The sequence below is a fragment of the Arvicanthis niloticus genome, chromosome 15, assembly GCF_011762505.2.
Source record: "Arvicanthis niloticus isolate mArvNil1 chromosome 15, mArvNil1.pat.X, whole genome shotgun sequence".
Classification (NCBI taxonomy): domain Eukaryota; kingdom Metazoa; phylum Chordata; class Mammalia; order Rodentia; family Muridae; genus Arvicanthis; species Arvicanthis niloticus.
The window spans coordinates 45,510,150-45,798,507 of NC_047672.1; the positions used below are offsets into that span (position 1 = coordinate 45,510,150).

The window sequence follows — 288,358 nt, forward strand, 5'->3', positions numbered from 1 at the left end:
ATAATCTGTTTCCAGCTGCTGAAGAAGAACCTGGGTAAGTCTCCCCAGACCATTACGATTCCCTTGTTTTAAATCTCTAGTGCTGTAAATAATGAAAGAGCAATATCCTCCGAGCATTGTATTGACTGTGGTATCTCTTTGAAGTAAGACTTGGCATATGAGTTACTCAGATCTTGTTCTTCCACTAATTAAAATCCCCATGTATTTTTTGATGAGGTGAGAATGTCCAAAATTTTGCTAGCCATGATACACTTATTTGACTTTGTAACTGATCAGACTGTCTCCTAGTAGTTAAGGCAACAGCAACATCATCACTACAAACGAATATTTCTCTTTTATGGCTGAGATAAGAATAAAAACAGATCATGTTCTCAAATAGCTGATCACAGTGACAGTTTCTAAATGCTCCGTTGTCATCTTAGTCTCACCTTTATGATATTTAGGTCCACATCAAACTTTACCCATAGACATGAATGAAAGAACTAATAAAACAAACAAGTGCTGTATAATCAAAGCTTTCCTAAGGCAATGATTCTCAAATCCAACGGATGCTGACTGCAGCTCACAGTCAAGTAACGGCAGCGAGACAGGTGTGCTGCAGATTCCTCCGATACGGGATGCACTCTAGTACACTCAGACCAGACTCTAAGGGCTGTTTATCAGAAATGTTCTGGGATAGCAAAACATTTAGGTAAACAAGGTTTTGTGTAATCGTGGGAGTTGTCTGAGGACATAACCTCCATGTGGATAGGACTTGCTTTTAAGTAGAAGATTTAGAATCTGTGGAGTTTTAGATACATAAACAGATGAGTCCCACATTTCATTAGCAACATTAATGTGCACAGCGTTTGCATTTTAAACACATCAAAGTAAATTATCTGGAATTCTTTAGTTAGCCCCAGAGATGGTGAAAATTTAAAACATAAACATTCACTTGTTTGAATAAATAGTGTTCTTCAAATATAATTGGTATTGGGACTAAATATTAGTCACGGGGAACGAAGGGATTTCCAGGGTGTGGGAGGATGAGAGCAATTTTTTTTCCTGATTCTTGCATTATTCTTCAGATGTTAACACCAGCTCTCCAGCTCTTTGTGTAGAGTTGAGGCCTCATCCTCATGGGCTTCCCCCATGCACTTTAGCGTGTTTACTGCTGTGGTTCTTGTTCAGCTCATCTTTATGTAGGCACTTGGTCAGACTTTACTGGTGTTGCCTTTGAAATCCCAGGAGACACAATTTTACAGCCAGAGCCCAGATTCTCTTGATCTTAAAATCATTCTGCCATCACTTCTGGAATAATCTCCGAGGCTTAGATCTATCCTTTGGACTGGACTTGAACCTTTTAGTTTGATTGGTTAAACACATAGGCAACTAAAGAGTGCTGAGAATTGCAGAAATAGTCTTCACCAGGAAAGAGCATACCAACTGGTTATTCAGTACTTAATGCTTAGCTCTGAGAACTTACAAACTGGTAACAAGACTAAGCAGGTTTCATTTATGTATTAAGGAAAATATATATACATATTTTCATGTTATATACGAATGTAACCACAATTAGTGAAAAAATCATGAATTTGAAAGAGAGCGAGGAAGATTTGGGTGGGGGTTGGAATTGGGGGATGGGAAGGAAAGGAAGGGGAAAATTATATAATTATAATCTAAAAATAATTTATTAAAAATAAAAAGTCTGACGCACACAAAAAATGTTATATACAGAAACTAATTATGTAGAATTATGCACTTTACATCAGTTTCCCCTGGATTTGTTGTTTGTTGCTATGAGTTTCTACTGACAAGAGGGATAAAGAACAGTCCCAGTCTTTTGTACCACATCTCTATTTGCTTAGACAGACTACTCACTTTCAGTATTCTGGAACAGTTAATTGAGGGGGTTTTGCTCAGCTCAGTAGTTCCTTCTTTTGCTCCCACCTTAAGATTCAATTGTTGCCTCATGCCTCCACTGTCAAAGTACCATCCATTATTGCACTGGAATTCTAAATTGCAATTCCTTTTCTAATTTATTCCAGATATTAACAGAGTTCTTTAACTCTGTTTTTGAATCTCGCTCTTTCATTGATTTACGTCTCTCTAGCTCATGGAAAAGTATTTACACAGGTTTTACTCATCCTTCTTCTTCTTCTTCTTCTTCTTCTTCTTCTTCTTCTTCTTCTTCTTCTTCTTCTTCTTCTTCTTCTTTTTTGACAGAGTTTCTCTGTGTAGTCCTGGTTATCCTGGAACTCACCCTGTAGACCAGGCTGGCCTCAAACTCAGGAATCTGCCTGCCTCTGCCTCCCAAGTGCTGGGATTAAAGGCGTGTGCCACCACTGCCCAGCGGTTTTACTCATGTCATTGGTATATTTTGAAGCATGCTTTGTTAGCCAAGAGGATAGGATGCTTTTAATCTCTCATTTGTTCTATGGGATTCCTTTCAGATGGTTCACTTTGACATGAAAATATTTAAGTAATAGAAAAGATAGGTTTTCTGTTTTCATGCCCTAGGTGATTCTGTTTCGGCTGCTGTTGCTATGAAATGAACTACTTTCTGAATGTATTGTTTCCAATTTATTTCCCTTTCCCGTGCAGCCTCTGAGTTCTTTGCATTTATTGTCCCTGTGTTTTGAATTTCCATTTAAGTTGCAGAAGACTGTCTTTTGCAGGTGGCTTTAGCATAGGAGCACAGGTTTTAGTTTTGCTTTGTGTTTTGAGAATTGGCACAGCAAAGCCTGCTTCACATCTCGCGTCTTGTTATGAATCTTACCTTCTCATTGCACATTTGATCCAGGCTTTGAAGACTTGGAGAGATATAATATTGTTGCATTTTTTCCTGCTACTGAACTGCTGGTACCACATTGTTCCTATGGATGCCTTTATCTATAGCAACAAATACTTTTGTAAGTTGTATATTGTTTGGGTTTATTTTAACTTCACTGGAGAGTTATGTAGTTTCTTAGATTTTCATGGGGGAATCCAGATAACTTCAAAGTATGTTAGAGTACTCCACTGCAACTGTCATGTGTAAGGCTTTTACTGACCCAAACTTATCATGAAAAGTTCTTTTAAGCAAACACACACACACACACACACAAACTGAACAGCATCAAACAATTACCTAAAGTAGGTGAATGTTGAGAGGGATTAGACACTTGCAAACCTATGCTAACAAATTATAAGCCATTTTCTGTAACTTTTAGTGCAATCCTTCTCTTAGAACATCTTGCCTTAAAAAAAAAAGAGAGAGAAAATAGACTTTTGGAAAATACTTCCAACTATTTAAAAAGAAATTACAATAAAGCAAAAGGCCATAATGTATAGGCTCAATATTTTGTATTTTAATAAAGCTCATGTGTCTAGGTAAGCTGCAAATCACACAACACCTGATATAACACAACCAGGTTCAGGAAATTTAAAATTTCATTTGAGCTATTCCCCAGGAGATACATTTTTTAATTGAGTTAAATCAAGTTAATTATCCAGTTTTAAGAAGAAATGAAACATAATGCCCTTTAGAAGACTTAACAAAATCCAGGGTATAAAAACTAGTATCAAATGTCCAGTATAGTATCAAAAGTTATTAGATACCACCAAGAGAAATTAAGACAAATAAAAAGTTAACTTTCAAGTAATTGAATTTTAAAGAATTTGAAGGCATTTTCTTAAAATTTCTTTTAAGACCATAAGAGAGACTATGTTGATCATATATGGTAAGATTTAAAAAAAAAATCTCAAAATAGAAAGGTTCAGTATAATTCCAGCAAAACATGAATCAACTGAGTAAACTTTGTGACTATAAGTCTAGGCTGATTTAACAAAAGAGGGCAGACACTCTTTCTTAGTTTAACATTTTAATTATTTGTTTGAGAATTTCTACATGTATATACTATATTTTGGCAATATTATCCCCCATTCCTTCTCATGCATAGTTTCTCTCAGGTCCACCACACATCTCCCCATACCACTCAATTTCATATGCTCTTGAGAAAAAACAAAGCAAAACACTGACTCTAATTTTGTAGTGCCCATATATTCATAGGTATGGGGCTATCCATTGGAGTGTGGTCCACCTACCAGGGGGTCACACCCTTAAAGAAAACCAACTCTCACTCCTCCATCAACTATAGCTAGCTCCTCCGTTAGGGAGCTCCATGGTCATGAGCCTCTTCTTGCTCGTGTCAGCTGCCTTGGTCATATGCACACAGCCACAGATTCTTTGAGTTCAGGTATACAGCTATCTTACCATTTCCATTATGTTGACACTTACTATGTTGTTCAGCCATCCAGACTTGAACACGTATTTATTCTCCTCTATTATTAAGGATTTAGGATTCTTAAGTAAGGTATTATCTTATATGTTTTTGGTTTCTTTGGTTTAGGAGACTACATTGCAAAGGGGGAAGTATTAAGATACTGTTTGTAGATAAATCCTAAAACTGCCTATCGCACACACGTCAGACGTTCTAAGTCCTCCAATAAGATCTCATTATTGTCTCCCTGACATCCTTGCCTCCTCCTTCTTCCTCTTCCTCTTCCTCTTCCTCCTCCTCCTTCTTCTTCTTCATTTTCCACCTTCTCTTCTTGAAAAATAAAGGTAAAAGAATTTGACATGATTTTCAACTTCATTTATTTTACAGCCTACCTTTCAAATACAGTATAAGAACAAATAACTTTCAGATATCTATATGATATTTTAATATTATTCTTTCAATCATTTATAAAATTATAACAAAATGTTTGTATTTTAGGAGTAGGAGAATTGGTTACTTTGGCAGAGGACCTCTGTTCTGTTTCCAGTATTCACCTGTTGGATTACAGTCATCTATACCTCTATCTGTTGGATAAGATAGTCTTTTCTGGCCTCTGTGGGCATTAGACAGGCAAATAATACCCATACATGAAAGCCTGAAAACACACACATGCACACACACACACACACACACACACTATATATATATATCTATATCTATCTATCTATCTATCTACACACATATATATGTATATATGTATATATACATATGTATATGTACATGTATATGTATATATATATATATATATATATATATATATATATATATATGAAAGGAAAATAATTGTTTTAAAAAATAAGAGTTCCGCCCTGGCCCGGATACCGGTGGCTGGAGCAGTCTCCCAGCCAATCTGCTCCCCTCTGGAAACTGAGTCCGGAGGCACCCTAAGGAGGGCATGGAAAGCAGAGCAGCAGAATACACAGTCTTGGTATATCTACTCTTCAAGCATACTGAGCAGACCTGCCCAAACCTCCGATGTCCTGGAATTCCAACTGGATGAAGTGAAGACACAGCATCAGAGGCTTATCAATTTATTCTTCCTCCCACCCCTCTTCTAATATCTCAACGCCCTTAATCAGCTTGAAGAAGTTAAAGAAGAGTCAACGTCCCTATTCCCTGGGCTTGGGGACTAAGGTGGTTAATATTGGTCTGTCTTTCTAGGGGAAAGTAGTGGTTTTGTTGGAACAGGGAGGATTAGCTAGGACTCATTGCATAGCCATAACCAATTGGTAGAAATCTGTATAATTAATATCAAGATGAAGTTATAATTTCTTAAATGGTATAAAATTTACTTTGATTTCAAATGTAAGGTTTTCATTGGTATGAGATTCTTATTGATATAAAAGTGAGATGAATATTGATACTCTCATGGGCATAGTGCCTGTATAACACATTTAGGAATACAAGGCTTAGACCCAGTCCTTCTTTAACTTTTTAAACTGATTTGGGACGGTTAGCCTATGAGTTAAGGGACTATAGCAAATTCATGGCTTTGAGTTTATTGTTAGGGTGTTTTCCATATTTTACTTAGAAATAGCTGAGAGGAGTTAACAAACAGTCCAGGTTACCTTACATGGATAGTTGGTTTTCAAAACGTCAGAAGTCCATAGAATTGTTGTTACAAATATTTCTATATTAATGTTCATTTTGATTAGAGACCTGTCTGCTCCTGACAGCTTCCTGTCATGGATTCTAAGAAGAAATTGAGCATCCTTGGAGTTACTCCAGTTGTGCAGTGACAGCCACTAGGCAAGAATTGCCTCTTTCCATCTACAGACAAATTACTGTCCAAAAAAGGATACACTTGCAAAATAGTCGACTGATTATATCTGCCTAGACAGAGTAATCAGCCCTTAATAATTTGGCATCACTAAGATCTGTCAGATGATTCTGGGCCAGAAGGCTGAAGATTTGATGCTCCAACGTTTGGTAGTATAGGGGCTTTCCAGGTGTTCAGAGGTCTCTATAAATTGGCTAAATTTTAGAAGCTATGCTTAGTGCCTCCCATAATTTCAGTTAACTCACTCATTCTGGATTTCTGACGGGGTTGAAGACCTATAGTCTCATAACCAATCCTGGCTATTTACTTTGAGAGAAAAGATCTGAGTGGATGGTTTTCAGCTGACATTCATTCTAAAGCCAAGAAAAAAAGCCAGGTTCAAAACTAAGTGCTTCAGTTAGGACAGATGACAGAGGTTCTGGTTAGTCAACAAAATGATGGACTGGGTATTAGGACTATCTTGTACCTCACTGGTACAATTAGGAATAACTATGCTTTAATTGAATTTTGAAAGAAAAGTTTTATTTTAACAGGAAGGGTAAAGCTAGGTGATGAGAGAGAGAAAGAGAGAGAAAGAGAGGGGGGCATGAAGGCAGATGTTCACGTGTCTCCACCAGTCAAAAGTAGTTTATATATGTAGGTTGGGTATTGGGTTACACTTCTGATTTAACATTACCAAACTTATAAAGCCTTTGATTAACAATTTTAAAAAATGTATAAAAGCAAAAAGGAAAAGGGGGCATGGGATAGGGGTTTTCTAGGGAGGAGAAATGGGGAAAGGGGATGACATCTGAAATGTAAATAAAATTTAAAAAAATAAATAAGAAAAGAAAATATAATAGTTCCATCTCCAACATGAAAGAGTAGGAGATAATCAAATGTCACCTCTACATTAAAAATACAAACAATGCTATCTACAAATCGAAATAGCTATTGGAAGAATCAAGGAAATATTAAAAAGTCTACACAACACAATTGTTCAACACATCAGAGAATCTCCAATTTGAAAGAATAACAGAATGTATTAACATAGATGAGTTACTAAAGGATAGCTGAAAGCAATAAAAAATAAAGTGGATGCCATTGTATTAGATTTATCATTGGAAATAATGGTGTCCTGTGGGACTATTACATAAAGAGCCTAAGCACATGGTGGCTCTATGGATTCGATGGCCATTCCTACTGTGGATCCCTAGAGAGGAAAACATGGCATGCATCTTTTCTAACTTGAAGAAGTAGCCGGTGTTCAACACCTTTGGGATGGAGGCCTCACTTCTTGTAAACCCATGAATATTTTCATCCATAGGCATGGCTATCCTGTGAATACCAACACGGTACATTCAGGTTACAAAGATATACTGCATGTTTTCACATCTCATATGCTATCCATTGCCATAGGATAGCCCAGTTCATACTCTTGGCTCTAAAGCCAAGTTCCTGTTGTATACTTTTGATACTGTTTCAGAGGCCAGAAGAATCCATGCTTCTCCTTGATATCAGACCTAGGGAACTCTGTACATACCTGAAGGCTCACTCTCATGAACACTTCACAAATATTCATGTCTCACAGACTCTAAGAACATAGCAAAAACCGAGCCTACTCCACATGCAGCAGTCAGGGGTACTCCATTCAAACTGCTTTAGGCTTCATCTGTATGTATGCTAAATAGATGCCACTGAGACAAGGCTCATCTTATGTCGCCTCCTGAACTGACCAGCAGACAGAAGACAATGGACATGGGATCTCCTTCCCAACACGGTTTATTCAGGTACCTTGAATTACCGCAAAAGCCCCCAGCTCTAGCTCCCAGCCCTTAAATCTGTGTTCTCTTCAATCAGAACCTGCCACAAAGTCATTCTCGATTGGCGCTGAGCACATATGTCACATGGCCCAATCTTACGTAATGATGAACAAGCAGAATGCATGTGCAGTAAAGCCTAGCCTACATGTCACCCAGGCTTCCTGAAATGGTGAACCAACACGCCAGGGGCGTCTGGCACCCAGCCAGGCGCCATCTTGAGTTCCGCTCCCCACAATCTTAGGCAAACCCAAGCCAAAGCCGAGAAAGATCTCTTCAAATAAAACTATACTGCTGGGAGAAAAAAATGTACCACAGCTAATGAACCATCATCATCATAGACCCCAGCAACACTCCTCACTACTTTAGATATAAGTATCATTGGCACTTAGGATTTCTGCAATCATCACCACCATTGGCCTTGATAAAACATATGCATTCAGCCTAATTTATGCCAGAATCCTTTTCACTATAGTCCCTTGTAGTTTCACTATCCTCTGGGAAGACTCTTTTACAGCTCAGCTAGTTTGTGAAAACTGAAGCATGTATCTGTTTCACCAAAAGTACAAACATCAATATAAGCCAAGAAACAAACCCAAGGAGACATGAACGCTCAACAGAATAACACTTTCAGTATCTGATCAAAATGAAATAAAGATATGAAGACTCAAAAATTATTTTAAGAGAATTTAACAAATATTAAGAAAATACAAGAAAAATGACATTGGGAAAATATCGATCAACTAAAGCAAGAAACTTGACAGAGAAAATGAATTTTAAAAAGAAAAAAACTATCTAATCAATCAAATAAAGAAATGTATAGCCAGCTCCAGCAGTAGAAAAAATTAAGCAAACCATCATCCTTAATTATCATCGTCATCGTCATCTCAGAATTAAAAAGAAATTTGTTGGAAAATATACTTAGAAATTAATAGGGAAATAAAAAAATATGGAAAAGAAATGAAAAATCACCTAGGATACAGGAAAAAAATCAAAAGAGCAAATGTTTAAATTATTACTATAAAATCATAGCAGAAAAGTCTCTAGAATGTTCACAAATCTAAATTTGTATAAATATATATTGTGTATGTATGTATAAATATTTCAGTATCAAAAGGTCAAAGGTCTCCAATAAAAATCAATCCTAATAAGACCTCAGCAGCCATAAAGCCATATACATGCAAACAACAATAACAGACTCAGCATATATATATATGGTTTTGTGTGTGTGTGTGTGTGTCTAAAACAGTTGAAATTTAAAAAGAAGTTATCAAGTTGGGAGTGAGGTAACCTGAGAGGGGTTTAAAGGAGAGTAGCTGAGATGGACTGTGGGAGGGAAAGGGAAGAGAGAAGTGATACAATTCTATTTCATTTAAAATATTAAAATTTTAAAGTAAAATCTTCAACAAGTTATATTCTAATTAAATTGCAAAAGAGAAGACAGAGAGAATCTTGAAACATTCAAGAAGGAATAGGCTAGCACACACACGGGAGTTCTAAGAAGATGAGCAACAGGTTTCTCCATTGACACCTTATAGACTAGGGAAGTAAGGCACATACAACTTTCTGAGAAAATGAATAAACAAATGCTCAACAGTGAATATTTTGACAAAAAATTTTTTTCTTAAGAAGTAAAGGAGAGATAAATTTAATCAGAAACCAAGGGAGATTATTACCACTGTGTAGTATAAATGGGACCTCATGAAACTGAAAACCTGTAAGACAAAGGACATTGTCAATAGGTCAAAAAAGGGGCCAAAGGAGTAGTAAAGGATCTTCACCAAGTCCACATCTGACAGAGGGCTAATCTCCAAAATATATAAAGAACCCAAGAAACTAGACTACAAACCAAACAATTCAATAAAAATTGCATGGAAACCAAAATAGAGAATTCTCTATAGAGGAAACTCAAATGACTGTGAAACTCTTGAAATGTTCAGCATCCTTAGCCATCAGGGAAATGAAAATCAAAACTACAGATGGAGAGAGAACTGGGATTGGTTGGGAGCAGGGAACCTCTGGGACAAGCTAGAAACCTAGGGCAATGGAAAGTTCCAGGAATCTATGTGGGTGACCTTAGCTAAGACTCCTAGCAATGTGGGATATAGAAGCTGAATCAGCAATCTCCCTAACCTGACAAGACATCTAATGGTGGGATGGTGACATCAGCCTAGTCACAAAACCTTAGACCCACAATTTTTCCTGCCTACAAGATATGTAGGGACAAAGATGGGGCAGAAATTAAGCGATTGGCCAACCAATGATGAGTCTAACTTGAGATCCACACTGTGAGGGAGAGCTCACCCCTGACATTATTAATGATATTCTTCTATACTTGCAAACAGGAGCCTAGCATAACTGTTCTTTGAGAGGCTTCATCCAGCAACTGATGCAAACAGGTGGGAAGGGAGGGGAAGAAACAAGAGTGGGCAAAGTCACCTCAGAAAAACTTCAGAATCAACTAAACTGGGCCTAAAAGGGCTCACAGAGACTCAACCACCAACCAGGGAGCATGCATGGGATGGAGCTAAGTCTCTCTACACATATGTAACAGATGTGCATGTTGGGCTTCATGTGGGAACCCTAACAGCAGCTGCAGGGGTTGTATTGGACTCTGTTGCCTTTCTCCTAACTGGGTTCCCTTGTCTTGGCTCCACAGGAGAAGATGCACCAAGTCCTACTACATCTTGATATGCCAAGGATGGTTGATATCCACTGGAATTGTCCCATTTTCTGAGAAAAAAAGGACAGAGGTAGGGGAGAAGAGGAGAGAGGGAAGGACTGTGAAGGCAGGACAGAGAGAAAGCTGCGATTAGGTTGTCAAGTTAATTAATTAATTAATTAATTAACGGAAAAACAAAACAAAAACCTACTTTGATATTTAATCTTATATCTGTCAGAATGGTTATGATCAGAAACAAGTGACAGCTTGTGCTTGTGAGGATGCAGAACCAGGGAACACTCCTCCTGTCCTAGTGGGATTGCAAACTTGTACAGCCACCATGAAAATCAATATGGCAATTACTCAGAAATGCTGATTTGATCTACCTCAAGACCCAGGCATACCATTTTTGGCATATTCCAAAACGATGTCTCATCTTACCACAATGACACTTGCTCACTGAATGATACAGCTATGTTCATAGAAACTTTTTTTTATAATAGCCAGAAACTGGAAACAAACTAGATGTCCTTCAACAGAAGAATATTCTCTGCATACATGTTATGGTTGTTTACCTTAAAGTTCCTGGGACTCTTAACAGTGGAAAGGGGGTATCTGATTATTTTGCCTGCACTCAGGACCTCTTTTTCCCTACTAGATTGACTAGTGTAGCCTTGGTATGAGATTTTGTGTCTATTCTTATTGTATCTTCTTATGACATGTTCAGCTGATATCCCTGGGAGACTTGATCTTTTCTCAAGGGAAATGAGCAATGAATCTGAGAAGGAGCAGTGGTGGTTGTGGGACTGGGAGGAGTGGAGGGGGAAGAGGTTCTGGTTTTAATGTACTGGGTGAGAGAAGAATAAAAAAAAAAAGCCTGAAAACAGTGAATGAAACAAGAAATACTAAACATGAGAGTCCACAACTGGAGAGGTTATTCACCAATCTCCCTAGGTCTATAATTTATCTTTAATTGTTGGTGCATACTCTTTTGACCTGCATCATTGTTCTTTCCTGAATACTTCCAAATTACTCATGCAAATTAAAGTCAGTGGAAAGATTTTGTATAAATTTAGAAGTTTTTCATGAATTAATAAGACATGCATTGTAAATTATTTTTAAATCTTAACCCCAGAAATCTGAAGTATAGTGTTTAGCGTGTAATCACTCTTTTAAACTGTTTAGCTAGCATCTCAAATTGTACAATAGTGAATGTACATAATGATCTCTGATCATATTCATCCTCTTGTTGCCTGCTTTTATCTCCACTCTGCTCCTTCTGGATCCTTTCTTCTTCCAAAGTAATTTCCCTTCTACTTTCACATCCTTAAACAATATCTCTATATACACACTAAATCAATCAATCAATCAATCAATCAATCAATAAATGTTAGGCAATTGTGCTCTTCCCTGGAAAAGTTAATTTCTCCATTCTCAGCATGCTTGTTCTTTATGTAGGGATGAGGCCTTGGGGCATGGCAATACCAAATAGTCACTTCTAAAAACATGTATAGAAGTAACATACAACCTGAGTAGGTTTTATTTAGGCATATATATATATATATATATATATATATATATATTTCTAAATTTGTGTGTGTGTGCATGTGTTTATATTTGTGTGTGTATGTATATATATGCATATGTACACATATACATATATGTGTATATTTACAATAAAAAAAAGAGCCATGAATATGAAAAAGAGTAGGAGTGGTATATTACTGTGTTTAGAAGGAGGAAAGGAAAGGGGAAAAGTTATTTTTAAAAAATTAAGAAAAAGGGATGTAATAAAAAGAAAGGGATTTAATTATTAATATAAAATATGAAATACACAATTTTTAGATAAAATAAGCACACTGACATAGAGAATCATCTCATGTTTAATAGTGGTAAATAATCACATCCTTCATATGAACAATAAAACAATGTTCTTAAATAGAAGAGCTACAATAATTCAAATAACACAAGGCACAGAAAAGTAAATTATGACAACATCAAACTTAGAAAAGGTTTGGGAGGAAAAAGTAAAATATATTTATTCACAATTAAAGCAATTTTTATCGACTTAAAAATCCTGTTATAACTATAAGATGTGTGATAAGCCCCATGATAGCCACAGAACAGAAACATAGATATAGGAAATAGCAGAAGTAAGATATCAAAGAATACATCTAGAAATAATTACATAATCATATAGGAAGATGGAAAGAGGGGATCTATAATAGAGCCCGAAAAATTAGTATAATGGCAGTGCTATGTCCTTCCCCATTAATAATTTCCTTGAAAGAAAATGGAGTAAATTCTGCATTTAAAACATATAGAGAGCCTGAATGGACTCAAATATATGCCTCTGACAAGACTCATTTCACCTCAAAGGGCACACATAGATCGAAAATTGAAAGTTAAAGAACACACAAATAGAAGCTAAAAGATAGAAGGGGTAGCCAGAATTTGATAAGACACATTAATTCAACATGATAAATGGATATCTTTATCATAAAAATATAATAATTGTTAGCATGTATGCACCTAACTTTGAATCTCTTAAATATGAAAGACAGATATTAAGAGATTTGAAGAAAGAAAGAAATATAGAAACAATAAGAGACTTTAGTACTAGATTTTCAGAAGAGATTATCCATACCAACTTTACCTATATGTGAAATAATGCTGGCATTAAATACTCAAATCACTGCCTCAAAAACCTAGAATATATATATATATATATATATATATATATATATATATATATATTAGGTATTAGGTGACCCTCATGAAGCCCAACCTGCACACCTGCTGCATATGTGCAATGGTGGGGGAGTGGTGGGGTGTGGGACTAGCCCTTATATGCTCTTTGGTTGTTAGTTCAGTTTCTAGGAGCCCACAAGGATCCTGGTCAAGTCTTAAAAAATTGAACAGGATTAAAATTGTATGAAGAGTATTTTGGAACTATAATCCTATATAAAAATAGAAAACAATATAGGAAATAAATTGGAAAATTAAAAGAAATGCCTGAAAATACACACCAGCATGATCATAAATTGATCATTGATCAGCAAAAAAAAAAAAAAAAAAAAAAAAAAAAAAATTACAAAGGAAATTTAAAACCACCTTTAGAACTCAGGTCTGGTAGCTATAAGCATGTAAATTTGGCAACTCAGGTGGCAGAGGCAGGAGAATCACAGCTTCAAATATGCCCTTGGCTCCAAATTGTGATTAATGTCATTTTGGGACAAATTTACTGAGAACTTAACTTGAAATAAAACATCAAAACAAAGATGGGGATGGATATGTAGCTAATAGATAGAAAACTTTCTTGCATGCACAAGACCCAAGTTTCAATCCTCAGTATGGAAACAAACAAACAGAAGCAATCAATAAGAACAGCAAAAGGGAAAAAAAAAAAAAAGAAAAGATCTTGAGGTCAACAAAAATAGTGACCCAACTAACCAAATTTATTGGGTGGAGCAATAGTAATTCTATGAGAGAAATCTATAGTAATAAATGTGAATATAGAAATAAATGATGCCAAATATACAATCTAACCATACTCAAAGAAACAAAAACAGAAGAGAAAAATAATGAAGATGAAAGAAAAATAAGTAAAATGAAGAATATGAAATTGATACAAAATCAATGAGACGAAATTGATTTTCCTAAAAAAGAAAGCAAATCACCTAATATTAGTAGGCTGAGCAAAAAAGACAGAAAATATTGGAATAGATGGAGTAAGAACTGAAAAAAAAACCAGCAATTATAGTTGATCACACAATACAAAGTATCACAAGAAACTGGATTGACCATTCACACACCAATACATGTGTTTCCCTAGAAAAATTAAGTAAGTTTCAACATACACAAAACCTAGGAAGTTTGAACAGTAAAGAAAGAGAAAATGAACATACCAGTAATAAGAATCAAGATTTTGGAATCAAACAAAAATTTAATCATAGAAAAGCTCAGAATTGATGAGTTTACTAGTGAATCATACCAACAATTTTAAAAAACCACTAAAGCCAACTCTTTTCAAATACTATTTCTGCTGTAGGCATATTTTCCTCTCAACAAAACAAATAAGAATATTAATTCCATGGTGTTTTTTATAAGCAAACGATAACATGATGGGCAAAGCTGAAATAGAAAACTATAAGAAAAACACAGATCAGAATGCCTAGAAAATCATGGCAAGGAGAATCTACCTCCATCACACAGGAAGCCCACAGATAACATCAAAGTCCTCAGAGAAAAATTGCAATTTTCCTCTTGGGTTGGGAAAAAAAGGCATAAGTGCCCTGTCTTCCGACTTCTTTTCATCTCCTTATTTATTGGAACTTTCAAGAATGTGTATAATTAATTTTAGTTACATCACTCCCATTATTCTCCCTTAGAGCTTCCCCACAAAGAAAATCCTTATTCCCAACAAGCCCTGCTCCTCCTCTCATGTCTCTTTCTTCCTTCTGTGATGCACTTCATTGAACTCTTGCAATGCCTATGCAATATAACATCAGAGGTATATGACTTGAGTACATTGGAAAGAAAAAGACATCTCTCTACCCATGTGTGTATATGTATATTCCCACTGTGTAGAAAAAGAGCTGTCAAAACAAAGATTTGAGAAATATTACATATCAGCTGACTTGTTAAAAAAAAACGCACTTGTTCTTTATGTATGGTTATATTCTGTCTCTCAAAATAAAAAGGTTATGTGACCTGCTCCTGCCAGAAAAGGACAGAAAACAAAAATTAGAAAATAATTTATCCTTGATTTAATAAAAACATGAAGAGTTGCTGGAGGGTTGGCTCAGTGGTTAAGATAACAGTCTGCTCTTAAAGAGGACCTGAGTCTTTTTTTCCCACGACTCACATCAGATGGCTTCCAAAGTCCTGTAATTTCAGTTCATGTGGATCCAACGCATGTGTTCTGCTTTCCACAGGCACCTGTATGATCCTGAAACACAGATACAGCACACACAGAAAGGGTGTGTGGGAGGGGAGAAAGAAATAGACTATCACCAGCTAGTAGGCAAATTAGACAACAATTTTGCAAAGTTCTATAAGTATAAATTTCCAAATTCACAGATTTGATGAATGCAGACATCTCATTTAACAGAACTCATTTTTAATGATCATTATAGTTTTCCAAATAAATGATTGTGACATATTATATTTTGTAAACTTTTTAAAGTGTATCCAAATGTGCTTTTTAACTTCAGGGTAGGTCAGTTCTTAAGAGTACCTGCAGTAGGTGCTAAACAGCCTAGTTAAGAATCATACCCTGCTGAATTCATAAGCCATAACTTCCACTGAACCTGGCTGGCTGAAAGGTCAGGGTGTGTACTTCAAATCTTTTCAGAAAGTTGACTGTTCTTATGTCTGCCATCGTGTTTACTTGAAAAGCCATTTGACAGAACGTCTCTGAAGAGCAGAACAGAGTATTTTCTAGCTAAAATTTTAAGAGAACAGTTTCAAGAAATGACCACTTTCACTCTGTAGTTCTCTGAGGGTGTCGGCTCACCTACACCATTGATCTTTCCGTTTGAAGTGCTCATTTACCATCCTGACACAGTCTAGGGCCGCACTGCATGATGCTGATGATACTTTTGTCAATGTGAAGAATGTGGTGCCATTGTTAGTGAAACTGTACAAGAAACAGAGACCTTAATATGTACCATCTGTTTTACAAGAAAGCTCGGCGTGGTAATGCATTCGCAATACCAGAAGCAATTTCTCTAAGACATGAAATGAACATATGTTGTCTGAGAGCCTTCAGGCTGACATTGAAAAAGAGAAAAGATAGGACTTCAAGGCAAATACTGTCCCAGTAGTAAGACTGCCAGATCCAATATGGCTCAGGCTATTGACAAGTCTCTGGTGAACAACTTCATATAAAGATTTTCACATTGTTATTGCTGTACAGCTCTCTGGCCCATCCTTTCTTTCAGTGAGGGTAAAGAAGTGCAAAGCACCTTCTTTGTTACTTGGGGTGCTCTTCTGTTTGAGAGCAACACATGTTGTCAGAAAATGTCATACCTTACGATAAAATGCTTGAACCTTTGTTTTCTAAGCCAGAGTCAACTTGAAATGACAGCTTCAAATGACTGAGCAGGGTATTTTTAAGACGGACCTGGAAATATGGTCCTGAACGCTATACAACAACAACAACAACAACAACAACAACAACAACCAAGCTATTTAACATTGATGCAACTACATATTTTATTAATCACAGTTTTTATAGTTATCTTATAGATGCATATGTATATATGGCAATGTATACTGAGTATGACTAAGAGTTTTGGTACCATGTTCTAGATATACTGTAATATAGAATTATAATATTTTATAATACATATTTTAAATATATACATATATATGTTTATTGCAGTATCTATATGATAAATATGTATAAATGTGCTACATAAGTGAGCATTATGAGAAATTATAAACACCAAGTGACGGCTCATTAAAATAATGGAAATGAAGGACAGCTAACTAGCTTAGCAAATGTTAGTTTGCTTACATTTCAGTTCCAAAGCTTCAATATGGGTTTAAATTATGTTATGCCATAATCAGGCTTAGCTCTTCATAAACATGTCAATATAAAACATAAGCCTTACATTTTAAAAACAGTTGAAAAAATACAGCAGCAGACTTGGAGCCAGGAATGCTGTCTTTGAGGGTCCAGTCTCCATTTACAAGGTGCGTGACCTGAGAGAAGTGTGACCCCAGGTCAGACAGTCTTCAAAGCTGCAATTACTTCATCTATACAAAAGGGAACTGAGCTAAAATTATCTTCAAACTTCTTTCCAAATATAAGAGTTAATTTATAAGTACAAATAGACAGTCACTAAACCATACTTTAAAAGGATAAGGGGTGTTTGAATTACAAAGTCAAGATAATTAATTAACTCATTTGTTTTATACATTTTGTGTTTAAAATTATCCTGATCTGTAGGAAAATTGGATTAAACAAACTAAAGGCAAAGAACAGATCTAATTTTTTAATGTTTAAATTTGAGGAAATCACATACATTGTTCTCTCTCCATTTAAATCTTTCTTGGGAAAAAAAAAAAAAAAGCTAAGTTGTGACTTACCCTTTAGTTCCTTGGACCCAGGAAGGAGTGAAGGAAACGCCAGTGTCCTGCTCTCCTCTTCTCAGTGATGGTTTAGTTGGATACCCCTTTTGAACCTGTATGAGTTACTTGATGATCATCACAGTAAACTTTTATCTTATTTTTATTTTCTTAAATCATCTTTATCTTCTACTTCAATGTCAACTGCCCACAGTACTCATAGGTCTGTAAATCATCCACAACTTATTTTTCTCCTTCCCTGATGCTGTTCATAGCTTCGCTCCAAAGATGACCTTAATTCTGTTTTGACTTTCCTTGGTGTAGCTTTGTAGATACCTGGCCCTTCATGGATTTGCCTCTAGTATACTTTTTCTTCTGACGATGTCTCATATTATAAGAAGTGACTGGCTAACAAATCATTCTATTTAAACAGCCAGTGGAGATTTCTAGTACAGAAATATGCAACCAGCATTTAAGCTAAAATTTATATAAAATTTTTCTGCACCCCGAACTGCTGGCATTCTAACTTTAACAAGACAAAACAAAACAAACAAAACAAAAACACCTTGATTTCCTTGAAACTCCTAATTCTATTCCATGATAACCATGACTGAACCCCAGTTATTTATTGAGTACATTCTATACACTCCAGAGCTACAAAGAGTAGTGAGTTCTCTGGTTTCCCCTGCATGGAGAGCTTTATTCAAACCATTTTCTGGTCTCTCACCCTGTCAACAGTAAGGAGCAGATCAACAAGAATGCTTCTCTTTTCCATGGGTCAGAGGGAAGCCACTGCTGAAATTCACATCCAGCCCTACGGAGTTCAAAGGCACTGGCTTGAGTGGTGTGTGTGTTTATTCAGGAACATGTGGATCCGATGAGTGGAAGGAGATTGGCGCAGGATGGCTCAGATGCAAGTGCTTGAGTATAATTGATTTTTAATGGGCTGGCTACCTGCCACCAGATGTTCTTCAATTAGGTATGCCTTAAAAGCCAACACAGCTGCTTATTTCCTGCTGGCTCTCCAGTGATGGAAGTTTTGTTAAACGGGTGTCAGTTATATCAGTACAGAGAGCTCCCCACCACCCATGACCTGGGTCTAGAATTGTTAATATCATCCCTGTGTCTTCTCAAAATATCTCAATCTAGACAACATATGTCATGGGCATCCCCATTTGTCATGATGTTTCATGCCCTGAATAAAGTAAACTAGGCAAAGTTCTAGTCCTGTAGCAGCAATGACAATGTTAAAGCCACACACAAAGTGAATCCTGAAGGACCTAAAAGTAACTTTTAGGATGCATTTAGTCTGATAATTCTTACTAATTGCCGAGTCTTGCTCATTTTGTCTCTACTTCTGCATCAGTTTTCAAAGCAGCAATCCAATGCCATCCCTTTACTCTTCCTTGTTCTCTGTCTGTTTCTGTTTCTTTTCCCATCTTTGTCTCAGTCTGTTTCTGTCTCTCTCTCCCTGTCTTTGTCTCAGTCTGTCTTTGTCTATCTCTGTCTGTCTTTCCCTGTCTATGTCTGTCTCTGCCTGTCTTTGACTTTGTCATTGTCTCTGTCTGTCTCTGTCTATCTCTATCCCTTTCTATGTCTGTCTCTATCTTTGACGTTGTTTTTGTCTCTATCTCTGTCTCTCTGTCTCTGCTTGTCTCTTTCTTTTTCTTTCTCTCTCCTTTTCTCCCTCTCTTTCTCTTTCTCCTTCCTTTCCTCCCTGAAGCTGCTACATTTCCTTATCAGATGGGTAAAGTTCATATCAAAAGAAGACCCCTTTCTCTTTTAATTAATGTCTTCCATACCAAAAAAAAATGATTAAATGACCTCATTTGTTTGTTGTAAAGAAACTTACAATCACTGTTAGGCTAAAAGCAAACAACTTAGCCTAGAATATTTCGTCTGGTAATTTAATTTTATAACTGGACTGTAAAATAATTTTGTGAAGGTAGATTCCCCGTCATTTATATCAGGTTTCTATGAGAATGAAGCTCTATAATTATTTAAAAATTTAATACTTAGAGCATGCAATTTTTGACAAGGACCTCCTGATTTTGACCAGTACTAGTCAATCCTATACATATTAAAACCATTTATCCCTGTCTCTAATTCTAAAATTGACGAAAAATTTGCCCTCTAGTGGCTGCAGATACCAGTCTACATTCTTTTTAAAATGTGGATTTTAAAAGTAGTTTTCAGTTTTATAGAAGTTGATAGGTATAAGGTTTTTTTTTTTAATTTAGTCCTTAAAATTATAACAAATTAAAACAGTCCTATTTTTATGGCATATATTTTCATATTACTAAGAATGTTATTTAATGTACTATTTATTGATTTTTCAAATTTAAATGTCCTCTTTTAGAAATTTCATAATAATCTTCCTGTCACTGGCCACACTCTCCTGGCTTAGTTTATGACAGTTTCTAGTAACTAAATCATTGATGCTTTACCAGCTAGGCAAATATTAAATTTCAGTCATGTGGCACATAATGGTCAAATTTTGAATTTCTACATATATTTTAGTTTCGTGTCTTTATTACATAGGAGTATGTGTCTGAGTGACTCTGTCTATGCCTGTGCATGTAGGAACCCACAGAGGCAGAAGCAATCATGGGATCCTTTGGAACTGATTTCAGTCAGTCAGGAGTCACTCAATGTGGGTGTTTCCATCCAAACTCTATTCTGCCAGAGCAGCAAGCTCGCAGTCACTACAACATCTTGTCTGGCTCTGAAACAGCACAATTTTGTATGTGCTGCTGAAGACAAGGCCTTGTGGGCTCAGCAAGCGGTCTCCCACTAAGCCACAGCCCCAGCAATCTATGTAACTTTTATTTTGAAAATATGACTACGTGTATTTTTTTAAATAGATATTTCCTTAGGTTTTCTTGTGTGTGTGTGTGTGTGTGTGTGTGTGTGTGTGTGTGTATCTTTCTAATTTGACAGGTACAACATTCTCCCTAGCCCATTTGTCCTTCTATGTTTGTTCAAGCATTGGCTAGTTTGTAAGTCATTCGTTAGCTTTTTCTGAGGAGTAGTACTATGGTACTTGGTTTTCAGACCATTGTGTCTCCCTCCTCAGGAAGACAGCTTGACTTTGCTGTCCCTTGTGGCTGTTTCAGGAATAATGTTACCATTGAGGAATTCAGCATCTAAGGTCCTACCCTTAGACAGTGAAGTAGTCTATTCTTCATTAGGCTCTGTTTTCTCCCGTTAGCTGCTCCTTTTTAACCCAGTGTCTGAGATTCCACTGGCTCATCGCTACCCTACCTCTGGTCTGATTGCACTCACTGTGCTTTCTAGTTATTGAATCCTTTTGATGTGGAAACTCACATCCTTCCTGTCCAGAATTTTGTTTTAAAACTATTTAAATAGTAATCGCTTTCACATTATTTCCTCATTATTCTCTATTCCTGGAACCTGCCATAGTTGTTAAGGAAGTTTTTGAACTGAATTTCTAATATGACACCCTTTAAAATACTTGTTCTTTAATTTTTTTTTACTTCTAAATTATATTTTGTAACTTTGTTTTTAGGATTATTCCAATTTTTTTTTTTGTAAAAAAAAAAAACAGCATAAAATTGCCGTTTATAAGTGTATGCTTCTATGTTATGAGGGTCTGATATTATATTTTTGGTAATGTTCTTTGTCTTATTTGTATCTTATAGGTTTTCAAATATTAGGTGGTATATGTTTAAACCTATGTAGGACATGTATATTTATAAGGTACATATGTGTGCATTGCTATGCTTTTACACATTTTATAATCAATGATTAAAGCTAAGTGTGTAATATGAGGATACTTGTGCTGATTCAGTGTCTTTTTCAATGCTAATACACACCAATCCTAATTTCACTTTAGCATCTGGCATCGTTCCTATAATAATCTGCTTTGCTCTTTGCATATTATCAGGTAAATAACTATACTCTTTCCTCTTTCGTTATATACAGACAGTAAATACATACAATATTTTATTTATTTTTACATAGAATTCTAGATTAAAATTAATACATTATCAAATACAGTCTTAAGTATTTGGTCTAAGATGTCAATTTGAAAACAGAGAATCATTCAATAGTTGATGTTATGAAGAAGAGGTTATAAAGTTGTCAATATGAATATGAAAGGAAAACTTTCATATCTGATGTGATAAGAAGAGGCAAAGTCTAGTAACCCTTATTAGCCTTGAGCAGACTTCCTGTCTCAGCCTCATATTTTTATCCTTGCAATGCTTTTCTCATTGTATAGGTATATAATATTGTCTCCATGGTGATATTGGCTATGTTCACTATGTATTATCATTATATATTTTTCTAACTATGAAATAGTCTGTTCCTTTTGCATGTCTTTCCTGGGTAAATGTATAAGAAAAGTCTATCATCAGAAATAAGGAGAGGATTGACAGATCAAAGATAGATTCGGTCAAGTAGAGCTTTGTAAATAAACAGGCTTACAAGAGCTTGAGTGAACATGAACAGCTGCTTCACAGAAACCCTGCGTCACACTGCACTCTTCTGCAATTGTTCCTCTTCCTCCTACTGTCTCACTTCTAAACATTCATGATTAAATGTGGCCAACTCAGACAATCCAGGACAACGTCTTTTTTAAAATAATAAAAATAATTTTTATTGTTTGAGAATTGCACAAATGTTCATGTTTTAATCAAATACTGCCCCTTCATTCTCTCCCCTGAGAGTCCTCTCTTAACTCTTCCATGACTGTCTGCTCCTAACTTAATATACTCTTTATGAAAACCACAAACTCCAAAGGTGCTACCAGTATATACATGAAGGCAGGGTATTTTCCTGGAGCATGAGTAGCCTCTTACTATTTTAAGCTTACATTATTAGTGTATTTAATTTTCCCTGCACCCTTAATTTCCCATTGCTTACAGACTCACACATTTATTGTCTCTAGGGACTAGGGCACAGAGACTGCTGTAATGTCATTTGCCTATGTGTCATATGCTTTTGCCTATCTTTACCATAGAAGATAAAAACCAACAGTTTTGAATGCTGTCATCTGTGTTGAGCACTTACTAAAATAATAATATATATTTCTAATAACATGTGCCTATTTTTGCTGTCATAGTCCAACGTTAGGTGAATAACTCAAGAATACTCCCATTCAAAGGATGGGAAAACAGATCTGTGTGAGACTCGGGTAAATCTAAAACCTTCTTGAAGGTTTTAGATTGTGATCTAATCATTAAATGTAGAAATCTGGGTTCTAGTTCCATCTCTCCAGCTTCTTTATTGCGATTTTCTTTTGTAAAAGCCATGGAAACTTATGAGTAAAAAAATAATTCAAAACTCTAACTGGAAAAAAAGTTTCCTATCTAGTTGTGAATACAAAGAGATTGAGATTTAAATAGCAATATATGTGCAAGAGTACAGGGCACTCTGAGTGTAAAATCCACCACACAATGAATGCTAGCTTATGCAAATGAGTTATATCAGAAGATAATCAGAAAGTGCCTAATAGTGGAGGTGGAATTAAGGCTGGGTGATAAAGTATAAATAAGTTGGGAGCACACACATAGAATGAAGAATAGAGTAGCTGGGTAAAGAAAAAGCAAGAAAGATGCAGAAAAACTGACAATAGAGAAAATATTTAGGGGGAAACAGACATTTGTTGTTGCTGCAGAAGGTTGCTGGCAGATAGAACTGAGATAGAAGCAGTGAGTTCTGGTCCAGTGTTTACATGTGTGATTCTTCGTGGACTGAATCCTATTGCCTGATGGTCATCATACTCACTGGATGACTTCTCCTAATCTAAGAAAAATTCAAATAACAGGAATGAATGGGAGGCTATGATCTAACACAAAAAGAATTGTTTTATGAAAAGAAGATGCCAAAGCTGTGTTTGTTTAAGAAGACAGGTACTGTGACGCTTCCAAGCAGCCTGTTTTCTGGGGAATTGTTGGTTGTCTTATGCACTGAGGAAACTAGACGCATTTGATATGCACTAGGAAGAATGGAGCCTTTCAGGATTTCAAATGTGCAGCCTGGATTATCATGCTAGACAGCTCTCAGGGATCCTGGGCATAATTAGCAGGTGATCACTTCCATTTTCGGGGCACCAAAGTCCTAAGAAATACACTTTTGCAAATACACATGGAGTCATAATTAAACCCCTGTTGCCACAATAGGCTGTGCCTATTTCACATCACATACATGTGATTAATACAAAGTAATGGAAACTGTCAACAAAAGAGTCACAACTTACACTTACGGCTTTTTGCTATTCTGAGATGATATCCGAAAACGAGCAGTTTGGAGTGAGAATTTTTTCCATTAACGTTGCTGATCAGCATGTGCTGGCAATTCTCTACTGCCTTCAATTATTAGCCGTTATTATGAATTCTCCATTAACTTTAATGATTGGCATGGGCTAAGGAATTTGAGTGCTTTTCTACGGCCAGCACTTTCTGAAAACGCTTCTCTTAATTCTTCAGTCACTTTTTGCTTTGATTTTGTCTTTCCTTCTATTCTCTGTTGTTTTATTTTGAATCTTAATCATTAGTCAAAGAAGATTATTTAGTGTGCTTTATGAAGAGCCTTCTCTCACTGACTTTAATTTTAAGCTAAATCAATTGGAACATATAAAACAAAGGCTTCTAAAGGATATTTGCAATAAGGCATCTGAACCACAGGTTTCAGGATGGCTAATAAATAAACTTTGGTTCCTAACTAATTTTAAAATGTTTACTTATTAACCACCAGATGCCAAACAATAATTTGTGAGCTATGAATTGCCACAAAGAACATCATATTATTTAACTCTTCTTCCATAGTGCGGGAGTCAGTCAAATGTAGTTAAATACCTGTTACATTTCTTTCTTTTTTATTTTTATGGCAAAACACATACAATTAACACCTTTAAGGTGTATAATAATGACTCGTATCAATAAGTATTGTCTTGGAGTAATATATTGTATCTCCAGACTTACTTATTGAGCTTAACTACTTCTCATGCCCCTGTTAATCACTGTTCTTTCTATTATCTGTTTCTATCTATTTGAGTGTTTTACATTTCCACACGTAAAATGATATCCTATAGTGTGATATTAACCCATGACTGAATTGTGCTTCATTATATACACTTTATATAAATAAATAACTTTCACATTTTAGTGCCCCTTCATTTATCAGTAAATGCCAAATCTTCCTCGTTGTAAGTAATGCTGTTTGTTACTTCCTATCTGTTTGACTAAAATCAAGGGTAAATAATGCTTTAAAAACATGGAGCACAGTGATCTCTATGAAATGCTAATTTTATTTCCTTATGGATGTGTACCTTATGAGCAAATGCTGCATAATGGCATCTCTGTTTTTTTTTTTTCTGAAGAAAACCTCACTATTTTTCATACTGCATCTCAGTATACTCACATTAATAATAGAAAAGAGGTTTCTTTTCTTCACACCTCAAGCAAGACTTTTAAATCTCTTAGCTTTTTGAGAGTCAGCATTCTGACATCACTGAGTCAAAATTTTATTGTGATATGACTAATGATAAACTAAAATTTAGATGGGGAAGTTTACAGGGATTATTTGAGTTGAAGAATAAGACTTATAACATTGAGTTAAAAAATAAATTTGTTCCTTTGTATTCTGGTAGGAATGATTCTAAGCATAAGACCACTTGAAAACATCTCTAAGAAATAACGTATGTGTTTTGGTTTGGAGTTAAATTATCTCTAAAAAGGCTCATGTGTCTAACTGGTCAAGTCAAACATTGAGATGTGATTGGGCCATGAGAGTTTTAACTTCCTCTGATTCACTGATGGATTCAAAATATGAATAAACTACTTTTAAATGGTTGACATAGGAAAGTAGGGTCCTAGTTGGAGGAAATGGGTCACCGAGAACCTGGCTTTGAAAGGTGTACCAGTAGACATAACCCTTTCCTCTTACACAGTTTTCCCCAGTGGCCACCATCTTAGCAGCTCTCCCTTCTACTGTACTCATTTCCCATTATGACCTGCCTCTTCATGTCTGTGAGAGCAATGGAGATAGCTAGCATGCATGAGAAGCAATGAATCCACAAGAAAATAAAATACCTTTCCATGTTGTTTTACTTATGTATATGTTATGGTGACAGAAAGATAACAAATAAGATGATATCTTTCTCTTAGCTCTTGGCTCCTATGACCCCTGCCTCACATACACTTTCTACCTCATCTCAATGAGTATGCCCCAGCTAACAATCAGGCATGTCTGTTCCTTCATGACAGGTATTCTCTTCTCTATGCTTCAGCAACACTGCTATTATTAACAGTTTTATCACTATCACTGTTATTATTATCGTTGTTATTTTGCTTTTGTGGTACTCTATTATCTGACAGGGGAAGACAGCTCATTTTCTCTGGAACTTTCTTTTTGGCTCCCAAGACTTTGGTTCAGTTTTGCATACCTGTCCTTTTGCCCATCTGCCACTGATTATTATTGAAAGGGAGTTGGGTTTTAAGTTTGAAACTCCCAGAGAGATAGCATGAAAATAGTCTGAACCAGAGTTCTGTATTATAATCTGCTTAGATCTGAACCAGGGCAAAGAAAAGTTCAGGGTAGGGCCCAGGTTAACTGTAATTTTGTTGGAAAGTAAACTTTAGTGCATGAAAATTTTATTTGCAAAATATGGAAAATATTTTTACTATATTGATTTATATCTGTGAGCACCTTCATATGTTTTTATGCTGTCCTTCCTGATGTCTTAATGATATTTTTCCAATCTGGATCTCATCAACTTTTCTTCTACTGATTGGTGATTTCAGATTTAAACTGTAGGTTGAGCTTGTGTTACCTTGCAAGTGACATTCCCCTAAATTGCAGCTAAATTTAATAGAATTTTTTAAAGTCATATGTCAATGCAGATGGGGTTTTTATCGCATAGTAATGTTTTCCACTTTAAAAACATTCTAAGTAAAACATTTTAAACTTTGAACTGAAGTTTGCACTCTGACTCGTTCGATGTTTTAATCGTATGCTTACTGATCAGTCATCTCCCTCATAAACCAGCTCCTTCTGAGACAATCCAGAAAGACACTTGCGGCCATGATATAATGGCACCTTTGTCAGGAGACTTGGGTTCCCACCTCCTTAATGCACATTTCATAAGCATCGCAGGGGCAGGGAGTTGTTAGTTTTATGTTTTCTGTTTTAAAAGAACCAGGAGGTGAAGAAGATTACCTCTGGCAGCTCTGCTCCTCGCGTCACTTTGTTGTCATTCTTGGAATGTCTCAGAAGGTTTTATTAGGTAAAAGCCTCTATAAATTCCAGGTGTGGGCCATATGTTCATCCCTGCATCCACAAACAGAAAGACGGTTTTATTTTGCAGTCTGACTTCCTCATGTAAGTGTAACAAATCCCACACACTTGTTGGTTACATAGTTGTGATAATCTTTACATAGTGTGAACTTTCTTTGCAAGCTAAGTTAAAAGCCAAAGGAAAATATAGCAGTCCACTCCAATTCTTACACCATTCTACTGTGCCAAAGAAAAGTTTAGGAAATTTTAAAAGGGAGAATTATTTCTTCTTTGTCTATCTGAAGACAACTAAGGGATGAAATTCTCACCGTGTTAGTGTTTCATGATATGAAAATGGTTTGAATTATACTTTGGGTATTGTTGGTGATTATTTCAGTTTTTATTTTCATTTTAGGAGCTAACACTGTATATTCCCAGCTTGATTTACAATTTATCAGACCATCTGGCATGTGAGATACCAAACCTGATGACAGTCAAGAAACTAACATTATAATCAGAATATACTAGATGAAAAAAAAATCTATGTTCAACAAAAAAAGCCGAGAGAGAGAGAGAGAGAGAGAGACAGAGAGAGAGAGAGAGAGACAGAGAGACAGAGAGACAGAGATAAACAGAGACACAGATAAAGATAGAGACAGAGGAGGAATAAATAGCATGATCATCCTCAGGATGGTGGCCCCAGAGTTTTTATCCATCTACCTTTTCAAATATTTGGAGAAAAGTATGAAGCAGGAAAAATGAAAATATCCAGTGTACTACTCTTCTAGTCTTGGGTAGCCTCTAGACACCCTTATCCATTCTATTCTCAGGCAATTGAGTTGGGACTGTTTAATAATCTCTATGAATTTTGGCTTCCTTGCAGAAAAGAAGCAGGATAATATTTTTGTTTTTCCTTTCATCAGTTCCAACTGAATCTGTGTTATTGATGCAACAAGTTGAAAATGTATACATGCTAGGAAACACTGAACTGCAGAAGTGAGTCGGTTGACAGACAACCAGCAGCTACAGTACTCTTGTGTTTGAACAACACTCTTCTTTGGCAGCTTTGAAGGTTTACTTCTCTAGATTACGGTTTTAGTTTTTATAACAAGGCAAGAAAACATATGCCAAAACATAGATACACCAATTTTCAAATAGTTTGTATTTGGAAACACAGATATCATTCAAGCTGAAAATCATTGTCCTTTTGTTAATGAAGAGTTTAAGGTATAAGCCTGGGCAGTAGTAATCCCAATGAGATGGTGTAGGCCAGCTGTCCCTAATGTGCCAGCTAAACAGACAAGAAATGTGGCAAGTAGAGACAGAAAATGTATTCGATGTGGCCACATTAGAAGGGCAAATAAGATGGCCCAGTGACATCCCAGGTCTATCCTTAAAGTACTGACCTGACTTCTAGGTTTAAAGAGAGAGCACAAAGTTGCATAATTAATTAATAATTCCTCACATGATGAGGTCCCACCCACTGTCTATGGCCTACGACTGTCTCTTGTCTCTCCTGCAAGCTGGCTCCATAGATTATCAAAACTGTGTGGGGTCTTCTCCTAGGAGGTGGTGAGTCCTCTTTTGGGTGGTACCATGGCTTCCTTTATCCCTAGCATAGTATTCCTAGGAAAAATTTTGCTTCTTTGGGATGCAATAGCCAAAGGAAAATCCACAGAGGTCTTCTTCCCGGACAGGGTAGCTGCGTTTTGAAATAAAATTATGAAGTGAATTCTGACAACTGTGTTTATTAATGGTTCTTTCTTGATGCATATATTAGGTTCTGTCTCTTACCTATAATGTATGCACAGTCAAATCTTGATTATGAGAACTAATGGAGAAAATTTGTGAGCAATGTGACAAATTATTTGAAGTGATGGAAAATTCTGAAATAGCTTATATTTGACTTACATGACAACTTATTAGTCAATGTAAGTCCATCTGCCACCTTGGAGCTGAAAAAAAATCCTGTAATATTCCTGATTAAATAGCAAAGCTACTTGGTAAAATTTAAAGGGTTTACCCTCAGCATTTTGCCCCTGATTCAAGTCTTCATTTACCCATCCAGAAGAAGAAAGGACAAATGTGTCATGTCTCATCCAAAACAGAAGCCAGTTTCTATCTTCTGTACTGTGTTCTTTGGACTGAATTATTTTCCTAAGTACCCAACAGATCAGTACAGCCAAATAATACACAGTTCATGGCAATTTAGTCATTGCATAAGTCAATTATATGGAGAAATGTTATAAACACATTGTTTTTAACCTGAATTCTTATAGTGCTGCCAGGTGATTTTATTTCTTTCAAAATTTCTAGAGACATATGCTATATTTTTATTCCTATGTCTTTTAAATGCCAAAATACAGTTTCAAAGGAAAGTCCCCTCAGGTTTAAAAAGTTCTATTTAACATTTTCTAAGGTTCACATTTCTAATATATTTGTTTTGCCTTTTGGGGAAGACTTGAATTTCCTATGAGAATACACAGACTCACAGAAAGTCCTAGCTGATTCAGATGCAGGACACCTAATTTCTCACTATTTAAAGTCGAAATGCTCTTCATGTCAGCTTGCTTTTATTCTACATAAAAAACATCCTAGTTTGTAGTGCACTGAACTCCGTGCTCCCTACTTTCGCCAATGCAATTGATTCTTGACCATAACTAGGGTTTGCAGACATAATCCTAGAGTTTAGTATTTACTCATTCTCCAATGTGGAGTCTTCATCTGTGTTTTCTCTGTTAAGCAAGAACATTGAAAGCAGGTGATGTGACTTATGCCTCTGTCTTATACTTAAATGCACTAATGTGACTAACAGTATTAATTAATTCAGGAATGGATCTATACAAGTAACTTTTTAATCAATAACCTTGGTTAATAGTAATTTAAAAAGAAAAAATACACCACATAGCCATTTATAAATTTCCTATTCTTTCAAAATACATGTCTTTTTGTAAAACAAATTTAATCACCATTACTTTCTTCATAGGACTCCCTCTCTTTTGTGGTTTTACTATACAGATTAAAATTATATAGTCCTGTGTGTACACCAACATTTATCGAGTCTTAAGTTTTTACTAATTAAAATAGACTTCCCTTCAGCTCACTTTCAATAATATTAACAACATTCTTATTACCGACATGCACTCTAAGTAACTCAAGGCTGAGCAGAGCCTGCTGTAATTGGGAAGGAAATGATTTCCACTGGCATTCCTTCCTCCCAGAGCTGGAACTGACATTTCATTATACATGGTGACATGGCCTCTCTGCTGGAAGAGAAATAAAAGGCATTTCCGACAAATAGGCAACAGGCACCTGACCTGTTGGATCAGGTTATGTTGTGTTACGTGATGTGACATGCCCCGCAATGACCCGAGGCAATGTCACTCTGTGTTACCCTGGTGGAGCTGTGTTGCTCTTTATTAAACCACTATAGGGAAGGCCATCCACAGTGGTCACACATCATCATCATGCCACCTTTACAAGTAGGAGAGAACCAGCCACGCTCTGAACATGTTTCTCCACAAGTCATTTAGGAATATCAAAACTATGCAATCCACAGGAGTCTCACAAGCTTTCATTTTCTTGAAGTTGAAATTATAGTTGTATACCAGATAAATGAGTGTTCTGTATGACAAGGTTCATCAGACAAAGACTAAAACACATTCAGAAACAAAAATGTTTCATCAAAATACTCGTTTTCTGAAAAATAATAACTAAAACTCTACAATTGGTTTATGTACATTTTACAATGTGTTTTCATAATTATTCTTTTTTATATCAAAAAACTAACTTTTAAAATCATGCATTATATAAATTAGAAGCACCAATTAAGATATGTGATTAAAAAGTCTGCTTTAGTCTTACCCTTGGGAACATTTCTTTTCAATCAAAACTGTGGTTTTCAATAAAAATCTATCTTAAATTATTATATTATGTGATATTATATAAATGGCATCCATTGTATTTGGTCATTTTTTCTAATGATTTTAATAGTATTTTTCTATTGATACATCTTGCATATGAATTCAGTTTTAATGATCTGCATAAAGAATGGGACAATATTACATAGGTGCATCTATCTAGTGATTTTAGAGTAATTACCGGTGCATGGAACAGAATATAACCTTTTGGTTATGCTCTGCAGTAAAAGGAATAGGTTAGAGAGGTTTTTATGCAAATTAGAAATTCTCTGTGTTGGAAGCCTAATTGTACTTTTTATTGTTGTACAAGTCAATACTGCTTTAATACACATTTTATAAGCTCCTTGCTGAAACTGTATATGAAAGGGATTGGGTTCCATAGATGAAAGGCATAATCTTAACAAAGAGGCCACATGAGCGGAGTGGGAGAAGGACTGATAAAGGATTTGCTAGCTCCAACACAGAATCAGTCTTATTAGCCTTTTTAGTCACTGATGTTTGACCCACTGCTGTTAATGTGCGAGTCACATGCACGGCAATCTAGGAGGAGCCACTCCCAGTTTGTCTGTTTCATCTAAACAGAATCTAATGTTGTCTCCTCTGCAAAGAATTAAAGATGCTGTCTTGTCCTTTGGTTTCCTCCTCACTCAAGGAGAATGTCTTACGTATCAGAAATCTTCATATTTAAGCATTTGTTATGGAGGTAACCAGACCAAAAATTTCAAAAGTAATCTTTGGCTCTGTTGTTTTTAGTAATCAACACAGTTCTTTTGTGATAGGAAATGTGTGTGTTGTGGTTTTTGACGACAGCCTTGTGGAAATTTGAGAGATCAAAAGGATACTAAGCAGAAGCTCTAATAAGCTCGGCCACATATGTTAATTTTTATTACATTTTCTCTTTCAATTTATTGTGTTCTTTATTTAATATAGTAATGTTATATATCAACAATGGAGGTCACATAAAACTAATATGTATTAGAAGGAATAATCTAGAGATCACAAAATCATCAAAGAAGAGAGCAACATTTGAAGTGCCAATCTTTCAGTTTGGCTCCTAGTTGCATCAGTGTAAGGTAGATACTGCAGCCGTATCGTATTGAGATTTTCACACCCTGTTTTGCAGACCTCCTCCCAAGTTAGGTGATTTTTCTAATAAATTTGTGAATTGCTTATGTTGATTTTTTTTGCATGGGTGTCCCTTACTCCCAAATTCACAGAGTGTCTTAGACTAAATATGTAGGAATTTTAAGCATCATTTGTAAATCAACATTTAAAATGATATTTTCAATGAATTATCAATAAATAATTTTCTTAATTTTTATTGAAAACAAATATTATTGGAGATATATAAGACAACAAATTTATCACTTAAATTCAGATTTGATTGTAATCAAATAAAATCATAAACAATAGTAACATATATAGTATATTAGATAATATAAATTATATATATATTACAAAGTACATATGCAGTACACTATATGTTTTAATATATATGTTTTATATATAATAAAGTATGTGTTATATAAGACATACACTATATGCTATATAAGCTATAGTATATAATACAGTATATGTATCTATCTATATATATAATAACTAGGCCTTACATATATATAATTGTCTCTTATAGAAGATTTGTTTTCAGCTTTTCTGAGTGTTTTCTACACTAGTTTCCAATTGGCTGGGCTTTAACAATCCCATCAACACTAAATGAGAATTTGTCTTTCCTTACTCCATCTCCAATATTTATTGTCTTTTTCACATACATAGTTTATGTAAATCTGAATAAGTCTAATGTATTGCACAACTAGATGTTTATTAAACCATTTAACTCTCTCTCCCTCCCACCCCCTTCTCTCTCTCTCTCTCTCTCTCTGTGTGTGTGTGTGTATGCCTGTGCATATCCAGAGGCAAGAAGAGGTCATTGGATTATATATAGCTGGAGGTAGAGCAATATGAAAGATGCGTGGTTTGTTACGTGGATGTTGGGATCTGATCTACAGTTCATGTTTGTGGAGTGAGTGCTCTTTCTTAAACTTATTATTCAGCACTGATCCATCCATCTGGGAATAGCACTAAACCCTTCTAACAGTAGGAATTTCATATTTCTTAATTAAACACAAAAGGCCTGTTTCCAAGCCTTCCCTAAAAGAAAATAGCAAGCATGCTGGGAGTGGGGGAAAACTTGGGGTGCATGGGACCTATCATCAGAATGCCTAGATTCAGTGATTAGGTTGATGTTTAAACCTGAAAAACTTTCCTAAATTATCTGAGCCATTTGAATCTCGTTTTACTCATCCAGGGAAATGGGGGGAATCCCTGAGTAGTTTAACTGTGAAGGCAAATACATTTTGTTTGTTTGGGTTTTAAACATTTTATTAGCATTATTTGTACAAAACCAGGGTCACAGTATGTCACTTGTACATGTACTTTGATGAGTATCACTCCAAGCTGAATAAATTCTTATGTATATTTGAACATATACATTACAGACTTGAGATAAAGAAGCATGAGATTTGAAGGGGGAAAACAAATAACGGCCCAACCAGACCTAATAACTCTCATGAAAGAAATATCTTGTTAGTCTTCAGCCAGAAGCATCTTATGGCTGAATTAAGATGACAATTTTATATTTCCATATAAATAGGTTAGTCTAAGTGTAAAATTATCTTAGGGGTCCAGTTTATTACAGATATCTACAATTTCCTCAAATAAAGCACCAATTCCTATGCTCAAGAAACATCAGTCTCAAGAAAATATATTCCTTTCTGCCTTTTCACTTAAGACAAAGATTTATAAGGTAGAGCATGTGGAACAGTTCATATCTTCCACTTACAAAATATTGACCTTAAATTATCCTTTATTTTGTCTCAATGATAAACATAAGGCTAGCCATAAAACTCTAGTTCATATGCCATATTGAAATCATAAAATGTAGATTATCTATTCAAAAGCAAGAAAAAACGTTATAAATACAGAAAGCAATGTTGAGAACACCAGTTTCTATTGGAATAAAGTACAAATTATTTAGTTATAATTTTATAAATGATATTATCCAAAAGAAAATGAAACCACATAAGCTACCAATATAATTATAAAGACAGAGAATGTGTAAAAATTGACACAAATCCTAGTTTGTTATAAGATCAGACAGATTACATACATGAGTTAAATGCTTGTTGAGAGTGAGCAGAAGAGATAAACCAATAGGACAGGGAACACCTGTAAACACTCGCAATTACTACATGTATCACACAATAGTTTCCATGGAGAATGGCTAAGAATAGTGCATAGCTCATTAAGAACAAACAGACAAAAATGTATTGCTGGGAAGATCAAAAGAAAGACAGGAAAAACAACCATGAATCTAAAATAAAAGGAAAGAACAAATTTAAACAGATTCTTTGACTCTTTGGAAAATGCTTTTTACAAGTGACCTGGAGGATCTAGTTCAAACATACAAAAAAGTAAATTACACTTTATATTCAAGAAATAAATGATCTATTATTACACAGACCTCTACTGCCAAACCTCAGCATTTAAAGTTCTACATACCCAATGCCATGATGAGTTAGAAAAAGATTCAACCACACAAGCACACAGTAAGTACTCTCCTTTAATCTGGGAATGAAAAAAAATATTGTCATGAGACTGTAAGCCTTCAATTCTATTTTGCATGGCTTTTAATTTTAGATTATCTGTACAATCTTAAGATTTCTCAATCTCAACACTGACATAGAATACCAACATGGGTCTACTGAAACCTCTAGCACCTGGTAGTAACAAACAAATTTCTTTTGGTAGAACATTTTTTTATGTTGTTAATTCTGCAATGAATATACAGTTACAACCTAAAGTTTCAAAGCACAGAAGACAGAACCCACATCAGAATTCAGACTCCAAATGACTTATTAGGGAATTAGGATAATATAATAAAAAGAAGTTTACAGTAAATATAGTTATAAAAATAAGCATTCCACCAAGAAAGAATAAAGTATTACAGGTAAAGAACAGAGAGACTTGTTTCTGGAAAAAAATAGATTGTCATAGGAACTTAGAAATTCACAATATGCACTAGCAGTCGGTTGAACACAGTAAACAGAGGGATTATGTACTAAAAATTTTTTTAACAAAGAACAAATAACTCCGAGTATTTCATAGAAAGATAATATAGAGTATATTAGGTGGAATTTAAAATACAATAGGAGATATATATATATATATATATATATATATATATATATAATTTTTTGTACTAAAAAAAATTCCTATTGAAAAACAATGACAATTTTTTCCACTATTTGAAACAACTCTGTTGATTTGGGGAATATAAATCCCAAGAAAAATGAAAACAAATACACATCATAATAAAATTCCCAATGTAGAATTCAAAACGTATTTATAATAGAAGACCCCTTTTATGACAAATCAATGATTTCTTCAAAATTAAGGTAGTTGAATTTCAGTGCTGTGAAGATAGCTTAGTGTATAAAGTTGTTGACATGGAAACATGAGGACTTGAGTTTGTATCCCTAGTACCCACATAACTCATAGCTGAGTGTGGGACATGGAGGAAATGGAGACAAATAAATCTCAGTACTCTAAAATCCAGTTGCAACAAATAGGATGTTCTGTGATTTATTCAACCCTAAAAGTAAATAAATAGATAGGTATTAGATAGATAAATATAGACAGATAGGCCAACAGATAAAAATAATAGATGATAGATAAATAAATAGATAGTAAAGCATAGACTAATAATGAATACCTCCACATATGTGTCTTGGTGCCTTCACACATATACAGATAGAGAGGCAGAAACACCCACATCCATATACACATAAAATAAACTATATATTTAAAAATAAATTAATGAATGAATGCAATTTTCAGAATCTCAGATTATGAAAGGCATAATCCTCAGGTGGTAGCATTGAGAGAGGTGCTCAGAGTTGAGTCATGGAATGAAGATAGATTTGGAGTCCTGCTCACATATTAGAAATGACATGCGAGAAAAGGAAAGGATCAAGGAGTCCTTGGACTTCAAGCATGACTTGTAGACTATATTGTGTTGCCTCTTATTACCATGGAGTATGGGCAGACCAAGAAACAGCAATAATCTATTTCAGTTTTTAGCTCTTTAATAAGCCCTGGCAGAATTATTTACATAACTAGCCCACTCTGACTTTGGAGGCACTGCATAACCCTGCTCCTAAAGATAAGCAAGTTCAACCCAGGGAATTTCATTTCTCACTGAAAGTCAGACATCTACTTGACTTCAAAGTAGCTGTTATGAAACACTAGACTCTGCTGTTTCTTAAAATGTCTTACCCAGTTTGAGATAAGATACCCTTATCAAGTTTTGATGTTTATAGAAGATGACCTTACGTTATGATTGTGCACTGTGTATTTCCAAAAGCTAGAAGTATGAGTTATGTTACTATAAAAGGATAATTAATATTTAAGAGATATGCATTCATAGATTGATTTGAGTATTGCATAATGTATATGTGTGCCAAGACATCACAAGGTGAGGAAAAACAAGAGGGGTATAGGCAGTTAGGGAGAACACAGATGAACTTTTTAAAAACACCATGTCCTTTCCTGTGGGAAAAAAATAGGTCAGACATGGAAGTTTCCCTTGGGAACATACATTTGGGCAAGACAACACTGGAAATGAGAGAGCCTGTGGCTGCATGAAACATCCAACCCAGAGCTTTCAGTCAATGAAATTGTTACTTTTGCTCTCAGTATTTAAGTCACCCCTGTTTCTCTAATTTTGCTTTTTCTTTTCTGACAGTAATTTTCCCCAATCCCACAAAATGAGATTGATGATCATACACAGTCCTGTTACAATCATATCTCTTAAATGTGTATAATTGTGATATATAATAGGAAGATATTTATATTAAAAGATACAATTATCTGAGAGAAACAGAGAAAAACTAAATCCTTGATTTATAGCTACATTTTGATTAATAATAAAAAAGACATGGTCAGTTGGAAGCAACTTAAAAGGGAGATAATAAACTTTAACTGAAAGGACCTGATAATTTAGGAAGGTCAGTGGGAAGAGTGACTGGAAGGAGGGTAGCAGTGAAGGAAGAAATTATGAGGTATTAATACTTGCAGAGGGTGTTCAGCTGGTATATGCTTATATAGATAACCAGAGGTTTGCATTTGCATAGAGATGACAGATTTGAAAAGCATGATTCAAAATTATTTCCTTGAAGGTAATGCGTTAGAATAGAAGATATGCATAAGGGTCCTGATGGCATGGGTTACTCATCTCTTAGAAGTTTATGTTCCCAAGAAAGTCTGCAGGTCTTCTTCAAAGACAGCTTTCCCAACTCTCATAGTTTTCATAGGTGTTTGGGGCCGTATTGTGATCTTTGAACTTGGAGGTTTAGTAGGATCACAGACTCCTTTTCTTGCAGTCGGATCTCTAAGTGACAATTTCTAGAAACACCCTGGGACTGTAAGTTGAGATCATTCTTAGACACAGGAGAAAAGAAAATCATGAACGGCAGTCTGCATTGATGTATAGAGATGGGATGTAGCAGGTCTTTATGTACCTTCATGGGGAAGTACAGGATCAGGTGCTGAGAAGTCCTGGGACTCCATCCTGTATATAGTGCCCTGAAGGAGACATGCAAGAATTTCCTCCTGTTGCTGAAGAGCAGAACTGACTTTGGGGTATTAAGTAAGAAGCTGAAGTATGTCTTTCAATCCACTTTACTGAGTGAATGTCTAACATTCCTGTACTAGCACAGTTCACATTTATAATTTGCACAAAAGACTTTACTTTTTCCTTTCTAATCTGTCCTTTTCAGTAAGAATGTCTTTTTTTTTTTTTTCTGTATTTCTGGTTTCTTTTTCCTTTCTTTTTTTTAATTGAATATTTTCTTTATTTACATTTCAAATGTTATCACATTTCCCAGTTCCTTCCTGCCCCACCCAGAAAACCCCTATCCCATTTCTTCTCCCCCTGCTTCTATGAGGGTATTCCCCCACCCACCTTCCCACTCCTGCCTCCCTGCCCTCGAATTTCCCTACACTAGGGCATCAAGCCTTCACAGGACCAAGGGCCTCTTCTTGATCAATGTCCGACAAGGCCATTCTCTGCTACATATGTGTCTGGGGCCATGGGTCCCTCCACATGTACTCTTTGGTTGGAGGTTTAGGCCCTGAAACCTCTGGGGGGGGGTCTGATTGGTTGATATTGTTGTTCTTCCTATGGGATTGCAAACTCCTTCAGCTCCTTCACTCCTTTCTTGAACTCCCCCATTGGGGACCCCATGCTCAGTACAATGGTTGGCTGCAAGCATCTGCCTCTCTATTTGTCAGGCTCTGACAGAGCCTCTCAGGAGACAGCTAATCAGTCTCCTGTCAGAATGCACTTCTTGGCATTCACAATAGTGTTTGGGTTTGGTGATTGTATATGGCATGGATTCCCAGGTGGAGCAGTCTTTTGATAGCCTTTCTTTCAGTCCCTGATCCATACTTTATCTTCGTATTTGCTCCTGTGCGTATTTTGTTTCCTCTTCCAAGAAAGACTGAAGCACCCACACTTTGGTCTTCTTCTCGAGTTTCATGTGGTCTGTGAATTGTATCCTGGGTATTCCTATCACAAGAAGCATACATGGTATACACTCACTGATAAGTGGATATTATCCCAAAGCTCGGAATACCCAAGAATATCTTAATAGTACTGTATTTATAAGGAAAAAAGCAGTTCTTTAGTTTTCCTAAAGAGATGGTGTACACGTACCCATGTTCCCATTGTTTGATATTTATGTGTCTATGTGTGACATTGGTGTGTGTGTGTGTGTGTGTGTGCATGTGACTGTAGGAGTATGTAGACATGGGTAAACTTGCATGATATACTCAATTCATTTTTCTTTAAGGTTTTAAGAAAAAAAACAAAAGTAAAAATGATTGTTTAAATGCTAATGACATTTAAACTAGTTCCTGCATTCACAGCGCTAAGATATTAAAGGAAAGATCACACACAGTTGCTCTCAAGAAATGCACCAAGTGTTCCTATCACTTTTGTTCCACATGGGCAGCCTTTTATTTCACAGGGCATATTAATCTTCTGTTATACATGACAGCCACTACTGTGTGTCATCTCAGTGCAGGACAATAGAGTGACTCCCGTGCTTCCTTCTGAACTTGGTGAGTAGGTCTTTCTTCTTGTGACAAATGTTTATGGATTCTTCTAATTACTCGTCTGGTTTCAAGCTAAGACACCAAGAGAATACAGTTCTCTTTTGTAGTGTTCCCAAGGTTTTTCTATAATAATCAATTATCATAATGAGTTTCTTTAAAACTTCCATTCATCATTTTCTTTAAATATATAAACTACCTAGGATAAAGATAAATAGCCATAGCCAGCATGTCCTGAGGCAGTCTACTGAAAGCCTCCTTTAAATCAAAATCAACTGGAAAACATGTTGGGTTTTATTTCAAAGTCAATTCTGCCTAATTAAAAAAAAAAAAAAAAAAAAAAGAATTAAAAAATGTTGGCTTTATTGAAAGACACGACAATAATGCACATATTCTCAGCTATCTTTGCCTCCTATGTGAGTTGAATAAGTGTCTCCATCGTAGTAGCCTGCTAGTAGAACTTTTTTTAGGAGTTTCCCGACCCATCCACCTATCATACCCTATTTCTACGCAGAAAAGTTGCCAAATTTAAGACTTATAAAGCAGTTTTCTACAGCATCCCTGATCTCCATCTACTGAAGACACAAACCCACGACTTTTGAAATTGCGGGAGGGGAGCTTGAAATGTGCCCAGTCACTGACAAGTGCTCCCAAGAAGGAACACCTCACCCCTGGGATTTGAATTTTTGTTTTACTGTTAGTGAAGGGAGAATTCAGCTGGGCTCTTAGGTAGCTTAAAGGCAGAAGGGGAAAGACAGAAAAGGAAGACAAGCAATAGCAAAAGTAACTACTTGGCTCTGAGAAGAGATGAAATTAGGTGTGATTTGGGCAGTGTCACAAGAAATGACAGCAAAGGCAAATGACAAGGGAAGGTTTTCTATAACCATGATATCCTCCCCCCTCTCCTTTTCTTCCTTTTTCCCTCCTTTCCTTCCTTTCTCTGTCTTCCTTGAAAAATTTCTATTTATTAGCTGCAGACTATCTACAAAGTAAACTGAAGCTAATTATTTTCCTTGAACCCCTCCCTAATTCTTTTGTACTTATTTCTGTCTCATCATCAACAGGTGCTATGAACTTACTCCCAACATTCTTTGCAACAAGGCAGCTCCTATTAAAACTACTGTTACTCTGGGGCCCCGAATTGATAACTACAGACATGAAATATTGTTTTTAATAAAATAAATACTTTAAAATACCTTATAGCTTATTTCACCCTTCTTTGATAATATATTCTATATCCTATTTATGAGGAAAAAGAGGTAGGACACAATGTGAACTTGAAAATGTATGTGTGTGTTTGTGTGCATGCATGTTAGCACCTCTACATGTATGTGAACGCGCATGAATTTGGTTGTCTCTGTACTTTTTTAGCATTTGTATACCAGGAAAATTACATTCCTGAGTTTAAATTTGTTATTTTAAGTGAGATTTCTTCAAAAGTCCCTCCATGGATTAAATGAGATACCAGATTCAGAGAAGAAAAATAACACAGTAAAATATCTAGCATTTAGTAGAAGCTAAATCCATGATATTGCTATTTTTACCATTGTGATTACATCTGCCCTCACTGAGGGTCTTGATCACATCATTTTGCTCTTTTTTTTTCTCCATCAACTTGTCCACATCTCAATCAGTTCTATGCTTTGTTCATGACGTTCAGCTATCAGTACATGAACCTACACATTTTATAGTATTTTTCATAACACTGGTATATTAGCCTCTGTCCTCTCTCCATTGCTTATGCCCCATTCACCCTCATTTCATTCTTGTTATTGACTCTATTAATTTTTCTATTCATGTATTCTATTGCTTACTAAATATTTTTGATATTTGTAATTAAACTCAAAATAACATAAGTTTTTAGATTTTAGTTTGTAAGTGGAATATTTTTTAAAAAGAAAAGCATAAAACTAAATTTTGATAAATAGACCATCTTGAAGTTTTTTCAAACAGAACACATTACCTAAATTAGAAAATATTTTCCTGATATTCAAAACTGTGTAGATACAAAGAATGTATATCAATAGCAAATGAAATAATAATCTCACAGAAGATCGGAGGATTGGGTATATTGACAATGGTAGTTCTTTAAATAGGCTTGTATTTCCAGTTAATTTTTTGTTTTGCATATCCAATAAGGAATAAACTATAGAATGTATTTTTAATATGACATAAGAACAGAGGACAATGTACCTGAAACTAAAGGTTTTATAAATTAGGCTTTTGCAAATTCTCAATCTGAGGAAAGAGGTGGTCATTTTAAAAAGTATTTTGTAACTTATTGTTTTTAATATTTGGGAGCCTTTAATTCACAGTGCAATCAATTACTGTGTTCACACAGCTCTGGTTTAAAACAGAAACTAAGAAAATTAATTTAGAATTCTCTCTTCTTCACTTAGTAAAGCTATGTTGTAGAGAAATCATTAAACTTTAACAGTTTTGTTGAAAATACCTCTGTCTTTGCTTTATTTTGTGAGTATATTTAAGAAGAAAAAGAAGGAAAACTTAGAACAGTACTTTCAGCCAGAATTTCACATTTTAATGGTGTTAATTTGCTTACAACTCTTTGTTTCCAATGAAGTATGGGACATAATATCAAATCAATATGTATACCAGGACACTGGCTTAAAATGGTTACATGATTATTAACAGGCACAGTTGTTTTCTCTGTGTGGTAGTTTCACAGGTTTGACTCTGAAAGCTCCTTCTTCATTTTTTTTTCTCTTCCAAGAATTTCCAAATCAGCAGAATCTTGAGTTTTAAACAACATCCAAGTTGTTCCTAAAATATAAATAAAAATGTATTTAGCCTCAGTTAACATTCAGACTGAAGACATATTGGTGGAAAGGATTGTGGGTCATCCTCAAAGATACCTACAAATTGCAAATACTGCATTTGGCTCCTCTAACTAGCTCATTTAAGCATATTATAGACCTTAGAAGACATAATTTTTAAATAAATGCTACTTGAAACTTATTTATGGGAGAAGTAACTGTGTTGTCTCAAAATAAAATACATCCTAGAGAGTGACTTATACAGAACATTGAGTTTATAGAAAAAGCACTGGTTCAGAGAAATAACTTCTTTATTTATGTCAAGAGAGTAAGAACTGCTGCATTTAATTTTAATATTATGATGAGTAGTATCCTCCCTGCTTGACAGGGCTCATTACACAGCTGCGTGTGCAGTATTTGCCTTATTGAACCAGTTTATCATTCATTTAAGAATTGCCCATGGATTCAAACTACAGAATGTGATACTGATGTAGAGTGAAGCTTCTTAGTGCTACAAAATTTTATCCTCAGTTATAAGCAATAATGAAAAATAAAATGAACCTAATTCAAAGAAACCCTTGCCCATAACTCAGATGCCACATGGAATATTTGTTAATTATACAACTATATGAGTAAGTATAATTTCTATTGATTATGAATCATCTTTGCATCTAGTCATACTAATTGTTTACTTCTGTCTATATTGTTGAATTCATCACATTGCTGAGAACGTTGCTTTCTGTTGTTCTTGCATCGTCTCTGATAGTTGTTGCCAGTTTATTCCTATTGTAAAATAACCCCAATCAGGTCCTGTTAAAGAATGAGTGTGAACATCTGTAGTGAACACAGCCTTGGTGTGAAAATTTTATCACTCAAGGCATTTCTGTAACACAAAAAAGAAAAATAATGAATCAATTTCACTTGACCTTCTCAGCGTTCACTCTAGTGTTTTACCCTTGTAGTTCACTGTGGTGGCTTGAAAATGCTTGGCCTAGTGAGAGGCACTACTAGTAGCTGTGGCCTTGTTGTGGGGGTGGACTTTGAGATGCTCCTAGCCAGTCTTCTGCTTGCCTTCAGATCAAGATATAGAACTCTCAGTTCCTCCATCACCAAACTGGCCTAGACACTGCCATGCTCCCACCTTGATGATACTAGACTCAACCTCTGAACCTGAAAGCCAGCCCCAATTAAATGTTGTCCCTTACAAAAGTTGCCTTGGTCTTGGTGCCTGTTCACAGCAGTAAAACTCTAACATTCCTATCACAGTTTCCTCTCATTCATTTTTCTTTGTAGATACCCATGTTCAAATTTTATGACTATTTACCTCCTGTTATCCTTATTCACACCAATCTCACAAGTTTCTGCTCTAAGTTCTTGTTTTATAAAGTATAGCTTGTACTTTTATATTATATTTGGAAAACTTTTGCATTATACCATATATTTGGAAATATAGGATGATTATAAATCCTGGCCTGCCTCTGATTCTTGACAAATATTTTTAACTTTATTACTTTAGCCCCTTATAAAATAAGAAATATTATCTAAATTCTAAAATGAGGGTTAACTATGAAAATTTGTCAGACAGGTAGTCATTGAATCCTTTTTGAAAGAGAACATTTTAGTTTTATAACTGATAAACTTTTCAAGCAATATCTGCCTTTTCTGTCCACTTCACTCATTATATCTATTCTGTTCTTCCTAGATCATTGCTTCAAACCTTCCTAATACTGTGACCCTTTAATTCAGTTCTTCATGTCGTGGTGACCTCCCAATCATAACATTATTTCATTGTTACCCCATAACTGTAATTTTGCTGTTATGAGTTGAAGTAAATATATGATATACATGATATCTGATATGTGACTCCCAAAAGAATCACAACCTACAGATTGACAACCACTTCTCTAGACTATAAGGTACTTCAGAAAATCATGTGGTGTGCTCACAATTAAATGTTATTGACTCAGATCTTCCACATAGTTCAGACAAACAACAAAAATCACAACAACAAACCAAACTGACTTGGTGATATAGTACATATTTATGCAACACCTTAGCAATTACAAGGAACCAAGTACAGTAATTTTTGTTCTCAGTAAATATTTGAAAAATTAGTTCTGTCACATGAGAAATTCAGAGGGAGAAAGAAGTCCTACTATAACTAGACTATTCAACTGTCTAAGAGTCTACTTATTTGCGTAGGATTTATCTCCTACATTTTAAATGCTGGGTCCTGAGACTCTGTATAGGAAAAGTAAATGTTTTACCACTGAGCTTTAACTGCAGGTCCTTCTCTTTTAAAAAATTGACACATTTATTAAGAAAATTACAAATTTACAGCTGGGAAAGGAGAAAAACATTATTGAGTTAACTTAGCTGACATTCTTGCTTCTTTGCTAGTAAAAGATTTCAACTGATTCCAGAGGGAGGGGCTCTTCTCCCTTTTGTGAAAATTTTTTTTCTTTTTACACTGAATCACTATCAGATATAAATTTGTAAAAGTATCTTTTATTTCCCTAGATGTAATTGTCATCTTGGGGGCTTACTGCTGAATGAGCTCACCCTTTCTAGTTCTTTCTCCACTTTGGATTGCTGGTTTAACTCCACTATTCTGGCTGAAACATACTGATTAGGTCTGGCTTCTTTTGGCTTCTGACTTCTGACAGAATTGTTCTGCTTGGTCTCAAACTAACTCTAGAAATCAGCTCTAATCTTCTGGCTCCTTCTCATTCTCTGGCTTGATGTGTCTTCACCTGCAACTTGTCTTTGTAAAACTGTCCTGGTAAAATTTCTCTCTCTCTCTCTCTCTCTCTCTCTCTCTCTCTCTCTCTCTCTCTCTCTCTCTCTCTCTCTCTCTCCACTCTTTCTAGATCTTTCTCCATTCTGGATGGCTGGTTCAACTCCACTATTCTGGCCCAAACTTACTGATTAAATCTGGCTTCATTTGGCTTCTGACCTCTGACTGAATTGTTTTTGCTTGGCCTCAAACTAACTCTGGAACTGATTTCTAATCCTTTGGCTTCTTCTCATTCTCTGGCTTGCTGTGTCTTCACCTGCAACTTGTCTCTGTAAAACTGTCCTGGTAAAATTGTCTCTCTCTCTCTCTCTCTCTCTCTCTCTCTCTCTCTCTCTCTCTCTCTCTCTCTCCCTCTCTCTCACTCTCTCTTTCTTTCTCTCCTTCCCTCCCTCCCTGTCTCTCCATCTCTTTTTCTCTGTCTCTCTCTTTGTGTATGTCTGTGTGTATGTATGGTTGCTCTCCTAAGTTGCTATTCTTTCCAGTTTTCTTATGAGAGTTGGGTATATCTTATCTCTGACTCATTCTGTCAAATTTTTCCCAGATTCATCATTTCCTTCACCATTCAATTAGACATCACGTTCAAGCATGACTGCTTCCTTCCATAAACTAATTTTATCTTCATTGTTTGTGATTAAGGATGTATATTAAGGCTGTCTCTGTATTCCAGCCAGAGGGATTAAAGATTTGTTATTCCAGCCAAATCACACATACCTAAAAGGTCTTTGCATGTGATCCCTTACAAAAGTTATCCTGTTGCTAGATTAAATTTCCTATATACACACCATGTGTATCTAAAGAAGCTCACAATAGCCTTTAAGTTGAGCACGAGGAATATCTGATGCCTCTGGCCTTCAAAGCCATCTGAGCTCATGAATATGTACCCACCCCTTTCCACACAGATATGAATAATTAAAAGGTAAATATTAAAAAATACAAAAGTTCAAGGAAACACAATTCTTTACAGAAAAAAATGTGACCTTATATACCTCAGGTGTACAAGGCTTATGTGTCAAATTCAAGCCCATATAGGTCAGTGTAATCCAGGTGGATTCAAAATGACCAGACTCTGTGAATGTGCAAATGAGCACTGAAGATAAAATATAAGATGGCTCCTAGTCCTCTTTTTTTTTTTTTTTTTTTATTTGTACAATCGCTAGGTCGATTTCTGGCTCCCATATCAGTTTAAACTCACAGTCAAACCTTCACTTCTATCCCTCACTCCAATAGCCTTTTATATCACATGCCTTTCTATTTTAACTTCTCAGGCAGCTGAAAGTTGTCATAATGCCATGCAGCTACAGAGTTTCCAAACTCTAAGTTGATGAGCAATGAAAACATATATCTCACAGCCATGCTCAAAGTTGACCAGGAGGCAGTTTCCTGAGTATTGCTCAAATAGTGGTTGCTGTAAACCAGTGGTTCTTAACCTTCCTAATGTTATAGCTGTTTACTAAAGCTGCAACTTAATAATAAAGTTCTTCATGTTGATGTGACCTTCACAATAAAATTACTTTGTTGCTACTTTATAACTGCAATTTTGTTACTGTTATGAGTTATAACATAAATATATGATGTATAGAATATCTGATATGCAACCTCTGTGAAAAAGCTGTCCAACCCTCCTTCAAAAGGATTAGAGAACTGTTTCTATAAGCATTGTCTATTGAAACATTGCAAATTTACGGGATAAACTTTTAAAAATAAATCGTTTCAAGTAAAACTCCAAAAAATGTTTCAAAAGCAAATTATTAACTTAAACCCATATATGAGTAGAATTTTATTATAAAAATATGTTGGAATATTCATTTGTTTGTACGTTTCTGTGAGTCAACATCATTTCTGTTCAGGTGCACTAAGAAACTAGGAAGGAGTGTTAAATCCCCTGGAGATAGAAATATAGGTAGTTGTGAACCACCGAGTCCCTTAGGTCTCTGAAAAGAAATATTTAATCATTTTCTATGATTTACTATGATCTGTAAAATGGGAAGCAAAGGACAAAGTCAGTCTGTGAGCCTATTGATGTTCTTTCTAGTGCTAACAGTCTATGAAAATAAAATCTCTTGAAAATATTGCTTAAATATTAGCAAGACATCTACAGAACTGAGTGTATTTGACCCACTCACCTTTTTTCTATTATGCTCATTCTGAGCTGTTGAGATGACTTAGTATGTAATAGCTTTTTGTATGATGTAATTGCTGACTTTATAAGAAAGCACCTTATGATTTCTGGTGAGCATTTGCCCATATTGTGAAGTCATCATGAAGTCTGACACAGTGGATACCTTGTGTTTAGAAGAAATTTAGAACTATGGCCATATTACAGGTCATAACTAATACAGTTTTGCAAAGAAATGTTTAAATATTTGATTTTATTTTAATAAAAATCATATGTTTACAGTAGGACAGCAAGGTGCTAAGATTGCATTTGTTTTATAACAAAAGACATTATACTTCTGTGATCTAAAAGATTCTGTCATAATTCTCCATATTGGAAAGCTATATGGAGAAGACCTAATTGTCCTCCAGAATGATTATTACTGAAATTGTGTGTGTGTGTGTGTGTGTGTGTGTGTGTGTGTGTGTGTGTGTATTTATGTATACACACAAACACATACATGTTGGATGCAACATGGTTGCCAACACAGCTGAGTGACACAGTTTCAGCTGTGGGTTTATGGTCAACCAGAATAATACACCTCTGGTTTTCTAGAATACAGATGGCTTTGTTCTTTCTTTTATGCTTAACTCTTTTGCCTTTTGCTATATCATATTTATCCTCAAATACAACTTTCATGAAATTTTCTGGGAAACGGATAAAGGGCATTATTATTAGAGAAGGAAATGGCTTTGAGGATAGTAAAGAACTACACTGGCCTTAGCCATTCAAACAATCAACCCAGGTATAACCAGACAAGGGGTTCTGGATGTGGAGGCTGACTGCCTCAGTTGTATTCTGGGAAAATTTTGCCAACTCATGTTGATTTAATTGAACCAGGAAATATTTGGAGCAGGAAATGTTTTTGAAAAACCTGAATTTTTTGTAGTCAAGAGAATTGAAGACCTCCAAGGAAAAGGAACACTTGGTCAGGGTCACTAAGCATAGGGATGTTCATAGAAAACACAAGGGATAAAATAGAAGAAGAAATAGCTTGGCATACTGAATTAGGGAATTTGCCTTCCTGGGAAGATTGGAACATACTAATTTGACTCCCTGGTATTGCTTGCCTAAGGAAATTAGGGTACAAGTTCTAAGAGATAGAATTTGAGCTTATGGAGGAGTCCTAGGTGTAGCTGCAAGACGAATTAATATTGCACATGCAAAAGAGTTTGAGAAGCAGTGTACAAATAGATATTCGTATGAGTTGAATAAAGAGATTTTTGCACATTTAAGACAAGTTTAAAATATTAACATTACCCTGATCTGTTTAGCACTATTTTAACACTGTAACCACAAGTTTATGCCTAGATAATCTATAATTTGGAGGTTTTTCTGAGAGTTAATATTAGCATATAACATGCTTTAGCAGACAGTAAATTGTGATTTTGTATGTGCATTGTGCTTTCTGATGGAGTAATTACATTTTTTTCAACAAAACCAAATGGCTTCAGTAAAATAATGAAAAGGTTTTTGATTATGTAGTACTGTATAACAAGGATGTGTGTAATCAATAAAAGACTAAGGTGAACTGAGAGGGAAAAAACATAATAGAAGGAAAACCTCAGAGAAAAATCATGAAAGAGAAACCTGAGAGTGAGAGAGAGAAAACATGACACAGAGAAATCGGAGATAGAAAACATAAGAAAAAACCTGGGGAGGGGGGAGAGAGAGACAGAGACAGAGACAGAGAATGAGACAGAGACAGACAGAGAGAGACAGAGAGAAGAGAAAGAAGACAAACCTGAGAGCTGTCTCTGAGCACAGCTTGAGAGTAACAATGAGTTACCTGTCAGCTTGCACCTTCATTATTACCCGTGACTCCCAATTTTGTGCTAATCCAATCCTTCCATTCTCAAGAGAACCTTGTAATGACACACACACACACACACACACACACACACACACACACACACACTTCACTGAAAATCAGGAAGTTTCTTAATAAATACATTTCTGTAGGAGAATTTTAATTATGCAACATTGCTGCTCTGAAAAGGATCACATCTAAATACCTTCTATGATTTGGCTGGAATGATACCCTTTAATACCTTTGGCTGGAATATAGACACACACTTAAAACAAACTAATCCTAAACAATGAAAGTAAAGTTAATTTGTAGAAGGAAGCAGCCTCCTTTGAAAGTAATATCTAATTGACGACAGACAAAGGTATGAATCAGAGAAAGATTGGACAGAATGAGCCAAAGATAAAATATGCCCAACTCTCATAAGAAAACTGTAAATAGAGACAACTTAGGAGAGCAACATACACACACACACACACACACACACACACACACACAGAGAGAGAGAGAGAGAGACAGAGAGAGAGAGACAGAGAGAGAGAGAGAGAGAGAGAGACAGAGAGAGAGAGAGAGAGAGAGAGAGAGAGAGAGAGAGAGACAGAGAGAGAGACAGAGAGAGAGGGAGAGGGAGAGAGAGAGAGAGGGAGAGAGAGAGAGAGAGAGAGAGAGAGAGAGAGAGAGAGAGAGAGAGAGAGAGAGAAGCAGTTTTACCAGGACAGCTTTACAGAGACAGGTTGCAGGTGAAGACACATCAGGCTAGAGAATGAGGAGCCAGAAGATTAGAACAGATTGCCAGTTAGTTTGAGACCAAGCAAAGCAATTCAGTCAGAAATCAGAAGCTAGGGAAGCCATATTGAATCAGTAAGCTTAGAGAGGAGTTTGGAACAGAACAGCTGAGTTGAACCAGACATCCAGAGTTGAGAAAGAGCTAGAAAGGGTGAGCTCACTCATCAGTAAGCCCCCAAAATGAAAATTACATCTGTCAAAAATACATTTAAAGATGTCCATTTTGGGAACTGATTTTGAATACTTATTCTAAATTCCTAAGCCATCTTTCTAGCCCCAAGATCAGCTTTATGCTACTTTACATTTTGAATGAATGTGGGACTAGATAATGGCTCAACCATTTGCTGTGGACTGATCACATCACAGTATGGTGCAAAACAGGGTGGGAGACAGATGGTCCAAGAAAGAACATTAGTGGCTAAAAGAATAACATCAGGGCACCATACTAGTTCCCAAGGTAGAGAGCATCTTGAATGGACTTCTGAAGAAATTCTCTTAAGTATGGATGGAGAAAAGTATATTCTTTTGTCCTGGAAACTGTTCTCCCAGTAACAAATCCACTCGATTCTTGAGGTGTGATTTAATTCTCTTTTAAATATATCATCTTGGAATTTCCAAGTGTTACATTGAGAATTAAATATTCAATACATGTTCTTTGGTAACATATTGAAACCATCACTCTTTCTTTTCTAGGACTTTACTTCTCTGGTACAATTTCCAGAATTTGCAAGTAACAAATTGGACTCTCTGGAATTAGGATTGTAGACAAGTTTGAAATGCAAGGTACTTATAAGGGCTTAGAAATTTCAGTAAGGTTGCCTGGAGAGATAGCTTTCTGGGTAAAGTTTAGAGTGGTAGTCATGGTGACATTTCACAGCATCCAATATCTATTTTACTAAGAGAATAGACAAGAGCCAGTTTCTGAGCCTTTTTACACTTTTTGAGAAAGGACCCCTACATTCACAAATTCAGAGAAACATATATTTATCTGATTTTCATTTTTTTCCTTTTTTAAAATTTATTGGATATTTTGTTTATTACATTTCTGATGTTATCCCCTTTCCTCATCCCTCTGCAACTCCTATTCCATCTCCCCTCCTCCTTTTTGCTTTTATACCATTTTAGTTACACTCAAGTATTAAGGTCAGTTCTAAGTTGAGGGTCTAGCAATTCAATAGATGCAAATAGTCAAGGAACAAACAAGACAATAAACACAAATAGTCAAAGAACAAGCAAGGCAATAAACAAAGTCCGTAATAACTCCTATGACCACTGTTTCTAATGACTTATCAGGATGACCCAAATATCTGCATCTACTTCCCTGTTCTAGCCCAAAGTCACTTTCATGCCTGAAGCCTACTTCTTTGTTCTAGTCTAAGATTTAGATTCCTGCCTGAAATTACTTCTTTGTTCTAGCCTAATGTCTTTGTCCTTGGCCAATGTCAGATTCCTGCCAAGCAGCCCCAAAATCTCTCCACATCTCCCTGCTTTTTATTTCCTAAACAAGACTGAACCTGTCTTAGGTCATTCTGACAAGAATGCCTTCCTCACCTGTTGCAGAATAAACATTATTAAAAGCAATGCATTCTATCTTAGGGTGGTAAGGCTCCGTGCAGAATCCTATCTGTCCTTGGATTACCAGCCTGTTAAATTAATAACTCTGTCTGGGGGTCCATTTTCAGTTTCAAGTCATGTTCTTTGGCTGCCAACATGTTGATATTATCAAAGACAAGCTTTAACATGATGGGCAGGAATAAGTATTCCCAGGACAAAAAGGGCTAGCATGATCAAGCTATATATGCCATTCTTGAATCTTGACCAAAATGGCAATACTGACCTCAAGCCATGTATAATTTTATCAGCAGTATCTGCAGCATCAAAGCTCAATAAGAGCTGCATTCTTTAAATTCATAATCTCACTATGCAAAGTTAGAACATCCACAGAGGTGTTAGAATTATGCCAAATATCCTGCAAGTGTCTTTAAACTTTTTCCTAGTTATAATGACTATCCAGGTTTTAAATCCATTCTGGGTAACACTGCTTCATAGTAAAAGTACAGATCTCTTTGGCCAGTCTAAGACAGAAGACCTTGAACACGATTTAAATACTTTATAATTCAAAACATGGAGTGACATATGAATGGATGAGAAGGCTTTGCAATTACCCCCACGTTCCCCCATGGTAGCTCAGCACTTCTACATCAATACGGTGAAGAATTCATCAACTATTTCTTTGTCTGTTTCTTTATTGTTTCACAGCATTGTCATTAAGCCAGTTATTAGCCAAGTCCCTTCCAGTATAAATTTGACACCTTAATCCATCCACATTTTTTTATGAATTCCCACAGGTGATTATTTCTTAGAATAGTTTTAAGTGGCATATTCCTCTTCGGCCTTTCCTAGTCATCATGGGAATTTCTGGAATATTTGAAAATGCATTCAGTACAAACTTATATTAAGGTGCTTAATTAAAATATTAAACTCACGGAAGGTTTTTTTTTTCTGTTTTATTTAAGATCTTGTTGATCTGGTAGTCAACTAAGGTTCTGGCTTTGCTCTTGATGGCTCATGTTGGCTCTGTATTTACTGGAGTCTGTTTTCTCATCTTTCTTTCTTTACAAAATGTCCTATAATTTAGAAAGGTACACAGATAACTGAACAATGTGCAGGAATCGATTTCTCTGCAACCACATCCAATCCTTTACAACACTTGAATTTAATGTACTACAACTATTAAGTTCTGAGAGCCTACTGACTTCCCATTCTTAGAACAAGTCAAGTCACTTAAACCTGTAGCTTTCTCATCTGTTGTACTTTACCCCTCCACATCATGCTTAATCATAATTTCTGGAGATAGAATTTGGAACTCTTTAATAATAAGGCCATGTAATGACTCTCAGGCATAACAGAATCTGAGAACATTTGACTAAGTGGGAATTGACTCAGTGGGAGATATGTAAGAATATTTAGCCTGTTTGCATACTATAAATCAATATAAAGGCTTCTTGACAATGTAAGATCCTAGGATTATTGGGTCAGGGTGTTCTGCTATATGGTGCTTTGAAACAAGCCTCTGTTCAAAAATTTAGTAGTGAAGAGTAAACAACAATAAAAACCAAACAGAAAAAAACTAACCATAGTATAACAAAGCTGAACAACAAATGAACATTTTATCAGACTGAAAAAGAAGAAAATTTCAAGTAGGGATGCGTGACTGTCGAAATGACTACTGGGCTTGTGAGCTAGAAAATGGAGTTCCAGTATCTCTGCTTCAAGCTAGAGCAAGGAATGGAACGAGAGGGAGGGGGCTAGGGCATGATAGTGGTGGTGGCCATGACAGGGATCTAAGGTCTTAAAGGAAGCTGTAATTTAAGTTACTTAAATTATGATTACATGTAAATTGTGGGACAAAAGAGGTATGGAATAAATAATATCTTGTAACCAAGAGAATGAAAAGCCCTCAACCACAAACTAAGTCAAACCCAATCCACCAAGTAAAAGAGCTACATACTCTGTCTTCTTGCAGACAGGAGCTTATAATAACTGTCCTCTGAAAGGCTCCATGCAGCAGCTGACTGAAATAGAGGGGCCTACACTGAAACATTGGACTGAGCTCTGGGAATATTATGGAATAGCTGGAGGGGATAGGAATTCCACAGGAAGACCCAAAGTCAACTAACTTGGAGCCTTGGGACCTTTCAGAAACTTAACAACTAACCAAAGATCATACACCTAGGCTTCCTGTACATATGTAGCACATGTGCAGCTCGGGCTTCATGTGAGTTCCCTAACAACTCACAGGGAGGCTGTCCCTGAAGCTGTTTCCTATCTGTAGATGCCTTGCCTGGCCTCAGTGGGAGAAGATAGGCCTATTCCTGCCTAGAGAATTAATGTGTCACCCTGGGAGGATACCCCAGAGGGCCCTCCACTGTCTCAGAGGAGAAGGAGAGGAGGGAGGCAGGGAGGGACAAAGGGAGGGAGGGACTGTGTAATAAGGTGGACCGGGGGTGGGGGGGTCGGTGGGTGGGGGGAGTAGCGATCAGGATGTAAAGTGAATAAATAAAATTAGTGGGGGAAAAGAGCTACTTTTCAATGGCCCTACACATCTAAGTCCTTCAACAAATGACAAAAATCTCATACAAAGAAATTTGGTCCATAGAATCAACAATTAACAGACCAACAAGCAAAATGTGAAGACCCTGATATAAATAATTTAAAGGAACATTATGGTTGACAAGATTGCAACATGGTGCTGATGCTTATTCCACAGGTTTAGAAAGTAAAAGACTCCTCTGTCCCTGTCTCTTTCTTTCTGTCTCTCTCTATCTCTCCCTCCTTCACCCCTTCCCTGTCTCACTTTCCTCTTCTTCCCTCACCATCTTCCTCTCTCATGGACTATTCATTGACCCCAGGGTTTTACAGGATTTTTACCATTGAACAACAACTATGTAACAATTCTATGAGCTCACTTTAGCAGCAATCAGCAATGTTAATAAAGATTTTTAACAAATATTAAAAAGGATACATTGGTCATTAGAGCCACAGAGAAAATTCAATGCTAGAAACTAAAAATGACTCCCCTTCAATTAACAGAAAAACTATGCTTATTGGTGAGGTCATTTTTTTTCACTTATTTTTCTTTTAAAGGACTTTCCTCACATCTCAGATAGCAATATGGTGTATGGTGAATATAGCTTTAATTTGGTTAGTTCCACCACATCTGCAGACATTCAGTCAACTTAAAAAAAAACAAAACAAAACAGTGTTCTCCATGCTTTTCTACTGTGGAGTTCCTGTTCTTATTTGAAAATAGAAGTAATGTTCTAGGTTCAGAGTGCTTGTATGTCATTTGTAGTCAACTATATGGCATCCAAGGGAAATGGTGTCTTTAGTTGATGGCAGAGTGAGTAAACTAAAATCTGGTTGAAGAGATTCAACTATTCAAAAGGCAGCAACTTAGTGTGTTTCTCATTAAGCATGGTACAGACCTATAGAAGCAATAATTATCTAAAATTATAGGTGACATTTACTGTTTTGAGGTTAGAACTGTGTTAGATATATATGCTTTATTTCTAAGCCTTTGAAGGATCCAGTGTGTTATGTTTCATTTATGATGAAACTAAAATTAATAATGTTAAATAAACTACAACATACCGATCTTTCTAATATCAAACTGTGTGTATCCCCAAAGAGTTTTCTACCATTTATTACCATTTTAATTTTTTCAACACTGATTCTTTAAAAGTGTCTAAAATGTTTTACCCTGTAAGAAAAAGAGGCAGCAAAATGAATTACCTAGCAATGAGTGATATCTTTTCCAGTGAGAAACAATGGGTTAGTTCCAGAAAATGGATTCCAAGACTTACACGTGTAGGATATTCAGGAATTATCTGCATGAAGGCATTTACACAAAGATAGATAATGTGATTTGAACTTAATGCTCACAGTGAACATGATGAAGATCTGTAACAGACGAGAGGATTTCTAATCAGATGTTTTAGAATCACCTAATTTTTCATGAGAAAAATATTTTTAAGATGTTCAAAATTGTTGTCATCATTTTTGTCTTAAGTTTCAAACTCAGCCACAATATCCTCACTTTGGCTTGGTAAGATATTGTTATGTTGAATGTAAATGTGTAGTTGCTATATTGCTTAGTTGTAAGGTTCAAGAAGATTAAGGAAAATAGTTTACCTTGCTTTGTCACTAACACTTGTGCAAGGTGAGAGTCGAGAAACTAAGAATGGCTAAAGCACATGGTAAAAAAAATGTCAATTTTATCTTTATGTCCTCATGTTCTTTTATATACATTTTTGTTCAAAATTTCAAATGTTTGCTATATATTAAAATATGATATATATACATATGTGTGTGTGTGTGTGTGTGTGTGTGTGATATAGTAAACAATTTACCTCCACAAATATACTTGCCATGTAGAGAAGGAGGAGATGAAGTACAAAGGGGAAAATAGGGTATAAGTAACACCTAGAATAACGGGAAAGGAAAATTTGTGTTTTTAAAAATTTAAAGAGAATTTTATCTTCTCTTTAGGAGTGATATCACCATTACTGACTTTAAGAAAGAAATTACATTTAAATGTACTTGTTGGCATGGCCAGGGCCAGTGTGCCTATCTTCCCTGTAACCGTTTGGCTTGAGGATTGACTTTCTGAATCTTTTCCTTTTACTACTTCATAATAGTGAGCCATTTAAAATTGATAGTAATAAAGTCATCCTCTAGACACCAAAATTTCTATGATGAGTTTGTGATTGGATTTGTTATTCAACAGCTATTGATGTGATGCAATATAGTCAATTGTGCAAAGTTCACTCAGTTATGTTATAATTTAATAAAAATATGTTCTAAGGTAATTATAATACAAGTAAATACAAGAAATGTCAAGTGAGAGTTAGAGACAGTATTGTATAATTATTAAGAGATCATCACATTTTCTATATCTAAAAATATTAACAACATAAGATCAACTTTTTAGGTAGAAGAAATAAATTTGGCTTCAGTCTTTCTGCTTCATTCTAGTACTATATTGCATGAACACTGCAGTTTATGGCGTTCACTTTAACATACAGTTGTCTTTACTTAAATGCTACTTTATTGAAAGTCCATATTTCATTTTCCTGACTTAAAAAATTTTAAATTATTGTAAGCAGTGTGCAATAATATGTGTTTCATGATCTCCTGATGCTAAAGTTGTAGGACACATGGAATTACCCAATATGGTTGGATGCTGGGAGCTGTACTCTGATCCCCTACAAGAGCAACATGTCCTTTTAATTGCTGAGCCATCTCTCCAGACACTGTTGTTTCTAGTTTATTGATTTATATTCAGGAAGAATGGATATTTTTCTTCTTAAAACTTTATCCTTGATGTTTCTATTCTGTACCTACCACTCTCCAGACTGCTTCTCTCTCCCTTCTTCCCACTCTCACAGTGGAATCTTCTTATTAATATTCTATCTCTTCCTATCTCTTCCATATGTCAATGGGATGGTTTAGAGTGAGGAAGATGCCGTAAATCTGGAGTTTACTACTCCCTTCATGACTCTGGAGAAACTTCATTTTTGAGTTTCAGATCCTTCCGTTAGAATAATGATATTTAGAGCTGGGGAGATGGTTCAACAGTTATGCTCACATAGTGCTCTTACAGAGAACCAGAGTTCAGTTCTCACCGCCATGGAAGGTGCTTCACAGCTACCTGTAACTTCAGTTCAAGGGATCCAAGGGATCCAATACCGTCTGTACAAACGTAGTGCTTGGGCAAAATTCACACTTAGACACACACAAACACACACACACATATAATTAACAATAAATATCTATATAAAAGTTATCTTTGTGTCCTATGATTATTAGTGAAGCTACAAGAAGTGCACAGTTAACAAACTGTTATTGACTGTAAGATCAATAAGTATCCACTCCCTTTAAATGTTTAGGTGGTTTCATGTTACATGTGCAAAAAAAATCTCAAGTGATTTAGAAGGCTAGTGGGTAAGAAAGAATTTCTGCATTTTCATCCAAAAGACTGGTTTCCATTCATTCCTCCAGGACACGGTAAAATGAACCTTGTATGCAACTGAGGCTAGACCATTCACTGCCCCAACAATAAATCACTTTTACTCATCAATTTTCATTTTTTACCAAATAAATGCTGTGACCTGAGGGATTTAAAACATATGTAACTTCAGTTGTGCATTGAGGGTACCAAATGCAAAATCAGAAGTGAAGAGACGGGTGAGGAAGTAAAGGAAAGTGGAAGAGGGAAGGAAGAATGTGGGAAGGGGGAAGAGAACCAGAAAACAGTAAACAGAGAGAGAAAGAGTAGGAAGGGTGAAGGGGTTGGAAGAGAGAAAGGAGCTGGGGAGGCAAAGAGGCAAGTAGAGATGAATAATTTTTTAATTGGATATTTATTTACATTCTAAATGTTATCCTCTTTCCAGGTTTCCCCTCTGCAAACCTCTATCCTGTCTGCCCTCCCCTGCTTCTATGACAATGCTCCCCCCGACACCCTTGCATTCTCCTACACTGGGGCATCGAGCCTTCACAGAACCAAGGGTCTCTCCTCCCATTGATGCCAGATAAGGCCATCTTCTGCTACAGGAGCCTGATATAGCTGTCTGCTGAGAGGCTTTGCCAGCCAACCATTGGACTGAGTACAGGGACTCCAATGAAGAAGTCAGAGAAAGGACTGAAGGAGCTGAGGGGTTTGCAATCCCATAAAAAGAACAACAGTATCAAACAACCAGACCCCCCCCCAGAGCTCCCATGGAGGGACCCATGGCTTCAGCTGCATATGTAGCATACATAACATATATGTTAATATGTGCATATGCATATATGTAGCTGTATATGAATAATGTTAAATACAGACTAAGCACAGCTAGCAGAGACAGTCCATGCTTCTTACACCTTATTCTTGAATCTGCCTCTCTCTGCCCCCTCTTCAGGTCAACCAACCACATTCTTTCCCTGCTATTTTACCGTAACTACTACTACTACTACTTCTTCTTCTTCTTCTTCTTCTTCTTCTTCTTCTTCTTCTTCTTCTTCTTCTTCTTCTTCTTCTTCTTCTTCTTCTTCTTCTTCTTCTTCTTCTTCTTCTTCTTCTTCTTTTGTTTTTGAGACAGGATTTCTCTGTGTAGCCCTGGCTGTCCTGGAACACACTCTGTAGACCAGGCTGGCCTCGAACTCAGAAATCCGCCTGCCTCTGCCTTCCAAGTGCTGGGATTAAAGGCGTGCGCCACCATTGCAACTTCTTCTTGACTCCTAAGCATGGCCCCACTTTTTGATGCCTGCCATTTAAACATTTGTATAAGGTTTTTCTCCCTTAGATTTTTCTCTGTTTATTATTAACACCCCTCATTTGTTCTGAATTACCTATTGACTTCAACTGTTTTATAAGTTTTATAAGTTGATATTTCAACTGTGATTTTTCAAAATACCAAATTTATCACCAATTTCCTGGGTATTGGCTTTATTGTAACCCTGCTCCCAGTCCACCGAATGTTTGTGTATATAAATATTAAGTATTCTTTTGTTGATTCATATAAGAGTTGGTACTTTAACAATTAATTTTAGTGAAAAAATAACTCATATTTTATTGTCTTCTTTAAATATAAATTGCCCCAATTATAATATCAAAGACTGAATTTATTCAAGCAAAATGAAATAAAAGCCCTTGTTCTGTACATGCTTGAAAAGTGTATTAAACTAAATCAAATTCTTTTTTTCTAAAAGTAGCTGCTCAAAGAAATAATATAGAGAGTGTAGGTTGGATTTATTTATTTAGAAATATATATGTATATAAATGTGTATATGTAACAACAATTAATGTAAAAAGAGATCATGAATTTGAAAGTAAGCAATGTGGTATTTGGGATGGTTTGGAGGGAAGAAAGGGAAGAGGGAAATACATGTGATAATCTCAAAAATTAAAAATAAACTAACAATTTTTAAAAATCAACCATATTTTGACATTGGTCATAAAAAATAATTAACATCTATCCCTCATACCTGGAATACATTGACCGGGGATATGGAGCAGATTTTAAATGGTGGACTCTTTTATTAAAAAATGAGTCCACTCCATTTTATGTGTTCTTTCCCTGAAGAAGTCTAACTCTGAATTATCCAAATGCAAGACGTTGTATTTCTAAATGAAGTGTCATTAGAAGCAGCAAGAAGGAGAGCATTTATTCACCATGTCCTAAACCACCCTGACTTCATTTGTACTACTGTTGAAGGATATTTCTTAAGCCCTTGATGTGACTGTATCAGCAAAATATAATAAATTAACATGAATAATCCTCGACTTTTATTATACTCTATCTTTTCACATGAAAAGCATATAAGTAGGCATGAAATACCATGAATTTTCTACCCCTAACTGCATTCTGTAAAGAGCTGTCCTAGGCATATGAAGTGCTTTTAATCTGAATGAACTTCATTAGCTTTGGATTTAGTTGTGCATTCAGGGTACAAGTTGAAAGGCCTACCTGTTTGCTCAGGCTTTTCTTGGAGTTTGCCTGAGCAACACAGAAGGGATAGAGTGAGATGGGATAGAGGTATTTTAAGAAATGATTAGAAGGGGAAAAAAAGCACTTTTGAATATTCACAGAGACCTACTGAGCACGCTTGTGCATTTCATTGAAAACCTATCAAGTGTTCAAAGGGAGCTTTTTCTCACTAGTGAGACTCCATTAGAGAAACTTAAGTTACCTAGGGACCATGGGACCATGAGGAGCCCAAGATAAGATAACATGTGCCAAATGGACAAGAAAAGTCCAAAAACAACAACTACTTTTTATCAAGATTTGTTCTAAGCCAGGCAGCCTTTTAATTGTTAGATATGTCTTATATTAGTCCCATAAGCCCGTGAAGCACAGAAGGCTGTTATAATCTACTTATAAATGTCATATAGAAACCAAAGACAGTAAAATACTTGTGGAAGGCAGCTAGGTTAGGTTTGATAGTTGTTGAGACTGGAAAACAGCTACTGTAGCTCTAGAGAGCTCTGTAGGAACTCTGTGTATAGAAAATGTGTACAGGATAAAAAAGACAAATATTATAGATCTGAGAAACTTGTATCCTAGGGAGATAATTTTTATGTACAAGCAGAAGAATTAATACTAACACTGTAGTACCTAAACTTTTCTTGTAATTATGATAGAAAATTTAAAAGGTAAAATCTCTGAGATATAAAACATATCTAGAAAACAAAAATGAAACTCATATTGGTAGCTAAAGCCCTGCTAATCCAAAAATATGGGCTCTGTTAGGATAGGGTAGTGATGGTGGACTAAGAGGTGCGTGCGTGTGTGTGTGTGTGTGTGTGTGTGTGTGTGTGTGTGTGTTTATGTGTGTGTAAATCCTATCCTCAAATAATTCCTAATCTGAAAATGAGACATTTATATCACATATAACAATACTGCAATTAAGTAAGTACTGTAGATATTTCTGACACATAATAAATTAGTGTAATTTATTCATCATATAATGCATACATAAGTCAAAAATCTCATATGTGCTATTAGTCTACATATTTTTTAACTTATCAGCGTACAAACTCATACTTTAAATATTAGGATTAAAATATTGAGGTCATAAATATCAATTCAAGGGTAACAGCAACATAAAAATGCTTGAAATTCCAGGTCATAAGCAACGCAGATGTTGGTGAACATTGTGTGACCCAGAAAGTGAACTGAGTGATATGAAAGCCATCTTTGGTGAAATGAATCTACAGTTACCATGATAAGCATAGAGAAATAAGATAAAAATAATCTATGAATTGATGAATAGGAAAGCTGGGTGTTTCTAAAAAATGATGAAAGTGTCTACACACCAGAAGTAAGTTAGATTCTATAATTTTCAAAGAACAATGGAAACATCCAGCAAACAGCAACACTGAGGCTGATTTTTGGATGCACTTCATGGCGAGTTGATATTTTCCATATGGAGGTCTAGGTCTTTCTCTGTTCACACATAACAGTGACGGAGGAAAAAATGTCAGACAAAATAAGAGCAGAAACAAAGTCAAAGTCAGAGGAAGCTTGTCCATAATAAATTCAGTGAATTTCATGTAGCTTGTTTCTGATGTCTTTAAGAGTACCATGAACAAAACAGGGATAAGAAAGGATGGATACTGGTAGATGAAAACCTATACAGGTTAGTGAAGAGAGTATCTGTGGGGTGGGGGTACAGCTCAGTTGGTACAGTGCCTGCCCAGTGCGTAAAAAACATGTGTTAGATGCCCATTATAACAGGAACCAGCCTCGTGGCACACACCTGTAACCCCAGCATTTAGGAAATATGAAGAGAATATCCTTAGCTACACAGTGAATAAAACATCACCCTGGGATACATAAGAACTTGTCTGAGATAAAGGGGCCAGGGGAGAGAGAGAAAGTGGAGAAACAATTTGTAACAGCCTCTGACAAATATAATGTTCTAGGAAAGAAGAAGCTGTGATTTTTTAACATAATATTTTTATTGATTATTTGGAAATTTCACATAATGTACTCTAATCACATTCATGTCCCAGTCCTCCCAGGTCCAACCCCTACCTGAGTGATGTTCTCCAAAACAGAAGAAGAAAAAGAAGAAGAAGAAGAAGAGGAGGAGGAGGAGGAGGAGGAGGAGGAGGAGGAGGAGGAGGAGGAGGAGGAGGAGGAGGAGAGGAGAGGAGAGGAGAGGAGAGGAGAGGAGAGGAGAGGAGAGGAGAGGAGAGGAGAGGAGAGGAGAGGAGAGGAGAGGAGAGGAGAGGAGAGGAGAGGAGAGGAGAGGAGAGGAGAAGAGAAGACAAGAGAAGAGAAGAGAAAAGAAACGAAACTAAGTTCATGCAGTGATCTTTAAATTTTCATTAGTAATTATGAGGTTGGTTTGGGGCTCAGATTGTTGGTGTTTTGTTTGTACATTTTAGGATAATACCTTTGTGATCAACTAGATATATTTTCTAGAGGGTGGATATTGTGGTAACAAATAAGAACAAGAATATACTTGGATCCAACTGGAATTTACTGAGATACTCCAATCTCTACTATCTGTGAGCTAATGACTACCTCTGTAATACAAAAATCAACAAACTTGTTTAGGAACTCAAATTTAACAGATGAACATTCACAAATACTACTTTAATTAGGAAAAACAACATGATAAGGGTGCTTTGCACCAGAATGCGCAATGAAAGCAAATCCTGCTGTCTTTCAGCCAGTGGGTGTTATCCTTGCATAAGAAGCCTAGGATCATGCCCTTAATTAACTAATTATTTAGAAATTAGGAAGGAATCACTTAACAAGGAACACACACCCCATGAAACAAATGGCATGACTAGTGAGGAAATTTACTTTCAAGAATTAATAAAGAGTGTCAATGAGTTACATATGGTACTCATGTGTAATTAAAAACAAATTATAGTGTGGAGAAACATTAAACATGCTAGTAAATTAATTTCCTCAATTAAGACACAAAAAAACTCCCAAAATTTAAAATTGAAAACATATGTATTTTCTGCATGAAGTATGGAAATGATTTTCTCCTGTCTTACTTGATGTTTATTTAAAAGAGTCAACAAGACTGAAGAAATATACAGGGAACATTTCCCTGACACTATGGTAAATGAGACCCTGATCAACAAGAGCAGGAGAGCTCTCCTCCTCATTTGTTTTGGCAATTTTCCCTCTGTTAATTAAATGTTGTATATTTGAACAGTTAAAAAAATAATCTGTCATAAATAGATCTCTCTTCTTTTTTATCATTGGTATTGGAATAATAAATCCAATATTCCACAAGTAAGACAGTAAACAAAGTCACTTAGATTCAAGAAATATTCTCCCAGTTCTTGCACAGGGAAAACTATGTACCCTGCTTTCATAGCAAAACAATTGTTGCTCTGGTTCCATGCAGTGTAGGGTCAACTGTAGTCAAACAGTATATATTGAGCTGACTGAATCTTAAAGAACAAGTGGGAATACTCCTGAGAGGGAGGCAGGCAGGCTAAGTGCAGATCTCAGCTCTGCCTCAGCTCACCAAATCCAGTCTCTCTAGTCTCATTCCTAGCTCTGCAACAGATGACATGTTGAGTCCTCCCGCTCTCCTACTCCCATGCTCATTCTTGTGGATCTCACATGTCTTGCATTCCTAAACTCCTTCCCTCATTCATTGTTTTATTGTAGGTCTCCCCACCAGCAAGCACACCCTGAGAACCCTAGGGACACCCCCACCAGGGAAGCAGGTGAGTTAGCTAAAGAGCTTCACCATTCCAATTTCTCTATATCCAATTTTCCAGTCTCAGCCCAGCTCTGTACCAAACCACCTGCTGTGGCATCCTCCTCACTCCCTGCCTGATTCTCAGGAGGCAAAACAGATCCTGATACAACACCCTTTCATGCTTTGAATGAAAATGGTCCCTATAGTCTCAGAGGAAGTGGCCCTATTTGGAGGTGTGGCTTTGTTAGAGGAAGTATGTCCCTTGGGGTGGGTTTTGGGATTTCAGAAGTCCTATGCAGGTCCAGTGGCACTCTTTTTCTGCTGACTGCTCCTCTGAATATTGAACTTTAAGTTACTTCTCCAGCCATGTCTGCCTGCATGCCACTATATTTCTTACCATGATGATAATGGGCTAAACATTTGAACTGTAATCCTGCCTTAAATGTTTTTCTTGATACAAATCGCCATGGTCATGGTGTCTATTCACAGCAAGAAAATTTTAAGACAAGTCTGGTGTCCTCCCTCCTGTGGACATACTCAGCTCTTCTCAACCCATCCCCATTTATAATTGTCAGAATACAGTACCCAGAAACACACTTTATCTTGAACCTCCAGTGACTACACTTATCAGGACCCCTGAGTAATTTTCTTCCAGGTAATACACAGCTACCACATTCTTCTAAGAAACAGATAGGTCAACAGAAAGCAAGGAACAAAACACTTTCTGAACAATACACTGTTATCACAGAAACTAAAGCAACAATTAGAAATTGGGACTCCCAGAAACAGAGAAACTTCTGTATGCTAAAGGATACTGTCAGGTTGACAGAATAGCAGCTTACAGAATGGGGATTTTTTTTTTTAACCAAGACTACATCTGATAGAGGGCCAATATCCAAAACATATGATCAAGAAACTAGATATCAACAAAACAGATAACCTAAGTAAATGTTAGTATATATATCTACAGAGAATTCTCAAAAGAGGAAACTCAAATGGCTGAGAAGCTAGTACAAAGAAATGGTCAATATTTTTAGTAACCAGAGAAATACAAATTAAAACTACCCTGAGATTTCACCCTATACCTGCCAGAATGCGAAGTACCTGGGGTAAGGGGAACACTCATTCATTGCTGGTGGGAGTACAAACCTGGACATCGATATGGCAGTTCTTCAGGAAGTTGGGAATGGATCTACTAAAAGATCTACTGCTGGGCATACCCCCAATGGATGCTCATCCTATGACAGGGACACTTGCCCAACTACATTCATTGCTACTCTGTTCATAATTGCCAGAAATTTTAACAAACTAGATGTCACTCGGAAGAAGAATGGATACAGAATCTGTGGTTCTTTCACCAACAGAGTATTTGGCAGTTGTTTAAAAAATTAGTCATGAAATTCACAGATAAATGGATGGAGCTAGGTAAAAAAAAAAAAAAAAAACATCATGGGAAAGGTAACCCAGACCTAGAAAGACTAATATAATATGTAATCATTTATATGTGGATACTAGCTGCTAAGTCAATGATAATCAAGCTACAATCCATTGAACCATAGAGGGTAGGTATAGAGTAATGGAATAGTGGTGTGTTGTGGGAATAACATAGATCTCTTTACGGATGGGAAATAGAATAGTTATGAATACCTAGTGGAGGAGACTGGAATTGAAATATCAAGGGGGGAGACTGATAGAAGAAGAGACGAGGGAAGGAATACAGGTGAGACAGTGAAAATGGAATATGGGTGATACAGCTAAAATTCAGAGCTATTTGAGGGGTAATGTGGAAACTTGATGTAAACACTTTCAGTAATATATACATATATGAAGGTGATCTAAATGAAATTGCCAAATAATGGGCAAAATAGACCCCCCGCAACTAGACAACTCTTACCATCAAGTGAAGCTTCCATTATCAGGGCCGCTTTCATCTAATTGGCCAAAGAGATCTCATGGGAACCCCTAGACAACTCAAGCTGTTACCAAGACTATAGATACAGCAGGAACCTGTTGGGAAAACAATACCTACACAACTCATTGAACATGGAGAATCCAAGCTGGTGGCAACATAGAGTGGTCATCCCTATGTTCAAGTGTCTTTAATACAGGATTGTTATCTGTGTGCTTCCAAAAGACAAACACAGATACTAATCTAATCATAAATCCTCTGATCTGCAATTGTATCCTTACTGTAAAACACACTAGAGCAATGGTGCTAAAAGCCTGTGAAAATAACTAAACAATATCTTATGCGATTTAAGGCCTATTCCATGAATTGCAACTTATAACTGACATTGCTTAGGTGACCAAAAATGTGAGACACGATAGCTCAGGGATCTAGGGTAAAACCAAGCACTACTGTTCTTTTAAAGTAATTTAAAAAGCAATAAGATGACTCCTAGTGCCATTCTGCTGTACTCATAGATAAGTTCCTTGCTCAGCCATTATCAGAGGAGCTTCTTCCTGCAACAGATGGAAACAAATACAGATGCCCATAGGAGATGTTGTACACAGAGTAAGACTTTGGAATACTCAGTCCTAAACATTGTATCTCCATCAAATCCCTCCTCTCAGTGATTTCTCAGGAAACCCTGTGAAAGAGGAGGCAGAAAGAGTGTAAGAGCCACAGGGGATAGGGGACACCAAGAAAAAAAGCCCTCTAAATCAACATGAGCATCCCACAGATGAGGCTGTAGAGCCTGATGCAGCATATACAGGGTTTGCAAGAGTAAGTACCAGGTCTTTAGGTTATATATTGTGGTTTCTAGATTAGTGCTTTTATGAGACTTGTAAGTGTGTGAACCAGTGAGTCTCTGTTTCCTTACCTTCTCTTGGGGTATTTTGCCTCTGGCTATTTGTTTTGCCCAATTCTGATGTGGTTATCTTTGCTTTTGTTTTGTGTTATTATATTATCCCTTAAAACGCCTATTTGATTTTTAGTGAGTGACAGAAATGGAATGGATCCAGATGCAAAGGGAGCTGGGGAGAAATGGAGAGGCAGTAGAGAAAGAGAAAAACTGTAATCGGCATATATCATGTGAGAAAAAAAAATCAAATTTCAACTACTTCAAAAAAATAAGTTGGACATATTACCAGTTTACACATGTGACATTCCAGCCAAAAATGTAATACATTAAAACTCCTGGGTTTATGTTGTTATTGTTGTTGTTGTTGCTGTGTGCGTGTGTGTGTGTGTGAGAGAGAGAGAGAGAGATAGAGAGAGAGAGAGGGAGAGAGAGAGAGAGAGAGAATTTATTGGAAATTTGCTAATTTGGAAATCATCATCATCATCGGGTGCATAGTTTTCCCATTATGTCACCTACTCCCTTAAAAGTAACTGTGGGGATCCTACAAGAAATGCAGTGTTCACAGCAAGAAATTCATGGGTTTGATAGGAGATCAGATGATGGTGTAACTGAAAAAAAACACGCCACAATTCAAAAATATAAACTTCCGTGGCACATTCTTGACTTCTAAAGTTTATGTATAGTGATGGGGGGAGGGGAGACAAATGCAGCATTGTAGTTAAGTATCAAGACTGCAAATTGTCTAATCAATATGCGCAAGGTGCCAGCAGCTGCTATGTCACGTACTCTGTGACTTTCTAAACTGTTTCATTATGGACCCCTTGCTTAAGTCTACATGCCACATCTGTTCCTTTTGCCCGAGTTTTTCCTGAGTGGCATTAGTTTAGGAATATCATTTACTGTGGAGGGGTTAAAATAATGTTATGAAGTGTTCTTTAATTGTACCTGACAGATCAGCACCCTGAGGACAACTTAGAAATGTACTAGGGATGCAGACTTGGAGGGTGCACTTCAGACCATTTGAACCAGCATTTGCAGTTCTAAAAGATGAAAAGGTGCTTCAGGGAGGGGGGTGGGTCTTGAGTGTGCTCAAGATTGTGCCCCCAGTGATCTCTCTATAAATCCCAGAGGGAGCAAGGGTCTAGAATTGTCTGCAATCGTTTCCTCTGTTAGGGCACTCATCCAAGGGTTTGGATTCTTGTTCTTTTCCTTCTCACTTATGTTTTCCAGCACTTTAACCTTTTTTCAGTAACAAGAAAGGAACAAATGAAGAAGCAAGACAGACTCTTTAATCTGACTGTCCGTGGTGGTTAGTGTTGACTGTCAACATGACAAGAGCTAAGATCCTGAAAAAGACAAGCCTCTGTGCCTGTCACGGAACAATTGCTATACTCAGTTAATTAAGTTGGGAATACTCACGCTGAAGAGGGGCGACCTCATTCCACAGACTAGGGTCCTAGACTTAAAGATAATAATAATACAATTTAACCAGAAACCTCGAGCTCTAAGTAGCGTGTCCTGGCCACAATGGAGTGTACTCCCAGGAAGCAAAGAACGCGGTAAACGCTTCCTTCCTTAGGTAGCTTTCTCCAATATTTTGTCATAGCAGAAAGACAAGGGATGACCACACTATCCCGTTAAGGTGTGAGTGAGTCGGGAACTCACTTAGCAAGCAGCTGCCCTGCTGTAGTGCATAATCTAGTAGAACTATGAAACTTCAGCGTATCTCCTTAAGTTACTTTAAGAATTATAGTCCCATCATTCCTTTTTTCTTATTAAGAGTAATCAAATGGAATGCAACAATACTCTGTTCTGCTCTTAAGTAGAAATCCTGTTCTCAGAAGGAAACTGAAGGGATTTTTAAGCAAGAATTTATTTGGTTCCAGAATATAACTGGAAAAATAGTTTTACCAAATAATTCCCTAATTTTTACCAAGAACCTCAATATATAACTTGAGAAGAAAGTGACATAATTATATTTTTTTTCTTATTTAAAGCTGTATATCAAGACTTATGCATGTTCAGTATTTGGGGTTTGGATCAAATGACTCAAGGTCTTCATTGTACAAGTGCAGTACCTGAATTTTTCTGTTTAGTAATTTAAGTCAATTTGAAGCTTTTATTTCCTTGAAGTTCTCTGTTGAATACAGCATTGGATCTTGGCTCTCTGTAGGTTTGTTTCCGTTACTGGTGTTGGAAACCAGAACCAGAACTGGACACCACTGAGCAACACCCTTGCCCATCTATAGACTGTTAGCATTGTATTTTAATGGTTTCTCTTTCCAGAAGTTGAAAATTACACACACACACACACACACACGTATATGTATATATATTCTTTTTATTAACACAATATAATGGCAAAGATAGGAAAAATTTCTCTTTAGACAACAAAATTATAGACAATGTTTAAATACCATTAAAATTCACATTGTAAAATAATTTTCTTGAAATAATTTAAAGTGAACATTAATACATTTATAATAACTAATTAAATTGAGCATTAGATAAAGACAAGTGTAATGTATGGTTGAAAATTAGAGCATGTTTGTACAACATATAACTTTAAGTACTCCTGGAGTATGTGTTACAAAATGAATGGTTTGCTCAAAGAAAACTGAAAACATAGAGGAGGAATTCAAAAATAGGTGACATTGCAGTGAAGAATTAATATTTTAGGACATTTTAAGTACTTGGTAAAGAACAAGGTGACAAATATGGCTAAGATGCCAGAGCTCAGCTACAGAAGGTAAAATATGTGATCCCAGTAGTAACTAACTCTGCTTCTAATATACATGTATGTATACATATTGTTAATCAAATTCCTCAGTCCTCAGTCTCATGCTTTGCTATAAACCTTTGGGATGTAAATGGATAGAGATGAAGGGACAAAGGATGAAGAGAATACCTGAGAACCAAGTGAGAAGGCAACCATGGCTTGCTCAAGGAGAACACTGTTACAGAAACAGCTCTAGTTAAAGAAGTGTCCTACAAGTTTTGTGCATCAGGTCCTTAGTCCTGAGCCTGAAGTTATCAGGAACCTGTGAAAACACTAAATGATGTTAAAAAGTATCTAAGTCACTAGAATTACCTACTTCAGTAGAGTTATGCAATGAGACTTTTCCTCACTCTCTTCTTTCACTTCCAAACCACCAGGTTAGTGAATCTTCTCTGCACTGTACCCCCATCACAATTTGGTACAGAGTCAAAGCATTAGGGTCATTTGTTCTCAAATACGATCCTACAAACTTGAGAACCAAATTAGTCCATTACTATGTATAAACTGACTACACTGGGAATCTATTATAGTAGTAGATCAGTGACTAACTTACCAACTACATTCATGTTTCCATAACTGGAAGTTTTGTTGCCTAAGGTACCAAGTGTGGTATTTTGTTTTAGCAACAGACACAATCTGAAGTGACTACATTTTTTGCCTTAGAATTTTGAAGAAATTTTTAAACCTTGAGAATTAGATGGCATACTTTGCATGAGTAGGCTCTGGTAGTTTAAACATTTTCAAAGGTTGTGTTTCAGAGAATAAGACATGGTAAATCCTCTGCCAGGAGCTCTCTCATCACAGATTACTAGACAGTGCATAAACTATACTGTTTTTTATATTCTCCACTCATACCTAGAACTCTTGATATTCTCACAACTGTAACTGATTTTATTATGCAAGTCCAATAGTACCGAGGGTAGTTTCTATGCAGTACAAATGTTATTGTTAACATTAAGAACTCCTAACTCTAACCCTGACCCTGACCCTGACCCTGACCCTGACCCTGACCCTGACCCTGACCCTGACCCTGACCCTAACTTTAACCCTACCCTAACACTAACACTAACACTAACACTAACCCAACTACATGGGAAATGTGGTGTGGCTAAAAGTGAGATTCCTGTATTAATTCTGGCAGAAATGATACAGCTTCATTTCACTATAAGAATAAAAGCAAAATCATGATCCCTTTAAATTTAATTTCTCTGTGACTTTTCATAGATTAACAAACACTAAATATGAGTTTTTTAATTTTGGGCTGGATTACCAAGGGATGTGGACATGATGATTGAAAAGAAGAAGAGACATCAATGTATCTAGTATCCCAAGTCCTTGGAAACTGTATTTTCATTTACATATGAATTACTTTAAATACATGCTTCCACAAAAAAATAAGCAATATCTTCTTTTATAAACAACTGAATCTGAAAATTAACTAACACAGCATACATGACTTTTAAACAAAATGGAATTACTACCGTGGGCATGTTATGACCAGAAACATCTGTGTCAATTTCCTGTACTTGAAATTTAATCACCAGGGCAACATTTCTACTCATTTGTCTTATAAAAAGAAGATCCTTTATCATACCCCAGCATCCTGGTCTTAGACTTCCCCATCTCCATAAGTGTGAGAAACATTTTCTTAATGAATTATTCAGTCTGTGGTATTCTCTTACTGTAGCAAAAACAAAGATAGAGTTAGACTAAGATATAATCAATGCTGATAGACTTGTATAGAGTCTCTGAACGTGAGTGTTTAACTGAGCAAATGACTAAGTGTTGCACAAAGAGAGAAGAAGATTGTTGCATGAAATGAAGATTTCTGTCTTTCATGGACATTCACCATACTATGGATGTTTACCAGCATTCTTATCATGCTTGTTCTTTATGTTTAATGCTTATATACTGATCTTTGGCCACTGCACAGTGGGAAGAAATCCATATGTGTTGAGTGTGATTTTCTTTATGCTATATCCTTTCTATTCCATTTGAATGGCTCTAGAATGCTACCTTACAAAAAAAAATGGAAACATAAATAAACCAGCCTTGGTTACTAAGCATTATTTCCATATATGGTCCTGAAAGTCTACTACTCATCTAGATGTACCCATAGGATAAACTGACTAAGAAAAGTATTAATTTATATTGATATATCACTGTAAAATTGAAATTGTTATAGTCACTTGTGAAAAGTAAAGGTTTGGCTGCAAGCTGACTGATCTGATATGGATCCAACTTAACACCAAAACCTGAAACTATGGAGAGGGTGGATGAAAAGAAATTGCTCCTTGAGCACATTGAAATAAGTTGAAAACTGCTAATTTATAAAAGTAGAAATAATAATGCATATCCAGTTCACTATAAGGAAATCTGCAATTACTCTCTGGTGTTGGAGTCTGGAGATGACATGCAGAAATAGCACCTGCCAAGAGGAAGGAAAAGGAGAAAGAAAAAGCCATCAACCTCAGACCTTAAGTGGATGAAGAAGGCAATGTATTTGGTGTCTGCATATGGTTTTGTCCTTCAGTGATAATTTTGTCCGTGTCCTGGATCTTTCTGGCAAGGTAACCATCTGATAACTGACTGGAAAAATGATGGTAAAAGCAGACAGAAATAAATCCTCCCACTATAGTACCATGTTGACTCCCCAGGATATGGCTCAGAGGTGCAAGTGTCTGGGCATCACTGCCCTATACAACAAACTATGGATCACAGGAAACAGGACAAAGACTCCTAAAACTGAAACCCAGTCATTTTTTTTTTTTTTTCAGAAAGAAAGTTCACTGTGGGTTCTGTCTGTGAATGACACTTCAGATTATTTTCTGTCAATAAATAGTTTCAGGTCAGTGAAACAATTTATGAAATAATAATTATTTCATGTAAGCTTAATAATAATAATAAGTAAATAAATACAATTAGACAAATTTAAACATTCTGAAATGTCACAATTAAAAGATACGGCCTCCTTCAAAGGAATATCAATAGAATGGTAGTAGATTTCAAGATAGCAGCAGCCCAAGTTAAAAGCACCCAATAAGGACCCCAATGTATTAAAGAGAAAAAACCATCAACCTAAACATCTATATCTAATATACACCCTTCAAGGAGAAAGTAATCCACATACTTATCAGGCAAAAGAAACTTGAGAATATCCATCTGCTACAGATACAGACATAAAAACTCAAAAAATTATACTTATAGACACAAATAACTGACTTAAGATACAAAGTGTTAAGATATTGTAAAAGGACAGTTAGTGAAAATGAACTTTCAGAAACTTAAATTTTCCTTCATAATTCTGTGACTTCAAAGACTAAAACGTCTGCCCATGACTACTGCTTCACCTTAGAATTAAGTTGGAGATCTCAGCCCATGCTTTAGGCTGGTAGAAAAGGAAATGCAATTTTGAAGGAATAAAAAAGTGAAGGGAAAAAAGAAGTAAAGGAAGAAAAAGAAATCTTAAACCAAATTCAGGATGCAGTTCTTGAAAGACGAAAGTAAGAGACTGCCAACTATAATAAGCAGGCCTGAGCTCAGCTTTGCAAAATAAATTTTTGTTGAGATAAATCTGTCCCTGCTTGTTTAAATAAGCAAGGAAATGGAATTTAAGGTAATTCCCATTACTTTGGAGCTACGTGTTTTAAATCAGCCTTATACTGAAAAATGCTGGGTCAAACTCATTACATGGCTTTTAACTGTGGAACTGCACAGATGAGAAAGACAGTATGTTCTGCCCCAAATGTGTAGTCATTCTGTGCCAGCATTATTAGATAGGAATAATGAAAAAAGTCTTTACCACATACAGCAGAAAAGAAAATATTGTAGCATTTATTGGTTTGTTTGTTTGTTTGTTTGTTTGTTTGCAATAGCAAAAGAACTTTGAGGATATAGCCAACTCTATGGTCAGAAATAGTAAATTCTGGATATCACTCATAGTACAGGCAGGCAAATCTTTCTGTATAAGTACAGATGGTGTCAGGAGAGGTACCACAGACAGTTTCTGCTAAGGACAGGTATTATGTAGTCTAAAACTTTGCTGTCTATGTTTTCTTACATTTTTCCAAATACTAAAAATTTTTCTCATTTTGCAGGCCTTACTGGAAGCCAGTGGCATTTCGATTTGACCTGCAGATTAAGATTAGTATTTGGCTATAAGTTACAAAGTCCTGAAAGTAGGACAGTAAAACTGATCACACAGCACCGTTTTTGGAAAGCACAGAAGGAACAAATCTAACATATTTTTGTGATAGAATTATTTTTTAAAAGAATTAGAGAAATAAGCAAAAATGCATTAATAATGGTTTTCTCTGGAACAGAAAGAGAAATGAGAATCCCAAAATAGTTGAAGTGGTCATCAGTAACATTTTGTACTAAATGTGTATGATAGAATGATGGAGATCTATTCTCATATTTTATTTTATTTTTATTTTATTTTGGTTTTTCAAGACAGGGTTTCTCTGTGTAGCCCTGGTTGTCCTGGAACTCACTCTGTAGACCAGGCTGGCCTTGAACTCAGAAATCCGCCTGCCTCTGCCTCCCAAGTGCTGGGATTAAAGGCGTGCGCCACCACTGCCCGCTTATTCTCATGTTTTATAACCCACACAGTTTTCATACATTTTGTTTTACATTGAAATTTTTGCACAGCTAAAACTTTGATATGTTCCAAATAATATAATTTTGATCATTTTTACAGTGTGATTTTTATATAGTAGTTGGGTTATTGGCACACCACAACACTCTGATCCTCCCACTGAGGAGAAGTCATGGAGGCTTTCAGTGGAAATACATAAATAAATTTAAACAAGCTTACATAGGCAGCTATGCATCATTTCACAAATGCATAATATACATGCATATGGCAACAAAGTTTGAAATTTGAAATACTGAATAGCATGATCCATTTTCTGACATTTTAAACAGTTCATAAAATCATGTTTATATGACTTAAAGACAAAGGCTCAATAGCAATATTGTAACAAAAGTGTATATATAATGTCTGCCCACTGTATGCATATATTTTCTAAACATACACATTATGCAAAGAAATTATAAAACCTCAAGACTAGAGATGCTTAAAATAAATGTTATATGGTATACAGGGTGTTGGCTGGTGCTAACTAATCATGGGGAATAACATAAATGTGATCCTTAAACTATACAGGCTTATATCAGGTTTCTGAAAAAAAAAAATCACATGAAATTCTTCTTTCTAAAGGTCTGCAGGGAAAATGCAGAATATTAATTTTCATGGTGTTCCATTCCAGCATTCTGAAAGAATTATATGTCTGGGTAAGGCAGTTACTACATCCTGGCACTAATACAGCCAAAAACATTCTGTGAACTGAATGAGAATATTTCCACCCAATATGTGCCAAATAACAGGTCAGCTCAAGTGAATGGAGAAAGGTGTAATTATAGTTACATTTAATACCTGTAATGAACTCAAACTAGAAAGCTTTCCATTGTTTGCATGCCATATACTAGTTATAAATACATTTTAAAAGGTGTAGCACAAAGTGAATATTAAAACTTCAAGGTTGTTTTACATACACATCATATCTGTTGCTGCGAGGGTGGACTGCGAGACTCAGTTATGTGTGTGCTTCACTGCCAAGCAAAATACCTTTTCCCCGATTTGAAATTAGGGATTTTTATTTTCTTTCCTGCTTAAATTATTTGGATTTAAGCTAACATGTATAACTATCCGAACCTGATGGATGACTGGATAAAGACTTAAGGAAAATATTCACATGCTCTAAATTGAAATATAAGTTCTTAGAGAGGGGGAAAAAAAATCAGTACTTTGCATAAAGAAGAGGTGATTACAAAAAGAACGTCCATTGAGATTTCATGGAAGGACAGAAGTAAAATATCACTTCACTTTGACTTTTATGTTATTTACATAAACTGAAAATATTTTGTGGGCAGTAGTTTAACTTTCAAAGATTATAAAAATGAACCTGGGGTAGTGATGGAGAGACCTAAAGATAAATTATTAGAAATTTAAGGGCCGTTGATACTTAAGAGCTGTCATGATGCCATTTTTTGTGTGTGTGTCTCTTGGGCTAAAGCACTGACCTGTGAAAGCCCCTGTGTTCGTTCAATTGCTCAACTGACCAGTTATGTTGGTCATGACTGAGAATATCAAAGCAAATATACCGCTCAGAATCCGCTTCTCCACCCAGCAGTGGGGTCTTCTGTTATCCCAACTGGTGAGTCCTGAGATGGAAAGTGAGGAGGGACAGCCGGGGACTAAGTGATTCCAGGCAGAGGTGAGCACTCTATATAGACAGCTCATTTTATTGGGGATGGGGGGGGGGCGGGGGAGAGGGAGGACAAAGGCTATTTAAACATTTGGAGGGTAAGGGTGATTCGCAGGTGGCAGGACCAGGGTGTTGGGGATGCCTCATTTGCATAAGGAGAAGTTCCAGATGCTGCTGTACATGACCTTGAAAGGGCTGTGGGAACCTCCGTTGGGACAAAGGTTTGGGCACAGGGCTATGTGCACTGGGACATGTAGGCTGGGGCAAGAGATTAGTCATCCTACTCCTACCATCTCAGAATGAGATTTGTGGGGTTTGGACATGTTGCTCGGCGCAGCTCACATGGCTTGCCACGGCTCCATGGCTTCCCAACCCCACAGTTTATGTATTCATCAACTCATCAAAAATTAGACCTGTAAAGGACATAATAATACGCACATGTATTGATCACAACAGATGGAAAGTGAAGTCACATAACTGAATCTCATCATCCACTGGAACCTGTTTTAAAACTTGATGGTTTTGTGGTGATAATTGCACAGGTTGGGTTTTATTTATGCCTCTTTTATATTAAAATGCTATTTAAATTTCTTAACAGCTGGGTTTCATAATTCACCTATCTAGAGCATCATGACCACATACTTAGAGCCTTAATCCTCAAAATGGCCTTTTCTAATTTTTATTTAATTTCAATTAGTATAAGAGGTAACAGGTTTCCTGGTGACATTTCTATACACACTTATACACACCTAATTTGGGGAGATTTTATGTCTGCCTGTATACTTCTCTCTCACATCTGCTTGGTCAGGGTCCCTTCCTCAGCTTGCTGTCATGGTTACTAACTGTCTACTTTCATATCACATATGTTCTCTTACCCTCCACATACCACTGCCTTAAGGTCTCTTCGTCCCCTGCCCCCCACATCATGGGCCTCTTTCTAGTTTTCTTGTCCTTAGCCCCTGCCCCCTCCCACCCTATTCCCCACATTTAATAGAGAACCTGTGGCATTTGTCTTTCAATCTTGGGCTACTTAATATAGTATTTTTCAGTTACATCCATTTTGTCTGTTGATTCTATGATATCATTTTCTTTATGACTGAATAAAATTAGATCATGCACATATACTTAATTATTCTTTTACCTGTTGATGGATGACTAAGCTGATTACTTGTCTTACAGTTGTAAAATGGAACAGTAATGAATATGGCTGTGCAAGTATCTTTGTGGTAGGATATGAAATACACACACACACAGAGGAATGGCATAGCTGGGTCCTATGGTAGTTGTTGTTTTGATTTTTGAGGAGATGTTGCACTGATTTCACTGGCAGCCATATCTCTTTGCACTTTCAGAGACACTGAATTAATTTCCTCTTGCCTCACACACTCGCCACCATTTGTCCTTATTTGTGATGATAGGAAAAAAAAAAGACACCCATTTAGAAATAATTCTTAGTCAATATTTTTTACTCACGGACGTACTTAAATTAAACATTTTTAAATGTTTCTCATACAGAATATTTGAGTTAGAGCCTGGAAAGATTTCTCAGTGGTTAAGAGCAGTAGCTATTATCCCCCAGAGAGCCAGTTAGTTCTAAGTTACCAGTTCCCACATCAGGCTGCTTAAAACCACTGTAACTCCAGCCTCAGAGGACCCAATGATCTCTTCAGACCTCTCTGGGCACTTGTACTCATGTGCAAATACCCACAAAGAAATAGAAATGATTAAAAAGAAAATAAAGCATTTTTTAAAAAAGACTATTTTAGTTAGAAAATTGATACATATTCATTGAAAAACTTCTGAGTGGTGAATCAATTATTATTTACATTAAATGCCATTCAGATATCTACAACACATAAAAGCATATATTTATGGGAATTTTGGCACATTCTGTTTCAGATACTAGATACAGCATGAATTTAGGTCAGGTACTAAGTAGACATGTGAAGACTGCTTATTCTTGCATGCTGGAAAAAATAGGACAGCATTTACAGGTAGCAACCCAAGAAAAGGAAGGATAGTCAGTGATAACAAATGTATCTTTGTTCATGGTAACTATGATGGCTACCTAACAGCATTTGTGATGTGGTCTACACACCAGTTTTCAGAGTCACCTATGAAGCTGTCAGAAACACAGAGTATCAGATTCTATCCTTACTTATGGATAGAATCTGCTTTTTAACAACAGTCCACTGATTTGCATGTGCATTAAAATTTAAGAAGCCACTCCTTAGATGCATCGTGAGTTTACCGAGTCTAGACAAGTGAGGAGTCAGAGCTGAGGGACTGATTCCCACAATTGGTCAGATGTTACACCAAATGCTGAAAGTCCTACAAAATTGTTTTGTTTATGTCAAAATTTAAAATTAAACTTTTTGTCCGGCTGGAGAGATGGTTCAACGGCAGAGTCTTGTCTAAAGCGGACAAAAACCTTGGGGTCCATCTCAAGTTTTACAAAACAAATATATGGAATAAAACAAGATAACCTATATATGAAAATATTTTTTCAAAAATGATCTTAGTATGGTTTCAGCATCATACTAGGACAAGTCTAAGACACATGATGCCATGTGGTCTTTAGAGGAGAAATAGCCCAGCATGAGAACAAAGCACAGTGCTCCACAGTAGTCAGAAAAACATTGAGTGACAGTGACATTCTGCAAAGGGAAGACTGGACAGCAGCTTCAGTCCAAGCATCACCTCCTTTACCACTGCTATGAGCTAATGAGTCTGTTTCTCAGAAAGGACGAGACAGTACTCTGGAAACTTAACAGAAACCATGAATTTGTGCACAACATGTCTACCAACATCCCCAGTGTCATTTGAGAAGGGCATCTATTTTACTTACTATTCATATCTTCTATTTTAAAAGGGAGACTCCAAGCACATTTCCCCATGCCCATTGACACTTTTTTAAAGACCAAATTTTAATAAGTGTATGGGAGTCTATTCTACAAAATAACAATTCTAGTATATTTACTGAACACTTAGTTTTGTATTGCCACTGTTACATTATAACTATTTTTATGGCAAAGGTATGATTATTTCCTTCAAAGAAATTGCTAAAGTAAAATTATTTACCCCTTTCATCTTGTTTATTTATTGACAACCTTCAATTTTGATAGTTGCAGGATGTATACAAAGAACTCCTTCAGGCCCTGGTCTAGTGACCTGGTGGCTCTAGTTTTCCACTTGCAGTGTGACAGTCATTCTTTCTGCTTCTCATTGTCTCTTCTCATCTTCACCTGTTTGTTTCTCACCTATTTCTTCTTTCTTTACTCTTATCTGTAGCTTTATGGGAGTGATCACAGGACTCTGTTTACTGCCTTGCTTGTTCTTTGACTATCTGTGTGTATTGTCTTGCTTGTTCCTTGGCTATTTGCATCTATTGTATTGCTAGTTTCTCATCATGGAACTGACCTTAATACTTGCATGAAATTAAAATGGTGTAAAAGCAAAAGGAGGAGGAGGGATGGAATAAGGGGTTTATGGGGGTGGAGGAGAATGTGGAAAGGGAATAACATCTGAAGTGTAAATAAATAAAATAGCCAATAAAAAGAAAAAAAGAAAAATCTATTTATTATTTATGTATTTATTTATTGCATGTAAAATTCAATAGACAGAGAACTCAGTCAGTTCTTACTTTCTGTCTTGTGGATACCTGGGATGAAACTCCACAGATCAGACTTGGCAGTAAGCATCATTACCCACACCATTATTTCACTAGTCCCACCTATAGTCATTTAAAAGTAAATGAAAACTTTCATCCCCACTTTTGTTTGTGTTTGTTGGTTGTTTTTGTTTTGTGTTGTCCTGTATCGTCCTGGCTGTCTTGGAACTCCCTCTTCCGAGTGCTGGGATTGAAGGCATGCTCCAACACTGTCAAGGAGCTCAGTTATTAAGAACAATGGCTGCTCTTCTGGAAGTCCTGAGTTCAATTCCCAGCAACAACAAGGTAGTTTACAACTATTTATAACAAGATATGATGCTGTCTGACACCCTCTTCTGTCATGCCAGCATACAACCAAATAGAGAACTCATACATAAAATATATAAATAAAATTAATCTTTTAAAATCTGTCCCTTTATCAGGAAGTATTTTGATACACTTCTCCAAAAATAAGTAAGGTTTTTGTTTTGGTCTCTTTGGGTTTTTTTGTTTGTTTGTTTGTTTTCTTTTGTTTTTTTTGTTTGTTTGTTTTCTTTTGTTGTTTGTTTTTCTTTCTATTGTCACATGACCATAATTACAATAGTCAAAGTCAGGGAGTGGTTACTATTTCACATTCCCTATGTAAATTTCTTCAACTCCTCAGAGTATTCTTGAGAGTTCTTGCTTCGATTTTGTCTCCCAAAGCAGAATTCAATCACATTTGCACTGCAGTGGTGACTATTCAGTCATCTTGATCTACAGCTACTCTCATTGTACTTTAGTGGTCCTAAGACTTTTTTAGTTTAAAATTGTTTTCAGTGGAGAAAAAAAATGCAGAATAGCTGGCCTTTTCCCTACCTTTCTAAAACCAAGTATCAGTGTTTCGGGAATTTTGCTAATCTTATCACAATGTGGATTCTGTTTTTGTCTAAATGTTCATTATTAAAAAGTTGCTCAGCATCTTTTCCCACAAGTGTAAGCAACTTTCTCCTTTTCTCTTGTTGAATATCTGTTCATGTGTGTACTGGCTGGTTTTATGCGCCAACTTGATACAAACTGGAGTTATCACAGAGAAAGGAGCCTCCCTTGAGGAAAGGCCTCCATGAGATCCAGCTGTAAGACATTTTCTCAATTAGTGATCAAGGGGGTAGGGCCCATTTTGGGTGGTGCTATCCCTGCTATGGTAGTCCTGGGTTCTATAAGAAAGTGAACTGAGCAAGCCAGGGAAAGCAAGCCAGTAAGTAACTTCCCTCCATGGCCTCTACAGGAAGTTCCTGCTTCCTGACCTGCCTGAGTTCCAGTTCTGACTTCTTTTGGCGATGAACAGCAATGTGGAAGTATAAGCTGAATAAACCCTTTCCTCTCCAACTTGCTTCTTGGTCATGATATTTGTGCAGGAATAAAAAAACCTAACTAAGACAATGTGTTTTGCTTATTCTATCACAGTCTTTATTTTGTTTTTCTATTATTTATGAATATTCTTTATTCTTTACTAGATATTCTAACTTTTAAAGATTTTCTCTAGGTCATTTGGGTGCTTAATGGGTACAAGCGCTATTAGTTGCACATGGTGATAGATAACCTGTCTTCATTTCTAATCTTTTTACCTATGGCATTGGCCCTGAAAATCTTCCTCAGTGTTATCTATATATACCACTAAGTTTCCATCTATTTTGAGATTACTTTTCTACTGACTTTTGAGCATTATGAAACATATCTGCTAAGTTAACATATACTGTATCTTAAAAATCTACTAATCTTTCTATATTTTCCCAGTACTTTGGTACAGCAATTTTATATTATAGCAATTACATAATTACTGAACCAGCTTATAACAAAATTTAATGTTTTAGAAGAAACTGTTTAGTAAAATTTAAAATAGCATAAGTCAATGGAAGGAATACACTAATGAACATAAAAGAAAATATAGTTGTCTATTGATTAAAAATAGTTAATCTTCCCTTTCTAAACAGAATCTAACTGTCACCCCACCCCCCTCTTAAAGTCGCTGGGCACAGTGACATATACCTGTAATCCCAGCACTGAACCTTGAGGGAGATAGAGACCAGAGGATTAAGAGTTCAAGGCCAGTTTGAGCTAATGGTTCTACTGGAGACTATAAGAACTTGCTGTCTCTAAAGAGAAAAATAAAGAACAAAAAAAGTAAGCAATTCATATATATATATATATATATATATATATATATAGAGAGAGAGAGAGAGAGAGAGAGAGAGAGAGAGAGAGAAGAGATTGCTTTATGACTCATTATTTGTTCTAAACTTGGTATTTTAAGCTGAGACCTCATATAAAACACTGAGAAATCTGAGCAGCTTGAGAATGTTTTCAGTAGTTAAATTGTTAGAATCAGCAAAAAAATTCTTAATATTGCCCCTTTGTATTTTAGTAAACAATGTAGAAATTTAGCTTGTTTATTTACCAGTTTATTTTTACTACTGAAGGGGAGATGATCACCGGTATTCATCCAACCTGCCCAGACTGCAACCATTGTATCCCCCGTACTGCCTAAGACTGCATGCTCATCACCAAACATACATCTTAGTAATTAAGTGAATTTTAGTGGAAAGTTATTTAATGAAACTAGCAAATTTAGACTTGTTTAAGTGTCAGTAAGTACCATATGATCTGTGCCAAGTAGTTTAAAATTGGTGTGGGAGGCACGGGAAATTAATTGTTAAAAAGAGAATTTATCAACTTAAAGCACTTTCACAATCAATGATATCATTTAATGCATCTTTTGGCAATGATTATACCCTAGAGAAACACATGAATACCCTTATCCAGTCTGCGCAGACACTAATGGGGAGGAGGATGGACTGATGCTTGCATTTGCATGTGGGCCCAATGCAGAGGAAGAGGAAAGGCAAAACCATAAAACTCCCCGAAGGCTCTATGCCTGAGGCATATCTATGTCACAGCTAGGATGTTCTACAGCAGGACCATTCTCTTCATTCATTTGATGTTTCTTTCCTGTTTTACCTCTTGTGTCTTTGCATACTTTCATTTTCTAGGAAAACTATATTTAAAAAAAAATCATATCTACATGCATTATTTACATCTTAGGTTATTAATACAAATCCATAATTAATAAGGAAGTCACACAGAACACTTATTTTGGTCAGGGAGTTGTAATGGTATAATCAATTAGCAACTTAGTACATTAAAGAAATTATTGTGACCAGAAATCTGTTGGGATGTTTGAGCTGATGAGACCTGTAAGTTATTAATGATAATAATAGAAGAAAGGCAATGGTGAAGAGTTAATTTTTCTATTCATTGTAATATTTTGAGCATTTTACAATCATATTTTATTCAGATTTGTTTTTTATTTCTTTTACAAAATCATTTACTTATTCAGTCTTCCATGCCATTATGTTTGGTTTTGTGTTCATTCTACAGATGAGAAGACAGAGGCAAGATAAAGCTTAAGAGCCACCTTAGTTGTTAAACTCAATGAGAAACTCTAAAACATCTACTTCTCTGACACAGAAATGCATCTTTTAACCTCTCTTTGTTGTAAGTGCTTCCATTTCAAATATATATCAAAAAATATATATCAAAAATATATATCAAATATATATCAAAAAATATGTCAGCAAGAGTCGAACTAAAGAATCAAAATGGAATGACATAAAATTGGCTCTTTTGTTTCCATTTTGTTTACCTCCAATGTTTCTAGTGAATACATGATTAAGCATGCAGGTTAAAGTTTTAATTAGAATATAATTACATCATTTCATTACTCATTTTCCTCACTTCAAAACCTTTCAATATTCTTCTTTACTTTCTTTCCTTAAGGCTTTTGCTTCTAAGGCTCTCTGTGATTGCTAAAAGGTGAAAGAGTATGGAGAGAAAGGAGAACAGCTATAGTGAACAGCATAGACTGGGCCAGACACCTTGAATATTACTATACATCTTTCCAATAACCTACAGAGTTAACACTGTGATCTCTATTTAATAGGTGAGGGAAATAAATCTTACAAAAGGTTGAATCAATCATGTTCACAGAAAATAAACTCTAGATCTACTACTTCACGTGTGGTTCTTGCTAAGGTTTGGAAAAACTGCTGGACTTTCAGAATATCAGGTCTGTGTTTGCTTGTCTGTTTGTTTTTGTTTTGTTTTGTTTTGTCTAAGCAGCCCAGATTTCAGTTGCAAATCTACACATGGCTGGGTTCCAATCTAGATTTGTTGCATGATTCAGAACATTCCAGATTAGAACTATCAAAAATGAAATAATCAATACTACATATACAACAAAATTTGGGACCAGGTGTGGTGGCTCACACCTTTAATTTCAGAAGTTGGGATGCTGAGAGAGGCAGATCTCTTATCAGTTCAAAGTTTGCCTAGTCTATGTAGAGAGTTCAGGCCAGCAAAGACATCATTGTAACACCCTGTATCAAAAACAAAAGGAAAATGGAAAAAAAAAAAGTTAGCCACTATGTTTGAAAATGTAAAATACATTTGTAGTAACCGAGTTTACTAAGAATAAGACTTTACACTGCTCTTTAAATCCATTGCAGTTCATATTCATCATGGAGTATGGCCACAAACGGGCTGTGGCTCCCACCTTGGACATTGCAACACAATCTCTGTCCTGTTTCAGCATTAATTGGAAAGAAGACTCCTGTTTTATCCTTAGTACACTTGGGGTGACATACACTACTCATAAGTCTTTAGCTCTTTCCAGATGAATCTGGTCTGGGTCTCCTTTCCCTTCAGAGAGAGACAGAGACATGGACAGAGACAGAGAGACACAAAGACATACAGAGAGAGAAGGACTAAAGTTGGCTCATAGATACCATTATACACATTTTCTCAATTAATAACTTAATTCTATGCATTTATTTTATTCATAATTTATTTTGTGCTATGTAAATCCACTTTCTTTCAAAATTATCTTCTTTGTTGGAACAAAAAATTGAATTGGACTATTTTCGGATAAGTGATTCTGAGGTTCTAATCTTGCAACAGCAAAAGATGCTCCCAATGTCCTCTATTCTAAACGGGAAGACTATACCAGTCTATCAGCTTAATTACAAAGTCCATTTAAAGAAAACTCCCTATGGGGTTTCAGAGTTTGGATCTTTCCTGTGTACAATTATCATCACCCAGTCCATGCATAAAATTACTCTGTTCTGGGTTCTCAGTTTAAAATTATTTTTAATGTTGGTGGAGATAAATACAGCATGTGAGCAAACACGGTTTGCTGCTCAATTGTTCAAAAACGTACTCATATAAACAACTGTGGTGCTTATTAATGCTAAAAATATGTGAAGTTGCAGTGACTCTGCATTTGAAGTCTAGTATGTGCCATTTGTTTTATTCATGATAAACAGATCATTTAGTTGGAAAAATCCCATCTGCTTAGATATATCTCTTATTATTTATGAGAACCATGTTTAGGAATGCAGGAGGCACATGTGCATAATTAATCCTGAAGAGAATTAGACATTGTTTGATTCACAGCTGAATGCAATTAGCATTAGGAAGTTTACATATGTTGGCAATAACACAGATTAGCAACTAAAGTGCTTGTTAAAAAATTTAACCTGAGGCTGCTGGAGCAGACCTCTCTTAATGATGCTTTAAATGTTGTTGATGAAGTAATAATCAATTTTGTTTTATAAATAGTAAATCAAGAATTTAGGTCTAATTAACAGTGCTACAGATCACTTCACTTACATATCAGATGCACTTGTGATGTGTGCTATGAACTTTCTTTGAGGCTTGTATGCAGACAGTTGCTATGAAGAAGACATAATCCTTTCCATTCTAGTAAAAAGAAACGACTGCCCAGCCAGGGAAGAGTGAGGTGTCTACCTTTTGGAAGGACTCATCCAGAGGTGTGGCGCTGGAAAGCTCTGTCTTTGTCCCACTGCCTTTAATTGCAGGAAAGTGAAACAATGCCTTCTTGTCTCAAGCAGAGCCATTAGGCAGCTTTACAGACTGTGAAGCGGAGGCATCTAATAGGGAGGGAGGGGAGAAGGAACGTGATGAAAATGAGGCCGAAGGTAAAATTGAGCTGTAATTGTTTGCACTTCAACTTTGAGAAGTTCACCATTAATTAAAATGTTTCTGCACCACTCACCACCAGAGTGGCAAGAAAGGAGGCTGGGCTGATCCAGAGGCAACCCGGGAGCCCTCCAGAAAGCATGCAAGGTCTCTGATGAGGGAATATCTCCCGTGTACAAATATGGCAGAGTCACGGGGTGCAGTCAGGCACACTTTCATGTGACATGGTTCGAACAGCCCTTATTTGTGGTTTTCATTTTTCCTGGACCTCATTATAAAGTAGGATCATAGGTTTTTATAATGCATGGAAATAAAGAAATGATATATTCAGGAAATATTTAGTGTATTTCATAAAGTCAAATTTCTCATTTGTGTGTATATATATATATATATATATATATATGTCTAAGATCTATATCTTAAAAAGATATAGATGCCTTTCACAGTGCTGTTTGCTTCAGAGTTAGTAACAGTTTTCTTCTTTTGAGTCATAATCTTATGTGTCTCATGTTGACTTCAAACTCACCATGTAGCAAAGAATGGCTTTCAGTTTTTGATCCTCTGAGCTGTACACCCTGGGTTACGGTCTCATGGCATCACATCCAGTATATGAAGTACAGGTGATAAATCCCAGACCTTAGTGCATACTAGACAAACACTAACGGCATCACCTCCTCAGTAATATTGTTTTCTTTATTACCTAAAATGGCAGGAATAAGTCACAACACTTGGAAGCAGAGGAAGGAGGATCAGGAGTTCAAGGTCAGCCTTGGATAAAGAGTAAATTCCACACCAGCTTCGATTGAGACCCTGTCTTGAACAAAGTAAAGCAAACCAATACAACAACATAACAAAGTAATCTAAACAGTAATAACATCTTAGGTTCACTTATTTGTCATTGTTATCAAGAAGAATTAATTTCTGAGTAAATATTGAATCAGCATTTGCATTTTTATGTAGAATTCAGTCCTCATGACTCTACTGTGGCAGTTATTGTGGTACTGATGAGGGGTAAGTATGTGAATACTTTCCTGTAGGAGTAAAATGCAGGCATGACCTGGCAGTCAGTCTACCCTGGAATTCTCCTCTTCTAAATAAGAAGCATGGCCCAGCATGTGCTTGAGTCTTCCCAGATGTTAGAACAGTGAGTTCTGGAGTAGTCTTGGCTAGTAGCTCGCCTGATTGTTGTCTTCACTCTTCATGTCTCTTCTTATGTGCGTCTTCAGCAGAGAGATTCTTGTGATATGAGTGTTCACTGACCAATATGAGGTAGTGTACTAACTAATCACAGTCCACAGTCGATAGGCTTCCACTATGTAAGTAGTTGCTCACATGCAGTAAGGCAGACACTCTTCCCTGAAACCATTTCTGAAGTGATTCTTCTCCATGCCCTTTACTGACCCATGGCATTGCAGTCCTTTTGGAGGGTCTGGGAGTCGGGGACACCTCCGTAATGATGGCACTCTGCTATGAGGGCTGAATGAGGGTATGAGGAAGGCACATGTCTATACTGATACTGCAGGCCTCTAACTTCAGCTGTGCGGAGCACATAAATGAAGTTTCATCACATGATGTGACTTTTAATGAATCTTTGTTTTAGTGACACTTCTAGAACACAGGTAATGGCAGTTGACTGATGTGGAATGTTCCTTTTGAGCAGACAGGTACTATTTCTCTGTTTATTCATTGCTGGCTTCCAGAACTGAGAACAGTTCCTGAGACAGACATGGAAGCCACTCAGAACATACTTGTTGAACAAAGAAGTCAGTTAGGAAAAAAAATTACAGCTGAGAAAACATCAAAAGAAGTTTAAGATTTCTTCTGGTCTGTTGTGGTTTGGAGAAGAAATGTTCCCCATAGGCCCATGTATTTGAACTCTTAGTCTGAGTTGATAGTGCTATCGCGAAGCTTTGAGAACCTTAAGAGGTGGGTCTTGCTGGAGAAAAATCTTCACTGGAGTAGGACTTTGACATATTATAGCCTATGCCTACTTTCTGTTCTCTCTACTTTCTTCATATAGATGAAACGTGATGACTCTACTTCCTGACTGTCAGGTCTTCACAGCCATGCTTCTGGACCTCTTCCACTGGGATGGACTATAGCCCCCTAGAACCATAAACCAAAAGAAAACTTTTCTTCCCATGGTTGTTGTTGGGGGCATCCTACCACAGCAAGTGAAAGTACCTAGTACAAGGGCAAACTAAGATGATTTAGAATTCTAATGTCCATATGTATAAACTAAAGTTGTAGTTAGCTGCCTACTTTCATTCATTTCATCACAACAGCAGTGTTGAGTGGGTGTGATGCTGAGAACCTGTGGCCTTTTACAGATGTGTTTTTGACCATGAAACAATAGATTCTACACAGCCCAGTTCTTTGCTCTTGCCAGCTCTCTTTCTGTAGAACTGGCCTGTGTTCCTTACTTTCCCATATCCAGAGGCTTATATATCATCACTGGTCACATACTGAATGACAGGGGAGCTGAGCCCCACTCTGTGGCCCCTCACATCCTAAGCAATTGTCCCCTGACCCTCATAATGTTAAATTAATTTGGCTCTCCTGGTAGAAATGCATAGGCCGAATTGTATATATTAAATCTTAATGATAATACCTCCTGGTACATGATCAAATCTGGTACAACGTTAATCCATTTGGCTTCCATCCAAGAAGACCCATTAAACAGAGAATGTGCCAGCTGAATTTCATTAAAAATACTTCATGTGTAATGTGGTCCTGAGACAGGAACCTAGAGAGTATTTTCTTTTTAATTAACAGTTATGCGTTTGAAAGCTCCCATTCATATTTATACCTTCTATGTACCAGTTGTTTTCACTGGTTCATGAGGAGTGCAGTCACTACAAGATACTCATGACTGTGGATGGCATGCAGGGAGTTAAGTGGGACGGAGGGAAACTGAGGCCACAGCAGTATTGCGAATGAATGAGCCATTCAATCTCAGCTGTTCTATGATCTATGTTCAATATTTACAACACATAAAAAGTAATCTTTGAAGAAAAAAAAAAACAGGAATAGAGGGAGAAAGTCTATGGATTTCCTTTAATTTTAAGAGTTCTCTTTTCCCACTTTTCTCCAGAAGAAACTACTAGAAATAGGATTTGATTCTTCTGCATGCAAATAAAACACAATGTCTTTTATTATGGGCTGACTAATCTCTAAAGAACATGATGTTAGATGAGAGGTTCAACTTATTCATGGCTTTGCGTCTTCCTAGAACTTCAATGTCATGCTTTGTCCTTCAATTTAGTGTTTAAACAAAGGATGCTCCACACAGCCATAGAAACATATAGAAACAAATATAGAAACATATAGAAAGACATATTCTTTCCACAAGGAATAAAAAAGGAAATAAGATAACCTTTAAGGGAAGGGTTTGATGAAGACATATCATTTAGGGCTGAATGCTCCAAAGTCTCTTACTCTTCACATGGTACATACCAGTCAGCATGTACTATAAGGAAAAATTTCTTCAATGAGGATTGAGTAGTGTACTGATTTGTATATATAGCAGAATGTCATTAGGTATCATTTTATTGCTATGTTCCTTTAGCAGAATAATAACAGTAGATTTTCTCTAGCCCCATGATCTATCTAGTATCAGTTTCTTGGCCACATTAGCAGTGTCATGTATGGTTTTTGCCTCATGAAATAGGCCTTAAAACCAATCAAATATGACTGGTTATCTCATACATTTGCATCACTATTGCATGAGCATATCTTGCTGGCAAGTTGCTGTTTTAGATTAGAGTTGATGCTTGCTGGGAAAAAGAAAATCACTTTCTCCAATAAAGTGTCACTGCTTATATCAACCATGAGACACAGCAGGTTTGTTCCCAGGAGTAGCTGGAAAACACAAAATATACTTCCTGTTTTTTTGTGTGCCTTTTTTGTTTGTTTGTTTTGGTGTTCTTGTCTTATTATTGTTTTAAATTCTGGGAGAAAGAGAAGAGAGAATGAGAGAGAGAGAGAGAGAGAGAGAGAGAGAGAGAGAGAGAGAGAGAGAGAGAGAATACAGTTAAGATGGTAGGGAACATCTGGGAGAAGTTGAAGGAAGATGTGAAAGAACATGATCAAAATATATTGCATGAAAAAATTAAATAGAAAAACAAAAAAGAAACATTATCTACAAACATAGAACAAAGAAGTCAATTAAAATGTTATGATGTATAAAGAGGACTATTTGAGAAGAGAAATCAGGTCAATAGGAGGGGGCCAAGAAGGAGTAATTGAGATGAATATGATCAAAACACACACACTATATATGTATGAAAATGTCATAATAATCCTATAAATCTATGAACATGGGGAATCTTTCCATCTTCTGATATCTTCATCAATTTCTTTCTTCAAAGACTTGAAGTTCTTGTTATAGTCTTGATTAGAGCTATGCCAAAATATTTTATATATTATTTGTGGCTTTTCTGAAGGATATTCTTTCTCTAATTTCCTTTTTAAATTTTATATTGTTTTTAAGGATTTATTTATTTTATGTATATGAGTATTCTGTCTTCATGCTCACCAGAAGAGGGCATCAGATCCCATGACAGATGTTGTGAGTGACAATTTGGTTGCTGGGAATTGAACTCAGGGCCTCTGAGCAACTAGTGCTCTTAATCACTGAGACATCTCTCTAGTCCCTTTCCCTAATTTCTCAGCCTGCTTACTGTTTGTATATAGGAGGGCTGAGTTTTTTAAGTTAATTTTCTATCCAGTCACTTTACTGAAGGTGTTTATCAGCTGTAGGCATTCCTTGGTAGACTTTTTAGGATTACTTATGTATACTATCTTATCATCTGTAAATGTCGATACGTTGACTTCCTCCTTTCCAATTTATATCTGCTATATCTATAGTTGACTTATCTCTCTAACTAAAACTTTAGGTACTATACTGAATAAATACTGAGTGGACAACCTTGTCTTGTCTCTAATTTTATTATAATTGATTTAAATTTCTCTCTGTTTAATTTGCTATATTGTGTTTATTGTGTTTAGATATACACCTTGTATCTATGATCACTCCAAGACTTTATTGTTTTAATCATGAAGGTGTGTTGGATTTTCTCAAAGGCTTTTCTATTCTTTATTAACATAGTAAAAATGACCATCTTACCACAAGCAATCTACATATTCAATGATATTCCCATCAAAACTCCAACACAATTCTTTACAGACCTGGAAAAAGCAATTTTCATATAGAAAAACAAATTCCTAGCATTTCTGAAACAATTCTGTATAATTAAAGTTCTTCTGGGGGAATTGCCATCTTGGACCTCAAGCTATACTACAGAGCAACAATAATAAACGTACATTGTATTGATATAAAAACAGACAGGTTGATCAATGGTATAGAACTGAAGACCCAGAAATAAACATTCATGTACAGACACTTGATTTTTGACAAAGAAGACAAAACCATACAAATGTTTGTTGGTCTCACTGGATGCCTGCATTTAAAAGAATGAAAGTAGATCTGTTTCTACAACACTTCATAAAACTCAGGTCTAAGTGGATCAAAGATTTCAACATAAAACTGGATATACTAAACCTAATAGATGAGAAAGTGGGAAATAGTTTTGAATGCATTGGCATAGAAAACAACTTACTCAAGAGAACACCAACAACTCAGACACTAAGATCAACAATTAATACATAGAACCTCAGAAAACTGAAAAGCTTCTGGACAGCAAAGGACACCATTTTGTCAAAAGGACAAATGGCAGCACACAAAATGGGAAATGAACTTCTTCACCAACTCTATATCAGACACGGGGTTGATATCCAAAATATATAAGAACTCATGAAACTAGATATCAACAAACCAAAAATAACCCTATTAAAAATAGGATACACATCTAAACAGATTAACTTCTGAGAGAGAGGGGAGCAGAGAGGGATTGGGGAAATTTGTAATGGCCAGGAATCAATTAAAGAAATATTCAACATTCTTATTCATCAGGGAAATGCAAACCAAAATGACTCTGTGATTCCATCTTATACCAATCAGAATAGCTAAGATCAAAAACTTAAGTGATAGCATGCTGGCAAGAAAGTAGAGCAAGGAGAACACTCCTTCAATGATGAGGGGAGTGAAAATTTGTATAACCACTTTGGAAATCAATTTAGCAGTTTCTCAGACCCAACTATACCACTTTTCCATTCCTGTGTATATACCCCCAAAATGTCCCACCATACCACAAGTACACTTGGTTAACTGTTCATAGAAGTTTTATTCATAATAGCCAGAAACTATCCTAGAAGAAAAGATAAAGAAACTAAGTAATAAAGAGGTTCCAAGTTGGAGGTAGGGGGACGGTGCTTGAATCTCACAAAAAATGAAAAATAGAATATATATTGTGGGTGAATTTTCAGAGGGGACTGGATGGAGAGAGGATGGGGAGGGAAACAGGTAGGGAGAAGGGCAGAGGGAAAGAGTACTGGAAGAGAGACCTGGAATCTGGGATTGGGGCAGGGAGTATCTCTTGGACTTGCTAGAAACCTAGGACATCTATGAAGGTGATCCTAGCTAAGACTCCTAGCAATGTGGGATATGGATCCTGAAATGGACATCTCCTGTAACCAGGATAGATTTCCAATGAAGGGACTGGGACAGTACCCCAGACATGAAACCTGTGACCCATAATTTTTCCAGCTTACAAGATGTGAAGTGGTAAAGAAGAAGCAGAAATCAAGCAAATGGCCAATTAATGACTGGCTCAACTTGAGAGAGGGCCCACCCCTGATACTATTGATGGCGTTCTGGTATCCTTGCAGACAGGAACCTAGCATAACTGTCATCTGAGAAGCTTTACCAATATCTGATGGAAAAAGATGCAGAGATCCACAACCAAACATTAGGAGGAACTTGGAGAATCCTGTGGAAGGGGAAGAGGAAGGATTGAAGAAGCCAGAGAGTTCAAGGACATCATAAAAAAATTTAGCAGAATCAACTAACCTGGGCCCATAGAGGGCCATATAAACTGAACCCCCAACCAGAAATTATGCATAAAACAGACCTAGCCCCCCACTCCCCCACATATATAACAGACATGCAGCTTGGTCTTCACATGGGTTCCTAAACATCAGGGAATGCTTCTGACTCTTGCCTGCCTGTGGATCCATTTCCCTTAACTGGCTTCCTTGTGTAGCCTTAATAGGAGAAACTGCAGATGCACCTAATTCTAGTGTAACTTGATATATGTCAAGACGGGTTGCTATCCATGGGAGGCCTCTGCTTTTCTGAGGAAAATGCAAGGAGGGGGGTATGGAAGGGAGAGGAAGGGAGAGAAAGGGACTGGGAGGAGAGGAGGGAAGGGAAGGGAAACTGCAATCAAGATGTAAAGTAAAAGGAAATAAATCACTTAATTAAAAATAGAAAAAAGAAAAGTTTCAAATAAAATCATTATTATATGTAATGGGTACACATAATAAAAACTCCATACATGAAAAAAATTATATAGAAAGATAAAACATGTATACAAGTTGAGAGTATAAGGCACTGTCAAATTGATCAAATGCACAATTGTAGAGTAACCAAATGGTATTAGAGAGGGAAACTTAAACTGGGAAGGAGACAACTGTAGAGTGAAAATTATAAAGACCATTTTATGAAATATATACAGGCTTTTTCTTTACCCTAAACCTGAGCAAAAGAATGCAAGTTCCAGAAAGTGGAACTGGATGTAAGATTTCAGGCCTTCACTGCCCCAGGACACATTCCGGGTGGAGGACATTATCCCTGAATCAGAGGACACTTGCTGGATTAACCTTCCTCAAGCCTCAGGGAAGAAAAATAGTTAATCTGAAATAGTTGGTAAATGACAGGGTAGGGCACAGTGACATGGTAAAACTACATTCTTGAGAAGAATGAGTGTACAGAGTGATTTTCACATGACTCTAAATCATTTAGGGTGGGTTCCTCTGAAATGTTCCACTATTTTTACATTATGTATCCTTGACGACCCCTCACCCCCCCTTCCCACTCCCCTGGTTTGTGGTTTTTCCCTTTAAAAACCCTCCTCAGACTGACTGCCTTTGTCAAAACTCTACTCCTGTGCGCGTGTGCAGTTTGACAACTGTTGCCAGCTCTCTTCCCTAATAAACCTCTGCTGATTGCATCCAGGTTCTGTGTCTTGGAGTTTGTGGGTGATCGCTGTAGAGTGAAAAATTATAAAGACCATTTTATGAAATATATATATGCTTTTTCTTTACCCTAAACCTGAGCAAAAGAATACAAGTTCCAGAAGGCGGAACTGAATGTAAAATTTTCACTGCCCCAGGACACATTCCGGGTGGAGGACATTATCCCTGAATCAGAGGACACTTGCTAGATTAACATTCCTCAAGCCTCAGGGAAGAAAAATAGTTAATCTGAAATAGTTGGTAAATGACAGGGTGGGGCACAGTGACGTGGTAAAGCTACATTCTTGAGAGGAATGAGTGTGCAGAGTGATTTTCACATGACTCTGGATCATTTGGGCTGGATTCCTCTGGAATGTTCCACTGTTCTTGGTTACCCTTCCCTCCCTTGGTCTTCCCAGTGTTATGTTCAAAATTTGTAAAACAGCCAATCATGTGTAACTGCAGGAAAATGCCTTCCGTTCCCCAACCTATGCTATACAAAAAACCTCTCAGCTTGCGGGCCTTTTGTCAAAATTCTGTTCCTACATGGACGAGCAGTTTTAACCGTTGGCTAGCCAACTCTCTCCTATAAACCTCTGCTGATTGCATCCAAGTATGGTTTCTTGTGATTTGTGGGTGGTTGTGATTTCCTGAGACTTGAGGAAGGGTCTCCCGAGTCTGGGGGTCTTCAGTCACGACTTCCCAAGACTTGAGTAAGGGTCTTCCGAGTTTGGGGGTCTTCACAACTAGTTTTTAGAAAGTGTTTAGAACCCACAGTTATATTCATTTCTCTTTTTGGGTTTAACACACACACACACATTTCTAGCACAAAACAATTCAAATCACTAGGCATTTTCTACCTTCATTGCTTCATAATTTTATCCCTTTATACATCTAACTAAATTCTGGCCAATGAGAGGCAAGCATTGCCAAGATTTGTAATATGTCAGTTATCCTGAACACAGTGTGTTCATCTTCTACTGCTGCTTGTTTCTTCTTCCTCTGTGGGAAGCCAAGGGCACAGCGAAGGTCATCTAGCACAGTCATCTGCTAAGACTGTCATGAAAAAATATCACAGGCTAAATAGCATCAGTAATAGAAATTTATCTTTTCATAGTTTAAAAAGGTAGAAATCTGAGTTAAGGAGCCACACTGAGTTTGGCTTTGGCTGTAGTTCTCTTCCTGGCTTGTAAGTGGCCCTTTAGCTGTGCCCCCACACAACACCTTCCACTGACTTTCTCTTTGTACAAAGACACTGGATTTATAATAGTAAGGCCCCACTCTTCTGAATTGATTAAACCTTTTTTGGATCCTTAAAGGACTGGTAAAGAGCATTAGATGTTTGACTTAAAGTACAACTGGTACTGTCCATACAACTCTATAACACTGATTGTCCAAGTTCTTAAAACTGTTTAACCTTGATTCATACACACTGACCTTTGGAGCAGAGACCTTTGTTAAGACACAAGGAACAAAAGCACTCAACCTCTGCTGGGAAAAGGTCAGAGCTGGCACAGCAACCCAGGAAGTTTATCAGACCACTGCCTGAGGTTGGAGGAAAGACTCCGCCTAGTGCTTTGAAGAGTCAAGTGTCTCTTGCCCTGCCCTGCCCTGCCCTGCCCTGCCCTCTATTAGCAAAAGAGTTTCCTCTCAAGTTCCTTTGCATAGAGTTCTGTCACAAGTGATCTCTCTTCACTTAAAAACAGACTGAGAAATCATAGAATTTAGGCTGTAATCTAATAGAGAGGGGGCAATTGTAACCAGCTTTGATTTTTAACTCAACATCTGCAAGGTCATCCTCTTACTTGACTTTTGTGTATGTCTCTCCCTCTGTCTCTGTCTCTGTCTCTGTCTCTGTCTCTGTCTCTGTCTCTCTCTCTCTCTCTCTCTCTCTCTCTCTTTCTCTCTCTCTGGGTATCCTTCTAATGACTTTCTACAGAACTTATTTGCTACTTCTTATAGTATGCTCTTCTACTCAGGTGTTTTCCAAGTCACATACAGTAACTGGCCATCTTGAATTCTACATTCCATGTAATGGGCAACCCTTGGCCATGGGTCCTCCTACATTTCCTCTTAAAGATGGACAAGCTGCTAAATTTGTGATTTATTCTTCACTAGTCCTCAATAATCCTCCATCACTGGCTAATCCTCCACTCATTATCAGATATTAAGTATAGCTATGTAAATTCGAATTCCCATAAGGCATCTTTGAAAAGGTAAATTGAATGCCATAGGTATGCACATACACACAAACACACACACACACACACAGAGAGAGAGAGAGAGAGAGAGAGAGAGAGAGAGAGAGAGAGAGAGGTGTTTTGTTTCCATTAATTAAAAATGGAGATGAATATTGTTAAATAATTTTATGAAATCATTGAAATTAATTGGTCACTTTAAAACTTTTCTGACTTTGATGTGTCCAGATAAGAATTTAATGTTGAGGAGGAGTTCTTTGGAAGTCCATTGATTAGGGATTGTTGTAATTCAGTGTGTCCTAACTTTAATGTTTATTTCTGTTTTAAGTTCTATAAAATACAGTTGAAATGGAGTTGGGGTATTTTAGACATTCATCGTGTCTACAATTCCTTCATTTGTAGCCACATTCTTCCATCTTTTCTAGATATGAAGAAGTGTGGGTCATTCTATTTCTATGCTGCCCTTGACCTGTTAACACTTTTCTCTGAGTACCTTTGCCTAAACATCCCCATTTGTCAACCTTTGAAAAGCTCGCATTGAGCTTCTCAGTTGGGGCAAATAGTCATTTTCACTTTCCCTCTGCCCGATTATTTGAAATAGTACTTCTAAGAAAAATTTAACATAACTCTAAATGGCTTTACACTATGTGCATTGCAGGGGCTAAAGAAATATATTTCTGGGATTGAAAGAGGCTAGTGATTACTTTTGAAAACTTGGGCTAAACTATGTAACTCCAGAAAAGGGTACAGAGTAAAACATGTAGGTTTTATTTGTCAGAACAAAAAGATTTGCCATGATAATTATAATTTAGTAGTTATTGTGAGGGCCCCTGGAGTGGGGTAAAAATGCCCCTGCTGCCTACCTGGGATAAAGAATTAAGAGCAATAAACAGCATGAGATTTTAGAGGAGAAAAAGTCACTCTAAAGCCTGCGACTCTCCTTTCTTTAACAAAATTACAAAATTAGCAGATGAAGGAAATGCATTGAGTTTAATGTACTTGGTCAGCTATAAGGCTTTCAATAAAGTTTTACCTCAAAATGCAATTCAAATTATCTTAGGAACAAGGAAATATAACTTTCCAGAAAACTGAAAACTTTTGACTAGTAAAATGCCCATCAACCCTTTTGAAGATTAATGCCCAGCATAGAGACTTGTGTGAAATGAATCTGGTGTTTAGTGTGTAAGCAGCCTCAACAACACATCTGGAGGCTGCATTCCCTTTATAGGCTTCCTCTCAAAAACAAGAGTTCTATTCTTAGGGCGGGAGACACAAAAACATGTTAGTGTCCAGATACAAATGACATGAGTGTGTTACAGCATAAATCTCTCGTCTTTCTGTGGGTTCCTGGTGTTTGAATGTACCTTGTCTACCTTACAGTGTAATTTGAAGACTGTAGAGCTTTATTAGGCGGCACCTGCCGGAGGAGGAAGGAGATTGATAAGGACAGGCTTTGGAGATGAGCCCACCCCTGACTCTTGTCATACTTTTGCATCCTGTCTGCCATTATGGGAATAAGCAGCTGCCTCTTCCCCCTGTCATCCTAGATGGAGCCACTCTACTGTGACTTCCCTGACAGGATAGAATAAAGAGAAACAACAATTTAAAAAAAAAAAAAAAAAAAAAAAAAAAAAAAAAAAGAACTTTGTTTTAAAAGGAATCTATGCACCAAAGGTGAAAAATACCTATGCAATGGTGTTCCTGTAAATTCTCATTATTCTTTTAACTCAAACACTGTCAGTTATTTACACCAAGAGAGTGGGCAGGAGGAAGAAGATGGAAATCTCATCCTTACTTTGTTTTGTTTTGGCATTTTGAATCAGGGTTTCAGACCTGTGTAGCCCTGGCTGGTCTGGAACTTGCTCTGTAGACCTGGCAGCCCTTAAACTCAGAGAACTGCCTGCCTCCACCTCCACAGTGCTGAGATGAAAAGCACGCAGCACTGTACCCACTTTGTTAAAAACATAGATATATAAGTGCAGTATTTCTCTAACTGTAAAATCAAGAAGTGTGGAGGTGACTAACCGAAGAATCACCTCGAAAATAATTGAAAGCAGTTGCGTTTTGAATATGCATTGTGTTATAAGTTTTTCAATTCCATATGCATGTATAATTTAACACTTAAACATGCTGACAGGAAAAAGCTGGTTGAGAATATTGCTGGATTCTTCCCTAATTAGCTAAGCTAACTATGTAGATTAAGTCATGACTTTTATTTTTGATTGGTTCTTGTGTATTACAAATTTGAGAATGGACATTCATTAGAGCCATGTGGACAATTTATACATATGTGATGTCACAATAGGTACCTAGATTAGGTCACAATGCATTAGATACTATTGCAACTTGATATTTTATTAGTCATATGCACAAAAGTTTTATCTTTAACTTGATTTCTAAAGTTGTTTTTTGGGGGGCATATATAGAAATATAAGCCTTACTGAAAATTAAAACCATGTAAAATTTCTGAAGGTGTATAATTATTGTACCTCTCACCTAAAAGATATATATATATATATATAGTTTTGTCCCTCTACCCAAGATTTTCTCACATTTCTTCCCTGTTTTTGATAGCCATTCCTCTCTTGGCCTATGATTGTTTCTCTTTTCTCAGACTTTTCATGGTCACTGAGGGTAACTGCTCTAACAACAGCGAGCTGGAGTAGCTGTGAAATCTGGCAACCTGAACAACAGTGTTGGCTAGTAAGGCCGACTCAGGTAAACCTACCAGGGAGAAAAAAAGAAAACAATCTCCATGGACCAAGACAATTCTGGATGGACAGGTATCTACAGAAGAAAATATCTTTAATTTTTTTTAAGTGCATGCAAGTGCATGTTAATATTTTCAGAAGTAGTTATTCATTACAAATCTCTTTCCCGGAAAATTTTCATCAAGAATTAAAAGATGCAGTGTGGAATTTATGTACCACATGATCAGCTCAGTCTATTTATACAGTTCAAAATGAGAAAACCAAATTGTTTGTTTGGCAAAGATAGTTAAAGAGCGACACATCTCCTCACCGTCCCGAGACAAGGATAAAAAATAGATGGCCCAATTCTTTTGTTCAGACATCATAAAAATAAACTGCCTTACCTCATTTTCTAGAACTTTCTGTTTTTGATGACTTAAAAGGGAGCAACCCATTCTGAATTTCACAATGACAGAAGGATTTGTAGCACAGCGATCCTCCTTTATTTCAGGAAGCAGCCAAGAGCAATTAGGGAAGGCTGTCCTCATCACAGGAGACTATCTCCTGTTAAACTAATGGGAACATCAGCTGCTACAATCTTGGCAAAATGCACCAACTCTGAAGAGATGTCACCATCTTAATAATTCTGTGATGGCCATAGGAAGACAAACAGTTGTTGTTGACATGTGTTTGATCTTCATAAGCCTGCCGCTGTGACAAGCTACAAACTATATTTTATCCTCCACTTCTGTGATCCTTCACCCAGATAAGAACCAACACCTGGCATCTTTTCAAATTTTCTTTTCCTTTTTTTTTTTTTTCCTTTTACATCAGTGGCAAAAGTTAAAAAGGTAACATGAAAAGAAAGATGAAAAAGGAATACTGTTCAAATTGAAGGACTGTAGTTTCAAGTTTCAATCCTGTATCAAAACATCTCCGCCTTGCCTTCTCTCCCAGTCATCACAGATGAAGAGTACAAAGAGGTACACAAGCCCCGGCACAATGCTGCCTGTGTACTGCAATCCGAAAATCACAGCCGCGAAATTATCCCTGACATATCAAAAACTGACAGTCACATCCCCAGCATCTTCTCCTCTCATTCCCATGGACCTTCTTGATTAATAAATCTGACACATAAAAAGCCTCAGTATGACTAAAGTGTCAGTTACTGGGAAGACCGTTTTGATCTATTTCTTAACTTTTAGAAGAAATATTCTCTTTTTCATGAATATGGGATCCGTTCATGGACTGCCAGCTTTCAAATGACCACCTCTTGAAGTTTAATTTTAAGTTTTAAATAAATATTGTATGCATGCGGAATAATTACGGTGCTCCAGAGAGATACCACATAATGACATTCATTCTTTTTTATGTGAAAATACCAGGCCCTTCAGGCAGCGCCGACTGTGTTTGCCACAGACGTGTGCGGGTCCTTCGGTGGGTTATGTTTCAGAAGTGGCAATGTACAGAGCTGTCATCAAGACACTGGTCCTGTTCCCCGAGTAAACTCCAATTTGCATGAGTTGGAAACTTTCCTTTAGACTCAGCTGTTCTAAGCCACCGAATCAATGTCACTGGCTTTCAAATGAGTATTTTTTATATATTATTAGATGAATTAAACCTCCCTGTAGTCTATGTGAGACAAAAAAAATTTAATAACATTCTAGATTGCTGATGTACAAAAATCCTCTTGACAGTAACTCATCATGTTGTGCATTTTACAAATGAGTTCTTTACTGAAAACAAAAATAGTGTTTAGGTTTAGGTCTATATAAAACATCACAATTTTCTATAAAATCGCATCACTAGCATGTGATGTAAATTACAGATACTACTATGCACTTTTTTTTCACATATTCAGAAATGTGATTAGAACCATCCCATTTATCATTTGTGTCCTGTTAGTGCCCTTGAAAATAGTGTCTTCATTTAAGTAAATATTATCTATGAATAGCCATATGTATTATGAGAAAAGATTATTCTGTAATAAGGCTGTGCCCAGGATTTAGAGACCTGATTAACTCACCAATATATTTTCAAAAATCAGTTTATCAATTTTATTTGTTTATTTTTTATAGTACACTTACCACACAGTTTGTGCAGGCCCTGAACTGCCAGCAATTCTCTTTTATCTTTCTGAGAGCAGGAGTTGAAGGTGTGAACCACCACTGGGGTTTAAATAGGCTTTGGCATTTGTCTCGCCCAGATGCAGATTTTGCCAACAGGTTATTAATGCTGACTGTTGAATGCATGGGAAAATCTCATGGCTTTGCTTCTAATGCTGATTGCCCATCCCTGGTCCAGCCTAACCCACTCACTGGGACTCTAACTTTACCTTTTCCTTGCATCTGCTTCCAACCTTTCTCCACTGCAGTGGTTGTTTGAAACATCAGCCAAAATGTCTTTGTTTCTCTTTATTAATTATTAATAGATACTGAACCCAGAACCTCATAGATGCTAGGCAAATATATCCCCAACCATGGAACCCATTTTTGTAATACAAACCAGAAACTCTCAGTCTCTATTCGAAAAGTTTCCATGAGTTCAGATTATAGTCAGTCTAGAATAAAACCCACAGTAATGGGGCTGAAAATGTGGTTCAACAATTAAGAGCACTGGCTGCTTGCCCAGAGGACCTGTTTGGGCTCCCAGTAGATGCAGGGCATGACACAATTGTCTGTTCTCTAGTTCCAGGGGACCCAACACTGTTTTCTGACCTCCATAGGTATCAGAAATACATGTGGTGAGCATACATGGTCACCAAAAAAACCCAATGATATGAGTAAATAAATAAATAAATCTGTTTAAAACAAAATAAAACAAAACAAAACAAAATAAAAACAAAATACCTAAGCAAACATCCCCACACTGCTGTCCAAAGTCTCTTAGCCCCTAAAATATCCACATCTGGCACATTCTTCAACCTTTTCTCCCACTACACTGTGTGGTAACCTGGGCTGCTTGTATGATTCCTGTCTCAGGGTCTTTGAACCTGGCAGATTTTCTAATGAGAACATTTTTCTTTCACACTCTTCTACAAGTTTTCCTTTTCTCTGTCTTCACAGGGAATTCTTCTGTGGCTACACCTCTTAAAATAATGATTTCTTACATTCTGTCACAGTCACCCATTCTATTTTTCCTAATTGTGGTTATTGCTTTGAAATGTCAACTGTGACTTCCCTCAGAATGGGTTGTAGCCTGGGCCTTGTAAGCTAAGATAAACTTCTCTCCTCCACGTTGCTTATGATTATGGTGTTTCATCATAACAATAGAAACTCAAACTAGGAATCCAGTCTAACTCCTGATCAACAGAACTTGCTATCTTATAGCTGTGTGCATGGATTATTACAATAATTTCTGTTGCATTGAATACAGTTGCAGAACTATGAACTTCTCAGAATTAAGCCTATCAGCAAATTGTGAGGATTTTGACATTAACTGCATAATAGAAGTGGAAGATATAATTGTTGAGTTATTGGGATGGAAAAATAAATGTATATTCTGCTTTCAGTGAATTTGAAATTTTTGCAAGTTGTAAAATTACACATTTTTAAGAAAATCTAAATAAAATATATAAGCCATGAGTCTTTAAATTCCCTTTGTTTCTTTAATAAAGATAAATGTGCTATTATTACTTATATGCAAGCTCTCTGTATTTCATATTTTTCTTTTAAAGGACCTCTTTCTTCATTCATCTTATATTCATCGAGTTAGTGCTGATTATAATTAATTGTTTTGATCTTCATGTAGATGTTACATGGATTTTATAGACATTCCATTATGATTAAACATACATTAATGGTCATTTAAAACATGCTACCATTTTCTAATAAAGCTTATATCTGTGGTCCACTGCCAGTGAAATGACCCAATAATATATCAGAACAGTAGTTTGTAATTTTGATAGAGGACACATTTGGCTTTCAAGTTTTTAAATCAAGGCCTTTTTCCAGTTAGTTGAGTACCAAATGCATTGCATAGATTCTCTTTGCATGTACAAGTATTATCTATTGTCGTAGGTGGGCTTAAGTATGCTGCTAAGGGCAGCCTTAGCAAACTGCATCTGGAAATTTGCCGAAGCACATATTTAAGCCTCATGCTAACCTGCTGCTGAATGACGTGATATAGTACTATACAATGCCTTGTTATTTCACTGTCAAGTAAATCAAGGGTCTTTTAACAATTATCCTCTAGCTGTACCTTTGAGTACAATCATTTGACATTGTTCAGGACATCTTCACATATTACAATTTAAGACTTTCTCCTGAGTGCTCAGAAAAGCCTAAGATCCTATAAGCTGGCTAGGCCCCACTGCAGAGTTCCACCATTGAGGCATTATTTGTGTCTTATGAGTCTGTGGAGTTTCATATTTGAGGTAATTGGTATAAGAATTCATTATGGGGGTTGGGGGAGAGGTTAAGGATGGTGTCCTGAAGCTAAACTGAGTTGTCAGACCATTGCTCTACTGTAGGAGAATGGTTTTAGTCATTACTATGTGAAATTTTGGAAGGTGCAGATTGCCTTGTTATGGTCATATGGTTATATATAGTTACATGGCTATATATATTATATATGTGTAAAAGTGTGATAAATTCAACTTTCATTTGGTTAAAAACATCTATATCTTTCATTTTAGGCATCTGATTTTCCAAGCTCAGTGGACCAGTAAACTGCATGGTAGAAAAAATAGGGATGCCAAAAGTAGACAGATCTACCTCGGATTATAAACTGTGTTGCGCCTCTGGACAGTTTATTTTACTCTCTGAGTGTTATCTTACTCGTCCATGAAACTATAAGTATAAAACATTCTTGTAAGGATCAAATAGGCTAGATTTCATTTAAGGACTCTGTTATGCCTGAGCCTGAAATCAAGTGTCAGTTAAATTAGTGACATCATCGTGTTGTTGTGACTGGTTGTTTCCACAGTGTAAAGAATAAGAGTGTCTAGAAAGAGCAAAAAGCTCGGCAACTACAGATCATAATTTCAGTCCTCTATCAAGCTAGAGGTAGAAAACCATACTGTTTTTAAAAAGTATCTTAAGATAATAGACCCAAATGTTTTTCCGTGTATAAGATTCTATATGTACATTCATCTTTCTTTAAAATAGGACCAAATGTCTAAAAGTAAATTTTATCCAAGTAAAATTTAAAAGTAAATTGTGGCTCTGGGGTTTGAAAGAAAATGTCCCTCATTTTGGCTCACAGGGAGTGGCACTCTTAGGCTGAGATGCCTTGTTAAAGGAACTATGTCACTCGGGGAAGCCTACGAGCATTCCCAGTGTAGCATTCTCTTTCTACGGCCTGCACAGCCAGGTGTAGAACTCTTAGCTCCTTCTCCAGTCTGCCTGCCCACTGCCATGATGATAATGGACTAAACCTCTGAAACTGTAAGCCAGCCACAATTAGATGTTTTCATTTTTAAGAGTTATCAAGGTCACAGTGTCTCTTTGCAAAAATATAGAAATTCTAACTAAGACAGTGGCCAAGTAAAAACATTTGGTATATTTGGTTTAATGTCTTTTATAATTTTTAATGAACTGAATTGAAGTAATAATGTTCAAAGTTATTCAATTATTGAGATCTTGCCAAAAACTGAAACACTGCCACAATCTCAACTAGAATAATGTTATCTTTGTTATCATGGTGATTTTTTTTTAAAGTGTGTCTTGTTCCTAGTTTATCTGTGGTGTTTACATTTAAAAATACAAGTTACTCAAAGAAATGCCTAACTATCAGCAAGATTACTTGGAAAAGAAAACAGACCTTGTGATCAGTCAGAACAGGTTCTCAGTTCTTGCTCAAAAACTGGCTGACCTTTTCAAAGTCAATGATTATCTTTCCACTGGTGTTTCGGATGCACCCCAATATGACCTACAGACCTCAAGCCATATTCAGAATGCTAACTTGCAGCCATCTACGCTTCTCCTTCAGCCCCTATTATATACAACCTAATCCTGCCAAGGTTTATTTTTTTCTGGATTTGTGTGGGATGCTGTTAATGGCTATCTCAATCCTAAACTGAATTATGATGCCTTACCCACATAAAACATCACAATCTGTGAATTTAGCCTGTGGTTCTAGTTTATATTTTTATTTATTCAAACAACTTGGAGTATGACTAAAAGCTGAAAAGTTAAGTCTTTAATAACAACAGTTACTTTTTGCTAGAGTCCATTTGATCTGTATGTGCGGATCTTCTCCTACATGTCAGGAAACTTGTGTTTCATAAGATTCACTGGAACTCCCTTCACCTGCCTCTTTATATTTTAATTGTTTCAGGTAGTCTGGAAAGTGTTTTAAGAGTAATGATCCAGAGATTGAAATCACATTCCAGTAGTTGTGGTACTCACCTTTAATCCCAGAATGTTGAAGAGGCAGGCAGATCTTTGAGTTTGAGGCCAGCCTGGTCTAGAGAGTGAGTTCTAGGAGAAAGTGCATAGAGAAATCTTCACTTAAAAAAAAATAAACAAGGAGAGAGGGGGAAGAGACTAAAGTCACAATAAATGGACTTATTCTTAAGCCTGGGCAACACATTCAAGGATCATTGAGATATTCATAGTATTTGAAAGGTTTATGTAGGACTTCATGATTTTATTCCATATATCAATAAGATATTTTAAATTACTAACTCATCTCCAGATAGATCTGAATGATCTTATTCAATGGTTCCTTTATATTTTTCCTCAATACGAATTAATTCCTGGGGCTAGTGAGATTGGCTCCAAGTCTGAAGCTCTGAATGAAATCCCTGGGACCAAAAGGTGGAAGAAAAAAATGTTCTCTGCAAGTTGTTCTCTGGCTTACACTCATGCTCCCTGTCACATATGTCCACATGCATCTGCGTGGTACAGACTAATAAATAAAAATGTAATAACTTTTTAATTAATTACATTAGTTTTTCAATAGAAAAAAAAAGTCTATGTACTGTATTTCCTAAAACTCATCTGTTGGACTTCCATGTAATGTCTGTCTGTCATTGAGATAACAAACTTGGTTCGATTCATTGGAAGGCAATGAAAATAAGGAAATATAGAAGTTGTTTTAAAGAAAGGAGTTTTAACATTGTGTTGTGTCACTTTCAAAAGAAGTTATGATTTTTTTGTTTGTTTTTATTGTTGTTGTTAATTTTCTGCCTATCGCACTCATTCTGTTTCCTCACCTTCTTCTTCACACTTATGGAAATAACCTCATACTTATTGTTACCTATCAGAAACACACACACACACACACCACTGTTTAATGTGTTTGTCAATATCATTAAGTGGTTTCTTTGTGAAGAATCCTCTCTTCTCCATACACCACTATGACCACCATCTTATTTCTGTCCACAACACATTTCCCTGGGTTGTGTAAATTACACTACTTGCCAAGGTTTCAAGTTGAGGTTCAGGTATGCTTCAAATTGAAGTCTTCATTCACTGTTAACTTTAGACAAAATACATGAAAAACAATTGTCGAAGCCATTGAATAAATACCCAAAGCAGGCTGATACTGAAGTAAGATTTTTCAATGTTAGAGAGGTTCTATGATTTTCTTACTGTATAGCTGCCTGTACCATGCCATGCCAAAACTCTAATAGAAATGAGACTATCATTTCCTGGTGTCTGCACAGGATTGGTTCTAGGAACCTCTGTAGATACCAAAATCCATAAAGACTCAAGGCCCTTACTTGAAAATGCCATAGTACTTACATGTTGTCTACATTTGTCCTCCCATGTAATTTGATTTTCTAGCATTATTCATGGATTTAATGCAATGTAAATGTTAGCAAATGAGAAGGGATATGCATACATGATCAATAAAGACAGATGCTTTTGAAAAAAGAAAATAGAAAAGGCACATTATGGTGTGAAGAGCCACAAAACAGATTATATGGGAGTCACACTTACTATACCAAGTGAGCATCCAGAACAATGACATGCCAAAGCAGAGAAATCTAAATTCATTCACTGGGAAGAACTGAGCAGCCCGGGCAAGCTAAAGGAAGCTGGGATCTGAACTGCTGCCCAAGTATCTGAACTGTTAAAACAAATGCAGCTGAGTTCATTGCTTGCTTGTTGCTTGCAAAAACAGACAACATCATACCAGAAATATAGAAAATATCAGAAATATATGCAATCAGTCATTTATAAAACGTAATTTCACTGTGCCCCGGATATCATCCCAAATGGTTGGCATGTAAAGCCTTAGGAAACAAATCTTGTTCTCAAAAGAAGAGATGTTTCATAGTGTCTAACCTGGAAGCTACACACACAATGAAGTTCAGACAGGCTATTGATACACCTACAGAAGCCCCTGCAATAAACTAAATAAAAGTATTTTTTAAGCTTTCTAGCAGAGAGAATTTTTTTAAATAATGGAGGCTGGGGATATAGTTTAGTAGAAGTATATGATTTCTTTACATGCAGTAGATTTTGATTTGATCCATAATACCAAGGGGCAAAAAAGGCCAAAAAAAAAAAAAATGATAGTTTCCAACTATACAATATTTAAAATCAATGTACTCTTCTAGAAAACTTTCAGTGATCTCAACCTTTTAATTCAAATTCAACTTCTCATTACTAGGTGCTTTTATTTCTAGTACAACATTCTTCACTTTTTCTTCTCTGAGGTCTTGTATCCACCTTTACGCCTCCCCCAGATTATAAATTCCTGTATTGTTCATGAAGAGGGTTATTTATCAGTAGAAACCTTATATATACTGAGTTGAAAACATTGTGAGACTTCTGTCTTGGAATTATACTATACCTCTGAAAATCAACCTTAATGCACGTAAAATTCAGTTTCCATACCTGTAAAATGATCATAGTAATATGGATTTGTTGAGATGAGACTTGTAAAATAAAGATTAATTTAGATTGCATACATGCTTTTATACCTCACACTGTATCTGCCATACTACTTGGAGCTTGTAAGATCTTAGTTTACAAATGTTAGAAAGAGGAAGCTGGGTGGTGGTGGCGCATGCCTTTAATCCCAGCACTTGCGAGGCAGAGGCAGGTGGATTTCTGAGTTCGAGGCCAGCCTGGTCTACAGAGTGAGTTCCAGGACAACCAGGACTAAACAGAGAAACCCTGTCTAGAAAACAACAACAACAACAAAAAACAAACAAACAAAAAAAACCCAACAACAAAAAAAGAAGAAGACAGGAAATGAGTAAGGAAATAAAATTATTCTCCATTTTGCAAGTGTTCTAAAGCAAGTAAACACTAATTATGTATGAGGAGGTTCACAAGGAACAGAATTGTGATAATTTTCACTATTCCTATGCCATTTTAAAAGTTCCTCTCAGCACTGCAATCACATTTTATGAACAATTAATTATCCTACATAATCAAGAGCTATCATGAATGAAAGAATAGGATAAGAACTCAATATTATCCATAACTAGTTATGACATACACAATACGTTATTCCTTTTTTTAACTTACATTTCTTCTCTCTTATTCTTTTCTTTATGTGTGTGTATGTTTGTATGTGTGTGTATTAGGTGTATGTGTGTATATGTCTGTATGTGTATATACATGCATTTAGTATGCATATGTGTGCACATGTGTGAATGTTTGTTATGTGTCTGGATTATGTATGTATTTGTGTATGTATTGTTAACATGTTGTAGGTATGACATATGTATGTATCTGCATTATGTGTGGATATATACATGTGTTGTTTATTGTGTATATGTGTGTATATGTATGGAATCATGTTCTATGCCTGATGTATGTGGGCATGTATGCATATCTGTAACTATATCATCTCTCTCTTTATCTCTATATCTATGTGTTTATATGTGTGTTATATGTATTACTATGTATATGTACATGATATATACATATATATTATACATTTTGTCTATGTGTTGTGTGTATGTGCACATGATACATGTATATATATATATATATATATATATATATTTGTATTGTGCATATGTGTTTTCATATGGTATATGCAGAGCATACCTTGTTATGAGTACCCACACCCATGTACAAACATTCAGAATCCAAAAGAAAGCATGCGGTAATGTCCTCTATCACTCTCTGCTTTATTGCTTGCAGAAAGACTATCTCACTGAATGTGAAGTTTATCTCTTTGAGAATGGTGGCTGGCAAGCTCCTTCCCAGGATCTGTTTCCATGCATCAATGCAAGGGTATAGTTGAGCACAACTATGCCAAGTTTTATACATGGGCGCTGGGATTCAAATTCAGGTCCTCATGCACGAACAAGTCCTTTTACCCAATTAGTCATCTTTCCAGATCCTAATCTATCTTTTTAATGAGATTAACCGTTATGGAAGCAAAAATAAATCTTACTTGTCAAAAATACAAATACAATAAGGTCACAAATCAAACCTAAGGTGGGAATGCAATACCCAGAGGAATGAGAGATTGAATGTGACTATCCATGGTGTTTTTTCAAGAGAAGCCTTTGGCAACTCTTCTAGAGAGGGGAATTTGTTTTTAAATACAAACACTAGAGTATAACAACTAAACAAGGGATTTGTAGGGCATTAATTGCGATAATTGTGGGTTAAGAAGAGGTAGCTCTCACACTGTTAAGCACTGATTACAAGCTGCAAATTACTGCACAGGAATTGAGATTTTGTGCTTTAGCCAAAGAGGTTTTATTTTTATTTAAAACTGTTTAGGTACAGGGTAGAGAAGCACTCCTAAAAAAAAAAAAAAAAAAAAAAAAGCCCTTCCACAAAATTTCAAACATTTATCCAACAGAGGCCTCTGATACTCCCACCCCTATAAGATGTACATACAACCTGATACAAATGGAAAGACAGAGGTTTTCTGGGTTTTGTTTTCAAAAAATCTATGATACACACAAACCTGTTCATTGTTGGAAATAAAAGAAGTGAACAACACTCATGAATAACGGTGACAAACGACAGTTTTGAAAAAAATCTGAATTCTTTCTGCCTTGCTTCTGGGAGGGCAGGAGGACCCCTCAGGTCTGAAGGGCTCTTTGTTGAATGTTTGTTTTTCTCCTCAGAGGTCAGAAAATTCAGAAAATGTCCAGTGTATGTCTGTGTCTAAAGGCTGCAACTTCATAATGGGTATCAAGTTTCCCTGAGTTTGTAAGTGGCTCTTTCTGATCCCTGTCCAGAGACACATCTATTGTTCTAAGGGTTAAAAAACCGCAGGGTCACAATGAGAAGCCTTATTACCCAGTCAAAGTAAATGGATCACCACATAACCTTTCAGAAATGTTCTTCCTTAAGCTATTAAAACATCCCCTGCCCTTAGATGACAACAATTTCTCTGCCTTTTGAAATTTCTTTTCTACCCTGCAGAGTTCATAGAGATATGCTTGGTTAAAATCAACTTATATAAAACTATGCACTGTAAATTCTGACACTTCTGTTTGAATCTCTTTTCAAACACTTGTCTTTGCTCACCATAATAGATGTCAGTTCTTCTGATGTAGTTCAAGCATGAGCTTCGTATGAAGACTCAGCGATGTCTATTGCATTTCTGAAGCTACTACTCACTGAAGTTTTGTGCTGTTTGACATCAAAGATAGGCAAGAATCACCTGCTGAGTTCACATGCATGAAGCAAAACAGCTTCAAATCACTTCTGCTAGACAAAAAGTTTTTTTTTTTTTTTTTTTTTTTAATACTAAGCTTTTAGTATTGTGGACTTAAAGACAAACGCAGTCTCCTTGTTAATGTCTCATAATCCCGTGTTACTAAAATATGCATCGGAAGCTCTGAATTTAGTTAACTTTTAAACTGAAGGTAATTTGTATAGTTGCTCCAGATTTGAACTTAGCTGCAAAGAATTGAGAATCATTCAGACGTTCAAAATGTGATTTTTATTCAATGCGCCCGTTATTTTGCTCAAAGGTAAAAAGCACTTTGAACATCGTCAAATCAAAAGAAAATCTTCTAGCATTTTTGACTTTAATAGATGTCCTTGACATCAATTTGAGATATAATTTCACTCAAAATAAATGCATCCAGATTATTTGAAAATTATTGATTGTTATTTTATGAAGATCTTCAGGGTTATTATAAATATGTGTAAGTTTTCATGGAAAAACAATATAAATATTTTGGAAATTTTATTGCATGGTCTAATTTGGTATAATGTACTATTAAAAATGCTCCCATGAAGATTGTGTTTCATGCTTGGGATGTTTGAGATGATACTTTTAACATTTGAACTTCCAATAACCCAATAATTTGAATCCAATAAAAAGACAAATGAATGTCTGTGAAAAGAAGGCATATTTTAGTATTACTTAGTCACAGGCCCCTTTGGCCTTTTTTCATTTTGGACTATCATAGGACACAGGTGTTTTGAAAACTTTTGGAAGATATCGAATATGTATATATTTGACATATTTAGAATATATTTTTTCATTTTCACATGCCTTTTAACTATTTTTAAATGTATATTTAATCAAAATAGTATCAGATCACATTCACCTTCCTTTACACTCAAGCCCACCCATTCATCCCTCCACCTCCTGCTATCCCTTCCCACATTATAAGCTATTTATTCCTACATATGTGTTTGTGAGCATATAAGTGTCCAAATATACAAATACAATCTGGTGAGTCTGGTTTGTGTGCATGGGTGGTATCATTTCATCATAAACCACTCTGCATTGTATAATAAAAAAGCATCCTCATACCAAGGAGAGGCTAATTCCTCAAGTTCCAGCAGTCATTGGTTCCTTATAGTTCTTTGTCTAGGAGTGGGACTCTGCAAAAATTCCTATCCCTTCCATGTTAACATTTTCTTATATTTCCAGTGTTCTGGTCTTTATCCATCAATTTAGAGTGGTGACATGCTTTCTAGTGACCTTTATATATAAAAACAATGATGCTGCAATAAAAAAGCCAAAATTAAAGTCCTATTTTTTTTTTTACAAAAGTTGCTAGATGACTTTGTTCTGAATCAATATCTAGATGTTCATACTTACATTTTTACATGTAAAAATATACTAATTTTTACTCTATATTTATTTTTAGAAACAAAAATTAATATACTGACCTATACTAATTTGAGGTCACAAATATCATTCAATCTAAATTGTCTCATTCACAACAATTTTGAATGCAGGGCAAAGACGGGGTGGAAATAGGCAAGGAATTTTTTTTAATCTATAGAAAAGTGCAACAGAGAAAGATTGAAATAAAATGTCGTGTCAGTATAATCCCTAAGCTACCTAGTCAACCAGAGAACAGCCACTCCAGTCTGCAGCACTTACGCTTTTCTTTATTATAGGCACATTTTGAGTTATCTTTCCATGCTATGAGACACTGATTAGAGAAATACCCTTCATTGTATGTCTTTGCAGTCGTCTTGTTAGGAATAGAATTAACTAAGACACTTATAAATACTGAAGGGTAAAAAGCACTGGGAGAATTGTGCAGTGATACACAAATCCTATTTGAATTTCTCAAGCAGTCACCAAGAGTAAACATGCTACATTTCATATAAATCTTTGTGTATTTGTTACACAGACTATATGACACAAAAGTTCAAGTTCATTTCATTCTAGACACACCACTGAATTAGAGTCTTCCTTGAAGGTAAATACGGTGATATTATTTCTAGCAAATGAAGAGTGACTGAAGAACCATTCTACTCACAGACCCGTATCTAGTGCATAAAACACCCCCATTGGCTTAGTTCCTGTAATACTTTGTACTCTGATTTTGAGAGGTATGTGTTGAAAACTTTAGTCTCTGGCATTCTGGATAATGGCATGAAACGAACTACTCTCTTTCTTGACTTACCAACTAGAATAGGCACGCAAGCATGTAAGTGACATATCATATTTGTAATATCTTAGATTGGGGATTCTACTTGTAACAAGGAAGTTTTTTTTTTTTTTTTTAATTTTGTTTTGGCTTTAAACTGCCAAATGTATCACTGGTTGCCAAAAGAATAATATCAAAGTCTAAAACACTACATCATAAGTACTGTGAAAATAGCTCCACACACTAACAAATCAAGTTTAACTATGCTATGCCTCTCTGATAAAGAAGCTACTTTGAGGAAGTTCTACTTTTGTAAACTATTTTCTTAAGGTTAATATACAAAGCAATGCTTTGAGTGTGATGTTTTATTGTGGTTTGTTTCTTGCCCTTTTTCCTGCTTTCTTCTATATTTTCCCTGACCCTCTCTGAGTAGCTCCTTTATTTCCCTACAGCATATCTATTTTGCCTTCATCTCACATGAATTTCATTATACTTGCATTCTTCCCCCCTTAAGTAGCCTTCCTCACCTCATTGTTTTCTCTTAGTTTCACCTTCTTACACACACACACACACACACACACACACACACACACACTTCTACCTCTCTGAGCTAGGACTTAAAGTCCTTTGGATATACATTCAGGAGTAATAGATAGTTGGGTTAGAAAATAATTATGTTTTTCAATTCCTAAGGACACCCCAAACCAATTCCCATAGTGGTCCACCAACTTACCTTCTCTCTGGTATGTAAACTCTTTTTTTGATCCACAGTATTGCCAGTATTTATTGTTATTTATTCTTGATGGCATGCATTCTGACTTTGGTGAGGTGGCATCTCAAAAATCTTAGTTTGCATTTTCTTTTTTGTTTGTTTGTTTGTTTTGTTTTGTTTGTTTTTGTTTTTGTTTTTTGAGACAGGGTTTCTCTGTGTAGCCTTGGTTGTCCTTGGAACTCACTCTGTAGACCAGGCTGGCCTTGAACTCAGAAATCCGCCTGCCTCTGCCTCCCAAGTGCTGGGATTAAAGGCGTGTGCTACCACTGCCCTGTTGCATTATCTTGATAGCTAAGGATGTCAAATATTTTTCCAACTATTCTTTGGTAGATTATTGTAGTTAATTAATTCCTGTGTACTTTTTGTTTGTTTTTGGTTTTGGTGTTCCATTTTTACAGTTATTTATATATTAGAGTTATTAATAGTTATTAACCCCATCTGTTGCCTTGCTGGTAAAGTCATTTTCCTACTTCTATGAACTGTCTTTTTTACTCTATTATTTGTTTCTTTTCCTACAATTTCCTACAATTTTTCTACAATTTATGTAATCTCATTTGTCAATTCTCGGAATTATTTTCTGTGTGGGTAGAATCTTTTTCAGAAAGTCCTTGCATATGTCTATGTATGGGAATATGTTCATAAAATTTTCCTATAAAGGTTTCAAAGTCCTCTGACCTCAACAGGCATGAATGTGCCCATTCTCACACAAATAAAAAATATTTTAAAATTTTACAAAGCCTTTGGGTAGTAAGAATATATATATATATATTCACATACACACACACACATATATATACATATATATTACATGTATTTATGGACATATTGCAGAGATATATACACATGAATATTTTTATGTACATACAAAATACTTTTATTCATGAAAAAGGCATTTTTAAAAATTTATAAGAAATACAGTGTCAATGAAAAATGTTAATTAGATAAAAGCAACAACACTTTAAATAATACCAAAATAACAAAAATTTCCTCCTCATCCTGGGTGTTGTGGCACAGGGCTTTAATCCCCGCACTTGGGAGCTAGAAGCAGGCTAATCTCTGTGAGTTCAATGCCAAGCTGGTCTATAAAGTGAGTTCCAGGACAGCTAAGGTTGTTACACAGAGAAGCCCTCTCTTGAAAAACCAAACCAACCAACCAACCAACCAACCAACCAACCAACCAATCAACCATACAAACAAATAAAGAAAAACAAAGTCAAAAACAAAAAAAAATCACACAAAATTTAATCCTAACAAGTATTTTAAAAATACAAATTAAAACCTAAATGGGATATCATCCTATAATGCCCCATGGAGGCTGTCCTTTAAAGAATGACAATGTTAGTGTTGGTAGAATGTAAAGGAAAAAAGAAAGAGGTGGATATCTCCTCCCTTATTTGAGTTTTCATTCTAACTGAAAAGAAGCAGGTATATCCTATATTTAGAAATTTCTATTATTGCTACATACTTACTGAAATTCATGAATATTTTTATCAAAGACATGCAAAATGATTATAAGCTGGACACAGCAGGAACAACTTGTAATCCCAGCACTTCAGAGTTTAAGGCTGGAGAATAACCATAAATTTGAGACCAGCCTTGGCTACAAAGTCAGTAGTAGGGCAACTAGAGGTACATATCAAGACATTGTCTTGAAAAATATCTGTAGAAATTGTCTATAAGTGCAGAAATCTGTAAAGGCAAGCAAACAAAAAATAAAAACCCCATCAATCAGTAATAGAATGGAAGGAAATCAATTGTAGTATATCTATGCAACATAATATTACATAGCATTCAGAATAGCGATGAATACCTGTTTTGGTATGAATCTAAAATGTTCCCACAATCATTGTCCAGATGGTGGGAAAGTCTTGAGATACTTGTAGCCATCAGGAAATGGGAGGTGGATTGTGACTATAGGGTGCTAGAGGGGAGAGAGAGCTTTTGAAGGTTGCACCCTAGCCATTGGTTAGGGTTCTAGTTTTGGATTTTCTGCTTTCCATTCTGCTGTAAAATAAGGACCCTCCTTGACCTGCTGCTCCCTCCATAAACCCTTCCATGGGTTCTATACCGTGATGGATTGAGATCTCTCTGAAGTTGTGAGTTAAAATGAACCTTTCCTCCTTTATGTTGTTGTTGAGTTAATTATTTAAAACATCCCCTGGTCAAGCTGACTAGCTAAGCTGTGGCGGCTCTGTCTAGCTCAGCCACCATGTTCTGTGGCCAGAGGCCACGTGTGCTCCACAGCTAGAAACGGCCAGCCAGAAACACTCATGCATGCCCAGTAAGAAAATGAGACTCTAATGCTTAAATATTAATCAACAGCTTTATAAGTTGGGTAATGCTCAATAACAAGATGCCCACTCAACCAGAGGTGTAACTCAATACCCCACCTAGATATACCAACTACCATTGACTGTGGGAGACATGTGAACATCTGCCTCCATGTTCCCCTCTCTCCATGTCCTCTCCCTCTCCTAGTTTCTCCTCTTCCTTCTCTTCCTCTTCTTCCTCCTCTTTTTCCTCTCCTTACTCCTCCCACCTTAGCTCCTCCTACATGTTGTAACTTTCAGCTGTTTTAATGATTCCAATGAGAAAGTAGCACACACTAAATGTGGTGTCACAAACAACAAGCATACATGTCATATTCATAAAGTGGATAGCCTGAGACCAAGTATTACAAGATTACACATAATGTGATATTCAGTGTATGAAGCCCAGAGCAAGGTGAACAAAAATGAACTTAAATTATTGCTTTAACAGGTAGCTTATATCTCCACAAATCTCACAAAAATAAAATCTATCTTAAAGTATATAAATCTTCTTACTTTTGGAAGGGCAGTTACTTTAGTTAAAGAATGAGCTACTTCTAAAGTAAGGACAGTATAGTCTCTCCTAGAAAGACATTCTCTTGTAGGCTACTTTAGGGTTTGAATATTTTTAACTATGTAATAAAGCATTTTTTAAAAATTTAAATTTCACTTACAGAGGGACATAGGAGATAGATACAAAAAATAGGCAGATATGTTTGGGTCAGGAAATTATTATCGCCATCTAAAAGACTCATTTGGCTCTTCTAGGCACTGGGTGCCTGATGATATAGTGTCTAGTATATCTGAGAGGCAAGTCCATCAAAAATACACACATGTGAAAGTCCTGAGACAGTGATTTGCTTCAAGAAACTTGAAATATCTGACTTCTGCCTGCCCTGAAAGACATTTCTCCCAATCAGGAAACTATGGTGAATTATAGAACAAGAGGCAGTTGTAAAATAGCAGATAATAAAAGGATAATGAACAACTTAGGGACATAAATAGTAATACTAATTACAAGTCTTTGTGGTATCCTAGCTTGATATTTTCTCGTATTAGGACTGAAAGATACTAAGATAATATTTATCAGTAGTGAGAAATAGTTCCATTTATAATAATAATGGCTAAGAGGTAGAAGACTAGAGTGTGTTTAATTTTTCCCGAAGACATTAGTTATCCAATGGCAGTGCTTAGTGAGAAGTACAGAAAGATAAAGAGAACTAATCTTTGGGTAGAATGAAGGTCACAATAGTTTTAAATTTACTATCCATTAAAGATATGCATTAAAGATATCCATTAAAGATGGACATTTTACTGTGTTCAGTTTACATTGACTGCATTTATCATCCATTCACCATTCATTCATTCACTCACCATTCATTCATCATTCATTCATTCATTCTTCTGTCCATTCAGTGACAAATGTACTCCAGATACTATGTTGAGAATACAGGAAGGAAGAATACAGATAATACTGCCTGTTTACCAGGCTTAACTTTTACTTGCAAAAGGAGATGGTAACAACACAGAGATATCACTAAATAGTAAAATGGCACTAATAAGAAGATGAAACATAGGGAAAGCATGACTAGAAGAGAGAAAAGGAGTACTAGATTGCAGATACAGTATCAGTGTTTGTAATAGTGAGAAAAACATTGCACTGAAGGATAAAGAACTGAAATTCAAGAGTGCAGTTCACATAGTTACTCTGCTTAGCAGCAAGCTCCTCTCATACACTAATCTGTGAAGTTACAGTATATAAGGTGCAAGATCTTTGGGTTAAAAAAGTTCTGTTTTTGTAGTCTGTAAGTATTTCACTATTGCCCCTTTAAAGATAGTTCCACACATTTTCATGTATGCAATGACAAACAGTGAAAGGAGAAGCCATGGATCTGAAGAAGAATGGAGAGGGTTATATGGGAAGGTGTCAAGGGATGGAAGGGAAAGTAGAATTGTTATAATTATAGTTTAAAATATATGCATAGTGTCAAGGAAGAGCACCTGAATTGGTTATCCAATACCAAGTTGTCAGTCCTGAGATTATATCCAGATAAGAAGCATCATGTATTTTATAAACACACACACACACTCACACACACACAGAGAGAGAGAGAAAGAGAGAGAGAGAGAGAGAGAGAGAGAGAGAGAGAGAGAGAGAGAAAGAGAGAGCAATAATTAAAGAAAACAAGCCATAAATTTGAGAAAGGAAGGGAGTTCACAGGAAGGGTGGGGGTCATAATATGATAAAAAAAATCATTAAAAAATTCTCCCTTGGAAATTTTCTCTTGCTAACTTTTAAAGTATTATACGCTTCCTGCTAGGCCCTTGGTTGATAAAAGGACAATGACAAAACAAAACCAAACCCCACAATAATAACAAAAATAACTCTTCTCTATTAGTATCTTCATTTCTCTCTAAACAGAGTTTTATCACTGGAAAAGGGGCAGGGTTAAAAATGAAATGAAATACTGTTTCTTACTGAAATCACAGGAACCAAGTAAAAAGGGATCTCCAAAACCCTGTCTAATACTGCCTGCAAATAGGATTATTTTTTAGCATATATTTTTATTCATTCATAAGAGTGCTTGCCTGAGCATATATGCCTTTGCCCCACTCATATATTCATGCTTAGTTCCTATGGAAGCAATAACAGAGAATCAGATTCCCTACAAGGAGAATTACAGATGTTTGTGAGGCACTATGTGTGTTTGTGAGAACCAAACTGGGATCCTCTGTAAGAGCAGCAAGTGTCCTTAACCTGCTGAACTTGCTGAACTTCTTTCAAAATGGCTTCCCATTTTTATTTATTTATTTATTTATTTATTTATTATTTTATTTTTATTTTATTTTATTTATTTTTTTTTTTTTTGGTTTTTCGAGACAGGGTTTCTCTGTGTAGCACTGGCTGTCCTGGAACTCACTCTGTAGACCAGGTTGGCCTCGAACTCAGAAATCTGCCTGCCTCTGCCTCCAAAGTGCTGGGATTAAAGGCATGCGCCACCACCGCCTGGCTCCCCATTTTAAAAAATGTTTCATCATTATTATTATTCACAAAGATGAGTAAAACAGAGACTACTGCATTAAATAAGCAATCGGTATAATGAAACAATCAACATAAAATTACTATTTATTTGTTTCCACAGGCTGTCAGTTTACACAATGTCCTCACAACATTTTGAAGGGCCAGATTTCACTGTCTGTCTGTTATCTACAATCCATAATTTATCTGCAAAAACACAATCTGTTTTTCTATCACAAGGATCAAGTAGATATGAAACTCTACTTCCTAAAAGCCTTTTTGCAAGTAGCTTAGTGTACAACATGGTTGGGGATTTGATTGATACTACCATTTTATTTTTAGTGGTTTGTCTCTATTGTTGTACTAGTGTCCAGATTTATCATTCAAACATGTTACCCATTTCTTCCTGTCTCGGATATTCTCCAACATTCCTCCCATATTTTATGTATTCTTTTTTATCGCATATATTTGTGCACTAGTTAATCTTCTTGTTGTTGTGTTAAAATACCTGATGAACATAATTTATGGAAGGAAGTTTATTTAAACTCACAATTTGAGGGAACTCTATCATGGCAGAGATGTCCTGGCATCAGGAGCTTGAAGAGGAAGCTGGCTACATTGCATCATTGCAAGAAAGCAAATAGAAATGAATACTTGTGATTGGTTAGTTCCCTCCTTCATGTAAATGTAAGATTCTGCTCATGGAATGGTTCTAGGAACTTTGGGGATGATTCTACACCCTTTAATTAATCTAATTTACATAATCACTTACAGACATACCACAAATATTTTTCTGCACTTTATGAAGTTAACAATCAAATTAACCATTCTAGTTCTATCTCTTGCCAATTTCACACTGAAATGTATCACTTACTTGTGGCACTTACTTGTAAGCACTTACTTGTGGGAACAGGACTGAGGTTTGGGGGTGAGAGGTGACAGTCATGTAAAGAATTCCAGCGATCAAACTCCAGAAACCAGCCTCAGGGTGCAGATCTGAGTTTATTGCTCAGTGCATAAGCGTATATACAGTGTTTGAGCCAATCCTAACCGCCTAAATCCTCGGCCAATCATATCTCACCACACAGTTACCTTGTCCAATGAAAGCCTTGATAAAGCAACTCAGGAGCAGCAGGGGGCGTGGTATCTTTACTTGTTAGGACCTCTGTAAAGATCAGGAACCAGCCACCACCATGACCTCCATTCCTTTTTGCTATCTTACTGTGTTCCGGGAGCCATTTTAGATCTAATACCATGAACAGCAGATTAAGAATCTTGGAGGAGGTATCCCAGGAGCCTGAGGTATTTCTTTCGATCCCACTTTTTCCTTCACACCAGGTCAACCTTCACATCTCTCACACTAACTCCCCATCTCGTATCCCCGTTGTGTCATAATCTATGACCATCTCACAGTGAAAAATGGAATCAGACAGCTTCAAAATATTCTATAGTCTCAATAATCCCAATACATTATACAACTTGGAAGTCTAAATCTCATCTGAGTCTCAGTCACTTAGCTGTGAGAACCAATAACATCAGAAAACAAAGAACATAGTTCTAAACTACAGTGACACAGAGTAAACATTCCTGTCCCAAAAGGAAGGGATAGATACATAGAAAAGAAAAATCAGACCAAAAGAAGACCAAAACATAGCAGAGCAACCCCTATATCCTGCAGCACCATCAAGAGCTCATGATGGGATCACCTGAACTTCAAAGGACCTGGGTAGTTCCTTACTTTCAACTGATGCCTACAACATGCAGAGCCAATCTTAGGTTGGCCTCACTGATTTCCTTAGAAAACATCTTCTGCTCCTGGCATCTCTGATACCCTATACCCTTTGTCTCTATAGCAACTGCAACCTTTACATTTTTCAGGCAGTGCCCTCTAAGTGTCTCTGTGCAGGAAATCTGTTGATGTTGTACATTGTCTGGTCTCAGGATACTCTGAGTCTTTCAACGCTGTTTCTTTCATGTTTATAAAATCAGGGAGGTTAGGTCGGCCTGGTCAGGCCTCAGTGGGAGAAGATGTACTTAATCATAGAGATACTTGAGGCTTCAGGGGAAGGGAGGTCCAGTGGGGAGGGAGCACATCTCGGAGGCAAGGAGGAGGAGGAGGAATGGGATGAGGAACTGTGGAAGGAAGGACCAAGAGCAAGCATGCAATGAATGGAATGTAAATAAATGAAATACTACAAAAAAACAAAACAAAACAAAACAAAAAAACCCACCTAGGGAGTTCTATAGGCATCTTAAGATGAAACCTGTGTTTCTTAGACACCTTTGTCCCCCTTACCCCAGCAGCATTTTTAGGTTAGGTCTTCTCTTTTCAAGCTGTAACTTCATTTTATTTATGTGTTTTTCTGAATGACAATGCATGTGTGGGCGGGGTGGCAGGGAATTGGTTCCTGTTCAGCTGGAGTTAGAGGTAGTTGTGAGCTACCCACCTGCTAAGAACTAAGTTCTGGTCCTATGGAAGAACAGCAATAACTTTTGACTGTTGGGTCTGCTCACCAGCTCCATGGTTCTCTTCTCTCAAATGAGTTTGTATTCCCACCAATGGAGCCTCTCCTGATGTCTTAATGTGGAGATCAGGTTTTGAAGGGTGCTAATCCCTTCAGCAATTACAGATTTTTCTTTATTGCCAGAAAATGTAAAATTGCTCACATACTTGTATTTCCCTCAAAAAAACTTTTTCTTTTTTCCTTTTTATTTTTTCATTTCTCTTCAGAGCTATAACCATGAAACAGCTAAAATTTAATTTTGTCTTGAAATTTCTTCCAAAAAATGAATTCATAAATTACTATGAAATTTAGCTTTATTTAGGTTCATAGGACATGAGAACAAAGTCATATTTTTTTTTCCAGAATATCAGGGACTGGCCCCTCCCCCATTTCCTCATAGGGTACCATTTCTTGCTTTCTAAAACCTCATGAATCTAACCTCTACCATCTGTGTTCCTCTCAGCAGTTAACTCTTCCAAGCTCTTAACAAAATGGCCTCTTACAGTCTACCAAGAGCATTTAACGGTTTCTCTAGGTCAAAGTTCATCTTCCATTCCTTCCCCATGACTGTCCGAAAGGTGTAAGATTCTCACTGTCATAGTTATCACAGCCAAATTCCCACTTCTTGGTACTAATTTTTTATGCTAATTAGTTGTTTATTGCTATGACAAAATTGCCTGCCGGGCAAATGCAAATAGACCTATTTCAACCCACAGTTTAATGTTCTGGTTCATTGTCTTAGGAATTTTAGGAAGCAGGAAAGTTAGGAAGCAATTTGTCATGTTGTACCCATTGTCAGAAAGCAAAGAAATAAGAATGCTGATGCTCAACTAGATCCTTCCTGTGTAGACCAGAACCCTAACTCATGGCATGTCACCACACATTCAGAATGTGCCTTTCTGCTTCAGTTAATATAATCCACATTTCCTCACAGACATGCCTAGAGTGTTGCTTCTGTGGGAATCCCATATCTGTTCTTTTTTGAGAAGTCTTACAGGTATACTGTGACTGCAACTCCTTTTAATTGCATGATATCTTGTGCTCTCTTTAATATGACAGCCTTCATGTAGCAAAAACCTTTAAAAATGTTTCTTTAAAAGTATTTTATGTGGATGCAAGTTTTGTCTGCACCATGTGTGCACCTGGTACACAGAAAGGCCAGAAGAAAATGTTGAGCCCCCTGGAACTGGAGTGACTGACACCTGTTAGTTGCCATATGGGTACAGGAAATTGAACCCATGTCCTCTGGAAGAACAGCCAATGCTCTTAATCACTGAGCTCTCTTCAGCCCCAGAACTCTAATTTCTATTCTTTGGAGTCTTCCAAAGGGCAGGAACTGCATATTCATGTCCTTATGTAATGGAAAATAAAATTTCTATACAGTTAAGAAAAATAAATAAAAAGAGATAAAAAGAATTAAGAAGTTTATGTGCATTTTTCAAGGTGCAAGACAGCTTATGGTTTGAGCTAAAAAATCTAAACACACGTTGAAGCATGTCTCAGAAGAAACCTACTAAATATAAAAGTTTTCCTCTATGATTTCACTACAGAAATGTTGGCATCGAAAAAGGTGTTCTATAGTTAAACATTTGACTATGAGGAGTATTTGGAAAAGTCTTAAAAGTCATGAAAGTGAATGCATTCATCTCTATTGCTTTCATCTTAATTTTTCTGTAGTGAATTTTCACATGACTCCAAAATATGGAATACTAGTTACATATCTTAATGTGAATTATTCTGCACTATGTAGATTTCAGTGAGTATTTGGCACTGAAAAATCTCCCAGCTTTAAATAACTTAAACTTTGAGGATGGTGAAATATCAATATATATATATATATATATATATATATATATATATATATTTCAACCAGTCATAATTATGAGGAAGTGGTACAATCTGAAGCTGCTGGGTGATAATTTTGTTTGAGGCAGAATATTAAGTACTGATATCTACATGTAATTCTCACATAATTACATGGTATTCTAACGTAATTCTGTATCACATATTAGCTCAGAGATGCATCAACAGACATAAAAATATTCCTATGGAGAATACAATGATTCAGGTGCTATGTGATTTTTATTGTCATGTTAACATCTCATACAGAGTTAGTATTAAAATTACAAAGTATTCCAAGTGGAGTTGAAGGAATAGGTTAAAATCAGAGCTGTACCCAAAACCAGTTTTTCTGTGTTTCTTTTTCTCCATTCAACTTGTATACATGCTCTGTCATGCAAGGAGTTGAATATGAACTTTTCCTCAGTCTTGAGCTTTCTACATTTGTCTTCAAATTTAAGCTCTCTGCTTCCTTAAAATTTCTTCTACTAAGTTTCCTTCATCCATTTTTAAATATAAAGACTTTCAGTGTGGTGATATTTCTTTAGTCCATTGAAGTGAAATATATATGTACTTTTTGTATGTGTTTTAGACTCAGTCTGGCAGGGCACAGGACCACCTGGGTAAGTACTATATGGCTGGCTGTATGTTCAGCTAAAAATTAGCAACTTTCAGAAATACTCCTGAGGGGTAAAGAAGGTATTTAGTTGCCTTCCAGTGACTTCTGAGAGATACTTCAGTGAGAGTTGAGGCTGGCTCAGCTGTTGAATTGAAGGCTCATTGTTGGCTAAGGACAAATGGGTTGTAGCAATACCCAAATTAAGCCCCCCACCCTCTTGCTGTATGTGTGTGTGTGTGTGTGTGTGCGCATGTGTGCACAAATTGTATATGTGTATCCTTGATAGAATCCTTGAAAATTACTAAAATATATAGTATTAATATATATTAATTATATATTATTAATTAATAATACTATATATATTAATATATAGCATCTGCATTAAAATAAGTCTGATATTGCAGGTTATGAATTGATAATAAACAGCTTCTTCATACATGGATAATAAAGAAAAAAGAATTTAGTTTGCTTTTAACAGATCCAGGTACAATCAACCACAGTAGGAAAGTCATGGCCATGATAACCTGAGGCAGCTGGTTCCATTGTATCCAGAGCTAGGAAGCAGAAAAGAATGAGTCACCATGCTCAGCTGACTGTCTTTATTATGCTCAGTCCCAACCTCCATCCCAGGGTATGGTGCTCCCCACAAGGAAATTGAGTCCTCCCACCTCATTTAACCTAATCTAAACACCGGTAGGCATGCTCAGAGGCTAACTCAATCAAGGCAATATCTCACAGGCACGAGGCTTGCCTTCCTGGTTATTTTATAAGATATCTACAGTCATATACAGGAAGCAGGTAATAAGCAGCATTGACGGAATTTTCAGTGGATCAGTCCAATTTCTCTCTTTCTTATAACTTTGCTAAATATAAGACTTGTCAGAATGCCTGGATCATGTTTAATCACACTATGTAATTGCATGTGCTCTGTCACCTATGTACTGCAAATGTGGCCATGTGTAGGTTTCCTATGCTCAAGGGAATGTCCCAAAGCTCTTTAAATATGGGCTGCTGAACTAAACTTAGTGACTTAAAACAAACAAACATACAAACAAACAAATAGACAGACATGAATTTGGAAGAGATGTGTTGTAGAATATACAGAGGAAGCTGAAGAGGAGAAACGTGAATAGGCATGTTCATATTTAATTGTTCATGTACATGATAATCTCAAAAACTGAAAAATTAAAGTGGGTAGTAATTTTACTCTAAAATTGACTTTGTTGTTTTAAAACTTGCTGGTTATTCATCTCTAAAACCATCATAGTAAGATGCAGAATAGGATATCCAGACTATTGTTAGCAATAGTGTCCTCTGCAATAGAAGACAGAGCTCCTCAAAGGTATAAATTGTAGAGCCCAGTATAGCTGTCTCCTGAGAGGCTCTGCCAGAGCTAGATCAATATAGATGTGACTGTACACCACCAAAAAATAGACTGAGCACAAGGACCCCAATGGGGAAGTTAGGGCAAGGACTGTAGAAGCTGAAGGAGTTTGCAGCCTCATAGGAAGAACAACAGTATCAAGTAACCAGACCCCCCAAAGCTCCCAGGGAATGCATTGCAAATCAAAGAGTACACAGGGAGTACCAATGGCTCCATCAGGATATGTAGCAGAGGATGGCCTTATCAGGTATCACTGGGAGGGGAGACCCTTGGTCCTGTGGAGGCTTGATGACCCAGGATAGGGGAACTCTAGGCAGCTGAGGCAGAAGTTGGGGAGCAGGTGGGGAGCACCCTCATAGAGGCAGGAAGAAGAAAGTGATGGTGGCTTGTTGAGGGGAAACTGGGAAGGAGGATAACATTTGCAATGTAAATAAATAAAATAATAAATAAAACAATAAAATATATGAAAAGACAATAATTCTCACAATTAAAGAAACACTAATTAAAACTATAATAAATTATAATTTTTTCTATAAGATTGGCAAACTTAAAATGTTTGAAAATAGCAAATAAACCCAGGAGGAGTAGACGGCAGGAAATAATCAAACTCAGGGCTGAAATCAACCAAGTAGAAACAAAAAAAACTATACAGAGAATCAATAAAACCAGGAACCGGTTCTTTGAGAAAATCAACAAGTTAGATAAACCCTTAGCCAGACTAATCAGAGGATAGAGAGGCAGTATCCAAATTAATAAAATCAGAACTGAAAAGGGTGATATAACAACAGAAACCTAGGAAATTCAAACAAGCATCAGATCCTACTACAAAAGCCTATATTCAACAAAATTGGAAAATCTGGATGAAATGGACAATATTCTAGACAAATACCAGTTACCAATGTTAAATCAGGAGCAGATAAACCATCTAAACAATCCAATAATCCTGAAAGATAGAGAAGCAATCACTAAAAGTCTCCCAACCAAAAAAAAAAAAAAAAAAAAAAAAAAAAAAAAAAAAAAATTCTGGGACCAAACGGTTTTAGCGCAGAGTTCTTTCAGACCTTCAAAGAAGACTTAACACCAATTCTCTATAAACTGTTCTACAAAATAGAAACAGAAGGAACACTACCCAATTCATTCTATGAAGCCACAATTACACTCATACCTAAACCTCCCAAAGACCCAACAAAGAAAGAGAACTTCAGACCAATTTCCCTTATGAATATCGATGTAAAAATACTCAATAAAATTCTCACAAACCAAATCCAAGAACACATCAAAACAATTATTCATCATGATCAACTAGGCTTTATCCCAGGAATGCAGGGTTGGTTCAATATATGGAAATCCATCAATGTAATCCACTACATAAATAAACTCAAAGAAAAAAAAACCCACATGATAATATCACTAGATGCTGAGAAAGCATTTAATAAAATTCAACACCCCTTTGTGATGAGTCTTGGAATCCAAGGCCCAGACCTAAACATAGTAAAAACAATATATAGCAAACCAGTAGCCAACATCAAACTAAATGGAGAAAAACTTGAAGCAATCTCACTAAAATCAGGGACTAGGCAAGGCTGCCCACTGTCTCCCTACCTATTCAATATAGTACTGGAAGTCCTAGCCAGAGCAATTAGACAACAAAAGGAGGCCAAAGTGATACACATTGGAAAATAAGAAGTCAAAATTTTACTATTTGCATATGATATGATAGTATACTTAAGTGACCCAAAACTTCCACCAGAGAACTCTCAAACCTGATAACGAACTTTAGCAAAGTGGCTGGGTATAAAATTTACTCAAATCAGTAGCCTTCTTCTACTCAAAAGATAAACAGGCTGAGAAAAAAATTATGGAAATGACACCCTTCATAATAGTCACAAATAATATAAAATACCTCAGTCATCAGGGAAATGCAAATCACAACAACCCTGAGATTCAAACCAGTCAGAATGGCTAAGATCAAAAACATAGGTGACAGCAGATGTTGATGAGGATGTGGAGAAAAAGGAACAATCCTCCATTGTTGGTGGGATTGTAAGCTGGTAAAACCACTATGGAAAGCAGTCTGGCAGTACCTCAGAAAATTGAACATAGTGTTATCTGAGGACCCAGCTATACCACTCCTGGGCATATACCCAAAAGATGTTTCAACATACAACAGAGACACATGCACCACTATGTTCACAGAAGCCTTATTTATATTAGCCAGAATCTGGAAAGAACCCAGATATCCTTCAATACAGGAATGGATACAGAAAATGTGGTACATTTACACAATTACAAAATTACTCAGCTATTAAAAACAATGAATTCGAGAAATTCTTAGTCAAATGGATGGAACTGAAAAATATCATCCTGAGTAAGGTAACCAAATCACAAAAGAACACACATGGAATGAACTCACTGATAAGTAGATGTTAGCCAAAAAGCTCAAAATAACTAAGATACAATTCACAGACCACATGATACTTAAGAAGAAGAAGAAGACAGACCAAAGTGTGGGTGCTTTGTTCATTCTTAGAAGGAATATCAAAATACTCAACCAGAGCTCCCAAGGTCTAAACATCCAGCCTGAGAACACAAAGGAAGGAACTCATGGTTCCACCTGCACAGGTAGTTAAGTGTGGCCTTGTCAGGCATTAGTGGAAGTGGAGGGCCTTGGTCCCTGAAAGTTTGGATTCCCTAGTGTTGGGGAATTTGAGAGCAGTGAGACAAGAATGGGAGAATGGCAGGAGAACACCCTCATAAAAATAGAGGAGGGGGGATGGGATAAGGTGTTTTGTGGAGGTATGGGAGAAGGAATAAAATTTGAAAGGTAAATAAATAAAATATCCAATAAAAAAACAGATGATGGGTCTGGCAATTGTAGTTGAGCAGTCAAGACTTTTTGTCAACAATTTATTATGAAGATTTCATGTAATCCTCAAGGACAAGGTATTGTGGAAGAAGCCCATGAAACTTTAAAAAGATTGGTGAGACATAGTGTTGATGAGACAAAGAATGATGCTGACTTGTGAGCTTGCTAATTGCTCTGACAAGGGTGACTGGGGAACTGTATTTGGCATTTGTTCCTTACTGACCTTTGCTTGACTTTATCCCAGATGGGACGAGCTGCCTTGTCTCAAGGTTTTAGACCTTGTGGAATAGAGAATCAAAAAGAGAAATTATGTCTTCTTAAAGGTGACCAGCTATTAGGACTCAATCATGTACTCGTCTAGAAATCAATCCAATATGGGAAATAATAGTCTACTTTTGGAAGACTGGATCTGGACTTGATCAGAAATATATTCTGAAGTTAGCTGTAGCTTGATATGATGTTAGGATAGCAATAGATAAAGTTGGGACAGGATCTGGATTTCAAACAAAGGTTGGTGCATGTTTTAAGGCTCTATTAATTGTCAAGCTAAAATTGGTTTTGTCTCTTCCATAGTATTTATTACAAGTTGCATTGACTGTATAGTTTCCAATTATGTTAGTGTGTTGAAACCTGGCATGTCTGTTATGGGGGTCTATCAACCAGCTTTCATCTCACTGCCCTGAGTATTAGAAAACCTTCATTCTCTGAAAAAAGCTTGGAAGTGCTGGAAAAAGTGAGTAAGACTTTAAGCAGAAGCAAGAGGGTAGCAGGCTTGATTATTGCTGGCATAACAGCTTTAATTCTATTAATTGCTAGCACCACTGCTTCTGCAATAGCATTGACACAAGTAGTTAAGACAACTACTTTTGTTAACCATCTAGCAAAAAAATGTTACTAATGTATTGAGTATATAAAAGGATTTGTATAGGTATCTGGAACAATGAATGATGCTCTATAACCCATTCAAATTATCTGAAGGAGGTTCAGGGTTCAAGAGTTAGGAGCCATCCCAAGTGTCATGACAAATATCAATGGATTGGTGTTACTTTTGAAATTCTCAATGATTGTTATTATAATTAGAAAAAAAGTTTAAAGACGCATGTAGGATATTTGGCATAATCCTAACACTTCTCTGGGTGTCTTAACTTTGAATAGTGAGATTATAAATTTAAAGAATGCTGCTTTGTTCACCTTTGATGCTGAAGATAAGGCCAATAAAATTATCCATGGCCTGAGGTCAGTATTTCCATTTTAATCAAACCTCAGGAATGGCATATGTAGCTTGATCAGGCTAGCACTTCTTGTCCTGGGAATACTTTTATTCCTATCCATTGTGTTAAAGCTTATCTTTAAGAATATCAACATGTTTGCAGCCTAAGTACATGGTCCACCTGAAAGTGGACCCCCAGACAGAGTTATTAAATTAACAGGCTGGCAAACCAAGGACAGGTAAGATTCTGCACAGAGCCTTACTAAACTAAGACAGAATTGCATTGCCTTTGATAAAGCATATTCCATGATGGGTAAGAAAGGCATTCTTGTCAGAACAACCTAAGACAGGCTCAGTCTTGGTAACAAAATAAAAAATGGGGAAAAGTTGAGAGCCTTTGGTGCTGCTTGGCAAGAAGTTGACATGGGCAAAAGACAAGGAAAGGAGCTGCTTGGCAAGAATGTGACATTGGCCAAGGACGAGGAAGTAGGCTTCAAGCAGGAATCTGACATTAGAATAGAACAAAGAAGTAATTTCAGGTAATAATCTAAATCATAGGCTACAATAAAGAAATAATCTCAGGCAGGAATCTAAATATTAGGCTAGAACAAGGAAGTAATTTCAGATAGGAATCTAAATTTTAGGCTAGAACAAGGAAGTAGGCTTCAGACAGGAAAATGACCTTGGGCTAGAATAGGGAAGTAGGCCCAGATTCTTTGGTCATCCTGATAAGCCTTTAGAAACAGTGATCATGGAGTGTTCACGTAATTAGGTTTAATGCCTTGCTTTTTTCTTTGACTATTTGTGTTTATTGTATTGCTTGTTCCTCGACTATTTGCATCTATTGTATTGCTAGACCCTCAACCAAGAACTGACCTTAATACAGGCATGTAATCCAAATGGTATAAAAGCATAAAGGAAGAGAGGGTATAGGATAGTTGTATGCATCATTATTAAATTTTACATAAAAAGAGCAACATAAAAAGAATGAAAATTATTTCTACTTATTGGCTCAAGGTGATTTCTGGTATTATTGCAAGAGAAGAAAAACATCAAAATATGGAACAGTTTATATTTTATTATTTGTCAGTGTAAAGAAACAAATTAAAATTGTGCAAAATATATCTTTGCTTCTATATGTATGGAAAAAATTAAACATGCAAGCTCATTTTTACAGAAGAATCTATCTGAACAGGATCCTGACAGCACAAGAGCTAAGTCCAACACTTAATAAATGATACCTCAAGAAGCTAACAAGGACACATGCTCCACTATGTTCATAGCAGCCTCATTTATAATAGCCAGAAACTAAAAAACCCAGATGTCCTTCAACAGAAGAATGGATACAGAAAACATGGTACATTTACACAATGGAATATTACTCAGCTATTAAAAACAATGAATTCATGAAATTCTTAGGCAAATAGATGGAACTAGAAAATATCCTGAGTGAGGTAACCCAATCACAAAAGAACACACATGGTATGCACTCACTGATAAGTGGATATTAGCCCAAAAGCTTGCAATACCCAAGATAACACTCACAGACCACATAAATAAGAAAGACCAAAGTGTGGGTGCTTTGGTCCTTCTTAGAAGGAGTAACAAAATACTCATGAGAACAAATGTGAAGACAAAATTTGGGACAGAAGGAGGAACCGTCTGGAGACTGCTCCACCTGGGTATCCATCCCATGTGCAATCACCAAAGGCAGACACTGATGTGGATGGCAGGTAGTGCATGCAGACAGAAGTCTGATACAGCTGTCTCCTTAGAGGTCTGCCAAGTCTGACATATACTGCATATGCTCACAGCTAACCATTGAACTATACATGGGGTATACAATGGAGACGTTAGAGAGAAGACTGAAGGAGCTGAAGGCGTTTGTGGCCCCATGGGAAGAGAAACAATACCAACCTACAAGAGTTCTCAGGATCTAAACCACCAGCCTGGAAGCACATAGGGAGTGACCCATGACCCCAGCTGTATATGTAGGGAAGAATGGCTTATAGGGCATAGGTAGGAGAGGAAGTCCTTGGTCCCATGGAAGCTGGATTCCCAGTGTGAGGGAATTCTAGGGCAGGGATAGTTATAGTGGGTGGGTAAATGGGTGGGGGCACATCCTTATAGAAGCAGGAGGAGGTGGATGGAATAAGGGATTTCTGGGTGGGGTGGAAATGGGGAAAGGGGATAACATCTGAAATGTAAATAAACTATCCAATAAATAATAATAATAATAATAATAATAATAATAATAATAATAATAATAATAATAACAATAACAATAATAGAAGCTAGGAAGGAGTAAAGTGGCATCCTACCTCATGGAAAAACATCTTTACCCATTATGCATATGATAGACTATTAGTGTTTATGATAAAGAAAACAATATATTTAAAATGGGGTATAGAGTTAAACAATGAGTTACGAAAACATGGAACACAAGTGGTAGAGAAACACACACACACACAAAACTGGCTGACATCCTTAGATGTATGGGAAACACAAATTAAAACTATCTTGGGATTTTATCATATTCCAGTTAGGATGGCCAAAATCAATAAAACAAATGACAGTACATGCAGCAGTGATTCAGGGAAGGAGGAAATACTTGTTGCTATGGAATGAGTAAAAACCAGTCCATGCACTCTGGAAATCAATGTGGGAGTTCATCTAAAAAGCCAAAATTAGATTTACATCAATACCCAGCTCTAACACTCTTGGCCATACACCAAAGGACTCTACATATTACTACAGATAAACTTGCTCATCAATGCTTATGGCTGCTCTATTCACAGTAGCCAGAAACTGAAAGCAGCCTAAATGGCCAAAGCTGATGAATAGATAATGAGAACGTGGTGCATTTACATCATAAAATATTATTTAGCTTTTAAGAAATACAAAACTATAAAAAATTTTAGATAAAAGGAAAAAAGCGAGGGACAATCATCCTGACTGAGTTAACCCACACCCAGAAAGATGTTGTATGGTTTCTCTTATATACAGACCTTAGCTTTTAAAGTTTCAATATGTGTAATAAACCCAGAGGGTAGGTAGTTAGTAAAGGGCCAGGGAGGAAGAGGGGATTTTTTTCTAAGGAAGGAAATATAAAATATGGTTTTATAAAGAGATAAAGGGGAAAACTAGAAAAAGGATCTAAATGGAGAATAAATAGGAGATATATGTGAAGGAGAGAAAATGGGAAAGGACAACTAAAAGCCCCTTGAAAGACATATGGAAACCTACTACTGTCAATAGATGCACACACACACACACACATACACACCCATACACATATATGTCACACACACATATATGCACATGTATGTATATAGATAATTGTGTGTACATGTGTGTGTATATGCATGTGTGTGCATGTGTGTGTGTGTGTGAGAGCACATATATACACACACATATATATTGTATATAATGTACTGATTTTGGTAGTTTTCTGTTTTGTTTTTATTTAGGATTTTGCTTTGAGTAAAAAAACATGAATTTGGGTAAATAGAGAGGATGCAGAAGTTGACAAAGTGGAAGAAGTATGATCAAAATATACTGAATGAATAACTTTTTCAAAAGTTCAATAAATAGAAAAATAACAAACAAAAATTTAAAAAGAAAGTAGAAGCTATAATCTCCAGGGAAGAGATTCCACGGCATTAAAAACATTGGACAATAGTACATTTCACTAATTAGCTGTTTTATGATGTTTGCTTAGAATTGTATGTAAATGTGAAAGCTTCTAACAAGCTAAAATCAGTTACTGAAATTACAAAAGAAACTAATAACATGACCAAAAAAAAAGAGATATTGCAAATGTTTCCTAAATAGAATAGTTTGATGATATGTTAAATGAAATGTAATAAATGGAAAAAATATCTTTAACTTTAGAAAGAAAATAAACAAACCCTTAAAGTAATTATGGCAAAATGTGTGCAATTATTTAATGTGGAGTGAGTGTATATGAATTTTTTCATGATTCCTCTATGTTTCACTCTATTTGAATTTTTTCGTAGTAAGCTGTTAAAAACAAGATATAACCATTAACTAAGACATGTTTTGATACTTATTGTGCTACCAATTTATTCTAAAGGAGATCTTATTAAATAAAACATTCTTATAGTACATACCCAGAAACCTAGAAGATTACATATATAGAGGACTGTTTCTAATTTAAATATACAAAATTATTCAAATAGATTCAAGGGAGCTTTAAAATACTTACTATGTAAACATAAAAACTCTTTATTGATAATTATAACAAATATTAAGGTATTTCCAATAACAAGCAACAAAGTGTTGTTATCCAGGATGTAAGGAATACTGATAATTAATAAAGCATTTTTAATAGAAGATAGATGCACAAATGAAAGGGAAAAATTAAACAAAAATAAAGCCAGAAGATTCTATGGGTATTCCGAATTATTGTGTCTTTTAACCCCATAGTTTGTGTTCGGGCTGTGTCTACTTTTCTGCTACTATGCCAAAGTCAGTCTCTAGGAGATAAGAAGTAATTTCTCATGGAATTCAGTTTTGGAAATGAATTCTTCTTTCCTTCCAGAAGCATTTCAAATGCCCATAGCTCATGGCAGGTTTCTGTATGAATGACAGACCTTACCTTCCTTGTCGCAGTGATTGGCACTCACACGGTGTCTGTCGTAAAATCCCTGTCATGGGACACAATTTTCTTCCTTCTTCACGGTGCCTCTTATGAAGGATGCAACTGCTGTGAATGTGCCGCCTTAAACACAGCTTTTATAGGAAATTTTCAATTAATAAAATCAAAGTCATTTTTTTCAATCTAGCATAGAGGATGCATTTAATATCAAAATGTAGAGATCACATTTTCTTGATCCCGCTGTCTCTTGAAAAGTGTTCTGCAACTTCAATTTTCACCTGTACCCTTAGATGCATCCTCGCTCCTGACATTAATTCTCTCCTGAACTTGTTTCTCTCCTCAGAAATCTCTCATTTGAGTTATTGAATTCCATATAACTCCTTCAGAATGATATGTCATCACCTTCAGTGGAGCAAACCTGAACTCATTGTCTATCTCTAAGCCCTTTCAGGTCATCTGTCACCCAACCACCACACTCATCCAGCAACACTACCAATTATATTCTGATTATCACAGTCCTAAACAGTGTTTGTTATTGTCTGTTCTTCCAGCCATGAGTCTTCCTCAACTAGCCATTCCTCATTCTTCCTAGGAGCATAATTATAGGTTAAGCCATTTGAATAGAATATTTGTCTTATTTCTTAGGCTTCCTTTTTTATTAATCATTTTATTAATTTACATTTCAAATGATATCCCCCTTCCCGATTACCCCTCTACAAAACACCCATCCTATTTCCCTTCTCTTCCCTCCCTTTTGTCTCTATGAGGGTGTTCCTCTACCCACTCGCCCATTCCCACCTCACCACTCTAGCATCCCCCTATGCTGGGGCATCAAGCCTTCACAAGACAAAGGGCCTCCCCTCCCATTGATGTCAGATAAGGCCATCCTCTGCTACATATGTATCTGGAGCCATGGATCCCTCTTTGGATGGTAGTTTAGTCTCTGGATGCTCTGGGTGGTCCTGTTGAAATTGTTCTTCCTATGGGGTTGCAATCCCTTTCAGCTCCTTCCGTCCTTCCTCTAGTTCTTCCATTGGGATCACCAGGGAAGCAAAAGGCTCCCAGGACCCAAAGGGGATGACTTTAGCTGAAATACCCAACACTGGGTAAATAGAACCTATAGAGACCACCTGCAGTAGATAGGCACAGCCTCCAGGTGAGAGATGGGACCACCCACCCATCTCAAAAATTTTAACCCAGAAATGTTCCTGTCCAAAGGGAAAACAGGGACAAAAAAAATGGAACAGAGACTGAAGGAAAGCCCATCCAGAGACCTCTCCATCTAGGAATGCACCCCATTGGCAGACACCAGACCCCAACATTATTGCTGATGCCAAGAAGCACTCGCTGACAGGAGCCTGGTATCTTTTCCCTGAAAGGTTCTAGGAGCACCTGACAAACACAGATGCAGATACTCACAGCCTGGGGACTCAGCCTGGGGACCCTAATGGAAGAGCTAGGAGAAGGACTGAAGGAGCTGCAGGGGATTCCTTAGGTTTCCTGCCTGATTACAAGGCCCTGCTCTTTCTGAGATCTCCACCAATGTAATCAAATGTGGTAGAGACAAGTGATGCTCACCCAGATCGTCAAATGACCAGAGTAGGGCACATCAGGCAGACTAGCACAATCATATCACAGTGCTAGCCCAATTTTTCACTTCCCTCTATTACTGTTGTCTGGTAGACATATTATTTACAACAACTGATAAATTAAAAATAAGGAGTACATTCAGATTTTTCAAGGAGTTCTTTTGCTGTTGAAGAGGAGGATGAAAATGCAACAGTTGAATCGAATCATATTAATTAAAAAACTCTATTTTCTCATACTGTTAGTGTACCAAGAATGCCTATGGGATCAACAATCATGTTTTAGTCCTTTTCTGTAATTTTCACAAATTGATCTTCCACTATAATAAGTTGGTTTTCTTAATTTCCCACCTGATATTTTAGTTTCTATTTCTAAATATCCCACCTGATATTTCATTCATATCTCTTTTTAAAATTTCATTCACGTTTTAAATTTATTTTTTAATTTTTTATTGGATGTTTTATTTATTTACATTTCAAATGTTATTCCCCTCTGTAGGACATTGTTATGTTTTTCTATATATACCTATATTCTACTTACAAATTTTGATCAATTTTTTGTCTTCTTTAACTAGTGTGTGCAATATAAAGTTTTGATTGATGTGTAACAGCATTATAATCTGCATCATGCATTGAATATTGTTGTGATACAAATACCCCTTATTCATTTTGCAAATATTCTGGGTATGATTACTGTTTTCAAGGAACTAACCCTGTTTCATGAGTGTCTGAGTATCTTTTCTTTTCTTTTTCTGCACTGGAATATTGGGAAAAAACAGGAAATTATGACTTAATGAAGAAAGGCTTTATTTTAGTTCATGGCTCAAGGTGCAGAGCATCATGAAGTAGAATTCAAAATGCCAGGACCTTGATTATGTTACCTCTGAGGTCAGGAAGGAACAGTGAATACAAATTCCACTTACTTCCCCTTTCTCCAACTATACAGTCCAGAATTTTAGCCAGTGAATGGCAACACCTACAGTAGGCTTTTCAATCTTAATAAAGTAAATTCCGATAAACCTACACATACATACCCAAAACCCCATCGCCCATATGATTGTTGATTTGGTTAAGTTGGTAATTAAAACTGGAATCAGGATTAATAATTTTTTATTAAATATTTTCTTTATTTACATTTCAAATGTTATCCTCTTTCCCCATTCCCCCACCCGGAATCCCCTTATCCCATACCCCCCCTTCTATGAGAGTGTTTCTCCACCCACCCACCCACCCACCCACTTCCACTTCCCCTCCCTGGCATTCCCCTACAGTGGGGCATAGAGCCTTCACAGGACCAAGGGCCTCTCCTCCCATTGATGCCTTACAAAGCCATCCTCTGTTACATATGCAGCTAGAGCCATGGGTCCCTCCATGTATACTCTTTGGTTGGTAGTTTAACCCCTGGGAGCTCTGGGGTGTCTGGTTGTTTGATATTGTTGTTCTTCCTATGGGTTGCAGATCCTTTCAGCTCCTTCAGTCCTTTCTCTAACTCCTTCATTGGGGACCTCCTGCTTAGTACAATGGTTGGCTGTGAGCATCTTACTCTGTATTTATCAGGCTCTGGCAGAGCCTCTCAGGAGACAGCTATATCAGGCTCTTGTCAGCATGCACTTCTTGGAATCTATAATAGTGGCTAGGTTTAGTAACTGTATATGGTATAGATACCCAGGTGGGGCAGTTTCTGGTTGGCCTTTCCTTCAGTCTCTGCTCCACACTTTGTCTCCATATTTCCTCCCATGAGTATTTTGTTCCCCCTTCTAAGAAGGACTGAAGCATCCACACTAATAGTACCAACAATTTTACCTCACGTTATCAACCATTTGTAGAAATATTTAACCTTCAAACTGGATAATAAAGAGTGACTATTATTTTGAACTAGAAAAGGAAACAGTTTTACAGGATTAAGGTAATTATTATTTTGATACATATTACCTATCATTTACTTTTCCTTGCACATATATGTGTGTCCAATGGGTCTATATGTTCACATGGATGTGGATATATATGTGTATGTGGAGGTCTGAGGTCGATGTTGGATATCTTTTTTTACTACCTTCATGTGTTAAGACTGGGTCTCTCATTGAACTCTGGGTTTACCTTTTGGCTAGCCTGGCCAAACTGCTTCCAAGATTCTTAGTCTCCCCTTCCTAACTGCTCAGATTACAGGCTGATTTGCATCCTAACTGGCTTTATATGGGTTCTGGTATCTGGACTCAGGTTCTCTTGTGTTTAAAGTGCTTGAGCTTCTGATTCACCTTATATTTCTCTATCATTCCACCATTAGTTCTTAATTTTCTACTTGCTGATTATGTATTAGAAACAAGCAAATAAATGATATCCCATGAATAATTGTTACATACAATAACATCCAAAAAAGTATAATTTAGAACTTTTATGTCTCACCTAGGGAACAATTAGAGAAATTAGTCAAATTGCATGTATTCAATGTATGTATTTTAAAAAGTCCACTAGCCACCCACAAGTAGCTAGAATGGATGGGAAGATGACAATAATATGGAGGATATGTCATGTTGCTTTGGGAGTTTTGTGCCATGGGTTTAAAACCACCATGATTTTTAATATGTCTTGTTCATTATCCTAGAATAATTATAAAGTCTATAAACAATGTATAACACTGAACTGAACAGCAAATCCACTGTGTATACAAACAACTGAAGCTATAAGTTGGATTCTGGAGCATAATTAGGGATTCTGTGGAACCTGGAGAAGATGCTTTCTCAGAAGGAAGTTCTAAGCAAGTTCACTAGACTGCTTCTTCAAAGACTGGCTTGTCAGGCAGCTCATTTGGCAGGTGAATTGTGTTTGAACACAGAATCTTGAGGATAATAACTATGTAATTTCATACCGTTTGGTATCAAATGCTCATAGAAAATAGCAAAAGGCTGAGGTGATGTTTTGTTTGCTCCAAGATGTTAACTAGACATCATCTTCCAATGGTGGAACATGAAAGCAGGGAGAATGAGCAACATAAATGATGATTTAATCACAAAATGTGTAGGGTAGAAAATGGTCCAACATAACAAAGGGATGGAAGTTAGAACAAGAGTCGCAGATGTCCAGAAGGGGAAGGACATGGGCAGCATCTGGACTAGGTTTTTTTCAGGATAATGTGTTCAACAACCCAAATTGGAAATGTTTTTTGCTTAATGTTCTGATCTATATACCTGTTGTAGTAAATATTTTTAGAAACAGCCATCGGTAATGCCAACTATCTAAAGCTGCAGCGGCTCTGGCTAGATCAGATGCCATGTTCAGTGGCCAGAGGCCACGTGGGCGCCACAGCTAGACTTGGCCAGCCAGAAACACCAGCCATGCCACCCACGAGATGCCAGTGTGGGAGATGGCTCTGCTAGTCTTCCACACTGTCTCTGCAAGGCTGGGCATTGCCCAGACTATCCTGTCAACCACGCAGGCTCGGTAAAGATGAGACTCTAGTACTTAGATTATCCAAAGTCTTATATATTTGGTAAAGATCAATAACAAGACGCCCATACAATCAGAAGTGTAACCCAATACCCAGCCTAGATATACCAACTACCTTTGATTGGCAGAGACATGTGAACATATACCTCCATGATGACCTCTCTCTCCTTCTCTCCTCCTAGCCCCTCCTCTTCCTCTTCCTCTTCCTTTCTTACTTCTCCCACCTTAGCTCCTCCTACATATACCTGCTTGACTAAATAAGCTTTTGAATCCATCATATTCCAGTTAGTGCTTTGGTAACTGAGCAGGCCATATCTTTTAGCAATTAGTTTTCAAAGTCCCTAGAACTCTTGAGAATCTTTTAAGAAATTTGTCTAATGCTTATATAGAAAAATAGATTTGCAGAAACACTACATTGGTTGAGGGGTCTGTTGTTCTTTCAGAATATTAGAATTCATTTCCTGTCACCCATGTTGGCTGCTTCCAGTTATTGTAACTCCATTTCCAAGAAATATGATGCATACTTAGGCCTTCAGAGGCATCTGAACACAGGTGCCTGGTTATGTGTATGCGTGATAGCAAGCAAACACACATAGAGGGAAGCATACACATACATGTAAAGAAAAAAAATTTTAAAAATGCTTCAACAGTATTTGTGTGTTTGGAAACAATGTTAAAATCTTTCAGATGAAGGCCAAGTGACTGTCTGAAGAGGATTCCACTGTATCATCAGGGCTGGGGAAACAAGCAATAGAGGATATCATGTCACATCTGAACAATCTGTGAATAGTGAACTCAGATGTCATATAAACATTGCTTGATTTGGGGGTTCATTATTTCACATATTTCAAACACTGGGGAAATATTGTTTAATAAGTAAAAGACAGAGAGAAAAATTAGAAAAGAAAAAGAGGAGTAATTGAATGAATAAAAGAATCAAGAAGAAAAATACCTAGATTAGGTTAAATCATAGCAAATAACACAATGTGTTTTTGAAAAGGAATGTTTCTTGTGAGCTAATACCACTTTAAAATATATGTATCCATTAGGGCTGGAATCTACAATTATGCATTTTAATTGCTTATGATTTTTTTTGTAATGGTTTTTGTCTTTTGCAAAGTGAACTACCATCAATTAATAATGCCTGAAACACAAGAAAAATATTCTTCTCCAGGGAAGAGAAGACCAATGTTTTATCCAATATCAAAAGATCACTCCTGAAATCAAATTACAAATAACAAAGTGGGCAGGTCAAATTTGTATATTTATGTCATATATATATATATATATATATATATATATATATATATATACAAATATTAAAAATAGAAGCCATGAATTTGAAAGATAGTAAAAAGGTTATATGGGAGGATTTTGGAGGGAAAAAAGGAACAGTGAAATGATACAATTATATTGCAATCTAAAAAAATAGAAATGATAGAAAACCACAACTTCAGAAATGAAAAGACTGACAGTATGATACTATAATTTTTTTATTGAGAATATGAGATGGTAGATGAAAGAAATAGATAGATAGATAGATAGATAGATAGATAGATAGATAGATAGATAGAGACAGACAGACAGACAATAATAGACAGACAGACAAATAGATAATAGATAGACAGATATATAGACAGACAAACAGACAGACAGACAGACAGACAGACAGACAGGCTGTTGGCAGTAATGGTGTACAACATGGAACCCAAATTAAGTCCTCTCCTCAAGCCATATATACTGTTTGGGATAAAGACACTCTATAACTGTTTATAGGTACTCATTGTCTGGAGAGTTCATTCTGAATGAAGCCCAAAATAAATTACTGTCTTGTGTATTTGATTTTCCAATAACATCATCTAAACTTACAGGCAGTTAGCATTTATACTAAAATGTCAACTTCATTATAGAAATATTGATAATTTATTCAAATAATTGTAGATTGTGCAATCCTTGTCATGCTATCAAAAATATTATTACAATTTATAATAAATACAATAGATTACTGGTTAAAAATAATCAACTTTTTATACCATTATTCACTGTGTATATGAGCACTGTGAATTGTCTAAAGACAGTTTTAATTAATTAAGATTAAAATTACTTTAATAATCACAGTGATCCACTATGAATTAAAGTAAGCAACAGAAGTGAAATTTATGGTTTGGCATCATCAACTAGAAAACTGGAAATAAAAGATAAACCATTGTTTTGCAAACATCAGGTAGCAGCTATTGATATGATACTTCAATAGAAGAACCATAGTTAAATTAAATCCTGATTTCAGTAAACACTTGCGGGAGTAAGCCAGGAGAAGTTATTTCTGCAGCATAATGTGGTGATTTGACTGAAAATAACTTCTGGGCTCATATATTTGAATATTTGTTACCCAGTCAGTGGCACTGTTGGGAAGGATTAGTAGGTGTGGCCTTGAAAGAGGAGGTGGTTCAGTTTACTGGAGGCAGGCATTCAAAAGACTCATAGTTTTCTATGCAGTATCTGAAAATCACATTGCATGGAGAAATCAAAAGATTGATATTGGAAAAACAATATATCTTCAATTTTTAACACAAGTACTGATGAACTAGGAGACACATGGAGATCTCTGAATTCTTTATAGGACTGCTCCTTAATTCTTGTTAAATGCTCAAATACAGATTTGAATGAGAATCTATCTATGGGTAAGGGAAAAAACAAGAAAGAAGTACATGTCCCGGAGCTTAACACAAAGATAAAGACAGTCCATACCTCCATTAGCATGTGTGAGAAGACCTCATAAAATATAAAGTATCAAAACAATATCTTCAGAAGGAAATATGTCAAAAAATTTTAAAAAAGTGGAAGTAAGCTAGCACAAAACCAAAGAAAAATGAGTTCTTTTGAGATAAAAAGTACAATGACTTAAAGGAAAAACACAACAATGACATTAGCAAACAAAGCTGTTACAGTATAGCAGGGAAAAAAATCATTGAATTCTAAGAATAACAATGTAAATAACATAAAATGAGTGAGTGGGAAAAATCTGTGAAAAAAAACCTGAATATTGATACTCTTTCAGACAATATTAACTATTGTGCTTATATTTCAGATAAAGGAAAGAAATTTGAAGAAATAACATCTAAAAGTTTTCCAACTATAACATGACTGTACCATTTATGAATTTAAAAATACTCACCAGCCACAAGCCAACAAATATGAATAAAATGACTCCTAATATCTTTTGACCAAATTTATGAAAATTGCATGATTTTACAAGCAACCAGCAAGAAAGGCACCTAATTTGCTTCAAGAAATTTAAAACACACCGCCAAGGTTTTAGCAGAAGCTAAGCATAGAGAATATGTATCTTTCAAGATTTGACAACACGAAAAACAGTCAAGGGTTCTTAAGTCAGTAAAGAGCCATTGACAAATGAGCTTTTCAGTCAGTACAGCAAAACAATTAATTATAGCTATAGCTGCATTAAAAGGAAGTTATATCTATTTTTCAAAACAGAGAAATGTGGAACCCACTGGAAAGTTCATCCTCCAGAATGAATGTGTAGAGTGAAAAATTATAAAGACCATTTTATGAAATATATATATATATATGTATATATATATATATGGGCTTTTTCTTTACCCTAAACCTGAGCAAAAGAATGCAAGTTCCAGAAAGCAGAACTGGATGTAAGATTTCAGGCTTTCACTGCCCCAGGACACATTCTGGGTGGAGGGCATTATCCCTGAATCAGAGGACACTTGCTGGATTAATATTCCTCAAGCCTCAGGGTGGGGCTATGGCAAGTGAGAAATAGTTAACCTGAAATAGTTGGTAATGACAGGGTAGGACACAGTGACATGGAAAAACTACATTCTTGAGAAGAATGAGCGAGCAGAGTGATTTTCACATGACTCTAAATCATTTAGGGTGGGTTCCTCTGAAATGTTCCACTGTTCTTGGTTCCCACCCCCTTGAGGTTTTCCCAGTGTTACAGCCTGTTGATGTTCAAATTTTGTAAAACAACCAATCATGTGTAACCGCACAAAAATGCCTTTCTTTCCCCACTATTTAAAAAAAAAAAAAAAAAAAAAAAAACCTCAGCTTGCTGGCCTTTTGTCAAAATTCTGTTCCTGCGTGGATGAGCAGTATTGACGTTGGCTAGCAAACTCTCCCCAATAAACCTCTGCTGATTGCATCTAGGTATGGTTTCTTGTGATTTTTGGGTGGTCCTGATTTCCTGAGACTTGAGGAAGGGTCTCCCGAGTTTGGGGGTCTTCAAATGAAGTGTGTAAAATATGGTAAACATGTAGATGAGACTTAAAAAAAAAACCAAAAACCTTGTATAGTATTATGAGAGGAAGGTATTGGTGATATAATGTAGGCTCTATAACATTTGTAACCCACACAGGTAAGTCTAAATAGAATCATATAACATGTAGAAATCTGAAAGATGAGATTAAACATATTGTAAGTCTGTCTCATCATATAATGCAATAAGTAAAACAGCAGTGAAGATAAAAACATATTGCTGGTGACCAGGATGAACATGAGCCTGACTGTTGTAATCAGCTTCCTACCTGGACTCACTGACCTAGTTGTAACCATTACAATCTGTGAATATAAACACAAATAGTCAACAAACAAGCAAGGCAATAAACAAAATCCCATAAACACTCCTGTAGTCACTGTTTCTAAGGACTTATCAGGATGACCAAAATATCTGAGTCAACTTCCCTGTCCTAGCCCAAAGTCGTTTTCATGTCTGAAGCCTACTTCCTTGTTCTAGCCTAAAATTTAGATTCCTGCCTGAGATTACTTCTTTGTTCTAGCCTAATATTTAGATTCCTACCTGAGATTACTTCTTTGTTCTAGTCTAATGTCAGATTCCTGCCTGAAGCCCACTTCCTTGTCCTTGGCCAATGTCATATTTTTGCCAAGCAGCCCATTTCCTAGACTATTTACATCTATTGTATTGCTGGTCCCTCAACCTAGAACTGACCTTAATACTTGCATGTAATTAAACTGGTACAAAAGAAAAAAGGAGGATGGGGGATGGAATAGGGGGATTCTAGAGAGGGGAAATGGGGAAATTTTACATCTAATTTACATTTGATTTATATCTGAAATGTAAATAAATAAAATATCCAATTAAAAAAAAGGAAAAAATCTGGAGATATTATATGCAAAATATACAGTTGTAAAAAATATTTTAAAAGAATGAATAAATAGAACAGTTGAGATGAGAAAGCTAAAGTCATATCACAGCTTTACTTTTAAAAAATACTTACGAGTTTTTATTTTGACTGGCACATTTTTGACTGATGTCTGGCTTTTAGAATGATTTGACTGCAGATCAGTCAAATGATTCAAACAGATTTGTAAATTTGGATGTGACCTTCAAAGAGACTGATTTTCCTAATATATGCTGAGGTTGCTAAGCTGTGAATGAACTATATAATAATGAAGAATACATTTTTTAATCTGATTGAAGGCACTAAAAGTAAAAGAAAAAGCTAATTCCATGCCTAATTTACTTGATTCATCTGGTTATTAAGGACAGCAAAAATACTGATAGTCAATGTAAAAGTTTTAGTTGTAAACAGAATTGTAATCATATGGACCCAATTTTGAAAGCATTTTCTTATTTAAATATCAAAATTAATGTTAGTATATGAAAAGTGCCATATATATCCTTAGAAAGATAGCTAGTTTTTGCAGTTATTAACCTTGCTTTCTAAGGTTCCATTTTTTTCTTTCACACATATGTAAATGTTTTGTATCTTTTCAGTATAGAGAATAATGCATTCCTGCACTGCCACTTATCTGTAGTCCCAGCCCAAAATCTGTTTGTAATCTGTTATAAGAATTTATTCCTTTAAAATACCTAGTTTCTTAAAATTTACAGCAGTTTACGTTACCTAGATTAGATATAGGAAAACTAGCATATTCATATGTGACTGGAATTCACATACATTTGTGTAAACTATTTTGTAAAGAGAGTCAATATGTCTGCACAACAAGGATCACACATTTTGATTTAGGAATCTCAAGTATCAGTCTACTTTAATTGTAAGCACAAACCAACCCTAAATCACACTTTTGGTAGTATGGGTGGGTGTCCATGTAGGCTGCAGCTCCATTCCCATTGCAGGACTGCTCCTCCAGATCACACCTAGTCCATGATGCAGGATGAGAGAAGGCTTGTTTCCTAGGGCTTCCTATTCTCCCAGCAGAAATGAGACCAAGGTGAAGTTCATACTGATTTAAACTTCTTCACCAACCCATAAGCCTGTCCAACCAGCTCATATTTCATTGCTATACCTGAGTCATCCAAGATCTCCAAATAAAGCCAATTTATATAAAATACCTCAAGTGACACATGAAAAGGTCACAGGAGGGAATTCCTATGAAAGAGAAGTAGTCGACAGATGAGGGCCATTGTGTATTTTTGCCATACTTACCTTTATAGTTTTTTTTTTTCTAAGAATTTAGGCAATTCTAAATAATTCCAAACTGAAAAATGTTATCTACAGATTGTTCCATATGACATTAATTATATTAATAAAATTTAGCACTTCAAAAACATGGTAAAGCCTGTACAACGTTTAGTTGTTTAATGAAGTATAGTATTATACAACTATCAAAATTACATCGCTGGAAGTAAAATTCGTTTAATTGTATTTGAAAGTAACTTATATTCTGCTCATAGCCAGAAAATGAGTAGAAAATCTTAACAATGACAGCAAAGGTTAGCTGAATATGGTGCTACATTTCTATACTCTTACCACTTCAGAGATGAAGGATCAGTAGTTCAAAGCTAGCCTCAACTGTCTAAGTCTTGAAAACCTTACAAACAGCACAAAACATGAACACAAAGCATGATGAAAGGTACATTGTATGGATTATTTTATATTAAAATATTTTCCTTATTATTGGTGAAGTGATAATTTTACAATAACAATAAATACAATATTTTTATATTTTAAAAGATTTTTCAATTTACATATCTGTGTATGTGTATCTTTGTGAATGTATGCACTCATTTGTCTGCCTGTGCCTAAAGGTGCCAGAAAGGTCAGAAAGAATCTCTTGGAACAAGAGTTATAGCCCTTTGTGTATCTTCAGTGTAGATCTCAGGTATCAATGATTCATGACAGAGCATCTAGTACTATTAATTACTGAAACATTTTACCTTTTAGGAGCATCATTTCCATCAACAAGAAAAGAGGAACTTTTAAGGTGAACCATAACAATGTCAACATTCTAAGTAGAAGCTGATAGGAAAGGAAATATCATTCTTTACGAGTCTAGCCATTGGTTGGTTACTTCTGCTTTGGTGTATTACCCCACATCGATGCATAAATGGGCAGTATTTATTTGCTTTATTGAGTTATTATCAAGAAGAAGAAGAGGGAGAAGAAGGGGTATGGACAGGGGAGGAGCAGGAGAAAGAGAAGAAGGAGGAGGAGGAGGAAGAGCAAGAAGAGGAAGAGGAGGAAGAGGAAGAAGAAGTAGAGGAGGAGGAGGAGGAGGAGGAAGAGGAAGAGGAAGGGGGAATCTATCTAGCATCTTTATTCAGGTGTCAATGAAATATAGTATGTAACGTGATTTTTTTATGTAACGTTACATACTATATTTCATTAATTAGAATAAAGATGCTAGATAGATCCCCCCCAAAAGAAATGTGTGAACACTCTTCTATCATGTCATTCACCAATTTTTGTTCACACAGAACTAAAACAATAGTTATATAGAGATTTTACTTCATCTGCCAGGAGATTTGTTGCATCTGAACATCAGGAGCTGTCTTCTGGGAAACATAGGCAACTTCATTTTCCGAAGCACTTGGTATGGTTTCATAGTAGCTTGTTCATACCAAAACTTGCTGAAATTTAGTTGCCAATGTAGCCATGCGAAAGGTAGTGACGCCCTCACTAGGTGCTACACCACAAAGTTAATGCCGTCATGAAGATGGTAAGGTACTTCTCTGAGGAATTGCTCAAGCTATCCTGTCAGTTTCTAACTCCTTAATTGTCCATTCATTTTTCTACCACAACTTGAATGACCTCAAGGCAATCATCAGAAGCCAACCAGACTCAGCCTCCTAAGTATCTTTCTCTATTCTAAGCCTTCATATGAGATAACAAAAATGAGAAACATATGAAGTCACTATCCACTCTTGTATGATTAGGGCCACTGAGATAGCCCAGAGGGTAACTGAGATAGCCCAGAGAGTAAATATGTCTGTCACCAAGCTGACAGAGTTCAATTCCCAGGGCCCACATGGTGGAAAGAAATAATCATCTCCTTAAAAATGTCCTCTGATTTCCACACATGCAACCCTTCACACAAACACACAGAAAATAAATAAATACAATATTTTTTAAGATTTTTGAAAGTATGTTTATATTCTCCTGATAGAGTGTATAATTTTCTACAAACATTTATTTTATTAGTGTTTATTTTAATAGGACAGTTAATTGTTCTTTTTCATCCATAAATTATAGCATGACTTTTTAACAAATGTAAAACTTGCCAAGAATTTACCAATAAATCTTAAAAACAGAAGTAGACAAAGTATTATAAATTAACTTATTTTTAATGTTATAATGAATTCTTCTTGTCAAGACTTCAGCAAAGCTCAACATTCCAAATATGATATCACACATTTGTTCTCAACTTACCAATAAAAGTAGATTATACATTGTTAATTTTTTATGGAGTCTTTTAATTCTTTCATGTTGCCAGGGGATCTGTTAGTAAATTACCTCATCCAGTGTTCTAAATGGTCCCTTAGTGGCCTAAGTTAATGCAACTGCAAAGAAAGATATTCCCTTACCACCAACAGAATCAGACCCACAAGTTTTCATGTTTGTTTCTTTATTTAATGATCAAAAAATGGTAATGTTGTTTTTTTTTTTTTATGTTCACATAATAGATTTGAAAGTCCCTGCTCAGTATATCCACAATCTCTTGCGAGCAGGATTTTCTATTTCATCATATCTTAAGAAATTTTTACTCTGTGATTTATTAATACTATTCCAACGTTGTCATAGGGACTTATAGTAGTGAATTTAATTTTCAACCACTTGAGAATATATATCTTGTTCCAAAAAAAATCTGATTCATTTTTTATTCAATTTAAGAATTCCAGAGAATCACTTGATTGTGTTAAAAAAAATACAGATATTTTCAGATTGTGCTCACTTTTCTAAGTATAATATGAACAAGGAATTCAGTGAAAATTCAAATAAAGGATGTAAAATCAGGAAGAAAAGGGTTAAATTTTTATCTTTTAAAATGTATCTAGCTGCATTTTGAAAAAAAATTTCTCAAATGCTTCCATCTATTTTTCGATGTTATGAAATTTTTGTCAGTAATGAAGTTTCTTCAAAATAACTTATAAATTCAAATATTGACTTAAAAATTCTACAATAAAACAATCTCATCAAAAAATATCATGAGAACCTGAAGCTTAATAAAAGCTCTTTAAATAAAAAATTTAAATTATAAAGTACTTACTTTGAAATAAACAGTAATCATAAAGTTTGCATACAAACATAAAAAACCACTTTGAATGGCCAAAACACTCTTGAGAAAAACAAGCAAATTTGGAGGCATCATGCCATCTGGTTTTAAAATTTATTGCAAAACTTGGATGATCAAAATAAGCACAATTTTGGCATAAAAGTGACCCATTGGTCAATTGATGAAGATAGAGAATCCAGAGAAAACTCTACACAGCTATCGTTATTGGATATTCTGCAAAGGAGCCAAGAACACACAACAGAAAAATGATAGCTTCTTAATATCCAGTTCTGGGAAACTGGGTATCTACACACAGAGGAACAAAATTAGACCTTCATCCCACACCATATAAAATATTGGCTTGAAATAAATTCAAGACTAAAACAGAAGATGTGAAACTACAAAACTATTAGAACAAACACAGGGTACATATTCCAGAGCACTGATTTGGGCAAAGAGTTAAATGACCCAAACAGTAAAGCAACAAATGCACAACGAAGAACCACAACAGCACAAAACAAATGGTATTACTTGAAACCCAATCTAAGAAGCTTCTCCACAGCAAAAGCAACAGTGGAGTGAAGAGATGATACGAATTGAAAGAAAACATTTGCAAGCCACTCATGTGATCAGGGACTCTGTGGGAAAAGAAGAAACTTGATTGATCCAACACCAAAAAATATATAATAAAATCAATAAATGGGCAAGGGACCAAACAAGAGTATTCTTAAGAGAAGTCGTTGACAGGTATAATTAAATTGTTCCTTGTTACTGATTGTCAGGAAAACGTAAGTTAAGATGAAAATCAGAAGTGACTTCATACTTGTTAAAACGACTCCTAATAATAAAAATACTGATTACAGGAGTCAAAGAGGAACGGCTATAGGATAGAATTGAATATTATGGAAAAAGGGTAGAAGTTCCACACAATACAAACTGTAACATACATGTATTAGGTTCTTTCTGTTACTATAGCAAATATTTAAGAGAATTAACTTATAAGGGGAAAATGCTTATTTTACCTTTCAGCTGGAAGCTACAGTTCATGACCCACGGATCATGGCGATTCTTTTTACTTGTAGAAGCAAATAATGAAGAATCACACAGCAGAGAAAAGATACTCAACTCAGACACAAAGAAGACATCAGGAATGGTCTGGAATCTGCCAAGGCCTTTCAAAGACACAAACTCATAACCCAAAAACGTCATTCTAGACCACATTTGTTACTATCTACACCACCTAGACGCTAGGGACTAAGTCTTTAATCCCTCGACAATGGGGTTCTTTAAAATACAAACTAAAAATGTTGGGTACTATATGTTGCATGTAGTTTTTTTGTTTGTTTGTTTTTGGTTTGTTTTTGGTATTTCGAGACAGGGTTTCTCTGTGTAGTCCTTGCTGTCCTGTAGACCAGGCTCTCGAACTAAGAGATCTGCTTGCCTCTGTCTCCCAAGTGCTGGGATTAAAGGCGTGTGCCACCACTGCCAGGCTATGTTGCATGTAGTTTTAAGCTAACTACCTTTGCTCCAGGAACGGCCAGCTACCAGTCCTTACCAAGCTTCTTTTTTTTTTTCCTACCCGCCTTTAGCTCCGGGAGGTAACCATGTTACTAGCCTCCTCCCAGCTTCCCTGAATCCATGGGTAAAAGACACACACCATTTGTTCCTTTACAACTTGACACAATTGCTGGGTTCTGATAACTTTCACCTGGAAAACTGTGCCCTTACCAATTTGTTATCTCTGTCTCTCCATTTGCCCTAAACTTCAGTGGCTAGTCCCACTTAACCCCTGTCAAATATTCTTTACCACCTGTCTGTAGTATTGGTCACAGGCCCCAGTACCCCCCAAGACCTCAACATGGTTGCTGTGTTCTTCTGCCTCCAAAGCATGGCAGAAACTCCTGTCTCCTCCTTGTGTCTGCTTTTTTCTTCCTGGGACCTGGAAGTCCTGTCTGTATCTTGTACACAACAATTGGCCCACTGCTTTCTTTATTGACAAATCAAGAACCAATTGGGGAACAGGAAGGTGGCATCAGAACTGCCCTCTTCAGACATATTGTCCAATATAATTTAAATCATTATTCTTTAGAGATGTCTGAGCTCTCATACTCATTGTTACTTTCTTCATAATAGCCAAGAAAGAAACACAAACTAGGTATCCATCATCAGTAGACTGGATGAAGCATGTTGAGTATACACAAGCATAGTGATGAATCTGAACTCCCTAAGTGAAATAAAGAAGGCACAGTAAGACAAATACTAGAAGATTTGGCTGACATTTGGAAGGTAAAATTGTTGAAATCATATAGTGTGGAATGGAAGCTATCAGAAACTGGGACAGGAGGCCATATGCAAGCAAGGGAGAAACTGACTACATTTTGGCACAGTCGGTTAGGAAGAGTAAGCTTCACAGATTACAGAATAGGGAGTGCAATCATCTTACATGGTGCATTTTAAAATCAGACACAAAATTAATATGTGAGATTAATTGGTCCTATTTAATTGTTCACATTATATACATAGTTTAATCATTAGACAGACAGACACACACACACATACATAATATGTTAAAATATATGTTAAAATATGTTAAATATGTTAAAAAAGCAAACTAGTAGGATGAGAAACCCATTTAACAAATCTGAGTCAGGAAGAAATAATTCAATCATTAGGGAATATACTTCATAGGGAGCCTTTAAAAAACCAGCAGAGAAACCTTTTCTTCTGAAGGCTGGAGAATGGGCTGGGTAGCCCTTTCCAGGTCCTTTCATTCTCAAGTCTGTGAGACTTAACACTGAAAAAAAGTTTTGTGTTTAGTCCAGTCAAAAAGTGTTTCAGCTAACCCTGGAAAAGGCTTCTAAACGTACAATGGCTGACATTCTTAAGCATAAACATGGTGTCTTTTCTACTGGAAGATGCTAGTGTTCAAATAATGACACTTCCTCTGACATTGACAGTGCCAAGTAGAGTAGAATGTCAGACTAATATGAGAGAGTGAATTCAAGGGAAAGATTAGACCAGGACTCCCCTGACACCACATCATCATTTGACAGGCCAGACTTCCCTGCTATCCACTGGCGCTAAAGGACAGCAGTAGAATCAATTAAACTATAACCAAACAGGGTTTTGGTTGTTCCCTTTTTGTTTCTAGCACCTATAATCAAAATTCTGGCTCTTAACTAGTGGTATTATACAAGTGAAATGCATGGAGGGGATACACTAAGGCCCAATTAGAGAAATCCATGCATTTAATACTCCAACCAGAAACACCTTTTTTTTTTTTTCTTTCTTCAAATACTTTCAGGATCATAGTCTACTTTTTCTCCTCATTTTTTATTCCTTTGGTGACATTCAAGTCTGAGAAAATGTTTTTTGAAAGCAATTATATCTCTAAAGCAAGTTTTCCCAAACTCCCACAGCTTAACTTTTTGGCTTAAAATATCATGTTTTAAAAGGTGTTGGCATTCAATTTTACCTAACAAATAGCTGGGTCTTGAGAAAGGAAAAAAAAGACAGTTTAACAAGAAAAGTAAGTGTGTGTGTGTGAGTGTGTGTGTGTGTGTGTGTGTGTGTGTGTGTGCATGTATGTGTGCACACATACATATATTTGTGTATGTCAGAGAGAGAGAAGGAGACAGAGACAGAAATAGAGACCAAAGGAGACAGAGGACACAGAGGGGGGTTGGTTGATTATTTTAAAGCACTGATTTATTTAAACAGATTTAATACACCTATAAATTATGGACATTGGTTTAAGCTCCTTTTGTGTTCCATATAATTAAGTTACATTAAGTACAATTCATCAGTTTGAAACTGTTTATGAATATAACATGTATACATATGTGTACATATGTTATTTATAAACCCAATGCAGTCATACCTATATTGTGTTTTTTATTTATTTAGATAGATATGGTCTATCTATTAAATATAGTATCAAATTCTCATATTACAGTTACCTAACTGTAAACAAGTATAAATGAATAAAAATAGGAAATTCCTTAAAAATCAAATGGCAATTTTAAAATTAAATAACAAAATATTTATCTTTGTTAAAATTTCTTCAAGTACCAGCTTTAATGATTTATCTGGTATCTGGTATTCTCCAAAAATAACTAATTGGGAAATATAAAATAAACGAAATTTACTAGTATCAGGAATTATCAGTAGGCCCTATAGTACTGCTAATAGTGAAACAAATGAACAAAAAATAAATGAAGTAATCCTTATAACATTCCTGATATGAAATGATGTTTCACAGAAGGATGCAGAGAGAAAAAAACCCAAACAGTTTCAGTATCCAGCTGAGCTGAGGAGACACAGATTTAGATTTGAAGTATATGAGAAATTTGGCATTTGTGGAGCAGAATTAACAGAAATCAGGAAGCTACAGGGAGATCCCCAAATGTGTGGAGAGATGCCTTTGAGTCTTATTCTTAATAGTAAGGTATTCATATCACCTGAGAATCACACAAAGCCAGACAGAATCAGCCTGTTTCCAGAATTCAAAGCTCAGAGCTTTTCAAGTTATCAGCCAAGTTCTGGGAAGACGTTCCTAAACACTGTGGCATTTACAGTATTCTCTCTAAAGAATATCAATGTAGAAAACAACCCTCAAAATAAAAGACCATAAAACAATTTAAAAAAAAAAAAAAAGAAAGACTCAAGTTAATCTACAACTGACTTTAACGCCTGGCAAAATAATATCCAAAGCTTTAGGAAAAAGTTAAGGAAATGCAGTTTAATTGCATTTATGAAACATGGAATCTAATGCCAAACAATATAAAAGAACAAGGAGTGAAAATGTATTCAGAGGCAGAAGGGAAGTTCAGAGAAATAGACTTAAGAATGCCAAAGATAATAGAATCACAAAGACAAAGGTTCGATGTATCCACCATAAAATGGGTCAGGGAATTACAGTAAAATACAATTAGATTGAAGAGACTTCAATGAATGATGAAAAATACACAGAATTAGAGATTTTACTAATGTCTTAGAAAATTGGAAACAGAAGAAAATATAAAGTTTAAATCAAACCAGTAGAACCCATCAAACTGAAGTTATGTGGAAACATTGTCAGAAATGAACATTTCCCAGCCTCTATTTTGGCTTTAAATAACATGCTTCATTAGTAGAAATAAGCATTCCTTAGAGACATGGCTATTCCAAGGGATAGAGAGCAGAAGAAAAGGTAAACATAAAATGAGCTGAAAGTCTTCTGGTACCAGAAAATAAGAAAAATGTAAAAAGTACAAGAATGATTTTTAAAAATATTTTTGTAGTAAAACTTCTTGAGTTCTTTATATATTTTGGATATTAGCTCTCTATCGGATGTAGCGTTAATGGAGACCTTTTCCGAATCTGTAGGTTGCCATTTTGTCCTATTAACAGTGTCTTTTGCTTTACAGGAGCTTAGTTGATCTTAAAGCCTGAGCCATTGGTGTGCTTTTCAGCAAAAATTTTCCCTGTGCCAATGCATTCGAGGCTATTTCCCACTTTCTTTTCTATTAGATTCAATGTATCTGGTTTTATGTCAAGGCTTTTTGATCTACTTGAACTTCAACTTTGACCAAGGTGATAAATGTGGAACAATTTACATTCTTCTATAAGCAGACTGCCAGCTAGACCCTCACCATTTGTTGAAGATGCTTTCTTTTTTCCATTGTTTAGTTCTGGCTTCTTTGTCAAAGATCAAGTATCCATAGTTTTATGGGTTTATTTCTGGGTTTTTGATTCTATTCTATTAACCTGTCTCTTTCTGTGCAAATTCTATGCAGTTGTGTGTGTGTGTGTGTGTGTGTTTGCACGCATGTGCTTGCGTGCATTTGCCTGTGCATGTATGTGTTTATCACTATTGCTCTGTAGTACAGCTTGAGGTCAGGGATGGTGACTCCCCCAAAAGTTCTCTTATTTCTCTATCCCCAGTATTTTGTTTTTTTATATGAAGTTGAAAATTGCTCTTTACATGTCTGTGAAGAATTGTGTTGAAGTGTTGCTGGGGATTCCATCGATTCTGGAGATTCCTCTTGGTAAGATGGCCATTTTAACTATGTTAATCCCACCTATCCATGAGCATGGGAGATATTTCCATCTTCTGAGGTGTCTTCTTTGATTTCTTTCTTCAGAAACTTGATGTTCTTGTCATACAGATCTTTCATTTGCTTGGTTAGAGTTACACCAGAACTCAAGAAGTTAGGTTCCCCAAAAGCAAATAACCCAATTAAAAAATGTACATAGCTAAACAGAGAATTCTTAACAGAGGAATATCAATGGACCCAGAAGCACTTAAAGAAATGTTCAATATCCTTAGTCATCATAAAAATGCAAATCAAAATTACCCTGAGATTCTACCTCATACCAATCACTATGGTTTAGATCAAAAACTCAAGTGAAAGCACATGAAAGCAAGGATGTAGAGAAAGAGGAACACTCCTCCACTGCTGCTGGGATTGCCCACAGATATAACCCTTCTGGAAATCAATAGATGGTTCCTCAGAAAACTGGAAATAGTTCTACCTGAAGACCTAGCTATAGCACTCCTGGACATACCCAAAAGATTCTCCACCATACCACAAGGACACTGGCTCCGCCAGAGCAGCCTTATTCATAATAGCTAGAAACTAGAAGCAACCCAGATGTCTCTCGACTGAAGAATGCACACAGAAAATATGGTTCATTTACACAATGTGATACTCTTCAGCTATTAAAATGAAGAAAATATGAATTTTGCAAGCAAGTGAATGGAACTAGAAACTATCATCCTCAGTGATTTAACCCAGACTCAAAAGGACCTACATGGTATATACTCACCGATAAGTGGATATTAGCCAAAAAGTACAGAATACTCAAGATAAGACCCTAAGAAGTTTAACAAGAAGGAAGATCCAAGTGAGGATGCTTAAATCCCACTTAGAAGGGGGGAAATATTAATGGTAGGCAGAAGGAAGGAGGGATCTGAGTGGCAGAGTGAAAAAGGAGGAGAAAGTGGGGCAGGCTTAGGTATGGGGAAAAACAGGAGGGAAGCCCAGAAGGCCAGGAGAATGAATGGGAATATGAGGCTGATGTGGTTGTAGGTGGGGGTAACTTCTAGAAAGCCCCAGAGACCTGAGATGGGAGATGCTTCCAGGACTCAATGCGGGTGACATTAGCCAAATTGCCCAACAGTGTGGAGATGAACCTGAAGAGACCCCTTGAGAGATGGGGATGAGATGGGGAGAGATGGGGTCACTGACTCACCTTCAAAATTTTTGGCCCAGAATTGTTCCTGTCTAACAGAAACATGGGACAAAAAATGGAACAGAAACTTAAGAAAAGGCCATGCAGTGATGGGCCCAACTTGGGCTCTATCCCATGGGCAGCCATCAAATCCTGACACTATTGCTGCTCTTATGTTGTATTTGCAGACAGAAACCTAGCATGGCTGTCCTTCGAGAGAATCTACCAGTAGCTGACTAAACAGATGCAGATACTCACAGCCAAGCATTGGCTGAAGTCGGGGACCACTATAGAATAGTTAGGAATAGGATTGAAGGAGCTGAAGGGGATGGCAACTCCATAGGAAGACTACGAGTTTTAGCTAACCTGGAGTCCTGGAAGATCCCAGAGACGAAGACACTAACCAAAAAACATACACAGTCTGGTCGGAGCCCACCATATGTAACAGAGGACTGCCTTGTCTGGCCTCAATGGGCAAAGATGCACCTTACCTTGTATAGATTTGATGCCCCAGGGAAGCATGATGACTGGAGTGGCACCCTCTCAGAGGCAAAGGGGAAGTGGGACTCGGGGGAGGATTCTGCAAGGGTACTGAGAGGGGGCAACATTTGGGATGTAAATAAATAAGATAATTAATGATAAAAAAAGAAATTTTAAGAAAGATAATTTAGATCTAACATTTTATTAAAATAATGATATGAATCGGGTCCTTTTGCCACCTACTGAATAAAATGTCAGGAAAAAGAAATGATTTCTTAATAAGAATTTTTTGATATGGAGCATGATTATCCTGTATCCTTTAGCTTCAGAGGAGTGAATGGGGTAGCGATGAAAATTTGAAAAGATATTCTACAGTTTAAACTGGCTTTTTGTAATGTGTGTGAAGGTTATTGGAGAGTGATTTCTATTCCTACTATTGCAAATAATATTTTATTTATATTATGTATGTTAAATGAGAATAAAAAATGTTTCCCAAAGTCACAGTAAAAAATACCTGGAGCCTCAGAAATATCACCACTGTGAACACCTTAATTTATACTACAAATATCAACCAATTATTTTTTTTAAAAAAAATATCTTTGTGTGTGGTGTATGTATATGTGTGTCTCTCTGTGTGTATATGTGTGTTGTGGGAATCCAAACTCTGATCTTCATGCTTTTGTTGGAAGTACTTTATCCCCTGACCCATTGCCCTAGACCAAAATTTTTTCTGGACCCTAACTGTCTCAAGCATGTAGAGATTAAGCCACCAAAGCAAGAATACATGGGTTGGCCTGAAGTTCTCCCCCCACCCCCGACCATGTACACATATGTAGCAGAGGACTGACCTCAATGGGAGAACATGCACCTAATCCTGTAGAGACTTAATACCCCAGGGAAAGCAGGGAGAAGGGGGGAGGACTGATACAGGGGGAAAACCCTCTCAGAGATAAAGGGGAGGTGGTTAGAGGGTGAAGAACTCTGGGAGGGGGGACTGAGAGAGGAGCAGCATTTGGGATGTGAATAAATAAAATAATTAATTTTAAAAATTAATAATAATAAAAAAATGTCCAAGTCTGAGGCACTGAAAAGCTGATGGGACCAAGCAAAGAATTCCTTATGAACCAAACTGGAACAATTCTGATAACACCAACTGAAGATATTTCACTCATACCTTAAACAACAAAATTCATACCCCAAATCATGCTGCTCTAAATGACTGATCTAAGTAAGTAATAAGGGTATGAAAAAGTCCGTTGTGTACGACAATTCAAGAAATGTATACAGATACTCCCTACTCATAGACCTTGCTTAGAAATCAATACAGAAATGCAGAACCATTCCTTGGAAAGTATGCTTATTTTAAACCATGCTAAAGACATAGGCGGAATAATTTTCCCTTTAATGGGACAGTGTATCTTTCCTTCTCAAGATTTCTGCCCCAGTACAGTTCCTACAAGTTTCCAGGAGGTTCAGCTGGGTGGGCCCCACCTTCTTGAGTCCTGACTCAGAAATCTGCAATTTTCTTTTGCATTCCCCTTTCTCTTTCTTTTAGATGATACCTGCAACCTGGGGATGCTTTTTTTTCCCCTAGTAATCTAGGCTTCTTCACTCTTTCTATAACTCTCCCCTGCTCACCATGCTGCTGCCTAGTGCCACGTGGCCTCCACGCCCACTTAACTCCAACAGCAAGGCCCTTTTAACTTCTCAATTCTCCTTCTCTAGGTAGTTGCTGGGACTTACAGCTTGCCAGCCTTCAGGTTTTCTCCATTACATTTTTTTTGTATAATTCTCTTTTCTGAATTTAAAAATTATATCTAGAAAAATCATTTAAGCAGATAGCTAGAAAAATCTTTTTTATGCCTGAAAATATAAAAAGTACTTCTAAATAGCCTATGAATCAAAGCAGTTTTAAAGATATCCAAAAAAAAAATCTTACATTTATGGACAAAAAATATACTACACATAAATATTTGTAGAATTTATATAATGCAATGAATAGAAATAACTTCATACAATTAAATACTTGTATTTCAAATGAAGCATGACCCCAAATGAGACCCTAAGCTTCCACTGTGCAAAAGTAGTAGTAAAGCAGACAACTGAGGAAAAGCAGTTTTAAAAGACAAGAAAAAAAGGCCTTCAAATATAAGGTTATAAAATAAAGAAACCCAAAGTTTAAGCCTTGGGATAAAAATAAATATAAGGGATAAACTTCTAGCTGATATGATTTTTGTAAGAACAAAAGATTATACATAAAATTTGTAACACCTAGAAGACTGCTCATTTATGGGACAGTAATGAGTTTTTTGAAAGATACAAAATACCAAAACTAAATTGAAAATGCACTATTTTGAAAAAAGAAATAAACTCTGTGATACAAGACCAATTTACATAAGTAATCATAATAATGATAGTGATAATTATTGTTGTTATTTCGAGAAAAGTGTAGCCTAAGCTGTACCATGAAACAGCACACCTCACCCATATAATTTTTTCTTAGTGTACACTATCCATGAATGATTAGAATTAAAATAAAATCAATTGTATGATGCATCAGACACAACTACACATTGCATGTTTTTAACAATCAAACAACTGGGAAAAGGCATAATTGCAGAAATAAAACTAAATCTTCATGAAACTATGGACCTTGATAATGACATGTCAGTCAAGGTTCACTTGCAGTACTGCTATAATAGAGAGCTAATCTTCTGGAAGACAATGCACACCATGGGCCAGGATGTAATGCAAGCCTTGCTACCTGTTCAATTTGGTGCTTCTCTGGGTCTCATTAAAAAATAAGGTATACAGTAAAAAATAAAATAAAAGTTAAGAAACTACTTTTATGCACAAATACACATTTAATAATACATAATTTTGAATAGTTTTCCATAAAAGCATCTGTAAGTTCCATTTAGTTTCTATAATATCTTAGGATTTCATGGACTTGACAGTCCAATTTTGTGTGGAGATAAAATGTCTAGAAAATCTGAAATAACTTTGAAAATAATAAATGTCTAGAAAATAATAAATGTTTAATTCATCAAAATAACTAAAATACCTGGTTATGTCAATTAATTAAAGATTAATTAACCAATTCAAGATATAAGACAATGCAAAGTGTCCTACCTCATTGGTTAAAACTATAAAATGATACTTCAGAGAATTGTTTAATGGTTCAATAAAAAGAGTAACAGATTCCCTCATATCACGTGTCAATTTGACACATTCATATAAGATATTTGAAACTAATTCTTTGCAAATGTTTGTAAACTTGTGTTTAGAGAATCTTTATTCACAAGAACCAAGAAGACTTTTGATTTGAGCAAAGATTGAATTGCATACATAGCAATATGAATTCATAAGGCATGTAAAAATCATAGTACTGAAATCCAGATGCAAAAGAGCTTATGCCATCTAACCCATGCTTATGAGGTGTTCTTTAAAACAAACAAACACAAACAAACAAATACATAACCCCAACTATCTAAATTCTGTATGCCAACATGCTGCCCACACTGAGGAGGTACAAGATATGAGAGCTAACTTTCAACTCTTAAGTTAATTTTTGTTTATAGATGCATTTGTTCTGAATCAAAAGCTCTATATTTGTAGAATATTAACTGGTTAATTTATAGTAGGAAAAATCGAATAGAAAAAGTAACATGTTATTTTAGATTTAAGGTATCCTTACCAGAACATCTCATTTATCTTGGCCCTGGATTTTGCTCACCTGTGCCCAGAGGACCCAGGTATTAATCTTGGTATCACGGTTAATTAGCTTTGTGACCTAGGATATGTTACTCATTTCTCTTAACCTATTAAATGATATTATGGACTATACCATCCTAAATGTCCAGCTATCTCTAAAATCTTGAGTACAAGGTAAATACTTGAAACCTCAACAGAGTAATAAAAGGAATCCTTTAATTTATTAAATCTTAAATTTATTAAAAGATCAACAACATATAATTACTGACGTGTTCATGTGGCAAAAATTTAAGGTTGGAAGATTTTCCTTAAATTCTGGATAGTGTTACCTGTAAGGACAGAGGAGAGCCTAGAGAGAACACGGCCTTAAGCTGTAAGGCCCCAGCAAAGAGGGTACATAGTTCATTCTTTCTTCTTTGTGATTCAGTTTTGGAAATAAATTAAAAAGTTGTTTTTTTTTTAAATTTTTTAGTACCTAACACTAATTACTACCAAATAAGTACATGTGACCATTGTATTATTTCGTTCATCTAAATCTAAAGAAATTTCTATGGAAGTTTTAAAAAGCATCCCTTGGTTTGATTATTCCATTCTAAAAGTGATCTATAAGTGATATTGATAGCAAAGTGATCGCCGATTTTCCAGTAATCAAAAATTACTCCTAAAGCCGCTGAAAGCGTGCTCCTGCTGCAGGTGTCACTGGTCTCTTTTGTGTATCTAGGCATTCTTAGCATCTAGGAATTACTAATTTGCTGAAAATTTTGCTGACTTAAAAAAATTATTGTCTGGTGATACTGTCCAACAAATATGAATGCTTGACATTAAGCCTGACAACTTGAATCTGATCCCCAGATTCCCATGTAATTTTGCAACTGTCATCTATAACTTCCACATGCAGACCATAACATTCACAAATTCATAATAAATACATCTTTAAAAAGTTATTTAAAACATTATTTGACACCAATGAATCAAATAACAAACTGAAATGTTCCAATCTTTGAAATAATTTAATAGCTAAGTAATACTCCATTGTGTAAATGTACATTTTTTTTTTATCCATTCCTCTGTTGAAGGACATCTGGGTTCTTTCAAGCTTCTGGCTATTATAAATAAGGCTGCTATGAACATAGTGAACATATGTCCTTGTTATGTTTTGGAGCATCTTCTGGTATATGCCTAGGAATGGTATGGCTGGGTCCTCAGGTAGTGCTATGTCCAATTTTCTGAGAAACCGCCAGACTGATTTCCAGAGTGGTTGTACCAGCTTGCAATCTGACCAACAGTGGAGGAGTGTTCCTCTTTCTCCACATCCTTACCAGCATCTACTATCACTTGAGTTTTTGATCTTACCCAAGGGAGCAAATATGGAGACAAAGTGTGGGACAGAAACTGAAGGAGAGTTCATCTGGAGATCATTTCACCTGGGTATCCATCCCATGTGCAGTCACCAAAGATAGATGCTGATATGGATGTCAGGAAGTGCATGCTGACAGGAGCCTGATATGGCTGTATCCTTAGAGGTCTGCCAGAGTCTGACATAACCATAGGCAGATGCTCACAGCTAACCATTGTTCTGATCAACGGGTTCCCAATGGAGAAGTTAGAGAGAAGACTGAAGGAGCTGAAAGGGTTAGTGGCCCCATGAGGAGAGCAACAATACCAACCAACCAGAGCTCCCTGGGGTGTAAACCACCAGCCTGGAAGCACAGAGGGAGAGACCCATGACTCCAGCTGTATATGTAGGGGAGGGTGGCCTTGTCAGGCATAGGTGGGAGAGGAGATCTTTGGTCACATAAAGGCTGAACGCTGAGTGGGGGGGGGAATTCGAGGGTGGGGAGGTGGGAGTGGGGGTAGGTGGGGCACAGCCTCATAGAAGCAGATAAGGGGTTTCTGGGTGGTGGGGGGAATGGGGTAAGGGGATAAAATCTGAAATGTAAATATAATATTCAATTTAAAAAGGGGGGAAAAAGAAATAATTTACAACAATTAAGAGTTTTGAGCCATTTTTTTTCTTACTGGTATAAGGAAAAGGTGTGGAAAGAGATCCCTAAGAATAACAGAGGCTTTCTCAACTCAGTTATGCATCATTTGAAGACCATGTCTGTTGTAATTGTCTTTATTGTTGTTTGGTATAGTAGAGACAAGTCCACAGTTGGTGTCATCCCTAGAGAGATAGTTCTGGCTTGCATAAGAAAGCTGGCTGAGAAATAGAGGAAATAGGTCATGAAGCATCATTTCTTCATTGTGTCTGCAACAGTTTCTGCCTTGAGTTCTTGCTCTGAATCCCTCAGTAATAATAGATCATACCTGGATGTGCAAAGCAAAATAAATCTCTTTTTTACCCTAAGTTGTTTCTGGTTGTGCTGTTTGTCAGAGCAACCTGGAGTTATTTTTTTGTTTGGTTATTTGTCTGATGTTTACTAATGTGTAGTGCAGTGAATTCAGAGGTATTTAATATTTGCATTCAGCTGTGGGGTTTCATTAACAAAGAAAAAGCGTCAGGAAGTGTGTGTGTGTGTGTGTGTGTGTGTGTGAGAGAGAGAGAGAGAGAGAGAGAGAGAGAGAGAGAGAGAGACAGAGAGACAGAGAGACAGAGAGAGACAGAGAGACAGAGAGAGACAGAGAGAGAGAGAGAGAGAGAGAGAGAGAGAGAGAGAGAGAGAGAGAGAGAGAGAGTTTGAATGTCCAAGGGAGGAAGAATTTAAAGCTTCCTACCTTCAGGAACCTACAACCATATTGCTTGTACTACACTCCATTAGCTAAAATTCTCATGCTGAATCATGGTCACTGCAATCAAATTTCTTCTGTATTTCAACATTGATGCTTTAATTGTGTGATTTTCCAGTGCAATATAATACAAGTTCCTTTGAAAATTAATTGCATAGAACTCAGATGTGAATATTATGCTATCTAAATATAAAGTTAATCAATACTTAAAAATTGAACTTTTCAATTCTTAGATCTTACCTATCTCAATTTGTATCAGTTTCTACCTATGATAAGTATTAATGCATTTGCTATATTCAGTGTAGATCAAGTAGGAGATAACACCTACGAAATAATATCTGATGCTCAAAGTTACTGAGATTCTGCCATTATGTCCCAAGCTTGGTAAATAACATCTAAATAGAGGTAGCTTGTAGGACCAAGGTTGTTTTCTTACTGTGTATGAAAATTTTAACTTTATCGTGCTTAGCTCTGGTAGTTTTGAGCCTGAGCTTTAAAATTGAATGCATCACTTTTACTTTTTATATCCTAGCATTTTATAAAGTGATCTACCTCTGGCATAATGGTTTATTTATCACCCACCAGCATGCAGTAGAAGCACTCCTTCTATAGATATACTCCCTACACACCTAAGTGCAGCTGAGGCAGCATGTTTACTCACACAATATGACAGTGTGGTGGCTGAGTGTATCTACAGCTATATTCTGTAAGATACAGATGTATAAGAATCACAAGAATAGCTTGTACAGCTTTATAAATTATAAGCTGTTTTAGCCTAGGGATAAACTTTCTTGCCAAGAAGATTGGTTAGCGAGTCTGCCATTTCTCTATAGACACTTGTGCATCTACAGGATAGTAGAGAGTAACTCTAATTCTCCCATGACTATCAGGTGCTTCTGGCCATAGAATAGAAAAAGATAAGACAGAATGTCATTATCTACCCATATAGAAAATTTTCCCACTGCCTGACAGGTAAATTATTTGCCATACTTTATTTCTTGATTATTCCTCATGCCTGGTGGGGGATGGGAGGAAGTAAAGTACAAAATTGACTGACTTTAGCAATTCTGAAACCTCCTTGATTCCTATCATGTTTGTCTTCTCTGTGAATTTGATTTTGTCCTTGCAAATAAAACTTGCAAAACTGTGGGAAGGGGGACTGAGGGGGGCAATGGATGAAATGTAAATAAATAAGATAATTTAAAAAATATATATGGAAATTCTCCCCTTTCTCTCCAATTATAATTTTATGAATATAAATATATAGACAATTAAGAAGTTACAAAATTGCTCAGAACTATGCAATATTGTATAATATCTCAATAATCTGGGGTTCAAATTTCCAATATAGCAGTGACCACTTAATATTCTGTGGTAGAATGGCAGGACTGAGAGATAACAAAGCTCTATTAATGTCACCGTTCCAAGCTCAGCAGAAACTCTCTAACACAGACCTCAGATGTTAAGCAACTAATTTACACTGTGTTGAATGAGCTTGACAACGGTACTTTACATACCAGCTATAATCAACTATTCACAACTACAAAGTTGTATTTATTTCTGGAGTCTGGAGCTACCATAAAAAAATTAGAAAAAATTGAATGATTTATCACGCAAAACTTGGAAGATATTTTATCTTTAAAATTCTCCCCTTTTAAATATCTAACCTTGGAGGGCAGAAGTGGGGGTGGGAGGCTTCTAGAAAGTAACAGAGACCTGGAGGGTGGAAGACTCTCAGAACTCAATGGAAGTGACCTTAGCCAAAATGCCCAAAAGTGGAAAGAGGGAACTTGAAGAGTCTACCTCCAGTACATAGAAAGGGCCTCAAGTGGAAAGACAGGGTTAATAATACACAGTCAAAATTTCTGACCCAGAACTGTTCCTGTCTAAAAGAACTACAGGGAAAAAATGGTGAAGAGACTGAAGGAAAAGTGGTCTAATGACTATCCCAACTTAGGATCCACCTATTGGGAGAACTGATGCTATGATGTGCTTACAGAAGAGATCCTGGCATGGCTGTTCTGTGAGAGGCCCTACCAGAAGCTGAGTGAGACAGATGCAGATACTTATACCCAAACATTGGACTGATGTTGGGGGACCCCTATGGTTGAATTAGAGGAAGGATTGAAGAAGCTGAAGGGGAGGGTGACCCCATAGAAAAACCAGAAAACTCAACTAATCCAGACCCCATGGAACTCTCAAAGACTGAACCACCAACCAGGCAGCGTATGCATACACAGGCTTGTCTGAGTCTCCCCCCACTACCCCCAACTCCATCCCCACCCTGCCACCAGTGTATATATAGCAGAGGACTGCCTGGTCTGGTCTCAGTAGGAGATGTGCCTATTCCTGGAGATAATTGACATTCCAGGGAAGTGGGAGGTCAGATGGGGGGTGAAAAACACCCTCTAGGAGGCAAGAAGGAGAAAGAGAGTGATGAGAAACTGTGGGAAGGGGGACTGAGGGGGGCAATGGATGAAATGTAAATAAATAAGATAATTTAAAAAATATATATGGAAATTCTCCCCTTTCTCTCCAATTATAATTTTATGAATATAAATATATAGACAATTAAGAAGTTACAAAATTGCTCAGAACTATGCAATATTGTATAATATCTCAATAATCTGGGGTTCAAATTTCCAATATAGCAGTGACCACTTAATATTCTGTGGTAGAATGGCAGGACTGAGAGATAACAAAGCTCTATTAATGTCACCGTTCCAAGCTCAGCAGAAACTCTCTAACACAGACCTCAGATGTTAAGCAACTAATTTACACTGTGTTGAATGAGCTTGACAACGGTACTTTACATACCAGCTATAATCAACTATTCACAACTACAAAGTTGTATTTATTTCTGGAGTCTGGAGCTACCATAAAAATTAGAAAAATTGAATGATTTATCACATAAGCAAATTAAAAATAGAAACTCATATCAATTGACATACTAAAATTAATAAACAAAATATACTATTCAAGTCAAAGTTCTGAACTAATAAAAAATCCATATGAGTAATATATGTAATCTGACAAACCACACTTTCCAAGGCACTAGACAAAGAAAAAAATACCATATTTAACTAAAAGAAAGAAGACCCATTCTTTCTGTGAATGATAAGATTAAACACTTATTTGCTCAACAAATCTACCAATATCCACCAATAACTATGGTGCATATTCTAGCTAAGTCAGTAAGTAAGACAAGGAAAAAGTAATGTTATAGACAATGAAATAGAAGAAATAAGACCATATTTATGTACAGATGACAAGATTGTCTACAGCAACCCCTTCAAACATAGTCATCATCATCTTAGTTATCCTCAGCAAGAACAACAACCAAAAATTCCACCTGCAATTAGTAAATGAGCAAGACTAGGATACTGAATATGAAGGTCATATCTGCCAAGGGAAAAATGGAATTTTAAATTCTTTGAATAAAAAAAAATTGTACTATGAAACTTAAAATAAAAAATAAACAGAAACATACCAATTAAATTACATAATATATTCTAAACACTTACCAAAAAACCCCTCAATATATTGAGAGAAATTTATTGTGTATGGAATGAAAGAGTAAAATTTGATACAGTACAATTTACTGAAAATTTGACATTCCATTCTCAACAGAAACATCAGTAAAATGTTTCTGTAGATATCTACAACTTTGTTTTAATAACTGTATAGATAGAAAAATAAATTTGAAGAAGTAATATAATACATGCAATAAATAATGAGCTGTAGAATTACTGGCTAGAAAATACACATTCTCCTGAATTTCTGGACTTAACATGAAGCCATAATAGCCAAGACATGACAATATTGGCAAAAGAACAGATACAAATTCAACAGTAGAAAAGAGAGCCCCAAAATAGACCTATACAAATATGGTCAACTGATTGATCTTTGACAAAGAAATAAAAAGCAATCCAAGGGAGAATGACAGTCTATTCTTCAAATTGTGATGGAACAATCAGATGTCCATATACAAAAATAGAAACATGAACAGACTTCACATCTCTCACAAAAATTGACTCAAAATGGATCATGGATGAAAGAATTCAAAAGTGTAACACCTTTGCAAGAAAATAAACAATGTAAGTTACCTTATATTTGGTGATATGTGGAAATGTAGCACCAAATCATAATGTCAGAAAAATTGTTTGGATTTTATTAAAATTAAAGCTATTTTGTGAACAATGACACTAAGAATATTAAAAAAAAAAAAACTTTAATGGGGAAAATTATTTGTGCAATACAAAAAATTGATTTATATCTAATATATGTAAACGAAGCTCACAATAAGAGGATAACAACTTTAGGATGTACAAAAGGTCTGAGTAGATAAGATAACAATGAATAATATAAATAGTCTTTAAAATATTCTCAACATTATTATTTACCATGGAATAGCAAACTAAAGCAATACTGAAATATTACTACTTATGTATCAGTGCAGCTAAAATTCCAAAATAGCAAAATAAACAGCTCACGAGGCAGGGAAACACCAAAAACTTCCATTCATTGCAGCCTAGAAAGTAGAATGATATTGTACTTTACAAGACACTGTTTTTGAGAAGATTCTCAGAAATGCAATAACAAACTTATCAAATGAAGTGACTATGCTTGTTGGTAATTACCAATTAATTGACAAGATAAGTATGCACAAAACCTTACACTTAAATGTTTGCAGCAATAGTCTTCCTGATCATTCCAAACTAAAAGTAAATAAAGTATTCTATACAAGAATAGATAAACAAACTATAGTATATCCATTCAATGGAATATTACCCAAGAATAAAACAAAATGAGCTATTTAGCTTTGAAAACATATTTTAAAATCCCATATACATATTTCATACAATAAGTAAAACCAATGCTCTCAATTTATGAAAATAAATATTGCTAACATAGGTATAGTTAGCTGGTTGACCTAGGGTGATTTGAGTTTGCCTATATATAAAGAGAAATTAATTTAAAGAATATGGACAATAACAATTTACTTGCTCTATCCTTTCTTTGTTCATATGTTGTTTGCTTCTGAACCAACCCAGGTTTAATCACCCAGAATATTTTTATTGTATCCAAATTTATTTTTATAATTCAGAGTTCAGCACTGTATAGGCTTTCTATAGTCTATGACATCTGTCAATGTATCAATAGAATAGCCAGTTACTCTTGGGATTCTCTACACACACACACACACACACACACACACACACACACACACACACACACGAGGGGGGAGGGAGGGAAGAAGGGAAGGAGGAAAAGAGGGAGAGTCAGTGTTTACTATTGAGCTGCACATAGAAGCTATATTAGGGTTCTCTATAGTCAGAGAACTTATGGAATATTTCTCCATGTTAAGGGAATTTATTGTAATGATTTACAGTCTGTAGTCCAACTAACCCAACAATGGGCAGCGGTCAGTGAGAAGTCCAAGAATCTAGTAGTTGCTTAGTCCCATGAGGCAACTTGTTTCAGCTGGTCTTCTGTATAAGCAGGAATACTGAAGAGGAAAGTTCCAACAGATGTGTTGGCAAGTAAGTGCAAGCAGGGGAAGAGTGTGGTTTCCTTCTTCTAATGTCCTTATGTAGGCATCCAGCAAAAGGTGTGGTCCAAATGAAAGGCATGTACCACCACGCCTGGATTTGGAACTTGCTTTGTCCTAAACTGGCCTTGAACCCAGAAATCTGCTTGCCTTAGTGTCCTGGGAGTACTTTGCCTGGTCTTAGGCCTTTTATGGCCACTATGCCTCATAATCTTCATATCAAGGTCAGAGTCTGTGTCTTCCAACCTCAAGATCTGTATCATAAGTATGCCCTCCATTTCTGAATTGTAGTTCAAGTTGACAACCAGGAATAGCCATCACAGAAACTTATTTTATTTTAGTTTTTCATTTATTTGATCTTAGTGTCTGTCTGTATGATGTGTATGTATATACACTTGTAAGTGCAGAGGTGAACATGTCATGGTAGAGGACAACCTCAGATGTCTTACCTTCTACTCGGTTTGATAAATGCTTTTTTTTTTTTTTTTTTTTTTTTTTTCTGGTGTTCTCTATTATCTAGGTCAGGCTAGCTGGCCCTTGAACTTCTTGCAATTCTCTCGTCATGCATTCTTAAGTCATTAGTGGAAGACTAGGATTGCAGCCTTACACTACAATGTTCAGTTTTACATGGATACTTGTCACTCTAACTCAGGTACCCACACTTCTGCTCTAAGTATGTTACCCATTGAGTGATTTTGTCAGTCAAAGAGCTAATTAAAAATAATGTTGTTTGACAATTCTATTCATGCATAATAGCATATTCCTTTTGTTATAAGCCTCCTCCTCCTTATCTTCCTTTTTCTCATTTATATCTTTTTGGTTTATTTGAGTCTCCCTGAGTTTTGGAACTATCCATTGGATCTTGATGGGGCTTCCCAGAGAATACACAGCTAAGACAGTGATTCCTGCCTCCTATAAAATCCATCAGCAGTCAGTAGTCCATAGGGATCCATAGGCACATACCCCTAATTGATGCTTAGCTGTTGAGGGCATAGTATTGTTAATGCTCACTGAGGGCAACTGCAGCTGCCTTCATGACTGAATTGTCAGTGTCATGCCCAGAATATAGCATCTCATAGCCCCTATCTGTTTTATCTGCATCTTACATTATTCCTACCTCTTCTTCTGCAATGTTTTTTGTGCTTTAGAGAGGATGGTATGAATGTTCTGTATAGTTTTGAATATCTTGAACAGCGTTTCAGCATTTGTTATTGTACATTACAAAGAGATTTTCTGATTAAGGTTGAGAGTAGCATTTCTCTAGGTTATAAAAATAAATGTTTACAAGGCAGCTTGCCACCACATTATTTGGATAAACAATGGTAGTAAGTTTAGTCTTCAGTCATGAGTTATGGCTGAGTTTATAGTATCAGGCAAGGATTCTTTGTTGTGGATCAGGCCTCACATCCAATCACAGAACAAGTTGTTACCTTCTTAACAGTTGTGTCAATATTGTACCAGTGGGGATATCTTGCTTTGAATGTTAGTACTGTAGTTTATAAAGTTCACAGCTGGGTAAGATCATTGGTGTGTTTTCTCTATAGACAGCATTTGTAGTAATATCAAGTACTCTGCATACTTGTTACCAAGAAGGAAGTTTCCAGGTCAGTTCTAATTTGGTTTCTTTATGTATGAAAACTAAGACATATGATGTCTAAAGCAATTGGGTCTTTATTAGCTACTTCTAATAGGCAATGAAGAATGACAAGGACCTGTAATGTTCTGGAAGCCTAGGGGCCTCCCTGGCCAACAATTTTGAAACTTTTGTTTAATAAGATTTTTTTTTTTTGAGCAGTAGCATTATTTAGCCCTGCTGATCTCCTTTCAACTATTGTTTTTTGTAAAACTTATGCTTGGACTATGGAGGCAGCACCTCTGTTAAGAGCACTTTCTGTTCTTCCAGGGGATCTGAGCTCAGTTCCTATTACCTGATCACGGAGGCTGGCAACACACCTGTGCCTCCAGCTCCAAGGGATATGCTGCCCTCCTCTGGCCTCTGTGGTTCCTGCATACTTATGTGCATATATCCTAGACAGATGGTCACACACATGCTGGTACACACACATTCTCTCTCTCTCTCTCTCTCTCTCTCTCTCTCCCTCTCATGCACACACACTAAAATTATATATATATATATATATATATATATATATATATATATATATTCCAATGATTATATTTTTAATTGAGTGACAAAGCAATATGCTTGCATGTATTTTTTTCCATACATCTTTTGGTTAATTCTGCCTTCTTTTTCATCTCCTCCAACCCTTTATCCCCCATCTCTGATTTTAAATTTCTGACTTTCCTCATCTGTTTTCAAATCATTTAAGTTTTGATGTACTCAGCTCGATGCTATTCCCACTTTCTAGTGTCCTTGATGCTATAGGTTCTAAAAACATAGATATTAAGATTTGAAGCTAGGATTCATATATGAGAAACAGCACAACATTTATCTTTCTGAGCCTTTTTTTACCACACTAAGTCTTCATTCTTTTATGTTTCATTTATTTACCTGAAAGTTTCATAATTTTATTTTACTTACAGATGAATAAAATTGTGATTATTGATCACATTTTCATCATTTATTATCAATTGATGGACAGTTAGGTCGATTACATTGCCTAGTTACTGTGAATAGATCAGTAGTGGACATAGTTGGGCAAATAGCTCTCTAGTAGGATATAGGGTTCTTTGGGTACATATCCAGAAGTGGTATAGCTGGGACATAAGTTGGATCTACTTCTGTCATTTTGAGGAACCTCCACACTGATTTGTATATTAAGTTCCCCAGTTTACCTTACCACTGGCAGGGAATAAGTGTTCCTCTTTTCTCACATCCTCACTGAGAATTACTATTCTTTGGTTGCTTGATGAAGCCATTCTAGACTGGAGTAAAGAGGAATATGACAGACAGTAAGTTTAATTTTCATTTCCTCAATGGCTAAGGTTGCTCAACAGTCTTTAAAATGTTTATTAGCCAGTATGTTTCTTCTTTTGTGAGTCTCTAGTAAGATCTATGGTCTATTTTTTTTTTTGTGGAGTTTACTTGATATTTATTATTCTAGTTCATTAGGTATTCTAGGCATTAGATTAGTGCCAGATACAGAGCTGGTGAGGGTTTTCTCCCATTTATTTTCCATTCTGTTTCATAAGAATCCATTTGTTCTGCCAGGGTCTTATTCAAAATATTTCTTGCCTGTGGCCATATGTTGAAATGTACTGTCTTCTTGTTCTTCTAATAGTTTTAAAGTATCCAGCCTTATGATATGCCTTTGATCTGCTAGAGTTGAGTTTGATGCCAGATGAGAGACAGGATTTAGTCTCATTCTGCTACATGCAGCTATCTAGTTTGACCAGCAACATTTGTTGAAAATGTTCTTTTCTCTAGTATGCATTTTTTAGCATCTTTGTTAAAAAAAAAAAAAAAAAAGTAAAAGGTATCGCTAGATATGAGAACTTATATCTTGGTTTTCTAATCTATTCTAGCAATCTACATATCTATTTTTATGGTAGTACCATGCTGTTTTATTACTATGTCTCTATAGTATAACTTAAAATCAGGAATAGTAATTATTACTTCAATAAAGGAGCTAATTTTTAAATGAAGAACTTGGCTTCACCAAGAAGGAATATGACCCACAATGTTACATTTCACAGATGAACCAGTTGAGATAGCATTACATACCACTCAGAGAATAAATTAAAAACATATGCTTTCCTTGACCACCTCAGTCTTTCCTGGCCTCCCAACTAGCTATTTATACTGCTTCCACCTGAACAGTAGTACTGCTTGTGCGTCAGCTAATGATATGGCTTTACCAAATAAAATTTTGGAACTCTTTCTGAATGATCATTGTTGCACAAAACCTAAGTGTTCTCTAGCATCCCTTGTCCAGTGAAATTTAAATTTTATGTAACTTATAATAACCATGTTACAACACCTCGCTGGCTTTCCCTTTTCATAAAAACTCTTGTAAATAATGATCAGCAAGCAACACTTTCAAATGAAGCATGTTTCTAGATCAATGAAAATTGAGGATGGTTAGCATTTATCAATCAAATAGTCGCTGTCATCTAGGACCTTGTTCTATTTGAGGCAGCAAGGTTTCTTCCACTCATAAAAAAAAAAATCCAGACTCATATTCAGGAATTGTGGGTACATTTCTATCAGGCACCAAGGCTGACAATGTGGAACACTGGTTGCAAAGCACTATTTTAAGCATCCGATGTATTATCTTGTTTAATGTGTATGAAACTGCGGTGAACAAACCTTCATTATCATTCTAATTCTGCCAAGGAAAAAAAGAGATATTATAATTGGGAGAGCTAAACAAAACCAATAGCAGAATTCAGGATCTAACCTGGACAGTCTGACTCCATTGTTTTCCATGTACAAGAGGAGAATCAAGTTTCAGATATTTTATAGTTTTGCAGCATAGGCAACATCAACCTGAAACAGATGCTAGAAACTGAGCTTTAATAACTACCACCGTGTAAGGCAATAAACGACTATAGTTAGAGAAGAAATAGTAATCCTAGGAATGCACTGGCACAGTAAGAGAAATAGCCTTGTGTGGTATGAGGACAACAGTCAGTGGCTACCAACCTAGACAGAAACTTGTCAGTGTTTTAATATCGCCGGTGACACAGAGTAAACATCAATCAGTCTTGTTACATATGTGCCTCAAATTAGTTTACCAACTCCTATTCTAATAAGAATCTAGCAACAAAAGGAAGCACCAGCCACACCTAGGCAATGCCTTTTAGCTTCACTCTCTGTACCTTTTTGGCCTTAAGTTCATCCCTACTGGTCTATGTTCATTTGCAGTGTCAGAGTTAATCACTGTCTTTCCAAGTTGAAAGCTGACTGATTGAACATGAAGAAGATGGTACGTCAGGCTCTAAGTTAGTCCCCAGATTATCTGTTAAAAATGCAAAGAAGGCTATATATCATGCAAACCTTACTCCGAAAATTCCAAAATCTTTTAAAAAGATTTCAACTCTGATAAAAATCACAATGGAATAAGAGACACATTCCAGTATGAGTCACAGCGGCACAAAAGATATTTAGCTTTATAGGAAAGTGTGGCCTTTGAAGAATGCCTACTCTTTTCCACAGATCAATGTAGGAAAAGGTACTTTTTTTTTTTTTTTTTTTTTTTGCTGAGAGGAGAATATGCTCCCAAGTAGCAAACCAGGTTTTATGTAAGTTACTTTTCAAGTTAGCTAAGATTTTGTAAATCATCTGAAGGATTTTAGCTCAGGGATAAATTTGAAGCTGTTATTTTTCTGGCAAAGCCAGCAATAGGGAAATGTATGCTGAGAAAAGGAACAGGGGAACTGGAAAATTGAGCTAACTTAATAGAAATCTAACAGTTTCTGTTGCATTGAATAATTACTTTTCTCAGATCCCTTTGAAGATGAAAGGGTTTTGTATTAACAATTTTTATTATGTGACTGTCATGAAAGAGAGCACCCCTCCTCTATCTCAGCATTTGCTCTTTTAAAGTATACAAGTGATCTATTACCTATTTTATTAGGAGAGTTTCTGTTCCAATGATCTTTAGTATGGAAAGTGTATATAAACAATGAAGAGTATGTTAAGATGAGCAACAGAAATATCTTGCTATTGATGCTGATAGGCATTAAGGAAGGTTGTCCCACAAGACAAAGGCTATGTTGTGTTGTGTGTGTCTGGCTATAGCAACTGTGCAGATGAGTCACTGAAGGCATTTCTTAGGCTATTATGTGACTCACTCAATTACTTTCCCTAATATACCTTCATGTTGTTAAAATGTTTAAAAACTGCTCTGGAGATTCTAATAAGTTCAAATGAGCATTAAAAAGCAGAGGGCTGGGAGGGATATTTATCTCTTGAGGAAGGTGTGTCCTTCCTATAAAGTAGGCATTTTATGGCATGTGCTCCAGCAGGGCTGGAATCTGGCCTAGCATACGTTGACCAGATCTACTTTGTATTCAGGGAAGTCAAATGAATTCTCTAAGTGCCAAGAAGCTAAGTACACCCACATAGTTTCTGAGTCTATCAGTTCTTCAGTGCACATTAAGCCTTTCCAGATTTATCCACAGAAGCTGGCTGTTTGCCAGAGTGCAGATTCTGTTCTGCTGTGCAGTGGGCTGAGTATCCCCAGGTGATTGCAGAGTTTTATGCCTCGTCCTTATTTACAGTTTTTCTTAGGATTGCTTTGAAGTGTGAACAATCAAGTTGCAGCAAGCCGAAAAGTTCTTCCCACACGAGCTCTTTATTTCATTTTCTGTTACAACCTCAGCTTTCTCAAAACAGAAGTATTTATCAACAATGATTACTATGAGCTCTGCATAATGAGCTCTTTAAAATACCTTATAAACAATTTAATTCTCTTTGAGTGAGCTAAAACATTAATAGACAATCTGCCTCTTACTCTTTTTCTCCTCAGAAAATATTATTTATAAAAATCTCCAATTTATTAATTATTCAAAATTCACAAAGCATCCTGTAATTCCATGATATGCAAGTCTTATATATATAGTCTGTGTCATTTGCTATTTAAAGTTCATCAAAATGTTTTAATACTAATGAGGGAAGTAATTTCCTGTAGTAAAGGTCGCCATTTTGGGAAAGAGAATGTCTGTCATAGCATGCCCACAAACCTTGCATAAATATTTGTCTTCCTAGTAGCTGCCATTTTTAAAAAAACTGTAAAACTCAAGGAGTAGGGGTAGTCTGATTTTCTGTGGTTTATATTCTTTTATGGTCAAAATCTTCTGCCACAACTCTGTAGAAACAAGTCAAAACCCATCACTGCCTCCTTCTCACTTTCCATAGACTCTTTAGAGAGATGGCTTTCTGGAGCCACAGAGATTCAGCCCTTCAGGAAGTTGACTTGCTAGGACAGATAACTTCTGGTAAGGAAGGGAAGCATGCATATCACACAGAATCCAGGTAAGGAACGTTTTTGTAAAGTTGTAATGTGCGTGGCTCTGTCACTTCGAGAATCTTTAGTATTGTACACACTTCCTCCTTTTGTGTCTCTTTGCCAAAATAATATCCAAGGCTGTGATAATCATGATCAAAATTAAAAATGGAACAGTGTCTTAAAAAGTTACACATGATGGTTTGAACTACACCACCTTACCAAACAGCTACCAGGACTTGCAGTTTTAATGGGTTTGGACTTACGGCACCAAGTAGTCTCTGTGTGAATTTCTTCTATTCATAGTCCACAGTTTATTCTGATAAGTGATCCCTAAGAAGCCACTAATTGTGACTGTGATCCCACTAACACTTGGATTAGTGGCACATTAAGCAATGACGGTTGTAGCTTGCAGTGGCCAGTATCTTAGCCTCTGTCACCTGACCAGAGATAAGTTCAATTTAGACGAAAAATAGGGGGGGAACCCTATTATAGGGTCTACATATACTCTGCATCAGACTATTGCACAAATCACAGAAAAATCCTCCCTTCCACACCGCATCTGAGCATGACGAAGCACTGTCAATGTCAAACCATCAATGACTTAAAATTGGTCTTGTCAAATCAATTTTTTACAGAAGACTGACCATGTATTGACCAATTTTAATACTAGGGGAAGAGTTGGTGAGCAAGACTTCGAGTACACATGTGATTTCTAAATTACTTCAGTGTAAGAATTCAGTCTGGCAACATTTTCCTCCCACCTCACATCCATATACATGCACACACGCACTATCAACTTCCACTGACATTTCTTCATTACCATGAAAAGGCTCAGACAGTCTGGCCATTCAGCAGAGCATCATTCGTCTTCATACTCAGGCTTTATTGATACCTCCGCAAATTGTTTTCAGAATTTTGTGCCCCAACTGAAGGTAGGCTTCAGAGTGTGAGTTGTGAATATAGTGGCTTCTAGATTTGTCACTTTGTCTGTCCTTTCCAGTATCTTTCACCTAGTGTGCTCCAATCACAGGAGCTAAATTGGTAAGTGACATTTCAGGGTGAGTGGTCATAAAGCCTTCATGGATTTATTTAATTTGAGGAAATGTGGACTCAGTTACATGAAAAGAGAGAGAATTGCCAGGAGTACATACTTTCATATACTCTTTCTATGTCTCTCTGTGTCTCTCTATCTCTCTTTGTCTCTGTTTCTTTGTCTCAGTCTATCTGTCTCTGTCACTGTCTCTGTCTCTATCTCTCTCTCAAAGTATATCCTCTGCAGATTTTCTTGAATGCTGCAATTATATAATCCCCTTCAAATGATCAAAGAATTCAGTATGAAATTTGCTTTTATAAACTTTTGTGAAAGGTGCCGTCATTCTTCTCTAATGCTTCAGGAGTACAGGAAGAGAATGCATTCAGCTGTTTCCCTTGATGCCTTAATGATCCGACGCTGAGGACAGCACCATCTGAGTTCCATTCTTATTATTCGTTTCTTTCGTATGTAGCATCTGAACAAGGATGGTATTGGCAGTGTCCTCTTGAGTAAAAATAAAAGCCATGCCATGTCCCCCAGCCACAGTGTTTCCCATAAAAAAAAAAAAAAAAAAACAACAACAACACGTGATAGAAAGGAAAGGGTCTTAAAACATAGCAACGCTATCTTCAGAAGTTCAAATGGAAAATAAAGAAGCTTCAGATTCAGTGCCTGAATAAACTTGGGCGTCGGGGTGATGTGTTACTGATAACATAGGTATATTTACTTCTCCTGATATAGTAGAGTACATAAGAATGCTATGACATCAGAAGATAATCATATTGTGCCAATGACAGTGTTTATATAAAAAGCCATTTTCTGCCTTCTTGGTCGCATTAATCTGTACTAAAAAGATTGACCTGTAAATACACTTATTGCAAACAAACTTTCCAGAAAAATCACTCAACTACATTTAAATGACAGCATTTTACCCAACATAAGCAAATTTATTTTGGGCTTTTTTAATGATATTTTCATTTCATCCTTCATATGACTTAAACAAATTTTCATTTGCAATCATTAGCCCATTATGTTGAGTGCAGCCTTCAGGCATTTTCAAGGAGAGAAATAAAATGATAACACTGTTCTGTTTGGTAAAGCAGATTTTTGTGCATATGGTGTTTTTCCCTTCAGTAAATATTTTGCAATCCTTTTAAAAGCACAAACATCCTTTAGCACATAGAGAAAATAGCTAAGTGTAACCCTACTAGGGTGTTCTAGAACTCGAACACTATTTCTCAGAATCAAATTCTACTTTTATGAACCCATAAAAGTTCTGTTACCTCTGCAAAAAAACATATAAATCTACTTAACCCATCCTAGGTCCTAACCTGTGCCCCTTAGCTTACGTTCATCTCCAGTTTATGTGTCACACCTGCTCACTCTCTCATTCCACTTTCAATCTATTTTGATTGTTCTAGATAATACTAGGCTCTCTGACCTTTCTGTGCCCATTCCCTCCATACTGAGGCTGTTTCTTTTTAGCGAAGCACTTGCATTCACATGTATAAATGGCACATTTAATTTCTTGCCAATGAATGTAAGCATTCCCTTCAATTTCTCTGATGAATATTAACTTCTACTCAGCATAGCACCATCATATTCTTTATAAGACATCAGGTTTGCTTTGGGATCATTAGTTAGTTACACAGTCATCTCAGGAATGCAACTCACCAATGGCAGAGGCAATATAATATTCACTATATCCCTCAATCTATTTCATAAAATAGGGTATGTGTGGCTTATAAAACAGCAAACTTTAAGCAGGGATACTAGACTGTTGAAATATAAACAAATTCACCTGGGTTTTTTGAGGCTTTCTAATTACATATAGTATATTCCTTGATATTTTAGACCACTCATAAACTCAGAAGCAACTTTTTTGTGTGTGTCACATTTTAAACACATAAAAAGATGGAGCTGAGAGTAGCACCACATCATTTCTGGTTACGGGAAAGGGCACAACTCTCCTAGCACTAGTCTGCAGAGGCCATTTAAAAACCTAGCTTGTGTAACTGTGAAACATCTATGCAAAAGCTAGTTAGCTCTCAGTTGTCATTCTGTGAAAGGTTTGTGTGGAAATACATGGCATAAGAAATGTTCCATGTAAGAATCTAGAAATGCCTTCGGTGTGCTATAAGCCAACTTGGCCAAATTTCAAAATAGGTTTGGAAGGATGATTCCAGCCTGAATTTTTCAAGAGACTCATACTGTAATCCCCAGAAAGAATGGAATGAATGCTTGTTCTCTATTATAATCTGAAATGTCTCCACAAGTCTGTTCCCACCTCAAAATGTTATCTCATTGTGCACTTCTTGAGTTACAGATTTTTCTATTCCCTTTTTGTCAAAACCATGAATAGGAGCTGAAGAGATGCATTGGTGGTTAAGAGCACTGACTGCTCTTGAAGAAGACCTAAATCCAGTTCTCAGTAACTACATCATGGCTCACAAACATCCCTACTTCTAATTCCCAGGAATCTGATGACTTCTTCTAACTCCTTGGCACCATGTATGCACATGGTATGCATGCATGCATACATACATACATACATACATACAGGCAAAACATTGAAATGCATAAAATAAATTAAATAAGTAAGTTTTTAAAGGTAAAAGATAAAAATCATAAAGCACATATTAATCTGAGAAAGTGGTCATTATTTTATGATTGTGTATGTATGTATGTTTGTATGTATGCATGTATGTATATTTTTACATACATTTATATAGGTGTCCTAAAAGGCCAGAAAATAAAGGTGTTAAATCTCATGCAGCTAGGGCATGGCCATTTATGAGCTACCTGATATAGTGGCTGGGATGAAAACTGACACACATAATAGAACATCTTTTTTAACCATGGAACCTTCTCTCCATACCTGTTGTTGTTTTACTGTTTTGGTTTTTTGTTTATTTGTTTGTTTGTTTTTTATTTGTTTTTTGTTGTTTTGTGTTGTATGGTTTTTGTTTTGTTGTTGTTGCTGTTTTTGTTTGTTTGTTTTCTTTTAAGGTAGAGTTGTATGAAGCTCAGGCTAGTCTCAAATTTGCTATGTACCTGAGAATGATGTTGATCTTCTCCTGTTGACCTTCTAAATGCTGGAATACAGGTATTTCCCACAATTTAAAGTGTACAAATGAGATGATTACAGTTCTTGCCCTAGTAAGAATCTAGTACTAAACTGAGGAATAATATTCTTCTATGTACAAGATTAGCTAATGATAGCTTCATTTTGTTGAGACATCAACAAAAGCTTGATATTTTATATGTGACTTTTATTCACTTTACAACCTAGAAAAATAAATATAATTACCACCACTTTCATTTTGAGGAAATTGAGGCAAACAGAGCAAAAAGAATGGGGTAGAGAATAAATTTGGGCTCATGTATTTCTCACTCAAGAGCCTATGCTTTGCAATTATATTTTTTTTCTGTCTCCTTGTGATAATTAAAATTCACTGTGATTCTAAAGACTCATTTTAAGCTAAGATATAAACCTGCTACTGTCACTTAATGCTCTTTAATTCACATGGATTTAAAATAGAAATATGTTCATGAATGACTAAGAAAAAAGAACTCATTATGCCTCATCTGAATAGGGACAATTATTTTGCTCTTCTATCATAGTCTTCCAAAGATCCAAGTCCCCTGCTCTCCTACTTCCAAGCACTGGCACAGTGAAGTTTCCCACTCTTCTCTGTTCACAGCCTCCATGCCTTTATAAGCCACATCTCAGGGCTTGGTGAGAAGGTTCATCATTTGAAGTGCTTTAGATTTCAGAACCCAGATAAATGCCACATATACAGTTGCTGCTTATATTTCCAGCTAAAAAAGATGAAGGCATAGGATTCCCCAGAGCAAGCTGACTGGTGGGATTAACTGTAACACTGAGCTCTGGGTTTGTCTGCTGTTCTGTCCCAGAAGATAAGGAAGAAGAACAAACGTTTGAGGAAGATTTACAGCATCAACATTGTGGAAGATTTACAGCATCAACATTGTGATTCCAAGTTCAGTTGAGCACAGGTGTGCTTATTCCAAAACACATATATACATACACATGCACACCTGCATAAACACATACATACACATACTTTCACATACATGAAAATAAGGAATAGAATTAAAATATATCTCACTTACTAAGAGTTCTGTTGAAGAATTTTCTGGGGATAGTGTACTGTTTTTAAATAGCATCCATAACCTTTATTTCCAAATGTGCAAAACTGGTCTCTGAAGAGTGTTTATATATGTCTATTGTGTGTAACAATATCACTGATAGCTGCTTCATTCTGGGCATCACATTTCTCTGTGATTCCACTCTGGTATTCACATTGCCTGTTGTTTGCAATTCTTTCTGTTGTATGTAGTCCTTCATTCCAGATTTCCGGAGGGTCTTTTATGATGCACTGATTCATGATCCATGGTTTCATCAAGAGATTAAAAATGGGCAATCATCCTATTTTCTTATGAACAGCCTAATGACTGCCCACATCTTAGACATTGTAATAGTTAAATCAGTTCATATTCAATGAAGGTGTCTCATAATACATTGTAGTTATTATAAGGGCAGGGAATCTCTCACACAACTTTTACACTATGAATTTTCTAACACCTACTTTAATGTCAAATTTCAAGCTTTATGATCCAAGAATGCATTGTGAATTCTCTCTCTCTCTCTCTCTCTCTCTCTCTCTCTCTCTCTCTCTCTCTCTCTAGTGATATCTGATATTAAACTATTTTCTAGTATTTTCTAATTACTACCAATGTTCAATACATTTTTATGTTTTATAAATTGTACACCATATTTTAAGAACTTCAAGAAATTTACAGGAGCCCATTAATAATCAACCAAACAAAACCATGAAAACACAGGTGGATTAGGGCTGATTTGCCATCTTACATATTTTTATTTTTTACTTTAGCTAATAAAATGATTTAATAAATTATTTCATAATAGTTATATAATATTTTATTGCTTATGGATTATAATGCATGTTAGTTTCTTTACTGTTGCTGTGATAAAACAACATATAAAGGCAACTTACAGAAAAGAGTTTGTTTTTATTTGGCCTTAAGGTTACAGAGAGGTATGAGTGAAAAAGTGTAACAATGAGAGGCATGCTAAAACAGGATTTTGAGAGCTCCCATCTTTTACCATAAGCACAAAACAGAGAGAAACACATTGGAATTGGCCCAAGGCTTTCAATCTCAAACCCCACCTCCAGTGACTTACTTCCTCCAGGGCCTTACTTCCTCAGAGGCTGAACCACTTAAACCTCCCTAAACAGCTCCACCAACTGGCAACCAACCAAGTATTCAAATGCCTGAGCCTATAAAGACATTTGTCACTCAAGTCATCATATAATGATTAATCCTTTACTACTATGAGAATCCTAACTCCTGGCTAGAGAACGTAGAGTACATTTTTAAATGGAAAAAATATAGAATAGTAATTCAACAATGAACAAAATGAATGTAGCTGTGAATAATTTTTTAAATTTGACTCTAATCCAAATTGATCCATGGTTGGGAGTCTTTAGGCCTTATAAAGTATATTTCAAAATACTCTGAGCAAATTGGGAAAATACCAAATGTTGTTTTTAATCTTATTTGTTTTTCTTTATGCTCTGTATGTATGAGTACATATGTATACATGTGTTTCTATGTATGCACATATGTGTATTAATATATGTAACTCATGTGAAGTAGCCATTCCTTAACATCGCTGTATGTGGATAGCTTTTTTGTTTTGTTTAGTTTAACCTAGAAATCTAATTTCCTTAGTAATATAATTTCCCCGACTGACAAAACTCTCCTTTGGAGAAGAATAAGGTATATTTCATGCTATATATGGAGAAGAGAGCAACAATGTCAAAATAAAACCACAATCTCCCAAAATTATGTGAAATTTAAGGAAATGTTGTAAATAGAAAGATATGACTTCATTAGTGAGGCCAAAAGTATTCATTTTTCAGGAATTTAGCTCTCTATAATTCTTTTATTTCTTTCACAAATTGGATAATTAATGTGAGTTAGTCAAAATCCTCTATGGTTACAATCTCTGTGATTCTTTAATAATATAACTCTATGGGCTCATTTCTCATTTTCCTCCATACCTCATTTAAGGCTTGAAGTCAGTGGGAATTACCCCAGGCAAGATGAATTAGAGACTATCTGCCTAATCACTTAAGGCAGACTGTCAATTTTTAGAAATTATTAAGTACATCTACACAGTCACAGGAAAATGTGGGTTTTCATAAGAATCCACATTTTTATATTTTTAATATAGATGGGAAATTTTTAAAACCTAAAGGCTCAGAGGATTATGGAATTTCAAAATCATAAGTCTTATATATTATTTATTTATTACTCATTTGTTGGAGAATTTTCCTGGGGAATTTATATGCCTAAAGGTAGCCTCTTTGTCAAGTGGCTTGAACTTTCTGGGCCTTAGCTTTGGGATCTGTTGCATGAGAAGTCTGAAAAAGATGAAGTTGTATAATTCTTGATTTCTGTTATTGCTCAGTTCTGAGCTGATAACTACTCAAAAACTTACCTAGTTGATAGGCGTCAGGAGTAAGGCTACACCCCAGGAGCTTTCCGAGCTACTCGATGTCCTCTGCACTATGATGCTCCAAGTTCCTAAATTCAATAATAAATCCTGAATCTTCAACATAGTCTTCATGTCTATAAATTGTCATTGCAACTGGAACAATTATATAGGAACTCTATTAATTAGTAGCAAAATATTGCATATTATCTCTATCAATTGAATATTGAAGTATGATGGTGATTTATGTTCAATTCCATACTTATTTAATTTTTGACAAACGGCATATGCCATTTGAATATCCCTGGCCTACAGCTAGCCTTTTCAGGAGTGTTTGAGGTTCACAGTTGAATCGAGATGATTCAGAACCTAGATTAGCTGATAGTCTGTCTGTAAGTCTCCAAATTGACACACTATTTTATGCTTGTATTATGCTGATAGCTTTTTATTGACCCCCAAAAAAAGAACTTTATAGTGAAATTATTTTCATTGTACCTCAAGCCATGTATCATACAACCTTGTCAGGGGCAGCACTGCTTATACACTGAAGGTCTGGGGTCAGCTATAGGCCTAACTAACACAAAGTCTTGGGTCTCTGTGGAAAAACACTGAAACAGATGGATAGAAGCTATTGTAAACAAGCAGCTTTGGTGGAAAATTGCCAAGCCATAGTCATAGACCTTGTAGATAGGTAGCCTTGGAAGATAGTCCCAACTTAGATAAGGACAAGTGAATCATAGGCGGAGTCATAGTGATCTGTCCCCTGAACCTTCACCCAGCTGACATTCTGTTCTGGAAGATATCTGTACTCCCCCTGAACATCTACGCTCCTGTGTCATCCCTTTCCCCACATCCTGCCTTTTTGTGTGTATAAAAAGTAAAAATTTTTATACACACAAAAAAAGGTAAAAAAGTAAAAATTACAGTTTGATCAGTCTACCGACAAGCCGTGGTTCTTTGTGTTCGCCCGTTTTCCCCGCATTCTCTCTTATGTGATCTCCTCAGACCCTGTTTAATGTCCTGCTGGCCAGGACACAACCTGCCTTATGGATGTGACTGCTCTCTTTTTTGAGTGTGTAGAAAAAACAATCAGATCTTTTGTAGCACATGCCTGCCAGGTCCTGAGCCATTCCTCCTTGTACCATGTGTTGCCTACAGGAGTTACTTTATGGATGTCAGTAATAGAAGCAAATATGTAATGGAGACTATGTCAGCAGGACAATGTACCATATTCTAAGAATGATTTCTCTTGCTACTATCATCTTACCCCAGCCAAAACCCCTGCCCTGAAGCCTACTTTGACAGGCAGCAGTGTAACAGAGAAGAGACTGTCATCAAAAGTGTATAGCTTCTGCTTAAATCCTAAATCTATTACTCACTTGTAAAGTGTCCTTGGAAGAAAATCCCATGACTTTCTAGGGGGACATTCACTTCTGCATATGTAAAATCATAGTGTTAGAATGCTCCTCATAGGGCTGTTGTAAAGATTAAAGGATTTAGTTTTTCTAGCTGTTTAAAACAGGCTTTGTTAGCTTTTATTATTAATGTTTTCTGTATTGAATATTTTTCTATTGTTCTGGTTACCCAGCCCAGAAATCATGCTGTCATCCTCACACTCTGTCACAGCTCAAATTTAACATGTCTCTGCAGTTCCACCTCAACAATATCTTGTTAATGCAGCCTATTCTTTATCCTCTCACCTTCATAGATAGCTCTTACTGCCTGGGTCACCCTGGCGGAGTGTACTATATACTTTACTTTTCTGTGTTGCTAGTTCTTTGATTATCTTTTTTCTTTGTTGGCGCCCCACTGTGTTTTTTTCCCTCGTATCTCTTTGCATTCTTTTCTACACTCAGTATTGATAGTCAATGATATACAATCAGATACAATCATTATTGATTGACCAGTGTTCTATTTCTTTTACTTATTTATTCAACACAGCCTGATCATTAACTAATTATTATCATTATCTACCAATATCAATAATTATAGATAATGTTTAATGACTATCAGTGGATATTATAATTAATAATCATTATGAATACCTATTAATACACAAGGTTCAACAGAACCCATAATTGTGATACAGCATAATAAAAACTATAACGAATGAAAATTAGTATATCTATCACTCAGTAAAGTATTGAAAGAAAACTGGATTTCTGGAGAGTCATAAGATAAACATAGAGAAAAGAATATGCATATTGTCTCAGAGTTGTAGAATAGTATGAGAAGATTTAGAGCTATCATAACCAGGGGATGGTTAAGGATAGTGAACAGACTAGAAGGCAAACTTCAGGCACATGTGTGAAATATAATGCAGGCTTGGTTAACTGGGGTATGAAAACTAACCTTAACAATGAGAAGGACCATTGTCAGAACTGAGGTCTTTGACAGAGTAAAAAGGAGAAAGCAAACTGAACCCTAGCATTCATTGCTGCCTTATTCCTGTCTGTGAAAGCAATGTAACTGACCACCTGCCTCAAGATTCTGCCAGCACAACTTCTGCTGCATGATGGTTTGTATCTTCAAACTTTGAACTAAAATCAATCCTTCTTTAAGTTCCTTATGGGATATTTTGCCCCAGAAACAAGAGAGGTAACTCAACTACCAGTAAGTGAAAAAAATAATGTAGAATATGTGGTCATAATAATAGTGAGTTTCCTAAATTCATTTATTCCTGAGCACTTTGTCTGCGTGATTTTGTGTTCTCATGATGGCCCTAACTACTTTATGGGATTAATACAGGATTCAGTAGGAATAAGTAAGTTTTCTGGGCAATCAGGCTAATAGGGACCAAAGGAAGAATTTGAATTATAACCCTCCAGTCTTCATGTCTGCACTTCTGGTCTTACACACACAATTCCTCTGGCATGAGCACCTGTAAGCAGGGGTATAACATTGTAACAATAGACACTATTGAGAAATGTTAATGTAAAGAGTGGTCTGACCACACTGACCAATCACATCATATCTGTACTTGTCATGGTAGGTTGAGCATCTCTTTGGTGTTTGGTGCACTGCTAATGCTGGCCTTTGATGTGAAATAACTCCCACTCCTTATAATTGATTTTCCAAGATGCAATGGAGACTGATATATTAATTATATTATTTACCTACTCTGTATGAGCCTAGGATGGAATGAAATCAAAATACTGTCTTTTTTTTCTTAAATTCATTCAGAGTTATAGTCCATATTATAGTTATATTATTCTATCCTTACAAAAAGTTTCTGTTTTTTTTTTACAAAGATATGATCAATATGCCGTGTGTATTCTATAAAGACATCAGCTAGACATCCCGTTCCCAAATTCTTGATCATTCTATCATCAGTAAAATTTCAGAATATTCTAGACTCATAAAGTATTCAGGAGAGTATCCTGGCACCTCACCCAGGAAGCACAATACAGTTAGTTTTGGTTGTGGTAGTTGCTGTTGAACCCGCCCAGAGAGTGTAAGCATGAGAGAGTTGGCCCTGACACTCATCTTCCATGCAGTGGTATGGGAAAGGCAAAGATGTTCCCCCTCCCCTACTACATATGGCAGGTGGGAGAGCTCGCCTCAAGATCATAAGAGTGATGACTCTGTCTCTCATTTCCTATAGCACTCAGGAGAATGGACCCTGCATTCTCTCCTGGGCAGCTCAGTAGTGCTGACCCTGGTGATGAGGACCCGGGTGAACTCTATGGAGTATGTGAGAATGAGAGAGATGGCCCAACAACTTGTCAACCTTGGTGTGGTGAGGGAGAGAGGACTTTGTCCCCACCGCTAGCCCCTTGCCACCTATAGTAGACAGGAGAGCTGGCCCTGAGGTCATGAGAGTGGGAGAGCTGACCCTGTCATTCACAAGCTGCAACACTTGGGAGAGTGGACCCAACATCTTGCCAGGGCACCACAGTAGAACTGGCTCTGGTTGCTGTGAGGATGACTGGTTGATCAGCCTGGAGGGCAGGAGAGTTGTCCCAATTTTTCAGCTACTGCAGCACTTGGGAGAACTGTCAACAGAGAGTTAAAACCATTTTCTATATCAATCAAATAACATTCTAATAGAGTTTGTGAATGTTCCGATAAAATTCTGAGGTAGTTAACCATTCTCCATTAGCCACCGTGGATTGTCAGCAACAGTTATCTATAACAGCAAGTACATACTTGGTTAGTTCCCTTTCTTGATTGAGGTCATGGTACTTACTTAAAAGTTCAGGAAAGACCATGTTTAACACTCCAGTTTTGACTCTGCAGAAAATAAATATACCTGGCATCTGTAATTGTTGTTTTCATTGCTTCATAAACAAAATTGGTTTTCTTAGAAATTCCCAATATTAAAAGTGTGACATATTAGGCCAGGCCAAGAGTAGATGAAGTAGCAGCCCCTTGTGAAGGTAAAAGCCAGTTTTCAAGGAGGAGTCTACTGCTGAAATGGATGGCTCATATTTCCTGATATAATGAATGGTATTAGACCATGGCATGCTAGGGGTTTCCTATGTTTTATTTACTTGTTGTCTTAGTGTTTCATTGCTGTGAAGAGACACTATGACCAATGCAACTCTTACAAAGAACAACATTTAATTGGGGCTGACTTAGCAGTTCAGAGGTTCAATCCATTATCATTATGATGGGAAGCATGGCAGTGTTCAGGCAAGCATGGCACTGGAAGAATTGAGAGTTCTACTTGTTCTAAAGGCAGCTAAAAGAAGACTGACTTTAGGAAGCTAGGTAAAGGATCTGAAAGCCCATCTCCACAGGGACATATTTCCTCCAACAAGGCCACACCTACTCCAATAGGCCACACCTCCTAATAGTGGTTCATACATATTTAAACCACAGTTGTGTTTTGTTCTCACCAAGTAAGCTAGCTCTGAAGCAGAAGACCCTTCACTTTAGTTTCTGCTAAAGAACATTAGAGTCAGAGATTGGCTTGTTTCATGCTTCTGAGAAGTGACAACTATGGGGAGTATAAGATTGAAATCTAGAATTCACGTAGATGTAGGTACCTTCAGCAGATTTTCTTCCTACCTACCTTTTATGTATTATAACACAAATACATGGAAGAATATTTTGCAAATTGACAGTTTTTACTCTTGAATCCTCTCATTGATCCGAAATTTAACTATTTGAAAGTTTTTGGAAGAAAGTTCAGAGAAGAAAGACATTTGTAGAAATACAAATACAACTTGGTAGAAAATCCGTCTTTCCAGGTGCTCCACTATCACATACTGAAGTATGGACTAAGAGAATGAATCTGATCAGGTTAGCAGAGCTTTTATATCTACATATAAAAAAGCTGAATCCTGGAGTTCTAATCTTAACTCCATTAGAAAATCCTGTGATTAATGGCAAGTCCTCAGTGATTGTTCAAGTAACATATGGACATGTCACAGTGAAATATATCCTCTTTTTATTTACAAACAAAGGATAATTTTTATGTGGGCAGAAATTAACACATTTCTGAAGTATTGGTTTGCTCAGTTTAAAGGCCTTAACATTAATATTGATCCACTATTATATATTATTGTCCTCAATATTTTTATGGAATTGGAAGATACAATTTACAGTATATTACGATTTCATTTCACGTGTTTTGGTTTCTCTAGAAAGAATTATGTACCTACCACATAATGAGGCAATTAACTAGGGAACAAAAGCTTTTTCTTCTGATCAAGACAAAACTGGCCTCTGAAATACAAGCAACATAGGCAGGCATTCTACTTAGAACCATCTACCTAGTCTTGAATGGTGATTTTGTTCTTAAACATTTCACATCATTCTCTAAGATGCCAAATATAGCTGAAAATATTTAAAAGATAATTGAGAAAAAATGTGCTGTTTGTTCCTTCAATATATATTCCATTTGACCAATATGCTAGACTTTGGTAAGTCACAATATTCTATAAATAAATATTATGGATGCCTATTTTGACTAACAGCTCTTTTAAATAAGAACCAGAAAGCATATTGTAGCTAAATGACTTAAAATTATATTCAAACATCTCAACATGTATCTAATTAAAATACATTTCAAAAGTCTTGAGCCTAGGTAGTAAGTATAATATTCCAGAGACTGGCCTTCACAATCTGTGTCACATGGTGGTATATGTAATTCAGCTTGACTGTCTACCTCCATCAGTTCATCACCTCTTTCACAAATGTGAAACTCTTTATTATTTAATACATGCCCCAAAAGTGAAACACGTTGAAGAACTCAAAGCATAGCTCCAAACCATATAACTACACTGTTGCAAAATCAGTTGTCCAGTTGACATGTCTAATTAAACACTGTGTATACTAACACTTTGATTTTATTATTAGTTGCCATGTAAGAATTAGGAGAGCCCATTTCCTGTCACAGTGTGTCCATCTTCTTCTAGTCACTAGAACCTGCAAGCACCACTTTATACTGGAGAAGGAACTACACATGTGATTGCATCATGAATCTTGAAGATGGAGGGATGATCCTGGATTGTCAGATGTTGTTGAAAAGCTCCTTATGAGAAAAATACTGGACATATCGTAAAAAGATAGCACATACACGGAGAAACAAGAAATCTGGGAATACAATCCTGCTTAATAGACCATGACCCAAAAGATGTAGAGGGCCTTTGCAATGTTGAGATGAGCAAGAGGACTCTCAATCGGCCAAAAGGAGCACAACCTTGCTAACCTATTATAGTTTCTGACCTTCGGAGCTGTAGGAAGGCAAGCCTGTTCTAAGTCACTAAGTGGTGGTATATATCACAATAGTAATGGGAATTCAATTCAGTTGCCTAAGCCTATTATTTTAAAAGTTTACATGAAATTCTCAGGTTTATTTAATTTTTAGATTTTTGGTTCCCTTAAATTTGCAAAACCTGATGTTACTGAAACCTTTTCCATTTTGCTCTGGCAACAACTGACGATAGCCCCTTCCTTTAGACGACACCTACTCTCCAGTCTCCCAAAAGCTCTGATAATAATGTTCTCCCTAGTCTCTACTATAGGTTTCATCTTGTTTGTCCTTCTGTACACTACCTTACATTTTCCATTCTCCTCAATATTCATGGTGCAATTGGTTACTCTCTATCTCCTCACACCTACTCTTCAAACATGGCTTTGTATTGAACTCTTTCTTGTTCCTGAGAACTTTTCCTTTTACCTGTCCCCATTCACTAGTTTGTCTTTCCTTTAAACTTTAGCCTTTCAGGTTTAGGTTATCGTCTCAGGAAGCCAGAATCTCATCCCATGTCGATGAAAATATGCTGAATAAACCTGCGTTAGGAGCATCCACATGGAATCCTAACATTGCAGCTGGCTCATCTGTTGTCAGCCACACTGGACACTTAGTACTAACCTCAGGTACCAATGAGTCTATTGGACTCTAAGATGAAGCTTTCTCATTTCCCATTAGAGAAGATTAACTTTGGGCTGAAGTGAGAAGAAACATTGAATAGCAGGAATGGCCTTTTCCTGGGTGATCCTTGTGCATAACTCATCCTTGCCTCTATCTATTTTTGAGTGCTACCTTCTTCACATCTCCCTGACTTACCACCTCCCTTCTTCAGTAACTGTTACCTCCTGTTCCCTTCTGACTGTTCTTATCGCTGACCCTACCTGTATAATTCAGGACATGAATCTCAAGGCATTGGTCTTATTTGAAAAATTCTTTTTTATATAAAAAATTATATTCACAGATATCAAGTGTTGGGGAGTGCACATCTGTAAACTTCATTATTTAGAAATCACATTTAAACTACAGAATTGAAATCCTAGAACACATTTTACACTAACAGACCTCCCAGGTACAAAATGCATGGTCCTCATCACACTGACACTCTCCATTGTGCATAAGGAGGTTCCATTTGCATCTTTTTTGAAAGCTTCCTCCTATTGGATTTCAGATACTTCTTTCTTGTCATCAGTCGTCTCAAATACCTTGTCTTCTGCCAGAGTCTATTCTGTTCTATCTTATTCTTTTGAACTCTTATTCTTTTGTTAATACCCAAACCTATTTTTCCTGCCTTCTCAGTTCCCATGCTCATTAATAAAATGGCATCCTAACTCCTTTTCAAACATCTTCAGCTATACTTTCCTTAAGCTTACTATTTCTCAAATCAACTCATACTATCCTGAAAGCTGGTTGTCTTCCATATTTCTCACCCTTTTCCTCATTGTTTTTCTCATTTCTGGGATCTGGAGTTTGGCTTTATATTTATTGTACAAAGACTTTGCAATGGCCCTTGTCAGTAGCTTGGCTATCACATGTTCCTCAGCTGAATCCATCTATAGCATTGCTGGATTCACCTTGCAAAAGCTAAAAGTTGATCATCTCATGCCCATATATAAAAATCATCTGTCACCTAATCATAGTTATATCTATATGTCAATAATCACTTTTGTCTTTATCAATTGTACACTGTAAAGCAAGTTTCTTCAGAGCATTCAAGACATGTTATTCACCTCAACAACCTTAGTTTCACCCTAAGAAATACCTCCTAGAATCACTAAGACTGACCCCATTTGACATATACTCTGTCACTGTTGCTTTAACATATCTGTACCTTAGTTTCTTCTTTTGGAAATAGGATGCATGTAATAGGGTGTGGCTAAAGGAATCGTTATGAATTATTTAAAGTCCTGACTTCCATGTGGTAATAGTTTAACTGTGTTGGACAGAAGTAAACAAATGCTAGCTAAATTATGTTGTACTGTCTAATTATGTACAAACAAAGTTTATTTTCAAAAGGTTTAAGAAATATTTTATGCTCACACAAAATGTTTTTGTTCAAACTGAAGTGTAATAGAAATATGAAGATATAAGGATATATTTCCTCTTGTTCCCCAGTGCTAAGTCGAAGCACAGTTACCTTCAAAAAGAACATATATATATATATATATATATATATATATATATATATATGTTCTTTAGTTGAATAAAGTCCTTGGGACCACAAAGCAAAATGAGAAATTATCCTTTTAATTAGCTTCAGTAAGTTTCAATTAAATTATTTTCTGAGAATTAATAATAGAGGAGGACTTTTCTAGGTCTTTCTTTTAAAAGAAACATGCACGTCTCTTTAAAAATCAAAATCATTACCATGAAAATTTCTTGACCAGAATGAGCAATTCTCTAGATATCTGCAATTTAAGAAAAATAGTATTAAGCAGTCTAACATCATACACTGATCCTGAATTACTAACACCATCACAGCACTTGCCCAGCAGTCGTTCTTTGAGCAAACTCATTTTAGAGCCAGAATTTAAGCAGGAAATTGAATCTGCAAAAGGGAGAATCAATGAAGCACTGTGTCTTGTAATGCTTTCGGATGAATGAGTAAGTGCGCAAGGATAAGGAGTCATCAAATTTGTAGAAATAACGGGTGAGAGAGAAGGATCTACAAAGAAACTCACAAATGTCCTCGCAGCGTTATTTTATCTCTAATGTATGTCTCAAAACATGTAACCAAATTCCTTGGATCATAGGCACCCATGTCTGCAGAATACATAATTTGTAAGTTCCACTCCAATATTAAACACTAACTTCCATATGAGGGGTGCACTATAAATAGAATAGAGATGTTAGGTTGGACTTGTTACTGAGAATCTTTTCCAAGAATCTTCTTATCCTTTTGAATTTAAAGCATCCATTTCCTCAATAAGATGCTAGAACTTATGAGAAAGTGGTTAATCTTTCCCTTTTGATATTTGAAAAGAGGTTTGTTGTTTTTAGACAGACAATATACCCATAAGGCAGAACCAAATAGGTACCTATAGCTTACTATAGATAAGCTAGTACATAGGGAAGTCTTTTCAATTCTCTTAGCTACCATTTATCATAGAAATATTTTACCAATAGCTTTTAGGATATAGACTTCTCAAGTAATGCAGAAAATATACTGCTCCACACAAGAACATCTGGATCATGAGCTTTCTGCACTTTGATGTAAATGGGGTTTGGTGTCCAGGTTTGAGAGAATTTCAGGTCTTTGTACATCATGGATCAAAGATTCATGGCATCAAAATCTGGCTTTATAAGGCACTAGAAGCCTTCATTGAGGTCAAACTACACATCTATTACTGACCATAAATTCTCAAAATGCTTTGTTCCAGCAGCCTGCTCACAGGCAATCCTCTTCTAAAAGAGTTAGTATATCCCCATTTACTTCCAGGACAAACTCCACTTTCTATTTACTCCCATGAATGCATATCCATTCCCTTGGCTTCTCAAAAGAGTTCCTCAATCATTTCCCTATCGCAAAATAATAGCATCAGTATTTTCTCAAGTGTTTCTCATCTTGCTATCCATTGCTACATTATCACATGTCATTACTTGATGTGTATGCCTACAACCTAGATCCTTGCCTATTGCCCGAAAGAAAGTGAAGCAACAGTTATTTTCCACTCTCACCACAATCTACCTAGCCTGTTTCTACTTTTTAAAGAGTCTGTACTGGAAAAGGGACTCCAGAAGATAAGCATGTCACCATTTGCTTCTCTTTTCTCTGTTCCTCAATCCTTAAAGTATACTTTTTCTCCCATCGACATTCAGCCTTGTATATGTTTTTTCTTGTGTCTAGTTAGAACTCAATCTTTGCAATAGGTTTGCAACCCTCTTTCTTCTTAATTGTAGTTACATTAAATAGCTTTAACAGCAAATGAGGTAGAGAAGGAAAACCTAGATTTCCAATAATTAAGTCTGATGTTGTACATCACCCAAACTATGACTTCAACTCTCCATAAAATGTAGGTTATGTTATATGATAGATGTTTTATAGATAGTTAAAGCTGTATCAAGAACATGCAGTTGGCAATGTGTTTTGGTTTGTGTCAAATTTCACATTAACTACTTATATAGTCTTATTTTTTTAAGCCTGAAAACATATGAACTGCACATTTACTAAATGCTGGCACATTCAGTTAAACTTGATTATTAGTACTATTGCATCCAACATTACAAGTTAATTACTTTGTAAATTTGAAGGTAACTTATTCATGATATACCATATGCTGCCTTTCTTGTAATTAATTAGCCATCTGTGTTTTAACTCAGATAGATTACCATTATGGGTAATATCTAATATTTATTTAGTCTTTATTATACATTAGATGTGAAATAACACATAGGCAGAAACTACAAATGTTTTCATTTGTGATGCATCTATAAGATACCATATTCATATCATAAAAACAATAGTGATAAATTTAAAAAAGAATTGATGTCTTTTGTTCTAAAACTGTCTACAAATGTTAAGAAAGCTAAGACTTTCATAAATAATATAATGAATTAAAGAAAAAATGCTCATCTGTGTATTCACATGTGTGCAGTTTCAGATGTGTGCATATGGAGGCCAGAAATCCAGGTTTTGTTTGTAAGGCGTCATCATATAATGCTTGAGACTGGCCTGAACTTTATGGAGTAACCTAGGCTCTTTGCTTAAGAGCCTATAAAATTCACTTGCCTCTGCATTCCAAGTACTGGTACTGCAAGCATATGTTGCCATATGCAACTTTTTACATAGCATCTGGAGACCAAGCCCAGACCTTGATCTTGTGTGGCAAGCACTTTTCACACTCAAGCTATCTGGCTAGCCCTGAAATGCTTTATAAAGGCAGAGAGAAAGCTATTCTTCCAACTACTTCACAACTTCTCCTATCTACCTACTACTCTCTAAAATGAAGCAGAGCCTATATGATTGGCTATATGCTTGTAAGCGTTGTGCAGATATTCTAGAGCACAAGGATCCATGAGCATTCTGTTTTACTGGCTTGTGCTTATTTCCATTTTATCTCTTTCCAGGCAAAACTGATCATTATACTCTTAACATGCATTTACATTAGTAGAGGGGAAAACAATTTTGACTTCCTACAAAATATGAAGAAGCATCTGACAGAGTCCCCTCATTTTGAGGGATTTAAGGGTGCAAAACAGGAAGATCACAGCTATGAGAATTCTTGGAAAAGCACACTAATCCTTGAAGACATGTTTTTTTATCCCTTGAGATGAAGTACTTACATAAAATTTGCACAACTGGCATAGACTTGGTGTTAGAAATCCCAAGTTTTCTTTCCTCCTTCTCTACGATAATCCTTTGTAGAGAAATTACTAGGTCACAACATTTGACTAAACTCTTATGAGAGTGAGATTATATTGTGTTGTCATAATCTAAGGTACAGTCTTTTAATGTGCTACTATTAACCCCACATGAAAGTCATATAACTGACTTTGGGTTCTACAAATATATGTGTGTACATATATATGTATATACATACATATGCATATATATATACACAATATGTGTGTACATATGACTCTCTACGTATGTATTGTATGTATATACATACACATACATATACATCATATACAAACACACACACATACACACCACACACACACACACATTGACAATAGTAAAAAGGTTTTTGAAAACACAACAATGAAAAATCAATGCAAAATCAAATGTCCAATGAATGCAAGCTGTTTTGGGCTGTTCTGACTCATGTTGTCCCATAAGATTTCACTGCATCACTGAGTCTAAAAACACAGAATGTGAAAAGATTTATTATATTGACTTAAAAAGTGTAGTCAGAGTAGTTCAACAATCACTGTCTCATGACAGAGAGGCTTAGAACCTAGTAGTTGCTAGGTCCATGAGGCTGAGTGCCTCTATAGGTCCAACCTGGCACTCTAGGTCTAACGAATTCCTGGAAATCCTCTGGTCTTCAGTCCACATTGTAATTCCAAAGAAGATGGAGCTTCCATATCAGTTCAAAGTAATTGATAATGAGAGCAAGAGGATAGATAAACTTCTCCAAGAGCAAAAAGACCAAGCAAGCCAAACAATAAAAAAAGATTTTCTTCTTTTATGTTTATTTATTTGGTCAGCCAGTAGAAGATGCTGCCCACATTTATGGGAGGTCTTCCCCCATCAATTAAGGTATTCAAGATAACTTCCTACATAATGTCCAAAGGCCAACCCAAAGTAGAAAATCTTTTATTGAGAATCTTTTTCCAGGTAGGTCAAGGTTGTGTGAAGTTTACAAGTAAAGATAAGCATCATAGAAAGGAAACAAAGGCGTGAAGAAAATTTGAGACTGGGTAAGATGAGAGACAAAAGAATAATAGAGCATTTTGGAAAAAGAGATCCAGGAATAAAATTAAATGTGTGCTCTCATCCCATTGTTGCTAAATGCTAATGACTATGAATAATATCAAAGAAATGTTTGAAATATATCCTGACAATAGCATAAATGGTGACATCTGATTGTGGAAGAATTTCAAGAAATCTTTATGTAATTTTGAATATATTAAATAATATTAAAATATTCACATATATGTGTGTGTGTGTGTGTAATTTTATAAATAAATCAACAGTGCAATGTGAATTTAAGGCTAAGAAAGAGCTCTAGTTTTTTAAATATGGTTTATTGTCATTGTATCATTTGAGTTTTTTGATCAAACACTTCTGACCTTACTGTGAGGAGGAAAACAATGCCAATCATGGGGGTGATGGGTCCTGGGAGTGAGGATCCTAATAAAGGTTATACCAGGGCAGTATGACTTCTCTGAGGGGCTTTTAATAGCCAGCCTAAGGAGGTACAAGATGTCTTAATGGGAAGACTAGCCCAAAGTAGAGTTGTTAGACAGGGTTAGGGTTAGGGTTAGGGTTAGGGTTAGGGTTAGGGTTAGGGTTAGGGTTAAAGTTCACTTTCTACATACTTCCTGCTTCTTGTCAAATCTTCCTACTTCTTTCAAAGAAACATGTAATGAATAGAAGTATTATTATCATGGTAAAGGTATAAGTTCTTACTCTTCTAAAATAGTCTTTCATGGCTTTTTTTTTTACAACATAAGAATATTCTTGATAACTAGAAACATAGGCAAAGAATGTATTTTAAGTTGGAAATTAATCAATTTTTGGATATACTGTAGAGAAATTAGAAAACGTTCTCCAAAATGAGGAATTAATTTTTTCCTGAGAAATAATGGATCTTTCCCATAGAATATAAGTGTGGAAACCTGTAAGCTACAACTTAAATAAAAATTAATCTGATTCCCAAAGACCACTGGGTTACAATTTATTCAAGAAAAAATTTCTTTGATATATTCAGAGTGTATTTGTTAATTTTTCTAACATCTTGAAACCTTTTAGTCATTGAATTTTCTGATAAGTAGAATGCCTAAACATATGCAAATATATAAAATATGATTTATAGATAAAAATAAACTTATTTTGAAAGACTTTCCTAGATTTATGTGTCTTTAGTCAACTCATGGATGCAGATGAGTAGAGATTCAAGTTTAGTATTGATCATCAATTGACAATTTTTATCTGGATTAATAATTGTCATAGTTATTTTCAAGATGAAAATTAAAAAATCGATTATTCATCAAGATCTATTCATTTCTTCAGAACATCATTCCTCAAACATAGATGACTACTTTTCTTTTTTTTAATTGGATATTTTCCTTATTTACATTTCAATTGTTTTCCCATTTCCAGTCTCCTTTTCAGAAACCTCCTACTCCATCCCCCCTCTCCCTACTCTATGAGGGTGCTACCAAACTCACCCACCCACTTCTGTTTTCCCTCCCCGGCATTCCCCTACACTGGGGGGTCAGAATTCCCTCAGGCCAAAGGGCAGTTCCTCCCACTGACAACCAAAAAGGCCATCCTCTGCCATGTATGCGGCCAGAGCCATGGGTACCTCCAAGGGTATTCTCTTTAGTTGTTGGTCTAGTCCCTAGGGGCTCCAGGGGAGTCTGGCCTATTGAGGATTGACACTGTTGATTCCCCGAAGGGGCTGCAAATCCCCTCAGCTCCTGCATTCTCTTCTCCAACTCCTACATCAGGGACCCGGTGCTCAATCCAATGGTTGGCTGTGAGCATCCGGTTTTGTATTTATCAGACTGCAGAGCCTCTAAGAGATAGCCAGCAAGCACTTCCAAGCATCCACAATAGCATCCTGGTTTGATGACTATATATGTATAGAATGGATTCCCAAGTGAGGCAGTCTTTGAGTGGCTTTTCCTTCAGTCTCTCCTCCACATCTCTCCATATTTCTTCTTGTGAGTATTCTGATGCATTCACACTTTGATCTTCTTTCTTGGGCTTCATATGGTCTGTGAATTGAATCTTAGGTATTCTGAACTTTTGGGCTAATATTCACTTATCAGTGAGTGCATATCATGTGTCTACTTTTGTGACTAAGTTACCTCACTTAGGATGATATTTTCAAGTGTCATACATTTGTCTGCAAATTTCATGAAGTCATTGTTTTTAATAGTGAAAAGTATTCCATTGTATAAATGTACCACATTTTCTGTACCCATTTCTCTGTTGAGGGACATCTGGGTTGTTTTCAGCTTCTGACTATTATAAATATGGCTGCTATGAACATAGTGGAGAATGTGTCCTTGTTATATGTTGGAGTTGCTTCTGGGTATATGCCCAGAAATGGTATAGCTCGGTCCTTAGGTAGTATGTTCAGTTGTCTGAAGAACTACCAGACTGATTTCCAGAGTGGTTGTACCAGCTTGCAATCCCACTAGCAATGGAAAAATGTTCCTCTTTCTCCACATCCTAGCCAGCATGTGCTGTCACCTGAGTTTTTTATCTTAGCCATTCTGACTGGTGTAAGGTGGAAACTCAGGGTTGTTTTGATCTGCATTTCCCTGAGGACTAAGGATATTGAACATTTCTTTTGCTGCTTCTCAGCCATTTGTGTTCCTTCAGTTGAGAATTTGTTGTTTAGCTCTGTACCCAATTTTAATAGGATTATTTAATTGTGTAGAGTCTAATTTCTTGAGTTCTTTTATACATCGGATATAAACTCTCTATCGGATGTAAGATTGAGATCTTTTCCCAATCTGTTGGTTGGCGTTTTGTCCTATTGACAGTGTCCTTTGCCTTACAGAAGCTTTGCAATTTTATGAGGTCATATTTGTCAATTCTTTATTTTAGAGCATAAGCCATTGGTGTTCTGTTCAGTAACTTTTCCCCTGTGACTACGTGTTCAAGGCTATTCCGTACTTTCTCTTCTATTAAATTCAGTGTATCTGGTTTTATGTGGAGGTCCTTGATCCACTTGGACTTGAGCTTTGTATAGGGAGATAAGAATGAATCAATTCACCTTCTTCTACATGTTGACTGCCAATTGAACCAGCACCCTTTGTTAAAAATGTTCTCTCTTTTTTTTTTTACTGGATGATTTTAGCTCCTTTGTCAAAGATCAAGTGACCATAGGTATGTGGGTTCATTTCTGGGTCTTCAATTGGATTCCATTGTTCTACCTGGCTGTCACTGTACCAATACCACGCAGTTTTTATCACTATTGCTCTGTAGTACAGCTCAAGGTCAAGGATGGTGATTTCCCCCAGAAGTTCTTTTACTTTTGAGAATAGTATTTGCTCTCCTGGGATTTTTGTTATTCCAAATGAATTTGAGAATTGGATAACTACTTTTCTAATTCAGAAATACTTTTGAATGTTAGAATATTTCTCATCTTTTATGCTTTTTAAAATCAAACAATTATAAATATGACACTTGTCAAAGTTAATGTAATATCACATTTTCTCGATTGTTATGTAAACTCCAGATAGTCCATAAAAAAATTTATCAATTCCTGTTCAGTAGTATTTAACAAATTCCAAGGTGTAAATACTGACACCTGGTCAATTGTAGGCTACAATATAGTCAATGATACTAGAACACTTAAGGGATGAATAAACAAATATGTAGTTCTATTTTATGACAGACTGTTTCTACTATGCAAAGAACTTCAAGAAAATAATAAACAGTAAAATAATCAAGGTGTGATAACTTTTAAGCCCTGATTATTCTTGGTTTTGTTTATTTATATTGTGGGGTTATATATTTTTATTTTAGCAACAGATATAGTTAACTAAGACTGCACAAGTTCCTGAAAATTTACAAATCAAATCATGTATACAAAATAAGTTCAGAACCAAAATAACACCTCATTTTATGAGTGAAATTTACTTACGTGTATACCAAAGCATAAGCTTAGGAAGGCAAAGTAGAAGGAACACCAAAGTAATGCATGAAATAGGTCCTATCTCTGAGAGAATGGAAGTGAGTCAGTCTGTACTACGTTTTGTATTTGAAAGTCTCTGTGAAGGTTTAGTAAATAGCTTGGAAGATAAAGCATTGATGCCAACTCTAAAGACAGGTCAGGTTCCTAGGATCCATCTGGGTGAAATTAGAAACTCAAACTCCTGAGTTTTCCTCGGATGGCCATTCCCAAATCATAGCATTTGCACAGTCAGATACATGCCCACACTCATATAGCAATTCACATACTCAAGATAAATACATGAATGAAGATTAAACAGTTAAAAGTTTCAAAAGCCTTCATTAGATTTCTCCCGTGAGCTTGTTAAGTTGTAGCCTTTGTTCTTTTTAAGTTACACAAAATGCTGTAAAATTATAAGAGTAAGTTTTGGGGAAAACATATAAAATAGGTAATTTTAGACTTAAAATATTATTTTTATAAAGAAGAATCATTTCCCAATAGCTATACCACACAAAGTCGGGGACTGTCATGATCATTTGAGAGCATACTATGTAACTTAAGAAAGCCTCAAGAGACTGGAGGCCCCAGGGAATGGGGAGGTCTGATGGGGTGGAAGTGGGGGGCGAGAGCATCCTTGTGGAGACAGTGGGTGTAGCAGAAAGAGTTATAGGATGTGGAATGGTCAGAGGGTGGACTGGGAGGGGGATGAAATCAGGAGTGTAAATAAAGATTAGATAAAATTTTTCAAAAATTCAAAAAAAGTCCTATCTCTAAAAATTCAAAAAAGAACTTGCTAAAACTGGTAAGCACACATAATATTCTGTCATGCTAATACAAATAATAAAATATGACCAGAGAACAAAGATACAACTAGAAGTATATTAAGTTTTCCAATGCAGCTTTTCTTTATCCCTCTGGTCTATACACACCTGTTCACTTCACACATACAAACACCCTCACATATACACATAAAAATTCAAAAGTTCAATGAACATTATTATTTTATAAAATTTAAGCTCTGTGCTTTAGAATTTTCTTCTGCATAAAACAAGAAAATATAAAGTATACTTTCTTAGTCACAAATAAAAACTTTGACATGTACTTTTAATACATTGTAATTGTGTCTCTGTGTGTATATATATATATATATATATATACACACACATATATGTATGTATACATATATCATATTGGATCATACAGATATCTATAACAGAAAGCAAGGAGTTATGGGTTAACTTAATTAATATTTATGACATTATATTTAATTACTTTGACTTCTGATAATGACTGTAAGGCCAGTAATATTCAAATGCTAAATTCTCTTTTAATGCTATGAAATATATTTTAGTGTCTTGCTTTGAAATCACTCTACCACTAGCCCTAGTATTTTATCAAAATTTAGGGATATTAAGGCTGGAAGTTCTAAAGCAACCAAAACGTAATCCACAGCCTCATGCTTTACCGTCTTTAACCTTTCAAATATAACCAAAGTTGATGGCAACTTGCAGCAGTAACCACATTTGTGTAGTTTCAAATTGGTCATACATCCCAATTTGTGTTTTCCCAAGCCTCCTCTGATTTTTCTCGTGTATTTACTCACCTACAGTAGATTTTGAAACCTTTGACAGCTATTAAAATAGAGAATTTCAAGAAGGTTAGTTAGTTCCCTTATTAAAACCCAAAAAGATATTGAAATACAAAGAAAGAAGTGGAAAGGTTTCATTCCTACTGAATTCATTGAGAAGCAACAGATTGGGGTTGGGATTTATGTTTTAAGTAGTGTTTTACATATCTGTTTCATATTGAGTATGCCTATGTGTAATGGTATTTTTAACTTTTTGAGCTTGCCAGCTTTAAAGTTGGTTTCTTTGTAGGTGTCCAAACATTTGAGCTTATGTTTGTTAAAAGAGGAAGCATGTGCAATGGTTCTTCTGAATAGTAAGTACTGATATCACTCTTTCTCTCAGAAATTAATACTTGTATGCATTGTTTATTTGTTCATAAGATTTGTGCCTAAATATGAAATTTTGAATGAATCAACCTATTATGAAACCCTTATAAAAGTGGCATTTCAGAAGATACAAAATGTAAATGTATGTAACACATGTGTATGCATTGCTGCTTCTTTGCTCATGTATGCATGCATCACTCATGCATCTGCATTTTGAGGCTATTAAGGTGCTTATAAGTTCACAAAGGCCTTTATAATTCTGTATTCTATTTTATTCTTTGCTATTATTAGAATCTGATACATGCAGTTCTTAAATACTGCTTTCGACTTCTCAGAACCTTTGGCTTTTCCAGACTCAAGTTACCTTATTATATAATTTATTGAAAGCCAATAATTACGAAGACATGTGGTAGGCGCTTATCACGAGTAACGTCACACTGCTGGCTCTATGTACAAGCTAGGATAGGGCAAATGGTACAATTAGAGGCAAGTTCTTTGGTGCATAACAATAGAAGCCTTAGTGACACTGTAAGATTAAGAAAAGGCTAAAACATCTTTAAAACTACTCATTACCACCAGTCAAGATGTGCATATTTGACCTTTATGGTAATCGGAAGCATCACCACTTATACAGTAGGTGGCTAAATAATCGTCACTTTCAACACAGTTTCCCTTGAAGTGACCGAAGGTTAACATGCTTGATCCTGAAGCTGACACACACACTGAATCAACTTATCAGCGGTCACAATGAAAGGCCACTATCTTCATCACCTAGGTTACGGTGACAGGATAGAATGTTGTAGATTTTCTTCTCAGCAAAAGACAGAGGGACTTAAGTGCTGACTACTCTGTGCATCTCAAAGGTTACAAAATTACTAAGAAAGCTCTCCCTGGGGTGCATATTCATTCCATGTTGTAATAATCATGCAACTTGCATCAAAAATAATTGCTTACTTTATTACCTTGTTGTCTTATGATATTAAAGCTTCATCCTAGATTCAAAAATCTCCTCATGCTGATCCCTCTCCCTTTCCCTAGGATTACCATTAGCCTCAGTGTTTTTAATTTGAATATATGAGCAGTTGCAATGAGGAACCTCAAAACAAACTCAGTATCTTCAAATAATATAAAATCAACACTATAATGAGAGCTAACATCACAATTCTAGCACTTGAAAACAACATTTTTAATCATGTGAAATAAATGTAACTGTTTCCACAGTATCTCTTGCCTCCAGTGTTTCAGCTGAAGATACAGAAATCGATGAGATAAGTATTGCTATTCTTGAACATCAAATGGAACTAATTTTTGTGTTGGATAGTTTAGCTGTCTCCTGTTTACATAGTAAAACATCCTAACACATAATCATAAAAAAATCATGTTATGTATGTTATGTTTATATGATTTTGGAGCATGATAATGTATCATATACAGACAGAAGAATTTAACTGTCATAAAAATTATGGCAAAGGGATAAAAACTTTTTACAGGTAGCTAAGGTAAGAATGTTTTAAGGCACAAAGCCAAAATTTCCCAAATATCTGTGACTTTGATGTCACTTAGAAGTGGCTATTGATAATTGCCTTTAATAAACACAACATTAACCAGTGTGTACCTAGGAAACCAAGAAACTTCCTATATTTCGGTCATTCCTTTTGATGTGAAACCTGGAGAGTGCTTCAGGATTCATTATGACGCATGGAATATATAAGCAATAAGGCATGACAGAAAGTGTGGTTATCGTAAGATAATCACACCCTTGGGTCATTACAAAGCAAAAGGAAGGATGGTGTCCCTTTCATTCCCCCTGGGGTGTGATTACTGAACAACAATCCTACTCCATGCCGTTACATTAGAGCTTTATAGAAAGTCTTTGTAGGGAAGAAAAACCATATGCTTCTATTGCTTAAAGGAGATAAAGTTAGCAGTTTATAGCATCAACATTTGTTCACTTACGTCAGTCAGTTTACCAATACTGTTCCTTTAAAATGAGCAACTGCCAAGATCAATCGGAGTCTATGACCATAAAAACAGAACCCATTCTGTATTTGTATATTCACAAAGAGTGCTGTTTCCACAAAATTCAAATACCTAGAAACAACATGTGGAAGAAATAATCTCCTTCAAATATTATTACTCTTTTCCAAAGTCACGAGCTCAGATTTACAGACTGGACCGAGGACAGGCAATGTAAACGAACTGACTGATCAAGCATGGGTCAACAGAGTATGCACATTCTTTTTTTCTACTTAGTTCCAGATCCAAATCAGGTGACAACTCAATTTAAAGTGCTCAGTCAGATACCGAATCCCTTTGCTGTCATTCAAATTATAGCCTAAGGGTCCCTGTTGTGATCTCACAACTTCTCACTCTACATAATATGTTTTACATTACTTAACAGTAGTCTTGTCCCTTTATTCAAGGTTATGCCATCTTGAGGCAGATATAATCTCAACTAATGAATCTTGTGTGTCAGACTACTAATTTTATAACAATATTTTCTTTGCATACATGTGGAACATTTATTTCCATAAAATTCTGTGTATATAATATATAGATGTTATTATTCCCATTATCTAGAAGAGTGAGACAAGCTGTTGGGAAATAAAATTATGCAGGTTATTCAGTTGTTCCAGTGCTACCATGCTGATTCGAAACATGAATCATGGTTTTATTGACATCTCATGTTGCAGTGAGAACACCGAACAGAAGCAGGTGAAGGGAAAAGTGTTTGTTGGCTCACTGATTCAGAGAGTATCTTTCCCATCACATTGGGAAAGAATTGGTTTCTACAGTAGCAGTATAATGCAGAGGTGGCTTCTTTATCCAAGTTTTGAAGACATTGCAAGAAGCACAGCTTTGAACAAGAGGTAAGTATAACTTGAGAGTTTGTCCCTAGTAAACTACTTCCACTAGCTTGGCCCTTGTCTTAAAGATCCTAAAACCTTCCTTAGAAAAATGACCACATGCAAACTCTAACATAAACTGAGGGATAGAACATTAGTGAAAGCTATTTTTGACAAGGATCTGAACCTCCTTTGGTTCCATTTCCTCATCTCTAAAATAAGGTTGTGAATGCTGATGGCTGTCATGATACATATCATACCAAGCTTTCTGAGAATAGCAATCTTGTATAATTGCACTATCTCATAGTATTTAATTTGGGCAGCTTCATGCTTAGATATTAGACTCTCACACAGTGGTAGTTTTAAGGCATGCTGCTAATGCAAAAAGCAAACAGGTGACACCATATGTCACTGGAAAGAAGAATGACCTGCCTTGAAATCTGTCACTATTCTATTCTTTACTGAAGTCATTCTCTGAGTTGGTTGATTTAGTATTTCATGATTAGTAAATATGATCGTGAAATATCTTTCAGACAGAAGGTGACACAACTTGCAGTACCAAAACAGAATACTAAGTTCCAGAGTGGTTCATAGGTCATCACAATGCAAATGATAAGTAAAGTGACTTGTAGTCAATCATATCCACATATTTAATTTAAAAGAAGCCCATGATGATGTAAATGCTCAACACCCTTAGTCATCACTAGCATAGACTATTATCCATCACTAAAGAAAACTAGAACTTCCAGTAATTTATTTGTAACTGTAGTTAAGTAATCTTGGATGTAGACTCTCTCACTCACCTTGTCTTTCATATAGATTCTCTGCATTGGGGACAATTTTGGTACTTCTGATGATTTTGGAACCTGTCTTCTCTTACTAAATTAGAACCTGCCTCCTTATAAGTCCCTAGGAGTGAACAAAAGTCAAATGGTTCAGGAAGCTCCTGAAATTTGAAGGATTTACAGTCTTTTTTCCAGGATTATAAAAGCAGTGACAACTGCTAAGGAGAGCTGTTTGCAAACCATGAAGTTGTGCAGGGGCTTGAGGAAATCCTCTTTCATGAGACAGCACTATGATGGGGTGGGCTTTTTGCTAATGCAACTGCATTTAAGTAAACCATTCTCTTATGCATAATTCCTCCTTTCTGCTCCTTTAAGCTATTGGAATGAACTGAATGACTCACTAAGATAGACTTAGGTAAATGTTTTCTTTAGACTGTTATTGGTGCCCTATCTAAAGTGAATAGGCCCTGAGTAATACCTCCACAATTAAAGCCACAGAACAAAAAACTACTTGATCAGACTTCTTGGCATAAACCATACAGTCTCTGCAATATTAATAGTAGCATAACATCTTTAAAATGAAAAAAAAAAAGAATGTAATCAATTTTCCAATCTAAATACAATGGGATGTATTTCAAAACAAAATTTAAAAGGATGTTTCTTTCTTTCAGATAAAGACAGATTTTAAAATATTTAGTGAATCAAATATTTTTGATTCACATGGGGAGCTAGCACAGGAGAGAGAGAGAGAGAGAGAGAGAGAGAGAGAGAGAGAGAGAGAGAGAGAGAGAAGCAGGTGTCATAAAATTTAAATGGTAGAAGAACAAATGGATAGTGAACAAGATAATAGCAAAATGAGCTATTTCTATAGAAATATGAATTCCAGAGTGTGACAGGGTAGAGAAGTTATTGGCAAAGGAAGAAAAGTGTGGCGTTCTTTCTGTTTCTCTAGCAATAACATCTTATGACTATAGTCAAAATTCACAACTAAGATATTTACATAAACATACAGTCAAGATTTAGAACTTATCTACCCCTTGTGGGAGTGAGTTTCCAGGTTTGGACTCCAGACATCAACCCTGGGTATGTCTTTGGTTTTGTTTTTGCTTTGCTTTGATTTTACAGATGGGGTCTCTCACTGAGGCCCAGGGCCTTTCAGTTAACCTGATGGAAAAGCTCCAGGAGTCTACCTATTACTGCCTCCTCTACATTGAGATTACAACCATGTGTCAACACAATCTACTTTTAACAGGGATAATATGGATTATCTCTAGGCCCTCTTGCTTAAATAGTATGCATTTCATTGGGTTTACTATATTCCATGCTCTATGTTTTTGTTGTTAAATAATATTTTATAGCATGGAAATATCACATACACATATATATGTACATATGAATTTATGTTAAACAGGGTTTGGTGTCTATAACAACATTCATTTTTCTGGTATTGATTATTAGAACAAAATTTTTAGTAATAAATCATATGATAGGTACATACACCTTTTCTTTCAAATGGGTTCATTACTTTCAAAGTGTCTATAACATTTAATATTGCAACCAGGACCATGTGAGCCATTAAATTTCCCTATACTTCTATTCATTGAAATACATAGTAGTATCTTACTCGTGTCTTGATTTGTAGTTCCATAGTAGCTAATGGTATGACTTGTCATATCCAGTGTGCCTAGTTATCATATATGTATTGGAGAAAGGTCTGTCTTGTATTTTGTCTCTATGCCATCTTTAACTTTAGTTTTAGAGTTTAAAATATTCTCTTTTTTTCTTGGTTTTCTGAGACAGGGTTTCTCTGTGTAGCCCTGGCTGTCCTGGAACTCACTCTGTAGACCAGGCTGGCCTCGAACTCAGAAATCCGCCTGCCTCTGCCTAATATACTGCACGTATAAGTCCTTAATTGTTTTGAAGATATTTTGATCAGAACACACCTGTTTTTTTTCTCATCAGGGACAATCATTGTGCAAAGGCATTAGATTTAAATGAGGCCCATATGACCAGCTTCATTTTGTGGATTGGGCTTCCAGTGTCCAGGAATCTTTGGCTAAATGCCAAGAGTGTCTTCTTAGAAGTATATGGCTTTACATTTTCTTTCAAAATCTGGGGTAATACTCGAGTTAAGTTTTGTTATATATTTATTGAGGATTGTTTATTAGTTAATTAATACCTCACAAGGTACAATTTTTCCCAGTACCGTTTTTTGTTAAGACCATTCTTCCAATATTATACTAATCTTGTACTTCTGTCAAAAACATTAGGTATCAAAACTTGTATGGGTCTTCTTGGAGGTATGCATTTTCACTGATTTATATGTCTGATCTCATGTCGATACCAAGATATATAACCATATTCTTATATGCCAATATAAGGAACCTAAATAATTCCGATGCTCCTGTTTGGGATGTATCAAAGATACATCAGACATTTAAAAAGGTATGTATGGGGGGTTGTTCTGAAAAAAATTCATGAGTTGGAATAAATCCCCTGTGTTTCTTTCTGTGTTATATACTCTAGTTCATTTTCTACTTGAATTATGTTTTTATAGCTACCTAAATATCTTGCCTGGATCTTGGTGAATTGTTTTAAATTTGTCTATCAGCTAAGGGAGGGTGATTTTTTTATTAATCATTTTATTCATTTATATTTCAAGTGATATCCTACTTTTCAGTTTTCCCTCCACAAACCCTCCTCTCCCCCTCCCCTTTGCCTCTATGAAGGTGCTCCTCTACCGACTCACCCAGTCCTCCTCACTGCTCTAGCATCCCCCTACACTGGAGCATATCAACTCCCATTGATGCCAAACAAGGACATCTTCTGCTACATATGTAGCTGGAGCCATAGATCCTTCCAGGTATACTCTTTGGTCAGTGGTTTAGTCCCTGGGAACTCTGGGTGGTCCTGTTAGTTAATATTGTTTCTCTTGTGGGATTGCAATCCTCTTCAGCTCCTCAGGTTTTCACCAAGTTCTTCCATTGCGGTCCCCAGGCTCAGTCTGATGATTGGCTGTGAGTATCTTCATCTGTATTAGTCAAAGGCTGGCAGAACCTCGCAGGGTTCATACCCGCCCTTGTCAGCAAGTGCTTCTTGGCATCAGTAAATCGTGTCTGGGTTTGATGTCTGCATATGGAATGGATCCCAAGGTGGGACAGTCTCTGGATAGCTCCGTTTTCTTGTCCTTGTTTTCCTTTGGACAGGAACAATTCTGGGTTAAAATTTTTGAGATGGGTGTGTGGCTCCATCTCAACTGGAGGCCATGCCTATTTACTGGAGGTAGTTTCTACAGGTTCTATCTCCCCTTTGTTGGGTATTTCGGCTAAAGTCATCCCTATTGGGTCCTGGGAGCCTCTTGTTTCCCTGGTTTCTGGGACTTTCTAGTGACTACCTCTAGTTTGTGTGGGGAGCGATTTTTAAAAGTTTGCTTCTGTATAGCATGGCGAATCATCTTGGGTAGCTGCAGGTCCATCTTGGGAAGTGGCAGGACCATCGTGAGGGTATGAATAACTAGTCATTGGTTTGTTTTTATCATACATTAAACTCAAACACAACTGAAACAGCAAAGCCTACATCTGAAAAACAAGCAAGACCTGTAATTGTTCTAAGAGCTGAGAGTAAGGAATGTTGTTGCAGAAGCCTTCACTATTTTCAACTATCGGTCTGGAGTTAACTAAACAGGAAGCCATTGAAGAGAGTCCTTAAAACTTGTTATAAAAAAATACTGAAGTGTAACTCTTCACAGTTGATGGCTTCTGACGGAGTTTGAAAAGGACTCACCTTTCAGGGGCTGGCCACTGGGAGTTTGACGATGCTACAGTAAGTGTATGGGCAACACAAATTGTACTTGGTATATTTTTCCTTAATTTTCTTCTTATGGGGTGGGATGGGGGCCTTGGGACCAATGAAAAGCAATCATGCAATGGTGCATTGTGAAATTCACAGATAATCAATTTAAAAATGTTGAAAAATGATCTGAGAGAATATTTTAAATATTTGATATAGAAAACTTACCTAGTTTTTCAAAGTTCAACCAACCCCTCTGGTTCTATTGCTTTTTCTTCCTGTCAGGACCGTGTCAAGTTCCTTTCTGCTTCTGAATTTAATGTTTGTAACTCACTGAAAATCTCTGCTCATACCTTAGCATGAAGGGTAAGGTATTAGCAAGTTCTTGCATCCATGTATCAGTTCAAATGACACTTCCTCCTTGAAGTCCTCTAAGATTTCTAATCTGTTACCCCACCAGCCACCATATCATCCTCCTCTTTCACTTCCCTTACATTACTAAATACTATCATCTATTTTGAATTATTAGCAGTAGGTTGATAGTTCATCTAAATAATTTTTTTCTGACCCTACCTCATTGAAATGTGAGACCATGCTGTCTTTGTCCATTCCTTTGCTTCCTCTGTCTAATACAAATGCTGACACACAGAAGATGATATTTTATAATAAATATCTCCTTTGTGGAATGTGTGAATGAATATATTTACTTAAGGTAAAGAAGAATGGAAGCAATTTGAAGAGACTATGGCTTAATCAAAGCTTGGAAGAAAGAATAATGCTTCAGTAAGCAAGCTGGATGGAGAAGGACGAGTTCAAAATAGAAACATAGTGCTTGACAATGGAGGGCTTTGACCCTCTAGAGTGGGTGACTTTAGTTTTACCTGGAGGTAATGAGAATGCTTCTAACATAATAACATAATATTTGACATAATAACATAGTATTTTAAGAAAGTTACATGGGAATAATACACCAAATTAGGGTGGGGGTTGATGAGCTCGCATAGAAGCAGGTACCAGTTAGGAACAATATCATTGACAATGTTGCTGTGATACCAAGGGACCTATGAAATGTAAATCTCACTGTAAAGAAGGCTCAGCTTGGAAACACTGTGAGGTTTGTCTTCTGCAGCAGGGCCAATACAACTATCTCATCTGATCAAAGAATAGCAGCAATGAACTAGAGATGTAAGTTTATATCTCTTTGACATTTTTCTTTCATTATTATTTGCAAATTCCTTCCTTCTGTCTTGAGAAAAAATATTTTTTTCCAGGCAAAATCACTGTAGGTGACTTCATAGGAGCCAGATTTACCCCAGCTTTTGTTTGAAGTTATTTACCTATTAGTAAATACTCCCCCACTTTAAAACTGGGGAGGTTGCTTGCTCAACTGGCCTCACAAAGACTTAATACTGATTAGAATAAGAATCAATCTGTGTGGACTTTATTTCCTTGTAGGAACATGTGGCCATCCAGACTTCAACCAACTTTAGCACATCATTTGATTTAAAATAGAGAATTATGGTCCTGAGATTGCTGATCTTTTATCCTACATTTTTGTGGTTCACTATTTGTTATGCTCAATTTGTGCGCCAAGAGTTGCCTCTGGCAGGTTTTAAAACAGGTCAGACCAAGATGGTAGCACAGGACTTCCCTTATGAAGGTTACCCCTAGCTCCTCTGTTTTTCTCAGTCTCTGGACAAAAATTCCAGAACCATTCACTTGACATCAAAATTTCTAGGCCAGTCTTTTCTTTTCTTTTCTTTTCTTTTCTTTTCTTTTCTTTTCTTTTCTTTTCTTTTCTTTTCTTTTCTTTTCTTTTCTTTTCTTTTTTAAATGTGAATAGCTGCCACGATTTTCAAGGACTGTTCTATATCCTTTCTGTTCAGGCAGTTCTTAATCCTGGCAGGACACAGCTCTCTGAAGCTGAGAACCATGAAGCAGTTGCTGCAGGAAAACTGAATATTCCTGACATTTCTACTTACTAGGTTTCACTTACGGTTCATTTCAGTGGCTGACAATTAGAAGAAACAAGGAAGGGCTTTGTTTTGTTTTGCCAGACTCATTTCAAGGAAGACTACACACAGCCTGCCTACTTGCTTGTTTGGTTAAAGGAAATGTTTCCACTCCTCTTACAGCTGCATAGTCATGGAAAATCGCTTTGGGTGCCAAACCCACCAGCAACATTCACAACAGCAAAGGCCTCTGCACTTGACTCCTTGTAAATTTCTCCTTATTTGAATAAATCAGCCAAAAGTTAAAAAGTGTCACGGGCCTTTGGAAATGGGAAAGAATCGGTCAACCTCAATTTGAGCTCCCACCTTCTGTTGATAAGCAAAGAGAAGTTTCCTGAGTTGCAAGGTAAATAGCTTCTTGTGGGAATGCAGCCATGTAATCATTGCAGAATTTGGTTCATTGGCCTCTACTTTGCCTCTTTGCTTGGATGCTTGCTCTGCCAAGGATTTTTGATGGTTATTAAAGATGACTAGGAAAGTTTAAAAAAAGGCTAAGCAAGTCGTTGTGGCTTCTATCACTGTTTTGACATCATTTACTACAATTTTCTATGAGGTAGCATCAGAGATATTATTACTGGTGCATATATAGTATTGTTTCCTAAATTACAGTATACCTCTCATTCAATTTCACACTGGGAAAAATTGAAAACTTCTAACAGACAAGGAAATTATTATGTAAGAACTTGGATGGTACAAAGACATCCGAGAAATAAATGATTCATCTTGAGTGTTCTGAAAGACACCTTATTATTAGTCTAATACATAAATAACTGGAATGAATTATCCCATATCTATAAGTAGCTTTATCTGGATAAATCAACCACTGGGATTGTATTTATGAATTCATGGACATAATGTAATTATGAAATATTCATTACAGTTTCCTTGTATGAAAGTGTGGAAATACACTCCACACTTTAAGGAAAAAAAAAAAAACCCAGTTCAATGAAAGGTTTGGCTTTTCCTTTTATAGGGATTTACAGTACTTATCAGTGGGTATAGTTCACATTAGCATCCGGTGACATTGCTTTGTCTGTATATATTTCTAGCTGTCAACAGAATGTCCTGAGGCAATTGCATCTCGATTCTATAGCTATCTTCTATTCTTTTAGAATACACAAGGGTCTAATTTTCCATCAGCAAAGCATGAAATCATGTAAGAAGGCCACGTAGACAGGGTGTGCAAACAAGTAGTTGTTTTTTTCAACACATCAAAATGCTTCATAAAGTAGCAGATAAATTAAATGTCCTTACTGAAGTAAAGAGCTGGGAAATGAAGACTTGTTATAAGAAATTAAGGTTTTCTTCAAAGAACTAGCAGTGTCCTGAAACTCAAGCAAGTTTGCTCACCACTTTATATGTTAATATGTGTGACTGTATCATTTTTCTTTGATTTACAGTGGAATTGCCTTATATCAGAAGTATCTTGTGGTTATATATCACATGCACTTTATCTTTATCATGACCAGTGCTTGGCAATCATCCAATGAACACTGTGGTGAGTAGGATATAACTTGCATCTGACTATGTTAACGTGAAGAATCATTCAGTATGGTGTATTGAAAGGATGTATAAACTAAGTGTTCATTTATTCATTGTTTGGGTGCAGTGGGATAGGCAGTTAAAGTAAACATGAATCCTCAAAAAAAAAATGATATTATAAAACATACTAAATGATGCATTCAAGATCCCCCTACCCTCTCTGGAACATGTCTGAGTGTGACAAATTGTTTGAAATTATCAATTCAATGATGCCCTTAAAAGGGGTTAGCTTTGGCATATATTTAAAACGCCTTCAAGACACAAGTCTTTTCTGCTACAAGAACTACAGAAAGCTCCTGAAGTGGCTTAAATTATCATTCTCTGTACGCACATTTCTACAACTTCAGGGTATTTTTAAACATTCTTGCTACGTGATGTACAGTTTACTTAGCACATGGCATTCATATGTCTAGCCATAAAATATCTTGTTGTAATTTAAGCAAACATGTTTAAATAAAAGGTAGCTAAAGTCTGTAATCTCTGGTATATCACGTGTAGTGAAAGCTTCCATAAAAATGGATTTCCCAGGCAGCCAAAGATCATAGTTTCTCCTTAAGAAATATCACAATTTATAGTTTCCCCTCATGTATTTCAATATATATTTACTGACTTGTTTCACCAAAGATATGATATCATTGACAAGTTAGACTAAAATTAGAGAGAAAGAACAAAAAAACATTTATTTTTTCCTATATTTTTTCATTTTCAAACATTAGCAATGTAATGGCCATGATTCGCATATTCAATTAAAAAATAAATTTTGTGAGTTAAGATTGATATGTAATTTATTGTGTATGTTTAGGGGGAAATTTTTGTTTAGTTTGGATGATAAATAAGTAGGTAAACCCATCATCAAACCAAGAAAACGAAAATATTACCACTCCAAATCTTTCTTTCCACTACTTTCAAATTAATCTCTACCAGTGCCCCCCATAGTTCACATTGTCTCCCTAGATGTGAAAGTGGAGAAAAGCATGATCCACAAAGGTATGTATTAAGTAATACAAATAAGATGCCCTGAATAAGTACCAGCGTCTCCCATATATCTAGAATTTACCAGCTTCTCCCATATATCTAGAATTTTATGTGAATGGAATCATGCAGCGCACAGTCTTCCTTTTATTCATTTTCTTTATTCTCGTGCAATTATTCTCATGAATCTTTGAGATTCACACCAATATTTCACTCTTCCTGTCATGTGGTATATCATTTTATGGGTGTCCTATATTTTGTTTACCTATCACCTGGTGATGCACACTGAGTTGCTAAGTAAGGCTGCAGTGAACATTTCTGTGTAACTCGTTATAAAACACACATTGTTATTACCTTTGGGTAATTGCCCAAACATAGAATATCTGGATTATGTAGTAATGGTGTATTTTATTTATTAAAGTGGATACCAACCTCTTTTCCAAAATAATTGACCTTCACATGTTACAACTACTCAGGAAACCTGAGAGGGATTCAGTTCCTTGTATCCTCACACAGGGCTAATGCCATCAGTCTCTTTTATTACTGTCATTTTGATAGGTATAGGATATATAGATATTTTACTATATTTTAATTGGCACTTTGTTACTGGTAAATTAGGTTTAGCAATTTTCATACATGATCCTTTATTACTAAAATGGTCTGCTTCAATTTTTCCGTGTTTACTGTAATAAAGCCATCTGTAATCTCGTGGGTTTTCTACCCTTTTCTACTCAGCAGCCATTTTGTTCCCAGAAATAATGACTCTGAGATTTCTTATATATGAATAAATGCTTAGGCCAATAACTTTGGTTTTGTTTCCCAACTAACTTATATCTTTATTACTCATTTATTTTATTCTAAGTTATGCAATATGGCTGGTTACCTGGTCCTTAATTTCATAAAACTATCTTCTTTTTTGTCTGAGTTGAAACTCCTATACCTGACCACTTTCCCAGATTTTCTCTCTCTTTCTCTACCAGATGTCACACCTTTGCACCTTGCCTCAGCTCATTGGTCAATTAGCCTTTTATTGACAAGTTATGCTTCCATTCAGTCTAAAGTTTATCTCTACACTTCCCCTACCCTTAATCCAGTAAAAGTCTCTTTCTCTTATAATAATAAACTATACACAATAACAACACTTATGAAAACAATCAGATAAGATTTACATTCAGAATGTCCAGTCCATTTGTATTTGACAACTTAGAAAAAGTACTCTCTGATTTATCTTGATGTTTTGTACCTAAACCAATCTTTATTATAGCTTGCATAGACCACAAAACATTTTCTTATATTCTAAACAGTCTTAATTGTGAGACCATGACTATCAAGTCTTCAACTCCACCCAAGACCTGAGAATAAATAAATATTATGTGAGTATATAGAAAAATGCAGCTTCCAAAATTACAGAAATGACAGAGTTACTGGCTAACTGGACAGTCACCCAAGCTTCCTCTGTATCATAGGAGTATCCATGTTCAGCCTTGTGGCCCAGAGTATCTGACAGACCTTTATGTGAACCAGGAAATATGAAAGACTGCTTACCCTGTCTTGGTTAAGCTCAGCAATCATCTTCCCTGCATCTTGTTCATTCAGCTTGGACAACTTACTGTCAGCCGTTGAAGCAAGGGTAGTCTTGCCCAGTGTCTAGGTTGCCACTTTTGAAGCAAATTCCATATGGAGGTTCTTTTATGTTCATCATCTTCTCTGAAGTAGAATGGGGAGCTGCCAGGATCAGAAATGTCTCATTGTTTTAAAAGCCCTTTATTAATAAGTCACCTTTAAACACCGTTTTTTGTGGAACTCTGAGGTATTTGGAAACCATTTGTCTATAATATATCTCAATAAGCAGATATTGCTTGTTTCTAGCTATTTACTATCTATTCAACCTAGAAAAAACATTTCTGTAATAAACTAGACTGGTATCTAATGTAACCATAAGTTTGATTAACTACTGCATTTCTTTTTTTTTTTATTTTGATTTTTTCGCTACATTTTTATTGTTTATTTTATTTTATTTTTAAAGGATTTATTTATTTATTTTATGTATGTGAGTACACTGTACTACACTGTTGCTGTCTTCAGACACACCAGAATAGGGCATCTGATCCATTACAGATGGTTGTGAGCCACCATGTGGTTGATTGCTGGGAATTGAACTCAGGACCTCTGGAAGAGCAGTCGGTGCTCTTAACCGCTGAGCCATCTCTCCAGCCCTATTGTTTATTTTATTCATTTACATTTCAAATGTTATCCCCCTTCCTGGTTTCCCCTCCACAAAGCACTTAAATCATCCCTCCTCCTCTCTTCTTCTATGAAGGAGCTCACCCACTCACCTACTCCCACCTCACCACCTTAGCATTCCCCTACACTGGGGCATCAAGCCACAGAATCAAGGGTCTTCCCTCCCACTGACACCAGATAAGGCCATTTTCTGCTACATATGCAGGTGGAGCCATGGTTCCCTCCATATGTAATTTTTGGTTGGTAGTTTAATCCCTGAGAGTTCTGGGGCGGGCTGGGGGGGGGGGCAGGGGCTTCTGGTTGGTTGGTATTGTTGATCTGGGGGGCGGGCTTCTGGTTGGCTGGTATTGTTGATCTTTTTATGGGGTTGCAAACCTTCAGCTCCTTTACTCTTTCTCCTAACTCTTCCTTTGGGGTCACCCTGTTCAATCTGAAGGTTGGCTGCAATCATTTGCATCTGCAGAGCTTCTCAGGAGATGGCTATTCCAGGATCCTATTAGGAAGTACTTTTTGGCATCAGTAATAGTGTGGGGGTTTGATGTCTGCAAATGAGATGGATCCCAGGTAGGGCAGTTTGTGGATGGCCTTTCCTTCAGTCTCTGCTCCACTCTGTGTCCCTTTATTTCCGTTAGACAGGAATGATTCTGGGTTGATATTTTTGAGATGGATGGGTAGCCCCATCCCTCAACCGGTGGCTGTGCTTAATCTCTGGATATGTCTCTACAGATTCTCTCTCCCCTCTCTTGGGTATTTCAACTAATGTCATCCCTGATTAGTCCTGGGAACTTCTTACTTTCCTGGCATCTGGGACTTTCTAGTGGCTATCCCCAGTTCCTCATCCCCCACTGCTACGCATCTCCTATCATTTTCCTGACCTTCTGTACTTCTATCAACTTCCACACCTGATCCTGACCCCATTTACCCTCCCCTTCCTCTCGCTCTCCTAGGTTCCTCCCTCCCTCTTCCTCACATGTTTATTTTGTTCCCCCTTCTAAGTAGGACAGAAGTATACACACTTTGGTCTTCCTTCTTCTTTAGCTTCATATGGCCTGTGATTTGTATCGTAGATATTCCGAGATTTTTTTTCCTAATATACACTTATCAGTGAGTACATGACATGTGTGTTCTCTTGTGACTGGGTTACCCCACTCAGGATGATATTTTCTAGTTCTACCCATTCTAGTTCCATTTCATGAAGTCATTGTTTTTAATAGCTGAGTAGTACTTCATTGTGTGAATGTACCACATTTTCTGTATCTATTCCTGTGTCTATTTCTGTATCTGTTGCAGGATATCTGGGTTGTTTCCAGCTTCTGGACATTATAAATATAGCTGCTGTGAACATAGTGGAGCATGTGTCTGTGTTATATGTTGGAGCATCTTTTAAGTAAATACCCAGGAGTGGTGTAGCTGGGTCCTCAGGTAGAACTATTTTCAATTTTCTGAGGAACCACCAGACTGATTTCTAGAGTGCTTGTACCAGTTTGCAATCCCACCAGCAATGGAAGAGTATTCCTTTTTCTCCACATCCTTGCCAACATGTGCTGTCACCTGAGTTTTTGATCTTAGCCATTCTGACTGGTGTGAGGTGGAATCTCAGGATCGTTTTGATTTGCATTTCCCTGATGACTAAGGATTTTGAATGTTTCTTTAGGTAACTCTAGGTCTGAAGAGATGGTTTAGTGGTTAAGAGTGTTGACTATTCTTCCAGAGGTCCTAAGTTCAATTCTCAGCAACTACATGGTGGGTCATAACTATTGGATTTCTTAATTATCCTAAACAGTTTTTAATAGTAATTTCTAAAAGAGTAGAACTTAATACTGCATTTTAAAAGATTATGTAAGTACAATGACTTTAAAAGAGTTTATAGATAGTATATTGTAACCAAATATAACCTCAATTTTGTATTAATATACAAAATTGTATACCAATGTCAGATCTTTGGCTTATGAGTGTTCTTGGGCCTAAACATAAATTATATAATCTACCTTTTTGTCCTATTATTCGTATAACCCCCTTTTTCCATTTTATACATTATCCTCTCCCTCCCTCTTAACATTAGATAGGAGAGAAGAAAGGATAGATGAGAGAAAAAGAAAGCCATGAGTTGAGTTTAACCTCTTATATTTTGCTTCCTCCTTGATCAAGTCCATAACAACTTTTAACCACTCCCCTTAAACAATGACCAACATTCATCAATCACTGAATGACCAAAGCCCATCCATACCACCTCCTGTGAATGGAGGCATGACTCTCTTAAGACTTCTTCCTACTGACTTGGAGCATCATTTTTCTTTTTGGAGTCCCTTTAACAATTTGAGATGTTGGTCAGTCTTAAGAAAGCTAACTGTAGTATTTTTTGTCCTGTGTCTGCATGCTGAGAAATTTCAGGACTTAACTGAAGTCCCGACTGACTGGCACAGTCTGTTATGTTGGACCAATTGGGGTGAGCAGCTTTCTTTGAAGCTGTCCTGGAATCAGGTTTTAATGAAACAGCTATTAAGGCAGTCTGAAATGAGTGGAAGCAGGATGCTGGGATAAATATGGCTTTCTTGATGTCTCAGCATTCTCAACATGCATCTTGTCAGGGCTGCTTCTTTAGTTGTTTTTCTGTGTAAACATCTAAACTTTGATTTATTACATCATTATATTACTATAGAATTCATTATACCTTTTTTCAATAACATGTATATGAAATGAGCAGTGTGCATAATTCATTTAAAGACCATTCTCTGCTCTCTGTTCCCTTCTGTTTTTATGAACATTTCCTGTAAAGTCCTGCTAGATCTCTCTTTACCTGTTCAACCTGCATTGTTATAAGATATATTTGTAACATTTCCTATACCATAATGTCTCAAAAAATCTCAGAATCACCTTTTTCAGAATTCAAAGCAAAATCTCATTGATATTCTGAATATGCATGAACTGTACAATGCACCAACACATATACATATCTTAATTCTCCAAACTTTACAAAATGAAACATATCATTATTCTAAGGTAGTATCAACAAGTAGAATTCTTAACTCCATATACTGTATCTCTATGGGTTGCCATTCTAATTTATCAAGCTTTTATGGATTCTTTTCATCTGGAACGACATTTTCTGTTGGGTGTTACAGATTCCAGATCTTCTAATCTCTGTCCTATGTCCTCTAACCTAGCATTCCAACCTTCAGCCCTCTCCTCATATAAGTCTGCCTTCTTTTGCTCTCTCTCTCTTCTCTCTCTCTCTCTCATATATATATATATATATATATATATATATATATATATATATATATATATAATTAATAATATATAATAAATTATAATAAATTATTATTTCAGTATATATATATATATATATATATATATATACTGAAATAATAATTATTTCTATGCCTACAAGTGAAAAACTCATACAGGATCCAGGTGCATTGTGTTTCCATTTTTAACATAAAAATTATTTTTTCCTTGAATCTCTAACTCTCTTTATGGACTTCAATTTACCAATTTTAAACTATTTATATCTATCTGTGATGTTTTATATTTAGTCTCCTTCCTCTTTTATTGTTTTCAACTGAATATCTTACCATTTCAGAAGTGTGGGGCCTTTTAGTCCATAGCAGTTTCAGGAAAATGTCCCTTCTGAACTTTTGTGCCTTTGCAGGCTCCTGAGGCCAGCATGTATCTATGGCAGCTAACTCTGTCCCCTCTGCTCAGTTCAGAAGGCTGCCTCTGTCAGCCCTGGCCAGACCTGTGCTGCTTATGAATGTTTTAGGCCTTCACCTGTTGCCACCGCATGGCCCTAGGTCTGGGTTGCACTTTTGCATGCTGCATTGCGTTTATGCGTTATGTTGCTGAGACTGAGGCAGACGGCTGCGTGTTCTACCCCATGTCTAGGGCCCTTGTGCCCTGCTGGGAGATCGAGCCTCACATATATAGGGATTGGCTGCACCACACCTATTGTGTCAGCAGCTCTGCCACAGCTCTCAGAATGTGTTACACCGTATTGACTGTAAAACTCGAGGATAAATATCACCTCTTTGACCACCCAAAAGAAAATCCTGGAGATATGGACTGGTGGCTTAATCAGTTCCCTCAGGCATGGGCAGAAACCCCAGGCTTGGGTGAGGTTAAGAATCAGCTGTAGGTCCATGTAGAGCTGAAAGCCTTAGCCACCCCAATAACAGTCTGTCAGAATCCCATGAGTAAAGAAGCCCGCGATGGAATTAGACCTCATATCCTCAGATTGCTAGGTCTGGGGATACTTGGAAGGTGTCAGTCAGCATGGAACACACCCCTGCTCCCAGTAGAGAAGCCAGGTACCAACAACTACCGACAGGGGCAAGACCTACGTGAGGTAAACAAGCAGGTAATTTGTTGAGCTCTCTTCCCCCAGAAAGGACTTGGTAAACTGTACTGTATCTTAAAGATGCCTTCTTCTGTCTCCAACTGAGCCCCAAGAAGCCAACCAATCTTCACTTTCCAATGGAAGGATCTGGGATCAGGAATATCTAGACAACATGGACTCGACTTCCACAGGGGTTCAAGAACTCCCTTACCATTTCTGATGAAGCCTTACACCAGGATCTTGCCCTGTTCAGAGCAGAAAACCCCCTAGGTAACCCTTCTTCAATTCATAGCCTGGTTGCCCCTAACATGTGCCTCGATGGAACCAGCTGGTTACTAGCTGAACTAGAAAAACTAGGTTACAAGGCCTCTGCTAAAAAGGCCCAGATCTGCAGAAAACAGGTCAGTTAGTTGGGGTATCTGCTCAGAGATAGAAAGCGATGGCTATCAGAGGCTAAAAAAGAGACTGTGTTTCATATTCCCCCTCCCTCCAATGCCAAACAAGTAAGAGAATTCCTGGGGACAGTGGAGTTCTGTCGGTTAGCGGAACCCACACCTCCATTCCTATATCTGGCCTTAATGACTAAAGTCGAAAAAGAGTTAGATAAAGACTTGAGAATGTGGAAAACCCCAGCTGGAAAGATAATTCCCAGAAAGAGACAGAAGAGATGGTGAAACAGATGCACCAGTGGACCCGCCTAAGAGTCAAGAAACTTGTGGCCACCATGTTAAACACCAAGTTTCACGTACTTGGACTCACACAGCTGATTAAAGACACCGTACATGAATGTATATCCTGTCAAAAGACAAATGCCTGCTGAACCAAGGTTTAACCTCGCAAACGCCTCTGAGGTGGCAGATCAAGAGCCTATTGAGATGTAGATTTCACAGAGGTCAAGCCCACCAGGTATGGTAATAAATAACTCCTACTATGTGTGGACACTTTCTCCAGCTGGGTAGAGGCTTTTCCAACAAAGAAACAGCAATGGCCGTGGCAAAAAAAAGATCCTAGAAGAAATCTTTCCATGGTTCAGACTGCCTAAGGTAATCGGCTTAAATAATGGGCCTGCCTTTATTGCCCAGGTAAGTCAGGGATTGGCCAAGTACCTGGCCAATTGATTAGAAACTTCAATGCATTTATAGACTCCAAAGCTCAGGTAAGTTAAAAAAATAAATAGAAGCCTAAAAGAGACCTTGACTAAATTGTCCATGGAGATTGGTGGTACAGACTGGGTGGTGCTCCTTCCTCTGGCTCTTTTGAAGGTTAGAAATACCCCTTCAAGGTTTAACCTAACTCCTTTTGAGATTCTATATGGGGCTACTCTGACCACCTTAGGAGAAGTGACTAGACTTACTTGTCATAGAAACAGTAATTTGTATACTAGGTTAAAAAGACTTCAGGTGGTGCAGAAAGAAGTGTGGACCCTGTTGGCTCATGCCTATGAACTGGGGAACCCCAGAAACATCCCATAGTTTCCAAGTTGGAGACGAGGTCTATTTCTGGCTGAAAGGGACCGTTCCTGGTGTTGTTCACCACTCCCACTGCTTTGAAAGTTGGTAGAATATCAGCTTAGATCCACGCCTTTCATGTAAAACCAGCTCCAGAGGAACCATTGCCCAATTAGACAGTCTGGCACACTCAAAATTCAGAGACAGACTGTAGCTGACCACCATGATTCCACCTGAGGTACTTGTGGTCTAGACCATGATCTAACTCCTGGACTAACCCTTGAGGGTAACCTTCATGTTCCCCAAAAGCTAACATGAGAGGTCCTTTCACAAACTGGAGAAGTTGTTTAGACCATTTCAAAGACAGCGGCACCATATAACTGGTGGCCCCTACATTTTTACTCGCCTGGTTAAATTTGTTAAAGATGGTGTTAATACCATACAAGTGCTTATGCTGAGACAACAATATCACGCTGTACACCAAGATGACAGCTTGTGATTCCAGGATTGGAATCAGCCACAAAGAAAAGGGGTTCGGCTAACTTAATTTTTTAGTTAAAGTTAATTTTTAACTGCCCCAGGACACATCCTGGGAGGAGCACATTCCTTAGTCCAAGGACACCTGCTGGATTACCCTGCTGGATTAACATTCAGAGGAAAAGTGGATTAACATTCCTCAGACCACAAGGAAGGGAACCCACCTGCGGGCAAGAAAGGCCCAGAACATGTAGACAGACCAACCCTTGACACTTACAGACAAGGGAGGACTTTGCTACCTCATTCCCTAAAGACCAATCAGTTTAAAAGTCACACTGTTGTGCCATCATATTGTGCCTAGTCACTGTTTCTGTAGTACACCCCTTAAACTGTATAAAAACTGCTCTTAACCTCAACTCAGGGTTCTCTTGCCTACAATGCAAGGGATCCCTGGTGCACCAGTACCATTAAACCTCATGTTATTACAGGGGGCAGGGGACAAAACATTTTGTTGTTCTGTGTCATATTGTGATGAAATCAGGTGTTAGACTCATGTTTCTTCACCAAATATTCTATATAGCTCTACTGAGCATTTTATAAGATTGGAATTGCTCCATGTCTACAGCCCTTCTAGTGTATTGCTCTAGCAAGAACTTAGCAAGGATGCAATGATTGAAATGGAACATCTTCTCCCTGTTCTGTCACAGTGTGCATTGTAAAAATCAGTCACCACAACTTTCAAATTCTTCCTCTAGGCAATAGTAACTGATTTCATCCCCGGCCAGATGGGTTAAGCCAGAGATCCCAAAGAGAACCTTACCAATATTGTCACTAAAGAAAAGTCAGATTCCCTCTAAAATGGAAACACACAAGAGGAAATAAAACAGTACAAACACTTGTGTATTCTGAATTGCAGAACAGGGCTTACCTAAGTCAAGGAAATAGTCAGATAATTCTCTATGAAAAAAAAGTGATTTCATTTACTCTATAATATCTCTGATCACATTGAACAGGCATATCTACCTGTGGGTCTGGGCACTTGTCATAAGAAATCTTCAGTTCATATATGTTCATATATGTTCAGTTCATATATGAATCATATATGTTCAGTTCATGAGTAAATAAAAATATAGTTTCCATCATATAAATAGAAGTGTGGTCTCAGAGAGAAACCCTCACTAGCAGATGTGTACTTTATTCATATATCCAACCACATTGATGCTAGGCCTTGGATACTTACTGGCCTCATGTAGACCTAGGCAACAGGAAGAAGACATAGACATGGTTGCTCTCCGTTGGGACTCTAGTGTGTCATGGTGAATTGTCAACCCCTTGAGTAGAAGATTTTGCCTGGGAATACCATAGTGTAAGAATTAGTATCTCTTGGCATATTCCACCTCTTTCTTCCAAATTGAAAGATTGAACTTTCATTTCCCAGATATATAAATCCTGCTTCTTTTAACTAGCAGCGAGCAATCTCAAGATAGCATCAAATGACAATAATGCAGCTGTCATTGTGATCTTGTTATTAGGTAACAGAACAAAGTCTTGGTGGTGCTGTGATTACTAATTTTGCATTCACACAGGGTCATATTCTTTAGCATCATTACGTCAAAATCCACTATCCAAAGTATAGAACACTTTCATTACTGCAAAGATCAGCTTCGTTCCATGCAAGTCTACTGACACATTTCTAAACGCTGTCTGTTTCTCTCCCTCCAGGTAGGATGTCACTAGCAAAAGGGAATAACTGCTCTTTCCAAAACTCCAATACCAGAAACTCAGAGCGTCCCCTAGGAGCTTCTCTCATTTAAACGTAGACAACAAACGTGCAGCCTCCATCAGTTTCGCATGCTTCAGTTAGCCCTTCTTCCTTCTGTCCTCGGGGATTTCAAACAGACAATCACCGGTTTTCATTTATTCCGTGTTTAAAAATAATGTTTATTGCAACTGCATGAGACATACTTATATGTGCTGTGTCCCCATGCCAAATCTAATGAAAATTAACAATTAATATGAGGCTAGATAATTGGAAATCAAGCATACTCCCTTACCATTTAAGCATAAAATTTCAATTTTATGGAGGCAGACTTGTGGAGTTTTATTTGGGAGGTAAGTATTTAAAACAATAAGAAATGAGAATGCAGCATAGCAAACGCCCACATAATTTTTTATTATTACTAGAAGCCATTCTGAGCTTCTCATGTGGTGTGTGTGTGGTTTTTGTGTTTGTGTGTGTGTGTGTGTGTGTGTGTGTGTGATATTTTGTATGTTTTTATATGATGGGAATTTAAAATGCTTCCTTTCACCTTAGAGTTTCTCAGAGAATATTGCAACACTATTTTCCTGTCTGCTAAACTAACCAAAAATCAAATTAACCAAAGTTTTACAGTTTAAAGTGTTTTCTTTGTAGATAAATGATACAACTTAAAATATAGCCTTTCAAGTTATCTGAACTAAAGGTATCCTGATAAGAGAATCTTGCCTTTGCTCTATGAATTTGTACAAGCAGTTCCAACACAAAACTGTGTCCTCAGATTGCTACCTTTTCACAGATACCTTAATGATCTTCCTCTAAAGTTGATTGTTATCGTCATTCCCAAGAAGGAGGATGACATTTTATCAATATCACAGCATTTTCAAGGAGCATAGGAAATAACAGTGTGCCAGTTCTGAGGGGGTTTATGAAGCAAAGAATTAAACTGGCAATTAACCCATCAGCAGTGAAAGCAGATGTGAGTATTAGAAGTGGATCCAGTCAAACTGTCCTGATTATTAGCTGTTGTATGTGAACCGGTGCACATATATTTTCATAATTCACCATTTCAAAACTACACATTTTTTTCTTCAGACTTTCTAAAAATCTAATAGCAGAATTTTTATTATATGCAAATAAATAGCATTTGATTAGGTCCTCAGGCAGTCTCACCTGGATGTTCAGAGGAATGGCAATGGGAAGTGTATTTCATCACTGAAGTGTGTTTTCCCTTGGGGGATACCACCATTTGATTTTGACATTTATTTGTCCTATTTTATAAAGGACAAAACTACAATTACACTTTTCTTATATGCTTCTTTGGGGATTGTGTCAGGAAAAAATTAAATCAAAGAGAGTGTTTGTACACAAGCAAGCTTAAAATCAAGTTTATTAAATAAATCCCTAGTTTGAATCATTGTGCACTAAGAAATATTATTCCACCAATATGCGATATTGAGATTATAAGGAAAACATATATAAGAAACCAACCTGAAGAAATGGGATCTCATCTCTATCCCTGCATAATGCCCTCTTGACTTTCAGTAACAAAATAAAATAAAAGGTAGGTTCAGCATTTGATTAATTACTAAGTTCCTGTTTGTTATTTAATTTTTTAGGATCCTGAAATAAAGGTGTTGTTGATAATTAATTTGGTTACTATAACAATGCATAAATATTTGCCAAACAAATTTCAATGAGTTTTAAATGTTTTTGCAATCTATTAAAATTGAAATGATCACTCTTTTAGTCAAGAAATAATCTCTAACCCTATGAATAGTTGCCCTTACCGTTTAGTAATTAAGCTTGATTATATTAAATGCATTGGCAAAACATATTTCATTTTTCTATTTATCAAAATACAAGCTTTGCAAATGATTGTCTTAAGCAAGAAATATATGGCAGGAGACTGAGACTAACCAATGAGCTATAATTTTTCATAACAATGGAGAAACCTTTTATTGACTAATTGTTCTTGTGCTAGCAATTATAAAGAGTTCATTGAACTCAACAAATTGAAACTTGCCCAGAACTATTCTAAAATTTATGTCTTCTCGAACACAAGATTTCCTTTAAAGCATTTATTTACAAGAAGAGCCTTAGGTATTAGAAGCACATGCTCATATAGTAGCACATAGGAGGCTGAGGCAGGAGGCTAGCTGAGGCTCTGTCAGAAACAGGGAGGGGGGAGGAGGAGGGATGGCGGGAGGAAAGGAAGGGGAAGAAAGGGAGGAGGGAAGGAGAGAGAATAGAGGGAGAAGGGGAGGGATGGTTACAAAATATCTTGGATGTTTAGTAAGAAAATAAAGTTAAAATCCAGGCTTGGTAAGTTGGCTCTTTGGTTAGGGGCTCTTGCTACTTTTCCAGAGGATTGTAATTCATTTCCTATCCCTTATACCAGCAGCTTTAATTGCCTGTAACCCAATTCCATGTGTACCTGGCTTATAATCTCATCACTCAGGAAGCAGATTCCAGGGAATCTCTTTGAGTTCCAGGACAAACAGAGATGCATGATAAAAGATTGTCTCAAACAGACAAATACAGACAGTCAAAACTTCCTTTATTTTCCTTAATATCTTTCTATTTTATAGGAATGAGTGAACACATCATGCCTTCAGCTCTGATGCTTGAATTCAAGGGAAGAATCAAATGATCTGTCTGTGTTATATATCAACACACAAATGGATGGCCAGGCCCAGGCAGTGGTGGCGCACGCCTTTAATCCCAGCACTTGGGAGGCCGAGGCAGGTGGATTTCTGAGTTCAAGGCCAGCCTGGTCTACAGAGTGAATTCCAGGACAGCCAGGGCTACACAGAGAAACCCTGTCCGGAAAAACAAACAAACAAACAAACAAACAAACAAACAAACAAAAAACTGCCTATCCAGAGTCATGTAGGTTCCTCTGCTCTAAGAAAACACTGTTGTGGGGTGTGTTGTTATTGTTGTTGTTGTTGTTGTTGTTAGCTGTAGCTTTTGCTGTTGTTAGGACGACCTGGTTCACTTTACTGTAAGGAGACATAACTAATTAGGTAGATGAGGATGAGAACAGAAGATGAAATAAGGATCACTGGATACCATGAATCCTCCAAACTTGTGAATGGACAAGGGCTACATAGTTGTCAGCTGCTGCTTGTGCTTCTATTGTAATACTAAGAGATCTAAAAGGTGGTAGAGAAAGGTTGGATGTCAAGAGGCAACATGATCAGTGCTATAAATCAGTGAATATGTGTAACTTGAACTTTATTTTCCCATCTTCCAGTGAAGCTGTAAAGGTCTTTGGAGGAGAGAAACATCTTCTACCTCCCTGCAGAGATTGGGAGCATAGTTCTCAGTGACAACCAGCCAATGGCCTAGGACTGCTACAGCACTGCTCAGGATGCCATGTACATGACATGCTTGACACAACCTTAAAAGATGTAATTGTCCTTAAGATTTATTCTGGTATTATGAATAGAATCCTGTATTTAATCCTTGGAGCTAGTAAGAAACAATGAGGTGTAGAGAAATCCTAAGAAAGCCACAGGGTGAGCAACAGGGAACAGAGGCATTACTATCACAGGAAAGAATGATTGTGAGCCTTTCTCTGTATTGCCTTTTTCTGTACTGCCTTTCTCTGTATTGCCTTTCTCTGTATTGTCTTTTTATGTATTGCCTTTCTCTGTATTGCCTTTCTCTGTATTGTCTTTTTATGTATTGCCTTTCTCTGAATTTCCTTTCTCAATGGGCCATATCACCATTGACCAAGGAAGCACTCACTAAATTGTAGCTTCAGAATCAGACCAAGCCCATAGATGACCTCTTGGCCAAGTAGTATTTTGTATGTTTGTACAACCATGAAGACATGTCCTTAAAAAAGGGCTGCACATTCAAGACTAATTCTGCTTGTAGCCCATGTTAGACCTGAATGACTGGACCCAGCCTTGAAGAGGGAAAGGCCACTGCACTGTGGCTCTAGGGAACCCACAAAGTAAATGTCACCATCACAGTTCAGCCATGAAAGCAGGTTCTAATCAAGGCTATGTGATGGATGTTATCTCCTGCTGACAATTCAGGGCAACACATATTCCACCTATACACCTAACTGAATGTTTCACCAAAGAATCAGAGTGTATTTCATTCCAGGGGTACAGTCCACAGAGAAGAAAAAAAAACTTGTCTTAATTAAAATACTTCATAGAAAAAACATACAAAAGTTAATTTATTATTTAAAAAACTAATCATTTGAGAACCACCAAATAGATTCTTACTTTCATGAATTCCATTCACTAGCTTTGCTGCATCTCAAGAAAAGAAAATATGTCCATTATATATGTGTGTGTATGTGTGTATGTGTGTGTTCTGTATGTCTATGTTTATGACACTTATACACACTATATGTATAATATATAATGTTATATATTATACATAGTATACGTGGGTGATTTTGGTGATTTAAACTTTTAGTAATAAGAAAATATTTTCTCTCTCCATTAAAAAATCCAGCACAGAAACACCACTTTTTTTTCTTATTATTCGTGTAGTTACATTATGTAATATAAGCATGTATGGAAAAATGAAGTGATTTGGTTAATCAAGTTTAAAACATTAAACATGAATGACTCTTTCCTCTTTATGTCTTTAATAATAAAAACAGACCAAAGCTATCAATTATTGGCTAGCTCTGAAAAGCAGTATGACTAAAAGATTGAAAGATATTAGATACTACAAATGAGAAATTTGTAAAATAGAAGAGAAAATGTATGTAGGGCGATTAAATATTTGTGAAGCTCAATAATACGGTGGGCATTGTGGAACATTTAAAAGTGGCTTCTGTTCTTGGTTTGTTGTTTTTTTTTTTTCCTTCCTACTTTCAGCTTTTTGTTAACAGATCTGCCTAGCTCCTGAAGCTTTGAAAAGGAATTTAATGCACATGCATTTTACAAATCCTAAGCAGGAAGCATATATTAGTTCTTCAAAGCATATTGATATTTTTTTAACTGTGGATTTGGCTTTCATGTGATAAAACTTTAGTGATTTCCTTACCATGTCTTATTAAGGCTTAAGTTCCTCATTTACATATTTGATGTCTCTCAGGAGACAGACAAGCTTCAAGTTAATTATCTATGTAGCTGTAAGAACTCTTGTTTCCTGGTTAAGAACTCTTCAAAAGTAAACTAATAGTTATTAAATGTGAGATCGAGTCACAAAAAGTAATCAGGGTACACAATGAGAGGCACTAAACAGGCACTTAAATTTAATAAAAAAAAAAAATCCTCAACTTTCTGCAAGATAAATGAATATAAATCAATTAAATCTCTCACATTAATTTTCAAGGAAAACAGACAGCAGAAACCAAACAGCTGAAAAGCTCTGCTCTGGAAAGTGATTAGGCACTGCTGGGGGTTTGTAGAAATTAAGAAATTTGGAAAACACACTAGTGATCTCAGACTCATAAGAGACCCACAATGGAGGAAAAGAAACTCTGTCCTTTTCTCTAATGAATATGATTTATTGCGTAGGGCATATATACATATACACATATACATATATATGCATGCACAGGTGTATATATACATATGTAATAAACAATAGAACATGAAGTCTGTGCATCCTATGCTGGCATTAGATGAATAAATGTTTTGTTTTCTGTAAAGACAAGTTAATATATATATATATATATATATATATATATATATGAAGAAATTATAATCTTTGAATGCAAATATCTATTAAAGGTCTATTTCCTAGAATGATAGGAAAGGTTGGAAAGAGAGACAACCAAAAGATAGACTTGACTTGCAGTTGGGAAATTGGAACCACAGCTATCAGGTGAGTTAATTAATCTGAGTATCGTGCAGTAAATGAAAGTGTGCCATCTATTTCACAAGGGTCCATTGTGTCTTGCATGTGAAACAAATTTACCCTGTTTGATTAAGGATTACTGATTGCCTCCAATTTATTATATGTATCCTATAATTAAGTCACAATGAGTTCGAATGAAATGGGGATGGTCTTCTCCACAAAGAAGACAACAAGCTCATTCGAGGAAGACCTTGGGGGTCATTCAAGAAGCAATTAAATGTTCTCTGGGGTGCATTGAAAGGGAAAATGCTTGGTGGGATGAATGGCCTCTCCTTATATTCATGCTTCTCAATATTCTGTTCTTAGAGAGACAAATGAAACCATGTCATAAAATAACTCACAGCACAATCAGCATGGAAAACAATACTCTTTTCTCCTATACTAAGGAAAATGTACAGAAAATAATCTATACTTTTCAGAAAATAAAGAGCAACATTTGCCAAACTGCAAAGCTTTGCCAGGATCTGTTTAAGGAACAACTATAAACAAATCAACACACCATGCACTGGGTGTAAGACCTTTAATGATTTATGTTCTCCAGTATGCAAATAACATACTTTGTACATTCTTTTCAGAAAGTGAGATGAAAAGAACCAAGAAGAATATCTGTACTGTGTCGTGTGTTTTATTAATGCTCTTATAAGTGAGCAGCATAAGTACAAAGTTCTTCCAGGACCCTGCTAAAACTAGCACAGAGAAAGTTATTTCAATAGTATGGCAACAAGGAAGTAATACTGAACTCAACTCACTGAGATTTTACATGATATGAAAATACTTAGAGGCCTTTAGAGAAACATTTCCATTTTTGTGTGAAGCCAAATTATTATCTGATTAGGGTGCTAACAGCCCAAAACTTGACTGAATATTTAACAGATTTATTTCTGACTATAACTCCTGATTTCTTTACAACACCCACTTCAAAAAAAAAAAAAAAAACTCTAATTATTTATGTTTTCTCCATACCATTGAAATGGAAGTCTGCTCCAGAAATCCAATCATCACCCATCTCTTAGTCTCTGCTGGGAAGGCAGAGCCTATCTTGAATACGAACCAAATATCAAACACAAGATGTGTATATTTCCAACCTTCTGTGATTTGATACAAGACTGAAGAAATCCCATAGCTTTACTGATCTGAATTAGGATGCTACTTGGTGTTTGACACAGAAGGACTGCCCCTTCTGATTTCTGAGGATGTGATGCAGTGTAGAAGCGCTGGATGACAGCAACACAGTGGGGTGGAGAAAAAATGAAATTTCAGGATTATACCCATATGTGGGAAGAAGTCGAACAGAAAAGAGAAAGTGAAGGTCAAGGAAAGCTAAGGTCAATGTGAGTTTGGAGTTTGGTAATTTGGTAAAAGATCAGAAAAAAAAAATAACAGAATAGAATGTTTCACTGTATTAAAGAAGAAATTATTACAAGTGAGTGCAATGTTGAAGGTAAAAAGCACAGAAGCTCCTGAAACAAACTGTGTACCAAGGTCACTAGAAGGAAAGTAAGAAGGAAGTGTGCTAAAGTTTTTTTACTAAACAGTAATGAAAACACCTAAGTACCCTGAGTGTCACTAGCAGTTGGGTTTGAAGAACGGTACGTGGGCTGTAACTGCCTGACCACAGTGAGTCCACTACTTGGTAACCAAACAGAAAACTTCAAAAGACAAAAACATTGTAATGTTTCCCAGGGAGGATGATCTATGGGGCACAGGAAGTGAAGACAGTGCAGCTCCAAATAGGCATTTGTGGTGGTAGAGAAAATTGTAGCTATGAAAATTCTACCTGCAGGGACTGGTCAGTTTCTAGAACCACAAGGGGAGGAAAAGCTTTTTATGAGTAATTGGAGGATGCAAAGAGGCAAAATTCCAGTGACCAATGAAGTGTTCAGGAGGGAAGGGTAATGGAAGGAGGCTGCAAGTAAGATGAAGCGAAGGGTGGCTATGGGGACACCGGAGACAGAGAAAGGGGATTCAGTCCAGGAGTATCCAGTGATAGCGGGGATGCAGCATAGGGCCTTTTCTGTTTTTTCAAAGCTCCAGATGAAATCTTGAAGAATGGCCAGATAAGTGGGCACATGCCTGTCATTCATATCATTCATTCCAACTGTAAAGCAAAGTAGAAGTAGCAACGGAAAGCAAATAGAGAAATAGAGTTAAAAAAAAATGAGGTAGAATCAAAAGCAGATTGTATGAGTTCACAGTATTGTTTAGGATGGTCTCAGGTTGTCATCTGGACACAGCATTTGTTAGTTCTTTTGAGGTTCAAACAATGAACAGAATGAGTCTCTTTGACTCCTGTGTATTTTTAGAAATCAGACATTATATATGGTAGATTTAAAGTAGATGACAGGCACAGTCCACTTATTTGACCTTGCCACACAGGGCTTGTCTTAGACATTCTCTCACTACGGCAACCTCAGACTACCACACTTACTCAAGTAGCCAGACTGTTCTTTGTTTCCAGAACATATTATTCATGTTTCTGTCTCTATTGCAATCTCTCTGTCTCTGTCTCTCTGTGTATGTGTGCTCTCTCTTTCTTTTTCCCCACCCTCCTCTCTCTCTCTCTCTCTCTCTCTCTCTCTCTCTCTCTCTCTCTCTCTCTCTCTCTCTGTGTGTGTGTGTGTGTGTGTGTGTGATACTTATTGAAACTTGGTCACATTAAATACCCTGGGCTAATCAAACTCTAGACTCCCTGGTTTGCAGATGTCTGCCACCATGCCAAGATAGGGTATTCTATAATATCTCATTTTCCCCAAGCCCTATGTTCCCTCAAGATCACACTGTAGTGTTCAATTATCCATAAACACTTCTTAAGATCAGTCTTTGAAGATTGTTTTTCACATCCTATAAATGTAAGGCTTACCAAGATGTCTCAGATATAAATGTGATGTTGTGTGTAGATGCTCCTGCATACTGTTATTATACTGTCCATATAGATATTCTGGATTTTCCAACAAACTGCACACCCTTGAGGAGAAGGAACCTCATCCTGTCAACTGAAGCTTTAGCTCACTGCAGGGTTCTCTTATAGCAGTGTTGTAATAAAATGATTGTCTTGTAAGACAATTTGTACACATGAATTGGGCTGGAAAGAATGTGTTAACAGAAGAAATGCCTCCTCGGGAGGAATTTTAAGTTTCATAACAAGCTAGTGAAATATTTATGATCAAAATAGCCTTTCTACACCCTCCAATTATATAAGCTACTTATGGCATCAACCATGGCAGGACAGTTTTATAATACATATATTTAAAAATAAAAAATGTTATAAGGTTGAAAACAGTTTTACAAGAATACTGCTAACTGCAAACTTATTGAAAAAAATCCAAGTATCAGAAGTATTTCTGAGTGACATGGTTATTTACTACTTTAATGAAATTTAAAGAATCATAATGAATGTTCAAGAGTTGCTTTTCATCCTGACATGTCCTTTGAACAGTACTCTCACATATGAGCATGCATCTGTGCTTACAAGAGATAAATAAATAAATAAACAAACGAACAAGATGTCAAGTAAAGAAGCCACCTGCCTGAGCCAGTCTGGATGCTGGCCACCCTGTGCTGAAGAGTGGTTACAGAGTTTCTTCCTCAAAGCTGGAAAGAGGCTGCAGATTAATGGTGATCTCACAGCTGGTGTAGCAGGTTACTATAACAATACTCTTCATTACTCTACCTGACTATGGCAAGAATGGCAAGTGCGTAAAGTCATGCTCTCCAGAAACCAATGGTCAGACCAAGGACAAACACTTTCCATACATGTATTTGTCTTCAGAACACAGTATACCATTCTTTTTAGGACTCCCTGCCAAGGTGAGTTACAGAATCAAAAAATAAATACCAAATTAAAACTCATGAAACTTAGTGGTGAATTAGTATCTAAAATTGGGAAATAGGCTGTTTCCTCTGGGACTGTATCCTCGGAGTTTTTTGACACAAATTTGAGGCAATAGAAAATAAATGAAGCCTAATAGAGCTCAATTTACAAATTAGGTTAATTTAAGAATCTAAGGAGACAACAAAAGTGAAAAAAAAAAAAAAAAAAAAAAAGAGTAGAGTTTCCATGAAGCCACAAAGTCAACGCTCAAACAGCAGCTCTGTAGTTCTTTAAGCACTCAGTGAAAGAAGGATAGGAAGGAATGGAAAATGTTCAAAAACAAAATGTTATTCACTCCACAATGAAGTCAGTTAAATTCCTAGTATAGTTTGAGATTTATATCATTTCAACAAATACAGTCATTAACCTCCCTGCCCAGAGCATGCTTGTTGAGGTGCATCAGGTACCATCTTCTGCTTCCCAGCTCTTGGTACAGAAACATACCAAGAATGACAAATGCACAGTATTTTCTGAGTTTGAAGCATGTACTGATGTTTTAAACTGCCTCTCAAACATGCACAGTTTTGACGCCTAAGTCTAAAATCTAGCTAAACCCGAAAAACTGGAGCAGTCCCATAGCCTACTTTTTGGCCGAATTTTGAACTTGATTTACCATCTCATGTATGCTTTTCAACCACCTATTCTGAGAATTCCAATAAAACTTTCATGTGAAAATTTAGTGGAAAAAGTTGGAAGACTAATAAAAGAAATTGTAGGTGGCAATGTTTCTGACTCTGGAGTGCATACTGACTCATGCATGAATCAAGACCCAAAACATTAAAGAAAAGGCTAAATCAGAGTTGCAGATAGATGTCTTTCATTGTTAACAAAGAGTAAAAAAAATCACAGTTAAGGAAGATATTACATTTATTAAAACAAAAACAATAAATTAGAGACTAATTTTTATAATCTGAAAAATACCTCTTTTTAACAAGCTAAACAAAAAGGGAGGAAACCTACTAAAACACAAAAAGGAGTGAAAGACAAGAGAACCCAGACAGATGAGTGTTTGAAGAGACATTATATCTGAATTATTACTAGAGAAAATGCAAATTGAAATTATTAAAATATTACTTCTCATCCATGACATTTTCAAATATAAGGAACTCGAATAACGTCAACAATTTGTCAAAATGCGTTAATAAGCTATTGTAGTCATTGTGGTGAGTAACCGGGCAGGCACAGTCAAAGTTTGAGTGTTAGAACCACTGAGTAGACAGTCACTATTTAGAGCATGCCACCAGAGCATCTCCACATTCTTGTTTAAGGGGTCATTAGAATATATATATATATATATATATATATATATATATATATATATATTCTAGAATTACAGATGATAGTGAAGTGTCATGTAGGTGAACCTGAGTACCCTGAATTACAGATGACAGTGAAATGCCATGTAGGTAAACCTGAGTCCCCTGCAAGAGCAGCCAGTATCTTTAACTGATAAGCCATCTCTCTTGCCCCATGGCTAGGATTTTATAGATCCCATGTTTTTCAATTCTACTTCAAGGAAAAAATAAAAAAAGCAAAGCTTTGACTAATCTGTCAGGAACAGAGTTGGATAGAAGCTTTCATGCCATGTCCCTGACAAAATTAACAATTCTGACAATGTTTAGATAAACAACAAAACATATTGGATATTCATTATGGACTCTAGAGACATGCAATATTATCAAAAAGACTTTGCATGAGTGCCAGGGAAACAACTCAGTATCTAAAGTGATAGCTTTATAAGCATGAGGACAGGAGTTCCAACCATAAAACTAACTTTTAAAAGCTGACTGTAGTATGTACTTGTAATCCCAGCCCCGAGGAGCAGGAAAATCATGGAACTTTCTACACTCATTCTAGCCTATTTGCCCAGTCCTAGACCAATCGAAAACCTTGACTCAATAAAAAGTAAATGCCACATGAGCCTTAATTGGGGTTTTCATTTCTGTGAAGAGACACCATGACCAAGGCAACTTTTAAAAAGTACAACTTTTACTTGGAACTGGCTTACAAGTTCAGAGGTTCTGTCCAGTGTCCAGGCATAATGCTGGAGAAGGAACTGAGAGTTCTTGATTCAAGGAAGCCAGAAGAAGAAACTGTCTTCCAATAAGCTATAAGGAGGGTCTCACAGCCCATACCCACAGTGTCACACTTCCTCTAACAAGACCACACTTACCCCAACAAGGCCACACCTCCTAATAGTGCCATTCACTGGGCCAAGAATATTCAAGCCACCACATTCTACTTCCTGACCCTCAAAGGCTTGTTAAAACACTTGAGCCTATGGCGGCAATACCTAGTCATAGCATAATGCAAAGTACAACTTCAAAAGTCCCCATAATCTATAACAGTCTTACCAATGTTAGAAGTCCACAGTTCAAAGACTCTTTTGCGATTCATCCAGTCACTTAACTGCAATCCCACAGAAAATCAAAATCAAAAATTTACATACCTTCAACATCATATAATATACATTACCATCAAAAACCTCATAGTGACAAAATACTGGGCCAAAGCAAGTCTAAAAGCCAGCTGGGCAAACTCCAAACTTGCAGCTCCATATCTGATGTCAAAGCACTCTTCAGATCTCCATCACCTTTCTGTTTTGTTAACTGTAGCACAATTCTCTTTGGTTGGTTCCATGCTCCATTAGGGCTTTCCTAACTAGGTATCCCTATGGCTCTGGTATTTCAAACACCTTGGGGTTTCAAAGGCAACTGCAATGTTACAGGCTCTTGCTCCAATGTCTGGGGTCTACACATGACCATCTGGGCTCCTCCAAAGGGCTTGGTTGGATCACATCTCCAGCTCTGTACTCTGTAGCACTCCAGAGTCTGGTTGACTCTACTCCATTGCTGCTGTTCTTAGTGGTCATCATATGGTGTTGGCATCTTCAACATGCTGGGCGTACTGCAATTAGATTTAATGAATAGTCTCTAATAGGCTTTCTTCATGATTCCAAGCCTCAACTTCTTTGCATGACCCTTTCAGTCCTGGGCCATCATCTGCAACTAAGGCTGCACCTTCACCTTCAGTGGCCTTCCTTGGTCTCTCATAGTGCCAAGCCTCAGCTGTTCCCTATGACCCCTTCATGTTTGCAAAAGCAGTACCATCTGAGCGAGTCTTACACATTACCATGTCCAGCTGCAGCATGAGACACAACCTTAGCTATCTCTGGAACACAGCTTCTTTATGATCTCAGAAAACACTTCCCAAAAGATTTTACCTCAGTGATGTTGGTGTCTTCTTGATCACTGCTAATTTCTTAGCTCCACCCTTACAGGCATTAACTCTTCTTGTAGTCCCTTCTGTTCTTGACTTTACAGCAAGAGCAAAATGGCTAAAGCTGATGAGTTCTACTATTCGATGGAGTAGGGGCTGCTTCTTCCATTACATGATCACCAGCTTTCTGTTTTCGAACTCCTACACTGCCTAAGCTTAGCTGTCTTGGAACTTGCTCTGTAGACTGACTGTAAACTAAGAGATCTGCATGGCTCTGTATCCTGAATGCTGGGATTAATGATATATAATCACCATGCTTGGAACCAAGCTTTTCTCTTCTTGGAACTTGTTCTATACAAACCTGGCCTTGAACTTAGAGATCTGCTTGCCTTTATAAATGTTAATGTATTACCTTTAAGCCTGGGCCTAACATTTTTTTTGGCCATTATTCATCAAGATCCAGATCAAAAGTCTGTGTCCTCCATTTCTGGATTGTAGTTCATTTCAGATTAAAAATCCAAATGAAAATAATAACTAAGTAATAATAACACCTAACACGACATAACTATTCCTTGTTCAATGTCAATATATAAACAATAGGATTAGTTGTGTGGAATCTTGCCCCCAAAGTCATCACTCCTTTAATCTGTTTATCTCCTCTAAAACATGATTTAGTTCCATTGCACTTCTTGGTGCCCTTTTATTATGTGAATTACACATTTTGTAGCTTTCCTTTCTAAGCTTTACCAAAACACTCTTCATGAGAGTAAACCAGAGGACAAAGTCTATGCTGGGCTTTTCTGAGACTTTCTTTTTCAATGCAATTGATCAAAATCTCTTTTCCATTGCCTCAGGTAGACTCTTCAGATAAGGGCAACCAGCAACCACATTCTTCACAAAAACATTATAAGAATGATCTCCAGGTAATGTACTAAAATTCTTCTCTCAAAACTTCTCGAGGCAGGCTTCTACAATTCAAATCACTCTCAGCAACAAAGTCTCCTATATTCCTATTAGAATAGCCCATTGAGTCCCATTTAAAGAATTCCACTGCTTTTCAAATCCAAAGTTTCAAAATCCACATTCTTTCAAACAAAAACATGGTCAGGCCTATTACAATACCCCACTGCTGGTACCAATTTCTTAGTTAAGGTTTCCATTGCTGTGAAGAGACACTATAACCAAGGCAACTCTTATAAAGGCAAAAATTTAATTGGGATGGCTTACAGGTTCAGAGGTTCAGTCTATTATCTTCAAGGCACCACCACAAATAGCATGAAAATTTGGCCTATGATCTATACATGCATGTGCATATGTGTACATGTACACACAAATACTCATGATAGTAAAAGTTTTATACCCAATAGCTAATATTTTTAATTAAGCTTTCTTAATATCATCTTTTAAAAAGCCAATGAGTCTAAGTGATAAATACATGTTATATAGTAGAAGGCTGAAATGAAATAGAGGAAGCTAAGTAGAAGAGGGGATGAGGGAGCCTTGACAGAGAAAGCATTTAAATAATCTGTGTAGTCACGAGGCACATACAGTTGTGGGAATAATGTAAGGAAATGCCTGAGAAGCAATCAGCTGTATAGAAGTCAGCTGCAATTATGAGCATACTCTACATCTTCTACTTAAAGATTTTAAGGAAGCAGTCATCTGGAGAAAGAAGTCTGAAAAAAAATTAAAATACATTTGTCTAAAGTTAGAAAAAGTTTATATACATTTGGAAATTTGCAAGTACAGTAAAATTTAATAACTTTCCCTTGAATATTGGAACTTAAGGTAAATTAAATTAAAATTTTAATTATAAGCAAAAGAGAAGATGTCATTATATGTTCTGAAGAGGATTCAAGATATTGTAAGAGTTGATGTCTTGCTTCCTTCTATATTCTAATTTTATGACAAAAGTAAAATTTTACTTTATTTAATGAAACCATATCATTAACTCTTCTTGGCTTTATTTGAGTTACTTAAGAACATATGGGATTCCCAACTAACAAAATGAAAGTAAAAGTGATATAGTTGTCTGTGACAATGTCCACTGAAAACCAAAAAAAAAAAAAAAACCTGGAGAGAATGAAATTTCTCTAAATGCCTTATAGTTGAAAACTTTAGAAAGAATGACCCTATGTCAAGTCAAGAAAGACTCTTACTTAATCTCTACCTCCTCTCCTTGTTTATGAGTAACTAACTATACTAGTTAGGATTCTCTAGAGTCACAGAACATATGGAATGTCTTTCTATATTGAGGGAATTTATTATGATGACTTACAGTCTATAGTCAAACTCCCCAACAATGGTCAGCTGTGACTTGGAAGTCCAAGAATCTAGTAGTTGCTCAGTCCCACAAGGCTAATTGTTTCAGGTGGTTTTCTGTAGAAGTAGATTCCAACAGATGTGCTGGCAAGTAAATAAATGCAAGCAGTGAAGAACGAAGCTTTCTTCTTCCAGTGTCCTTATGTAGGTCTCCAGCAGAAGGTGTGACCCAGATTATGGGTATGTCCCACTTAGAACTGGGACTTCATTTGTCCCAGGCTGACCTTGAACTTACAGATCTCCTTGCCTTAGTTTTCTGGTATTAAAGGCTTGTACTACCCTGCCGGGGCCTAAGCTTTTCAAAGACACTATTCCTCAAGATCTCCATGCCAAGATGCAGGTCAAAAATTTGTGTCTTCCAGCCTCAAGATCTGGATCACAGGTGAGCCGTCCAATTCTGGATTGTAGTTCATTCCAGATATAGTCAGATTGACAACCAGGAATAGCCATTACACTGACCTTAAAATATTTGACACCTAGTGACTGATCCTGACCTTATGCCTCATCATATCAAATCTGTACCACTACGGCCTCAGTTTCCTATGCTTGTCTGTAGCAGAAATGCACCTTCACCTCTTCCTGTACAAGAAGGAATAGTCCTCTTGTGCTGTAGGATTGCCTTCTGACAATAGAATAATTAAATAGTGAACTCATTCTTTCTATCCAATTATTTCATTCCAAAAGTTTATTTCTGATGGATGACTGATACAGTTCATAAAATAAATTTATAACTTCCAAAGGTTTTTTCATGTCTGGAATACATTTTTGGCCTTGATTTTAAGTAAATTCTGAGTGCAAACTATTCTTTATCAAAACAATGACTCGAAGCTCAGTAGTGTTGGGATTCAGTATGTATCAAATAATAAAGCTCTATTGTTACCATATAGATGCACAATTGTATATTTTTATGTCACCATGTTTAGATATGTCCATCAATGTATTATAAATGCAAATGTTCTGAATATTCAATCAGTCTGAATGTTGCATTTCATTAATTTTACATTCTATTTTCTTTTGCTTTCTTGTTCACCTAGAAAACTATAGTTATTAAGAACTTCTTCTTCCCTAATTCTCCTCTGATACAGAAGGAAAAATACATACTGTAGTGGATTAAATCACCACTTATCACATTGACTATTGATATTATTGAGTGAATAATAGACATTGACTCTCCTCAGCCAGCGAAAACTGTACATATGACACACTGGGAACTAACTGACTTAAATAACCATATGAGTCAACCTGTGTAAAGCTCACTTTTCTTTTCTCCAAAATGGAAGACATAACCCCAAGAAGGTATAAGACACCTGAAAACAAGCCTTGGTAAAGTTTGTGATGTTTGCCACCAGACCCAATGCCTGACCTGAGGCAAAGGTAGCTTAACAATGGATCTTGGTAAAGGTGGGAACAATGGGATAACCCAAACTTATTTGGATTCCCGATAATTTACAGAATAGGTCATTCACTAAATTGATTTTTAGCAAATTGGCTTTAAGGAAATTGGTCATTTGCCAAATCGGCTTTCAGCAAAAGAGCTGTCTGCTAATTGGCTTTCTGTGCATTATTTTATGTAAATTGGTTTGCTTCCTTCCTAACATAATGTTTGAAATTAGGGGACATTTGTTCTCACCCTAGAAATCATCAGTGGCCTCAAGAAGGTTGAGGGGTTTGTTTGTTTGTTTGTTTTTCCAGAATATTTCATGTCAAAAAAAAAAAAAAAAAGGTTGTCAAAAAAAAGGCTTGCTTTCTTGAATTCAACACCCCCTTTTCTCTATTGACCCTACTTGAAAAAAGTGTACCCAGAATCCCCTGATCTCCAAATAACTGCATGAAAGTTTATGCCTTGGAACTACTCTATCACATAAAGCACAAGTTATTCGCTGTGCTTTAGCTCTCTTCAACCCTAACAATTCCTGTGCATCACAATACTGTGTATAGAATCTGTATGCACGATCAAATTTTTGTGGTTGTTTGAATATGCTTGGCCCAGGGAATGACATTATTATGTCGTATGGCCTTGTCATTTCAATAAACACGAATACAACCAAAGTGGTTCTGGCATGTTATTTGAATGTATAAATATTCTCTCTTAATGGAGACCCTATCAAAATTATCCACCAGCAAAAAGGCCAACTGAACCTTCTCTCTGTCGGAAGACAGCACGGACTAAAGGGTAAGCTAAGGTCTGATTCAAAGGAAGGTCTCAAGAGAGACAGATTGTTCAACCAGTCACTCACAAAGCTGGGAAGCCTTTAGAGGGAAACAAGAAGATGCAACTGTAATTTTACCTGTAGATCTTCCTAGTGGCACAGAGTTCTGCATGTTCAAATGGTGTTACTATGGGACAGTCGTAAAATGTATCTTTTGTTATCTATGGACAAGTGCGTGGGAACCCAAAATAGAGATAATACTGACACCAGAGTAAATAGCATGCTAAAGAAAAGAGAAAATTACTTAAAAGACATAAAATACAACTATTTTTGTTGAACAGAGAATTCAACATCCTTAACAACATTTTTTAAAAGTTGGGTTTTTTCTTTTATATAAAGAGAAATATCCAACTATTAATCTTGAGCACAACATTATGCAAGTTTTCACCTAAAGATGTCTCTTAAACACGAGCCTGAATCCACTATAATTCAATGATTTCTAGTTAATTTGGACACAACTCTACTTCTGTTACTTTATGAACTAGTAAAGAAAATAATGGCTAAAGTTTTGTTCAAAACATAATTATTTCGAATATTGTAAAATAACAAATAAAAAGCTTTTTAATGAGTTCATCGTGTTCGGAGGAATGTTAAGTGTTATTTTTCAATTATATGATTAGAATTAAAAAATATCAAGTCTTTATGTAGTTACTTCATTACTATAAGTGAGACTGGGTTACCATTGACTTTGGCTAAGTTCAAAAAAACAACCATCTAATGCATTATAAATTACTATAAATCCTGCTATAATTAATACAGGAGGATGCAAATTTACATGTATTCATACTTGAGCAAATTATGGCATATTTTATATAAATTACACTTTCTGTTATTGTTTTTGAAAGGCAAGGAAAAAACAGCTAAAGGCTTGCTACACTGAGCTTTTAACTGTACCTGCTATGCAAACATGCACAGATTTAAAAAAAAATGAAATGAAAACAAAATAGGCATTTTCTGGTCTAATGAGCTATTTCCATCAAAATAAATTCCCCAAATGGAAGTATTACATGGCTCGCGCTAAGCATAACAAAATTGCTTTATGTATTTTCAGAAGTGTTGTGATATCCCAGGAACATAGAACTTTGAAAGCCAAACATAGGGCTTCAACACTGTTTCAATAACTGTATTCTTGACTTCTAATCAGAGAAGCACCCAGGAGCCCTCAAAACAAGCTACATGAATACAGGCTTGAGGGGAAAAAGAAGTTCAGCAATGGCTGAGTCTCCTACTGCTCAAAATAACAGCCACGCACAGTGAGCTCACTTTTATTATCTGTTCTATAATGTCTGAAGTTCAGTTATTTCAGTGAGATCGAAAATTTCTTCAGCTGGTTTTTGCTTAGATATTCCCCAAATAGCTTTTATAATTTGTGGAATATTACTAAAACAGATCTTGGGAGATGCCATCAAATTAATAGATATTGTTTCCCTCGTTAACTGCCCAGCTCTCATTAGTTCCTAATTGATACAACACATACTCAAACCCTTTGTAGCATCCCAGATATATTTGAAAATTAGGATCAGTTAGAGCCCCAGAATAGTGTTGCTGTAGGAGGGCATTCTTGGAGAATCCTGACCCCTGACAGATGCAACTTGTTTTTGTTTTGTTTTTATCCCAATGTGACTCCACAGGAAGTTTTGTTCCAAGCATTTAGTGAGGAGCAGAGGTTAGAGGAATAGCTCAATGGTGAAGTACTGACCACCATTAATGAAGACATGAGATCTCTTTCCACCAACTCAAACAGAAGAAGCAAAATCAGTGAGGAACAACGATTATGCACACATTACATTTATTTCATTTTGTATTTTCAAAATCACAATTATTGACATTTTGAAGATGATTTTTTTTTTCTTACTATTGCATCAGCCACACGGGCTTGTTAAGAACTTTAAGTGAGCATGCAGCTTGAGCTGGCTTCATCTGAATGCAGTAGAGAATGCCCCACTAGAAGGGTAACTTGTACTCGATTCTATCTTTGTAATTCCGTTTCACTGTGGTCAGTGTAATACGCGACTCTGGAGAACTTAAACAGATGTGAACTTTGTGCGGTGAGAATTCCTAGACAAGATGGCTAAGTGTTCTTCCTTTCATGTTCTCGGCACTGAGAAGCACCCAGTCAAGTGGGCAATGACAAAGAAGAGTTCTTGGTAACATTGGCACTGACAAGTCCTAGAGTCAGTGCATTTCCCAGAAGGGAGCTGCCTGGCACCTCTAGCAATTGTTCAGTCCACATACAGGAAATGTTAAATCTCTGGACCTGAGGTTGCAGCCTTCCATTGAAGAGATGACACAGCAGGTGACACCAAAAGAAACCCCAACCTACTCACAAAGAACTAAATTCTTGTTTTTCTTCTGAATCTCAGGACGTTTAAAAATCTTATGTAAGCTGCATGCTACACATAAATACTGTGCAGTATAGCATCATCGTGGCGCATACATGTGGTTCTAGATGTAATAAGAATGTAACTAAGAAACAAAGGAAGGAACAAAGGAGAGAAGAAAGGAGGGAGGGAGGGAGGGAAGGAGGGAGGGAGGGAGGATAAGAAGGAGGAAAGACTAGGAAAGCTGACTAAGCAACTATGTTCAGAGCTAGGTTGTTGTAATAGGTATTACCATTGTGGCATGTCAGGCACTCACATAGAGTGACCGTTTTTTGGTACTTTGCTTGAAAAAATTACCAAACCAAAACTGGCTACTCCACAGCCTCCATATATCTTCTCCACACATCCCTTCACACACACAGAGAGAGAGAGAGAGAGAGAGAGAGAGAGAGAGAGAGAGCTTTACACACACCCTCACACACACCCTCACACACACCCTCACACACACCCTCACACACACCCTCACACACACACCCTCACACACACACCCTCACACACAGCCTCACACACACACCCTCACACACACAGTCATACACACAGCCTTACACATACCCTCACACACACCCTCACACACACCCTTACACATACACCCTCACACACACACACCTTCACACACACACCCTCACACACAGCCTCACACACACCCTTACACACAGCCTCACACACACACACCGTCACACACACAGTCATATACACAGCCTTACACATACCCTCACACACACCCTTACACACACCCTCACACATACACCCTCACACACACACACCCTCACACACACACCCTCACACACAGCCTCACACACACCCTTACACACAGCCTCACACACACACCGTCACACACACAGTCATACACACAGCCTTACACATACCCTCACACACACCCTCACACACACCCTCACACACACCCTCACATACACACCCTCACACACACAGCCTCACACACACAGCCTCACACACACCCTTACACACAGCCTCACACACACACCCTCATACACACACACCCTCACACACACACCCTCATACACACACATCCTCACACACACCCTCACACACAACCTCACACACACCCTTACACACAGCCTCACACACACACCCTCACACACAGCCTCACACACACCCTCACACACAGCCTCACACACACCCTCACACACAGCCTCACATACACAGTCATACGCATGTCCTCACACACAGCCTCACACATACACAGACATATACACACACAAACACACACACACACACACACACACACACACATTCACACACACATGTGCACATGTACTTATCTAAACAGAGAAGAATTATTGTATAATGATTACTGCCTCAGAGTTCCTTTCTTCAGGATGCCGCTAGGTCTTCTGAGGGAAGTGCTGGGATGACACAGATAATTTTGTTTAGATTGGCTTTCTTTTCTTCTTTCTTTCTCTTCTTTCTTTCTTTCTTTCTTTCTTTCTTTCTTTCTTTCTCAAAAACCAATAACTTTGCCGATTTCTCAAGAGTGTGAGAGGTTGTTAAACTCTTAAACTATTAACAAAGAACTGTGATAATCAGCCAGACCATCCTAGATGATGATCAGCCCAGAAAGAAGGCACCCATGACAAATATATAAAACCATTTTTTTCAATGTTGGTCACTGTGTTCTCTGAGAAGACAGATGTGTTCCAGAACCCCCTTCACAACAAATGGATTATTCCCCCTCCCCAAGTCATGTCTGGCTTCTCTTTCCCTAGTCTTTATAAGGTGGGAGATGGTACAAGGAGACTAGATAAACACTCAATTCAATTTCTGTGCGTGCTTAAGATAGAAGTTCTTACTGCATTTCACAAATATATACCTATGGTTAAATAAAAATTTTTAAACATGATTAAATAAGAAATAATATTTATCACAGTCTTCATATCAAAAATACCCTCCCACCCTAGATGATGCTTCCTTTATGGCAAATCTCTCAATTCTTTCTTTCATGTCTATCCAAAAAAATAATGGATTTATTTAAATACGTGTGTATTTTAAGCCATAGTTAATATCTGGTACAGAGGTCAACATGGAAGCAACTAGCAAAAACTTTTGATGCACTGTATAAAATGAGAGAATGGGAAATATTTCCACTCAGCAGCATTTCTTTCCAGCATGCCTTCCAGCGGCTTTCTGAAGGGCAAGGTCGATGAAGCCCTTTCCTTTACAAAAACAAACAAACAAACAAACAAACATCATCAAAAACAAATACCAAACAATAAAAACAGGAGAATAAGACATCAGAAGTGGGTAGTATCAGAAGTATTTGTAATATTTGTCTCAAAGAGAGTCAAAGTTTTTTTATGTATGAAGTATCTACAATAGGATTCTGTTTGAAGAATGAAGCAGAAAACAAAACAAACAAACAAACAAACAAACAAACCAAACCCTAAACTGCAGGAGAGGTCAACAGAGAACATTGGCATTTGGGATATGGGCATTATCCTCTGTGGGAATTGTGAGAAAATGTCTGTTAGTGTTAAAGAGCCCCTAAGAGATGCTGAAACAGGTAAAGCCACAGTTAACCTCAAGGTGTACTAAGGATTGCAGGGGACAAGCAACAAATGAGGGAGGCCAGTCATCCCAGGACACATCCAACAGGCAGTGCTTGTGAGGCAATCCTGCTTTAGGTCAGACTTTTATAAGTTGACTCTGTTCAACCCTGTGCCCAATGGGATTTAGTGCCACTATTTTATTACTGTCATTGGCAATTTGTCATATATTTTAAATTGAGCTGAAAACTCTGATTAAACATTTTATATCTAGTTGAGGTATGTTTGAGGCCTCACTTGTTTAAAATCTTAGAAAATATGGGCAGATGGAGTAGCAACTGCAAGACTTCATTTGAGATGATGCAGAATTAAATGAAGAGAGTTTGGCCATGGGCAACAGATATGTGGGATATCATAACAAGAGTATTTAGTGTTTAATGTTGCAAATATCAATACCTCTTTTCCTTAGATCCTCATAAGTGATGATACATCATCTTAAATGGGTTTAGAATTACCTAGATCAGTGAAACTCATTTGGGTATGATTCTGGGAGAGATTAATCAAAGGTGAAAGACCCATCCTGAGAGTTCTTGATACCATTTAATGGATTGGGAGTCCAAGTGTCATGAAGATGGGAAAAAGAGAAGAGAAAGTTAACTCCTGCCAGTCTCCCCTCTCTCGTTTTCCTTTCTGCTCCAATGAAAGCTGCTTCACCAAACCTTCTCCATCATGAGAGGCTAAACCCCATTGAAATGTGAGCTTAAATAATTCCTCCCTCAAATAGGCTCTTTGTAATGCACTATTCCAGTTCACTCATGAGGTCATATTACCAGCCTTCTGTTAGACATTAACCTACTTAACTTCTTTACAATAAGATTTTTGAAATGGTTGCTATTAGTATTTAGTGTCAAGACGGGAAACTAAGACAAAAGTTTAGATAACTCAACAAAGTCAAAAAAACCAGAAAATGTGTTAAAGCATATAATACTCTAAATATTGAATAAAGCATGTACAATATTGCTATTATTAATTTCAATATCAGACCTTATTCTACGCTAGCAAGGTTTATAATAGATATGTTGGCAAGCCACTGAGCATTTTCTTTAAAATCTCTGAGCGTTTCCTACTGTTATTGTTTCCTTAGGCTTAGCTTTGGTAAGGATTCATTTCACTCCAATAACAGGATCAAGACAAGTCGGAATGCTAATAATTTTGTCCACTGCATGTATCAACGATACCTCCTGTCATAGATACAAATGCCTTGTCCATTCCCTTCTGTCTATCCCCTTGACCCAGGGTTTTCTTATGGTCTTAATATGCTTTTGTGCTTCCTACTCAGAAATGAGCACTGGCTACACCTCCCTCACTTTGTGTTTCCTTGGGCAGTCTTGTTTAGTTTTTATCCAGCAAACCATGGTCTTTCTTTGCATTTTTCAAAGACAGTTTTGAATCTGGAATCTTTTCTTATGAATCAATATAATGATGAGAGTGGGGGGGTGGGTTGTTTCCCCATGAAATTAAGAAAAAAACAATATGTTTTAATAAACATTTTGTTCCTAGAGCCCTTATCTTATATTTGATATAAGTAGCGTTAGACTAGATAATGTCAACAACACCCCCCTCTCAGAAGCAAGTGATGACTATAATGAAAGATGTTAATACTTAGCTGCCCCTGTGGCTTCAGTTCCACCAATTCTATTTCAAGAAATGGCCTGCTTGATGCAAAACATAACACTGTGGGAACTGTGGTTTAAACAGGTTCATTCTAGGGCTCTGATTAAAGCCAGACTTTAAATTTAAGCCATTGTCCTGATATTAACTCTGTCATTTACAAGATGTGGAACTTGGGGCAAACTACTCATCTGTCTTTTCCGTAGGTGAAAAGCTAGCCCCTAGGTTGAACTCAGATATTTGAGCCAATGTTTGCATAGGAATAATCCAAATGAAGTTGTCCTCACTGGGAAATGCTTTTTATTTGTTTGACTGATGTAAGCAAAGAATCTCCTAATAGATGTGAAAACATGTTAAAAAATACTATAAAATATGATTATCATCAAACATGTGAGTAAACGGTCAGCAGATGGAGTTATTAACCTCGGGGCACTAAATTCTGTTATTCAAATCATGTTCATAGCACATAGTGATAGAATGTAAAAGACAAAAATATTGTTTGGATAATGTTTGTGAAATCAGGCATTTTATTCTAGAAGCATTCCTCAGATGATAAACCACTAGTTTATAAAAGGCATACTCTCAGAAAATGTTCCTATTTACAATGTACTCCTACATAATATAGATTTACCAGATAGTCATGTTATCATCTTGAAATATTAATTTTTAAATGGATATTATAAAGATTCTAAAAATAACCAATGTAGCAGACTGAAACCATCCAGTACCTGTAATAAAAGTCACACAAACATCTGCAGCACAAATAGGGCTGGTATTTTATATACTCGAGAGGCAGTAACTGTTCTGTTTTATTGTGTAAACTCACTTCTAGGTACTCCTTATAAATCAGAGCTCTGATTCAATATATCATAACACTGTCCCGTAAAATCTTTTTGAGTCATGCTTTGTTGACCTATCCATCATAGGTGTTTATCAAACACTCACAAAACCTAGATTGTACAATAAATATTTATGAACTGTTGTTGTCAAAATTTAACTAGCTGGGGTCAAAACATTTTAGAAGTACCAAAATATTTCCACACAGTGTGAGGTCACAAAGACTTTGAATCCAATCTTTCACAAGCACGTGTATCCCCTGGCACTTTCTTAAGTGATTTTTTTTTTTTTTTTTTTATCAGAAATAAGAAAACTTTCTCAGCCACTCACTCTAGTGAGGTAGTTCTGTTAGGGAGACTAGAGAAACATGAACAAAGTGTTATACTAAAGCAATCCTTGATCCCAACCATGTCCTTTAAATGGATGTTCCTTAAATATTTTTCCCTGCATTTTCAAAGTACAGGCCAGGATTTTCACAGGGAAATTTTCAGAAAAGAAAGGATCCATCACCCTGGGTGGTTTCCCACACTAACATAGAACTAACATAGAATGCATAGTTTGTTTTTTTAATTCTAGGTAAATCTGTATATTCCTAACAATACACATGCCAATCACAAAGCCATAGAGACACACCCACTGTAAATAGGGAGCTAGTATTTTATTCATATCATCTAGTCTACAGCAAAATACCTTTTCTTTTTCATGAATATGCAAATACCATTTTGGGAGTTTAAATGAGAATGACCCCCATAAGCTTGCATATTTGGATGCTTGGTCTCTAGTAGTGGAGTTGCTTAGAGAAGGATTACAAGTTGTGGTCTTGTTGGAGGTTTGTCATTGGGAATGGGCTTTGACATTTTAAAAGCCTGAGTCAGGCCCAGTTTCTCTTTTCCTCCAGATGTGAGTTGTCACAGACGGCTGCTGTGAATACCTGCCATCCTGTTGTCACGTTCTGTGCCATGATGCTCATGGTCTAACCCTCTGTAACTGTAAGCAAGCTGCCAATTAAAGGCTTTCTTTTATAACTTGTCTTGGTCATGGTGTCTGTTTATGGCAATAAAAAAGTAACTGAGACAACTGTTTTAGCCTCTTGTGCTGTTTACAAATACATTTTCGCACCCTGGTAATCTTCTAACAAACCCTAAAGATTATTCTTCTGACTACCTCTCATTCTGCCATTCCATTTTGGACCCTAAAAACTCTGTACAAATAATATATATTATATATCCCAATATATATGCACATTATTTATATAGTCAATAGTTTTAGTAATTAATATGTAAACAAAACTATGCAATTTAATAGCTGATTCACAAAATGACCATTTCTCCAACAATTTATTGGACATTTGTCCCAGTTTATCTTAATTATGAATTATGAACATATTAGTGTGTTTTTTTTCCTAATATAAAATTAATCTGAGCTGGATCACTTGCAAAGGAAAGAGATTTACTTAGCTCACAGGGTTTTGTTTTGTTTTAATTTCTGTTTCTTTTCTTTTTTTTTTTTTTTTGAAGGCTTGGTTTTACTGTGTAGAACCAGCTGGCCACTCCCAGGGAGTGTTCACTCCCAGTCCTCCTGTGTTGGCTTTGCTATGCCAGAGAATTTTCCTAGCAATATGAAACAGACATCTACTCACCCAAGAAAGAAAATCCCCAACAGACCAAGGTAACCACTGACACAGTCTCCAGTTTGGTGAAGCAATACTTTCCTCTAGGGTTACTATCAGGAGTGTAAGCTACAGGCTACTTACAGGAGCAGAGACGCCTTAAAAGCAGCTATATCCCTGGAAACCATACCCTCATATGAATAACGTGTAAAAGCTGCAGCCTTCCACCTCTCTGTAGTTCGCAGGCAGTTCAATCATTTCATAGTCCAAGACTACCATACAGCTTGGTCTCTTCCTTGGGTAATGGTTTATTCCTTTTCATACTTTTAGGGAAGGGACATAGAAAATAGTTCAAGTTTCTGTTCTCTCAGACACATAATCTTTATTTATCCCCCAGGTCTCATTAGCTTTCTCCTCTTCTGATGGGGCATTTCAAATCTAAAAAAAAATTGTTAAATAACAGGCTGCACAAATGCTTAGATTATAGGTAGAAACTGCTATGCCTAGGTTAGTTCACTGTTGTTAAGTCTGAAATTCTAAACAGTATGGCATTGGATCTAGAGGAGACCTGATGACAGGTGACATTATGACAGGAACATATATGAAAAGGAGATACCTCAAGGAGAGACAGGAAGCCGCAGAGCTATTGAGCATTTGACAATAGCTCTTTGCTCTTTTATTTTTTTTTCAGGAACTACTTTTAAGAACTTCAAGACTGAGTCTATCTCTTCTAAGAGCAGAGGCCTCAGTGACTTAAGGATCATTTACTAGGTATTCGACATCCTACTGCTTCTTAACACTGACACAGTGAGAACCAAACAAGACACAAGAACCCTAACACTCTTCATTTTTAATCTCAATAAAATTCTCCCTCTTTCTCTTTTAAAATGGAAATAAAAGTAACTACATAATGAAAACAGTGTGCACTTGTTCTCTGAAATTTCTTCCTTTCTAGGCAAAATGTTACTACATAGTCAAAGATTTTTCAAAGGGATAAAAATAACAATGCTGACTGAGTCAATCTAATCTATTCTTTAAAAAAAAAAAAAAAAAAAAAAAAAAAAAGTGGCCTAGAACTGTAGCTTAGTTGATAGAGTACTTTTGTTAGCAACCAGGCTCCTCTGTAGCCAGCCTGAGGAGCCTGGTGACAACAGGACACATCATCACTAGCTGCCAAGAGGCTATACATTCCTATTGTTACTTCAAGTCACATGTCTACCTCCTGCACATGCACCACATCCCCAATAAAAGGCCCCATTTCTCTTCTCCTCTTCACCTCCCTTTTGGTCTTTCCTCAGTCTTTGTATCCCCTCCCCTTTCCTTGAATCAATCACTTACAGGAGACCTGACACATAGTGGATCCTGCCCCTTAAATCCAGCAACTGTCCTGGGACGTAGAAAGCCTGGACTTAACCCTACCTAGCACCTCACAAGTCAGGTGTGGTGTTACACAAGAATCCCAGTTTGGGGGAGGTGGGCTCAAGAGGATCCAAAGTTCAAGATTTCAATGCTGTCCTTAGTTATATAACAAGTTTAAGGGCAAGAGTGTTGTATTATTTACTTAATTCTGTTCGAATTGCCCTGCCAGCTGCTGCACACATTTTTTACCAGCTCCCAAATGTTCTGGATTCCTGAATTTAAGATACACACATGTAGCATGATTTTTAATGTGTCCCAGGCAGCTCAATGGCAAGGCCACTCCCAAACTTCCATGTTGTTAACTCCTCTCCTCCGATGGCCCTGAATTATTACTTACTCAAATCTATATTTTATCTATGCTACCCCAGACCCAAACAGAGGGGCCCTTGGGGCCGCTCTTCTCCAGTTCTTACATGATTAGCCCCTCTCCTATAGCTTTCGATCCCATATCTTATTTCTTTCCTGACATTGATGATTTTAATCCCCCCCCCATGGTTTCCTTGCCTGGGAAATCTAAAGTCTCACCTCTATATTCCTATCCAGCCATTGACCGCCAAGAACTTTACCAATTAAAGTCAAATGGAGACAGGGACTCACAACGTCTTACATATAGACACTCAGATTCCCATATAATTTGAGAATCCAATTAACATAGTATAAACAATAAACTAAATCTACAACAAGAAAGAAAGAAAGAATAAATAAAGAGAAATACAGAAAAGTTAGAAATAAAAAGAAAAGCATATAAGAGATAGTTCCCTAACATACTCATTTTCAAAGCTGATGGAAATATTATTTTAGCATAGAATCTATGAAAGGTTTTGGTGAATTTTCCCCCACTGAAGAAAAATAAAACAGAACACTGTTATGTTTTTGTTGTCTATCACTATGACCAATTTATGGACAGCTGAATGGCAAGTTGTTATCAGTTCATTTGACTACAAGAAAATGTTTCAGGAAAGAAAAACACAAATAGCAATTTGGTCAACTAATTGATTGGATATAGTTTGGCCAAAATCAAAGAATAAAATAACGTGTTTCAATGGGTTTGCTATTTTACAGTACATGGATAGTAATAAAAGCAGAAAGGAAGGGAGGGAGGGATGGATGGAGGTAGGTAGGGAGGGAGGGAGGGAGGGAGGGAGGAAGGGAGGGAAAAAAAGAGGGAAGAAGGAAGAAAGAAAGACAGAAGACAGATCAGTTCATAGGACTGTCATCAATTGCACACAATTCAAGAATCTGTAAGAATTTTTTTCATTTTTTATGATTTCTTAGTAATTTCCCTTCAGTTTTACTTTACCATATCACATTCATCTTTAATTCTATGGTGTGTCCTTCATTTCACATATGTTACTAACTTTGTGGCAAAGCACACTCCCAGGCTCCAACAAGATAATTGAATTGTATGAGTTTCTGCCTTTCCTGTAGTTATGATGTGTAGAAAAGTAACATTAAGCTATTTTAATAAATATGTATCCACAAACTATTAAGGGTCATGAAGGCAAAGGACAAGCAAACATGCAAAAGCTTTGAGAAAAACATGCTGCACACATTTGTGTTATCAAAAAAAAAAATGATGGATAATTTAAATGTCCAGAAAAAAGTATTAATTTGGAAATAATAAAGTACGTTCTAAGCAGCATATGATGAAATAAATTATTATAAATTGCAAAACCAAAAAGCTTATTGTTTTTAAAGGTGTACAATAAGATGATAATTTGTAAAATACTAGTTATTAAATGCTTACTTATTTTATGGTAAGCATTGTATATACCATACTTAAGTTAATTTTTATAACCCATAGGATGCTTTCTTCATTTGGTAGTAATACTTTTCTTTTTGTGTGTGCGTATGTACAAATAAAACTGAAAAAGCAGAATCATATTTGCATAAAATTTATATTAAGTCATTGAGTAAAATATATACCAAGCATCTACTAAATACCAGGTATTATTATGACATTTGGAATCCATCTGTGAATAAAACAAAATTCTCTTATTTCAAAAAGTTACAGTATTTGCAAACAAAAGTAGACAAAAACCAATAAGGCTATTAAAATTCTGTAATCTAGTTATAGCACAGAAACACTATTTTGTAAGGAGATAAAATAAGGCAGACTAAATGAGGTTGAGAGTTAGAAGTTTGTTTGGTTTAGGTATGTGTGTTATCTAGGTCTCTTAATAGTTTACAAAATGGACGAAGAGACATTTAATCAACGTGCCATGGAGAAAGTAACTTTTCAACATACATATAGGCATTTTCTACCTCCCCCACCTAGATTATACTCTAATATCTTTATTATACAGCCTACATTTATGTCGTTGCAAACCATTAAAGTGCAAAAACTGACATAACAAAATTCTATGATTCAAATAATATACATTTTCCCCTAGTTTTCAATGCAGAAAGAATGAGGTCAGAATAACTCTGTCAAGAGATTCCTACTGTTAAACCATCAGATGAATTTCCCTTCCGAAGGTCTCATTTCCAAATATCTTCAAAGAGTAAGAATGTCTGTTAATGTATGAGTGAGAGGAGTGCACAGTTCAGTCCACAACAGTTGCTTTGTGAATTGAAACTTAGTTGATTTATGTGCTTTGGTTAACCCTTGGGAGAAATAATAATAATAATAATAATAATAATAATAATAATAATAATAATAATAGAAGAAGTAGAAATTAACTACAAATTAAAGGAATTTATTTAGAAGTAGTTATAAAATCATAAAATCATAAATGATATTTATTGGAAAACCAATAAATCAACAACCACTAAACCAAAATCAACAACCACTAAAAAATCATAAATTTTATTAAAAATTTCGATTCTTGACTTATCAAATATTATTTGCTTGATTGGTTGGTTTTGATTTTGTCTTTTAAGAAAGCATTTCTCTGTTTAACTCCGAATGTGCTGGTATTCTCTCTGTCAAACAAGCTGATCTTGAACTCAGAGTTTTACCTGCATCTGCCTTGTGAGTGCTTAGGCGTGCCTTATCATGCCTTGTATATCAAATCTTAAAATCAATTTGATTAGATTATATATTTATAATAAAAAACTAAAAATTATACTCAGTCAAATCCTATACTACAACTTTTAGGGTTGCTTCTAATGTGATCTAGATCAACCACAATGGCTTACATAAGCAATGCCAAGTGAGATGAAGAATCAAGTTTTAGCTCCATCAAATTGTGGCTTTAATAACTAGTCATTTCTCTGATTTAAATAAAGTCAAGTCGGGCTGGTGTCAATTAAAACATAAGTCCATTGGGTTCAATGTAATAAGAGTATTTGTTAAGTTTATTCTGTGTACTTCATAAACACTTGTTGATTTATTAACTAATAAGGATAAAATAAAAGCTAAGAAATCAAGCTGAGACAGTACTGCTTCTATTCATTAACCTGAACCATTATGTATTGGAAGAAATATTGGTAAATGATTACATGTAACATTTCTGGCATGCACAAAATACTTCAAGAGATTCAAAAAGTTTTGGGTTTTATTTCTGTTCTGGTCAGTTTCATCAATAGGTAGCTGATAATAGTCTTACTGCTATTTACATATTGGTACTACATTGGCATGGATTTGCATAATGTATTGAGGCTCTATGCTCTAGAGGCTTGCATTGTAACATATTGGTGCTTAATGAACTCTGAAAAAATTGATTTTCCACAGAGTAAATTAAGGAATGCATTATAGCTGTTAAAGCAATCTTAAGGGAAATCTGAAGCTTCCACTGCAGCACCATGCTTAGTAAGTAATAAATTACATGTTATACTTATTTGCCTTAATTCATGCTAATTTTGTCCAATTAATGTATCACAGTAATTCAGAAGCCTGTCACAGGAGAGCTAATTATTTATTGGATTTTTGTGTTCAGCTCCCTGGGAGTCTACCAGCAAACAAACTTGAGACTGTCTTTCTCTTAGGTCCACAGTGACATTCTTATGTCTTACTGTGGGGAAGTAAGATTCTTGTTTCTGTTTCAAGTTTAAAAACGGATTATGAGAAATCTTAGTTAGATTCTCTCTAGATTGGTAAAATAGTTTGACAGCCTGCCATTCCATCAGGATAAGACATAACTGTCTTTGCTATCAAACTATGTCACCTTATAATGGTGTATTTCAGAGCTTTGAAGCAGAGATGCAGTAAACTATTTTTATACATTAAAAGTCTCTGTTTAGTGTGGCATTTCTAGCTATACATCCAAAGTGATTTGTGAAAACCAAGAGTGTGTCCCGAATATTTACAACAGACATTCCCACTCTTTTGTTTTAATTCTCTGCATATTTCAAAAAATTCCAGAGGTTCACTAAATAGTTGTATTACACACTTCATTCGGCCCAATCTTTATTCAAAACCATAATAAGCCTTGTTGTGCTATCCCAAAAGTGTCAACTGAAAGAAATTTGTTCCCAACTTAAGTTAGCAATTGATGTTAGCTTAGCAAAAACAGATTTTAGTTTTCTATGGTAAACTATAAGCTCACAACCACCTAAATGAATTATTCATGAGATTAATGTGTACAATTCATACCTATAAATAATGTGGCAGTTGCTAAATAATTTGTACACCTTGCTAAGATGTGGACATCAGAGATAAGGGGAGTCGTAATGCATCATCTGTGAAAGAAACGCTTACTGTTTTTCTTCTGGACATCTATGACCTGGAACTTTTTCAGTGGTATTGGTAGAAGGTAAGAAGCATTTGATCTCTTAGTTTGTTCTCTCCTGGTCTTCTGCTTCTCACATTTCCTGCTGATAAAAACATGGTCATATTTGTTTAAATCAATAAAGCAGGGATGTTTACCAAGAAGGGTTCTCATAATGTTTCATATAGTGTTTAATCATGGATAAAGTATACTATTCTTTCTGTCTAGGTAAAGTAGATTTTCCCAACCCTGTTTACTTTGATGGGAAAAAGACTAAAATGACCATGTCACTTCTTCCTCGTTTGCTTCCTTATAAGACATTGAGTAACATGAGTTCAAGGGACCATGAGTTCTCAACCATAGTTTCAGCCTTTGTTCATGTGGAAAAACTAAAGTCAATGGAAAATAAAGCAAATTGTCTGTCTTACTACTGAACAGGAGATCTCTGAGGAATTGGTAGAACTATGAGAAGATGTGTATTACTGGTTATGTTTTTATTATCCCTGCCAGCATGTCCATTCCCCAACTTGCATGTCCCTGATGCCCTTAAAGGTTTGGCTCTTTATTCAAGTAAAGGGTTTATACTCTTCCTTATACTTCCTCATCATCAGTCTTATCCACTCATGACATAGTACTCCTGAGTCTTGACCAAATGCTACATGGTGAGTGAAGCTCACGTTCATGTGCTCTGTGCACTTTAGGTTAGATTCACTGAATTTCTGGAAACTGAAAAACCTTCAGTCATTAGTGAGATGAAGTCAGAACAGAGAGTCTTTATTTTGCTAATTATAGAAACAGTACACTCCAGTACAGGAGAGCTGCTCATTCCAGCCCTTTGCTACCTAGGTCTCAACTGGGGTTTGTGGGTTCCTTCTCCCTTTCCTGTGTTTTCTCTTGGTGTATTTGAACGGTTAGGGAAAGAATGTTCTGAGGCCTTTAGTTCATCAGAAGTCACAGTAGATCTGGTTGCTGAAGGACATCTCAGGCTTCATTTAACCCATTTCACATTTAAAACACAGACATTCAACATAAATGATCCCTGAGCCTTCATGAGCTATCTTCTGTTTTTCTTCGAAGTCGTGGCTGATAGCATTACTAGATAATAGCAGGACTCTTGCTGCCTTGCTGTGACTCATTCCAACAATGAATAAAGTGTGTGTGTGTGTGTGTGTGTGTGTGTGTGTGTGTGTGCTTATTAAGCATCTTCCTTAGTTGTTTTCAACATTTTTTTTTTTTGTGATAAGGTCTCTTATTGAATCTGGAGCTCATGACTCAGATAGATGTCCAGGCAAGTGAGGCTTGAGGATCTGTCTGTCTCTACCATCTTCCCAATGAGCAGTGGTTTGCAGAGATGTTGCACAAAACTTGAATTTTTATGTGGGTGCAGGGGATGTAAACTAAGATATTTGTGCTACAGTAGAGAACATTATCTATTCTATTACCCCAGACCTCTTCTTCCAACCTCTTGAAGTTGCAGAGAAAATGTTCATTAGTACAATTGGACAAACGTAAGAACCTCTTGTTCTTCCACTGATTTCTCAAGGTGATGGGTGACTACTTTCTCTAGCATAGTAGCATACGGCTTTAGACACATCCACCTTTGTTGCCTCCAAACAATGCTAACTATACACTTAGATTCATGTCAACTCACGACTACTGACTTCTATAAACTTTACTTTGAGAAAGTTGAGTGACCTGGACCAGTTCTAATTAAGTAACTTCCAGGAAGAATCCTACAGAAAAACACAAGGCTAAATTTTAAAGTCAAGCTCACAACCTTCCTCCTCCCAAATCTTCTAGAAGTCAAATTTAGCTAGCTTTATTTTTCAATGAAAGATAACAGGCATAATTGAAACCAAAAAATAACACATCTAACTTTAGAAACTTTGGTGTCTGTCCTTTTACATGTGCACACTGTAATAAGCAGTCAGTATTTACTCCCATTAGATGTGCTATGACAACAGGATTTTAAGGGAAATTACACCATTTTCAGTTTTTAATCTTTATAAATAATACCTTATCATATCCCCAATTGAATCTATGTTAAGAACAAAACACTATCTGAAAACACAGTCAACTTACCCAGACCACTGGTATCTGAACCTCTGAATACAATATCCACAATTTTCCCCAAGAAGTTCAAATGATGATGACATCTGAGAACATATTAGTTAGAAAAAGTCAAGTCTTTGGAAGCTATGAGTGAAAGCTTTTATTGCCATTGCTGTTGGGGTTGAAACCAATCAATCCCTGTTTGTCCTTGGCTGCCACTGCTCAGTCTCCCTCTCAGGACTTGACTTTTGGGTTTGTATCCCTTTTCACCTGGCCTTGGCTTGAATCAAGAGTTATGCTCCCCTGTGGACAGCTTGGATGTGGCTTAGAACATGGGTTAGCATATTTCCCAGAGATAGTGTAGGAAGACTTTCTCTCTGACTCATATACAGCTCTACACACAGTCCTCCAAAACTTTGGTTGCTTTCCAAAGCAGTCTCAGTTCTCTATCTTCTTCCTACAGCCAGAATGAATAAATGCATGTCAAGAGTTAAGAAGATTCTGGATTGATCATTGAACTGCTCTAAACACAATTCTACAAGTCTGTACATAGAGAGTATCAAGCAAGAATTTTCTCTGTATCAAAACCTCCACTCCTTAGATGGCAGGAAAGAATACAAGTTCATAAATGGCATGAAGAGTCACCAGTTGCCTGATTGTGTTTGCACTCAGTATGTATTTGGTATAGTCTGATGGTAATCACTGTCAAGAATTAGCTAATATATTGAAAAGGCTTTTCTTTGGTCTGCTGTTTGAAATTTCCTATTTTATTAAATGTCAAAATTGATGGGTGGACTGTCCCTTCCAGTTATTGGAATATTAGGCTGTGTTTTTTTTTTCTTTTTCAGATTGTCTGCTTTCTGGAATCTGCTGAACTGCTTAAACAGATGTGCCTGCCTTAGGCCCCCTTGCTCTGCTGCAGTGGCAGCTAAAGAACCAGATTCAGATCCTCTACAGTCTAATGACAGGGGACAAGTGGCATTTTGACAATAAGCACACCCCACATCTGAGTCCATGATTTTAGAATGAATAATTCAGGCCAACTAGTCTTACTTTATAGTCCTATGAACATGTGTTTTCATTTTGTGCAACCCATTGAGCATGCCACTATCAAAACTAACTCTAAAATCTAAATCCTTCTTTTTAAAAATGCAATTGTCAACATGACATAAATTGGCACTTTTCACATAAAAACTGCTCTTGCTTTAATAATTTCCTCCTGGCATGGAGGAATGGGAGCTGGATTTGGAGTGCTTAAGTGATAATGCCTTCCAATTATTTTTCTCCTCAGACCTTCCATCTCTAGAGTATTTTATAGTGCTCTGGTTATACCCAACCCTTAATGTTAGTATCTCATCCCTGGCTTTTCTATAAAAGATCAATGTTTCTCACTATAATATACACACCCATACCAGATACTACTAAGACCCCCCTCCCTTTTTTCCCCTGTAGTTATAGACCATACCTCAGAGTTTTCATAACTATTAATGTCTGCCTGGAATTCTCTTCTCCCAGGCATCTTCTCAGCTCCTCCCCTCTTTGTCTTTCTCTTGCATTTTTTTTCCTTTATACAACCTTCCTATCCATGCATTAAAAAATGTTATCTGCTCATAGTACTCCAGATTCTAGTTTACTTTTTTCTTATCTCTTAAAATAACCTACTGAATGTTTTTACTTCTCTTGTATTTTTGTCAGATGATCCTTTTAAGTGAATGAGTATGCTTGCATATGGAATTTTAGGGAAATTAGAAAGGTTTTAGTATACATAAAATGGCAGTAATCCTAATTTTTCTGGACACCAGGTTGCTGTGACCATTAAATAGATAATACAGTATATATAAATGACTTTACCTGGTATGACATTCTTGGCACATACTCTTATAAATGTTATGTAGCATGCTTCCCTTCTTAAACTGTAAAGTGGAAATGGTAATGCCAGTTACCTGCAGTGAGTGATTTGTGGGCACCAAAGATAAGCTGGAAATATTCCAGCTTATCTAAATTAAAAATTTAGAACCTACCCAGATAGTCCAGCAAAGATTATCCTGGACTATCTGGGTAGGTTCTAAATTGAATGACAACTGTCCTTTTAAGACTTATGTGGGATGAAAACTACAGGGGACAGGAGTCACCAAAGTGACAGGAAAAGGTCAGGGTGAGGTACCTCCACATTAATAGTACCAGGAACCTCCAAAGACAGAAGATACAAAGAAAAAATACTCTCTTAGAGCCAGAAGTACCATATCCATGGCTGAATTTGGGTGTTTTAGATTCTAGGGGTATAGTATCATAAGTTTTCATTATTTTAAGTTTCAGGGGACATGATAGTTTTTTTTTTTTTTAATTTTTATGGAAGTCTTAGTTCTTACAGCTATAAGAATCTACAACGTTATCTAGTAGAATCACTGTGAAGACAGAAGAAGGTGATATATATTCAACTCCTAGTGATATCATATAATGAATATATAAGCAATTGTCATTGTTGTGACTGTTACCAACCAAATTCTAGCTCAGATTTCAAGTTGGAGTCACTCAAGGAATCCCACAGAAGAGGAGACAAGAAGAGTTTAAGAGCCAGATGGGATGAAGGACACCAAGGAAACATGGCCCTCAAAGTCAACTAAGCAAGACTCATATGAACTCAAAGAGGTTGAAGCAGCAAAAACAGCAAAAATGTATATGTATGTACATATCTTGGGCTCTTTTCCTTCTATTGTTTTCCCTTTACTAGCTTCAATGTGATGCCTTTTGTTTTGTCTTACTATATTTCATTCTCTTATGTTTTGTTCTTGCTCTTTGTAGCCTGTTCTTTTCTAATAAGAGATGGGAAAAGAATGGATCTCAATGAGAAAGGACATGGAGAAGAACTGGGAGGAGTGGGGGGGGGGACTTTAATCAGGATATATTGTATGAAAAAAGAATCTATTTTTAATAAAAGTGAAAGCATTTTTATTATTTTACTTAAAAAAATAATAACATGGAGTCACCAGTTCTCCAACTTGTTTAGCATCATAACACACAGCAAGCTCTCATGGTTACGTTTTCATTCTAAACTTTAAGGTAATTTGTTTTACTTCCAGTGGTCTACAGTAATGACTGTAGGAGCTTTATTGCCCTGTTGCCAGTTTTAACTGTATTTGTGGTTCCAGGCCCCAAGATTCCAGAGCAAAGGGCACTAGAGCAAAGTGAGAGTACATTGTCCTCTGATGTTTCAAAACAAGCATTAATGCCAGTCTGAAAGTACAATAAACTCATCAGTTTTGTTTGTTTGTTCCAATTCCAACTGGTTTAAATTCCCAGAATAACTGTTCTATGAATCTAGCGTAACACCTATAGTAATGTTTTGAGGATATTACATTTAAACCTTTACTCCTCCAGGATCTCTGAATGATAAGTTTAAATAAGGAATTGTTTCCCTTATCCGCCTGTGACATGGCAGAATAAATGACTTTCAAGCCACAAACTGGTCATGGCTGTGCTCTGCAGTCTTCTGAGAGCCATTCAGGTTATCCTCATGTAGATGACCATTTTGCCCTGTCAGCTCAGAACTGTGGCCTGGTATTTTAAGGAAGCACCCAATTAATTGGTTAAAAAAGAACAAAGTGACTCAGAGCATGACAATTGAGCCACAGAGCTGGAACTATAGGTCTACACCCTGGGAAAAGTGCTATGCCAGGCATCTTCTTCACCTTGGAGTCAGGAGGCATTGCCCTGAGTTCTCCATCCAATAAAGCCATTTGGGGGAAAGTAGGGAAGGAGGAGGAGCTGAGAGTAAATCACTGACCTCCAGATTCTCAGGAGGCCAGGATTACGGTAAGAGAGAAAATCAATCAGGGAGTTGCTCTATTTCTATTTCCTTATTAGAAAAGGACCACACAGAGAGAACATCGGTAACACAGTACAACTGTGAAAACAAGATGTTGGCAGGATGGAGAGGTGTGAGCAGGAAGGTGAGGAGGGCATATTTGGAAGTAGTCCACCTCACATTCCCTGGGAATAGTTGGTGAGCCAGTAACATAAATCAAGAGAATGCTTCAAAACATTCATTATCTTTGAGGATCATTTATTATGTATGTCGGAGGCCAGCTTGGTACAGTATGAAAGAACAAGTCGGTGTGTAGTTAGTGTGCTTGAACTACTAAAAAATGAAAATACATGTTGACTCTTTAAAAAAAAAAATAGCCACTATTGAGCAATACATTTCAAAATCCACTTTGAATAAATAAAATTCCAGGAGGCCTTTGTTCTTTCTAAAATGTTCTAAAACCAAAGAATGGTAGAATATAATTTTTGAGTAGGTTGTTTAACTTCATTTAGAAAGCAAAACTTATTTTCTTACCTGATGAAAATAGTAGTTCTCTAAAAGTGTAGCTTTTTTACGTCTGCATAAATAGAAGGTACTTCAGATAGATGCTAAATTAGTAAAGAAAGAAGTTATCTTTATCAAGGTTTCTGTTAATGTTTCACAGTTCTCTACAAAGGTCAGCAAAAATCATGGTGCTGGGTGTCTATGTACACAGCATGGGTGAAAACTCTCCCTTAAACCAGTAAACAAAAACAAAATATCAGGCCTCAGCTGCAAGTCTTGTCTATTTTAACAGGTAAACATTAGCTTTGGAAGAACAAATGGAATGTTCTTAAGTGTGGCAAGACGAGTGGAAACTGTTATTCATGCTCTATTTTTTTTTTCAACAAATGATAATTTGAGACAGGCAAAATTCGTGTTGGAAAAACAAGTTACGGTATATTGTATGCAACATTTTAATGAGTGAGCACAGAGACTCAGAAACTGTAAGGCACTGAGAAGAATTGTCCCAAAATATATGGTAAATGATTACATTGAAAACCTCACATAGCTCAAAGACGTATAGATTATTATCGCTAAGGTTATATTTCTGATTATTTTTACATGTGTGAAAAGTATGTCCAAAGCCTAGACTGTAATTTTCTTTCTATAATAAATATACATGGATTATCATTGTTTGGTTTAATTCAAAAGACACATTTTAAGATGGCAAAAAAAAAAATGTCAACTTATTGAGCAGCAGGAGTGGAAAATGGAAACTTATACAAGTGTTATACCTGGCCTTAGGCTAGACAGAGATAGAGAAATATCATACCTACTAGACTTAAGAATTTTACACATTTTATTAATATATCAAAATGACACATAATATCAGTAAATAAGAACGCACACATATGCATACCATATATGTTCAAAGAAGGAAAAATAAAGATGACTTCATTGAGGTTAATGTCAGGCTGACTGGAAAGTTTAGGATTTTGCTGTCTGAGATTTTCCAAGGAGTAGAGAATATCAGTTTCTTTACGTGTGTGTGTGTGTGTGTGTGTGTGTGTGTCTGTTGGGGTCATATTTAATTAATGTTTAGTTAATTTAAGGCTCATTTGCATTAAAAAGACTCATAATGTTTTTTTAATTATTCAAATCAAATTAAGTGAAATTTCACAAATTTAAACATGATAAACAGAAATCATAACTCTTAGAGGAAAAAGAAAGAAGGGTTGAGTTGGAGTATCTGAGGCCCTGGGAAATGTCAAATAGGAGCTTAGTGATGGGAGGGCTCCCAGTGATGGGAGGGAGCACAGCAATTGGAAGGGTTAAGAGTGAAACTGTTATTCATGCTCTATTATTCAGTGAAGGGAAGGCTCATGGGAGGGAGCACAGTGAAGGGAGGGCTCACAGTGATGGAAGGGAGCATAGTGAAGAGAGGGAACACAGTGATTGGAGGTCTCACTGTGATGGGAAGGTAAGAGCAGCATCAGTCACTTTGAGATCCTAAAAGACAACATACAAAAGCCAAAAGGTTACACTTGAGCTGTTGACTGACAAAGGACGCCCTCATGATTATGGAGTGTTGTCATGTTGGGAGGAGAAGCAGTCTTTCTGATATTCAGTGTCCAGGAGAGAAAAACAAAAACAGAGAATGAAGAAAATGGACGAAGATAGATGAATTTGAAATATATTGGAAAAAACCGCAGCCGGAATGAGCCAGCCATGGAGATAAAATGAGAAAGGAACTACAAAGCTAGCACTTCAGATCTGTGAAAATAAACTGGTTTATTGTAGTCAAGCCTCTTCTTACAGTTCTTCCTCCCTTGCAAGTATACAGGCATGGTTCTGAAATGAAAGGCTCGTTGGCATGGTGACACCATTCATAGATTACAGTGCATACTGATTCTAAGGACTCCGTATAGCTCTGCCTCATCTCTTGTCACAATTTCACTCTCTGAGTTGTTGCTTTCATTGTTTTATGGTAAAAACAAAACAAAAAACATAAAAAGAGCAATGTTATAGAAAAGAGACTCAGTTTCTCTTTCAAGTTTATTTATATGATGGTCTATTAAACTCAAGTGATAAAATAAAATACTTTATCTGTATTTATAAAATAAGAAAACCATTGAATGTCTTCATTTACTTGTTTCCATTTTTCACGTGTGTACTTTTTCCAATGTATCTACCTTGGATGGTTAGAAAGAGTTATACTGTAAAATCTCTGATCAAACGCTATTTCATCATTTCTTTCCAAAGTTGGTTTCCATGTTTTTGCCCCTGGGGCTTGTAAAGGTTTCAAAAAAATCAGTGTGACCTAGTATTTTATAAAGATACAAATTATGTATCTAAAGTTATATAGAATGAAGAGAACTATGCAGAAGCACACAGTTTTCATGTGACCACTCATAAGTTGACCACTCATGAGCTGTACACTGCAGAGTCCGATTGAGAAAGCTCGAAGAATTTAAGTGGATACAGTTTGTGTCTCTCTTTTCCAGGTTTCTTAATCAAAGCCAGACATGTTGTTACTAAGTTCTGGTTTTGTTTTTTTTTTTTACCTTGGCATAGTAAGGTTTGATTTTCAGTCCCAGTACATAATTGTTCCCATTGTCTTATGATATTTATTTTTTCTAAAATATGATGATGATGATGATGATGATGATGATGATGATGATGATGATGATAAATACTATGTGGACTGCTCCCAAGGACTCTGTCCTGTCAGTATCATTTTTAGTGGTGTCAACAAAGCCACAGCCAGTTTTAACAAAAATGACAAGTCTGCAAATATAGTCACCACTGCTTCCCAAGTTGCCAAAGAACTGAAGTAAATTATTCAACCTTTAGTGTGTCTTTTTGTTGAGTGTGCCTCCACCCGGAAAATATGGTATAAAACTAAAAAATTATCAATGATGAGACTCTTCACACAGTGCCCAGCTGCCAGTGGTTTAGTAGTATTTTGATGACGTGTCAATGGTATCTCATATTTTGAAGAAAGCAACAACAAACAAGAAAACAAAAATCAAAAAGAACAGAGGAAACAGGCAGCAAGGAAGAAAGTACAGACTATGGAGACGGGGGAGGGGTGGATGATGTCTGCTGACATTTTTAGACTGAATTCCGTACTCACTGCTTTTCCAGAGGACCCAGTTCAGTTCCCAGCACCCACATGGCAGCTTAGAACCTACCCAAATTCTAATTCCATTGCCAGTTCCACTCCAGTCTCTGCAAGCACTAGGCACGAAGACAGTGCACCTATATAAGGCAAAACACCTACACACAAAAAACTAAAATAAATGTATATTGTAAAAGTGAACTACACTTTGTCATCTGAACACATGTATTGCAAAACATAGTCTCTTCCAAGGTCTCTAGCTAGTATCTACAGTTCCAGAAATCCACTGGGAGGAACTCCCCTAACCCTGGATAATGAGGAAACCTATACAAATACTTAAAAACTACAAGAGAAAATAAAGCCTGGATGTCCAGGACAAGTCAAGAGTTGACTTTCTTGCATATTATTCACTCATCACAGATCTATAACTAAATGACTCAGTATGATGCAAACTAGCACAACAGCAGTACAACTAACTTTTTATTGTTCTGTTTACTTCAGTGAGAAACCCAGCACTCTATAGCTACAATGTCCTGTCCTATGCTGCTCCATAATCCTTCAGCAGCCAGTATTTATCGGCTATTCTTTTTCTTTTAGATCTATCTATTCAAAACAGTTTAATCAGTGTGTCTTCCTCTTTCACTTAATCTAATGAAGGTAGCATGAGTCAGAAGCTAAACCTTTTATTGCCATACAACATTGCACTATAAGGATGCATCAAATTTTATATCCATTCATCAGTTGACCATTTGATTTGATGCCCTCTTTTGGCCATTATGAACAATGTTGCATTTTATACTGGTGTGTGAATTGTACAGATGTATGTTTTTATTACTTATATAGCTTCTGGTGGATATGCCATATATAATGGCCTCATCTTTTAAAGAAAAGACTGTTTTGCAAACTAGCCATTCTGCTTTTCATTCCTTTTTATTCTTTGTTTTTTTATTCTTTTTCTTTTTTGTTTTCTATTTGTTTCTTTGTGTTTTTTTTTTTACTTGTTAATTATTATTGTCTTCATTTTATTCCAGACATTCTAGTTCATGTGATTGGTGTCAGAGTAATTTTGATTTGCATCTCTCTCATTGTTAGTTACGTAAAAATATTTACGTAAACTCAATCATATTTGTATCCCTTCCTGTGGGACTGTGAAAGGATGGCTTGGTTTCTGGTGGAGCACTGGCTAAAGATGGCCAGAGACCCTACAAGGGATGGATACATTTCACCACTCTCCCAGACCCCAGGCTCCTGACGCGTGGTCTAAGACCTCCATTGATCTGTGCCTTTCAGTCACATAGGGCAATGCCCCTACCAGCTCCTCCACAGGTAGAGGGCATGACTATGGGCCTCAGGGGCTTAAGAGATCTACATACTAATGAGATACCTGAAGGCCAGAGGGTGTAACCAACTAAGCCTTCTTCCAAGGTCCCACACCTTCCTTCTTTGAAATGCAGATAATTGTAATCTTAAACCATTAATTGTTTGGAGAATTTTTATTGCACGTTTCCTAGGTGTCCTTTAAGATATTTTATTTGTTTCTATTTTTTAAGACAAGGTCTCTCTACATGGCCTTGACTGTCCTGGAACTCACTATATAGACCAATCTGGACAAATTCACAAAGATCTACCTGCCTCTGTACCCCATGTGTTGAGATAAAAGGCATGTGCCACTACACTCATCTAAACTATAGGACAGTTTAAGTGTTTATTTTTATTGCTATCTCTGTATCTTCTTGTTTACATTGGTACTGACCTGATTAGAGATTTACACCAACTCATTCTCCTTAGACTATCATGAGTTGAGCTTTTTTAATTTATGTATTTGATTCCCTTTTAGTTAATTTTACATGAGGTGTGAACTGAAAATGCAGCTTCATTCTCTGGCAAGCAAATTTCCAGCTGTCTTAAAACCATCTGCTGCAAAGTCTATTCTTACCTCCAGCGAATTGTCTTGGCTCTCGATTTTAATTTCAATTCTCTTGTCAAATTTTTCCCTCTGGAATATATTCGTGGCACATTCTGTTTTACTATAAAACTTGACACCCAATATTTGTTGGTAAATTTCTTTCTTCCCTGGCGACTGAAAACTTCAGCTACTGCCCACCAGTGAGGTGTCTCTCTCGGCTCCTCAAGCACCAGAAGCCATCACACCAGCTCAAGCCACAGCTCTTACACTGTGGTTATGTTCACTCCTGATGTAACTCACAAGTATAATCAATATTCTCTAAACCTTTCCCTTTTCTTAGGCTCAGAGCCTGTGTATTTATATACAGATGTTCCACTGCTACCTAGAGATTGCTGTGTCATCCTTACACCTTGACGGAATGCCAATGGAGTATTTGCCATGTAAGGGAATACCTATCTTCTAATCAACAGGCCTGCAACTGTGAGGTTATCTTAGACAGTCTGTAGTGCTTTGCCTCCTGCTATTGACAATACTGTTTTTCATTTGTTTTATACACAGGAAAGTCTGAATTAACTCACTGAGAACTGAATTTTAAGCAAAGACTGTATTCATTTGCCAGTGTTACTGTAACAAAGAATTACAAAGTGGGCTGCCATTGACAAAAGAACTTCATTGTCTCACCATTCTGAAGGACAAAAATCTGACATCAGGGTTAGTTGCTTGTGAGGGCTGTGGGAATTTGGGTCCTACCTTTATCTTCTTCCTGGTACTTTGTGAACTTTGGTGTCACTGGGCCTCTGCTGCATCTACCTGCCTGAGATCTACTTACAGTTTTATACAGTTGTGTCTCTGTGTCTGTGTCGCTCTCTGTCTGTCTGTGTCTCTCTCTCTCCCCTCCCTCTCTCTGTCTCTGTCTCTGTCTATCTGTCTCTTTGTCTCTCTCTGTCTCTCTCTCACACACATTCTCTCCATGAGTGTGTGCATGTGTGTGTGTACGTGTGTGTACATATATGTGTGTGTGTGCACATGTGTGCAACCATGTATCCTCTTTGTGTAAAAACCCTGGCTGTTTTAGATTAAGGATCTACTTTACTCTTAGCACAATTACCTCTTAACTAATTTTACCTGTAATGGCCCTGTCTCCTAAAATCACAGTCTGAGTTTCTGGTGCTTGGAAGTTTAACATAGGAATTTTGAGGTGCACGGTTTAACTCATAAAATCAGTAGAAAAAAAAAGTGACACCAAAAAAGCCTAGAGAGATAATCTCCTCAATCCCCGCCTCAATCCCTGCCTTGACAACTCCAGAGTCAACTGTGAGGCAGCCAGTGCAGTACCATAGAAACCCAGAGAGAAGAATAATGGTAGAGAGAGGCACAAGAGTCTGAATACACTTCAAGAATTCAAAGATTTTCTTTTTCCCACTTCTCTTTACATATTGTTTAGTTAGCTACAAGACACACATTGCAAACAAAGCTTAAGATACATCTCTTTGAAGCCCTTTTCTGGGTTTTTCCTTCTGTGCTTTTCTGCCCTTGTGGCATTGTTTGCCTTCAGGAAGACATTCCTTCTAAGCTTTATCTCCTGCCTGCAGTTGTCCAGTTACAGAGCCACATCTGGTTCAGTGTTTGTTCCCAAGAAAGAAACTTCAGACCATATACTTTCCAAGAGTTTATTATGTTCACAGGACAGGGACCCCCTGTAAAGAAGCAATAAGACTGAGGTTTGTGTTGGAAAAGTTTGCTAAGGAATTGGAAAAATTTCCCATGTAGAGATATTTAAAGAACTCTTGGATTTTATAGAGTATTGTCATGTAACATGTTTACTTTAAGAAAAAAAAAAGGATACAGTGCCACAAAAGGAAATAATTTCTGGTAAACACTGAGGTAAGGACGACATCCAGATGCTAGTTCCCAAATGCTCTTCCACATGTACAGACCATGCTGCGTTTCTGGACTAAACTAAGATCTATGTATGAAACTGTGGTTTTGGGAGACCTCAAAGTAGAAGCATCAATAAAACTTTTATGCTTCTCTGGCTATGCTGTCAAACCAAGCTATTTAACCAGCTCAGCCATTTGGAAGTCATCAGTAAAAGAAAATGACCCAAAGGATTGGTACAGAAGTTACATACTTTTCACACTATGTGATAAATCCAATTGCCCTAGTTATGGCCAAGAATCAAAGTCAGACATCCAAGTATCACTATAAGTAAAGTTTGTGTTTTTCCAGACTGATCTTCAGCAAGGATGTGGAAGGAATCAGATGGGAAAGGGGATGAACAATAACCAGGTTTCAGAAGACCCATTGACCAGTCCTATGTATATGCTTGGCACAGACTTTCAGAGTTATCCCAAATTGAGACAAGGGGACAAAGAAGAAACATGGATTGCCTTTCCAAAATATAGTTTTATTGTCAGTAAGGTATATATTGACATAGTTACAATAGGTGAATATGAGTAAACATGCTGGGTTATAGTATAGCCTTAACAAAATCCTACAGTGCTGTAGAAACAGCTTCCTTCAGTCAAGTTCAGGTCCAACTACACAGTTAAGTGGGGAACTTAAAGATGTATGCCTCAGCTGAGAAGAAGTGATTGTATCTGTTTTGTAAGGCCAGAAGCCAGACTGTTACAGAGTACTACACAGTCTACATTCTATTATACATGTTACGCCAATTTCCTCCCAATACTTAACTGTTTCACTTAGATTTTTAGAGATAAGTCCCTTGACTAACCATCAGTAAAATTGAAGGGATCCAATCCTGCATTAAAGCAGTTCTCAACTTGGTTTTAGTAATTTCATTTTTGTCTTCATCATCTCCATGTTGGGGTAAAATATTCACCATGCATCATGCTTTCCATCAATGTAACCTACCCTATTGAAAGGAAATATATATATATATTCCAAATAGTAACTACCATAGCACTGTAGCATTGAAGGACCTTAGAAAACCTGACCTTTCATGAACACCATGACATGAATCTATGCCTTGGGAACATGGATAAAGAAAGTAAGACTTAGCATAAAATCACCCACAAATTCATGAAACAACTGTCCTAAGAATCTTACTGCGGATGTAGACGTTGTTATAAAAGTCTTAAGGACCGAGAATAATAGGATTTGTGTAACAATAGGAATGGTCAGTCAGTATCATCAATTCTATATGAGGAGGCAGACTGCCAGCAGGTTTACACTGTACAGTTATAGATAAAATTGGAATATACAGGGTTATAACCCCGAACCAGCCATCATTCAGGAAAAAAAAAGGAGCATTCATATTCAAGGGGGTCAGGCCTCACCCTCTGAGCTGATATTGAAATATAAATACCTATTACAAAATTAGAACTCCATAACAGAGGTGGATATACAGCTTTAGATCTCTTGTTGAACACACCCATAGCTCCAGGTCTGAGTCCCAGCACTGATGAGGAAAAAGCAAAGAACAAGGACAAAGAATGAGAAGGAAAAAGAGAAACAGTAAAAACCACTAGGTTTATGTAATCATCTGAAGCTCTCGGGCTGAGGTTAAGGGCAGGGAAGGGCATCTCTCCTGGGCAAGAAGAATAACTGGACCAAATCTGAAAGCCATTGAAAAGTCTAGGTGTCAGTGGATGAAACCCCACATGATGGAGAAGGAAAGACAGTATCTTGGAAACTACATAGGAGTGTAGTCATCGGAGGAACCACTGACAGAAACTCAGAGACAAGGAAAACTGTATGAAACTCAGGGCTTGCTGAAGACAACGACATTTTTGCCTGTAGTCCCAAAGTCCAATCCATTTAACATTTCCATGACATTTTGTAGTCACCCTACTAGTAATATGATCCAAAAAACCCAGGAAATACAGTATATTTGGAGCTCCTGATCCATAACCTCTTATTGCCACTGAGGTACTTGAGAGCAAAAGGCAGCAGCTTTTGTGGATTTTATCCCAAAGGCTCCAAGTGTTTGGACACTGGGTCCCCAGAAGCCCCACTGTTTGGGGGAATTGAGGAATCATTGGTAGGTGGGATCCAGCTGGAGGAAGTAGGTAGCTGGAGGTGGCCATTATGACACTAGTACTCCCCACACTCTCAGTCTGATCTTTGCTTCTTGTCTTGCCATCATTTCTTGGTACAGTGAGAGGTGAGTAAGCAGCTTCATTATGTAGGGGCCAAACCTGCTTTTCACCTCTGTCCACCCTGTTTCCAATCCCACCATGATGATCAATATCACCCTGCCATGGCCAAAGTGAATCTTTCCTCTTTAAAGCTGTTTCTTGTCAGACATTTGGTCATAGCAATGAGAAGAGTATGTAATACTTTGATGAGACACATGCCCCCCCCCCCCAAACCAGTTAGTAACATTAGCTGAATGAGAAAGAACAGGAGTAAGAATGCCTTCCTAAGGAGAGAAACAGAGAGACTCTGATGTTCAGGTACAGGTTTCTTGTGTTCTCTTACTGTGAGAGCTGCATTTAAATAATAATAATAATAATAACAACACTGACACTAATGTCTTGATACAATGAATGTGTCCTCCAAGAATGTGACATTTCTTTCTGCTCTTTAACGTTTCTTTATCTTATTGTAAAATAAGTCTGTTGGTTCCAGAAGGAATTGGTAGAATTTGGCCTGGGTTAATTGAACTGAAACTGTTGTGGTAAAAATAAAACATACCTGTTTTGAGTACTTAGTAAATAGGTTAGAAGCATGTGTGGGACCTCAGTGCAAGAGCAATCTCTATAGACAAGGAGATCTCTACTGGAACAGAACTGTGCAAACTAATTCAGGTGAATTCTATAGCTTAAATTTAACATCCCCACTCGTGGGAAGCCAGGCTCTTCAGAGACTCGATATCTTAAATCCTTAGGCCAAGACAAGAGCCTTTAATTGAAAAATAATCTTATTCTTTCTTTTTTTGTTTCAAGGGGTAAAAAAAAAAAATTAAAATCACTATATTTTTTTCTTTTTAATCCTAAGAGAGGTTTCCCCATTCATGACATAATTGAAGTTTTCAAACCTAAAACATCTTTAAATCAGGAATGAATCAAGGATCCCTCTCAAAGATTGTGGAGATTGGATACCATGAAGCTCTCAACGGGCTCAAAGTAGGACAGTGTCAGAAGAAATGAGACAGAAATAAGGGCGGTGGGGGGACAGCGTGGTGGTTTAATAACCTTAGGTGACCACCAACAATAGCTTAAGAGTGTATTTCAGTTGAAATGTGAACAAATGACTAAGAAGAAACTCATTTTCCAAGTATTGTTTCATGTATTTAGTTACTTTCAAGGCAAATACAGCGAGGTGGTTAAACTGAAATTTTTACCCAACAAAATGTGCGTCTCTGGGGACACAGCATGAGTTCTGTTTCAGGATCAGTAAGCAATCGAACTCAGGCCACAACAGTGTGCATCCATGTTGGAAGACAGTCCAATTAACATAGAATCTTAACGTACTTAAAATTATTTTCTCTAATCTGTTTTTCATTCTGCCAGACAAAGTCAAGAGAAATTTTAATGAATTTTGGGAAAGCATATTTCAGGTTTCCCACTGACTGAGATGGTTTTATTCAGTCAGGTTTCTCTAGATAATCACTTCCGCAATGCCTATTCAACATCTTCAATTCAAGTAACCCTTGACTCTTGGACACGTGGGGATATTTATCCACATAGTCTGGACAACAAATTTGCTTTGGAAGACTGATGTTTCTGTTTCCAATGTAGTTTTTGACGTCAAGGTATAATATACATTCTGAGGCAGAGTTACACACCCTATGCATCTCACAAAGTAATCAAAGCCAGCTGAATACAATGTGAGATTCTAGTGCTAGAAGAACGAATTCTTAATGCCTAGGTTTCAGTGCTTCTTTCTTGCAAATGGTTTTAGCTCTTACAGGTTTTAATTTCCTCCTTTCCATCTGTGCTTATGGTGTGCGCGTGCGTCTGTGTGTGCGTGCTTGCGTGCATGCGTGCGTGCATGCGTGGTGCATGTGTTCGTAATTGTAGGCATGTGGGTATATTTGTGTGGGGATGTATTTGAAGGTGTGTGCCTGTGCAAGTTAAGGGCAGAGGTTGATGGCAAGAATCATTCTCCATTAACAATCTGCTGTATTCATTAAGGTAGAGTCTGTCAATCAAACCCAGAGCTTCCTGATACAGCTAGCTTGCTTTCACTGGGATTCTCTGTGTCCGTTTTCCAAGGCTGAAATTACTGGGGCATTCCACATCCACCAAGCATTTTATATGGGTTCAAAAGTCTTTGTGATTGCATTGCAATTGCTTTAAATCTGGAGCTTCCTCCTCAGACCTTAGCTCTTAAAAATCATTGATAAATATATAGATATAAATCAATATAAGTATAAATAATATAAATACTATATATATCCATTTTTAAAAGTTGAAATACGATGAAAAATAGATGTTATTGTTGAGTGATGTTATAAGTGAACATTTACCATGCTTTTCTATGAAGTTACACATAAATATGTTAATGTATGTGAAAAAAAATTGTTACCAAAGAAAAGGATTTTAGTGGCTTTTTTACTGTCTTAAGTATGTTACCTCATGAGACTAAAGTCAGTATAAATGCCTAACTTTTTTAGGCATTTATAACCTATTGTAGCTGTAAGAAGAATATATCAGGAAGATTGTTAGTTTCAAGGCAGCTTGAGGTACAAAGAGAGACCTTGAAAAAAATCATTATATATTGGTACATTTTAATTTGCAAATATGATATAGCCCTTGTTCCTAAGGACTATTTTGCTTTTTAAATCATCTTTAGATTCTAACATAGGTTTGCAAAAGTAACAGAAACACTGGATACTAACACACACACACACACACCACTAATGAATAAGAAGGCAATATTTCTTGAAGGAAATTCAAACTGAAATGTCTTTTTTAATCTCTGTGAAATTTCGTAAAACATTCTTTTGACTTTAGTGATGTTTTCTCTTGATTAATTCAAAATGCATAGCTATAAATATTATAAATGTATTTAACCAGAAAATAAAATAGGTAAGGAAACAAATGTTGTTTTGTTGATTATCTGCTTGATTCTGAGTAAAGCATTTGCCTGTAGTAGTTTGAATGAGACTGGCTCCCACAGGTTCATACATTTGAATGGTTTCCAAAAAAAAAAAAAAAAAGCAGGATTCAGAGTCACTATCACATATAATTTGAATTATTAGTGTAATACAAAGAAACAGAAAAGCATAAGCTTTATCTAAGAAACATAATCTGTAAATAAATGATCTTGAAAAGCCTCAGGTATTACATTTACAAGGAAGTTCTTTAGCAAAACAGACTATAATACAAATTTATAATACATTGAAATATTTTAGAGGTATAATAAATGAAATGAAAAATAGAACTTAAAAATAGAAAAGAGAATTAACAAAGGTCTAAATCAGATTTTTGTTGTTGTTGTTTGTTTTTTCAAGAACGGATTTCTCTGTGTACTCCTGTCTGTCCTGTAGCCCAACCTAGCCTTGAATTAAGAGATGTGCCTGCCTCTGTTTCCAGAGTGCTGAGATTAAAAGCATGCATTACTACTGCCACCTGGCTGAAATATATATATATATATATATATATATATACCACCCAAAACCAACAAAGCAAAACATCAGAAGTAATATATTAATTTTTAGTTTCACCTCTCACAGCATTGAGTGTCTCTTTATTACAGACTGTTTTCTGTGTAATATTAATTTTCTGTCTATACTCAAGTTTTGCATGTCAAGCATTCATATTATCAAATCATACTATGTACCAATATAATAAGTCCATAAGGTATGTATGTATATTCCATATTCTTCAGCATGGAATAATAAACAATAGTCACATCCTAATTTTATCAACCATGAGTGGGAACACACTTATAATTCCACCTACTCCAGAGGCTGAGGCAAGAAGATGGAAAATTTGGGACCCATTGAAAAACAGTGAGGACATGTCAAAACAAAGTAAAATTTATTTTTTCAGTAGGGTTATTTTCAGTAGGCATGGAGTTATTCAGTCTTGGCCTGCCAGTCGTTCACCCTTATTTTCTTTTCATTTGATGGCAAGAAGAACTATTCAAATATATGTCTATTCTTTATTCAGTCTTTTGTAGCACCACTTCTGTGAGATGTTCCTCAAAGCATTCTTAATTTTTATTCTATTAATTAATTTGTTTATTTTATACACTGATCACAGACTCCCCCTTCTCCTCCCAGACCTTCCTTCTCCCCTTCTCTTCCCTTATGCCCCACTCTGTTTCTCCTCAGTGAAGAGGAAGGAGGCCTCCCCTTGATATCAACCTGACTTGGCATATCCAGTTTTACTAGGACAAGGCACATCTCCTATTGTGGCTACATCAGGCAGCCCAGTTAGAGAAACAGGATCCAAAGGCAGGGTTCTGCTGTTAGGAGACCCACATGAAGTCCAAGATGCAAATATGTTTCATATGTGTAGAGGGCCTAGGTCCATGCCATGCATCTTCTCTGGTTGTGGTTCAATTTTTTGTGAGCCTCTATAAGCCCACGTTGATTCTGTAGGCATTGTTGTAGTGTTCTTGACCTCTCTGTCTTCTTCAATCCTTCTTCGTCCACTGGATTCCCCAAGCTTTGCCTAATGTTGGCTTTGGTCTCTACAACTGTTTTCATCAGTTACTGGGTGAAGCCTCTGAGAGGACAGTTATGATAGTTGACTGACTTTCTGCAATTATAACAGAATATCATTAATAATGTCAAAGTTGGGTTCTCTCTTATGGCATAGATCTCCAGTTGGGCCAGTACTGGCTGTCCATTCTTTCAATTTCTGCTCCATCTTTATCACTATACATCTTGTATGCAGGACAATCATGAGTCGAAGACTTTATAGCTGTGTTGGTGTCCCCATCCCTCCATTTGGAGGCCTAGTCTACTTACAGGAGATAGTATGTACTCACTTATAATTGGATAGTAGGCATAAAGTACAAGATAACCATGCTATAATCCACAGACCTAAGGAAGCTAAGTAACAAAGAGGGAACAAGGTGGGGGAGACGCATGAATCTCATTCAGAAGGGTAAATAAATAATCACTAGAGGTAGATGGAGGGAGAGAAATGTATCTGAGAGGGGATAGGATCAAGTATAGGGAGGGCTGAGGGACAGAACTGGGAGAAAGAACTGAAATCCATGAGGGGAGGGGAATCTCTGCAATGACCCAGAAACCTAGGACAATGGAAAGTCAAAGGAATCTATAGGGGTGTTACTAGCTAAGACTCCTACAACAGGAATATAGAACCTGAATAGGCTACCTCCTGTCTCGATTCTTAATTTCATAATATTCTTCCTATTGTGTCTTCCATTTCCCCTTTTCATTCTGTTCTTTTGGTATATTATCTGCTTTTTATTCTCTTTATAAATGTCAACCCTTTTCAGAAATATCACAGCTACTTATAATTTATTGCAGAGCCAACCATGTTTTATTTGTTGTAGAATATTCACTACATAATTTCTGGACGTATTTTATGCTTTTAAACATCCTACAAATGCTATTTTCATTATTTCTTTCCTCAGTTCATGGCTTTTGTAATTTTTTCCCTAAGATATATGCAAAAATGGTCTATTGTCCCCTAATTCAATATTTCTATTCATGAGTGTATGGATTCCTTACATAACAATATCATTTTAGCTATACCTCAAGTACAAACGTGTACTCAGCTCCTAATCCAATTCTCAGTTTTCCCCAAATTTCACATCACTAAAGTTTAAGGTGAGATGCTTGAGTGTCTCTGCATCCTGTTCTCTTTCTTCAGTAGTACAGTATGGCATGAGATCACATAATGTCCAGTCTGCTCTTTTCCATCTTTATATGTTTCCTTTTGGGGTTGATACTATATTTATTCCAGTGGACTTCAGCCATTTAATGAGTCTCCTGCTGGCTATAAGTACACACTTTTGAGTGGTGAGTAATTCTTCCTTCAAGAGTAAGCAAAATTCTTTCCCAGTCATACAGTTTGAAACTGAATGAAAATGTACTGTCTACTAGTAAAATAAAGTTCCAGCATAAGAGGAAGGCAAAAGAATCAATGGCCTATCAGTTTAACAGTTCATATGAGTTCAGCTTCACTTGTGCCCGATCCCATGTTCTCTAGAAGTCAAAGTATGAGATAAGACTTTAGTGCTTCATGAACTCATTGTATTAACAATTGGGTAGAAGGAGGATGAGGTGAGGAATGACATTAAGGAATACAAAGTGATCTGTTACCATGTCAACCACTGTTTCACTACCATGGTCCCTCTGAAGAAGCTTCAGCCAGTGTAAAGCCCAAGAGCTTTCTCCAAACAGACTTGGGAACGGTCCTTGGAACTGAAGAAAGTAAGACTTCCTTCTTTTCAAGATTGTACTGTCTCCCAATTTCCTATCAACCAAGTCTACTAAAAAGGAAGTTAACACTATCACATGATACCAGGTTGGACCAGGTGTCTTCAACTGATAAAAGTGTACAGATTATTTGGTTTCAAGTGGTAGGAAAAACTGAGTCTGAGAATAGGTTGCTACTCATCCTGATTGCACAGAATTAGCAAGGAGGAAAGTTTTGGCAATCTCAAAACCAACAACTCCTTTGCTCTTCCTGATAAAACCAGTGATCCAGGAAGAAGAAAAGCTGAGGCAATCATATAATTAATGCATACAATATAATGTAAGGTACTTTACAACTGATGATGAACTGTTGTTGATTCTTGTGTTTATCTATACCAGTTAAGTTCAGTATTACATCTCAAGTTTCTTAGTACTTTGAGGGGCAATGTATTTGCTATAGTTGAATAGCAGAGTTTATCTTCAAATAAGAGATTTGGGGGAGAGACTATAGTGGATATTGATATAGACTACACATCTCTATGAAATGAATACTTTAAAGAAATGCAAGGTTTTACTCTTCAGCTGTTTTAACATGTAGCTAATAATTATCAGTATGTCAATTTGTAAAATTATTCTAGCGGGTTTATTCTTAATGAGAGATGAACTCTAATTTAGTAGTTGACATTGTTTAATTCCTTTTCAAATTAAAAAGCATTCATTCTCTGCTGGAATGCAGAGCATTTGACATGTCGCAATTTCTGTTTACATTGTCTTTTGAAGGAGTTGGTTGATTTTGATGAAATAAAGAAAGCTAATAAAAAGGTATCAAGATAAAGTATCAAATTGTTTTATGTGGCTAGGGAGATGGCTCAGTAGGAAAAGTGCTTGTCACACAAGCCCAAGAACCTAAATTCTACAGATTCCCACAACTCAGGTAGGCTTGGCACTGTGACACATGTCTCTAATCCCATCGCTCCTACGGTAAGATGGGAGGCAGATAAGCGAATTCATGAACACTTGCAAGCCAGATACTTTGGCATTTGTAGTGGCCAATCACAGAAAAAAAGAGAAAGGGAGAACAAGTGAAGGGAGAGATTGTCTCAAAATATATTAGAAGGTGAGGATATTTGAAGTTGCCTGAAAAGATGGATGAACAGATCAAGGCACTTGCTGTAATGCCGCAAGACTTGAGTTTGCTCCAAGGACCCGTAGGAGAATTTACTGCTGCATACTATCATTTTTATTTCACATAGACACCAGCGCATGTGTGGGAGTGCATGCACATACATATACATACACACCATACATGCCAAGGTAGTGAATAAGTACTAATTTAAAAATAAATACCAGTTTTCCCTATTAAAATGCAACTTTTGATCATATAAATTATGATTTGTAATCTGAATAGTTGATAAAATAAAATATGATGTTATTGAAATGTTCTGATAGGTAGCAACAATAAATTGCTTCCATTTTGAGGAATCTCAGTCTGGAAAAGCAAAGACATAATCTCTTCTGACCAATATTTTGTCACTTTGTACAACACAGTTGTACTAGTACTCCAAGAATAGAAAATATGCTTCTGTGATAATTTATTAGTACACAGAAAGTAAAGTGTACAAGCCAATGTACACTCTGGGTAACATCTATAATCATTTAAAGCAAGTGCTTATGGAGAAATTGCAAGTTTCTTTGTTCAACATTGAAGAGAGAGACATAATATGGGTACCTGCGCTATGTTTCCAAACACAAAAAAGCTCTCCTCTGGATTAATGACAGTAAAAGAACCTGAAAAACGTATATGCCTTTAAATGGATTATTATCAAAATTAACTTTTCCCTAGCCAAACATCTTTAAGCTTGTTTACATTTAGGTGTGGAAGGACCAGAAAAAAAAATAGAGAAACCATGGTCATGGGAGAGAGGAAATGGATAGTAAATGTAAAGACAATTGAGAAATGTATACTGGATTTATCAGCGTGTATTAAAAATGACCATTAAACACTGCAAGCCCTCCATCTAGAGCCTCATTATCTACTTCACACAAAGAAAAGCACTACATTACATATCTATAATTTAAATAAAATCACAAAGTTCAAAATTCACTGTATTTGGTTTTGTTATCTGAAGTAGTGATCCCTAGTTTAATGATCATCAAATGAATTCAATATGCACCCCAAATTCCTGGATAATTTGCATACAGAAAAGCAATTTTATGCCAAAGATGTTTACACTTAAGCAATAAAATCTGTGCCTCGGCAAAGTTCTACTATGCAGAACACAGGATACATGCAGAGGTTATTCTGTATGTTTCTTCTCAGAATCTGACTGTACAATGTGACCTTTAGTGAAGGCTGGCATTATGTACAGATATTTTGATATCTCAATTGCATGAAAACACTCTTTAATCATTCGAAAGCAGTGACCTGTCTCAAGTCATATATGTATAAAACACAAGTCGAATCTTTCAAATCAGTGAAGAGGGGGGAGCAGCAGAAGAGACATTACGTAGCATTGCACTAGCTTCATTGAACACCATAGCCAGAGAGGAGCTATAGAGCACCTCGGTCTGTAATGAAGACCTTTAATAGGGAAGATAAAAATAATGAATAACTTCATTTCTTAAATTTAGATTTCTCTTTCACAAATGTGCTTTTAGCTGAACTCCGTTCCATACACCTGAACAATCATAAATTTCTTCACATGGCCCTATCTGCCTTCCAGCGTCGGCTTTTAGAAAGTCTACCAGGACAAGTCACATGAAAAATGTATACTCCTACAAAGAAACTTTTTTTTTTAACCAAATGACTTGTTTCACTTGTTAGAAAAGAGAAACTAACAGGGTTTTCCTTTTTTTCCCCTTTTTAAATATATCTAGTAGCAGGAAGAGGTTTTCAGTTACTCGACAGCTACACCTTATCTCCCTGCAATTCTCTCAGGCAATGCAAACACGTTTTGTGTCCTTTCACAGTGCAGTTCACTTGGAGACAAAAGCAAGAAGAATTTGTTTCACTTGAGCTATTCCCTTTTAACATATGCTTTCCAGCTGACTAAAGTTATCTTTTAAATTGTAACAGTCAAAAGGGCACTGGCCATAACCATGAAGGTTGTTGCAGATTTTTTTTTTTTTTTTAGCCTTTTAGTATTTAATAAAGGGACAGGAATTTTTAGTGTAATTTGTTCATTAACGAAGTATTCGCATCTTTCTCTGTACATTCATAGTCCTACAATTATCTACAAATTAACTGTATTAAAAGATACCTGATTTTACAATATCATGTTCAAAACTACCTCTTATGAAATATGACCACTGGAGAGAAAAGAACTCTTATGTTGCTATTCTAAATAAGAATATCTCATTGGCCTTGCTGTTAAAAGAACAATAGAAGACTAATTAGCTCAGCTATGTATTAGTCCCAGTGAGGAAACCCTAAAGCCCACAGTAATTTTGACACAGATGTATGCCACTTGATACCTTTATTATATGCTAATGATATTTGACCAGGAAACATAATAAAAACTTTTTGAAAAAAAAAATCAATTAGAACAATTTTACTTTTGTGAAAAATGCATGCTTTATAGTCACTCTAAATCTTCCTAATTTATTTTTTTTGCTAATTTAATTATGCCCTGTGTCTCTATTTTATGCATCTATCAAACATGCTTGATATCTTTAAGTGACCATTTGTGATGCATAAAAGAATATAGAAATGTATATGGTCAGCTAACAAAAAACATGGTTTTCTTAGTTTTTAAAAGTATATCATATCTTCCCTGTCTTGAAAAGAATTTCAGCAAAGGTACAAATGTAATGAGTGAATTACGAAAGGGAGCTTTTGTTTGGTGGTGGTGGTGGTGGCGGTGGCATTGGGGATGGTGGTATTGGTGTTGTTGGTGCTGGTATTTGGTTTTAGCCCAGATCAGAAATATAGGATAAAGCTTTAGAGTCATCAAGTATGTATCCAGATCCATATTTGTTGGGATTAATCAACAGCTTTCTCTAGTTGTTTCCCAATTTTGTTTATTCTGCTAACTTAATATGTTTTTTTGGTCAGAGTCTGTTTACCAGTGAGTATTTTATATTGCATTGAGGGCCCAGTTTTTATAACATTTATGGAATATCTTAATTCTTGAAAAAAAAAAACCAGAAGAAAAATGCCAAGTTCTCAGTTGTGAGGAACTAACTGCACAGCAGATATTGTTTTCAGAAACGTTCTCCATGTGCCTTGTGCAATTATATATGAAGTAAAAAAATTATGTATATCTGACAGAAAAAGACAACTGATTACAGAGAAGCCTTATCCTCAATCCCAGCTTCATCTGGGAAATGACTTAAGCAGCTCTGTAAAATACCGTTGCCTGGGTCCCATACTGAGTAATTCTCTTATAATTGTTTTATGATATTGCCTCGGCACTATGATGCTTAAAATCTCTTTGTATAATCCTGATCTTGAGCTAACATGAGAATCTCTGTTCTACATGATCGTCTCATGATGCCTACAATGAAGGAAGGAAATGTCAGAGCAACCAGCTCACAATTCAAGCTTATGAAAATACAGAGGATACCTTAAGGCCAATTCTATGTGACATACATACTCCTTCCCGTTCAGCCTGACACACTGCCATGCAATCAGTTGCAAACATATATCCTGAAATGGTTTACTTTGCTCCTGTTTTTATAGATTAAGACAATAGATTATTTTAAAAAACCAAATACTTAGCAAGATAACTAAGTTGAAAATCAGTAACAATGCAGTATAAAGTTAAGAAGCATGTGGAATCTCTTTCCGTTCCCAGCACAGCCTGGCTCGTGGTCCCAAGAAACATCTGAAGTGCATAGCCACTCCAAAACATTGGATGCTGGATAAATTGACTGGCGTGTTTGCTCCTCGTCCATCCACTGGTCCTCACAAGTCGAGGGAATGCCTGCCTCTGATCATTTTCCTAAGGAACAGACTTAAGTATGCCCTGACTGGAGATGAAATAAAAAAGATTTGCATGCAATGATTCATTAAGATTGATGGGAAAGTCAGGACTGATATAACCTACCCTGCTGGGTTTATGAATGTCATCAGCATTGACAAGACTGGAGAGAACTTCCGTCTGATCTATGACACCAAGGGTCGATTTGCTGTTCATCGTATTACACCTGAGGAGGCCAAGTACAAGCTGTGCAAAGTGAGAAAGATCTTTGTGGGCACAAAAGGAATCCCACATCTGGTGACCCATGATGCTCGTACTATTCGATACCCTGATCCCCTCATCAAAGTGAATGACACCACTCAGATTGATTTGGAGACAGGCAAAATAACTGACTTCATCAAGTTTGATACTGGGAACCTGTGTATGGTGACTGGAGGTGCTAATTTGGGAAGAATTGGTGTAATCACCAGCAGAGAGAGACATCCTGGCTCTTTTGATGTGGTTCATATGAAAGATGCCAATGGCAACAGATTTGCCACTCGGCTTCCCAACATTTTTGTTATTGGCAAGGGCAACAAACCATGGATCTCTCTTCCCCGAGGAAAAGGAATCCGCCTCACCATTGCTGAAGAGAGAGACAAGAGGCTAGTGGCCAAACAGAGCAGTGGGAGAAATGGTCTCTAGGAGACATGCTGGAAGAAGGATTTGGCCCCTTCTTACTACAAGCCTTTCTAGGCAACATGCTAGATTCAACGGCATGACGAAACAAACAAACAGAAAAAGGAACATGTGGAAGAAAATCTGCTCATTCTAACACGATCAAAAGTTACCTATTTTCTGGAGTGTCATCATCTCAGAAGATACAGACATGAGGGCTGGGAAGATGACTCAGCCAATAAAGGACATGCTATGGAAGCATAAGCCCCTGAGTTCCTATTGCTCCCTAACCCCCCATCACGCGCCCACAATTCCATCAATGAGGAAGTAGACATAAGATCTTTGACCTTGGCAGTCCAACCACCATTTCTGGAAAAACTCCTGCTTTAATAAGAGCCCATGTCTCAAAAAACACTGGGGTTGCCTTTCAAGGAACTAAATCCATGGTTTTTCTCTGTTCTATGCAAAAGCATATACTCATGCATGCTCACACACACACATGAATTAATGTAATTAAGAAACATGTACCATCAATAGGAGGAAAAGCCCTTGGTCCTGTGAAGGCTCGATTCCCCAGTTATAATTGTTGATACATCTAAGAATAAAGAAAGTCATTTAAATTCTGGCACCAAAAACGTTGAGAAATAGAGAAGGGGAGAGAGAGAGACAGACAGAGACAGAGAGAGACTGAGAGAGACAGAGAGAATGATATAAGGTGCATGAGGAAGAGATGGGATGACATAGAGAACATAAATAAGGGAGAGAAGGGGAGAATTAAAACATTGTTTAATCTAGATCATACAATTTATTGATTTGTGAAAATGAAATTTTTCTGTACATAATTGTTTTGTCATTTGCAAAGTGAAGAGAATTCCTATTTAGTAGCGTGGCTATAAGATTTCAACACTGTACCAAAGGAGTGGATTTTAAAATACATACACTATAATAACAATTATTCCTAAGAAAAGAGTGACCTTCAGTGCATCTCCAAAAGCATACAGTGAAAACCCATCTTAGGAGCAATGTATAAACAGCATCTGCTCCTCCATTTTATAAAGAACCTTATTTATGAAGTCTGAAACTTCCCACTAGGAGTCAAGTGGTGGGAGAAATGGAGATTGCTGCTTTAGCAGCAAATACATTCATAAGACATTACCTCAGCTAGAAATGTAACAAAAAAAAAAATACTTCCCAAAAAAGGAGAGAAAGCTAAAGCTAACAGGATTCTTTTCCTTTTTTCTTTTTTTTAATCTATTTTAACCTAATTTTTAAAATACTTATATTTCACAGTAGGATTGCTTCACTTTCAACAGCTCTTTGTATGCAACTGCCAGGCAGGTTAAGAGTTTAGAGCACAGTTATTATGACATGATTTTTTGACAAGAGCAATCAGCTATTGTTAGTGAATGAAAATGGAAACGATTGGATTGGTCAAATAAAAGCACTTTAGGCTGGGAATGCAATTGAGAAAAGGCAACAGTCAAAACACTGCCAAGGTGATTCATGATGCTGGGATGTCATCTGGATTGGGTCAGAAGAAATCTTAGAGTGGTGTCATGGTTTACAGCTCAACTTTAATTTTAGATTCTGATAATCTACACATTAATGGAAAGTCTGTAAATGTGGCCCTACAACTGATGCTAAGATGTTTATCAATTAGAACCAGCAATATAGGAAAAATGAAAGGAAGGTCCTATTTCAAAGTCTCTCTTATCAAAGGATAAATAACATTTACATATATTGTCATGTAATGGTTTTTATTTTTAACACTTTACATCTGATACTCTGAGGCTTTTTGTTGGTGGTGGTGGTGGTGGTAGTAGTGTGTGTGTGTGTGTGTGTGTGTGTGTGTGTGTGTGTGTCACCCTTGCTATGAAAGCAAGTGTGATATACTGGATTGGTTTCTTTGGAGATATGGAAAATATAGCAGCATAGAATATAACCACGTTTAAAGAATCCAGACAGTCCATCAACTAATAGTTTTATTCCAAGATAGTTTATCAAGAAAAGGTTATACAAGAGGTTGCCTACAGGATAATAGAAGAACACATAGAGAGGCACAGTAGAAGCCAACACTTTTTAACACTATCATGTTAGAATGATTAGTAAGTTACTTATGACTTTGTAAAGAGTAGATCCCAAGATCAAAAGATCTTCATCTAACGAGTTTGTGGCAAGCTGTCCTGACCCTTTTGACTTGAGCAAGACCAAGCATTCATTTATTTATCTGTCAAGTGTATATTAAATGCTTTGTAAACAGCAAACTCGTGGCTGTACAACAAGGAAACCAAATGGGTGTTTTCCAAAATATATATTATATGTAGATCATGGCTTAAAATGGTAACAACAGTCAACTTCCTTTGTGCCCCCGTTTCTCAATATGTGGTCCTTTTTTCACAAAATATGGAAATAGTTATAAACAGACACTAATGGGTGAAGGATTCTATTTCTCAGAAGCTCACAGAATTGGGATGTAGAAAAGTTTTATATTAGCATGTTGGAAGTAATTGCTTTGTCCTGAGGACAGTATGCTCTCTTTGTGCATAGGAGAAGAGAAAGCCATACCTGCTACAAACAGGTCAATTCAAAACAAAACAGTTCAAAAAGGACTAGTACATATGTTGCTTGTGGCCCCAACCAAGATCCTTGGGGGCTGGGGTAAGAAAGCACAGCTCCAGGAGTCAGGCAAGTGGCAAAAGCAGGCTCATTTGTTACAGGAGCTGGACAAACCTTTATAAACTCCTCACAGCATCTTATTGGCTCTCAAGTAGCCAGATATGGCACTGTCTCTTTCTTATTGGCTTGCTTTTTGGTCTGATCCAGAGTCAGTGGTCCCTAGCCATGCTGGCAGATTTCAGTTTGGCTCAGGGAGGACGTATCAGCTGTACATGTGCCAGTATTGCAGCTGGGCTTGTTCATAGTTGTTTCACATTCCATCTGGAACAGTAAGAAATAAAATGCTCTTTCTAATACCATACTTCCATACATTGCCCCGAGCTGAAACATCGATTCTCTTTCTTCCTGTATAAATATGAAAAGTGGAGTTTATTGTTATATTTTTTAAATACTTAGTCATTCTATTTATTTATTTACTTACTTATTTATCTTATATGGGTACAATTATCTGTCTACAGACACATCAGAAAAGGCCATTGGATCCCATTACAGACGATTGTGAGTCACCATGTGGTTGCTGGGAATTGAGCTCAGGTCCTTTAGAACAGAAGTCAATGATCTTAATCACTGAGCCATCTCTTTAGCCCTTTTTATTATAATATCCTAACAAGGTTTTGGTGAATGTTAAAGACCAATGAGTTTATTAAGAATGAAATAAAGAGACTTTTGGATAGATATTCTACATCAGAATCAATAGCTTTGAGAATTATAGCCTAGGATAGGGACTGAGAGAGGGAAGAAGTCGAGGGTAATAAGGATAGAAGTGTCACTAAATCCTCAGATTCTCAGTCCATCATTCTAGACTCTGAGTCACGTGCTTCTACAGCACTGTCATGGGAGGAAATTGGTTTGTTTTCTTAATAAGGAACAAAAAACTATAATGGCTAAAGCTCAAGTTGAAATAGTCTGCTTGGCACACTGAAAATGTTTCAAGGAATTCAAAGCAAATTTAAAATTTAGGCTATAAAGCAAGGATTAAAGTGGGAGGAGAAAGATCAACTTCCATCTTAATGTGGTTTTAAACTGAGGGACTCACCTTTTTACAAAGCTCCACAAGGTCCTCCTGGAATAGGCAATTTAGTATGGTATGGTAGAAGAATGAGAATGGACTGGCATTCAAATGTTTTACTACTTAAATTTTCCTTAAGAATTGGGGAAATAAAGCAGCCAAACACCAGTTATGCAGGTTGAACAGGCTGTTTTCTGCACAAACAGTGAAGCAGCAGATTATACAAAGGAAACTCAAGTCACTGTCACTCCATGTTCTTCTCATCCTGACACAAGGTTATAGACAATCAGACCAGTTATCCATTTCTTATTTGTTCAAAGGCACATCTGGCGCATAGCTAATTCCTGAGCAAGTTTCGACAACCTGTACTGTAATTTACTGTGAAAAGATTTACTTGTTATAGCCCAACCTTTCATTAAAATAGTTACATCAATTGCATAGTATTTTCATCCAGGCTTCCCAGTGCAGTTCTGTTCATTAAAACATTGTAGAAATGAAACAGTGTGATTAATTAGATTCTGCCCAAAGTGAAAAAAAAGCTTGATTCTGCTACTTAGAGATATCACAATCTAGCCTATTTGAAGAGGTAAACACAAGTCATAAGACAGTGGAAGAAGGAACGGAGGTAGAGCTCAATGGCATGGCACTTGCCTAGAATGGAAAGGGCCCTGTATTCAATATTCAGCAATATGGAAAGAGAGGCAGCGAAGAACAGGGAGAGAGGTGGAGAGAGAAAAATGAAAGTAAGAAGTATGGGGATTGGGAGAGAAGACAAAGTCATAGCAGGGAGTAGCAGGGGAGAGACTAAAGAGGGAAGGAAGGGAGGAACAAAAAGATGGGAGAAATCGGGAGAAAAAAAGAGATGGAGGAAGAGAGGGATGGTGAAAAATGAAGTTCAAAGTCTTACCTTAAATTATTTTATCTGACAGCTGAGAGAATAATATTTAAGCAGGCTGACCAGAATTTTAAGAGGAGAAAAGACCAAGCAATGCACACAGTCTAGGAGTGAGGGGGCAGTGGGAGGCTGAAGCCCTAGCGGCTTTGAGGGAGACTAGAGACATTTCAAGCAGAATGACAAAACTCAATCAACAGTGTTCCAGAAAAATATGAAGGAGATCTGGGAGACTTCATGCAATCAGGTCCTACAAATTCCAGCTACTTTAATTGGAGTAGCTACCTCATAGAATCAACGGAACAGGAGATCAGTGAAAAGCTTGGCAACAGTAAAAGACTTCTCAACATGGATAAGTAAAAAAAAAATCAAACACATAGCAAATCCACGGTATTTCTGGCATACCTCACTCATGTTCCACTGTTGCTTTGATTCTGATGCACAACACATGAACTTCGTACTGGACATGCTGCCACACACTGCAACACACCAATAAAACACCTTAGCTCAGATTCCCAACCAGTGCATATCATAAATTGCTATATTTGTGTTCTATGTAAAAGGTTTCCTGTGCTTATAGAAGCATAATATATGCATATAAATGAAGAAATCATGAATTTGGAAAGGAATGAGGGGGTACATAGGAATTAAAGGAAGAGGTTGAAAAAATAATATATTAACAGTATTATTATATGAATTTCAAAACAATCCAATTTAATTAAAAAAAAACTAATGCACAAATTGCTTAAGATAAAGTGGTAAGTAGCTACGTTAAGAATTACAGACCTCTAATGTATACTATTATTCTTCTTTATAGAAACAGAAGTAGTTGAACAGAATAATATAAGAGTTTTAATGAACTTTGAAAAAAAATATTGACAAGATTTGAAGCTCTCTCAATGTCACTTAAGTGATGAGATGTGTCAACAAACAGTAAATAACAATACCATTTTTAAAGAGTTAAATGAAGTTGTTAGACCTAATATATTTTACATATATTTAGCATCTTTGTGTGTGTGCATACATGTCTGTATGTGTGTGTCAGCTAAATACATGTAGTCAGAAGACAACTCACAGGGTTTGATTTTCTCCCTCCAGCATGTACGACCATGGGATGGAACTCAAGATTATCACTCTTAGAAACAAATATCTTTGCCTGCTATCTCCCAATTTATATTTACATTTTAATGGGCTTATTTTGATGTTCTCCTTGCTTGCTGTAAGTATAATAGTAAGATTTTCTTCATATCTGTTCCAAACACTGTAGTACTGTAGTCAAATAGCTTAGTGAGCTTGTTGACTGAGTTTTTTTTTCCTGATTGACAGATTCTCTAGATTTCTGTGGAATTAAATCAAAGACCTGTATTTGAAAGTAACACATCACATCCAAAGATTTCTCCCAGAGTGTGCAAAGTTAAAACTATACTGGCTGAGGGAGCTGGTGTCGCTGAGTTGGATGTTACAAGAGCTGCATGTGCAAGAAGTGTTTGCACACTCAAGGGGCCCTGAGAATTGGTGGTCCAGACTCTCCTGGAAAGACCTGACAGCATAATGACAGGTCAAATAAGGGTCCAGTAGAACGTACCATTTATAATTTAAAATTTCATATCTGCTGCTGTATTTAGAAAAGCTGCTAAATTAATGGTCAGTATTCATTCAAGTAGACAAAAAATTAA

General features: G+C 36.5%; 1 pseudogene; it reads left to right on the forward strand.

Moving 5' to 3' along the window:
- The first annotated feature begins 281,341 nt into the window (after window positions 1–281,341).
- On the forward strand, window positions 281,342–282,172 carry LOC117720446 (small ribosomal subunit protein eS4, X isoform-like; annotated as a pseudogene).
- Window positions 282,173–288,358: the final 6,186 nt, after the last annotated feature.